Source organism: Malaclemys terrapin, chromosome 3 (assembly GCF_027887155.1).
Source record: "Malaclemys terrapin pileata isolate rMalTer1 chromosome 3, rMalTer1.hap1, whole genome shotgun sequence".
NCBI lineage: Eukaryota > Metazoa > Chordata > Testudines > Emydidae > Malaclemys > Malaclemys terrapin.
This window is the reverse complement of record NC_071507.1, coordinates 104161734-104450091: the sequence shown is the minus strand read 5'-3', so window position 1 is coordinate 104450091 and position 288358 is coordinate 104161734. Positions and strand designations below refer to the sequence as shown.

The 288358-nt window shown below is 42.3% G+C and overlaps 5 protein-coding genes across 18 annotated transcripts in view; 2 read left to right on the top strand and 3 right to left on the bottom strand.

Annotated features, from left to right (window-relative positions):
- The window catches only part of REPS1 (RALBP1 associated Eps domain containing 1), a 102327-nt gene extending 5321 nt beyond the window's left edge, over positions 1 to 97006 (bottom strand). The window contains exons 1-16 of one of the 10 annotated variants that reach the window (XM_054021655.1): positions 96668 to 97006; positions 79868 to 79991; positions 74151 to 74347; positions 61662 to 61815; positions 49788 to 49915; positions 49099 to 49261; positions 48713 to 48776; positions 47633 to 47787; positions 34046 to 34185; positions 24440 to 24520; positions 20493 to 20580; positions 16756 to 16854; positions 8446 to 8518; positions 6091 to 6209; positions 4310 to 4374; positions 299 to 484 (exon numbers count right to left, since the gene is read on the bottom strand). In XM_054021655.1, the coding sequence (XP_053877630.1) occupies positions 299 to 484; positions 4310 to 4374; positions 6091 to 6209; positions 8446 to 8518; positions 16756 to 16854; positions 20493 to 20580; positions 24440 to 24520; positions 34046 to 34185; positions 47633 to 47787; positions 48713 to 48776; positions 49099 to 49261; positions 49788 to 49915; positions 61662 to 61815; positions 74151 to 74347; positions 79868 to 79991; positions 96668 to 96820 (1989 nt within the window). In that variant the 5' untranslated portion in view covers positions 96821 to 97006. Of the gene's footprint in view, positions 1 to 298; positions 485 to 4309; positions 4375 to 6090; positions 6210 to 8445; positions 8519 to 16755; positions 16855 to 20492; positions 20581 to 24439; positions 24521 to 34045; positions 34186 to 47632; positions 47788 to 48712; positions 48777 to 49098; positions 49262 to 49787; positions 49916 to 61661; positions 61816 to 74150; positions 74348 to 78870; positions 79322 to 79867; positions 79992 to 96165; positions 96488 to 96667 lie in introns of those variants that run through there. The other 9 variants (XM_054021647.1, XM_054021649.1, XM_054021651.1 and 6 more) reach the window with 9 other exon arrangements.
- A 24501-nt stretch (positions 97007 to 121507) lies between these two features.
- ABRACL (ABRA C-terminal like) lies at positions 121508 to 132489 on the top strand. Of its 2 annotated transcripts, none has more exons than XM_054021440.1 (3): positions 121508 to 121650; positions 129528 to 129594; positions 131948 to 132489. In XM_054021440.1, exons 2-3 carry the CDS (start codon positions 129534 to 129536, stop codon positions 132130 to 132132), a joined length of 246 nt encoding a protein of 81 aa, XP_053877415.1. In that variant the 5' UTR covers positions 121508 to 121650; positions 129528 to 129533; the 3' UTR covers positions 132133 to 132489. The 2 variants fall into 2 exon arrangements, with proteins under 2 accessions (XP_053877415.1, XP_053877414.1); XM_054021439.1 differs by lacking the exon at positions 121508 to 121650 and adding an exon at positions 123274 to 123346.
- Positions 132490 to 166032: 33543 nt separating this feature from the next.
- LOC128833503 (uncharacterized) lies at positions 166033 to 174290 on the bottom strand. 2 transcript variants are annotated; one of them, XR_008444256.1, is made up of 2 exons: positions 171472 to 174290; positions 166033 to 166637 (listed from the first exon to the last, which is right to left on the bottom strand). XR_008444256.1 is itself a non-coding variant. In XM_054021438.1 (2 exons), exons 1-2 carry the CDS (start codon positions 167797 to 167799, stop codon positions 166162 to 166164), a joined length of 648 nt encoding a protein of 215 aa, XP_053877413.1. In that variant the 5' UTR covers positions 167800 to 168386; the 3' UTR covers positions 166033 to 166161. The 2 variants fall into 2 exon arrangements, 1 of the variants encoding a protein (XP_053877413.1); XM_054021438.1 differs by lacking the exon at positions 171472 to 174290 and adding an exon at positions 167628 to 168386.
- Positions 174291 to 174293: 3 nt separating this feature from the next.
- On the top strand, positions 174294 to 273462 carry HECA (hdc homolog, cell cycle regulator). Of its 3 annotated transcripts, XR_008444255.1 has the most exons (5): positions 174294 to 175354; positions 202623 to 203663; positions 206783 to 206958; positions 229774 to 229943; positions 273084 to 273462. XR_008444255.1 is itself a non-coding variant. In XM_054021435.1 (4 exons), the coding sequence occupies exons 1-4, from the start codon at positions 175111 to 175113 to the stop codon at positions 211123 to 211125; spliced, it is 1626 nt and encodes a 541-aa protein (XP_053877410.1). In that variant the 5' UTR covers positions 174296 to 175110; the 3' UTR covers positions 211126 to 215445. The 3 variants fall into 3 exon arrangements, 2 of the variants coding, with proteins under 2 accessions (XP_053877410.1, XP_053877412.1); XM_054021435.1 differs by lacking the exons at positions 229774 to 229943; positions 273084 to 273462 and adding an exon at positions 210961 to 215445 and having other exon boundaries at positions 174296 to 175354; XM_054021437.1 differs by lacking the exons at positions 229774 to 229943; positions 273084 to 273462 and adding an exon at positions 210961 to 215445 and having other exon boundaries at positions 174297 to 175354; positions 206804 to 206958.
- Positions 234747 to 287259, bottom strand: TXLNB (taxilin beta). Its single transcript, XM_054021434.1, has 10 exons — positions 287074 to 287259; positions 279069 to 279527; positions 276629 to 276720; positions 272316 to 272486; positions 258201 to 258395; positions 255778 to 255897; positions 251568 to 251642; positions 245150 to 245242; positions 240795 to 240890; positions 234747 to 239656 (listed from the first exon to the last, which is right to left on the bottom strand). The coding sequence occupies exons 2-10, from the start codon at positions 279511 to 279513 to the stop codon at positions 239096 to 239098; spliced, it is 1848 nt and encodes a 615-aa protein (XP_053877409.1). The 5' UTR covers positions 279514 to 279527; positions 287074 to 287259; the 3' UTR covers positions 234747 to 239095.
- Between the last annotated feature and the right edge of the window lie 1099 nt (positions 287260 to 288358).

Below are 288358 nucleotides of genomic sequence, written 5' to 3'. Positions count from 1 at the left end.
AAAGACTTATGTGAAACTCTTCTGATCTAAATCAGATGTTACATATTATTTATATTATAGTAACTCAAAGGCCTGCAACAAAGATCAGGGCCCCATTATTCTAGGCATTATACAAAAAACACACACACAATAAGATTGTACCTGCCCAAAAGAGTTTACAAACAGAACAGGCTTGACAGACAAACAGTGGACAGGGAAACAGGCAGGAAGCGATTTAAGCAAGGTCTACTGGGTATAACTAGCAAGGTACACCAGTGTATAACACTAAGTGGTTTACACTATATCCATTTACGCTGACCTGTAAGACTTCTGAATGTGTTTCAATTTCCTCCTCCTCCTCTTCATTTACACCTGATGCAGCAAATGCCTCAAACTGGCTGAAGTCTGCAAAATTTGGCTGTTCTGGTATTTGCTGAGGTGAGGTACTGGTATGCGTTATTAGGCTTTCAGCATCCACTGAACGATGCACATGAGGACCTGCACCCTATAGCAAAACAAAGATGACAGTAATTACTAATACTGTGTTCCTGAAATAACTGACATAACATAGGAGCAAAATCTTGTCCAAACAAGAGTTTATGCAAGAATGCTAACCAAGGACAATTATTTAATTAATGTATTACTGCAGAAATAGGTGCCTTTGTTTAGACTTGTAATAACGCTTGGAAGTTTCTGTCCTGTCACTGGAACAAACATGCTTCTTATCATACAAGTACAAAATGACTACATTTGTAAGAAGGGGCAGAACACTTTGGTCGCCCATTATTAATGGTACAAAAATTATCAGTGGTAAAGTTAAACTTCTTTCCTTTCTCCTAAACTGTTTTGTTGTCCATTTTTCCAAGTGTACATCTCTTTGAACGGATAAAACCTACCCTTCCTCCAAAGTGCTCTTCTGGAGCTCAACTGAAACAGTAGGAAGGTGAAAGACAAAAAAAAGGCAGATGGAATATTGGAGGCTAAAGGCTACACAACATTTCAGAATTGAACAGTGTGAGAGAGGAGAAACCCTGCAGCAATACCAAGGTGTACTGGAGCAAAATGTTGGTTCATTGCTTGGGAGAGTTGTGACTGATACCAATGGAAGAGTGCCTTCAAGCATAAAAGTAGCACACCAATCATTTAAAGCACTCCCGGATGTATCTTGTGGCTTTTTAGCCTACAGCTTGTTAATTTTAACCTTTTTTTTAAAAATAGTTTGGGAATTATACAATGCTCTCCCCCCGAGAAGTAGAAATATGAAGGATAATTATTAGGGGAAGTATAACCTTTATACTGTCTCCTATTTTAAATATACATGTTTATTAACAACTGATCTTAGTATTAAGACTTTTTGACCCCTTTCTGTGTCATCTCTAAGAAATTAAGCATTCTTTTAGGATTAGTTTGCAACAACCCCTTTCAACTCAATTCCTATAAGAAAAAACAAAAACTAAGCATAATGAATGATTCCCAATTTATATTTACTGATATAAACTGCTACTTCTAGAAGAGTAGCTTGTCACTTTGGGGAAGGCAAATTGAAAAGTCTCTTTTTCTTCTATCCTCTATCCCAGTCTCAAGGTTAATGTACTTTAATATTTAAAGTAAGGTGGGTGGCTGATAGTAAAGTAGATAAAACCTTTTTACTGTGACATGCTAATTAACAACATGACGAAGTGCACATCAAAACATTTTTAAATTGTATTTGTTTTAGCCAGTCAGGGTCAACCCACACTTTTGGCTTCAGGTGGTTATTTAGGCTTGGAAGTGGAGACAGGACTGGCCCACAGGTGATATACTGCCTCATGTTCAGATTTCATTACTATTTGGGACAAAATATGAAGCTACACAATCTTATGAATGAGGTAAACAAATACAAAACAGAGTCAAACCTGAATTCAAAGTGAAAGAGCAATTCATATTGTGCTCAATTGGCTTTCAGCTGAGTTGTACCTGATTAGTAAAGGACTAACAATTTAGAGGTTTTTTAAGATTTAAAGGTTTTTTTTTTTCAATTAAAAGAAAAGTACATATTCCTTTAATCTAATTTTAATTGTTCATTGTCACAAGTTAACTGAGGAGCCTTGAAATATTAAAGGGACATCTTCACCTGAAACTTAGTCAATTAAAAGAAAGGAGTTAAAAGTAGCTTCAGCTATTGCACCTTCCCTTCCCCCACTTGCCATTTTTGATGGTTTTGTAACAGCATTCCCTATTTTTGAAAATGTTTTTCTTCGCTCCATTGGTTTGTGAAATACTCACAAAACTAATCCGGGAGAATGACTATAAATAGTCAATAACTGGAAGTGACTTCCCATAATTCTGTGAAATGCACAAGATAAACCAAAAAAGATTCCCTGATCTATTGAGAACATTTGGCAACACTCTCACACTTGCTACTCACATGCACCACCATCCAGCTTATGCACTGCTCCAGAACCGCGCCCCCCGCCCCTACTGTGCACTCCCCTAATAGGAAGAGGGAAGTGAGTAATTTCCACAAAGCAAGGTACTGGAGACGTGAATGTGAGCAAAAATTTCATAGTACTTAAAACTGTATATGCCACCTGTGACGGTTCTCAGGGTACCCAGAACTATGAATCACCTTGTTACCCTGGCCTCCAATGAGGAGTCTTTTCTTGTGGTAGCTGGGTGACAGCTCCCTGATGCTGCCAGCTCTTCCTTTGCCAGGCAGGTTAACAATACCTGCACTGCAATCCCTGAATCCCTTTGAATCATTCCCCTGTGATACAGCCCAATATTGACTAATCACAGAAATTTCAGATCCTCTGCAATCAAAGGTGCGGTGTACCATAATTTACCAGTTTTACCTTAAACCACCATTACTGTCAGCACAGCACTTGTGAGCTCTTCTAATCAAAATAGATTTATTTGAGAAAGAATAAAGATTTAACTAGTGAGAAAATGATGGTGGCAACTGTTTACAACACAAAACAGAATCATTAAATGATTTTACACTTATCCAGTTACCTTTCCTATATAATAAAGTAGGCTCCCCCCACAAACATGAGCCCATTGTAGAGCTGGCTGGTTTCACCAGAACCAGGATGTGAAAGCAGAGACAAGGATAAAAGCTTTCATGGAAGCTCCCTGCTCCTTAAGGGATTTCCTCAGTGATGGAGCCACAGTGCCCTTCGCTACACTACAGCACTTACAGCAGTGCAGCTGCACTGATGCAGCAGTTGTGGTGGAGATGCTCTAAGCTGACGGGAGCTTAACTCCTGCCTCGGTGAGAGGCGGTAGCTACGTTGGTGGGAGAAGCTCTCCCGCCAACATAGCAATGTCTATATCGGTGCTTAAGTTAATACAACTTACATGTGGATTATTCACACTCCTGAGTTACGTAAATTATACCAAGTAACTTGTAGCGTAGACCAGGTCTATGTCATACTGAAAACAGGCAGGGTGAATTCCTGCCTTGTAGCGTTTATTTTCTACCTTTAAATGGTTTTGATTGTTTATCATGGTCTCTCACGGTTTTCCATTGACTGTTTTGGGATGTGGCAAGGACAGACAATAGAACCTTGCATTGCCTAGCCAGCTGACTAGGGACTGATTAGCAACTCCCTCTTGCTTAAATGGATGGATCATCATTGAGACATCACTCAGGTGACTAATTTCTACCCCAAGTCCATAAAGCATACTTTAGATAAATACATTACTCCACAAATATTACCCATACATACATCTCAATTTTGAGTCTTGACAAGTTACATGCTTTCAGTAGATAGCTTACATGTTACTCTTCATGGATAAATATCCTGTCAGACATGTGTTTGGTGCAGTGAGTTTGTCAGGTTTCAGGTGCGAGTTTACAAAGAACGGGGGACCCTCTGCCAACGGGTGTCTGTCACCGCCCCCAACTCATGCCACAGTATTTGTGTAGCATATTTCTGTACTGCTACCAAGGAATTATTCTGGGAAGGGTGTTCAAAAGTTTGTTACTTTCTGCCTCCCACCTCCCCGCCCCACCCATGTGGCTCCTGGACCAGAGACACTTCCCCTTGACCTCAGGGGAAAAGTACTTCAGGCCTCAATGTCTCCTTTTAGTCCATTGCTTCCCTAGGAGCAGGTCCCCATCTTCCTGGGGCAGCCCTGCAAGGTGGCAGAAGCCTAGGCTTGAAAGCTCTGGTACACATTCATACCCGCAATGTTTCCAAAAGACCGGCCTTATGTGCTTCCTTGCTGCCCGTATTTTAGAGTAAAGTTAAAAATTCAACAGACTGAAAGACCGCACATGGCCAAAGAATTAGGTATACTATTTAATTTAAAAAAAAAAAGTGTTAACAGAATAAGTCAACTTCACCTGTGAGGGCGGTGGTCTTGGAGGCACTGCAGGGGGGTAGGCAACAACTCCAGCTTGTTGTTGTCCTGTGAAGAGACATAGGTTCTGAATGACAGTTGGATGACAGGGCTATTTCCATAGGTTAGGACATGCTCATTGCAAATATGATGAACGTGTTTAGTTTTCCACTCTGCCAACATGAAAATAAGCTGTGTTATCTGCGCACAAGCTATCATAACCAGGACTGTCCTTCAGTGAGTGACACCACAATTGTTCTGTAGCCAAGGATAAAAGGTGTCAGCTATATTTAAGATACAGAGGTAAAATACAACATTAATTAATACTTAACAGTTCTCAGGCATTGCCAAATTAGGCCTTAGGATAAGTTAGCTACATTACAAAGATAAATTAGTATAAGTAAATTGATGATAAGCCTGCTAAACTTGTGTCTGGTTGAGGTTCAAAACAATCCTGATGTTTTGAAAATAATTACTGAGTTTGGATAATAATGTCTATTAGAGATTAGTTGAGACCACAAGATAACCGTTGGTAGTCAGGGTGAACTGTTAGAAACGTCCTTAATGTTACTGTTACTATGGTGATAAGATGACAAATGTTAATGAGTATGAGAACTAATGAATTAACCTATGGAAAACAAGGCACTTCAAAAGCAGTGGGGAGTGAAAATTCAAACAACAAAAAGGGGTAAAAACCTTCCTAAATATGTATGAAGCCCAGTGGGTGTCAGTGTAACACATCATAAAAGCTATACCCTGGCCTGTGCCCCTATGGGGTGCGGGGGGAGGAGGGGGGAGCGGAGGAGGAGAGATTGACGTCAGCATGACGATGGTGGTGGTGATGATTATTAACAGTTGGGGTTTTTCAACAAGGCATGGTGTGAGTAATCCAAATATAACACGTTCTGAATTGGTGTCTCCTTTACCAGACTGCAGTGTGTATTGTATGGTTGGCTATTAAGAAAAATTATTACAGAACGAGCACTAGATGGCCTCGGTTGTGCACCATGGGGTCCCCCTTCTGTTGATAACCTCTCCGCTATAGTCAATCTTGTGGGCTGAACACTCACAGATTAAAGTAGGTGTAAGCGCTCACCTTGAGGCAGGTAACCGGTTAAATCAAACCATAACTACAGATAAGGCTACGATACTGTGGCCTCTTTGGTCAAACACAAAATTGGCAAAAGGACAGAGCAAGAGATTGAGAATCAGACCTGGCTTCTACTCCTCACATCATTAGTTTGTTGTGTAACCTTCTCTACACCTCAGATTTTTTCCCCAGCAGAAAAACATTTGTACATTGCTTTAAGATCATGAGCTGAAATTATAAAGACAGCATCTCTGTCAACAAACAGTAAGTTGCCTGTAAGAATTCTCTGAGGCTATAAATCTATTACCACCCTTTTGCATCTGAATCTGCATCTGTCAGGAACTCCTATCTGCTTCAATTTTGAGCACATTCAATTTGGAATGAGCAGTCCTCAGTTGGGTCACTGGGGTTCGTGGCTCCCATTCACTTGACTACACTGCCTCTCATGTACTGACATTTTATCTAGGAACTTACTGTTTTAATTAAGTTGTTGTTTAAGCCACTGTTTTCCTTTAAAAGGGAGTTAAATTTTAATAAAAGCAATTAGATTTAACACTTTAAGCCTTTCACTTCAAACCTTATGTGGTCTATTTAAAAATAAATAGAACACTTTCTCCAGAGAAATTTTTTTTTTTTTTTTTTTAAGATAAATATGTACTAAAAGTAGCAAACACATGGACGTATAATATACCTACCTGGAGTAACTGTAAAGGATCTGTTCATATCTAAAGATGATGATCGAGAATGTGAAGGATGAGGTCTAGGAGGGGGTGGGGGTGGTGCAGTGTTCTCTGGAGATGTTCCTGAATGTGACCTGCAAAACAAGTAAACCTCTGTAGAGGCTTAGACAGCCAGAACAGTAGAAATTCAGTTGCAAAGTGCAATTCAAAACATCTATATGAAGAAATCTTGTTTCAAGATTAATAGCTGCTACCAGCTCCTTTTCCCCCAGCCAAATTTAGTTTTTTAAATCAAGAGACTGGTGTTTCCCACTTCTGATAACTGAATTTGTTTTTATACCTTTATTTCCTCTTCAAAATCCATATTAGCCCTCCTTATTGCACTCTTATTACCTACTGTTTACGTTTGTGGAAGCCTATAGTGTCGGACAGTAGACATCCCAAGTGTTAATTCAGGAGAAGGTATGCAATATCCAACCTAGACTGGAAGTCATTATGATCAGGACTTTTGTGAAACATGCAAGTTTCTGTCAATAGCCTGAATAGGAATCGTTTTCTACTGTTAAGTGGGATGGTGTAAAGAAAATGGAATTTCTGGTGGCTCTGCCTCACTCATATACAAGTCAGCCTTGAGCATGATCAAGCTGAGGTAGAGTCAGTATATGTTTGCAGATGTGAATGCTAGCTTTTCCATCTGAAGTTTCTATTACCTAGTTCATTTGTTTAGGATCTTGAGAAATACTGCCCGTATTCTTGGGTGTTTTGTTATTTTGCATGAATTTTAAGCTCTTACAAATGCAAGACATAATTAGTAATGTCAAGATCCAAATGCAGATGCAGATCCTGCAAAGATTTACACCTTTTAGGCAGTGGTTCTCAAACTTTTGTATTGGTGACTCCTTTCACACAACAAGCCTCTGAGTGTGATCCCCTTTATAAATTAAAAACACTTTTTAAACATTTAACCCTCTTATAAATGCTGGAGGCATAGCAAGGTTTGGGAGTGGAGGCTGAGAGCTCGCAACCCCTTGAGGAGTCACAACCCCCGTTTGATAAGCCCAAACTCGGAATGAGGTTAAAGAGAGATGAAGTCTTATGTTGCTGTAGTACTATCTGAATGAGATTTTTTGTCTAGAGTACTTTTGGTGCACTCATTAAAAAAAGAAACTTGGGGGTAAGTCTATACTACAGAGGCCATGTCAGCATAACCCCGCGATGTAGATGCAGCCTACACCGATGGAAGGGGGTTTTCCTGTCTGTGTAGCAACATCACCTCCTCAACAACAAGATGGCTACATCAACAAAAACCACCATCTCAGTAGCGTAAAGATTTATATAAAAGTAGACAAAGAATCAGCTTTGCAATTAACACTGGAAAACACTACAAGTTATTTACAAACCCTTTCTGGTTATTTTAACAGTTTTCATAATGTTTACTACATGAAGTCACGCTAATTATTTTAGTTTTAAGATATAACTTTGAAACTGATCCTATGCTGTTTAACAGCAACACTGATTTCCAGTCCTACTATACAAAGTCTCCCCTCCATACTGGAGATTTTCAGCGCTTTTAAAATCCTCTTTTATATATGATGTTCTTATTTAGTAAATCATAACATAGTAGAACCAGAAGGGTCCTTGGGAAGTCATCTAGTCCAGTCCCTGCACTCAAGGCAGGACTAAGTATTATCTAGACTATCCCTGACAGGTGTTTGTCTAACCTGCTCTTAAAAATGTCCAATGATGGAGATTCTACAACCTCCCTAAGCAATTTATTCCAGTGCTTAACTACCCTGATAGTTAGGAAGTTTTTCCTAATGTCCAACCTAAACCACTCTTGCTGCAATTTAAGCCATTGCTGCTTAACCTCTGAGGATAGGACAACGAGAACCATTTTTCTCCCTCCTCCTTGTAACAACCTTTTGTGTACTTGAAAACTTACGTCCCCCTTCAGTCTTCTCTTCTTCAGACTAAACAAACCCAATTATTTCAATCTTCTCTCAGAGGTCATATTTTCTAGACCTTTAATCATTGTTGTTGCTCTTCTCTGGATTTATCAAGTAGAATGTTCTCATGACTGAACATGGAATAATAACTGACTAGCCAATTCCAGGCTTGCCACTGTAATGAAGCAGTGCTGTTCTGCTGCACCAGAAATTTTAACTTTATACATATTAAGGGCAAACTGATACACTTCTACCATATATCACTAGGGAACAGGTTGCCTACACTTTTGATTGTTAAAATAATGGCCACCATAAATCTTTATTTAGCCTTTTAAATGCTAGTTATTAAACAGCCAAAAAGATCATTTGGGAGGGAGGAAGTGTGTTTATAACCTTTAATATTTCTTGTTACTACTCTACTGACCGTTGCCGAGTTACAGTGCTTCCAATCTGCTCTGGATCTGAAGTATAGGAGTCTGAACTGCTGTAACCATCTGCTGGTAGAATGAAAGTACAAAATTTCATTTTCGTAGTGTTCATTTATCATAATTTAATTATGCTAAAAACAGCAACAGGTTATATTACCTACGCAGCAATAGAAAAGATTATTTCAAGTCCAAAAAAGAAATATGTACCTTATTGTTGTACTTCCCTGTAAGATACCATCTGGGCAGGATTCTAACCTTGAGTCAAAGTAACTGAATGTCCCCAAAGAAAGTAACAATAATACAGTCGTTGGCAGAACAAACTAAGACAATGCCCACTCTGTGAACAAGTTGGTGTATTTTGTTTTTAAAAGATGGAGTAAGACCTAAGAATCAGGCCTATCACTTCAGAACCTTTTAAAATACATCAGATGACAAAAACAAGCAGGTAACGAGTATAGTTTCCTCTATTTTGTGAACAGTTTCTGCAGGACGGAGACTTGAAGCAGAATTCCTTCCTAGAGGCCAAATCAATTAAAACCTTTTTAAGACGTAGAGAGATCAGGACCATGTAACTGCCCTGACATGTATCTGAGAAGGGAAACAAACCTGAAGCAGGGCAGCAGCTATATCTTGGACTGAATGAACTTTGACATGGGTTTCCAGCTTTAGCCTAGTCAATTTGCAGCAACGTGAGATGCAACCACAGAAATATTTAGATACAATCCTCTTACGTGATAGCACTGCCTTGGGCATTTGTCAAGTTGGGTTGACTGTCAGGATCTAAGTAGCTCAGAGTAGAACCACTAAAAACTTCTCAAGCAGACAGAAAAGGCTCTCACACATGTGAATGTGGAACAAATTGGCAAAACTAGCTCATTAAGGTGGAATTCCATCACCACCTTGAGGAGAATCTCAGATGAGTCCATAGCACGACTTCATTCTGGTGAAGCGTGGTTTACAATGAATAATCACTACAGCATGAGACTTGCTATGACCTGAGGTTAGAAAAGTCGATGCCCACCTAAGAAAATGGAGTCTCAGATAATGAAGTCTCCTTCTGAGTTAGTAGTATCTTTGGCAGAATATATTAATCTCTCATGACACAAACGGCTTCCAAAAAAGAGTCAATTCCCACAAGAACCTGAAAACAAGGTGATACAGTGACACTGGTCAACTGGTTCATGAGATGCCAAAATAACTGACAAATGTAGTTGGATGAAGTTAGTCTAAATTAATCTCAGAGGTCAAGAAGCTGATGAAGAACAGGTAAAGAGATCCACATTTCCCTGTTTATAGCTCAAATCTTTTTCTATCTACCATTTTAAGCATCAGCATTAATTAGAAGAGCTCCTCCAGGATGCATCATGCCTATCTAGAATTTCTCTGGCCAAAAACCAATTTGGGTCCCTGAGATCCATGACACAGAAGTTTCCTCATCTTTAATTACCAGGAAGCATGTAGAATAAAATCCCACCTATCTCACTGGCATGAGTCTGGATTTCCAATAGTATTTTTCACAAATCAGAGTATGTTCAAAAGCATTCTTGGCTGAGTAAGAGGAGGGATTCAATAGGACTTTAAGAAAAACATTCCGTAGAGCCAAAAAATTAGGTTAGGACCCACATTATACCCAGGACAAAAGGTTACAGTATGGCTCCAAAAAACAGGAGTTCCTGGCAAACTCTGGCTAGCAATATATTCTAGAACCCTTAAAAACGTTTGGTGCTCATTGAAAGGAAAATTAAAATCTTTATGTTGCTGCTGATATAGAGGCAGAGTGCCCTGAGCACTTTAGAAGTCAGCTGCTGACATAAAAGCTTGCTTTTTAAGTGAGGCATATCTTCCCTCCCTTCAGAGATGGACCAGAAGGACAAGACAGACTAAAAAGAACGAAGGGTGGCCTTTGACTTCATTGCCTTCTATAGAAAGGCATCCACTCATTTCATAGAGGTGTTGTGTAGCCTCCAACAAGCTATAAGTGTGTAGTGTTGACCTCAAACACTGAGACCAAAGGATACTGGGGACTGTGCTGGAATTCCTGGTGGAAAATATATTGCAGGATGCTTCAGTGGTGAAGCTACCTAGCAGGAACTAGAGAGAAACTGGGTGGTACAGACAGAGGCCCAGTGATCAACTGTTAAAGTCAACTCAGGCTAATGATCTGAGGATTACTCTTTTGGAAGCTATGCCCCAAAAAACTAAGTTTGCACTTCTGTCTGTCTCACTGGTGAGCTCAGACCCAGAGGTGAGAATACTACAGAGATGGTATCTTTACATTAAGATATTCTCACCGGTCAGTTTTTGTTTTAAAAGACGACTGCAGGTCCCCGTACCCTGTGCAGATGGGCTGAGTCCCTTATCATAGAGTAAGGAGGCAGCCAGAGGCATCACTGTACTTAGTTTCAGCTCCAAAAATAGAAAAAAATTCTATGCAGAGCAAAACATTTAGATATGTATGGGTGTAAAAAAGGAAAACCTGCTCAGTGTGGGAACTATGTACAGAATGAAAATGTTGATATCCAAATATATATATCCTTTAAAAACCGAGGATCGCCTGGATCAAGGTGCATTCAAGTTTCTAAGAAATATTGACAGGTAAGAACCTTCAATAGCACTCCCCTTCCCTCCCCCCCATCCAGAGTGGTAACACACCTCTAAAACATTGGTTCAGAGTCCAACCATTTCTTGAAGAACCCTGTGTGCAAAGACAATGTCTGTGCAAGCTTGGAAAACTGTATTAATATTCTGTGGCATTGTAAACGTTAGATGAAGTGGTGATCTTTCGAAGTTCTTGCAAAAACCTCTGCTCACAAGGTGAAGTAGACTGCCAACCACTATCCGTGCTCAACGGACCAAGTTCCCTTGCTTTATAAAAGCTTCTTATACATCTTACAGAGGAAACCTGTAGATTATCTTCATTCTGATCTTTGAAATGATCAACTGGCATAGCACTTAGTTTTCATAAATCCATAGAAGAGTATTAACCTTCTGGGTTGGGTATAGATAGAATGAACCATTGTCACTGAACTGCTACGTCTGATACCACTTTCAACACCAATTCCTTTATTCTGTCTCATATCAGGATAAGAAATAATGGACAAAAATATAGAACCTCAGTTTGGGGGGGGTCCTACCCGAGTATCGAATACATTCATGAATACTCTACATGGCACAGAGTGAAATGGAACTACATTATTTTGATGTGACCCTGGTCTTAAGGCAACTATATGTAAGGAAGCCTCCTTCAAGTCTACAGAAATGAGAGAAGTGTTGTAATATAAGCTAGCTACATAGAGGATGAAGTGGTCTGTATCTTAAGCCTGGTGTATTGAGTATGTTTGTGGAGCCACTCAAGGTCCAAGATGCCTCTTAGTCAACCAGATATCTATAGAGAAGAGCAGTAAAGGATGGTAAACCTCTCTGGGCAAGAAACTTGCTTTGTCACTCCAACAGAAAGTTACTGGATTTTTTGTAATAGAATGGTTACTTCTAAATACACCTCTACCCTGATATAACGCGACCCGATATAACACGAATTTGGATATAACGCGGTAAAGCAGTGCTCTGGGGGGGTGGGGCTGCGCACTCCGATGGATCAAAGCAAGTTCGATATAACACGGTTTCACCTATAACACGGTAAGATTTTTTGGCTCCTGAGGACAGCATTATATCAGGGTAGAGGTGTATGTTTGGATAAGGCAATTTGGGCATTATACAATTAACTGCAATAGTACTTCCCTTCCCTTGATGACACTGGAGGAGCGTGAGCAACTCCTATAAGGATGGAGAAACATAACTCTGCAAAAGTCCACTCTTGCACATCATTTAGAATTTTCCTAATTCTGTCGGCCATGCTAGTTTTCTACTGGTCTGAGTAAAACTTTCTAAAAGGGAAGTACTGCAGGAATGTATTTCCAGAGAGACCACTTTATTTTCAGGTAGGCAATAGCCAGTTCAGGGAGGAAAAAAGCTGTGTTCTAGAGGTCTGTTTACCAGCTTCTTTGTAACCAACTACCCCATTCCCCAGGGTATTCCAGTATATCCTGGGATGGCAGTCAGGTCTGCAAATCTTCTATGCCCCCTACATCTGATGGTTCTAGAATTTCTTAAACCCAAAAGCAAAAGCTTACATGATTTAAGCAGAATTTAACCTAATTTAAATAAGTAATGGATTCAAAATAATTTCTTACTGAAAGGTTTTCTTATGTAGCACTGCTCAGCTCTTTTGGGTTTTTTTTCCCTTCCTTTTTTTTTTAATAAAGCCTGGAGAAAAATGACAATTTTCTCCTTGCTCCAAATATTACTTTTGTTCACTTCTTCTCATGTAGTGACTCTGCAATTCCAGCTCTAGAGGAGTTCAAGTGGCTAGGCAGACTGCAAGCCAACCTCTTCTCCAGCTACCCCTTTCTAAAGAAAGGGTTTATCCTCTTCCCCTGTACAATCAAGTAACCTGTGCAGAGAGAGACGACCAAGCAATGGTAGTGTCTAAAAAGATCTTTTCACTTCCTGTTTGTTGGGAAATTTCATCCCTTCCTTTTGAATGTGGACCTGGCCACAGTTATCCATGCAATCATTACCTCTAGACAGGATTACTGAAATTCCCTGCAGCTGAAGCTGAATGTGAAAATGCACAAGAACCTCCATGGTCTAGGCTTCCGTGAGCACATCAGACCCTTGCTTGAGTCCCTCCACAGGTTCCCAGTCATTTTCAGATGCCAGTTTAAGGTCTTGGTTCTGATCTTCAAAGAAGTTTATGGTTCAAGCCCCAGATACATTAAAGACTGAATCTGATCTGTGAATCACCAAGAGAGTTGCACTCCTCTAGGGAAATGCAGACCACAAAGCCCAGGAGGAAGCACTTGAGAGCTAAGAAAAAAGCACTCTCAGTCAAGGAGATCTGGCTATGAAACAAACTTCCAGAAGACAGCTAAGTCCCATCTGATTGTCCATAGGAAACTGCAGAATTTTCCTCTTAGACCAAGTATATTTACCACAGCAAGAACAATACTCCCTCCTCCCCAAATGCAACAGGGGGTCCTGTGGCACCTTTAAGACTAACAGAAGTATTGAAGCATAAGCTTTCGTGGGTGCACGCCCAATTCATAAGATGCAAGTCTTAAAGGTGCCACAGGACCCTCTGTTGCCTTTTACAGATTCAGACTAAGACGGCTACCCCTCTGATACACTACACTCCTCCCCAAATGACTCCTTCCTCGCTCCCGGCCCAAAAAGCTACCCCACAAATCAACCAAAAACTAAACAAAATAAAGTCCTCAAGTAGAATTTTTACTCTGAAAAAGGGAGACAAGCTACAGGCTCCACTTAGTTCACTAGGGACCTTGCTATTCATTTCATGTGGAAGGTGCTCAGACACTATGGTGATGCGCAGCTCTATAAATTCCTCAGAAAGGGATAAGGTAACCTCCCTGGGCTACCTGATCCCCCTCCTCATCTGCTAGTCCATGATAAGAAAAAAATCCTTAAAGAGACCGTCTCACAATTTGTGTGTCACAATATAAGAGACAATCAGTTCCAATTGCATTAACTGGTTTCTTGAGGTATATAGATTAGCATAACCTTCCAAATTATTTTCTATATTTATTTGTTTGTAATGGCATTTTACAATTTCTCCTGGGAAAGGAATAGGCTTCCAGTGTTTGAGAATGGTCTTGGATTTGAGACAGCCAACTTCAGCAGAACATCAGGCCATTAACTGACCTATTTTCTTTTATTCCACTACCCTCTTCTTTACAGGAATAATTCTTCCTGGTATATCCAGAGCTGCAAGACCTTTTACTTTTATTAAGGCCTTGTAGGATGTAGAATTTCTCTCCCCACATAATGATTTCCAGCACTTTCAGATTTGTCCAGTAGGCTGCCACACACGGATTTGGGCTGAGGATACCAATCTTTTGGATTGTGTTTTGGCCGTCCACAAACAGAACCATAGATACAGCCTTGTAACTGATTTCAATGCCTTTAAGCCCTGGGTGTGGGGGGGGGGGAAATGGAATGCATTCATACAGGTGTGCCACTAAATTGAGACAGTTGAGATCTTGTTTGCAATACTTTCGATTTTTTTTTATCTTGTACTTGGATTAAATCAGTGTTTAGTTTCTTCCATCAAGCTAGCATAGACTAGCTAAGAACATGAACAAAGGGAAGGCTTGACTCTTACTTTCACTTCCAAAACATCTGTTTGTCTGAGGAAAATTCACCCTTGGTAGGAATTACTCTCAACTTAGAAGTGGCTGCAAGAGATTTTTAAGAATTCACTTTACTGAAAACTCAAGTAACTGCACTACTTTGGCTGGGAAATACAATATTTATTAAATTATATCCTCCACAACTGGATTTAGAAGCAAAGTGGATTCTCTTTTTGATTAGTGGTAAGAAGCTACTTCCTTATTAATATCCTCTCAGCTTCTTTCTTCAGGCTCAGTTTAGATAATTTCACCCTATGGTCAGAAAGGTTAACAGCCTTCCATATGATGCTAGGTCAGACTTTTGGAGTTGGATAATTCTCCTTCTTGTATAGGGGATCATGGTGCATAAATTTTTTTTCGCTTCTCACACATTTGCTTCCCTCTTTATATATATATTTTTAAAAACTTCTGGATGAGAGAAGTCAATAGGTGCCTTCATTTCCTCACCACCCGCACCTTGTCCATATCATGGCTAGAGAAAACATCTCTGCTCAATGACCTTTGACATGCCTACATTTACCCAGTAGGGCAGAAGACTACACAACGGTATAAGACGGGTTGCTGGCACATTGCTGAAATAAAAAATATCCAGGCTAGCATGCTGGGAATTATAGAATTAGAAGAGGCATGGCATTTGCCTTCTCCTGTTCAGTGACTGCAGGCTGCTCTAACAAGGAGTTAGAGCCAGAAAGGGCCCTTTCAGAATTCAGGCCCTGAATGCAGCAGTCTCCCACTATAAGACAGCATGTCATTGCACATTTTCTCCACCATACTGGAAGACTTCTGAGTAAGGACTGGGCACTCTGCACCAGGAAAAGGGACAGGGAAAGAGGAGGGGCCTGAAAAGAAGTGACCCAGAAAGAAAACTATACCACTGAAATTGAGTTGAAGAGTAAGGGAAATGCTGTTGCCAAAAAGGGAACTATTGACTGTCTTATACGGCTGTTGCAGAATGTTCTGCCAATTGATGCCATGTGGGGCACTGAGACAGTTTTAGCTGCCTCCATACTTCATGGCAACGGATCAAGGAGGACTAATGTCAGGTATTGATTTTTAATGAAGGAAATTATACAATATAATGAACAAAGTGAAGGAAAAACAGTTTCAGGAATAAAAACACAGAAAGATAAGATACTTAGACTGACATCTGATTTGTGACTGGTCTGTGTGATTACACATAGAACAGTCTAATAAAATCGGTATAGTACAATATATATATTTGGTGTAGAGAATATTAAAAACCAAGTTACTGCAACCAGGGTAAACAGAGGGTTGACAAGTTAACTGTACCTAGAAAAAAAAATGTCAAAAGTCAATCACAAGAAATTGTGGTATTTTGGCTCACAATTTTTCAAAGAAACTGAAATAGTGACAGCAGATGCCTCCCTTTGGTATAAAACCGTTTTCTAATCTTCAAAAAATATGTTGCTATTTGGTTTTGAGACAAGAGTGGGATCAAATTCTACTTAAAGCTATTTCTGCTGGAGATAAAGAATAGTGCAGCCAGTTTACATTTCTGAGATTATGTCCGAGAACAGGAAAATAGTCTTATCAGTTAAAATAAGACAGTTAATTTCTTACCAGATTTAGGATTAGATCCTCAAATGGCCTAAATTGGCACAGCTCCAATGAAGAAGCCAGAGAAGCTATACCTATTTTTATCTGCTATTATCTATCCCTTTATCTTTTTGTAAGACAGGAAGATACTTCCCAAGTCAAAATACAATGTTGGACATTTGTTTTAAGAAGTTTCTTGCTTTTCAGGAACAGTTTGTGCTCTTATTAGCCGGAAACATCAAGAACAATAATTCAGGTTGACATTCCTTTAAAGTTTGATAAATGGGTTAAAACAGTGGTGACCAACCTAATTACACAGGAGGACCACAACTAAGCACAACCTTGTGTGAGCCAAACAGATTCTATATACTTTTGTGTAGATGAAAATGATGTAAACATGACAACAAAAAACACTCATGAATCAGCCATTAGTATACTGTGTTGAAGCAGGTTGTGGGTCTTATGAAATGCTCTGGTGGGCCTTGTACAGCCCGTTGGCCATAGGTTGGGCACCCCTGGATTAAAAGTTGCTTTGATACTTACCAACTGTATTTCCAGCTACAAATTTTGATGAACTCATATTATTTTCTTCTGAGAGGTCAGGCGGTTTCACAAGTAGAGGGCTAGTGGGATTAGCAAGATCTAGGTGGAAAAAAGATCATTGCTATTCTTTTTATGTAAAATTAAGTGATATACAAAATACACTGAAACTACCCTTCTCTTCGGGGGTCAAGTCTTCATTAATGAAAGTTCAGCCCTAAACCAAAATTTTGCACTTGATTGGAATTTTAGATGGATAAACTACAATGATACTATCCACACCATTATAATTTTAAAAACAAAAACTATTCATTCATAAATAAAATTAAATTTTGAAACTTTACATTTCAATATTAGTATATAATTGCACTGGTTAATATGCATATATCTAATAATTTTTCCAAATATACAATCTTATAAAATATTCATTTCTTGTGTCAGTGGTGAAATGCCTGAGCGTATGTATCCTTGCATGCTTTAAGACATTTGTTTTGCCCTTCTATGTAATATTGTAAAATTATAGTCAAGTTTATAAAATTTTGCAGTTTTAGGATTTATTAAGTTAACAATATGGGTCCCATTGTGCTAGGCACTATACAAACATGACATAAACAAGTCCCTGCATGAGAGTGCTTACCTTGATTATAAACTCTTTGGGGCAGGGGCCATTTATTATATATCTACTCAGTGCCTAGCAAAATGGGACCATGTCCTCTAGGTACGACCATAATAACGTACATTGGTGTAAGACATGACATCAGACAAGTATGCCTTTAAGAGAAAAACAATTTTCATTTTATATATTGCCCTTGTCAAAAGTTCTAAATGAATTTATAATAAAAGGTTAGACATTTTAAAATTAAAATCTAAATTGATATAGTCACTGATGCACATCAAAAGACATCAAAAAACCCTCACTACTTCCCCACTCTTCTGAAAATCATAGGACAGTAGGCTTTGCAACATGCCCTGGAGGTCAATAAATTCCAGACTAAAGCATCTTCCCCTACAGACTATTAATTCAAGCACCTCATATGATCACAAACCCCAGAGTACAGCAAAAAGCAGTGATCTCAGATACACAAGACCCAAATCGCAATGGGTTTTACAGTTAAAGCTTAATAACCTGAATTGCATTTGGAAACAAATGAGATGTGGAAAAAGCTAATGTACTCAATGATTTTTTTGCCTCTGTCTTCACGCACAAGGTCAGCTCCCAGATTGCTGCACTGGGCAGTACAGCATGGGGAGAAGGTGACCAACCCTCTGTGGAGAAAGAAGTGGTTCGGGACTATTTAGAAAAACTGGACGTGCACAAGTCCATGGGGCCGGATGCGCTGCATCCGAGGGTGCTAAAGGAGTTGGCGGGTGAGATTGCAGAGCCATTAGCCATTATTTTTGAAAACTCATGGCGATCGGGGGAGGTCCCAGATGACTGGAAAAAGGCTAATGTAGTGCCCATCTTTAAAAAAGGGAAGAAGGAGGATCCGGGGAACTACAGGCCAGTCAGCCTCACCTCAGTCCCTGGAAAAATCATGGAGCAGGTCCTCAAGGAATCAATTATGAAACATTTAGAGGAGAGGAAAGTGATCAGGAACAGTCAGCATGGATTCACGAAGGGGAAGTCGTGCCTGACTAACCTAATTGCCTTCTATGATGAGATAACTGGCTCTGTGGATGAGGGGAAAGCAGTGGATGTGTTATTTCTTGACTTTAGCAAAGCTTTTGATACTGTCTCCCACAGTATTCTTGCCAACAAGTTAAAGAAGTATGGGCTGGATGAATGGACTGTAAGGTGGATAGAAAGCTGGCTAGATCATCGGGCTCAACGGGTAGTGATCAATGGCTCCATGTCTAGTTGGCAGCCGGTTTCAAGTGGAGTGCCCCAAGGGTCGGTCCTGGGGCCGGTTTTGTTTAATATCTTTATTAATGATCTGGAGGATGGTGTGGACTGCACTCTCAGCAAGTTTGCAGATGACACTAAACTAGGAGGCGTGGTAGATACACTAGAGGGTAGGGATCGGAGACAGAGGGACCTAGACAAATTAGAGGATTGGGCAGAAAAAAACCTGATGAGGTTCAACAAGGACAAGTGCAGAGTCCTGCACTTAGGACGGAAGAATCCCATGCACTGCTACAGACTAGGGACCGAATGGCTAGGTAGCAGTTCTGCTGAAAAGGACCTAGGGGTCACAGTGGACGAGAAGCTGGATATGAGTCAACAGTGTGCTCTTGTTGCCAAGAAGGCTAACGGCATTTTGGGCTGTATAAGTAGGGGCATTGCCAGCAGATCGAGGAACGTGATCGTTCCCCTTTATTCGACATTGGTGAGGCCTCATCTGGAATACTGTGTCCAGTTTTGGTCCCCACACTACAAGAAGGATGTGGAAAAATTGGAAAGAGTCCAGCGGAGGGCAACAAAAATGATTAGGGGTCTGGAGCACATGACTTATGAGGAGAGGCTGAGAGAACTGGGATTGTTTAGTCTCCAGAAGAGAAGAATGAGGGGGGATTTGATAGCAGCCTTCAACTACCTGAAGGGGGGTTCCAAAGAGGATGGAGCTCGGCTGTTCTCAGTGGTGGCAGATGACAGAACAAGGAGCAATGGTCTCAAGTTGCAGTGGGGGAGGTCCAGGTTGGATATCAGGAAAAACTATTTCACTAGGAGGGTGGTGAAACACTGGAATGCGTTACCTAGGGAGGTGGTGGAGTCTCCTTCCTTGGAGGTTTTTAAGGCCCGGCTTGACAAAGCCCTGGCTGGGATGATTTAGCTGGGAATTGGTCCTGCTTTGAGCAGGGGGTTGGACTAGATGACCTCTTGAGGTCCCTTCCAACTCTGATATTCTATGATTCTATGATTCTAAAATCAATTTATGATTCACTGGTGAAGTGAACCCCATATGAAGAGTCCTGGTAAACAATCTGGCAACTGCTATCTGTACTAAATGAAGTTTCCAGGTGGTGTGCAAATGAAACCCAAATAGAGTGTGAATAGGTATGAGTAAATGTGGCAAAACCTGCACCATAGAGACATGCTTTATCTCCCTGCACAGATCCAAAAGGAACATGCTCTTGGCTGCTGCTGCTATCTGGAAATCTCTAGAATTTACAGTGTTAGCACATTATAGAAGCCCACTTCAACCCCTTCCCCCCAGCAAAAAAAATGAAGATTAGAGACTGGGAAATAATACAGCAAGATTGTCAGAATCAAAAGATGTTGGAGAATGGGCATAGAAGTCATTTGAGGAAGGCTAGGAGGTTTCAAATGGATAAGATGAAAGCCTCCAGCAGTAGCAGACCAAATCTCACCCATTAGATTTTACTAAATAGAACCGACCACACTAAGTAACAGGTCATAGTCCAGAGCTCCCCAAGCACCTCAAGAACTTGAATATGCAAATCTGGGAAAGTTCTCCAACTCCTGACCCAGATCTGCATCTTGATGCTTCCAATCTACTCCAAGCAATCTTATCCTAGAAGCAGATGAAGAAATCCTCACAGCAACCATCAACCCTCTAAATCATTGTGTCAGTATGCTCCTTTAATTCATGAGGTTCTCCATCACTTGGAATAGTTACACTGGTTGGATCCCCTGATACTATTGTCTAAGTGCAAGGACACAAGGCAGAATTGTTATGCAAGAAAATCAAGCTCTAAAAGTCATCACCACATAAGTATACAGTAAGATGTTATATGAACACAGCAGCTGCTTTCATAATTCGCACAAGAATATAGCTTACCACTTCCAGTTCTTTTAAGTTCCATTTCCTGCATGTGGATTTTGCTTGGAGTCATTCGAATGGGAACCGGGTGAACAATAGCAGTATCCTGCAGAGAAGGAAGAAAAGTTTTTATTTTAGCTTTAAAATTATTCCATTAAGAGCTGCTTTTGACTGCATTCAGTGGCAGTTCCTAAGCTTATATTCATAAGCAAACATTTTTACTGAGTTCCTATGAACTTGATACTATGGTGATCGGTGGCAATATAAAACCCTGAGATAGAACAGGTTTCAGATTGGTAGCCGTCTTAGTCTGTATCAGCAAAAACAACGAGGAGTCCTTGTGGCACCTTAGAGACTAACAAATTTATTTGGGCATAAGCATCTGATGAAGTGGGTTATAGCCCACAAAAGCTTAATGCCCACATAAATTTGTTAGTCTCTAAGGTGCCACAAGGACCTTTTTTTTGGGGGGGGGGGGGTTGGGGGGGGAAGAGATAGAACACTGTCCATAACAAATATCCTTAAACTCAGTGCAAGTGTACAGGTATTTAGACTTCCCTACAGTGGTCTCCAAACTTTGGTCCCTGGTTCATAGAAGTCTGCTGGTCACATTGTGCTAGCTGTGTCTGTAACTGCTAAACTGCAAAAGACAGCTAAATACCTTAACTATTTTCCATTATTACCTTTCCCTATAACCAGATGTTGTCGTTGCCACAGGTGTCTTGTATGTTCATGAAATAGGAGATGTAGTCCATGCTATGAAATACTCAATTTCTTTTTAAACTTAAGATCAGGATCTTTAGATGTAGACATTTCAGAGTGCCCCATGTACTTCTGATGCTTCAAAAATTTAAAAATTAGTATATCCTGGAAACTCTTACGGGCTTGATAGTCTAAAAATTCTACTGTACAGTAAAATTCACACTATTTCAAGGAGCCCATTAATATCTTACAAGAGCATGATGGAAGCGCTTTTTTTTTTTTTTTTTTAATAAAGATACCCTTCAAGAGATGTCTAACATGCCACCTAAAGGCAGAGATCGTGGCTCTAAACGTCAGCAACAGTTATCTATATGAAGTACTTCTATGGCCATTGTCAGATGAAATGGGCTAAGTCATGCTCTATAAAGGGCTACCAGATCTTGCACTCATATCCCCACCAAAGCCAAGCTCTGCACTTGAGTGCTCAACTCCCACTGAAGGCAATGGCAAATATGCATATGTATCTGGGAGGAGAACAGTCTTAAATTTAAAATTTAAAACTGCTCTTGAAAACTACACACTTTAAACTGTGTTCAGTTATCTCATTTTCACAAGGCCGAGTATATGTATATAACATGAATAATTTCTACACAGTTTAAACTAACCTGCACTGTACTGGGAAGATAAAAAGTTTAAATGTATACTGCAAATGAAAACAGAACACTTCCTTACCACAGTTCAAACTGTGAACTATGAACATTAAAAGATCTTTAGGCACGAACATGGTTTAAGAGGATCTCATACTTTCTATGGAAGTTTTTATATACAGATCAGTCTTCTATTGTAGCGATCAACTGTCCTTTGCTTCTGAATGATCCATATGTACTCTGAAGTGTGGCTATTACAAATCTTGTGTGATTTAAATTTAGAATAGCTTGATATAATATTGCCCAACTTAGTTAAGGGAAAGTCAGTGACAAAAGGCACATTTTATTTTTTACTGATGGATTTGAAAATGCAATTTCAGCTTTCCCAAACCCAAACTATAAATTCAGTATTACTCCTCTCTTCCTTAAAAAGAACAGGAGTTCTTGTGGCACCTTAGAGACTAACAAATTTATTAGAGCATAAGCTTTCGTGGACTACAGCCCACTTCTTCCTCTCTTCCTTATTCCTCACATGTAAGCTTCCCCCCCTCCACTATTTTATTTTGGCTCAGCAAGCTGTTTTCTCCTACAGCACAGAGGGTTTTGAATAAAGTTAATTTTGTGACTGCTCTTTAGTCAGTCACTAAGGGATGTTCCAGATAAATGACTCCCTGGTTTTGAAAGGCAGGAGCAAGCCATGTCAAGTTTTAGTATTTTAAACTCTGCGCTGTGGTGTCATTGTCCAAGATCTCTAGGATATGAAGAGGTGGCAAAACAACACTAATCTGGATTTGCTGGTATTCAGTTTTCTGGTAGCAGAATATATGAACAAAATTAAATTGATTTCATCTTGCCAAGATTCAAGTAGTGATGATAGCAGTAAAACTACGCTTCATACCTGCCTAATAGTCTATAACAATCTAATTTTGCAAGCAGTGTTACTGCTTTATACTGCTTGTTACACTTAAAGTCAAGTATATGTCAAGACTTTAAGAAGGTGATTAAGCCAATATTTAATATACACAATATAGAAAAATCAATCTGTAAAATCATCCACAGGACAGAAAAATGTATTTCCCCATCTCAGTTGATTCGTCATTTTTGCTAATTACTGCTAAAAATAAGTTACTGACTACAATACAAGTTGAACAAAGCAATGCAATAGCTACAGTTCTTGATTAGCTAAGCATTTGCTAATAAATATGCTGTAAGAAATGGAGGCATTTAATAGCTGTAAAGTGCTTTAACATTCTTCCATGAAGGAGTAATTAGCTTTAGGTAAGTTATGTTTACACTGAGGAATAGGGATAAGAACATAACAGTCATACTGGGTTAGACCAATAGTCCATCCAGCCCAGTATCCTGTCTTCTGACAGTGGCCAATGCCAGATGTTTCAGAGGGAATGAACAGAACAGGTAATCAAGTGATCCACCCCCAGTCGCCCATTCCCACCTTCTGGCAAACAGAGCCTAGGTACATTTCAGAGCATGGTTTTGCATCCCTGCCCATCCTAGCTAATAACCATTGATGGACCTATCCTCCATGAACTTATCTAGTTCTTTTTTGAAACCTGTTACAGACTTGGCCTTCACAACATCCTCTAGCAAAGAGTTCCACAGGTTGACTGTGCATTGTGTGAAGAAATATACAAACAGAAAGAAGGCAGTGTGTTTATATTAAGTTGTAAGGCAGATGTTTTAATTTGATTTTTTGTTAATCACACATTTGAGGGAAGCTTTTGGACTAAGTTTTTTGGGACAGGGACTATTTATACAGTGCCTACCACAGTGGAGCTCTGATTGTGCCTGGGATCGCTAGACGCTACTGTAATACAAATATATTGGCATCAATGGTATTAACTCAGACTTTGCAGAGTTATTAAATTTTTAAAAATCATTTATATAATCTCTAAGATTTTATGAAATTAAACAAATTTAATACAGTAAGATATGTGCTGGCCCCTACACCTAAGCAAGGTGTTAACTACTACTCACTATTCACAGGACTGCTACAGTTTCTAATGCTGCAATTAGTGCAGTTGTTCTATTGCTAGAGTAACTTGATAGCAGTATTATGTATGACTATGAAGTACCACACCAATTTTGGAATATAACAACAAGAACAGGAAGTTTTATATGGATGTTCAGATAATCTAGATAAGTCAGTTAGGAGTCTATGTGCACAAAACCAACAAGGCATAAAGAGAAGAGAGCTATGCTGAAGTCCAAGTTTGGGTGACATAACTGAAGGATTTAATAAGACTATTGGTTCACTGTAGCTCTATGGATTATATTTTGTTTACATTCAAAAAGTTTTAAATGAAGTGTAATAAAATGTATACATCCATCAGTAAGTGTGTCACAAATCATTTCCTTACACAGATTTGATAGCACTTTTATCACATCAAAATCAAGAAAAACATTTCCTGTACTCAAATATTAAGAGTGAATGGAAAAAAAGGAAATCCCTCTTCCCATCATAAGTAGACAAAATTAATAAGCCTGCCACCAGTCCCAACCAAGCAAGAATCATGCATAATAGCTAAAAACACAATGTATGGAAATTCAGTGTTAATAAAATTAATTTCAAACAAGCAAGCTAAGTGATTGACTTACAGGATCAGCTGGTGCAATGTTAGAATCAAATTGGGTCAGAGTTTGTGAGCTTGAAGAGCGTTCACTAAATGTCTCCCACTGCTGAACAGACAGAGGAGAGACAAGTCAGCATGATGAGAAAGATGAGTAAAAGATCACTGGAGAAGAAATTTAGCATAGTAGTTCAGAGGTTGCACTGGAGTTTGTTTGTGTATCATATTGGCTTGACTTGGAACAAACAACATACATTAAGGGAATATTTCACAGTTTCAATAGGACATTGATATGCAACCAAAAGTATTACCTTTCTCTAAAGTTCTGATCAGAACTGTGTGCACCACACTGAAAATGTATATATGCACACAATTTAGAAGCTTTTTATGTGAAAGAAATATGCAAACTGTTGATATACATACAAGATAGAGAAATGGTTAAAACATTCAGATTCTGTAAAAACAGAAGTGGTGCCACATCTTGTACATATTCATAACTATAAATCCTATGCAGAGGCTTATGTTTATATAGTGGCAAAATCAAAAAAATGTTTAACATTTAGTGTTTATAGTACTCTCGCAAAAAAGTCATATAAAACACTGAACTGAGCATAGAATATTCTAATTAAAACAATCCAATTTGACTTGCCAGTGAACCCCCTAAGAAATTATTTTATTCTGCATGAGAACATTTATTTATTTAATTATTATTATTATTATTTTTTACAAAAGCGCATAAATTTTTAAATTATAACGGAAACAATGCAAGTAATTAATGAGTTCAAACACATTTGAGTTTATCAACCAACAACAAGTCAACCTCTGATCAGCTCTACAAGAAATGGGCCATGCTATATTACAATACATAATTGCCAAACAAGGTCCTCATGCTTGAAGGAAAAAAAAAATGCAGCCGCAACCGGAGCAATTGAGAATCAAAGATCAAATTACTCTTTGCAAGAAGAATGCTGAATGAGTTACATGTCTTGTCATTAGTAGAATGGCGAGTAAATATTAGTCAAACTTCATTTCAAACGAACACTGGATCAGAAGCTTTTTGGGAGAACAAAGTTTTTTTTTACAAAATGGTGTTAGTAGCCGCATTGAAATCATATATTCCATTGTCCAATTCCTACAAAATGGAACATTTCCAGAATATACAGAAAAGAAAATAGTATTTAAAGGCAAACCATACTCATGCATTGCCTACCACCAAGCCATTTTCTAGGGATTTGTCTGCAAAAGCTATTCAGGAACAACTCCAAGTGTGGACTCATTTATTGCGGCATAAGAATGCCAGGTTCCTGTGTAGCTTAACCCACTTTAAAAGTACATCAAACAAAACCAGGAGGAAGGCACAGTTATTCTGAAATAACTGTCCAAACATGGAGATATTCAGGAATATCTGTTTTTGAACAGCTATTCGTGAATAACTCCATGTATAGACAAGCCCTTGTAGCCCTTCAATAATCCCTTTGAGACCACATTAAGCCAGTGAGCAATTTTATGAGCAATTAAGACTCAAAGTATCTGTGTTACAACCTAAAGCAATGCTAGTTCTTCCATCTCTTATAAGGTACATATCAAGTACTGGTATTAGCACGGACATACCTGTATGCTGAACCATAAGATCCTATGTTAGATTGCTTACCTTATATACTTTTTGAAAAACATAGTGCATGACACTCATTCTTGGATCTCAGCTCACAAGTGCCAGACAGGCAGAACTCCTCCTTAGGGTATTAATGTTTTGTTTTTAATCTCTAAGCACAGAAGAATGTGGGCTTGTCTAGACTTACCAGGGGATCGACAGGTGGTGATTGAGGCATCGGCGGTTGATTTAGTGGGTCTAGTGAAGACCCGCTAAATCGACTGCAGATCGCTCTCCCATCTGTACCAGGAGATTTTGGCAAACCAGCAAAGTGCCTGAAACCACTATGGCTTATTGCTAAAAGCAGCCAAGTCAGCAGGCCGTAAAGTGGCCATGCAGCAGCCTCAGCTTGACCAAGGCAGGAAGGGGGGGTTGGGTGTCATAGAAAGGGCAGCTTGACCCTGCGTCCTTCCTGAAAAGAGTTGTGTTTAAGTTGCTGATACATGCATTTTAGAAGAGCAGGATGTGCCCTCAGGAATGTGTCTAACAGGGTCTCAAGGCTGCAAACTCTGGGGAAAAACCACACCTGGTTAATCAATAATCAGAAGGAAGCCTCTTGCTAGACCATTGAAACTGCTTGCTTAACAAGTTTTCTTTAAGTGACATGTCATTGTATTACTAATGTATAAATAAGGGGGGAAAGTTTGAGGTAGTGGGACTGGACTCTCCCTCTGGATGCATCTTGTGTTCCCCACCGCTGTGCCACTCTAGAGCCACACTCAGCTTCAGTAATTATCGAGGATTGGGGGTGTTTTACTAATCTGCTGTGGACATGTGTAAGTGCTTGAGACTAAGTGAAGTTTAGCTTTAAGTGAAAGCACTCTTGTATTGTCCTGTTTGTGCCAGCCATCTATCGGTCGGTCGTGTCTCCCCTGATTTATTTCCTGACCACCTCGCACAGAGTAAAAGTTACCAAGCGCTTTGGGTTGAAAGAACATCTGGTAACACCATCGACTTCTGTACTCCACCGGATCGAGAAGAGTAAGCAGAAATCGACGGGAGAGCGTCTCCCGTTGATATCACATAGTGTGGACCCCGCAGTAAGCAGATCTAAGCTATGTCGACTTGAGTTATGCTATTCACGTAACTCAAATTGCGTAGCTTAGATCAACTTTTGCCCGTAGGGTAGACAAAGCCTCAGCCATTCCTACCCCACACTGGAATAATGCTCAAAGTCAAAACACCTCGTTTAAAGCACAAATTCCATGGGCAATCCCATCACTATAGAAACTTTATATAACGAGCTGTTGGATCCTATCAAATTGTGTTCATTCCTACCAGAACCTCTAAGAACCTTTTTACGTCAAGAGTATGGAAAAAGACCTCCAGGGGATGGACATGCAGCAGGCATGGGAAGAATGTTGGCAATACAATAGACTCAGTAAGGTAGAATTCCATCATCGTCTTGGACATGACTGCATCCACAACCTCATGAAACACTGCAGAAGGTAAGCCATTAGCGCCTGAAGCTCACTCTACAATACGAAATCATTACCACCGAGAAAATGCCCCTTTAAATAAGAAACATGAGTTCACATCTACCAACTGGCTTAAAAAGGAACCTCTATCAGCTTTGTCAAGAATACATGAAGATCTTGACACCAGCAGCTTCTCAATAAAGTATTGCAAAAGGGTCTTTCAAATGATCTATTTAAGACTAGTTTACGACAGGCTGAAAGGGCAGCCAAATGAACACAGCTAGAGCACAGAGGTCTTGTCTACATGGGACACTCAGGAAAATTAATCCAAATTAACTAAAGGTGTGAATCTGAAGTGGATTAAACTGCATTAAATTTGTGTTGAAACTCTCAGACTTAAAGTGACCTTAGTTTGGGTTAAATTTTTGAATGAAGACAAACCAAATGAAGTCCACTTTATGTTTCAATGAGATTTTTGACATGAGTTTAATGCACTTTAATCTACTTTAAATTCACACCTTTAGTTAATTTGGATTGACCTTCTTGAGTATCCCTGTACAGACAATAACATTTTGACAGTTGAAGTATTTTGCATAGGCCAAATGAAGCTGTTCACGTGGGCCCATTTGCCCCCCACTGCAAATGTTTTCTCACTTATAACTGATGGGTTCTGAAGCCATAAGAGGCCTTTAGCTGCTATTTTTGAGACACCATGCCTATGGAGCTCTAAACTGGGTAGGGGCCAATCTGTCCAGGAAAGGGCTCCTACACTGGAATAGAATGAGGTGTCCTGACTTGGAGCAATAACTGATGCCAGAACCTCAGTTTGACAGAACTGGCTTTGGCAACTTGCAAATGAGTTAAGAATCATACTTGTCTGGTCAGTTTGGGATTATCCAGATAAAACTTTTGTACCTCTTGAACTTTGCTAGGAAACTTATTTCCACAGGCACTAACTGAAGGGCATATAGGATCCTCCTTTTCCCAATGGACAGAAAAAATGTGACCTGTCAAACTGGTCTCTTCTCCATACCACAGGCAGAAGAATATTAACTTCTTTTTCATGTGAGGGGAAGAACTTCACCTTCTGTGTTTTCCATTAGAAGAAAATCCGATGCACCACTTCCTGAACTAGAAACCATTCAATGAGGATTTACCAGGATTGCCATCAGTCCATAAGAGTGTTCCTTTTCCACTTGATACGTGGCAATGAGGAATGTCTTATGGGACAGAACTCACTCATGCCCACATCTTAGTGGCCCAGGAAATCTAACCCAGTACCTTCCCACACATCTTAAGAAAAATGGGACTAGATGACAGGGGATGGAACAATTGATAAATTGCCCTGTTTGTTCATTGCCTCTGAAACATCTGGCATCAGTCATGGTCAGGAGACCCATGGCCGTTCTTAAGCTGAGTGTTCGATTGTTTAAACCAGAACCACCTTTTGGTTAACAGGTCTCCAAACATCTTTGATCTCATCTCTAGACAATATCTCCTTTTCATGGAGAGAGAAAGTTACCTGGGTGTGGAGTCACTCTGCATGGGCTTCCTGGACTGCTACTAAAGCAAACACAAACATGAAGGTATGCCATCTGGCCAAAGTCTCTGACCTCTGCTGGGATTTCAGAATCCACTAAGTTGTCTTCAGATGAAACATGTCATGGGTATTATGAAAACTTAAGTGGCCAGGAGATCCAACATTCATAACAAGTCTAAGTAATTGCCTGCTGGCATCAAGTTTGGCTCTGAGGGATTGTTTCTAGAAATGCCAGAGTTGTTCCCCACGATGCCTTTGTACACAAGGTACATACGTAGCCAGATGTGACATCACTGAATAGCATTCCCTTCACCCAGATAGAAGATGCAATAACCTGCTCATCCATTAAATAACTGCCTCAGAATTCTCAAGGGATTGAGTATGCAGCCAAAATGTTAAGAGACAGATAAGGAAGTCACAAAAAATAAAACTTCAGAATGAATAAGTGCTCAGTCTAGGACAAAAGAGTTTTGGACTTTCCAGAGCACCAAGCTAGAGGATAAAGACCTTTTAAAGCACCAAGTGAGAGGGGACCAACATCTGTTGAGTTAAAGAAGCAAGAAGCCAAAGTGCTTAACATCCAAAGTAAAGGTCAGACCATGGAACTGAAATTCATGAGATGTGCTGAGGCTAGTACCTGATGTGTATTCCCAAGCCAGCAGTGGTGATTGCAGCAAAACAAGTATAAAACAAGGACCCAAGCACAAAGCCAGAAGGAATAGAGCAGAGGTTCTCTAACTGTGATCTGTGGACCACCAGTGGTCCAGGAGCTCCATTCAGGTGGTTTGCGGATAGTTCCCTCTAAAGGTGCGCGCCTGGGCAGACGCATACAAAAGAATGAAGGCCACCCACACCTAATTAGTAGAACTGAGCAGGTGTGGCTCCACTACTCAGGTGCCTGTATCCTGGAAAGGACTCACATGTAAGGTGAGGTGGTGTGGAGTGAAATGGGGGGCAGGTGGGAGGGGGAAGTGAGGTGAGAAGAGGGGGCGAGGGGAATTTGGGATGTGCAGGGCTGTGGCAGCCAGAGAAAGAAGCAACTTTCCTCCAGGGTTGCAGCTGCTGGTGAGAGATGGCCCTCCTTCCCAGCCGCAGCTCGGGAGAGAGGGTACATCCATCGCATTAGACTACTCATATTAAAATATGAATTCCGTGCTTTATATTTCTAGAACAAAAAAGTTAATTACTTTTTTTTTTAATATAGTGTTTTTATCCGCTAACGGTTGGAAAGATCATTAAGTGTTCCGCCGAGACCCTAAGCAATTTTCAAGTGGTCTGCAACAAAAAAAAAAAAGTTTGAGAACCACTGGAGTAGAGCATAAAGGACACCCAAATACTGTTGACGCTGAATGCAATGAAGACCTGGAGCAGCAGCTGAAGAGGCATAGCTCCTGCAGGGAGCCCCCCTCTGCATGGTCAAAGAGGAACTGACTAGAAAGGTTAAAAAAGCAACAGTTAAAGTGAAGAGTTAGTGACTGAGCACCAGGGAAGTCCTCACAATCCTAAACACTTAAAAAAAAAAAAAAAAAACCCTTGGAGTTCAGCACAAATTCCTAGGGAAGAAAAATTAAGGAGTGAAAATCCTTAGAGATAGTATCTTTCAATAAGTATAATAATCTTGATGTTAAAAAATAAAGTTCATCATACTATCATTTTAACTATGCAGCTTATGAAATAACTAACTGCAATGTTAGTACAATTAGTCTTTGCTAATATTCCTTAACCTAAGTATTCCCAAATCCCTGTAGGGTGGTAAATTGGCACAACAAAATCTCAGACTCCCACAGCAGTAGGAAAGAGCCCACAGGCCACTTCAGGTGAACAAAATTATCTAAGACAGAAGTGATTTCGGATTGTGAAGCAACTGTACTAGAGTAGTGAGGTTGTCTACCCGAAACCATTACAGGTTATTTCTTCTTACTTGTTCTCCACACCAGTGTCTAGTTCAAGGAATAGGTACGTTATGGATTGCCAAATTACTGTGACATCTATTACAATCAAATCTTTATTGTAACTATAAGTACTATATGTTGGGAATACATCTTTTCAACACATAATGGTATGACCTTATGACCTTCTAATTCCTGACAAAAGAATTTACCTATGACTGTTTATACCTGTAAAATCCATCTTACACAATGTAGATATAATTTAGCATTGGCTGGACACAGGGTAGGAAATCCAGAGATCATTTAAGTACAAATTCTTTCTTCTAGATGCACTGTACGTATATGCAGGTACATTCACCTTACAGTGAAATGTTATTTATGAAAATTGCTCAAGGTAATAGGTTTACAAAGTAGGAACAATATTTCCTTTTTTCAGTTGAAAGTAATGATTCGCTGGGTCCCAGCAGGTGACATTTCAGGAGAATGCAAACGTTTTTACTCATTTTCTTCAGCCAAAATTTCACATATGGTGAAAACTGAGTTCAGACATTACTTGGCCTGAAATAGGAACAGGTTATATTTAAATTAAGGTTTTCTTGTTTAAGGGAGAGAGTGATGTTCTTGTAGTTTTTCTTTTAGCGCGTTTCCACTGTGGGCACAATATGGAACTACAATATTCTTATGAGCAAGAAATTAGAGCCTAAATTTAAGCTCATAAGTCCATTTTTAGATACCTAAATCAAATTTTCAAGAGCGCTGAGCATCTATTGTGGATATATCTGAAATACTACAGGGAAGTTAAACATCACTGAAGTCACTTGGGGAGAAATGGGAGCTGCTGGATGATGAGCACTTGCAAATTTAAGCCACTTATTAGGTGCCTAAATCTGGATATGGAAAATAGCTTTAGGAGCAACTTATTTAAAAAAAATCTTGGCTTGTATCATTTTAGTCAAGTATGTAAAGTCAGTGTTATCAGAGTATAGAAAAAGAATTAGTAGTTCTACTCTTCTAGCTGACGGAATGTTCACACAGAAAGCAACCTTTAAAGATAACTTGGGTTGCTGAATTAAAAAATTTAGAACAGATGTCCTGTTAAGCCTGATACATGTTAATATTTCACAAAGGTATTATTAGTTTACTTGACTGAAATCAGCTCACTAATTTATTACAGCTTTGAATTGTTTTGCTAAGTTTTTCAGGCAATGCCTTCCACTAGTGCCACCATACTTTTTTGTGGGATTGAGGCTATCTTGCTGGTGAGTTACATATTTCAGAATTATAAAGCATCTGCACTAAAAATGGCTCTCCAATTAATATTTCTCATGTGTCAGATGCGACAATTCTATTAGATGATACATTGCAGTTCATTATACAATTTACTAAAGGAATCTGTCTCAAACTTTGTGATGCTGTAGTCCTTCACTTCACATTTTGAAAGCAAAGGTAATAAGTGAACAACAAATTCTGGTCTGAAAACTGACTACTTGCTCAAATTGAGCTCTCCCACTCTTCTTCCTATTCAGTTTGTAAAAACTATTCCCTACTGAAATGAAAGATTTCCTGCGGTTGGCAGCTCATGGACACTGAAGTGAGATATCTGGGGCAAACAGTTCGAGAGGATCAGGTAATTAAGCGCCCCAGAGCCTAAACACCTACAGCCTTGGACATATGCAGAAGGAATCCTGGAGAACTCCATGATTGTTTCATTGCAAACAGCCTACACTCAATGAAACGTATACAGTGCTTTGTGGCTCTACTGCACATGAAATATTCTTCTAGGGCAATATCGCTTTACATGCTAGACTATAGCTCCCATTATTTTCGTACCTTACTGTAATAACCAGTATTTCCAATACTTTTCTAGTTTTTCTGCACTAAGGTAATATAGATTAAACCCTGCATCATCTTATTTATATTGTGGTAGCACCTAGGAACACCAGTCTTGGAACATACGGATCCCATTTTGTTAGGCACTGTACAAACAAAATGTCTTTCCTTGCCCCAAAGAGTTTACAATGCAACACCAACAGGGGGAGGGATAGCTCAGTGGTCTGAGCATTGGCCTGCTAAACCCAGGGTTGTGAGTTCAATCCTTGAGGGGGCCATTTAGGGATGTGGGGCAAAAATCTGTCAGGGACTGTACTTGGTCTTGCTGTGAAGGCAAGGGACTGGACTATGACTTTTCAAGGTCCCTTCCAGTTTTAGGAGACAGGTATAGCTCCATATAATAAAATAGCTCTAAGAATTAGCTGGTTTATAACCTGAGTCTTAGGTCATATTTCAGAAGCAGGCTGACTCTTCAAGTCAATCTTGGTAAAAGATAATGGAGACAAGGATACTGAAGCACACAGTCGTGGAATAAGTTGCTACCTTTGGTGATGTATCAAAAACGGAAATCTAAATAAGACTTGTCTGACATGGCTTAATCAGAAGTTCTTTAGATACTGCTTTGTTAAGTACCAAGGATACATAATATAAAAATGACAGTTAGTAAAAAGTTAAAATGTTAGCAACAGTAGCTTTGATTTCAAAGTAATTTGTGACCCTGAATCATCAAATAAAATAAATAAATAAAATGGATTCTTTATTCTGCTGATAGTGTTTTAGGTTTAAGCTTTCATTTAACTCCATCATTAATGAGACTTGGAAATCCCCCTGGAGATAACTGTACTTCCAGCAGGAGTATTTTGTAACTTAGCATTGACCTCAAAAGCCTTCAGAGTACTAGATGTGGAGGAGTCAGTTATATACTAACCATTTATTATTCAGCAAACACGCTACAAGAAAACTGTATTAAGGTCAAGCAGAATTTAATTAATGATATTTTATACATCACTGTGCTCCCTACTGATTTGGGAGAAAGGAAATATTACCTTCAATATGATATTTTAAACGCTTATGATTTTCCTATGTTTGAGTAAAAGATTAACTGCTCTGTTGAAGACATTCTTCAGAGCCAGCGTACATGCCTATTAGAAGTCTTGCATGATTATATAAGAAATGCTAGAAAGTTTAGCTCATTTAACTTGCAGTTTCATGTTGTAACATTCTATATATGATGAAACATGAACCTATACACAGTTTAGTTAGTGGCCACTAAATACTTCTCAAATAAAACGAAGCTTTTACTAACCTCGCTGCTCTGATTTAGTTCTGGCCAGGTCTGGTTTAGGGATGGCATTGATGGAGACTTGCTTGGAGGTGCTTCTGCTGGAGAGCTGGAGTAACCTACCTCACCAGATTGATCTCCAACTTCTGAAATGACAGGAACCACTATAAATCAAAACAAACATTTAATCAATCTCTATTTGTTGAAAAGCTGCCGATGCCTCATGGAAAACATAGGCTATGTCTTCACTACTGACCTTACAGCAGCACAGTTGTACCGCTGCAACTGCGCCACTGTAACATCTCCTGTGTAGCTGCTCTATGCTAGCAGGATAAAGCTGTCTCACTGATAATTAAACCATCCCCAATGAGCGACAGTAGCTATGGTGGCGGGAGAGCATCTCCCACCGACATAGCGCTGTCCACACTAGTGCTTTTGACGGTGAAACTTGTGTCGATCAGGGGTGGGTTCCCCCCCCCGACTGACAAAAGTTTTGCCAACAAAAGTGCTAGTGTAGACAAAGCCTCAGTTATCTTTTATTCTGCACCCTACTATTCCTTATTTGCCTTTTAGACACCTACATGAAACCATCTCTATCTGCTTCTTCAATTGGTTCTTGTAGAAATAGTTTTGTCACCGAGACGACAAGCATCTAATAGTGCTTTACATCTTAAAATGCTTTACAAGTACTAATTCTTACAACACTTGTGAGGAAGCAAAGTATTACTCCCATTTTACAAATAAGTGATTTGCCCAAACAAACAGTGGCTGATAGACAACTCAAGAGTTTCCACTTTTAATTCCCATGCTCTAACCTTCAAGTGGTATTGCCTCTCCCACGATCCTCTTGAAAAACTAGAACTTGAAGTATTAGTCTGTATCTTAGTCCTCTTATTGCTTAATACCCTTGGGCTGCACATAATGGAGGCTAAGCCTCCCCAAACCTCATGCCATTACAGAAGTTGGAGGGGGAGAAGGACACTGGCAGATTACCGCACAGCCCCACGGTGCCTGTGCCCCAGGGGTCCCAAATTGGTTGGAAAAATCTCCCCTTGCCACAGCTGTGAGTATGGAGGAGCTCTCGCTCCCTATCGCAGTCTCAGGGCCGCAACGGGGGTGGGAGGGTGAGATGGAGAAGAGTGAGAGGGGGATAGGTCCACAGGGAAAGAGGCAGAGCAGGGGCAGAGGCAGAATGGGGTAGGGCCATGGGCGGGGCTACAGGTGGAAGGACTCTAGGCTCAGTGCTCTGGCCAGGACCGTGAGCTCCACTGTGGTTCTGGCCAGGGATGAGAGCTTGCTTCCACCTGGGGCTGAGCTAGAGTTAGGTCGATGTAAGCTTCCCCTACTAACTAATGTAGGAAAAAACCAAGCAGTGAACAAGCTATTATAAACATTTAAAAATGATACTCTATCCCCGACTATTTTCATACAACTTTTTCACCCTTGTTAAAATGAAGATCCTGGTGCAGCTTTAATTGTGATAGTACAGGTGTTGACAACCTATGGCACACGTGCCAAAGGTGGCATGCGAGCTGATTTACTGTGGCATGCTGCCGCCGGCCTGGAGGGACGGAACCCTGGGCCGGCAGGGGCCAGTGGATGGAAACCCAAACTGGCAGCGGGCTGAGCGGCTAAGCCCACTGCTGGCCCCGGGGTCCCGGCCGCCGGCCTTGCTCAGCCTGCTGCCGGCCCGGGGTCCCAGCCACCAGCCCCTGTAAATGTAAAATGTATTACTGGCACACGAAACCTTAAATTACCACGAATAAATGAAGACTTAGCACATCACTTCTGAAAGGTTGCTGACCCCTGTGGTAGTGTTACATGTCCCACTATAATACTGCTGGGCCAGAATAGTGTTACTGGTGTAAGCTGAGGGTTATTTGGTAAAGTTACAGCATCCCAATAAGGATCTAATATTCAAATTGCTCTGAAGTCTATGTGCATGTTGAGATAGTGTTGAAAACAGGGGTTGGGGCAGACTTTGGGAACATCAGAACACCAATCAAGATAAATGGGTCAATTCACATCTCTGAGCTACTGCATCAAACTGGATTCATCAGATGGGCGGAGGTGGAGGGGGGAAGAGAAGGGAGAGTGGTGTTCAGATTCATCCCAGATGAATAATTCACTTCACATCTCTGCAATCCTCCCATGCTTCAGAGTTGTGTAAAGCCCCGTCCCTCTCCATTACCCTCTGGAGTGCAGAACCTGGGGTTCCCACGGCTTTCCCTTGCTGACTTCAGCGAGCAGATGTGCTCCTCACACCCCATCAGTAATCACCTACCATCCTCCTCCCAGCCCCTCCAGCACTACTGTGGGCATGGAGAGGTCACGGGGAAGGCAAAGCTGGTAACGGAGTAACACTGAAGTGTTTGGAGGAAGTCTCCCAGTCTCCCTCACAGGTACCCCAACAAAGCCCTCCCACCATTCACTAACACCACTTCCTCAAAAACATAAGGGAAATTCACTGGCTAAAACTTTAACAGAAATGGTTAACTGGCAGTGCCATGTACGCTTTCAGAATAAAAACACCTCAATGTCAGAAAACAAAGAGCCCGACTAGTCCCAGCCCCACAACTGTCCTTCTTAGTGATGCTCCAACCCACTGACAGACATCACAGCATTACCTTCCACATAATACAAATCACATGGGCTAAAAACACAATCTCTGCTTTCATTTAAAAAACACCATCACCCAACTCCAACTCCAGGAGCTGGTGCTTTAAAAAACCCAAATATCACAAGATTTGTCATAAGATAAATTCCCAAGAATTGGCAGTATTGGGATTTTCTCCTCCCTTTGCTTGCTTGCTGATTTGTATACAGAAGTCTGAACCATGCAAGTGTTAACTTAAGAGTATTTTAGGGAAAATAAGATAAAAGGTTTGTGTTCAGAAGTTTTGTATAAAAGAGTTATTACTGGGGCAAAGTAAATACAACACTTGATAGAAAACCTGACCTATAAGGAAAGGTTAAAAAATTGGCAGTTTAATCTTGAAAAAAAGACAACTGGAGGGAGGGAAGCGGTCCTAATAACAGCCTTCAAATATGTAAAGGGCTTTTATAAAGAGGACAGAGTTCAATTGTCCTCCATGTCCACTGAAGATATGACAAGTAGTAATGGGTAAGTCTACAGAAAGGAAGACGCAGGTTAGTTAGTTGGTAGTCTTCTAGTTCTACATTTCTATTATTCTTCCCTGTTGCATGAGACTGGCCATTCATTATAAGTCTGTTTTCAATGGAGATGGACACTGAGGGTATGTCTACACTGCAATTAAACACCAATGGCTTGGGCTTCGACTGGAGCTATGGGGTTCCAGATCCCAGGCTTCAGCCTGAGCCCAAATATACACATCGCAACTACACATCCCCAATTCAGATGACATGGGCCAGATGCAGATGTTTAATTGCAGTGTAGACATACCATCAGTAGCTGAAGCAGCAAGAAATTTTAAGATTTTTTTTAAGAGTAAAATATTTGACTAAGCAGGAGTGGAAAAATCAGAGTAAAATTAGGGCTGTCAAGTGATTAAAATTTTTTTTCATGATTAATCACACTGTTAATAGAATACTATTTAAATATTTTAGATATTTTCTACATTTTCAAATATATTGATTTCAATTACAACACAATACAAGTGTACAGTGCTCACTTTATATTTATTTTTGAAAATTAAAAAAATCTAAAGTTGTAAGTTGCACTTGTATGAGGTAATCTTTGTTGTGCAAGTACTGTAGTGCAAACTGAAAAATACTTTCTTTTGTTTATCATTTTTACAGTGCAAATATTTGTAATAAAAATATACACCGATTTCAATTACAACACAGAATACAATATATATGAAAACACAGAAAAACATCCAAAATATTTAATAAATTTCAATTGGTATTCTATTGTTTAACAGTGAGATTAAAACTGTGATTGTGATTAATTTTTTTAATAGTGATTAATTTTTTTTAGTTAATCGTATGAGTTAACTGTGATTAATAGACAGCCCTAAATAAAATTATAGTACTTTCTGATACAGAAGCTTTCAGGGTTTCAGATGGATGCAGGTCTGTTGAAAAACATCTTTTTATCTAAATGTGCCTAAATGGGTTCCTTGGGCTATAAGGAGCCTTCCAGCTCACTAATGTCACAATACTGAAGTAGTGTTTTAACACAGATGGCCCACTACACACTAAGTCTTCCACACTGGGGTAGTCAAGTATATAATCATTTACTTGGTTGCTTTTTGTGAACAGCAAGAGGAACAGGACAGGGACATAGCATAGATAATGGATTGTTTGGGGCAAAAAAAACATGGAAGAAAAATAAGCTTATTGACTACCCTTGCCTTAAAAGATCGGTGTTAAATTAGAGGTTTGTATCATGGGTATAATAGTCCCAAATACCATTTACTTCCTCCATTTTGAGATCAGCGTCCACTTTTGTTGAGGCAGAGCACCTATTTTTTAAAAAAACATTATTAAGAATACGCATGTATATGTTAATTTCCTTTTCTTTTTAGTAACCTAAAATCAAGAGGATAGTATGAAAATTTTGCAAATTTAAAAATCTTTAAAAACACAATGACTTTAAAGGAATCTAATGCCAACGTTTTTATTTCACTCTGATCAGAGGTGTCCAGGCAAATGAGATAATCTTTAATGTAGCTAGAAATTTCTCATATTGACAATGAGCCGGTTGCTTGGGCAGTCTTGCAGTCAAGCTGCACCGGCTGCTGCTCTGGTGGCCCCTGGGAGGCTCCCTGCCTCCACCCCAGCCGTGCCCAGGGCGGTGACAGGTCCCCCGGAAGCCCCCCTTCAGCGGGGGCCTGAACAGTGGTGGGCCCCCTGGGGTTCTTCCCCCAAAGTAGGCCCCCAGCTTTCCCCCTGCCCCAGATTCAATCATGAGTATTTTTAGTAGAAGTCATGGAGTGGTCATGGGGCCATGATTTTCGTTTTTTGCCCGTGAACTGATCCTGACTTATTAAAAATACTCATGATTAGACCATAGCCTTACTTATGGCTGCATGTTAACATATGAGTGTGACGATCAGACAGACATTTAAGGTATATTTTGAGTACCTGTATAAAGACCATTAAAGCCTTTAGATTTAATAAAGGAATTTATGGTTGAATGGTGTCATGGTGATACCATGTATGTATGTATGTATGTACAAACACACACACACACACACACCCACCCCACTTTGGGGACTTGTCCAGGATCCCACTGACACTAATTTTGGTTGCTCCAGACCCTTGGACAGAAGGGACAGCATCCTATCCTCCAGGGCCATTATAAGGATCTTTTACAGAGAAGTTCAGTAAAAGAAAGGAAATGGAGGGTATATTAAGTACCTATGTATATACATTTTTGGCAAAGCATGGCAGAGGTCCATTGACTGCATGGAAATATTGATTAGGAGACCCCCATGATAGTTGTGGAAAAACCTAACTGCAGCTTTCTTAAATAATCACAAAGCAAAGAAGGCACAGTTTGAAGGCAGCTGTCTTTCAGGAACCGTATTTGGCGGCTACAGTTCTGCAAGCAAAGTGCACCACCTTGAGGAATGAATGTAGAAAACATAAGAATCAGCTCAGTGAAGCCACAGAAGCAGCAGCTAATAAGCTGAATGAGAAGACTAAGGCCTGGTCTACACTACGACTTTAATTCGGATTTATCAGCTTTAATTCGAATTAACCCTGCAACCGTCCACACAACGACGCTATTTATTTCGATGTAAAGGGCCCTTTAAATCGATTTCTGTACTCCACCCCGACGAGCGGAGTAGTGCCAAAATCGATTTTAGCAATTCGAATTAGGGTTAGTGTGGCCGCAATTCGATGGTATTGGCCTCCGGGAGCTATCCCACAGTGCATCATTGTGACCGCTCTGGACAGCAATCTAAACTCGGATGCACTGGCCAGGTAGACAGGAAAAGCCCCGCGAACATTTGAATTCCATTTCCTGTTTGCCCAGCGTGGAGAGCACAGGTGACCACAGATAGCTCATCAGCACAGGTAACCATGCAGGCTGATAATCGAAAAAGAGCACCAGCATGGACCGTGAGGGAGGTATTGGATCTGATCGCTGTATGGGGAGAGGATTCAGTGCTTGCAGAACTTCGTTCTAAAAGACGAAATGCAAAAACTTTTGAAAAAATCTCCAAGGGCATGATGGAGAGAGGCCACAATAGGGACTCGGATCAGTGCCGCGTGAAAGTCAAGGAGCTCAGACAAGCCTATCAAAAAACAAAGGAGGCAAACGGTCACTCCGGGTCAGAGCCGCGGACATGCCGCTTCTACGCCGAGCTGCATGCAATTCTAGGGGGGGCTGCCACCACTACCCCACCTGTGTTCGTGGATTCTGGGTCGGGGATAGTCTCATCAGCGACGCCTGAGGATTCTGCCGATGGGGGAGAGGAGGAGGAGGAGGATGAGGATGAGCTTGCAGAGAGCACACAGCACTCCATTCTCCCCAACAGCCAGGATCTTTTTATCACCCTGACTGAAGTACCCTCCCAAGCCTCCCAAGCCAGTACCCAAGACTCTGACCCCATGGAAGGGACCTCAGGTGAGTTTACCTTTTAAAATATAAAACTTGTTTTAAAAGCAAACGTTTTTTAATGATTACTTTGCCTGACTTTGCATTCGCGGTCAGTTCAGCTACTGGAAAAGTCTGTAGCTACTGGAAAAGTCTGTTAACGTGTATGGGGATGGAGCGGAAATCCTCCAGGGACATCTCCATGAAGCTCTCCTGGAGGTACTCCGAAAGCCTTGCCAGAAGGTTTCTGGGCAGTGCATCTTTATTCCCTCCTCCATGGTAGGACACTTGACCACGCCATGCTTGCAGCAAGTAATCTGGTATCATTGCCTGACAAAGCCTAGCAGCGTATGGTCCCGGTGTTTGCTGGCATTCAAGTAACATCCGTTCTTTATCTTGTTGTGTAATCCTCAGGAGAGTGATATCACTCCTGGTAACCTGGTTGAAATACGGGAACTTAATTAAGGGGACAGAGGTGGCCGTTCCTACTGGGCTGTTTGCCTGTGGCGGAAAATAAATCCTTCCCTGCAGTTAGCCAAGCGCAGATGGGAAATTGGCCCTGAGTTTTTCGCGTTTGGCTAGCAGGGATCTTCCCTGATACCAGCCACGCGGTGGGGGGGAGGGGTACAGCGATCATCCCAGAGAATTCATGGCGAGGGGGGGGTGGTTAGTTTGTTTTCTGGTGCTGCTGAATGTTAACAGAAAAACCGCAGCACTCTACTTGCCTGAAGGGGCCCAGACAAGCCCCCCCACACTGCCCCCCCCAACTGGCTGAGATTGGACACAGCTCGTGTGGAGTGCTGCCACTTCATTTCCCAATTCTGCAGCACTCTACAAGCTATGCTTGGTATGTGGGAAAGGAGGGCGTAGAAGCTTACCATGGCCGCATGCAAGCCGAATTCTGTTGCCCAGACCTGTGATCTCTAGCAGCAAAGCCACAGGCACTCAGCATTAAGAGGCAAAATGCGACCTTGCACAGAAATCACATGTGCTATGTAATGTGAACAGTGTTGGTCACCGTGAAAGAGTATAAGCATTGTTCTGCAAAATGTAGCTTTTAAAACAATTCTCTCTTTTTTCCCCTCCCTACAGCAGCTGCAAATTCCTCAAGCCTCCCTCCTCCATCCCGAAGGTTATCACAGATAAGGCGTCGTAAGAAGAGAACGCGGGAGGACATGTTTTCTGAAATTATGGAATCCAGCCGCAGTGACAGAGCTCATGTGAATGAGTGGAAGGAAACAGTTTCAAAGTATAGGAAAGACGTCAGTGAACGTGAGGACAGGAGGGACCAACGTGAGGAGAGGAGGGACCAACGTGAGGAGAGGAGGGACCAACGTGAGGAGAGGTGGCGGCAGGAAGACCAGAGGATGAAGGATGCAACGCTGGGGCTGCTCCGGCGTCTGGTGGAGGTTCAGGAACGGCTGCTGGATAACAGACTGCCGCTTCAGCCCCTGTTCCACCCTCCCCCCTCCCCATGTTCCGTATCCTCCTCACCCAGACGTGTAAGAACTCGGGGGGGGGGGGAGGCTCCGTACACCTTCCCATTCCACCCCAGTAGACAGCCCAAGCAAAAGGCTGTCATTTTTTTAACCTTTTCTTTGTGGCTTTTTCCTTCCCAGCAATCCTCCTCCCAAATACCACCCGGGTTCCCTCCCTCTTTTTCTAATCTATTAATAAAGAATAAATGATTTTTAAATGATAGTGACTTTATTTGGTTTGAAAGAAAGCTGGGGGAAGGGGCAGGGTGGGTTCCTTACAGAAAATCAGTCAGTAAAGGGGGAGGGTTTTCATGAAGGAGAAACAAACAGATATTTCACACGGTAGCCTGGCCAGCCATGAAACTGGTTTTCAAAGCTTCTCTGATGCACAGCGCTTCATGGTGTGATCTTCTAATCGCCCTGGTGTCTGGCTGCGCGTAATCAGCAGCCAGGCGATTTGCCTCAGCCTCCCACCCCGCCATAAAGGTCTCCCCCTTACTTTCACAGAGATTGTGGAGCACACAGCAAGCAGAAATAACAATGGGGAGATTTCTTTGGCTGAGGTCAGAGCGAGTCAATAATGAACGCCAGCGACCTTTTAAACGGCCAAATGCACATTCTACCACCATTCTGCACTTGCTTAGCCTGTAGTTAAACAGCTCCTGACTCCTGTCCAGGCTGCCTGTGTACGGCTTCATAAGCCATGGCATTAAGGGGTAGGCTGGGTCCCCAAGAATAACTATGGGCATTTCAACATCCCCAACGGTTATTTTCTGGTCCGGAAAGTAAGTCCCTTGCTGCAGCCCTTTAAACAGTGTAGTGTTCCTGAAGACGCGAGCGTCATGAACCCTTCCCGCCCAGCCCGCGTTGATGTTGGTGAAACGTCCCTTGTGATCCACAAGTGCTTGCAGCACCATTGAAAAGTACCCCTTGCGGTTTATGTACTCGGTGGCTTGGTGCTCCGGTGCCAAGATAGGGATATGGGTTCCGTCTATTGCCCCACCACAGTTAGGGAATCCCATTGCAGCAAAACCATCCACTATAGCCTGCACATTTCCCAGAGTCACAAACTTTCGTAGCAGCACCTGAGTGATTGCTTTGGCTACTTGCATCACAGCAGCCCCCACAGTAGATTTGCCCACTCCAAATTGATTCCCGACTGACCGGTAGCTGTCTGGCGTTGCAAGCTGCCACAGGGCTATTGCCACGCGCTTCTCAACTGTGAGGGCTGCTCTCATCTTGGTATTCTGGCGTTTCAGGGCAGGGGACAGCAAGTCACAAAGTTCCATGAAAGTGCCCTTACGCATGCGAAAGTTCCGCAGCCACTGGGAATCGTCCCAGACCTGCAACACTATGCAGTCCCACCAGTCTGTGCTTGTTTCCCTTGCCCAGAATCGGCGTTCCATGGATAGAATCTGCCCCATTAACAACATGATCTCCAAAGCACCGGGGCCCGTGGTTTCACAGAATTCTGTATCCGTGTCTGTGTCCATGTCCTCATCATGCTTGTCGCTGCGCTGCCGCCGCCGCTGCCTCCTCGCCTCGTTTCTCTGGTCCTGGCTGAGCATAAACTCCACGAGAACGCGCAAGGTGTTTACAATATTCATGACTGCTGTCTTGAGCTCAGCGGGCTCCATGCTTGCCATGGTATGGAGTCTGCAGTGTTCACCCACCCAGGAAAAAAGGCGCGAAAATGGTTGTCTGCCGTCCGTTGCTTTCATGCAGGGAGGGAGGGAGGTGAGGCTGTACCCAGAACCACCTGCGACGATGTTTTTTGTCCCATCAGGCACTGGGATCTTAACCCACAATCCCAATGGGCGCGGGAGACTGCGGGAAGTATGGGATAGCTATGGAATTGCTACCCACAGTGCAACGGTGCAGAAATCGACGCTAGCCCTGGTACTTGGACGCACACCACCGAAGTAATGTGCTTAGTGTGGCCGCATCCATTTCGACTTTATACAACCTGTTTTTCAAATCCGAATTATCTAAATTCGGATTAATCCCGTAGTGTAGACATACCCTTAGGATGTAGGTTCCCAAATCCTTGTTGCCAGTGAAGCCTGGTAGGCTACAGCAGCACAAAGTGACATGCTGAAGTTAAAGTATAATGCGCTAGATGTGGAATATGTGAAATTAAAAAGGTGCTTCTGCACAAACTCAGAACACTGCAAAGCTTGAAGAGGACTGAACATTTGGGGTTAGTAGAGGTATTGGAAACAACATTAGATGAGAAGGGAAAGGAAGATGCTCGGTTTGATAATGAAACAGTTATGGAAGTATAACTCTGTGCAGTCCCACACAATAGAACTCAGAGTAGTCAAGCCAATTATTTAAGTGGAGGTCAGGTGGCAACTACCACCACCTACCTTCCCAAAGCCTTAATAGACCCAATTCCTCCAAAATGGCTTTCTTGAACAATGGGTCCAAATGACCAACTATGATGATTGTTTAGGCATTTAAGGCACATTTGCAGGAGCTGTATAAAGACCATTCGGCCTTTAGATTCAAGAAAAGAATTTTGGTTCAATTGGTGTTGTGGCAATACCTTTTATTATTATTCATTATTATTATTATTATTATTATTCCTACAGGTAGATTGAAGGATTAGGTAGGTTTTATACAAAATATGGTCCAGGAGCAAAGGTTTAATTTAATAAGCTAGAAAGTACTGTAAGTTTATCACTTTCTAACTTGACATTGTAAAATAATGAGAAATTAAGTCTGAAAAGCACCCACTCCAACCCCTGCAGAAATTTCTTATTTTCTGGGAAAATTCCTCAGGTCTCCACAGATCCATAACCTATAAGTAAGGCAACTGCTACTTCCAAACAGATGTACCTCGATAGTCATCCAAGAAAGGAACAGATTTAGCTTGTTTTTCTTATAAGGAAATGGCATTACTGCAGTAACCTGGCCTGAATGCAAATTTACAAGAAAAAAATAATGGAACTGCTTCTGAATTATGTGAATGGTTTAAGGCTCTATTCTCAGCTGAGAGTGGAAGGCATTAAAAATGTTACTCAGATAACAGGAATTGAAATGTAAACTACTGCACATTTCACTGCAACAGACCATAAGATGTCACCCAAGCCAGCAGTCAACAAGAATACTGATATAATTTATTTATAAACATAAACAGCATGAGACTTCAAACATGCTAAGTGTACATACAACTAGTCTGACCTGATGCTCCTATATTTTTAATTCATGTCTTCCTTTCCTTCTCTGTTTGTTTTCACTCTGTTACACCTTGTAAATTATTTAGGGCAAAGTCTTGTATACTGGCACAGCCCCTTGCAGTGTGGTCCTGATTCTGACTGAGGCTCCTTGGAGCTACTATAATGCAAACAGTAATCATCCAGCTTTTGAGGTATCTGAGGAGAAAACTGTTGATGTGACCCCATTCAAATATTCAACACATTAGAGGAGAGCAATGTAGACGAAGATACTATAGAATTATTACATACATCTGAGGCCTCTATTTCGATGATCTGGTTGTCCTTTCTGGCCTTAAACTCTAGGACTATGATTTGTGTGAAATCCTAAGTGGCCCCAAGATGTTGTAGACAGTATTTTTTCTCTGAATGTAGTAGTGCATGGAAAGCTTACTTTTACTTGACATTTGATTATCTTCTTCCCCTAGCGTTTGCAATTCATCATGCTTGATGCAATAAGACAGGAAAGTCATCTCTGCTTTGATCCGCCGGAGTGCGCAGCCCCGCTTCCCCGGAGCACTGCTTTACTGCGTTATATCCGAATTAGTGTTATATCGGGGTAGAGGTGTACCAGTAAAAAGCACCTTTATACTGATGTAACGGAGTACACAGTCGGGGAGCTGCTCCACTTAAAGCTGTACAACTGTCTAATGCAGACAACCCAAATAAATGTTCAATGCTCTTAAACTGCTACATGTGTGAAAAAGATTAAATGAAAGTTTCAAATTCAAACTTGGAGGCTCAAATACAGCTTTTGTCTTTAGAAGCAGGCATCAGTAAATTAAAGCTTGGAAGAATGCCTCTAAAATTTTGAAGTTAACAAAAAAGGAAAGACTGCTTTTGCACTTAGGTAGAAACTTGGCACATAACTGAAAGCCAGAAGTTTAATTCTTACTTTTGAAGCAGAGGGAAGAAGGGTGTCTGACTTTTAGAGCTACCTATATCAAATATCTAAATCATTTTAACAAAGACTTGACAAATACTTCAGCTCAGAGGAAAACACTGAAGAATGACCACTAAAAATAGACAAGATATCCCTATACAGTGGCCACCATACCATGCACACCCATAGCAGAAGAAAAGTTGTATTCCTACTGATTTAAAAAAGATTTTTTTGGCCAAACTACTAAGGTTTAAGATTTAGTAGTAGTACTAATTTGCTACTGTCCTTAAAAGTGAAATAAGAGGAAATACAAATCAAGTTTGTATCCTTTATGACCTGTGTCATGGCCCAATTGGTTTCTATGGATTGCTAAATCTTGTCTAATTTTTTTTCCTAGAAGACTATCAGTGACCAGTAAACTAGGCTGATAAAAGTCACCAGTAACAAGGAAGTGACACCTGAAAACCACTTCCTCCAAATTTAACTAACTTTATGGTCATACCTTACAACTGTCATAGCGAATAGCTGTTAAAGCTTCAGTTACTCAGCATGTTCATATGAAGGACCAAAGAAGCTCCCATTCTAATTTCCTTGGCCCTTTACAGTAAAAAAAACAGAGGGCACAGAATGGTTTTCATTCTCTGCCCTTCTATAGGCTGTGCACACCTCAGTTTCCTCATCTGTAAAATGAGGCTAGTATTTTCCCACCTTGGTAAGCATTTTGAGACAGATGAATTTTTTTTGGTATTAAATATGTATTCAGTGCGTTAAGTATTACAATAATTGGCATTAAATTTAAGTAAGTCCTCCAGTGCAAAAAAAGAAAAGATTTAACTTTTAAAGCAAGTTTGGTATTTCTGAAGTAAAAATTTAAAATAAAATTCAGGGCTTCTTTATGCACCATAAAGAAGCAAAAGATGAGTACAAAACAAATTTACTTCTATATATACACACCATTTACAGGAAATGGTAGCTTGCATTTTCCATTCAAGAAAATCAAAGTGGTTTACAAATATTAATGAACAGGACTCATCACATCCTTGTCAGTAAGTAGTCCATTCTACAGGTAGGGAAACAGGCACAGAAAGATTAAATGGCTTATCCAAAGCCACAGAAGTTTGTGGCAGAGCTAGGAATAGTATTCAGATCTCCTGTGCTCTAACTACAAAGCCATCCTTCTTCGCCTATAGGTAACATTGGCTATAGGTAATATCTTCACCAGCATTTATATGACTTAGGAGCCTAAGTTCTATTTTCAAAAGTGACTTTGGCATTTAAGTACTAAGCATTAAAACTCTCAAGTCAAGCAAGCACTTTTGAAAGTTTTACCCTCATGTATTACATGACTCAGGAGAGTGGATCATTTCATGTACCATCACAAAATAAGTTTAAATTTCTAAGTTTATTTGCAATTCTGCAAATACCAGCTATTTGATTGTAACTGTAACTGGATTGTCATCTGGACATACAATGAAGTTTCTTTAGCAACACACATCTTACCTGTTGTGTCTTCCAAATCAATCAGTTTGGGCATTAAACTTTCAGGTAGTTTTTCAGGTAAGTCATAGCCATTCTTCCTAGCAACTACCAGATGAAAAGCAGCACAGAACTCATCCAGTGTCAATGCGCCATCTTTATCAAAATCAGACAGTTCCCTAAAAGGAAAACTTACTATAAATAAAATCAAATTCCTCTCTAAGTCATTTTATTTTCAGGTTATATACTTTTGTTGCCTTATCTAAAAGATTGTTAGATGTGTGTTTTATACAATTCCATTTCACATGTTAATACTTAGGATCTACAGTGCTATGCATTTTGAGTGTTCTTTAACAGAGATGAGTCCTCATTAATGACAGGTTTTAAAATTAATGACTGGGTTTAAACTCATTTCATGTTACATTGCTAAGTCTTTAGTTTACTATCCTTATTTTCTGCATTTTTAAGCACTTATGGTTCTGCTCAGCACTATCTGCATCAAGTAAGTTAGTGGCAGATTATAATACAGCAGTTTTTCAGCATGTAGATATTACAGTCTGACACTTTACATACTTTTATTTAATGAGAGAACAATCTTATTTAAATTAGAATCCAAAATGTAAGTTATCTGAAGAGCTAACGAAGGAGACAAAATCTGTTGTGGACAAGTTATTGAATGAGCATGTCTCGCATTGTAGCACTCATTCTACACTGAAATGAAGAGTAAGATTTGTGTTTAAGTCGTTGTGGGACTTTAACAAATTTACCCAGAAGCATGTGTGACTAAATGAAATACGCATGACAAAAATGCGTCTTTTTCCATGCAATTTCAACACATTTTGGTTGTGTGAAGTACCTGACATTGTGGGCTCTAGCTCCCTGGTAAGTAGGGGCCCAGTCCTGATCCCACTGAAGTCAGTGGAAAATGTAATATTGTCTTAAATGGGAACAGGATTGACACTAGAATAGCACTGGCATTTTGTGCAGGTGACACTTGCTAGGAAGGAAGATGAAAGGTGCCGACTGATTGTCAGACAAGCTCTAATATGAAATAGCTGCAGTTCTCAAAAATAGCTACCCCAAACTTTGACACTTCACACTTACCAAATGTGAGAAAGCTCAAGAATAGGTAGTTTTGATTTGGTAAAAAATTCTTTAGCTGCAGACCCTGAAATATTAAAACAATAATGCTTAATATTTATTGCAAGCTTACCAACCTAAGGCTCTTAAAGTTTATGGTAAAAACAATTAAACAATTTAGCAAAGGGTGCTAATTAGAAGAGTAAGACTGACAAAGCTGACCTATTATATAGAAAAATTAGTTTCAAAGCTTCAGTTTTTTACTCACAATGGAGCTGTATTGTACCAATACTTTTAGTAAACATAGGACTTCTTACAAAATGGTATATAAATCCATGTCCACCAGCACGCTGTCTTTGAGAATACAAAATTGCTATACCTACAGTAACTTCTGTGTTTAAAGAACTCACCTGGAATAAATCCGTTTAGATCAGGTTGAATGGTTTTAAACTGATTTACATAATACTGCCTTTGTTCATCAGTTATTTTCCAGGGATCATCATAACTACTCGATTGCCTACGAATTTCATTTGCAGTTGTAGCTGATGCTACAGTTCGTACTGTTGTCTGGTCCTGCAATGAAACATTTTTTCCTCAGTATTATCTGTCTAAAACAATCACATGGACTGCCATTGTCTCTAGACTACTTGCCTTCAAAGCTTAGTTATTTCTTGTCGAAGTTTAAGTGTTGCAGGAAGCTGTCAGCAGATTGCATATTTGGGACTATCAAGCTATAGGAAATATATCTGCACATTAAATGGTGTAGAAGTGACTGCAATTATGTAAGCAACAAAAAGGTATGGAGTGTATGCAGAGAAAGCGAAGTACAAATATTCTCAGTTACTTTTAAATTTGGCTTTTCAAATGTTAGCAATTTTTGAATTTTGAAAAGAACTTTCCTAAATGATAAGGTATAGTATTTAACAACTCAATGATACAGAAGTATCTGTTGGGTAAATAAGCCTAGAACAGATTTCTGACCTCCACAACATAGTAAATTTGGGTCCACAGTATGAGTCTGCAGTGAAAGTATGAAAAAGATGATTGCAACATTAATTTGAATGAAGCAAATCAAATGAATACCAATAAAATGTCACACCTGGACAGAAGCAGGATGCATGGCTAAAAGAGTACTGGTTGGTGGGGTATCTGCAAAACTGACCCAGTTTTCTTGATGTGGTGGCGGGGAATGGCCAGACCATATGGAATCACCAGTAGTAGATGAGCCTGAAAGCAAAAGAAACAGTTCCCTTTCAAAATATAACAACCTGAAAAAAATTTAAGAAAACTTTAGCTGGACAAAGTCCATGGAAAACTGAAATAAATGTGCTTCTTAGAAAAGCACAATAAAATTGTGACGAAAATCACAAACCAGACTGTAGTAATGTGAAAAAAATTCAAAGCTATTCTCCATTGCCTTATTGTGTATTAGTATTCTATACTGAACAATACTCCTTTAAATATAAACTGTAAAGAAAAAGGAAGGGATTGCTTACTGTCACTGGTATTTATAAATATTAAGAAAAAATCTGGGTTGTGAACATGTGCTATATCAAGAATAATTAAAATGAAACTTCTTCATATTTTTCCCTTCAAAGAGAGAACTGAGAAGAGAAACCAAACATTGTACTGAGAGGCAAAGAAACTAATTCAGTTACTTAAAGTTATCATACAGCATTCCTGCAATTCAGATATCTTGTGCTATTTCTATTTTTTTTCCTTCTTAATGTTTTGATTTGTAATTCCAGCAACAGCTCATTTTTGGGCATCAGTTTTCTTGATATCTATAATTTAATAACTTAACTCTATTGCTAATGCAGTGTGACATTTACTCAACAATACTTGCATCTCAAGTTGGTAAAATTATGTAACATGGTGGTTGAGAGGCTTACCAAAAGCCTTACAGACTTGTTTTTCATAAATGTGTTCTGTTCAGTTAACTTATTTTGATTATGTAGTCTTGGATGTTCAGTCCTTTAATAACTTAATTATACAGATGTTTAAATATCTATGGCAACTTTTTTTTGGCATCTGAGTCACCCAATGCCAGGGGTATAAAAGTCTCAAGCTTCTCCAAAGTTGTGATTTGATAAAAAAAATTGAGGAAGTCCTGGGAAGGAACAGGACAATCAGGAAAATTTTAAAAATTTGGAAGAATCCCAAGAGACAGGTCTGTTTCCTAATATTAAATAGAAAATATTAAACCCCTGGAAGACCAAGGAGCAGTTGTGAAATTGGCTCTCTTGAAGATTTTAAACAGAATGAAAGTTGTACTTTTGTACAACCAAATGCAATACTGAGGTTATATTAAATTCTCACAAGCACATTTCTACCTGATGCATCCAATGCTACAGATGCAGGAAGTAGGTTCATAACTTACTATTGGACTGTCTCATGACACAATCATGAAGCCTACACTGCACATCTGAAGAAAGGAGAAAACATTCACCACATTATAGTCTGTCAGCTCTTCAACTTGGATCCAATTTTATGCAGCAAGAACAATTAAGCTGTTCCTAAGATGGGTGTCCATAAATGAATTACCATGAGAGAATTTTGTATATACAGGTAGTTCTTTCATAGAAGAAAAGAATTATCAACAGATCCAGGTTCATGGAGATTATGGATAGAGAACATGTCATCGATAGTGAACAGAATGGGCAACCCCCCCAAAAAAACTTGCAGGTAACGAGACAATTAAAATGTTAAGAAAAAACTGTTACTGGGACTATTTATACGTAATTCCAGAATTACTCTACATTTATACGTATTAAGATTAAGTGTGATGAAATTACCCTTTAGGCTGGGGACTTGATTAGAGAATATTAAGTCACTTATTTCCAGAAAAGAGAGAGAGAAAACTACTCAGAAAAACAAACACTGTTCAGAAAACTTTTACCTGTTACTGTAGTGTGCACAGTAAATTGTTGGGGTCTACTATACTTTACATACTATATAAGAAAAAATACAGGACATTACTTAGATTTGTTTCTGAAGAGCTTTCTCCCACTTGAAAATGAGGAAAGTCTTACATAAGGGGAGATATTAGATTTCTTAGTTTCTTCTAGCTATCATTGTAATTAAGTTTTAACTATATTAGTAGGCAAAAAGGTGCTACAATCCACACCCTAAACATTAAACTGTGTTTGGGATTACTAGCTGGAACTATTATTTTAGTTCTCTAGTGTACACACTACTTCATTAGACCCATTCCTTGTATGCCAGTGAGCTAAAGCAGCGTTTATCCAACAGTGATGAGAGTAAAGGGGGTGGTGATCTCTCAAGTTGCTCTCTGCCTCCAAACTCTTCCCCAGCAGCTAGCCTAATTAACCAAAAAATTCATAGGAGGATGTTTCATAGAATATCTGGGTTGGAAGGGACCTCAGGAGATCATCTAGTCCAACTCCCTGCTCAAAGCAGGACCAATCCCCAGGCAGATTTTTGCCCCAGATCTCTAAATGGCCCCCTCAAGGAGTGAACTCACATCCCTGGGTTTAGTAGGCCAATGCTCAAACCACTGAGCTATCCCCACCCCCAACAAATCATCTCCCTCCACCTGTGACCTGCACACAGTCTCTACCCCTGGCTCCTGCAGCTTAATAATACTGAGCCCTTTGTATCTGCAGAGCTCCAGGCTGGGTTCCACCCTCCTCCTTTAGATTACCGACGGGGTAACTGAGGCATGAGGAGGCTAAGTGACTTGCCCAAGAGATAAGCATACGTAAGCAGTGGCAAAGCTGAGAAGCCAAGTGTCCCAATTCCCACCTCCAGTGCCATATTCCCTGCTCCAGGCAGATGGGGAATACATGCCATGAATCCTGGGCCAGGTTCTTAATCTTGTGAATGAAACCATCATCCCCGGCTCTACGGAGCCGCAAGGACTGGTTGGCATGCTGAGGCATGTAAGACAGAGGATGGGGGGCTGGGGCAGTGAGAGGATATATTTATTAATCAGGGGAGTGGCAGAAATTTTAACAAATGCTAGACGTTAAGTAGGAGCAGCTCAGCTAATGCATCTCAGAAGAATTTCTCTTCATGTTTCTGTGCCTGTGGTAGGCCCCACAGATAGTGAGCCAAATCTTCATTCAGTTCTTCATCTCACCTCTGAGATGCTTTGAGCAGTGGTTACAGCAAGACTGGGGCAATAGGTGGGATCTGAAATTGCTCCCATTCCTGTAAATTTTGTTAGGTCTGCAGTTGGACAAAGTTCTGGACAGCGGCAGAGCTTAGTCCCCATCCTGAACATGAAGTTCAGCTACAGGGCAGGATTCACCTGCCTAAATAGAAGCAGAATTACAAGAGCGGATTTAAAGATGTACAATATCTGCAAATGCAAAACAAATTCAAAAACATGTATTGCATATACTATAGTACAGACAGTTTTTACATAACTTTACCAAACAGTTTAATTTAGTTGGTCTGCCAGGGATGCCTACTTTGACTATGGTGGATGAGGGGTAGTTGAACTTTCCAAGTTAGTCTTACTGGGTATGGAGGTCTGAGAGAACCTGCCACCTCCCCCTCAACTACTGGCTTCCCTCTTGGATCCTGCAGACCTGAAACAAAACTCGCTAAAGTCAATGGAAGGCTTAAATGAGTTACGGTTCCTGGATATCTTAAGTTAATGTCTTCCTACTTCTACTGCTCCTGTGTTATGTTTACTAAATCTTGCCTGCTTGCTTTGCTTTTGCTGTGCATTGTCAGCCAGTTGCTAATGAGAAGACAGCTTCCTTCATGATGAGTTTTTACAAGTTTCAATTTCACACAACAAAACTGGATTCTGTGGTGATTATCAGACTATCACCTGTAGTATTTCTATTCACTTCAGAATAATGGTTCGGTATTTCTATACCATCTGTGCAGGACTATAGCATCAAAGAACTAACTGCAATCATTGCTTTTGCATGGGTAGGCTTGGAAGGATTCTATTTTTATTTTATAAATTTGAACAAGTAGTTGATTTATTCAAAAGTGCCAGTATTTTATTTTTATCCGGTCTTATTTTTTTTACACTAAACAGGAAATACAAAATCCTCAGAGATACTGACTTGTATTCTTTTATTTCAGTGCAAGTTTAGCAACTTATTATGGATGAGTTTTTTATGCGAACAGATGGATCAAAGTTAAACACATTGCACCTGGCTGAATACTGATACACTAAATGCATATGATTTTTTTTGTGCTGATAACTAATGAAAAATTAAATATTTTAAACATGATTTTATACCAAACACATCTGGTTATTCAAAGTTTAGTGACTGCCAAAGAGGATAAATTGAGAAATTAAGTCTTAACTTCATCTGGTAGTCAATAAAATGTAACAGCAAAAAAAGTGTACAAGTTACCTGAATATCTGACCTTCAGAAGTGCCTAACTGACAAAGTCCCACTGACTTTCAAGTGGACGAGGCTCCTAAGCGATTTCTGAAAATGGGACTGGCTCCTAAGTCACTTATGAAAGTTTAACCCTTCTCATATGCTTTAACTTTTTATTCCTTAATTTCAATTAAGACTGAATTCTTCACAGGTTTTTAGGGGAAGAGAAAAATGGACAATTACTCACATTTATCAGATTTTAACGGAAATCTATCCTTCCAAGCCTAGTCATAGTAAATACTTGCCATATACTTCCAAAACTCTGGTTTCACCTGAAACAGTAAACAGTTACATATTCAATCAATTTGAATCGTGGCACTAGAATTCCCTGGGGAAAACCTGGTAGCATCAAATTAATTACTACATCTTTTAAGTAATCTTACGGTATCAGCAGAATGGTTTTCTTTTTAGCTACAGTAGCCTTTCCAACAACAATCTTGTTTTGTTCTTCTGGTTACTTTACCATTCACTTTTGTTGGTATATGGATTTGGGGGGGGGGAGCGGCGGGCGGGCTGTGAACAAGTGAATAAAGGTTATTTTAACTTTTCGAGAATCACCTCTGTGCCTGCACACGTGAGTTGGTGCTCCCTGGTGTTGAGTTCACATAAATTCTATCAAAGCCATATCCATTTGGGCTGGAGAAGTGCCCCTAGTGACATCAACATATGGACTTTTGAGTACAGCCCCTAACCACCTAAACTCCTTCTCCTGAACTACTGAGAAGACTCTTGAAGGAAGTTATCAGTAAAATACTTTCTCTTTACTGTCCCACAGTCCTTCAAGGTCCTGTGTGCATGCACACTTGTGGGAGAGTAAAGAGCAACACCTCTTGGAATGGATGGAAAGCCGAGGAGGTCTCAAGTCTTGCATCTAACTCTGAGAATAAATCTAATGCACAGTGCTTAGTAAAAATGTGAACTGAACTCCATGTGGCTGTACTATATATTTCTCCTATGGGAATCTGTCTTTAAACAAGTCACAAACAGCAGTAGCAGGGTGGATAAAAATCAATGATTTAAATAAAAAAATTCAATATTTTTTATTTAAATGCTTTTTGAAGGAAAAAACTTATCTAAAGATAGTTTTAATTAAGATACATTAAAGCTCAAAGATATCTCATCACGGAATAGGGATTATAAATTTTAATTCTATAGTAGGAGACAATATATTCATGTAATGTTTAATAAAAGTTTTGTAAATGAGTTCCAATAGTTCATGGATTAGGGGGTTTCAGGGGCTTCTGTATAAATTATTTAGGTTAATCTTTCTATCTACCCAATGGGACTCTGTGCTCAGTCTAGAAGATACCATCAGAGATGCTTAGTTTTGCAGGTTTCAATCTGTGGATTTGTGTCTCCAGAGATAACATGCTTGTTAACAGCAAAAATGTTTTAAATTAAATTAAATTAAATTAAAAATAAAATAAAAATAAATAAATAAAGGTGAGAAATAACAAACCTCAACCCTATTGTCCCTCAGCAAATTTGTGTACACAGAGTCAATCCCTTAACTCTCTCTAAAAGTGCAAAGTTTCAAAAAGTTCAATGAATAGAAGATTGTTGGGGACGGAATAGATATGGACAAGGAGAAGTCTGTAGATAAATGTGAGAAGGGAGGGACAGGCAGTAGAAACATAAGTGAAACTGTTTGAGCAGCATATTCCAAAAGTCTTGAGGTCTTTTTGAGTGTAGCCTTCATTGATTTGAAATCTACCATAGCATTCTCTCACTAGAAGGGAAAACCTATAATGGCAGTAGGCCGTAAAAGACACCCAGTTTGGGAATAATTTAATGAAGTTCCTCTACCTGTGGGTAAGACAGGCATGCGTGCAAAATGCGAACAGTGCGACAAAGAAATTCAAGGCCTGGTTGCCTGAAACAACATCATGAAAAGTGTGCCTTCTCAGGAGGAAACTGCGTTGAAGATGATGAAAGGAACATGTCTGAACATGCAGGATCTTCGGGTTGGTAAACTTTTTTATTTCATACCTCTTTCTTAAGGACTGCCTGTCTTCTTTCTGGAAGATTCTTGAATTCTCATGATTGAGCAAAATATATAGTTGTTACTCTATGGTATTTTAGATGCAGTTGTGAAAAAATAAATAGCTGAAATAGGCAGATCTTCCTTTTACAATTTCACCTTTAAAGTAGTAGAGTGTCAGTGAATGCAATGAGTAATACTAAATTGTATGGTAATAATAATTAAATAACTGCATTGACTTATTTTGTTTAGGAGAATTCATCCTCAACAAACAGGATTCTGAAGACTATCCACCTTCAAGATCATAATTTTCTATAGTTTCAATTATTCATTTTCTGATATAGCTGTAAAACTAATCTGAAAAGTTTCCAAAATAAATCACTTTAAAAATGTATAGTGTAGGTTTCATTTTTAGAAGGTACACATCTATCTCGGAGTTGTGAAGAATATGTATTAAGGTTTAACAGCCAGAAAGAATGCACTTTTATAGAGATATCCATGATTAAATCGGGTCTTCTTGACTAGTGATTTAAATCAATCTGATTTAAATCAAATCCACCCTGAGCTGTAGTTTATGTGGAATGGGCTTTTAATTCCTCTCACTCCATATGCCACACTGATAAAGTTCCCAAGGAAACTGTTTTGGTAAAGGTTCCATTTCTAGCCCTATTATATTATGAAGTAACAGACCTTAAAATGGTGTCACTTGATTACCATCTTATACTGCCATGCAACTTCAACCATCACTTCATTTCTGAAAAGCTTTTAGCAGCCAACTTTCTAGCTGCTGGATCTGGAGTTTAAACTGCCATGCAAAAGGAAAAAAAAGTTTGTGCTGTTTTTGCTCTTGATTAGGTATAAAGGCATGATTTTTGTGTGTGTGGAAGGAGAACCTGTTTCCTTTTCATAAGAAATTCAAGCATCGTTTTGTTTTTTCCCGGGAAACTCTGGAGAACTGGAGTAGTACTATGTTTGTGACAGATCAATAACTGAAGCTTAGTTTGAGAAGGGAAGCAATTTTATTCTGATTATTTAAACCCATTTTGTTAGCATCTATTTAATTCAAATTCCTGAGAAACACTCAGGAGAACAGACTTTTGTTAGAATAAACTCTACCACTTAATTGGGGGTGGGAATCCACATGGGCCTCCAAGAACTATTCCAGCAAAATCAAGCCAAGACAAGATTTTACATTCCTGAATTTAAGGTAAAAAAAAGAAAAGCTTGCACACACCTTTCAGGCCTTTTTATATCAAACAAAAGGACACAAATCCAAGATCCTCTAAGACTATACAAAAACCTTAGCTTCTAGCAAACTACAAGATCACACTAAAATGGTGTCCTAACTGAAGTACCAGGCAGCAAGATGATAATCAGAATATGATTGTAAGATCCAATCTTTCACTCTGCCTAGGCAACAGTAACAGTCCTGTCTTCAGAAAGGTGTGAACCACAGCTTCCAAATAGTGTGAGATGTGCAATTCAAACCCTGACAGTAAAAGGAATATTGGACCTTAAAATTATCACTGGCCCCTTGATCTAGTAATCCAATTTTGGTACTGGTCCTAAAAAGCGTATAGACAATATCAAATCTGAGAACAGTATAGTTTTTATTCCTTGAGGGGTGACAAGACACCCATGAATTAAAGAGTTTGTTTTTCAATGCACACGCAGGTGACAATATATTTAAACAATTTGGTTATTGGCGTCCAACTAGTGCAAGTTTACTAGCACCAGGAAAGAGTTAATCTACCATATTTCGGCTAAAAGCCTTTTAGCTTTCCAAACTCTAGCACTATTCCGTACTTTATAAAAGGGTTGGTAAGAATCAGTTCCATACATCACCACCCAGATGTTAGTTGGGTCTACGCTTTGACTTGGCCGTCAACACACAGAATAATTAAATGATCAAAGGAGCATGAAGCTTGGCTAAGGCATTCCTTTAGAAACTGGAAAAGACAAATGGAAGATTAATACCAGCAGAAAAGATAGTTCCGGGATTAAGGCACTGGCCTAGGATATGGAGACCTGGGTTCAAGTCCCTGTCCTACTTTACTTCCTGAATGAGCTTGGGGAATACAGTCTCTGGTTCTCAGCTCCCCATCTGTAAAACGGAGGTAAAAGCCTTTCCATGCCTCAGAGGGGTATTGTAATGATGAATGTACTAAAGACTATCGTGCTCAGATACTATAGTAACAGGAGGCCAGATAGGTAACTAAAATAGATAATGTTTTTTTCTTGGGTGAATTAAGTTCAATATTCTTAAACATTGAAGGGTTCAATGTAGATCCTGAGGAGAAGGTAGTACAGGGACACAGGCAATGACTTGTTCCCTGCAAAAAGGTAACACTAATAATTAGTCCTAAATATCAAGAGAATCCTCTCTAAATCCTAGCATTTGACACACTGGACTTATACCTAGAGAGACCTGGATCACCTGTCTGGATTACAAGTGAAAATATTGTGGTCTCATCTTTAAACCCTCTTGGAATTTTTGGAACATAACAGAAAAGTGACTCAATTTGACATAGTTAGCTGATTATTCAAGAGAGACTCAAGACTGAAACAGGAAGGGAATCTCCAAGGTTAGGACTAAGGTTTATTGGAAGAGCTGGATTTGGAATTTTGCAGAGCACTGGCCAACACCATCATGCTAGCCTGTTCTATTAGACTCTCACTTAAATAAGAGTATGATCACCACTTCTCTCACACACACACACACACACACACACACACACCCCTTGTGCGTGTAAAGCACAGCTATGATTCATACCAAGGCACTAGTTGGGTCAAGAAAAGTCTTTCCACTCTGAATCAGGATGGACATGGGTTGCCCTGAGCTACAACAGAATATTAAAACCTATTCTAGCTAGAAACTAGAGATAGGAGATAGCATTAGCAATACAGATAATCCCGCTGCAATGAACAATTTTGAATATGATAAACAGCGTTTCAGTGTAGGAAATATCTGGAGGAAATGACAAAAGACAGAATTTAAGAGGACTGAGTTTTTGGTCTAATTCTGACAGCTTTTTAGAGTCAGTAAGTTAATTCACTGAATAAGCATCACCCGAATATTTTTGCCAGAACTGACTGATTAATATGTAATTCTGCAGCAAACTACTGTAGTTATGAAAAATGGATGAAGAGCAAGTTACTGACGAATGCCTGGAGTCCACAGCTTTGAAAACTGCAAGACAGCCACCAGAAAAAGCTCATCTGCATTTGAGCCTGTAAGAATCTATAAAAAGCAACAGAGGGTCCTGTGGCACCTTTGAGACTAACAGAAGTACTGGGAGCATAAGCTTTCGTGGGTAAGAACCTCACTTCTTCAGATGCAAGATGACTTGCATCTGAAGAAGTGAGGTTCTTACCCACGAAAGCTTATGCTCCCAGTACTTCTGTTAGTCTCAAAGGTGCCACAGGACCCTCTGTTGCTTTTTACAGATTCAGACTAACACGGCTACCCCTCTGATGTAAGAATCTAGGTTCTCAAGTATTCTACTATGTGCAGGGGTGAAGATGGAAGTCAATTTATCCATTAAAAATTGCAAATTAGCTAGAACTTTTACAACAGTTTGACTAAATCTATTCTGTGGTACTCAAATGTATGGCATGTGCACAAAGAAGAAACTGTATGATCTTTGTATCAGATAATGTATAAGCATGCCTAACTACTAGGGCATGATACTTGTTGGGACAACATCATTGGCACAACCCTCTGCATATGATCTAAGCTTTCTATATGTCCCTGAAAATAAAAACAAAATTGTAGTCTTTTCTTAGGACTTGACAGCTCAAGAAAATACCTTCAACCAATTCTCTCATAAGAAGCTCCTGGGTCCTCAAAGTATGGTCGTGACTACAATAAAGGATGTACTGAAAAATAGTGGGCCAATTATAATACACCTTACTAATCATAAGTATTCAAATTAAATATAAAAAAATAATCCAAATGCTAATTTAAAATATAATATATTGTAACAAGAAATAATACTAAAAGCAGAAGTGTAACCTGAATTAAGATTTACTTAGAAGTAGAAAACCTGGGAACAGTAGGGGGAGGAGAAAAAAAAAAAAGGAACTTGTAGAAACACTGGGATCAGACACGGTATTTCTTTACTATTCAAAAAGTAACAATTAACACAGGCCCACAGGATGTACCAGCACACAGAGTATCAAACTATTAGTCCACCATAACATAACTCAAACCACAAGACCCTAAGAATGTGGATCTTAAATATACACAAGTTCTAGAGAAAGTAAAAACTCAAAGTATTAAGTGTATCAGTTTTGAAAAAAATCTGACAAGTTCATTTAACCTACTCTAAGAAAGAAAAGCACAGTTCAAAACATACAGTATAGTAGTGTTATTGCTTTCCCCTCAAGCTGCATTTTTACACAGTGATAGGGAAGATTACCGCTAGTTTCAGGAACATTACTCCTGGGGGAAATTCTCCGCCACTGGAAACATGCAGAAGTCATGTCCCCTCTTTGCCCCAGATGTTTTTTTCCCCCCGCTGCAGAATACAGTTCTGCTGGAGAGGCGCTGCAATTACACCTTTTGCCCACCAGGGGCTGCTGGGTTGGGGTGTCAGACTGGGGTTCAGAAGGGCCAGTAGGGGGGACAAACTGAGGCCTAGGCTCAGAAGCTAGTGACAGCATTGAGGCAGGGGCTGAATGGGAGGGGAGCTGCAGGGCCACATGGGTACTGGGGGGTGCGGGACCACATGGGGATTGGAGGCAGATGTGCCTGACTGAATGGGAGAGGCTAGCGGTCAGCCAGGGTCTGCACTGGGGAGATTCCCTAACTCTCTAATAATACTCCTCCCCCAAATTCTTGTTTCATACTTGTCCCACCCACACTCAACAACACTACAGGTTCACCTCTAGGCTCCTTCCCGCTCAGTCATCTCCTCTGTTACCCTTGTCTCCCCCCAAGCCTTTGCACTGCTTTTGCGGGGTGCAGGAAATCAATTTCTGGGTTGTAGTTTAAATGAATTACTCCAAGTTGTGCATTAATATGCCTAGTAAGGAATCTATTTGTCAAAAAAAAAAAAAAAAAAAAAAATTTCTTGAATCTTTTTATTTTTTTGGCCTGTATTGTTACAGACATACTTGCTGACAGGTATTTTGAAATAAATTAAAGTAATTGAAACTGGCATTATTATATTGTGTTATTTTGACAAATAAAATATGCAGAATTTTAAAATATTATCTGCAAAATTTTTGTTTTTTGGTACAGAATTCCCCCAGGAGTAGAACAGGTCAGTTTTATATTGCTATAAATATATTTTAGGGACACATGCAACTGTTCCATCCTCTCCCTCCTGCCACATTTTTTGGCATTTTCCACATCAGACTTACGCAATGAGCCTGCCACAGCCGTGCTGCAGATCATGCAGTTTTGGCAGGCACCAATTTAACAGAGTGAACTGCAATTGAGCTGCACTTGTTAATTGTGTAGAGAGATGCTTCATATTCCTGTTCTTTTTCTGCTACTTATTCTGTCCATACTGAAAATGTAAATCTAAGCTGACCTAAACTTTCAGCTTTTCTTTTTTTAAAATCCCACAACGTCAGGCAACACTTGAAGGAGAACATAAGACATTTATACCTGGCTGTGCTTCACTAAATGGAGCCCAAAAAGGCCCAGGTCCAGCAAGAGGTCGTTCATTATTCCCTCCGCTGGGATGGCGGTTGTGCTTCCTCCATGTATGTGGAGAGGTTGGTGGGGATTGCTGTGGTGAAACAACTGGAGATGTGGACTCCTAATAAAACAAAGGAACTTTTAAAAATTCTTGTACTAGATCACTAAAATCATAAAAACCTATCGAAAAACCATTATTTCTAAAAACAACTGTTCAATAGATTTAAAATGTTCCTTTTTTGGAACAGGGAAGATTTTAATATTTATAACAGTGACAGAACAGCAGGAGTGAGGCACAGTATAATTGACAAATATATGGCATATATTTTCCTGCCACCCAGAAGTGCAAATCCATCATAATCTGGACTCTCAGCATTCTTGAGGGACAACAATGGGGCCAAATTACACTGTTTTTGCAAATATATGAATATGAAAGACTAGGTGTTCATAAAGCTCTTTCACTTGTGACAGAAGCTGCATTTGAACCCAGGTCTCAAAAGATGAAAGGTTACTAACTGCATAACCCACTATTCCACCTAGCCCATACCAAATGAGTTATATTCAAGCAGTTAACCCCATTTCAAAAGCAAGTTAGAGGTAAACATATCATTTTAAATTAGTAGGCTACCGATATTTAACTTATTGAAATAATTGCATCTGAATGTTTTTAAACAAAAAGAAAAGTGTGACTCCATCTAGAACACAGCTCACTATTGATCACACCCATATAGCGGCTATGACATCAGAATGCTTGTGAAGGAAAGTTTTATCCTGCCCAGAACACAAGTGTGTTCACAGCTCAGTTCCCACTGAACAAGGACAGGAATAGAGGATCACATGTGTAATCCCTACGTGAAGTCAGGTTTTCTAAACAAACATTGTCAAGTTGCTCCCTTTCTCCAAAAAGTATCACGCAGAAAATTGAAAAACATGCTCTCTACAGCTGTCTTTCCATTAAACAAATCTCCGAACTCTAACTAAACTATCTAGAAGGCCTTTGTTAATGAATCCAACAAGAGCCTTATATACAAATAGTATCACCTGTACTTATGACTATAGTAGTTTAAAACAGCACACAACCTGTCGCAGGAAACAGTATGCTACAGAAGTTATTTACTCCCCGATATCTTGAAAAACAGCATAGAAAAAACTGGAAATACCCTTTAAATCATTCTTCAAGAAATGAGGAAGATTTTTATTAATTAAGAATGGTGTTTCCATATTAACTAGCCCATACAGCTACAAACGAGGTTCAACCTCCCATGTAGCCAGTTTAAAGGAGAGCTGGCAAACAAAAGAGTGCTGTTCCCTATTTCTTTTTGATCTATAAACATAATCAACACTATAATGACATCAAAGAAAGGTGAATCGGGTCTCCCAGAGAGCAAAAAGCTTAAACATCAGTACCTGATTGCAGTATAAGACAACTGCACACTTTGAGGCACTTTATATACTAAATAGGCAATAAAAGTCACAAGTTTTCTTTTTCCTCTACAGTTCACCCTTAAGGCAGCAAAATTAATGTTGACTAGATACATAAGCTACCTTTCCCAGAACTCTAAGAATGTACTTAAGGGTATACTAAAACAGCTCAGGTCGCTTCAGGAAAAAAAAAAAAAACATCCAAGAAAATTTCACCCAGAAATTAAAGCAGGGCAAGCATTTAAGAAATAGTTTATCAACTACTGTTAAACCTGATGTTTGGTAGCCCAGCTTCAAGATTGAATGTCTAGACTAGACTGAGCTCTATTGTATGTGGGTGAATTATTAGACTATCCTAGTCTCAGGCACTACCTTTTTCATCTTGCCAAAAATTCATAAACCAGTATGCTGAGAGAGTTTAATATTCTACAGTTATACAATTGATGGTGCAAGAATCCCAGACACTTCCCATTCCTCAACACAGGTTTCAATCTACATATGATAATTTCACAACAGATTCTAAACCAAAACCTTTAGGGCCATGATTCATTAAATTCTAAGCTGCTTGTTACAAACGGTCTCATCCCTTTTCCTCTGGTTTCTGTGCCCACTGGGTTACAGATAGGCCCAAGGTATTCTGCAGTTATGTTTGTGGTTGCAAGGGAGGCCTGCTATTTAATATCTCAGTTGTATCTTCACTATGAGTTAAAAAAATAACTTCCAAAGAAACATGGAAGAAAGGATAGTCAGTGGGAATCTACAGTGATAGTGTATTTAGAAAACGCCAGTTCAGTTACTGGTAAGTGAGCTTCCTTCTACACAATGAAATTTTGTAGTTTTTTGTATGCTTTTTTTTTTTAAAGTAAAATTCAGAAGGAGGCCTGAGATGGTAAATCTCTGAAGGACCACCTCCAGCATAACCCCGGCCACAAATTATGGAAATTTTTAGCAAAAAAATGATTCAGCTACAGGTGAAAAAAGATTGATAATTTCTCTAACAACTGGAGCCTTATTCACCTTGTGTGGGCTTCTTGCCTGATGGGTAACAGATGTGTATGTACAGTAGGCTCTTTTCCTAGTTGGATAATTGGGGCAAGGATTACCTCCCTTTTGGGCTTCCTTCCCCCCTCCTCCAAAATCCCACAAACGACAGAATTCTTATAAGGTTTGGTCCTGCCCAGAGAAGAACTTGTGGACATCTTGGGATCTAAACTATGGAACCTCCCTCATCATCTAAGTGAGGTCTAGATAGGATAAATAAAAACAGATACATTTAAAAAAATCAGATTAATTTAAATTTGATTTTTTAAAAATTTATATTAAGTCAATTTTTCTTTTTAAAAATAAACCTGTTAATTAAACTTGAAATTATGACAAAAAGCAGCAACTGTGGTTCTTCAAGATGTGTCCCCATCTGGGTTCTCCACTTCAGGTGCACATGCGCGCCATGCACCTATGATTGAAGATTTTCATTAGTAGTATCCATTCATCCTGCGCATGCACTGCTGATATCCTTGTGCTCCGCACTGAGGCTATATGAGGCTACATGGGCAAACTGCCCTCAGTTCCTTCTCCAACACTGAGCCTCAGAAGGAAGCCTGGAAGCAGAGAGGAAGGAGAGCAGGTAATGGAGCACCCATAGGGGAACATCTCAAAAAACCAGTTACTGCACAGGGTGAATAATTTCTTTGTCAGGTGACTCCCACGCAGTACCTCCCTAAGGAGGAAGAGGAAGCTTCAGAATTGAGTTCAGAACAGAGAAAAGAAGGAGAAAGTAAATAAGGAAGTGTTATTTACTCCTCATAATAGAAGACCTAGGGGGTCACAAAATGAAATTAATAGGCAGCAGGTTTAAAACAAACAAAAGTATTTCTTCACACTGCGCACAGTAAACGTGTGGAACACTTTGCCAGAGGATGTTGTAAAGGGCAAGACTATTACAGCATTCAAAAAATAACTACATAAGTTCATGGAGGATAGGTCCATCAACGGTTATCAGAGGATAGGGACACCATCCCTACCCACCCTGCCTGTTTGCTTGAGCCTGGGAAATGGGCAACAGGGAATGGATCACTTGATTGCCTATTTTGTTTATTCCCTTTGAAGCACCTGGCACTGGCCAATGTCAAACAGGATACCAGGCTATATGGACCTTTGGTCTGACCCAGTATGGCTGTTCTTAGGTACTGTCATCTGCCTCATCAGATCTAAAAGCATCAGCTAAGGCATAGTGTCTGGAGAAGGTATGTACTGAAGATCATGTGGCAGCTCTGTGGATCTCAGCAACTGGGACACTTAAGTAGAGCCATAGATGTAGATTGTGACCTTGTCAAATAAGCTGACATCCCAGCAGGAGTTGTAATGCTGGCTTAATACACTCCAAAATCCATTTTTCATAGTCTTTGGATAGAAATTGCAGACAGATCTGAAAGTTCTGCTAACAAAACAAACAGTCTAAGACTAAACCATTTTGTATATCTCCTATCTAGATAGGGAACTAGATGTCAGGATGGTGTTAGAGTATGGAGTGTGGTCTCCAGGTTGGAATAATGTGGTTTTGGAAAGAAAACTCCTAGGTAAATGACTGATACAGATTAAACTCAGAAGATACTTTAGGAAAAAACCTGAAGTCTGGTTGTAAGGAAACTCTGTCCTTGTAGAATACTGTGAAAGGAGGGTCTGTCATTAAGGCCCCAATCTCTCCAACTCTGTAGCTCTGTCCTCACTGGTATCGAAGGAGCTCCTCGCCTCTATGGTACCAAGCCTTGAGAACAGAGTGTCTGAGGCTGCTGACCTGGTTGAGCAGCTAAGCCTTTTTGAGGTGGGTGAGCTCTTTTTAGGATCTTTAAAAGTCCGAGGCTTTCCCCTTTCTAGGAAGGTGTTGCAATGAAGTCATAGGGGCACTAGAGACCTCCGGAGACTGATGGACAGGGGTTTTTCCTGACACGAATCCAAAGCAGAGCAAAAGGAGAACTTCATTAACAGCTACAGCTTGGTTTCCTGGTTATTTTGTGCCCTGAATTTGAGGGCCAAACAGAAGTTGCACTTCTGTGGGATGTGCAACTCTCCTAAGCAGCAAACACACTTAGAGTGCGCATCACTGACTGGGGACAGCCTCTCTACATGAAGAGATATTTAAACCTTGGTGAACTGGAAATGCCTGTGTCAGCGAGATTTCCGTGGAGGAAATAAAAATCTTTTCAGCAACCAATAACTAACTACAACTAACAAAGTGAGCCCTAGTCGACACTACAAAAACATATGTCCTTATAACTACGTTGCTCAGAGGTGTGGAAAATCCACACCCCCAAACAATGTAGTGATATCGACATAGCACTGTATACATCAGGAGTTATGTCTATGGGAAGGCTTCTCCTATTGACATTGTGGCCTGGTCCCCACTTAGTCCGGACTTCGGACTAAGGTACGCAAATTCAGCTACGTTAATAACGTAGCTGAATTCGAAGTACCTTAGTCCGGACTTACCGCGGTCCAGACGCGGCTGGAAGTCTCCCCCCGTCGACGCCGCGTACTCCTCTCGGCGAGCTGGAGTACCGGCGCCGACTGTGAGCACTTCCGGGATCGATCCCAGAACATCGATGGCGTGCCGCCGGACCAGCCGGTAAGTGAAGACTAGGCCAGTGACACCTTGGGGAGGTGGAATACCTATGCCGACAGGAGAAGCTCTCCTGATGGCATAGTGCTACAGCAGCGCAGCTGCACTGATGCAACACTAAGTTTAGACAAGCCCTAAGTAGAACAAACTTTGCATGAGGAATGCACATGCGGACATGATAAATTCTGTGGCAGGCCGATGCAGTGGAGAAGGAACTGAGAGCAGGTTGCCCATGCAGCCTGACATCGCCTTACTGCTGGGCACGATTATCAGCAGCACATGCGTGGGCCAAACAGACAGTGATAATAAAAATCTCCAAAGGTGGGGTGCATGGGGCACATGCACACCTGAAGTGGAGCATCCATAGGGACACTACTCAAACAAGAACCTACATTAAGGCCTAAACTTATAAATTATTAAAATCAAATAAAAATATGCTGTATCAGTGAATTAAATGGTGCTGCCTTTTTAATCACACAGAATTTTGGGGGGGAGGAATGTAACTTCTTAGGTCTCCTCAAAATTTCTAAATATATCAATCTTATTATTTTCAGTCTTTATACTTTCCAAACATACGTACTTTTAGTTTCTTCTGCAGAAAAACTTTTGGTTTCGGTTTAGCTGGAAGTGCAGATTATTTTCTACATGTGGATTACTTCATTCAAAGCTCAGAAACCAACTGGGAGTTGAAAAAGCAAGAACACTTGTTTTCTTGGGAAAGGATGAGTTTAATTCTAAAAACCTGAAGGAATGGGGCCAGGTATGTCAAAGGTATTTAGGGTCTTAAAGATGCAAATAGGTGCTTTATTATTTTCAAAAGCACCTTTCCTGCTTAGGTTCCTACTCCCATAGAGTTCTACTGGAGTTAGGCACCTAACCTGCTTGGGCACTTTTGAAAATCCTACTAAGCACCAAAATGCCTTTGAAAATCTGGCCCAGGTGACCAGAAACCGTCAATTCACTAACTTTAATAATTTCCTTTGTTTAATAAATTAGTTTTGAAGGCAAAATTTGTTTTGATAAAACTTGTTTTTCTTATGCATCCAGAATGTTTAAGGTAATTTTATTTAATAAATAGGGCTCTCAAACAATTACAAAAATAATTGCAGTTAATCGCAGGTTTAAGCGCACTGTTAAATAACAGAATACCAATTTAAAATTATAAATATTTTTCGATTTTTTTCCCCTACATTTTCAAATATGTTTATTTCAATTACCACACAATACAAAGTGCACAGTGCTCACTTTATATTAGTTTTGATTAAAAATATTTGTATTGTAAAAAAAGATAATAGTATTTTTCAATTCACTTCACGCAAGTACTGTAGTGAAATCTCTATCCTGAAAGTGCAAATTATACATGTAGAATTTTTTTTTTAAATAACTACTCAAAACAAAATACTTAAAATTTTAGGGCCTACAATTCCACTCAGTCCTACTTTTTGTTCAGCCAATTGCTAAAACGGTTCTCAACCAGGGGTACGCCTGAGGGAATGCAGAGGTCTTCCAGGGGGTACATCTAGATATCTGCCTAGTTTTACAACAGGCTAAATAAAAAGTACTAGCAAAGACAGTACAAACTAAGATTTCATACAATGACTTGTTTATACTGCTCTATGTACTATACACTGAAACAGAAGTACAATATTTATATTCCAATTGATTTATTTTATAATGTAAAAGTGAGCAATTTTTAGTAATAGTGTGCTGTAACACCTTTGTATTTTTAGGTCTGATTTTGTAAGCAAGTAGTTTTTAAGTGAGGTGAAACTTGGGGGTACCCAAGACAAATTAGACTCCTGAAAGGGGTACAGTAGTCTGGAAAGGTTGAGAGCCACTGTACTAAGACAAACAACTTTGTTTACATTTACTGGTGATAATGTTTGCTGCCTGCTTCTTATTTACAATGTCACCTGAAAGTGAGAACACCTGGGTTCTGCTTGATAACAATCCAAAGCAGTGCACCTTCATTTTCATCATCTGAGTCAGATGCCACCCGCAGAAGGTGGATTTCCTTTTTTGGTGGTTCAGATTCTGTAGTTTCCACATCTGAGTGTTGCTCTTTAAGACTTTGACAGCATATTTTCCACGACTTGTCCCTCTCAGATTTTGGGCAGCACTTTAGTTTCTTAAACCTTGGATCGAGTGCTGTAGCAATCTTTAGAAATCTCATATTGGTACCTCCCTTGCGTTTCGTCATATCTGCAGCGAAAGAGTTCTTAAATCTAACAACATATGCTTGGTCATCATCTGAGACTGCCATAATACGAAATACATGGTAGAAAGTGGGTAAAACCACAGAGCAGGAAACATACAATTCTCCCCAAGGAGTTCAGTCACAAATTTAATTAACACTTTTTTTTTTTAAATTAGCGTCATCAGCATGGAATCATGTCCTCTGGAAGGCTGGTCAAAGCATGAAGGAGCATACAAATGTTTAGCATATCCAGCATGTAAAATACCTTGCAATGCCTGCTACAACAGTGTCATGTGAACACCTGTTCTCATTTTCAGGTGACATTGTAAATAAGTGGGCAGCATTATCTCCCATAAATGTAAACACATTTATTTGTCTTAGCTGAACAAAAAGTAGAACTGAGTGGACTCGTAGGCGCTAAAATTTTACACTGTTTTGTTTTTGAGTGCAGTTATGTAAAAAACATTCTACATTTGTAAGTTGCACTTTCATGATAAAGAGATTGCACTACTGTACTTGTACTGAGGTGAATTGGAAAATTATATTTTTGATTACAAATATTTGAACTGTAAAAAAATAGTAAGTGAGCACTGTACACTTTGTATTTTGTGTTGTAATTGAAATCAATATATTTGAAAATGTGGAAAACATTCAAAAATATTTAGAATACCAATTTAAATTGGTATGCTATTATTAACAGTGCAATTAAAACTGTGAATAATCGTGCCTTTTTAATCTAATTTGTGTTTTAATTGCTTGAGTTAACTGCAATTGACAGCCCTACTAAAACAATTTTAAAATACTTTTGTATCTTTAATTAAATTCCGAATTTCCATCTGCATACAGTTTGACACAAATCAAATAAAATCATCTAGTAAATAAAGCATGGCATTCACCATATTAAAAAATTTAAAAAAGTAAAAATCTAAATAAAAGTACACTAAGCTACATAATTGGATTTATTGATACACATTTATTTAAGCAAACAGCTAACAAGCAGTATTCAATTTAGCACCCAGGGCTGGCTGCAAATCAACGTGCTTCCATTGTTATTACCAACCAAATGATAATGAACTAGGGATGTAAAATATTAAATGGTAAACTGGTAAGTATTAGTCCTATCGTTAACCCACCCTAACCATTAACCCCCTGCGTGCAGGTGTCAAACTGGTTCTCCTGCAGCAGAGACCGGCCCCAGCTCCAGCCCCACACCAGCCAGCTGACCCCAGCCCCCTTATCTGGGATTGGTAAATCTGATCAATCCACCTCTAGGCGGCCACAACAGTGGTAGGGTATTGCCAGGCCCATAGGCACCAACTCCATGGGTGTTCCACTGGTGGCCCAGCGCCTCCTGCAGATCAGCTGTTCCGCGGCATGCAGGAGGTGCTGGGGAGGAGAAGGGAGGAGCGAGGGCAGGGCGCGCTCGGGGGAGGTGACTGAATGGGGGCAGGGGAAGGCGAGGCCTTGGAGGAAGGGGTAGTGTGGGGGCAGGGCCTGGGGCAGAGCACTCCCCCCCCCCCCCGCACATTAGAAAGCCAGTGCCTATGGCCAGACCTTCAGAGTAGACACGACAGTCTTTCATTAGTTAAAGCTATTACAAAAAGTGCTTTTTTTTGCAATTAGTTCTTATTGAAATGCCAAGAGTTTTGACCAGGTCCATTAATTAGCAAAGCCATTGTTAGTCTCCAAAACCCAAGTGAGTGTTCCTTCATTTCCTGAAAGACCCTGCTATGATCTGATTATGAAGAAAAAACACCAGAGTTATCTACAGAATGCTCAGAATTTTCATGAAGCTCCCCAGTCACCTATCCCCCCCCCTTCCTCCTCTAAAATATTAACTCAGGCAGGGTAGCTTCCAGCAGATTAGGAGTCTGTGCTGTCTTTCTGGACTTTGGAGACAAATTAAGTGACTCAACATGTCCTGCATCTTGGACAAGACACGAAAAGAATTCTGAGCAAGAAGATACTGGGGCCACATAAGTCACTTGCCCCACAGAAATTAATTTGATAAAAAGGATCATGAGGAAAAACAGTCTCCAACCAGCCAGACAATGCCTAGACGGCTACTCAAATCTTAATGGGTGAAATCAGAACCAAGGAGAGAAGTCTCAAAGAACTACACATCTGCCCTTCAGATCACAACTTGATATTCAAACTTGAAAAGCCACATCTGGAATACAGATTTACAGAGCAGCTCACTTATCCCAATACTAACAGGTTCAAAGGACAACTAGATTTTTACAGAAATAAGACTAGTACTTTTGAATAGGACACCCAACCCCAGACTGACTGTTTCTCTAAATCAAGAGAATGTCCAATATCACTTTACAAACCTAAAGCCCTCCTGAGACCACATATAACTGCCAATGGTGTACCAGATCAGACAGCAACTTCACTACCAAACTCCAGGAACTCTCAAAACCAATCCACTTGAGGGCAACATTTACTAGTCTGATCTTAGAGAGATTACACCAAAATAGATGCAAATCAAACATGGAATACCAGCAAGTCACTGAAAACAGCTCTAAGTGCTAGGATTGTTTCTCCTCTAAGAAGCCACTTCCTCAGATCATCTCCCTGCTTTGTTCCTTGTTCAATAAGGATGTCCATCAATGGAACAGAGGACTGTTTATATTCTAATGAGAGCTCTTCATACTGATCCACTACAGGGGATCATTAGGGATCAGATCTGTAGAAAAATATATAGGTTTCAGCCTCTGGGATTCTTAGGAACAAGTCCTTGAGGCCTTCATCAAAAGAACAACCTTTAATCATTTGGCTCTACTTCCTCCTCAAGGTGAATGAATACTGCACAAGGCTGAATGCCCTTTAAAGGCATTGCTCTACAAATAGCAGGGATACTACACATGTTAATCAGCTGCCAGTATCTAACCACAATGTAAGAGGTGTACCTTCTAAAGGCGAAGCACCTCTGCATCTACCAATCAGGCCACCAACTATATTAACAGAAAAACCCACTTGTAGGTAGGGTAATATAGTGACACAGTTACTAAAAGCTATCAAGAACACCAGAAAGAGGGAAGAAACTTGGAATGGATGTTCCAAAGTTGTGCTGGGAAAAGAATAGCCCCATTTATAACCACTGTTTGGAACCACAATTGGTGTGCAAGATCCTAATGTTACACTGTCATCTAATGCAAATTTGTTGTAGGGATCTGCAGAAACACTTTCCCAAAAGAAAATCCTTTATTATTTGGGACATAGAGCATACAACAGTAATCCATACATTGTCCTTTATCTGTGGCAGAGCTTCCACATATGTTAAGAGTTGTACACATGGACATACCATATGATCAAGAAACTCAACTTGTACATTTCATGACCATACAATATTTAATTTGAATATTTTAAAAGAAAGACATACTTTGAAAGCCAGTAATTATAATTTTACTAGACATTAAGTTCCTTTCACTAGGACTTGAAGGCACAAAACACTTGGGTTTATGATTTTAAAGTAACTGACAACTTGATAGGTCTTAGATCAGAAACTGCAGCTGCTATTAAAGAGTAAATAAAGAAACCAGACACCATAATTGGGGTGGTGGACACAAATGCTATCTCAGCCAAACCAAGAAAAATGACAGGTTAGGTCCATTAAGAAGGTTATACCCATCCACAGGAGCAACATGCAGGAGAAGATCTTAGATTCTTCATTCCTTAATGGGGAGGCACTCTCTAGGGGGCTGCTTTACACCTATCTGTCCAGAGTTCCAGGAAAGATAGGATCATAATGGCCAAACTATCTTCTACAATGCCAGTGCTGCTTGCCCTGCTCCTTTTATCACACACTGCTCCCACTTTGAAAGCCACACTGCTGCACACAGACTGTAAGCTGCTCTATAGCCAACGTACCCCCAAGTTTCTGGATAGCATGTCTCATCCCTACTTTCTGTGGATGTCTCAACTCCCCTGATGGAGCCCAGGAGAAACAGGGCCGGCTCCAGCATTTCTGCCGCCCCAAGCAAAAAAAAAAAAAAAAAAAAAGCCGAGATCGGTGGCAGCAGTTCAGGGGCAGGTCCTTCGCTCCTAGAGGGAGTGAGGGACCTCCTGCCCCCGAATTTACTGGTTGTGTTCTAAAAAATGATCAAAATACTAATGAAAAAAGGCCACTTGAATAAACACCAATGTCTTTTTTGTTCTTATGCAAAAGAATCAGGAGCTCTAGTTACATTCTTGCAGTGATCTTCACCAAGAATTCACCCATGCTTGCTTTTACTGAAGTGGAATAAAAGTCACTGAAAGTGTTACACTCATTCCCTCAAAAACGAAAACCAGATGTTGAAATAAGATGAATTCATTAAGTAACACATTTAACTGTAGAATCTGATTAGTATTTATGATGTTGGCAAAGTTCTGGTTCTCATCTGTTGATTTAATCTATAAATCAGAGTGCTAAGCTATTGAATAGTAAGGTACAGATAAATACATTCCAAGGAAAGGTTAGAGCACCTGTTTCTTAAACAGTGTTGCATTTTTAAGGGAACGAGGAGGGGAATTATTTCTAACCCCCCCTCCATCTCCCCTCCCCCTCAAAAAAAGAATTGCTGGCTTGTCTTTGAGACAATAAATTTATATCTAGATAATTTATGTTTAATACATTACAAATTGGTTCATAGTCAAAAAATGGACATGTGTGAAGCCTGATTGCTTGGGTGTGTATAAATATATACTTTAACTAGAAGTGTAGAAATTTTGGAAGTACATCTGCAGATCCTGTGAAAGGACATTAAATGTCACCATTTGGGATCTAGGCAGATTTTAAATGTTTAGAAGCTTAGCTTGATTGGAAATAATTAAGAGTTGTAGTATCAGTTATGAACTTAAACACTATATAGTTTCTTTTAGAAGAGAACGAACTTACATAAACCAAACCAAGCTATCATTTGACCCCTCACAATAAGCCATAACCCTCATTCTCCCTTCCCACTCAATACTTTGTCAGTTATCATTACTAATATTTCCAGACTTAGATTTTAAGCATGTCTGGGCAGAAAACCTGTCTCACACCTCAGGTACCACACACATTTACAAGCACTGCATAACTAAAATAAATAATAATTAAGTTTTCATATATTTAGTAACACTTGCATGAATTTTTTTTAAAGAATCTAATCCAAAACAATAGTGTAGTAACACTAGTGGGACCCACATCACTGTGAGGCACCATACCTCGAATAAAAGTCACTTAAGTTTTAGTTACCTGTTGATCTGTTGATGTACGTTGCTGGACTGCATCATGGCTCACAGAGCCTTTTTTCACTTGAACCCGGCCAGGTGGGGGAGGAATTACACCTGAATATGGGGTTGAGTTATCAGCATCTGAAGAATACAAGGCTGTGTGTCTCAATTCCTGTTCATTCTTTGGACCAACAAATCTGGGTAGAGGGAGGTCCTTTACTGTTAAAACAATGATATATATTAAGAGTAAAGGATATTTTTTATTATACAAAAGAAGAATACTTAAAAATGACTAGTTTAAAATCTAGTTCTATATTAAAAGATACTATGGAATTTCATATCTGTTGTCTCTCCATGACATACATATTGAGTTTGGTGCAATATACAAGCAAATGAATCCCGAGATTTTTTTTTTTTTTTTTTGGCTCATGCTACACCACTGTAAAATTCTACATCACACATCCTGTTTGTTACACCTATGGAACCACACAGTTTTCTATAGGGTTCCATGAATGCAAGATGACCGTTTGGTTTTGCAATTGTGACTTAGAATTCAGCTCATTCTTGCATAGCTATATAGGCATGTTAATTATACTTTCTATTACAGTTTTGCTTACTGTATAAATTTGATCCATCACAAGTTCCAGGCATGCTTGAAAAGTTCTTAAAAGTCTTTGCACTTAGGGTGCTTCATCTATAGATCTAGAAGTTAAAAACTTCACTAAAGCATTTAGATATAACAATGTATACAGGGAGTAAAGAAGTGGTGCTTTTTTTATCTTCACAGTAGAAACCATAATTCAGCCTTTATTTCTCAAGACTTAGCTAAATATTGCATAAACACATTTATTACTCACCCACTTTAATCTTGTTTCATCTTTTCTACATAAGTAGCTAATAAGCTATTTTACAGATACTACCAAGGGATGTTCAGTTACAGTCAGACTTAGCAGTAATTTCATTATAAACCCATTTTTGAAGTCTACACATGCAACTTTACCAAGCTAAGAGATACACAGCTTTACTCTGTCTCCCCCGGAATAAATTTTGTTTCTCAGAGTGTGAGAAATCATCTCAAATAGCTCTGCCATCCCTCTGAACCCTGACCTGTAAATGGCCTTCCTAGTCCACTACCAGTGAAGTCAAACTGTGCAATTTGTTGTATAGCTTACTTGTAAAAAAATTTTGAAGAACATACACACATTTGCAATCAACTCATTTATGAGGTAGTTATCTAATTTTATGTGGATTAATTTTTCTGATTCTTATAGCTATTTTATTATATAAAAATTAAATATACTGGTACTATTGAGAGTCATTAAAAGTAAGTGAAATTCTTCATACAATTTGTTAGTTATTATGTAAACTAATTTTTGTTTTGCTAAAGACTGAACATTAAACATTCAAGCAATCTATATTTGAATATTACCCTTTAATAAAATTATTAAAACATTATGTATTCAAATATAACCAAGGAACAACCCCACAGTTTAGTAACTAGCATAATATGCTAACAGGAACACCAGAGTTCAAGCAAAACCTTTCACATTCTCACTTATGCGTGGACTCAGCATACTAAGAACAGCATGTTGATCTCAGTGTTAAGGTAGGGTGTGACCCACACTGAAAAAAATACCGTTTTAAGCTTCAAATACTTCTCTTCAAACTTCCTCCCACCCTCACCTTGCCTTCATCCACAAGAGCAAAGAAATTCAGTGTAAGATGACTTTGTCCTTTGATGCTGCAATACTTAGGGTTTGCATGCTCATTTAGAAGCCCCTATAATATCTACATAACTAATCTCTAGTTAATTTTTATTTTTGCAGGAAACTGTTTCCCACACCACAGTAACAGAACAAACAAGTGACATGCATTCACAGTGATCATCTGCTCATTTTATAATTCCCAATTAGATAGTTATCCATGAAAATGTCTTTCCAAATTAAGTAGCAACCCAAAATTTACTTTGATATTTCCAGCATAGTAATTAAAGCAATATGAGTATTGTCATTTTATACAGCTATTTCAGAGCCATATTTTACATGTCCACAAGTGCTTAACTATAAGTCTGTTTCGATCTCTCTCTGAACTAATCAATCAGCTGAGACAAGAGTTATGTTTGGAAGACACTAACACTAAGTACTCCAAACTTACCCAAATCAACTGTAGCTCAAGACTTGAAAAACCCACTCACACAGGCCAAAATGGACATATTAAATAGGAGAGTTGACAGACAGGGACAGAGGCTGGTGCAGCACACAGAGGTGAGGCTGACCAGCAGGCAAAGTCAGGAAAAGAGACTGCCGGATGGTGGAAGAGGTCTCTCCTCCCATTCGGCAGTTCATGTACAGGGGGACAGGGGGGAGACGGGGAGGAAAAGAAGTGGGCTCAATAGCACCTTCAGCTAGAGAAAGGCAACATGGAGGAGCAGAGAATGAGATGAATGAGTGAGAAAGTGAAAGGGGAAAATGAGGAAAAGAGAAAATGTGAAAAGAAATAAAAGAGAATAAGAAAGGATAGTTCGTGAAAAGAGGATGAGGAAGGTGGGTGGGAATAAGGCGATAAAAGTGGAGGAGAATGTCTTCAGAGGATGTAAGCTCTATGAGAGTTATTGGTTTTGCACAGAGAAAAAAATTAAGGGAACATCCGTCCCCGCACTTAGGTTACGTCTACACTTAAAACACTGTAGTGGCTCAGCTGTCAGCGTAGGGAATCGACCTTCCTGAGAAGCTAAGCAGTATCTAGATCAAAGGAAGAATTCTTCCATTGACCTAGGACTGTCTACACTGGAGGCCTGGTTGGATTTCACCCTCCTGAGACACATAGTTAAGCCAACTTAATTTTCTAGTTTAGACCAGACTTTAGACTCAGTGCAGGTCAGCAGATAACCATGGTGTGGAGATGGTTGACAGCACAACTATTTTTTACACTGGTGAGTTATTGGGTTGGATAAGTTTTTCAAGACCTCCTGTAACCCATGATTTTCTTTAGCTGGCTCAAACAACTCCTAAACAATTAAAAATATTTACAGTGTTTCTGACATGTATGAACCAATGCAATACATTCTATTAGAGAGCTGCAAAGGCAGTTTATTAATTTACATTAGCTTTTTTGGGTGTTTGGGAAATAATCCCCTTGGACACAATCTTTAGTTTGTTTTCTCCCAAAAAGGAGAGGTGGTATATTTCCTCTTTATTTCTTTCAGAGTAGCAGCCGTGTTAGTCTGTATCCACAAAAAGAAGAACAGGAGTACTTGTGGCACCTTAGAGACTAATAAATTTGTTAGTCTAAGGTGCCACAAGTACTCCTGTTCTTCTTTATTTCTTGCTATTGTAAATGTCCTTTTCACTGGGAAGTCTCCTTTCAATAAGCATCTCATTTAATACTAAAAAAGCATTTCATAGTAACGACCAAAACAATTCAAGTTATCTGAAAACTAAAAAGAAGCCAGGTATCTAACCACCTTTGTCAGGTTTCAGTATGGTACATTCATCTCAGCATTAGCACCATGTATTTTATTTTACCATGTATTAACTAAGTTGAGCAGTTTGTTCTTCCCCAATTCCCTGCTAATACCATCAGTGGTGTTCTTAATAAATGCAAGAGATTTATGTTCTTGAAAGGCCACTTAATTATTTGGGACACCCAGAGGAATAGCTAAAGGTGGAAAATTAATTACAATTAACAAATAGTGGCATGACCAAGCCAGCATCTTAGGCAGAGAAAAACTGATTCATGGCCTTACCATCTGCTACTTCCAATACTGCTCCTTTCCACTACTTACAAGAGCACGTGCAGTAAAAGTGTACATATATTTTTGTGCAGACACATATAAGTAATCATTTACATATTTACTGTTAAAATCAATCTGAATTTAACTAGAATAGCAATTATTTTGTCAAATATTTCATCCCAACAAATTTTGGTTTCAGGTTCACCACCTTACAAGTTTGTGTATATCCTTACCAAAAAGAATATTTTTGCCTGCCATTAATTAGGAGCATATATGGATTCTATTATGGCCACATGGAACCTACAGCCATGGAATTTGCCAGGGAAGTCACCCAATCATAACACTGTGTTCCAGTCTAAGACCAATACAGAACTCTTAACTCAAAGAGATAATAGCTACGATGGCTTTACGCCACTGCTGCACCTTCCCAGAACCTCAGCTGCTCTGCAGCCCCCAGGTTAGTATAGGACAGCATGAGAGATTGCCAAATGGGCTACAGCACTGCTTGGAATCACCTCATCACTGGGCGCAGCACTGCAACCCCACCCCTAACATGCCCCTCCCAGCACACCACCTATGCCAGGGCTTGTGAGAGGATCCTCAGAAGGCAGCCTGACAGTCATCTACTACAATGCCTGCGTATGGAGAGTCCAGGCCTGGCTATACACAGTGCTTATAGAGCCCTTTTACACCACTTCATCCCTTTTACTGCATCAGGTTTTCACCACAGAATCTTATCTTAAGACATCATAAGAAAGTTTGCTCTAGCCCCCCTGGTTGAGAAACCCTCAAACACATGAGTCAAGTCAGATGCCAGCTGAGTATGCAATAGCTCTGGAGCAGAAGACATCTCATTCATCTCAATCAAGACTCTGAATTCAATGATTCTGTGGCTATGGAATATGGCATTATACCTATCCCGGAAAGAGGTTGGGGAACGCAGATCAACCTTACTTTAAATCTGAGAAAACTAGAAAAAAAAAATCTAAGTGATATTCTGCAAGATTACCTTTCTTCAAGTTCTCATGGACTCCATTCTCATTGTTCCTTCTTTCAAGATTCTCCATACCAATTTTTAGGATTACATCTTGCTCCTGATCCCAACTGCTTGATTTTGGTCTGCAGATTCATTATATCAGCACTCTCACCTACTTGATTCAAACTGCAGTCTCATCTAGTCAGTCACATCTAATTTTATTTAGACACAGCACCAGGAGCTTGAAGTGACTATCAATTCCGAGTCTTGAGCTCTGTCAGGTCTTTTATATTGTTTTTGCAGCAGGAAGGGAGATCTTCTCTCTGCTTTCAGGGAGTCCTGTCTCCTGGAAGTTGAGATGAATCCTCCTGAAGTATCAGACTGCAATTTTACTTCATAAAATGAATAAGGGTTTGATTCCTTTGGGAGTAGTTGCTGAATTCTTGCTGGATGATTTACAAGTTCAGATGGAGAGTCTGGAGACCTGATGGAAATGAATTCTGTAGCTACCTATTTGGAGTTGGAAGTTGAACGTGCCATCCCCAGCAAGTGCCCCTACAGATAGTTTTGAATAGCTGGCTGTGTCAATACTAGTAAATTTAACTTTAATCCCATTACATTATCTGCTACTTTCACCACTCAACTCTGACAAATAGAGCAAGTTACACCACCTAGATGACCATGGGAATTGGCATTCACAAAAAGGTTCTCTTTCACTCTGCATACCTTGCAATAAGTTAGTTTAGTACTTTAGAACAGTTCAACTGTTTTGAAGACTCCAGGTCCCTAGATTAACTTTATCCCCTTTACTAGCTAAGATCCAGTTGTATCTATATAAATATGCTTTAAGTTTTGGTTTATCCCAAACTCCCCTTCACACTTTTTTTCAGTATGTGTAAGTGAGCAATATACTAGAGTAACTGAGACCATACCACAATAGTTCAGATTATAATAGATTAATCTGAGAGCCAACTGCAATAAATGTCACTAACCCGCTCAATAGTGTTTAAGCATTATTTTCTAGATTTACCTGTATTTAAACTTTCCACTCTTAGAGGGAGACCTGACTGGGCCACAGCAACAAGTTTCAAAGCAATATAGAACTGACTTCTTCCAAAATATCCAAGTCTTGTTGCACCACAAAGTTCCATAATCTGTAAGAGAACAAATATTAGTATTTATGAGAGGCAAATCAAAATGCCAGATATTTTATCAGAAAAAGCAGCCACCTTTAAGTACAGACATAACACAGAACTCTTAAGGTGGTAAATTTGTCAATGGCAATGCTTTGCCTTAACTAGTCTTGTCTTAATTTTTTGGCAACAGTGGGTCATAAGTAGGGTCCCTGTTTTCTGGAAATTGTGGCTATTATCATGTTTGTTCCCCACAATGACTCTTCATTTCCGAAGTCACCATTCAAAGGGGGAGGGAGGTGGTGGCGGCACAAGGGCAGAGGTGACGTGTGGGTATGGAATGCAGAGTCACATCCCCCAGATTTCTGCTAGGAGACACCTGACTCCTCCACAGGCTGCAGGGCAGTGGTTGGCTGCTGTTGAGACTCACTGTCAACTTCTCCCCTCCTCACATAGGCTTGGGCTTGGAAAAACCACCATGGATCTTCCTCTGGAAGGGCAGGGCACCTGGCAGTGGGGTACCAAGCTCCTTCGCCATGTTGCAGAGCGGATGCCACTCACATCCGCTCTCAGCAGTGTACACAGCGCCTCTCCCCCACTCTTAGCTGACTCCTGCTTTCTCCCCCTAGCACACAGCTGGTCTGGCTCTAGCCTTCAGTGCCCAGCATTTTTGTGCTGTAAAATCTCATGTTTGTTGATATATGTATTTTTTTGTATTAATATAACTCCTATCTGAAATTTCTGAAATATACAGATTTGAAAAGTCTGAAATTACTGTTTTCATTGCCAGAAAACACTGGCCCTAGTCATGAGGCATTATTTCATAAGAAGAGTTGTGAAAGGTACAGATCTGGGGAATAATCATGGAGCAGTTCAGCCAGCTGCTACAGCTGTTCCATCAGCAGCTGGGCTGTCTCTACTCCTGGAGGTATGCTGCTGTAGTAACAGTTGGGGCCCAACCTTAAAATGGTTCAAGGATGTTAGCAACCTACCAGTTATGCTAAATGTAAGGCAGAGATGGAAAATTATGATTTTCAAAATCTTGTAACTCAGCCAAACTTAAACAGAATTCCATAGCACAAACTAGAGCCACATCTCCGGCTGCACTCCCCTTGCTGAATTTCAGTTGAGAAGTTAGAGCTTCTAAAAAAGTCATAAGTCTTCTATAAAAGAAAGTGTTAGACAGCCTTAATAGATAAGTTCACTGTCAGATCCCTTTATAAGTTGTCAAACATAGCAAGTGCATATTTCTAACCTATCATTTTAGCTACCAATGCACATGTCTAGTCAGAACACAAGAAATTTCCATGTATATTGGAAAAAAATGGCTCAACCTATTATGGAGGAAGAATATGCAGGGCTCAAGCTATATTCAGCTGATGTATGACCCCTTAGTTACTTTGGCCTGCTCCAGGGCAGGGTTTGAGAATTACAAAGTTGTAACTTAGGGCTGGTCTACACTAGGGGTGGGGGTCTATGTAAGATACGGCGTGGGATCGACAGCCGCGGCTCCCCCATCGACTCTGCTACCCCCGCTAATCCTGGTGGAGTTCTGGAGTCGACGGGAGCGCGTTCGGGGATCGATTATATCGATCCCCGATAGATTGATCGCTACCTGCTGATCCAGCGGGTAGTCTGGACGTACCCTCAGTGTTACTTCTCAGCTTCTCTCATTCCCCATCCAACCCGGCCTATTTTTTTTTTGCTTCTCCAGATGGCTGAGTGAGAGAGGGGAGCCATCCTTTGCTAGATGCTCTGAGCTTGAGAAGTGTCTGAAATTCCTACCCTGCTCTTCCTGGGGCTCCCATGATTAGAACTACTCTTCCCTCACTGGACTGCTGCATTTCAGGGGAGGAAGTACTGAGCAGCTTCAGGAAAGAAGGAACAGCGGCTGCACTTCTAGCTCACATCCGAGTTGTTCACAGGGTTTTAGTGGAAGCTGTGGGAGGCAATACCCCTAATATCTCCTCACACAGCAAAGAGCCTGATTCCAACACTTAAAGTTGCAAGGCATGATTCAGGGAACAGATTTTTAATTTATAATCAAATACCATTTTCTTCTTAACCATCACTCACAAGAGGCACAGGCTGGATACTTGTGCATTAAGTAATGGCTAAGTGAGAATTAAGACATTTGTCGATGAATTATTCTCTTAATGCAGTAAAGGAAATGAGCAATATAGTGCATCTATATATAAAATGCACAATAGGAAAGATTTCAGAGTAGCAGCCTTGTTAGTCTGTATCCGCAAAAAGAACAGGAGTACTTGTGGCACCTTAGAGACTAACAAATTTATTAGAGCATAAGCTTTCGTGGGCTACTTCGAAACCACAAGTACTCCTGTTCTTTTTTCTTTAGCCTGGAGGCTTTGCCCCATGAAATTCCATTTGCCGAGCAGAGTTATAATATGTTAAAAATTACCATTTCCTTTCTCTCACTTGCTTCTCTCTGGAAAATGTTGGCAACCCGTCAAAATAGCTGAGCATGAACATTCTAAAGATCTATGCTCACATTGCTACCAAGGCAGCAGCAACAGACACTGCACTGGAAATCCCTGGGAGCTACTGAAGCAGCTGTGATGAGAGGGAGGTAGTGGGCAAGGGCACGTTTGGCTCCCCAACCACAACTGAACAATCCATATTGTCCCATCATCCCATCTCATGTGCTCCTGTGCATATGCATGACAGTCCAATTTTATGACCAACTAATAACCCCTCTCCCGCTCAGGCTCCTTATATTATTCAGTGCACAGGTTGGATGTACAAGGTTGCACATTTGGTTTTCCCTAAATTTGGAGTGCTGGGCCTTGCAACCTAAAGAAATAATTCAAAACTAAAAAAGTTTAAATGTGTTTAAAAATATCTGTTCAAAATCCAGGGCTCTGTTGATTGCAACAGGAACTGAATTTCTTCCTAATTTTTCTTCTTGTACTACCTAAGTATTAGCAGGAAAATGGATAGCTTAAATTCCAGGAAGTCTATATCCATAAAGAAGCTTAAACTTCCTGTGTTTGAGTGATTAGCTTTTTTCAAACTTTAAAATATTTATTGGGATATGTTTATGTACTATTACAAATATTGACACAAGAATTTGTGGTTTTGTTTTTAATTACAGCAATGGGGTGTTTTTCTTGCTTTTTGGATAACAAGTCCTGACAGCAACTAAGTAATGTTGTAATATTACTATCACACAGTAATTGCAAAAGGAAGTAATGAAGTAGGTAGAAAAACAGTAGGTGAAAAAATTGGAGATAGCACCCTGGCTGCATTTATAAATAGCATGGCTGCTACTGTTTACTCCAAGAATAGTGACAGGTTTGAGCCCCAGAGAGGAAATCAGACGGTAAAGGAGAACAGGTATGGTTGAAGCCCCTAAGCCTGCTACTCCGAGTTGGTGCCCTGCCTTAATTTATTTTCCTCTCAGACTCAAAATGAAGATGTATAATTAAATAATGTGTCACTGACCAGGCTGTGTATTACTTTTCTTCCTCTGTTAAAATTTGGAAGGATTGAAAGTCTTAACACATTTCCAATAAAGATCAGGTGTGAACAGATTTTTGATAACTAACAGCTTAACTGACCTGTTGATGAACTGCATTTTTACTTATCCCTGCTCCTTGGATACCAGCTTTCAGGGTTAGATATTTTAAAATTTAATTTGGGGCGGGGGTAGGGGGAAGAACAGGACAGGGCTATTAATATTAATCCTTAGATAATTAAGGCATTTTAGAAAAACCAGTCTTGCTGGTTTGAAAACTGCCTTACTTCATTAGAATGGAACTTGCCAGACTGAACTGCAAGTGGTTCACTGGCAGGGGAAGCCACTGAGGAGCTAGGCTGGGAGTCTGGCACCTCAGGATATGTCTATATACACTGCAACTAAAAACCCACAGTTGGCCTGTGCCAGCTGACTCGGGCTCACGGGGCTTGAGCTAGGGATCTGTTTAATTGTGGTGTAGACAGTCAGGCTTAGGCTGGAGCCTGGACTTTAGGACCCTGCTGAGGGGAGGGTCCCAGAGCTCAGGCTGCAACCCAAATGTCTACACTGCAATTAAACAGCCAGTTAGGCCAAGCACCAAGAGCCTGAATCAGTTGGCACAGGCCAGCCAGGGGTGTCTAACTGCAGTGTAGATATAACCTCAGACAGCATCGGAGACAAGTACCCTTCTTCACCTGCCACTTTCTATGTTGGCTGAGAGTAGGGAGAAGAGAAATTTGTGCCTGAAGATGTCTCAAGAGCAAAGCTCGTAGTCTGGGTGTTTATATAGCTTCCTCACCCGCTAAATCCAAGTGTGACAAATAACTGCAGGTTTAGCATGGTGTTCCCAGGAGGGAAGTACAAGAAGGTAGTTTTCTCTGTGGGGTGGGGAGAACAATTCCAAACGTATCCCCATTCTGTGAAGGATATGGAGGAGTGGAGTGTCAGGATGACAATCAGGAAATCAATGCCTATATTAGGGCTGAGAGGGACAAGCTTAGCCCCTCACTAATTAAGTCACATTTTGAAGGTTCTCTTTGGGACCATAAATGCTAAACACTTAAATCTGTTTTTTTATTAATAGAAAGCTTGGCTTGGATTCTGCAGTACAGTATGGCAGTCTGAAAATAAAGTACCACTCACCAAGTTTCCAAGAGCCAGTCCAATTCAAACCTTGTTCTCTCTAATGCTACTCATCTATTATTCATCTACTTACTTGTTTTCCCCCTGTTAACTCCTTCACCTTTCACCCTTTCTCCAGGCTCTCAAGTAAATCACCTATCTTATTCCCGGATTACTGTTACTGACAGTATGTGGTAGGAAGAAAACTACCTAAAACTTTGTCAGAAGATGGAGTATTCTGACCAGCATGGAACCCTCACTATTGCTGGCACATGATGCCATATATCACATTAGTAAATGTGCAGGCGAATGAGCCTCTGATCATGTGGCTGGGTCCTATGATGGTGTCACTTCCCCAGGTGGGTAATCTTGAGACCTACAAGATCTCTATCAAGCATTCTTAAAACTACAATACCCACCTGGGGAAGTGAGGAAACAGACTGTCAGAGCAAGATAGGTACCCAGAAGTCACCTACTACAGGACAGGCCCAAAAAGGAAAACAACAGAATACCACTGGCCATCACGTACAGCCCCCAGATAAAATCTCTCCAGCACAACAACGATCTACAACCTATCCTGGAAAATGATCCCCCACTAACACAGGGCTTGGGAGGCAGGCTAATCCTTGCTTACAGACAGCCTACCAACCTGAAGCAAATACTCACTAGTAACTACACACCACACCACAGAAACACTAACCCAGGCAACCCCGTTGCCTTCTCTGTCCCCATATCTACTCTTGCAACACCATCATAGGCCCCAGCCACACCATTAGAGGCTCATTCACCTGCACATCTACTAATGTGATATATGCCATCATGTGCCAGCAATGCCCCTCTGCCATGTACATTGGCCAAACTGGACAGGTCTATGTAAAAGGATAAATAGACACAAATCAGACATCAGGAATGGTAACATACAAAAGCCAGTAGGTGAACACTTCGATCTCCCTGGACACTCAATAGCAGATTTAAAAGTAGCCATTCTTCAACCAAAAACATCAAAAACAGACTCCAAAGAGAAACTGCTGAACTACAATTCATTTGAAAACATAACACTATCAATTTGGGCTTGAATAGGGACTGGGGGTGGCTGGCTCACTATAAAAGCAATTCTCCCTCTCTTGGTATTGACACCTCCTCATCAATTATTGGGAATGGACAACATCCACCCTGACTAAACTGGCCTTCAACATTGGTTCTCCACTTGTAAGGTAACTCCCTTGCATCTGATAAAGTGGGCATTCACTCACGAAAGCTCATGCTCCAATACGTCTGTTAGTCTATAAGGTGCCACAGGACTCTTTGCTCCCTTCTCTTCATGTGCCAATATATATTTATGCCTGTATCTGTAATTTTCACTCCATGCATCTGAAATGGGTTTTTTACCCACGAAAGCTTATGCCCAAATAAATCTGTTAGTCTTTAAGGTGCCACCGGACCCCTCGTTTTTGTGGATACAGACTAACATGGCTACCCCTCTGATAGAGGTATATTTGACACTGGGGGCATTTGCAGCACTAATAAGTGCTCCTGGATTATACATACTCAAAAACTCACCCCTTCCAGAAATTCAGGTGAGGGTGTCTTCTTTTTCAAATTCTTCTAATTAGCATATCACAGTTTCTATAAACCCTATCCTGGCTGCACAGACAATTCTCCCGTACCCGTAAAGGGCATATTTAAAAGTTACATATTTTATATAGACAGAGAGCTGCAGGGACCAACCCAGCTCTATGGATAGCTTCCTGAGCCAGCAAAACACCTGTGGATCACCAGCATAAATGCTGATTTAGGGCATGTTTTACACTGCAATTAGACACTCTGGCTGGTCTGTGCAAACTGACTTGGGCTTGTAGTGCTTGGGCTAAGGGGCTGTTTAACTGAGGTACAGATGCTCAGACTCAGGCTGCGGTGGGACCCTCCCACCTTGCAGAGTCCGATAGCCTGGGCTGCAGCCCAAGCTCAAATGTCTACACTACAATTGAGGAGCCTCTTATCCTGAGCCAGCTGGCACAGGGTTTTTAATTGCAGTGTAGATATATCCCTAGTGAGCCACAGTCAGACAAGCACTGCTGATTTCAAAAGTAATAACACCCCTCTAACCCTCAGGGGCAGTGAGTAGAATGAGTGGGAAATCTGTGATCCCCATTAGCGGATGTGATCCCCATTAGAGGAAACATGCAAGTTGTTTACAGTGAATGTTGTGAATGTGGGGTTGTGTAGAGGAGAAGGGGTTCTTTGTGTTATGGCTTAACTCTGAATTTAGGCAGAGGAAGAAGAGCAGACAACTTCCTGAGGTCCACTAGGAATCCTACATGCAGGCATAATTCACATGAGAAGCACTTTTATGGCCTTCCATAGCACCTATGTTTTAGGTATCAGATAGTTTCATTGTTTATGTGGGTTTTACCCAGAGAAAGATTTCAAAAGCTAGTAAAATGGGATTGTAAAACAGATTGGCAAAGGGTTCAGGAGTTTATAGTATCTGAAACTAAGATTATTTATGACTTCAGGTTGAAGATATACCTTTAAATTGATAACTATTTATGTTGGGGTTATTGTTAGGTACTCTAAATATCGGATACAAAAAGGAATTATCTTTCAGGCTTAGAGAAAAAACGTTGTGTTTTCACAATGTGAGAAAGCAGAGAAACTGCCCACCAGCATGGAAAGGAGTAAGCAGCTAGTCCCGCCCCATTATACCTGCAGCTAATGCCAGGCATGGAGGGGGTAGAAAAGGAGAGCCTGGTCCAGTTTAGGACTGACTGGCGAAAAGGCAGGAGCTAGTTACTGCCCTACCTGATAGGAAGGATGACTGCCAGCCAAGGCAGCCACCAGAGAACACATTCCATCTCTCAGGCTCCAGCCAAGAGAGAACGCAGAGGAGACCTAGGAGCCTCCAGCAATTGAGGTAACTGGGTGACTACAGTCCAGAGACATTGTGAGGTCTGGTTGCACCAAACTTACTGCTGTCCTGCCTGAAGGAGCCTGGGACTGCAGCAAGGTGCCACCCAATATCCACAAGAAGGACCTCTGGACAGCAAACCACCCCAGCAAATTGAATTATAGGGGACACGTCCCAAACTGAAGGAACACTAGTAGGAAGTAGCCCAGGGCAGTGGATTTAGACTCCCTGCTTGGGGTGTCCCCTGTTCAGGGGTCAACTCACACAGGGCCCTGGGCTGGGACCTGGTGGAGTGAGAGGTCCTGGGTTCCCCTCCACCACTGCCTGGAAGACTGAGGCACCTTGACCTTGAAGTCAGGTGCATCACTAGGCTGCCTGGCCATCCATGCACCCTATTACATAAACTGGAAAAAAATCACAAGATTACAATGAATACACAATCAACTACTCTGTTTACTTAGTCCAAGTACTGACAGCTTTGATCAACACCAAAACGTGAACATTTGATACATTTCTAAAATTCTAGTCCAGATACTACTATTTAGGGTGGGTATTAATCCCTGTCCCTCTCTTCATGTCTTTTTTTAAGCTGTTTTCAAATAGGGTTGAGGCTTGATACTGAACATTAGTTCAGTTTTGTGTTGGCATAAGTCTTTATGAGGGGAAGCTCATCACGTGAGTTATTATAAAGCATGATAATTTTGGATCAGGTTTAAGGGTTGGCAAAAGTTACACTAGTAGGCTGCCTAGAGAAGATCAAGTCTAGTATAAGCCTTGACTACACTAGGAAAGTTTTAGCCAAAATTTCCTACCATTGCTAAAAACAGTGGGAATGTTTATATAGACCATACACTGCTGATATCTTAGATCAGGGATGGGCAAACTTTTTGGTCTGACGGCCACATCTGGGTATGGAAATTGTATGGTGGACCATGAATGCTCACAAAATTGGGGGTTGGGGCACGGGAGAAGGTGAGGGCTCTGGAGTGGGGCCAGAGGCCAGAAATGAGAAGTTTAGGGTGCAGGAAGGTGCTCTGGGCTGGGTTCAGAGGGTGGGAGGGGGATCGGGCTGGGGGTCAGGGGTACAGGCTCCAGGAGGCACTTGCCGCTGCTTCTGGGAGCTGCTTGAGGTATGTCCCCCCTCTGGCTCCTACACGAAGGCATGACCAGGAGGCTCTGCATGCTACCCCATGCACAGGGGCTGCCCCTGCTGCTCCCACTGGCCACGGTTCCTGGCCAAATGGGAGCTGTGGGGTTGGCATTTGGGGCAGGGGCAAAGTGCGGAGCCCCCTGGCTGTCCCTACACATAGGAGCTGAGGTGGGGACATGCCTGTGCTTCTGGGAGCCGTGCGGAGCTCTGGGCCCCGCTCCCCAGGGAGACCTCAAGGGCCAGATTTTTTTTTTTTTTTTTTTTTTTTTTTTTTTTGAGATATCCTATCTCCTAGAACTGGAAGGGACCTTGAAAGGTCATAGAGTCCAGCCCCCTGCCTTCACTAGCAGGACCAAGTACTGATTTTTGCCCCAGATCCCTAAGTGGCCCCCTCAAGGATTAAACTCACAACCCTGGGTTTAGCAGGCCAATGCTCAAACCACTGAGCTATCCCTCCCACCCAGACAAACATCTGAAAGGCCGGATCTGGCCCCCAGGCTGTAGTTTGCCCACCCCTGTCTTAGATTGGCATGTTTTCTGACCCTGTGCAGAGTAAATCTAATTGACTGTGCTTCAAACACCACTGAACAGTCCACAATAGGATTTTTCCAGTGTTAACACAAGTAGAATTGAGCATGTTTGCCACAGTTCTAGAAATAAAAGTCAGAACTCAGCTCCCAGGTTACAAACCGTAAGAGCCAATTCTGGTACTAGTAGAAATGAGACGGTGTAAGTGCCTTATTGTTGCAGAGAAAAGAAACAAACCTATCAATCAGCTCAGGGGAGATCAGTTAAAAGAAACAAAAGAAAAATATTTCATTGCAACAATGCATTTTAGACAAATTCATAACTTTGCATATATCTTTTGCAAATTGGGAGCTGCTAACTGTATACCCAGTGACTACACATTTTTTGTACTTGCAAACAAGCTTGTGATGCATTTATCTCTTGCCACTTCCTATTAAGGAAAGTGGTAAAGCACAAAGTGCACATAAGCACATGCCTCATGCAGGCCTATGACATAAGTACAAGATATACAAGGTTAAAGATTTGTGGGTTTGGGTTGCCTAACTTCAGATTAAATTTTGAAAGGTTAGCTGAAAAGCAAAAATAAAAACTGAACCACAGATTTCTATACTGAATGAATGCCCTCACATACTACACTGTTGTGAATCTTTAGAAGAAATAAAATTTAAACTACTTCATCTAAAGGTGGTTTATTAAGAAAAATAATGGGTTTCTCTTTTTTTTAAACTAGGAGATGCATAAAGAAAGCCTAAAAGTTTAAGATTCCTCTAATTAAAAATTCAAATCTTATTTATAGAAATAGTAGGGATGTGACAGTATATATACTAAGGAAACCTGTTTAATTCAGAAGGCACGTGTTCTCTCTTTATTCAGACTACTTAGAACAGAATTAACTACGCTAAAAAGAAAGACACCCAAGATCCTGACCAACAGCTGGAAAAGCTTGGGTTTCTGGGGGGAGGAGGGACACAGTGGTGGCAGGGAGAAGGGATTCTACACTCCTACCCCAGAGAAACCTCTGAAAGGAGACTTCTAACATAACAATGAAAAAACAGGTAAAGAGCCCGGATACTATAATGACGGAAGCTATTAGCCTGATCCTGCTCTTACTGAAGAGAATGTCAAAGCTCCCACTGACTTCAATGGAAGTACGATTTGGGCCTAATAGATGCACATTCCCAATATTTAAAAAAAAATGTTCAGACCTGTTTTCTTGTAAATCAATCACTAAAATGAGAAAACCACTTGTCTTCCATCTTCAGGTTACCCTTTAAAAAAGTTAAGTACAAACTTATTTTTAGTAAGTGCATGCTCACCACACTGTTTATTTGGGGTAATTTACACTAACTCAGCTTTCATTTGCAGTTCATCTTTTATAGCTTCTGCTTTCATGAGCTGATAATCTACCTTTAAGAGTAGATTTTCACAATAAGTCCTCATCTACATTAGAAAAAATGTACTCTTAGCTGAAATTTTTTTTTAAACTATTTTTTTAAACTATATATAGCTGAGACTTTAAAAGGACAGATCTGGGAACTCAATTTTGACAGTATGTCAGATTTTGAAGTATGTAATAAGATTTTACTCATAGCTAATGCCAATTTTTAAACCTATAGCAAGTTCTCACTATCAACCTAAATTGAAATCTAAAGCAGTAGAGAATGAAAACACTGTAATAACTGTGAAATTAAGATCACCACAACAATATTGACATTTTGGTTTTCTTAACTTGTTCCCCACATACGCTATAATCTACTCTGAAAACTGATCTGCATTTTTAAATTGACTTACTGCTGCTGTATTTGAACTGATGGGTTTCTCCTATGGAGCACAATAATTCCCCAATCTATTAATTTCAAGGTAATTTAACTATGGAAACTATTTGCCAATAGCAAATAAGGATAGAAAACAAAGGGGTAGACAAAGCTTTTGGAAATTAAAAGATTAGAGAGACTGTTAGTTTATTAGACTGGCAACACTATTTTTTAAACCATATTAATTGGATAAAGGACTAACAATAGAGTACTGTCACGTATATCACATTAAAACATCAAAATGAGACTCACTAGACAATGAAAAAAGGTTCCTCACTCTGCCCACCAAGAGACAGCCTTGACAAAAGAATATCAGCTAGCATTTTAATCACTTGCTTAAAGGTTATCCAGTGCAACTGTAGTTGTAAAAAGTAGATCCTAGAGTAATTGTAGAACCCACTCATTTTTTCATACAGTCTCTAATGCCAAAGTAAAAGTCATTTAACTTCAGTCTGGAACACCAGCACTGATTTTCATTAAATGACAGGTGTTTTGAATAGGGCAGTAGGCAGAGAAAATGCTTATTTAATTTTTTTCCCCCTGTAAGATTATTTTGCAACATAGAATCCTGCCTTCATGACATAGTAATTTCAGAAGAATGTCAAGCATAGAAATAATTTCACAGTGCCATTAAGTAAATTGTTACAAGAAAGTTCTAGGCTCATTCAAGATAAGAGCAAAATACAGCACACATGCATAAAATGTTCTGTGATTATGCAACTTTAACAAGAGTTATATAAATCCAGTACTGAAGTCTTCAAATCATTTACTTCCATATCCCTGGGATATTTTGTTCAAAAAATATCTTTGCTGTCAAATATAAGCCCTAAACCAGTGCAATAGTAACTGATAAGCCTAACAAAATAAAAGAAAAGGGAAAATCATGAAGGCCTAATTTAACGAATAATTTCAATACTACACTCATGAGATTCACCGAGAACTGATTTTAAATTACTTTTGAGAAAATTCTCCTATTTCATGTTCTAATTCATTACACAGGCTAAAACTTACATGTGCTTCTGTACTTTTCAATTTAATTCAGTATACTTTTATTCCGAAAATTAGCATGTGTCACGCTTTGGTTAACAGGACTTCACTTGATACTTCAATGCCAGTTTACTACCCTAACTATTTTAAACAGGTTTTAAAATATAGCCTGATTTATCCAAATATGTGAAAATATCAAATATTTATTCTGATGGATAGGTTTTCCTTTACACTTGATTTTTTGATGTTTAGATTCTTTGTTAGATTGAAACCTTTAATTTGAATAAAAAATTCATATTTGTTTTAAAAGACAATTGTGATTGAGAAAGTTTTTGTACAGAAATTAGATATCCATAACATTTCTGCACAATCAATGGATGCAGGGAGTCTCCATAATTTTTTAGCATCTAATATATTCAGAGTTGAAATTGTCAATTTAGAAAATTATTTCTAGTTCTTTTATGGTTTCAAACTAGGTTTGCAAATGAAAACGAATATGGCACTGTCTAAATAAAACTGCAGATTGACTAAAGAAGTGGCAAAATCCTCATCCATGCAAAATCAAGGCGTTCACTTTCAAAAAGCCCACTGTGTAGAGAAGGGAAGGGTATCATGGTCTCCAACTGGTACAGTCACTAGAACTGCAATAGTAAAGGCAGACTGGGTTTGGTACTCCTCAATACAAGTAGTTCAGGCTCAAGTTATCCATTTTGTTCCCTCCATTGGTCTGTCCACAAACCAATCCTCTCTACTACCAGAGAGTAGTGCTTCACAGTACACTGATAGTGCACAGGGAAAACATGTGTGGCCTCTCCATTGTGTGCCTCAAACAATGAACTGCTGCATTTTGAACACTACTTACATGCATATGGGCCTGGAAAGGTATCAACTACTCAATCTCAACTGCTTGACTCTGAATACTAATTTAAAAATACACAAAAGACTTCATTATGAAACAGCTGAGGCTGTCACACCTTTCCCCCATTTGCACTTTTGGGCACACCCTTTAACCAGATGATTTTTTGCCCCAATGCTAGTTTAGTAAAGAACTGCCTGCAGAATGGCAGTTAAACAGATTAATGAAAGGCTGACATTAGCAGAGTTAAGGTTGTGGTGAATGGTCTCTCAGTTGTGGTAATGGTAAACTGTGTGTTTTTGTGGGTGGAGGAGTAAAGGGTTACACGGCTAGGTGGCTCATCTTTTCATTTTCTTGCTCTTAACGGTTTGTCAAGCATATGTGTGTAGCAACTGTAACTGCTTCACTACAAAGATTTTTGTATATTGATTTCCTTGGTTTATTTAATACATAATTGAGGGGTGAAGCTTACAAGCAGAAGTGAGATTTTTTTATTTTGGGTGCACCAGCAGCTGTGCATTAGCCTTCTCTGTTGTAGAATAAAATCCAACAGAAATGTGTAGCTCCTCAGAGAAGATTGTAAAAAGAACAGGAGTACTTGTGGCACCTTAGAGACTAACACATTTATTAGAGCATAAGCTTTCGTGTTAGTCTCTAAGGTGCCACAAGTACTCCTGTTCTTTTTGCGGATACAGACTAACACGGCTGCTACTCTGAGAGAAGACTGTGTGCGCCTTGCTCCCAACCACCTGGCTTGTGGCACAATGAATAACTTGTAGGTCCAAGGAAGGAAAGAAGCGAAACAAAAATTCCCACAAAGTCAGAGATTCTGATTTTTAATCAAGCCTGTACTGATTTTAACAAAAGATGCCTTAAGATTTCTACTGCCTCTGATTAGGAGGAACCTGTGAAGAGAAAAGGTTATAATGGAAATCCGCATGTATACATAGACTCAGCATTCTTAAATTTGGGGCAATTTGACGAGGCTAAATAAACTCAAAATCTAGCAAATGTACTCACATTTTGTTTGTTTAGTACTAAATGTTACATTCTATAGGAAAATGGGAATTGGCCTACTGGATCAGGCCTGAGGTCCACCTAATCTATTCTACTATCTCCTTCCTCAGTGTCCAGCACCAGGTGTCTCAGAGGAAAGTGGAAGAACCCCATAGCAGGCAGATGTGGGATAATCTGCCACGCACACTAGGTCTTGTCCTGATCTCCAATAGCTACAGACTGATTTATACCCTGAAGAATGAGGTTCAATAACCTTTCCACAAATTTGTGTTATGTTAACTCTGGTTATTCTTGATATCCATACAAATGTCTATTCCCTTTTCTTCAGTCTCATTAAGTTCTTTGCCTCAATCACTTCCTGTGGCATTGAGTGCCACAGTTGAGTTAAATGCAGTGTGAACAAATTTACCTTTGGTTTTGAATGTTCTCTTCTTGGATTATGAAATGAGAATAGACATTTCCATTCTTCATTTTATATACTTTTCTAAACTAAACCCCGGTCTTTTCAATCCTCATAAGAATTTTTTCTATGTCCCTGATCATTCATTGCTCTTTTCTGACCTTCCCCTAGTTCTTCAATATTTTTGAGACAGGGTGACCAGTACTGCACACAGCATTCCAGATGAAGCCACATTATTGATTTATAGGGGCATTTTACATCTTTTGTATTACTTATCTCTTTCCTTATGCACCCTACATTGGTTCATAACTGCAGCTGCCTATTGATAAGACATCTTCATTGAGCTGTCTACAATGACACCCAGGTTCCCTTTCTTGAGTTGATCCAGTTCATTTACAACCGTGTAAGATATACAAGTAGTTTACATTTCTCTCTCCCAACATGCATTATTCTTCAAGAGACTATCACTCTGAAAGAATATTCACCTCCTTTGAGACAGACTAGGTAGGATTTGAACCTGTGACCACTTCTGTACAAAAGCACAAGACTATACTATTCCAATAAGTTTTGCATCAAGTATAGAGTGCTAGCACCGTACTATTTTAGATATACAACTATTTTATATATACACATCATGGAAGAGACACTAAACAAAATAAAACATATCTAACTGTGTTCATGTGATGAGTTTAAGGAATGTGGGAATCTGTAATTCAGAACACAAATACTATTAGTGGGTGGCCTTCAAGGTCTCATTCATAAAATATTTTTTAAAAATGAGTTTTCTTTTAATTTAGAGATTTAAACAGTGTAGATCATGAAAGAAAGATAAGGACATCAAATCAATAAATAATCAGACAATCCGATTTTTTAGTAATTTAAATTAATTTTGGCATTTAGTCCTCACCAGAATTTTTACACCACCCACAACTTATCACCCTCTTTTACTGAGCTGGAGCACATGATCCGGTTCATTTTAAACTCCTTTCTCCTAATCTAACCACTCGCTTTTAGGTGTCTAAAAAGTAACACCAACACCTCCTGATTAAGTGTACACAAGCTCCTGAAATTAATCCCACTTTTGATTTGCAGAAAATTGACATACATGTCCTTGTTGGTCTTAAACTACAATAATGCACTCTGACTCTTCACTGAGGCAACAGTGAACCCACGAGGTGGTATGGCTTTCTGGAAATGATACTTTACTCTGCTTAAAGCATCTTTCAGGGAACTCAAAGAACTTCACAAATGTCAAGGCCATGAACACATTATGGTGGATGCAGCGACAGCAACAATTCATGGTACACAGCTGTTGCAACTACGGTTCCCGGTGGATACTTTTCTAGGAACTATACTAGGCAAAGGTTGCTAAATTATCCCATTTAGCTACACTGGTAGCACTACTTGCAACTGTGTAACATAGCTCTCAGATGAGTCCCAGTTCCCACTGGTAACGGTAGTAGTAGTGCTGGAATTTTTGCTTCCACACATTGCTAGTGGGAATCTACTACCTTAGCACAACCTAGCCAGTATTACATAGTTTTAAAATTGCATTTTTCACTAGTAGATGCCATGTGCTTTACAAAGATATACAGATACTCTATTTTTGCAAATTAGGAAACAAGCATAGCGTTATTTAATTATTTGAATAAGGTCACTGAGCCAGTAGCATCATCAGGAATAAAATACTGATTTCCTGTTTCCTAGTATTTCCCAGGACTACTGGAGTTCCCATACTTTGGATGGACTTCACTGTAAAGCTTTTAGAAGTGATATACTTCCTTGCCAGTGGCCAATGTTACCCCAGGAGCTCAGCAACGTAGCCTCCCCAACCCAGCAAGTTGAGACCTCTGAAATACATATTAACCCCATACTAACACTACGATCCCACGACAACACGCGCAGAGCCTCCCTGAGTTGGATAAGCATAATTACCCCGTTCCCACTGCACGGGCACAAGCCCAAGCCCAGTAGGAGTCGATGGCGCTGAAGTTGCCATTCCACATCGTATCTCGGGAGCACGGCGACTGCCCTCAGCCACATCCCCCATCCCCAGCCTGCAACGTTAACCCCGGGACGTGCCCCCAGCACAGAGCCCCCCGCTGCAGGGGAAGAACAGGCTTGGAGCGATGCAGGGAGATGCCCAGCACGCGGGGCAGGGGCAGCCCTTGAGAGAAGCCCCCCCGGTGCCTTCAGGCAGCAGCAGCGGCGACAGCCACAGGGCGGTGCCAGGCACCCCCGGGAGGGATGACGGGGCGGTTGCGGGGAGGCAGAATCCGCCTTACCCCCGGGGGCGGCTGAGGGGCTGCTCAGCGCCCGGAGGCGGGAGGGGCCGAGGGAGGATCCCCGCCCCCGGCAGCGGGGGCTAAGGGCGGCGGTCCGGGGGAGGCGGTGCCAGCCCGCGGGGCCGCTGATGGGGGCGGGTAGCGGCCGGTACCTGCAGGACCACCTCGCTGGGCAGCTGCGCGGCGCGGAACAGCTCCAGCACCCGCCCGTTGGGCGCCACCTTCTTGGTGCTCTCGGTGTCGCAGTAGGAGAAGAGGTCGCAGTAATAGCGCTGCTCCGCCTCGCTCAGCGTCAGGCCCTCCATCGCGCCGCCCGCCGGGGGGGAGGTGAATCCCGCGAGCCGCTTCCTCTCGGGCCTCGCGGGCGCCGCTGTCCCTGCGAGGCCCGGCCGCTGCGCTCGCGCTGTGGGGGCCGCACCGGAAGCGCGGGGCCCGCGGGGTGGGCGTGGCTATAAAGTTTCTCGGCCTCGGCCCCGCCTCCTCCCCAGCGAAGCCGCCGCCGCCATTTACTGGGCTCCGGAGACTGGGGGGAAGGAGGCGGCTGAGCAAAACACGCCTCTCCCCCAGACCCGGATGTGAGGCCAGGCCCGCACCCTTCGTGTGCCGGAGGCGGCAGGACACAGGCGCCTGCAGCGTCCCCTGCCGCCGTGGCGGGCTGGAGCTTGGCGCCCGCCCCGGTGCCTGGGCTGCTCCCCGGTGCCTCCTAGGGCAGGATCGAGGCAGTGTCAGGCGCGTTCAGCGGCAGCTGAGTTGTGTGGCTCGCGGTGATGATCCCTGTTTTAGGCATCGGTTTTAAGCATACCTGATTTTAAGGAACCAAAATCAGAGCTGCTTGGCGGGAGGGATAGCTCAGTGGTTTGAGCATTGGCCAGCTAAACCTAGCATTGTGAGTTCAGCCCTTAAGGGGGCCACTTAGGGATCTGGGGCAAAATCAATACTTGGTTCTGCTAGTGGAGGCAGGGGGTGGACTCAATGACCTTTTAGGGTCTCTTCCAGTTCTATATCTCCATATATTATATTATCCCTGGACCAACCATCCCTTCTTTCAATGACTTGTCCCATAAGTAAGGGGTTGGGGGCTGAATCAAACCTTTGCAGAGCAGCACTAAGCAAGGTAACTATTGATCACAGGTGAGGGAACTGGGGGTGCTGCTGCACCCCCTGGCTTGCAGTGGTGTCCATCATAAACAGGGTTTAGAGTTTGGTTGAATAGCTCTCAGCACCCCCACTATACAAATTGTTCCGGCGCCCCTGCTATTGATTAAACCTTGCGCTGAGCATGAATTCAGCCTGAAGAGCCCGTGTCTGTTAATCAAAACTAAGCACAAAACTAAAAAAACCCAACCAGAAAAAAAAGATCAAAGTCAGAAAATCATTATGGGAGTGCCAAGTCTAGGGACCACTGATGGAAGGAAGGAGGTGTGCAGCATTCTTTTGCTGTCCAGACCTCTTAGGATCCTACAGACAAGTTATTCATCTATCAAACATAATTTTCTTAGAAAAGGAGTATTGGACAACTTAATGGGAAACTAGAATTGCATTTGTCCACTGATACCAAATATAACAAGTATGTTGTAATGTTTTATTCATTTCAAGGGATTGTTGATTAAAACCTTGCAGTCTGAAGTACCTTCCCACTGCTGTGAAGAGTAAATCAATGTGGGTTTCAAAAAGCCAGTTGTACATGCTGAGGCTTACTTCTGAAAATATAACTGACATATTATATATTAATTTTCTAAATTTCTTTTGCACACATAACACTGTGGAACAGATTTTACAAACTCTGCCAAGTGCACCTGTCTACTATAACTCATCAGGGCTACAGAAACTTCATTTGTCCTTGGCCTTCTATGGAAAGACTAGTGGGTTAAGACTAGAGATGTGCAGAAAAGGTTTAGAAAAATTCCAGTAGCTCTGAATAAAGAGCTGGACTTTTGCTACTACTGATCCTTCCAAAAAGAAGGAGCAGTAGGTAGCAGAAAATTTTATTCCCAGATGAAAAAGCATTGTGATCATGCTGTCAAGTTTTGTGAATCAAATGAGCCCTTTTCCTAGTTTTCAAAAGATCCTGGACTCCTGTCAAAGGCATTTGTGTAAAATAAAAGTCTTTGGATAAAATCCAGTCACTTTACAGATATTTACTGTCCCTACATCTGTAAAATCTTCATATATCATTTATGTATTGATGTATTACCCTACATAATTCCTTTCCATCTTTGATATTTACATCCTTCAAATCTTTGTAGACCCACCCTTCCGATCCCCCTGTCTTTGTGGGCACTTAGCTAAATTATATCCACTTAACTCTTCATTTTTCCTCATATATAATGTTTTAATCAAAGCAGAAAAAAATCAATAGAGCTCTATGCATAGACTTGTTGAGGAAGATCTTGCATTCCTGTAATGAAAAAATCAGGATGCACAATGGGTGTTTACATATGACCACTATATTTTAAAATATTTCAGGGTCCAAAACCCTAGGTAACTAAGGCCCTAATCTTACAAACTCTGAAGCACATGCATAATTTTAAACACATCAGTATAACCATTGAAGTTAAAGGGAATACTGTCACAGTTGGGCACATTTTTAAACTTGGGATCTAAATATGTAAACTACAGTTATTTCTGTAACACTTGTGTAATCTTGGAAGAAGGGTAATTGGTTTATTTATTGAGAAAGTAGTAAGAAAAGTTATAACATAATTTTGTAAGTGGTGTTCTAAACAAGAATTGGCGATTTTGTTGATTTTTTCTATCAAAGTCCAAATATGTCTTTCACACTTGGTTGCTGTGGCTGCCTGTCTCTGAATCAAGGTGGGAGGGAAAGAGGAGGTTCTACTTTTATCTTAGCTTACTATTTAGAAGGCCTTGTTTATGTGATTATCAAGTCCCAACCACCCCCTACTCTCTCCAGCCTCCCGTATATCCACCTCCGCCTAGATAGAGAAAAAGTTACATTCTTAGGAAAACACCATTGTGAAATTAGACTAGTTTAAAGAATCATAGTATGACTGGAATCATCTCAAGGTCTTTAAGGTGGCAAATAGAAATAAAAAGGGGGACTAGAAAATACATTTACGAGCTGAAGGAGTAAGTCACCTGATTTTCTTTCAGGACTTAGTCTTTAGCACAGAGTACTTAGTATGTTCCTGAGTACAATAAAGCGATAAGTGGTTTTCCTCTAAAAATTGTGCAAAACTTGCACCTTCTTACTCAACAGATATATTTCCTGAATTCATTTGCATTTAGAATTATACCAGCTAAATGAATGGATAAAAAAATGTTGATTACTTTTTATACTTGTTGGTACTGGAGAGCCAACAGAGTTATGGGAAAATTAACTGGATTCTATTCTGACTCCCAAATCATTAACAGAATTGTTATACAAGTTCCAACTCTGGGGCTAAATTCTGCCATCAGTTACACCTGTGCAACCCATTTGTCATTTGGCGACAGTGAGGTTGTACCTGTATAACTGTGGGCAAAATTTGGTATACAAAATCTTCATTATTAGTGCTAATTCATGAACCAGAAAAGAAAAAAACAGCTAGATGTTTGTATCTCAGCTTGAGTTTATAGAGTGGAGTTAGCAAAACAATATTATTTTACATGTAAATTGCACAAATTTGATGTGGAAGTCATCAACATTCAACTAGAACCCCCTAGAGCTATTTGTACAGTCAGTTTTCAGAACTGAATCCTCTTAAAGGCTAGTATTACCTAACAAATGTTGCATGTTGAAAGCTGATTTGAAAACAGTGCATAGCATTTGTTTTGTCAAAAAAGTAGATCTTTATATAGAACCTGATGTTCATATCCTGAATGTCTTACTCAATTGGCTACGATGAGAGTTTTGCCTGAATGACAACTGAATAAGGCTTCAGGATATAGCTCCTAAAGTATGAAAGTTTCTTTTGACCTATGAGAGTAGATATTTCAGCTGCTGGGATTTACTTTTACCATCTACTGAAACATCTGTGAAAAGGCATTGCTCCTTGAGGCTCCAAAGGAAGAGCAAGCTAGAAAAAAACTACAAATACATCTCTAGCCCGATATAACGCTGTCCTCAGGAGCCAAAAAAATCTTACTGCGTTATAGGTGAAACTGCGTTATATCGAACTTGCTTTGAGCCACTGGAGCGCACAGCCCCACTCCCCCGGAGCGCTGCTATACCATGTTATATCCGAATTCGTGTTATATCGGGTCACGTTATATTGGGGTAGAGGTGTATCAAGTTATAATGTTTAGGTTTCTTATGCATTCTGGGTCAGGCCGTCAGCTGGAGTAAACTGGCATGACTCCACAGACTTCAATAGAACTATGCCAGTTTATCCCAGCTGTGGGTCTGACACATAATATTTAGTTATACTGAAGTTATACATGTTATGTCTCAAATATATACTCTAGTTCTAATATCTAAAAGCTTCTGAAGAAAATTCTTCAAGGGAAATGACCTATGCAAGATAAGGACCAAATTCTGCTGTCAGTTACATCAGTGTGAAACTAGAGTAACTTCATTGAAATCAAAGGAGTAAATTTTGATCTACATTGGTGTAACTGGGACCAGAATTTGGTACTAAGATATAGCAGTGTCTTCAGTGCACTGCCAGACCTATTCCTTCAAGGCATGTCCATTTTCTTACTACAACAGTAAGATGTGCACTGTATATCCAGAAATTAAATGTTCTTTTGTATGCCCTAAGCCACTTAAGAGGGCAAATGACTTATTTTCCTGTTATGGTGTAAATAATTTTGGAAGCAAAACTACCATTAGAGCTTCCTCTTGAACCTGAGCTATATAATAGAGATTAATGACAATTGTGTCTTTGTAATGTAAAGCAAAGTGGTTATTGTTTAAAGTGTAATTACTATTGAATCAGAACTGAAATATAAAATACAATGTTCTAAATTCAGTTTCTTCACTTTTTAAAACACCCTGTTCTATTCCAATTGTGTGGAAGTTCAGAGGGATTGTATTCAATATGATGGGTACAGACTTAACTGCTAATTCTACATAGCGCCAAGGGTCTCTGAATTAAAGAGGCTTCTGTATAATTGTTGCCAGGTGATTCAGTACATTGTATGCCTTCTGAGAAAAGGGACAGAGTTCATAATGCTCAAAATCGTTCATATTTTTCGTAAGATGAACATATTAGTAATATATACACACACACAAGACAGATGGATAAATATACACACACAGAGGAAGACATAAAAACTGGAATTTATATAAACATTTAAGTATATCACTAACAGGATCTAACTAGCTACCAGAGAAAACTGCTCTCCTCTTGACATCTTCCATTCCTACTCTGACTCCCCATGGTGAGTTTATTGCAGAGTAAACTGGTTCACCCATGACCCAGTCCTTAATCTTCTCAAAGACCCTCCCTCCAGATCCCAGAATAAGGAGAATGACTTCTCAATATGGGTCAAATTAAGAATGAGGAGGTGCAACTCTACTTGGTGCAGAGTGTCAGTAGATATGGGATACACAAGCTGTCAAAAATTCACAGCCTTATGCAATTTGTTCACACTCCACACATCAAGTTTTCTCACCTCATCTGTCAAAACACTGCTCACACGCCTCTTAGCACCACTTTATGACTAATCAGCACTAAGAGGTGTGACATAGGTCCTACCCCCTGACCAAACAGTGCTAAGGGATGTGACATAGGTCCTGCCCTTTGAGCATATGCTGTAGGGCATAGGCTGGACTTCCAGTAATTATACTGCTTCTCCCCTTGACCAATCAGTAAGGTGGAGCCAGAAATCACTATCTTTGATATCTCCTGAGACTTCCCCCCACCAGGCCATGCACCATATGTGTTTGTTTTTACTTCTGGGGGGTGAGTCATCCCCATGACCATCCAGCCTCCAGCACCTTCCACCAACTGGTCTCAATCTAGGCCTCCATGTAGGCCTGAGTGGGAGAGTGGGCCCTTGTAAACAGTAGAGCCCTTGAGCTCCAGGCCAACCTGATAGGGTATCTAGGCCAGAAATCTGACCTTGAGCACTTAGCTGTTGGTTGTTTCATAGCGCCACCTCAGAAACCTGCAAGCCATCCTTGACCATGGGATATTGTTCTGGGAAGAAGGACTGCTAAGCAGAGATGGGGTGCATCTATCAAGGAAAGGGAAGAGCATATTTGGATACAGACTGGCTAACCTAGCGAGGAGGGCTTTAAACTCAGTTCAATGAGGGCAGGAGACAAAAGCCCACAGGTAAGTCAAAAATGTGGAGATCTCGGAGAAGTGTGGGAATCTGGAGAGAGCATGGGGCCATTATAGCAGGGATAAAGGAGACACAAGAGAACATGAGGGGAATCAAATTAATAGACGTCTATATAATAATGCAAGAAGTGTGGGGAATAAGCAGGAAGAACTAGAAATGCTAGTTAATAAACACAACTATGACATAAAGCATCTTCACCAGATGTACTGCAGTGGCGCAGTTGCACTGATGCAGCCGTGCTGCTGTAGCACTTCTAGTGTGGACAAGCCCCTAGATGGGGCTACTATACAGTGTGTTCATAACTGATTGGAACTATCTGGAACATAACTATTCCTAGACAGTAGTTATCAGTGGTTCATTGGAAGGGCATATTGAGTGTGCTAATACAATTTGCAGATGACACAAAGTTGGGAGGTATTGCTAATACAGAGGAGAACTGGAATGTCATACAAGAAGATCTGGATGACCTTGTAAACTGGAGTAGTAGAAATGGCAGGGCTGGCTCCAGGCACCAGCCTGGCAAGCAGCTGCTTGGGGCGGCCAGTCCGGAGAGGGGCGGCACGTCAAGCTATTCGGCGGCAATTCGGCAGATGGTCCCTCACTCCTGCTGGGAGTGGAGGACCTCCCGCTGAATTGCCGCTGCAGATCGCGATCGCAGCTTCTTTTTTTTTTTGGCTGCTTGGGGCGGCCAAAACCCTGGAGCCGGCCCTGGAAATGGGATGACATTTAATAGTGCAAAATGCAAAGTCATGCATTTAGGGACTAACAAGAATTTTTGCTATAAGCTGGGGACTTATCAGTTTGAAGCAACAGAGGAGGACAAAGACCTGGGTGTATTGGTTGATCACAGGATGACTATGAGCTATTAATTTCATGCAGCATGAAAAAGGCTAACATGGTCCTGGGGTGTATCAGGCGAGGTATTTCCAGCAGAGACAGGGAAATGTTAGCACCATTATACAAGGCACTGGTGAGACCTCATTTGGAATTCAGTGAGCAATTCTGGTCTACCATGTTTAAGAAAGATGAATGCAAACTGGAACAGGTGCAAAGAAGGGCTACTAGGATGATCCAGTGAATGGAAAGCCTACTTTATGAGAGGAGACTCAAAGAGCTTGGCTTGTTTAGCCTAACCAAAAGAAAGCTCAGGGGAAATATGATTGCTCTCTATAAATACATCAGAGGGATAAATACCCGGGAGGGAGAGGAGATATTTAAGTTAAGCTCCAATGTGGACCCCAGAACAAATGGATATAAACTGGCCATTAACAAGTTTAGGCTCAAAATTAGGCAAAGGTTTCTAACCGTCAGTGGAATGAAGTTCTGGAACAGCTTTCCAAGGGGAGCAGTGGGAGGAGAGGGAAAGCTAACTGGCTTCAAGACTGAGCCTCACAAGTTTATGGAGGGGATGGTATTATGGGACAGCCTATGATAGCATAGGCGACTACCAGTAGCAAAAATCCCCAACTGCTGGAGATGGGACACTAGATGGGGAGGGCTCTGAGTTACTCCAGAAAATTCTTTCCCAGGTGTCTGGCTGGTGGGTCTTGCCCACATGCTCAGGGTCTAACTGATCGCCATATTTGGGGTCAAGAAGGAATTTTTCTTTGGGTCAGATTGGCACAGACCCTGGGTTTTTTTTGACTTCCTCTGCAGCCCCCAGCCCATGTCCTAGCCTCCTGGGGCGCACTGCCCAGGGAGGTGGAGGATGCAGGGCTCCCCACAGTGGTCCAGGCTCCATGGGTGGCTCTTATCATGTCCTGGCTCCAGTTTCCAGCAGAGTCGCAGACCCTCCACCTCCACCTGCCCCGGGCCAGGCGGGGAAGCCGGGGGGCGGGGACACTGGCTGGGGGCTCCTCTCGGGTCCCCTGCACCACTGGCAGGTTGAGGGTCCGTGTGGCTCCCACTGCCTGGCCCGGTGGTGGGGCCTTGGGGGGGAAGTGGAGGGGAGGGGGGCGGGGTCCACCCCAGTGAAAAGTGGATGGGCCAGGCCCCCTGGGCACCACCTGTTCCAGCACCACGGGTATAGCGCATCTTCACCAGATGTGCTAAAGCTGTGTAGCTGCATCTGTGCCAATAAAGCGCTGTAGTCAGGGCTGTCCTTAGGCATACACAAAATACGCAGCTGCGTAGGGCACACCTGAAAATTTGGGGCACCACTGGGTCTTAGTGCCCGCCCTCCCGGCTTTCCTATCCCTGTTCTGACCCTTCCTGCAGGCTCCCACAGCTGGCTGCTGCTGCCTGGTGACTCTTACTCCAGAGGGGATCTAGTAAGTTAAAAGTGAAAAAGCCTCCAGCCTGCCAGACCTATTAGCACAACAGGTATTTCTACACTACGGGATTAATCCGAATTTACAGAATTCAAATTTTGGAAACAGATTGTATAAAGTCGAATGTATGCGGCCACACTAAGCACATTAATTCGCCGGTGTGCGTCCATGTACCGGGGCTAGCGTCGATTTCCGGAGCGTTGCACTATGGGTAGTTATCCCATAGCTATCCCATAGTTCCCTCAGTCTCCCCTGCCCATTGGAATTCTGGGTTGAGATCCCAGTGCCTGATGGGGCAAAAAACATTGTTGCAGGTGGTTCTGGGTATAGCCTCACCCCTCCTTCCATGAAAGCAACGTCAGACAACTGTTTCGTGCCTTTTTTTCCTGGGTGAACACTGCAGACGCCATACCACGGCAAGCATGGAGCCCGCTCAGCTCAAGACAGCAGTCATGAACATTGTAAACACCTCGCGCATTCTCGTGCAGTTTATGCTGAACCAGGACCAGAAAAACGAGGCGAGGAGGAGGCGGCAACGGGAGCGCAGCAACAAGAGTGATGAGGACATGGACATGGACACAGAATTCTCTCAAACCGCGGGCCCCGGCGCTTTGGAGATCATGTTGTTAATGGGACAGGTTCTAGCCATGGAACGCCGATTCTGGGCCTGGGAAACAAGCACAGACTGGTGGGACCGCATAGTGTTGCAGGTGTGGGACGATTCCCAGTGGCTGCGAAACTTTCGCATGTGTAAGGGCACTTTCATGGAACTTTGTGACTTGCTTTCCCCTGCCCTGATGTGCCAGAATACCAAGATAAGAGCAGCCCTCACAGTTGAGAAGCGAGTGGCGATAACCCTGTGGAAGCTTGCAACGCCAGACAGCTACCGATCAGTCAGGAATCAATTTGGAGTGGGCAAATCTACTGTGGGGGCTGCTGTGATGCAAGTAGTCTAAGCAATCATTGAGCTGCTGCTACCAAAGGTAGTGACTCTGGGAAACATGCAGGTCATAATGGATGGCTTTGCTGCAATTGGATTCCCTAACTGTGGTGGGGCGATAGATGGAACCCATATCCCTATCTTGGCACCGGAGTACCAGGGTACCCAGTACATAAACCGCAAGGGGTACTTTTCAATGGTGCTGCAAGCACTGGTGGATCACAAGGGACGTTTCACCAACATCAACGTGGGCTGGCCGGGAAGGGTTCATGATGCTCACGTCTTCAGGAACACTACTCTGTTTAAACGGCTGCAGCAAGGGACTTACTTCCCGGACCAGAAAATAACCATTGGGGATGTTGAAATGCCTATAGTTATCCTTGGGGACCCAGCCTACCCCTTAATACCATGGCTCATGAAGCCATACACAGGCAGCCTGGACAGGAGTCAGGAGCTGTTCAACTACAGGCTGAGCAAGTGCAGAAAGGTGGTAGAATGTGCATTTGAACGTTTAAAAGGTCACTGGCGCACGCTACTGACTCACTCAGACCTCAGCCAAACCAATATTCCCATTGTTATTGCTGCTTGCTGTGTGCTCCACAATCTCTGTAAAAGTAAGGGGGAGACCTTTATGGCAGGGTGGGAGGCTGAGGTAAATCGCCTGGCTGCTGATTACGCGCAGCCAGACACCAGGGCGATTAGAAGAGCATACCAGGAAACACTGTGCATCAGAGAAGCTTTGAAAACCAGTTTCATGACTGGCCAGGCTACCGTGTGAAAGTTCTGTTTGTTTCTCCTTGATGAAAACCTGCCCCCTTTATTGACTCATTCTCTATAAGCAACCCACCCTCCCCCTTTGATCACAGCTTGCTTTCAAAGGAAATAAAGTCACTATCATTTAAAAATCATTTATTCTTTATTAATTGATTATAAAAAGAGGGAGAGAACTGACAAGGTAGCCCGGGTGGGGTTTGGGAGGAGGATCGGAGGGAAGGAAAAGGCCACTAAAAAAAGGTTAAAGTAATGACAGCCTTTTGCTTGGGCTGTCCACTGGGGTGGAATGGGAGGGTGCACGGAGCCTCTCCCCTCCCCCCCCCCCCGTGTCTGGGTGAAGAGGCTATGGAACATGGTGAGGGGGGAGTGTGACGGGTTGGATCACAGAAACACCCTTGGGAGCTGCCACCTGATGTGCAAAGACTACCTCTGCTCCTGTTTTCCCTGCCAGCTCAGGACTCCAGCACCCTGTCTTGCTGAGCCAGACACTCCCGTCTGCTGCAACACAGACCTAGGGTCTGAATCACTTGTCCCAAGGCTGCAAGTTTACCTGAAAACAGCTCACAGACATGTGCTTGTCTTTAGCACTCAGATGCCCAACTCCCAATAGGGTCTAAACTCAAATAAATCCGTTTTACCCTGCATAAAGCTTATGCAGGGCAAACCCAGAAATTGTTCGCCCTCTATAACACTGATAGAGAGATATGCACAGTTGTTTGCTTCCCCAGGTATTAATACATACTCTGAGTAAATTACTAAATAAAAAATGATTTTATTAAATACAGAAAATAGGATTTAAGTGGTTCCAAGTAGTAACAGACAGAACAAAGTAAGTCACCAAGCAAAATAAAATAAAATGCGCAAATCTATATCTAGTCAAACTAAATACAGATAAGTTCCTCACCAGTTCCAGAATGCTCCCTTTTACAGGCTAATCTCCTTTTAGCCTGGGTCCAGCAATCACTCACACCCCCTATAGTTGCTGTCGTTTGTTTCAGTTTCCTTCAAGTATCCTGAGGGGGTGGAGAGGCTCCTTCTTTAGCCAGCTGAAGACAAAATGGAGGGGTCTCCCACAGGTTTAAATAGACTCTCTCTTGTGGGTTGAAACCCCCCCCCCCACCTCCCTCCTATGCAAAGTCCAGCTCCAAGATGGAGTTCTGGAGTCACCTGGGCAAGTCACATGTCCCTGCATGACTCAGTCTTTACAGGCCGAAGCCATTGTCCACATGGTATCTTGCATGTCTCCAGGAAGACTTCTTATGTGGATTGGAGCATTCCAAGATACATTGTTCTCCAAGTGTTTCCTGATCAGGTACTTAACCTGGTGAATTCATTCCTAAAGAAGCTGACCAAATGCCTCACAAAGCTTACTTAGAAACCAAGCAAGCATACAGCCCATATTCTTAACCTCAAGTAGAAAATGATATATATGTACAAATAGGATGAATAGATATAGTAGACCATAACCTTTACGGAGATATGTTACATGGCACAGGCAGCACAAAACATATTCCAGTTATGTCATACATACATTTATAAGTACCCCCTCCCCATAAAGCCTTATGGGGTACACTGTCACAGGGAGGGTGGTTATACAGGGGCTGTAGCGGCACTCTGTGATCCTGCTGCTGTTCCTGAAGCTCCACCAGACGCCGGAGCATGTCTGTTTGCTCATGCAGCAGCCCCAGCATTGCATCCTGCCTCCTCTGATCTTCCTGCCGCCACCTCTCATCTCGAGCGTCTCTCCTCTCCTCACGTTGGTCCCTCCTGTCATCACGTTGGTCCCTCATGTCCTCACGTTGGTCCCTCCTGTCCTCACGTTCACTGGCATCTTTTCTGTACTTTGATACCGTGTCACTCCACTCATTCAGATGAGCTCTTTCATTGCAGGTCGATTTCATGATTTCCGAGAACATGTCGTCTCGCATCCTTTTTCCCCCCGCCTTATCTGAGATAGCCTTCAGGACGGAGGAGGGAGGCTTGAAAAATTTGCAGCTGCTGGAAGGAGGGAAAAAAAGGGAGAGAAGTATTTAAAAAGATACATTTTACAGAACAATGCTTATACTCTTTCACGGTGAACAACACTATTCACAGTACATAGCACATGTTATTTCAGTGCAAGGTCGCATTTTGCCTCTTAATATTGAGTGCCTGTGGCTTTGATGTTAGAGATCACAGACGCAGATCCGGGCAACAGAATTCGGCTTGGATGCGGCCATGGTAAGCCATTGTCTTTCGGCTTCTGCGCCCTCCTTTCCCACATACCAAGCAAAGCCCATTGAGTGCTGCGGTTTTCCTATTAACCCCCCCATCAATTATCTGGGATGATCGCTTTACCCCTCCCCACACCGCGTGGCTGGTATCAGGGAAGATCCCTGCTAGCCAACCGTGATAAGCTCAGCGCCAATTACCCTCCCCCCCCCGGCTTGGCTAACTACAGGGAAGGATTTCTTTTCAGCCACAGGCAAACAGCCCAGTAGGAATGGCCACCTCTGTCCCCTTAATTAAATTCACGTATTTCAACCAGGTTACCATGAGCGATATCACTCTCCTGAGGATTACACAGTGAGATAAAGAACGGATGTTGCTTGAATGCCAGCAAACACCGGGACCATATGCTGCCAGGCTTTGTCATGCAATGATTCCAGATTACTTGCTACTAGCATGGCATGGTCAAGTGTCCTACCATGGAGGACAGAATAAGGCTGCACTGCCCAGAAACCTTGTGGAAAGGCTTTTGGAGTACCTCCAGGAGAGCTTCATGGAGATTTCCCTGTAGGGATATTAAAGAAGGTACTAACAGTGATTCCCCCAAATGACAGTGACCCCCTCATAATTTGTCCCCCCACACTTTAAAATCCAACAGTTTTGATCCAAGTACAAAAATCTCTTGGATCTTCTGTTGAAATTTGTAAGCTACTGTCTATAGAAACCATTGATTGTATCTATCCTGTGAAAGATACTTTATTATTATGTAAAACTTACAAACAAGTTAATTGACTTTGTTCTTGAAGTAATTGATACAATGTAAACAAACACTATAAGCCGTTAAGTGACTTTCACTTATTTGTAACAGCAACGGCCCCTAGGACAAATCCCCACTCTCTGTGATTAAAGGGCCGGGAGTCTCAAATGAATTAGCACACACCCCGAAAGTGGTGGAGACAGTAAATTAAAATATGGTTAACATATGGAATATATGTTGATGAATGCTTGATATACATGAATGGTTAGGGAGGTGCCAGCCTAGAAAGGGAGTATCCATCGGCCGAAGAATGTGTCAAGTGGATGACCAGACAACCTCCGAGGGTAAACTGGAATCCACCCCATCACCTGGAAGGATGAGAAACACAAACTTTGGACAGTTTGGAGCCACCAGGAAATGTGTCCAGGAATGTGCCATCTGCTGATTGAGTCAGCAACAGCAGGATGAAACAGCTCCCATAGACTAACACAGGAATTAATTCCTATAAGAATGGACTCTCAAGACTGATGACTTTGAGTCTCTGGTTCTGCTGCCAACCTCCAGGAGCATCAGGTGCACCTGACACAGACTCGGCTCCATCCTCATGACCAAGATACCTGGCCAGTAACTTGTCATGAGCAACTTCTAGGCTGGTAACTATAACACGTATACAGAACTTAAATGAATGAATGTGTAAATGAATATGTGTGTGTGTGTGTGTGTGTGTATAAGGAATAAGTAGTGATAGGAATAAGTAGTCAAACAACGTTGTTTACTTTTATCTTTTGCTTTACCATTATATTTACAATAAATGTGGCATCTTTGCCTTATCCCTCTTAATAAGATCCTGCTGGTTTTTATTCTATTGGTATAACATCCCTGGAGGATTTCCGCTCCATCCCCAGACACGTTAACAAACTTTTCCAGTAGCTGTACTGGCCGCGAATGCATCCCAAGTCCTCAGGGCAAATTAATCATTAAAAAATGCTTGCTTTTAAACCATGTTTTATATTTTAAAAGGTAAACTCACCTGAGGGCCCTTCCATGGGGTCATGGTCTTGGATACTGCCTTGGGAGGGTTGGGAGGGTACTTCACTCAGGCTGAGAAAAAGATCCTGGCTATTGGGGAGAACGGAGTGCTGTGTGCTCTCCGCAAGCTTGTCCTCCTCCTCCTCCTCTTCCTCCTCCTCTTCCCCGTCTGCAGAATCCTCAGGTGTGGCTGAGATTAGCTCGCCTCTGAATCCACGGTCAGAGGTGGGGTAGTGGTGGCGGCCCCCCCCTAGAATTGCATGCAGCTCAGTGTAGAAGCGGCATGTCTGCGGCTCTGACCCGGAGTGACCATTTGCCTCCTTGTTTTTTTGATAGGCTTGTCTGAGCTCCTTACCTTTCACGCAGCACTGATATGAGTCCCTGTTGTGGCCTCTCTCCATCATGCCCTTGGAGATTTTTTCAAAAGTTTTGGCATTTCGTCTTTTGGAACATAGTTCTGCTAGCACTGAATCCTCTCCCCATATAGCGATCAGATCCAGTACCTCCCGTACGGTCCATGCTGGTGCTCTTTTTCAATTCTCGGATTGCATGGTTACCTGTACTGATCAGCTCTGCGTGGTCACCTGTGCTCTCCACGCTGGGCAAACAGGAAATGAAATTCAAAAGTTCGCGGGGCTTTTCCTGTCTACCTGGCCAGTGCATCCGAGTTCAGATTGCTGTCCAGAGCGGTCACAATGGTGTACTGTGGGCTAGCTCCCAGAGGCCAATACCTTTGAATTGCGGCCACACTAACCCTAATTCGAAATGGCAATACCGATTTCAGCGCTACTCCGCTCGTCGGGGTGGAGTACAGAAATCGATTTAAAGAGCCCTTTATTTCGAAATAAAGGGGTTCGTTGTGTGGACGGGTGCAGGGTTAATTCGATTTAATGCTGCTAAATCCGAATTAAAGTCATAGTGTAGACCAGGCCTAAGGTGCCACAAGGACTCCTTATTGTTTCTCCTGATGATGACATAGGGTAGGTCTGCACTTACCTCCGGGTCCGGCGGTAAGCATTCGATCTTCTGGGATCGATCCCAGAAGTGCTTGCCGTTGACGCCGGTACTCCAGCTCGGCGAGAGGAGTACGCAGCCTCGACGGGGGAGCCTGTCTGCTGCGTCTGGACCCACGGTAAGTTCGAACTAAGGTACTTTGAATTCAGCTATGTTATTAACCTAGCTGAATTTGCGTACCTTAGTTCGAAGTGGGGGGTTAGTGTGGATCAGGCCCTAGTCAAAACTCCAGCAAAACCGCCAACACCAGAACATCCAAAGAATGGGGAATCCACTCTGAGACCCTTAATAACACCATGAAAAAGCAACAGAAGAACTCAATCACAGGCCAACTATCAGATACATCAAGCCAAAGGACAAAACAAAAGAATCCAGTAAAAAAAACAAAACAAAAAAACAGCTCCAGCGACTCAGTGATGGACATCACACCTTAGCTACAAAGATTCACAAACCCAGAGCCTGTGCTTTAGGAATTATGAATGAAAAACAAGGATTGACAGTTCACACACCACAACACTGTTCTCTTATGAACTGACACTGTTGGTAAAATATGAACTCTCTTCAGGGATTGTGACAAATTTGTTAAAGCTGTTTGTGAGGATTATGATGCTTTGAAGAGAGAGGGTGATAGATGCTTTTGTCTTAGCTTTCAGTTTCATCCAGACTTGTACCCTCTGTCTTCAGAGGACAAAATATATGTGGCTTTAAACAATGTGAAAGAGCCTATAGTTTTAAATAGAAGTGATTAGGCGTGGGTGTCAAGACTGCACAGAGGAAAGGGTATAAAAGAGGTATGAATATAAGTAGGGCTGTGTACACAATTTGAGAGGGGCTCAGTTGGGGGTAAGACCAGGGGTGCACAACTGTTTTTGTATTGTTTTGTTTTGTCAGACCAGTAGGCTTTAGTCATTAACTGGAATACAGTTTAGGAAGTCCTTAGGGTAATCTAGACTAGAGAATTGAAGATTAAAGCATATTCGTTTCTGGTTAGACTCAGCTGTAGTGAAACCCGGTTGTTCAAGCTTTGTCTGTTTCTCCCTCTGATCTCCTCTGTCAGGCTCCAGTTAAGAGCCCTGACTGTCTCCAGCAGCCAACACTTATCCCCCACCTCACACCTCTCTGTTGTAGGGAAAACAATTTAGTGGTAAGAATTTGGATTTAAGGGTATTTGGGAGTAAGTGTCTTTTAATTTCCTTTTATTAATTTACATATATAGGTGTCTGTGTGTGAGTGTTTATCCCATTGTTTTACACTCTGTTTGGAATTCTGCCCTTTTTAAGACTGGGCACTCTTTATGTATTACTGGATTAGATTTATGCTTAATTTTAAAAACAAACTATTTTTAAATTGTAGATTACTTTTTGAACGGTCAGAGATGGCTTGACTAATGTTATTTTAAATCCTCTTAAAGGTTTTTATTTAATTTAATATTACTCAAGGTTCAGCCCCTGTCTGTGGGTGAACTCTCATCAAACCTAATTATGAATAATTTTTCCAACCCCCAAAGAACCATTGTTAATTCTGACTGCTGCTAAAGGTGTCTTATGGAGAGCTGAGAGATGGGAAAGGGGAAGCCCTGGGTAGGGGTATTTCAGTTATTTTGGAGGGACTTTGTAAGGATAGGCAATACAGCAGAGCTTGTTGAAAGACCGGGGTGAACATCTGCTTCCTTTTAGAAGCCCAAATGAGGCATAGTAAAAAGAAGCCAGAATGCCCTAAGAACAATAGGTCTCGACCTATTTTCCTCTCTGTTTTATAAAGAGGGTTGAAGGAAGTGGAATTGTTCTGTTTCCTTACATCCAACCTGCTGGAAGAACAGTCAGTGCCAGTTAGTTTTTGTATGAATTTCAGCTCCCAGTAATGAAGCACGTATGTTCCTTAAGTAACGAATGAAGTAGAATCTGTATTTGTCTTGGTGAGGTACTGTGCTTGCAAATGTGATGGAAAAAGTGAGGAGCAGTCAGAGTATGGAGAGAGAGCATCATCCCCCACAAAAGGTTTGTAAATGTACCAATTGGAAATACACTGGGAGGATCCATTACTACTGAAGTTTACGAATTTACTTGCATAAAGAATCATTGGTTAAGCGGTGGAATGGATGGTAAGCGTAGACAGTTCAACCTAAGTATTTACAGCACTTTAAGTTACTTGATACTACCAGTTGTATCTTTGTTGGTTTACAACTGTGATCAAAGAACTAGTATTTATAAATAGCATGCAGAAGTATCCCAACACATAGTGAAGAACTCAAAACTAATCATGTAGCATGTTACTCCTCAGTCAAGGGGGTAAGAAGAGTCCCTCAATGCCAGCTTCCTGTGGCCACAAAGTCACCAGATACAGGGATGTGTTAGACTTAAAGTGTGTACACAGTTAGCATGCCTTAACAACCAGAGGTTGAAAACTAGGGAAATCCCCAACCATTTTCTACAAGTTCCACATTAGTATATATTTTCCTAAACATCTGTCGAACCCCTGTGCCAACACTATACCTTTGTACAGGGAGATTGTTTATAGTTATTTGTATCATGTCCTGTACACATTTCACCAAAAATCCTAAATTACGAGCACTTGCAGATATACAGTAGTTTTCACTTTTTGCTTCCTGATGGTGTCACAATTATAACTCCTTCTAATTCTCTACACAGAAGAAATCCCTTTATGTCTGGTTTTGGGGTGCCATCAATAAACCTGCTCAGTCACCACAAATTTGCAAACCCTCACAAGACTGTCAGAAGTGTACTTACATTAATTTCAGGCTCCCCCTCACAGTCTAGTATTATTTCAAATTTTTTATTTAAGTGAAAATAAAGGTCAGCTTTCTGAATAATATAATAAGGCGGATCTCTTGCAGTGGAAGGTGGAAGAAGCCTGTCTCAGCTTGCACGAGAAAGAGCCGGGATCAGGGAAAGTGCATTGAGAAGTTTCTCTAAGAGCTCACAGACAAAATAAATATGTGAATGTATACAAGCCACCCACAAATTCTGTATCAATCAAACACATACATTGCAAATAGAATGTTTTAATGTCTATGACAGCTTACTGTGAGCATCTGTAAGAGGCTCAATTCTATTCATTTCTGCAACACAGGAAAAAAAAAACTGTTGTCTCAATGCTACTAAAGTCATTAAGATGGTGCAAGACTTAAAATACTTATGAAGTTGACTAAATCAGCGGCTAACAACATTCAGTGAAACTAACTAAAAATTAAAATAGATAACACCGGGCAGGGCTGAGTCACAAACAGTCTTTAGCTCAGAGCCTTCTGGTTGGGACGGACAGTAAATAACAGTCTATAATGCCTGGTCTACACTGGGGGGGGGGAATCGATCTAAGTTATGGCAACTTCAGCTACATGAATAACGTAGTTGAAGTAGACATATTTGGATCCACTTACTGTGGTGTCTTCACCGTGGTGAGTCGACTTCTGCTGCTCCCCTGTCGACTCTGCCTGTGCCTCTTGCGCTGGTGGAGTATAGGAGTCGACGGGAGAGTGCTCGGGGATCGATTTATCGTGTCTAGACTAGATGCGATAAATCGATCCTCGCTGGATCGATCGCTGCCCGCCAATCCGGCCGGTAGTGAAGACGTACCATAAGGGAGCTCTGGCCCTCTGCATGGGGCAGAGCACAGTTTATGGCTCCACAGCCTTCTGGCTGGGGGTGAGCCCACAACACAGCCTAGGCCTTCTGGCCAAAAAGAGTGGGTTTGGCCACCACCTCAGGGATGGGGTCAGTGGCAGGGAGGGTAGGGGGATCAAGGCCCATCCTACTCCTCCAAGTCCCAGCCCAGTGCCCTAACAGTGGCAGATGGGTCTCCTCCTGAAACGCTGACTCACTCTCCAGTAGCAGAAGTGGGCTACGTCCTACCACAGTCTGGGTATAGGGCTCTGTAGTCCAAAGGTCCTCTGTTTCCTCAGGGTACTCAGCCACTGGCAGTCCCCACTGCTCCTCGGGGCATTCATCTGATGGCGGTCCTGGCAGTTCCTCGGGATACTTGTCCATCTCCTCCGACCGCAAAGTGTGGTTCTACTCAGGGGCTATTGGGGGATCCTGCAAAAATCTCTGCTCCTTCTGGTGGTCCAGCTCCAACTGAGCTCCAGGGCTCTCCTTTTATATTTCCTGTCCTGCCCCAGGACTTCCGGTGCCGGGGGCAAGGCGGATTCTGCTCCACCCATGAGGGGGAGTGTAGTGGTCCTTCACTCTCCCTCACTACAGATACCATTAATTTTAAAGATGAAGAACACATTAAACTTGAGAAAGGTGACGCAGAAGACAATTTCATTGGCCTTTTACTTCGGTTTAAATAATTTATTTGGTCACAAGTTCTCATCTTAGGCCCCTACTAGGTATTTGTCTACTATTCACTCTTTCCCCATCAACCCCCAGTTTGGCTTTTTAGGGGCTTCATTAGAGGCATCTGCTAGACTATTGGGTCAATCTTGTGCACTCAGAGAGCTCGGTGGGAAGTTATATCTGGTTCTGACCAGTGCTCTTTATCCCTTTGTTTCAAACAATATCAAACCATACAAACTGAGACCAATACTGAGCTGCTGTAACTCCAATGAAGTTGACAGAGTTGTGACAGCATACATTTTAGATCTTAGTCTTTTAGTTTAGATTTCAAAATTGACATTGCATTTTGACTTAACAGAAAAAGAAAGTTCCTAATACACTAGATAAAAGTTTGACCCTAAAAAATCTATCCCTAGAAATTGAATCCATTAAAATGCCTCCTTCATTTGACATCAGGATAAAACACAGAGGATCACAGAGATATGTTTGATCGAGATGATGCAGTGTCGTGAATGTTAAAACAGCAATTATAAACATACTTGTTGAATTAAGGCTCGATTCTGGAGGTCTTCAGCATCACAACTTCAGTGGGAATTGTGGGTGTTTAGCATTTCTCAAAATCAATGCATTGAATAGCAACCAACTCCAATAAATCCAGTGACAGAAATCTTCTCATGCCTCCTTCCACTCATTGGTCTCTGGATGGCTGTGAAATATGCTCCCATGGCCAGTAGCTGGGCTTGACATTTTTTGACAAAAATTAAATATAATGACTTTTGCCATAACAAGGTTTCACCTGTTAAATAAATCAGTCGTGACAAACATGCAGACAGAGTTCTGTTGTATTTCAATAAGATTTCCTTCAGACAAAGATTTGAGGCACTTCTGTCATGAGTCATAATGCTTGAGCACTAAGAAGGCAATTTATGTCAAGCTAATAAATACAAATATTAAATTCATAGCAGAATATGAGGTGAAATAGTAATATGAATGTAAGTGTCATCACTATTACCATTAGTTGACAACTGTATGCAGAGCAAGCTTATCAATTTTCTGAAGAAGTACAAGTGATACCTGGGTGGAAGAGGCACTTGCTTAACAAAGAGCGCTGACTGTATGAGGTAGAGAAGAAGTCTCAGCCTGCGGTTAGGGTGCTAGCTGGTGACTCAAAAGAGTATGGTTCACTTCCTTGCTCTACTGCAGACTTGTGATATGACCTTGAGCAAGTCACTTGGTCTCTCTGTGCCTCAGGTCACCATCTGTAAATGGGAATGATAGCACTTCCCTATCTCATAGAGGTGATGTGAGGATGAATACATTAAAATGTGTGAGATGTTGAGATATTACAGTAGAGAGAGTCATATAAGTACCTTAGATAGAATCATATAAGTACCTTAGATAGATACAGCCAGTAATTGAAAATTCTCACAATGCCCTTCCTTCATACACTCTTGTCCCCAAACACTATACCACAATCAGAACCCATAGTATCAACACTTCCTGAAAAACACATCAGACCCCATACTTTGCTACACATAAAGGCCACCCACGCAAACACACTTTCTACCAACTCTGCCTTCATGCACAATTAGACAGGCTTCAACTTCAGTTTATAGATTTCAAGTGACGTCCACCAAGCATACCTTTAGGGTCATCCTGAAGCTCTTTTAGCTCTCTACTGTATTACTAAAATTATGGGCCAATCTTGCAATCTGCACTCAAGTGGAACACTTTCTTCATTCCTGAGAGAGATTTATGCTTAGGTTAGACCAAAGGCAAGTTGCCTTGGTAATCTACATCAGATTTTAAGGGGTCCCTGAGGAAGACTCCTCCTCCTTTTCTCATCCAACGGTAAAAGAGTTATACTGCTAAATTAGGGAGAAGGAGGGATGAATTCCCCAGAAGCATATAATGGGATGTGGATATCGGCAAGAACAGGGCTGCACTGAGGCAACTTCTAAAGAGAAACCTACTTTATAAACAAATCCTTCAAACATACACATGAGTAACTGTGCATGTGAGTGATCCATGTAACTCAATGAGATTACTCATGTAAATGTTGGCAGAAATCAGTGTCCAAGATGGTGGACAGTAACTAGCTTTTCTATTTCTGGTTTCTCTGTTTTCCTGAGGTTGGTTAGCCATGCTTACTCTCCCTTACACGATGATTTTTAAGAAGGAAATGGGGCCACTACTGTCAGCCTCTTCCCTGCATATCTTTTGTTATCTGCTTCAGTGGTCCCATAAAGTGTACTCAGAGGGACCCAAAGTACAGCAGTCACCCCACAAATATCAACAATTCAGCATGCATGTTGGGCCTTGAAGTTAAACAAACAAACAAACAAACAAAAAGCCACATTTGAAATAAAAAAAGTTTGTCCTATAATAGGGAAGAGATCCAGTAAATGTGTGTGAAAGATCTTCAGAGCTCATTGGAAAGAGTTTCATGAAACATCAGAAATTGTAAGGAGAGGAAATCAGCTTAAAGCATCAGTAATCTTCAAAAAGCATCTTCAAAAAAAGGATCTTAAAAAAAGAACTAGATAAATTCATGGTGTCCCTAGCCTCTGTTTGCCAGCAGCTGGGAATGGGTGACAGGAGATGGATCACTAGATTACCTTGTCTGTTCATTCCCTCTGAAACACCTGGCATTGGCCACTGTCAGAAGACAGGATACTGGACTAGATGGACCTTTGGTCTGACCCGGTATGGCCATTCTTATGTAACTTATGTAAGTAAGAATACAGTGGAAATATTTAGGATACACTTTAAGGATGCCACCAATATGACTTCCACAACATGTGATAATAGGGTCACCACCTGAAAAGAGACAAAGAGGGTGACCTAGAACAACATTATGCAGCACAACCAAGAAAGAAGCCAAATCCATCAATAAGACAATCAGAAGCCTTACAGACCATCATAGAACTGAAATAAATGCGTGAAATTGTTGGATGTCCTATGCACCTGAGGGTGCAGGAGCATAAAGAAAGAAGATGACCTTCTGGAACTAGTATAAAGCCAAAGTAATTGGCTTTGTGCCAGTCTCCTGCATGGTAGAAGAGTGGGACAAAATCCAACCCCCAACCTATGGTCAGGCTATTGGGTTGCAATCCAGGCTAAGGTAGCAGTGACAGAGGAGTAATCACTTTAAAAGCTCATATAAAATTTCTATTTCAAAGTGCTACTGCAACTTCAGAATATTCTTGTTCTGATTTCTCTCTAGTCTCTAGATTCTTGCTTGCCTCCATCACATCTCTGAGACATCACTGACTTGCTGTCAGTCTGTTTCTCAGATCTGCAGCCAGTAAGTCTTATTTGTTCTCTGTGGAAATGATGTTCTACTTTTCCATTATGTTAGAGACCTATCTTAGGGATGTGGCAGATTTTCTGTTACTTGAAGCCTTGAAAGCAGGCCTGGGTATCTATTTAAAAGATGTTACAGCTCAAACTGAAATTATGAGTAAGGCTGTGAGTTTGTCATGGAGGACCCAGAAAGTCACGGATTCTGGGACCTCTGGGACTTCTGTAGTGGTTGGTGCGGCTGGCCCAGGGGCTGCCTGAGCAGCTCGGGCAGTCCCTGAGCCAGCCGCACTGACTGCTGCTAGGGCAGTCTGAGGCCATCGTGCCCCTAGCCCCAGCAGCACCAGGAGTTTGGATGTGGGCACACACGGTGCCCTGGGGCCGTCCCCCACCCCAGATCACCCAAGTTTTAGGGATATATAGTACAAAGCATGGAAGGTCATGGGTGGTGAATTTTTTTTACTGCCCATGACCTGTCCATGACTTCTACTAAAAATACCCATGACTAAAACGTAACCTTAGTTATGAGCTTTATGCAGAAATTGCTAGGTGAGATACTATGGCCAACATTATGCAGAGGTCAGACTAGATGATGTATTGGTCCCTGCTGGCCTTAAAATCTATGAATCATATCCATTTTCATATCTAGTAGAACTGATAGATAAGCAGAGGCACAGACAACCATCTGTGGCTTTTGGTCCAAACCCAATAAATTTTTCACAATGTTGGAAGACTGTACACAAAACAAACCTTTATTTCTCCAAATATATGAAGAGAAGGGAAAAAGTTACATTTTTGATAGCACACCATGGGAGAGAGAGGAAATCTTGCATTGTATCCCTTCTTCTTTGCCTGTAGATTGCTTAAGTAGACTGTAAGTTCTTTGGGGGCATTGACTTGGGTTCTTATGTCTGTAAAGCACAGCACACCTTTGGATGGTATATAAATAATAATATTTCATTTTGTTAGGGCTTATCTGTCAGCTGATGAATGCAAAGTTCCTTGAGTTTGTGCAGGAAATAGTACATTATTTGCCTGACTGGCTCTAGCCAAAAATTGTCTCTCTGCCCACAAAAAGGTGGATGGCAAGTTGCCAGGGGCGGCTCTATGTATTTTGCCGCCCCAAGCACAGCAGTCAGATGGCTTTTGGCAGCATGCCTGCGGGAGGTCCGCCGGTCCCGCGGCTTTGGCGTACTCACCGCTGAATTGCTGCTGAAGCCGCAGGACCGGCGGACCTCCCGCACGCATGCCGCTGAAGGCTCCCTGACTGCTGCCCCCACAGCGACCGGCAGGCTGCCCCCTGCGGCTTGCCACCCCAGGCATGCGCTTGGTGCGCTGGTGCCTGGAGCCGCTCCGATGGCAAATTAATAAAAAATACCAACATAAAAAAAATCCCTGCACAATGGGAGCTTAGAGACTTGCCTGGAGTTGATGCTTCTGTCATCCCTGTCAATGGCTGAATTAATTCACCTAGAAGTGTCTGGCTGACAGCTCTGTGGCAGCCTAACGACTGTGTGTTATGGGGTCCAGTGATGGTGCAAGTGTAGTGGTGAGGTAAAAAGAACAGGAGTACTTGTGGCACCTTAGAGACTAACAAATTTATTACAGCATAAGCTTTCGTAGGCTACTGCCCACTTCTTCGGGTGCATATAGAGTGGAACATATATTGAGGAGATATATATACACACACATACAGAGAGCATCCTACACCAAGGCAACATAGAAAAATATATTACAGAATTAAATGCTGGTCATGAAAGAACAAAAAAAGTGATTTAAGTCATCCTATCCCTTTTGTTGTCATTGTATCCTGGCCCCCTCCCCACTTGGTGTTGTAGCTGCTGCTTGAAAGTCTGATGTTAAACGGGCATGGGGATGGATGATTTAGTTTGTCCTACAAGTCCCAGACCTGGCCTCCAGGCAGCACTGTGCTTAAATCTCCTGAAAGTCACCTTGGGGGGGGGGGGAGAGGGGGAGAGGAATCTCCTGCAGCAGACAACAAAAAGATCAGGGAGAGAGGCTGCTGGGGGGAGCAATAGCCCCTGCATGACCTCTTGAGCTGAGGCTGTACAAAGGCAGACTCTGGGTTGAATCGCACTCCCTCCCCATGTCCCCCCCCGCCATCCTCATAGGCTTCCCCATTCATGTGGGCGGCACTTTCTCCCTGCATTTGAAATATACTTGTTGCAGCACTCTCTGCCTCCCTCCCCCAGCCACCACTTCCTTCTCCTGCACTCAGCATCTCAGGCCACTCCAAGAGGGCTCCCTTCTGATTACGGCAAGAAAAGCCGCCGGGCGGGCAGATAACCGGGTGAGTGGAACCTGCCCGTCACCCCAAGCCGCGGGGAGCACTGTGCCGGGGAGGAGGGGACGGGGCTGGACTTTGCACACCGAGCCTTCCCAGCACGCGGCCGCTGAATGACTGCAGAGCCGCAGCAAGGGAGCCCGCTCGCGGGGCAGGGGCTGAGGGCGGCGGGCTGTGGAGTCTCTGGGGGCCGGAGCACAGAGCGCTGCTGTCTCTGTTCCCGGGGGAGCCCGCGGCAGTGAAAGGGGCTGGCTGCACCCTGCGGGCAGCGCTTCCGCACCCGGGACCCATGTGACACCGCACTGCACAAGGCTGGGGTGGGATCACCCTGCTGTGCCAGTCGCACGCTCAGTCCCAGCTCCGGGGAGGCCACATTCCTCTGCCCTCCCTGGACTGCCCGCGCCGTGGCAGTCCAGGGGATGGAGCAGAGGGGGCTGCCCGCATGCGAGGCTCTTTCCAGACGAGGGCAAAGGAATGTGCGGCGTGTGTCCCCTCCGGGTCTGTACTTTGGGGCGCTGCTGCTGCATTGGCTTGTCACAACCCCACCAGGTCACACTCTCCACGCCCCGCACCTCCTGGCCTCCCACCGGCTGCTTTATTGCATTTCTGATACATGCTGCCCTTGCTAGGCGGGAGACAAACGCGGAGGGACTATGCAGGAGAGAGCGGAATCTGGAGTCAGCAGGAAGGCAAAGCGCACGGGCTGAAGTGTAGCTAGAGCCTATACTCGATTGTCCTACGCTACTCCAAGAGAGGCACCATGACCAAATAGGGTGTGTAGTATATATATCAGGAAGGAAGTTAGTCATTCTCCACATGCAGACCTATTATTTACTGAGCACTAAGCTAATGCAAAGGAATGTGCTTACGGCCCTTTAAACACAAACGGGGACCAAATGCAGGTTTGTTTAAAACTAAATTTGCAAGACCACCAGAGAGTTCCCTGCCAAGTCTGACTCATTTGGAGAGGGTTTTTAGCAGTTTTTGAAGCATCTCCTTTGGAAGAAGAGCTTTTCTGCTTGTGTTTCAATAAGTCCTTTACAACAACACTCAAAAGAAATCTCTGTCTCGTGTGAGTTGTCAGATCTCACAGCTTTGAGTTTAAAGGTCAGCAGACAGGTTGGTCAGCAAAAGAAATCATTTTACTGCATTCTCACTCTGTATGCCTTCTTTGTAATTGTTATGTTTAAAAATTTTGCTCAAAGGGATGGTCTCTTGAAATGGCCATCTTACACTCTGATCCTGTAACAGAATCTTCTAACAAGGCCCCCTCATGAGTTCTATTGACTTCAGCAGGATTCAGTGAGGAAACAGGGTTCTTGCTAGCAGATCTTCAAGCAGCATCGGAACTTTGGCATTATCATGGTACTGCAGTGGTGCCATTGTAGTTAAGGTTGCATCATGATTTCTGTTTAAAGATGGATCTTTCTAAGTCCTCTATAATTGACATGCTTAGTCAGATTCCTTTGAAATTTGGTGTGCCTGGAGAAGTTGCAGGGTAGGGTTAATGATACAAATTTAGAGTCATTTGAGCGTGGTGTTTCAGAGATCTGTCTTGAAATAAATAGCAATGTTTCAAAAAGTTTCCAGGTGGTGTGTGTGTTTGGTTTTTTTGTTTGGTCTTTTGCACAGTGCTAGGGATCAAACTGCGGATGTGATGTGGGTCAAGAAGATGGTCTCAGTCTGCCAAGTTTTACCCAAGGTAGTGCATGGCATCCACTAAATCTTTGGGGGACCTAAATTGAGAATGTTATTTCATGTACATTTTTTACAATAGGCCTACACCAATAAGAAAAATGACTAGACCTGTTTCCATTCCTGCTGTTTTATATGCTTTAAAGCTCGAGGCTTACCAGTGCTCTAAAATCCAATTGGTTAATCAGCTTGCCTGGAAATTTGGTGTGCCTCAGGGGGCTCTGGGTAGCATTAGTGATGCAAATTTGGGGTCATTTGACTGAGAGGTTCCTTAGTTACAGTCCTCTACATGCACCTCTCAAAAACCCAGATTCTCTCTGCCGCCTTGTACATTTAAACTGAGAGCTACTAAAGTCTGGATGAATGACATGCCTCATTGAGATTGATAGTGGTGAACTCAGCCTTCAATTAATATAACTAAGCATAAATTAATGACAAGCCCCTACCTAAGACAAAAGGAGTTACGCACCGAGTGACCGGAGGTTGCTGCAATTAGTCAATCATGGGTGGCAATTTTATTTGGGGGTGGGGGACTGTAATCAAAGTATCTTGGGGAAAAAATAGAGGAGGGGGAGTGGTATTAGGGGGTGGAGGATTGGAGAAACACGGGGAGAGTGGTTTGGGGCTGCAGCAAAAGGAGTGGGCTTAGGGGGATGAGTGGTAGAGGAAGGAAGAGAGGTGAGGGAGTCCTTGCACCCCCCAGCTCTGCTTGTGTACCCCATCCCTGCACCTGCAGCTCTGCCAATGCATCCCAATTCCCCCACAGTTTGACCCATGCATCCCAACCTTCCTGCACCCCAGAGCTTTGCCAATGCATCCCACCCCCCCCTGCACTCCACAGTTTGACCCATGCACCTCAACCCATGTACAAACCCTTCACATATCCACCAGTTCCATTTGACAATAAGATCTTTGGGGCAGGGACTTCTCTGTTTTTATAGTGCTGCAGTAGTGCCACTCTAATTGAGGTTGCATCATGACTTCAGTTTAACAGGTGACCTTTCTAAGTCCTCTAAAAACTGACAGTTGTATTTCTTTGAAATCTGGTGCCTCAGCAGGGTGCAGGGTAGAGTTAGTGACCCAAGTTTGGGGTCATTTGAGCTATGGGTTGCAAAGATATAAGCCCTGAAAAAATAGCTATTTTTCAAAAAGTTTCTAGGTGGGGTCCCTTTGCTCAGAGCTAAAGATCAAATTATTGATGTAATGCATGTCAAAATGGTTTCAGTCTGTCGAGTTTTACCCAAGGCAGTATCTGTTCCTTTATACCTGTATGCACCTCATGTATACCATCAGATGTAATACTTCATGTTGCTTGCTACAAGTTGTCTCTTTTATAATGTGTTTTTATTTTATGGGGAGGTTTACTGTGAACACAGCAGAATAGGCAGTAGCCAGAGTAACCAGAATTTTTATTATATATCAGGTGGGGATGAGCCAGAGAACTTTGTTGGGGGTCTATGAGGGGATGACGGGATAACCACAGAGAGAGCGGTTGTGGCTCTGGAGGGGACAGGAAATGAGGATGGGTAGTAGATAAGCCTTGGATTGGTTGTTTGAGAAAATCTGTGTGGAGGTTTGGAACTGACACCACAGGTACCTTGATTGCTGAGGGAAAAGAATTTATAGAAACGTGTGTGCTGCCAGGCTTGCCAATATGTGGATTCTGGGTGGATCATGAAGTGACAGTTTTAGGTTTGAGAGAAAGATCCTTTGAACCTTTTTCAACAGATATACCCCAGGTGTCAGAACTTATATTTTTCATTGTCATACCGTACACCTTTTCTGGTCAGCCACAAACCCTCCCATTTCCTATTTAATGTTCTTCCAATGCTTCTTCCATATTGTTGCTGTAGCAATTTTTTCAGAGAAAATTATGACAGCTCCTGGACACAAATCTTTGATGCAGTCCAAATCTGCTCACTTACATTTTATGAGGTGTACACCAGGAATAAGGCACAGATCATTTCTACCAGAGTGAATCATCATAATGTCTGGTAGATCACAACCTCTTACGTCACTGGTTAGATGCTGCAGAATGAGCAAAAGATGATGCCAGTTCAGGACACCTCTCTCCATCTAATCTATCTGTAATCAGCAATCTTCATGTCTTGGCGTACTCCTTGCTCTCACACAAACTTTTGCCACCTCATGATCCACCCAGAATCCACATATTGGCAAGCCTGGCAGCCACAAGCTCCACCATCAAACTATTCTGAAACACGACCAGGAACACTATTCCTCTGTAACATAGCTGTCCTTCAGTTGGTGGTATATTGTCCTTTTGCAGAAAGTTGAGTTGAGCAAAACGCAAACATTTCAGCAACTGTGGGGTTAGCAGAGTAAATGTATGGGTGTTAACGGAGCATACCGGGGCAGTGCGGAAAGAGGTTAAGGTTGCATTGGTAACCTTAACTGTGCATTTCTTGGTTTTCAGAAGTTTGAGTTTGCTTAATTGAGTGTTCTGCCAGGGGACGACCTACCACTAAGCAACCTTAACTCTGAATTAACATACATTTTTGCCATTGAATTGTAATAGTTTTAGCACTAGATTAGCAGTAGTCATAAACCTTACACTAGCATATCTCAGTAAATACAAACATCATAAAGCTTGACCATGTAGGACCAATCCTGATTCTACTGAAGTTAATTGAAAGTTTAGTGGACATTCCCACTTCAGTGGGAACAGGTTCAGGCTTTTAATCTAACATAGCATTACACCGAGTAGCTGTAACATCAGATACTTTAGACATATTTTTGGTGATAAAAATGATGTACAAGTGATTACAATAATAAAACCTAGTTTTTCTACAGTGTTTTTCATCAGTAGATCTCAAAGAACTATACAAAGAAGGTAAGTATCATTATTCCCATTTTATAGATGGGAAAACTGAGGAACAGAGAGGCACTGACAACATATTTCCAGGTGTGCAGGCAAAATAATATTACACTCTTCTGCTAGGCAAATTTCCAAAGTGAAATTTTGTTTTCCTAATACCTGGTGAAAATCATGTTGGATGCCATACACAGCACTAGTATAATGAATGTTAGAGTTGACATTTGCTTTGACATTTGGCATGGAGGCTTTATTCCAAAGTAAAGTGAATAATATCTAAGTATTGCTTAAAATAATAACTTTGTGTCCATTCTTCTAGTTATGCACGCCTTATACAATCTCCTTTGACTTTTCATGGGAATTTTGCATAAAGAAGTAGTTCAGACTCAGGCTCCAAGATGTTCTTTCCTAAACGGATGGTGGGGGGAAATTCTAAATTAATTTTAAACAGTCATTTTCAAATATAAGTCAATGATACTACTTACAGTAGCATGCACTACACTTGGTAATGTTTGAAGGATCAGCTCGTAGGCCTTAAGCTCCTTGGGACTTGGGGTATGTTGTCTTCTGTGTCTTGTACAATTCAAAGCATTTTGCCATCACTTTAAATTAAAATAAATAAATAAATAAGTGGAACATCAAGTTTGAAGAATTCATTTGCTCCATCAGCTAATATAATTAGAACTTTGATATCATGTTGCCATTTAATTTTAAACATATTTTGAAGAGGTGGTAGCACTGCAGCATCTGCTGTTGGAATATTGTTCAGCACTTGCTAATATCCACTTGCATATTCATGATCAGTCATATTGTCATGCTTTAGGGAGGAAAAGTAGGCTGGATGAGGTTGTGTGTGCCAAATCCCCTTAACCCATGCACATGTGAGGAGCCTATCTTCCTATAAAGCCACAAAGTTGGTGGAGCTGGCTTTTCTAATAAACTTTTAACACAAGAGGAAGGAGTTATATAACACTGAAAAACTAGCATAATAGGGTGCCTCCCATGTTTATTGTCTCAATGACTCCATGCCAAACTTGCTCACTTTATATGAACAAAGATTATTTTTTTCTAGATACCAAGTTTGCAAACTGAATCTGGGGTCTGAAAGTCACATTTTGTCCCTTGCTCTTGCATGTGTAATAAAGGATCTGAAAGTGGGACTAAGCTAAAGATTCTTTTGGTGCATGACAGAGAGAGAGAAGAACCCCGTCCATGCTTCCATAGTGGAATTTGCTTTGCTGGGCTAACAGGAGTTTAAAAGTAGTAAAAACTTACTGTTGTCAAGTCAAAAGAGAGTTGATCTGACTTAATACACATATGGAACAAATCTGTTAAATAATAAAATAATAAAACCTATTCTGACCATCACTGCCCTATGACTATTTGATAAGACACAGTCAAAAGGGTTAAGCATTTCCCATAAAAGTTCTGGGGTTTTAGCATATAAAGTACTTCCATGCCATTGTTGGCAGAGAGGTAATGGTCCCCATCTATCTTCCAGGAGCTGGCCATGTCCACTGGACCCATTCAAGGTGTCAGATTCTAGTGAGATGTGCAGTTTGCATCTCAAAATAACCCTTATCACACTTGCCAAGTCAGGTTTCTTCGTAATTGCTTGTTGATGTACATCATACTACACTACATTGTGATCTTTTCAACTCTTACTGACTAAGCAGGGTCAAACCTGCTTAATTTGTCGGTGGTGACCGCCTAGAAAATGCTAGGTGCCCCAAGAAATGATGTCGATTTAGTAGGTGGTCCTCTACCCTCTGCATCTGCATCAAGTATCAGCATGGTGCAAGGTCATATTGCCACTGCCTTTTAAATTAGGTGCAAGAGACCCTGAAAACTTGTGCACACTATAAATCACATGCCATTTTTCAAAAGCAAAGGGTTATTAACCCTGGTATTTTGGCCAAATAACAATTTGGGTAATTACGGTCTTTTTACCAAATAAGTTATTCTTCACTTCCTGCCCTAAACTATTGTATAGCATTGATTGTTGCCATATTTCACGGCAAAGGAAGTTGCATTTCAGTTGGCCAAGAGAGTCTTACAAATCATATCCAGAGGCAAATTTTGTCTTTTAATAGTTCTTTGGGATCACTGTGAATGAAAGTAAATATTGGCATCATTGTGATAGGGCATTTGTCTAAAATTTCCCAGCACTGCTAAAACCAGTTCAATTCACTGGCAATAGTAAGGTGGGAGTACCAGTGTAGATAAAGTACCAGTGATCACTGGCCTTTTAACCCCCCATGTTGTGTCCGTCCTGCTTTGAGCAGGATTAGGTTAGTTTGGGCCAGATCCTCAACTCAAGTGAATTGGCTTAGCTCCATTGACTTCAATGGAACAACTCTAATTTATACCACTTGATGATCTGGCCTGTGGACCTGAAAACACCAGTGACTGCCTGGAGCCTTTTCTAGAGTGTTCCCAAGGTTGCTCCCACTGGTGGAGCTGCACTAGCTATAGTAATTGTGGGAAATTTTAGGGGGAAAACCCCTTTTAGGGAAGACACAGCTATTAAGTCTTTGCCATGCATTTCACATTAGAATGCCATGATAATACCTTAGAGATTACAAACGCATGACTGTGGGCCCAAAGTAAGGTGCTGAGACTCCACACTGATGCCATATTGCAGGCAGAAAGATGAGAGGTTGGCAGGAGGCAGGGAAGACTGACAGGGTAAAACAGTCAGGAAAGTTTTAAGGGCTACCTGCCTGTCACATGATCTAGCAGGGGATTTAAGGAAAGGATGTGTTGTCTTTCAAGGGCAGCTGGCTGAGACAGGCAAGGAAAAAGCTTCTGGGGACTGAAGTTGGTCAGATGAATTGCTTTGTTTTGTGGTTGGTGTTCGAATAATAAATTGTGCCTGGAGACAAGGGCCTGAAATGGACTCAGGTGTGGCACTGGCTCTTTCCTGGGCTGGTGAAATAGTCACCAGCGTACAAAGATATACAATATTGTCAAGCCCAGATGTTCAAAAATCAGGACTCGCTCCCTAAATATAATGAGATTTTAAAAAATTAATACATTTGGGGTTCTTTTTTATTGGCTTCTAGGCTTTGAGCCTACAGAGTGCATTTGTGTCACATTTTCAAGCTTTCCTCTGAAACTATGAGGGCTAGAAACCTACTCTTTTTAATACTAAAACCTGCTTGTCACATAATCACGTCTCCAAAATCTGGGCTTTGAGTGAAACATCAATATTGTGAGAGTCATGATAAAAGTATGAGAATTGACAACACTGGAGATATATAAACAAGGATCAGATCAGATGAGTTAAAAGAAATTGCAGAGATTGGTCTTAATACCTTATATCTATCTAAATGTACATTTACTCTATTTGTAGACTACAATGAATGTGGAACATGAAATTAACCTCTTAGTCGAGGAGATTCGGCGGCTGGGGACCAAAAGTAAGTACTGTAATCTCACTGATCACACAGGTCTAGCCTTACCATGTCAACTTGTGAACGTGACATGACTCATCAGCCAAGAAGGCTTGGGCCCCAGTTCTGCAAAGACGTACATATATGTTTAACTTTGACTTCAATGGCACTACCCACGTTCCATAATGGGAACTACTCTTATGCATGAAGTTAAGTACATGCATAAGTCAATCCAGGTTGGGGGCCTTGGAATGAAATCCTGACTCCATTAAAATCAATGGCAAAACTCCCATTGACTTCAGTGAGGACAGGATTTTACCCTTGGTCATTAGCTGGATGGGAGTCTTCCAGTGTCAGCCCAGGTGTTATAGGAAATAACATTCTTCCCTTTGAAGTGAATATTGAAGTAATGATTCAGCATGATAATGGCATAGAGAGTACACTCATAAAGTTTGCAGACAATACCAAGATGGGAGGGGTTCCAAGTGCTTTGGAGGACAGTATTAAAATTCAAAATGATCTGGACAAACTGGAGAAATGGTCTGAAGTAAATAGGATGAAATTCAATAAGGACAAATGCAAAGTACTCCATTTAGGAAGGAACATTAAGTTGCAGACATACAAAATGGGAAATGACTGCCTAGGAAGGAGTACTGCGGAAAGGGATCTGGAGGTCATAATGGATCCCAAGCTAAATATCAGTCAACAGTGTAAGACTTGCAAAAAAAGCAAACATAATTCTGGGATGTATTAGCAGGAGCGTTATAAACAAGACACGAGAAGTCATTCTTCCACTCTACTCTGCGCTGATTAGGCTTCATCTGAAGTATTGCGTCCAGTTCTGGGCGCCACATTTCAGGAAAGATGTGGACAAATTGGAGAAAGTCCAGAGAAAAGCAACAAAAAGAATTAAAAGTCTAGAAAACACAATCTATGAGGGAAGATTGAAAAAATTGGGTTAGTTTAGTCTGGAGAAGAGAAGACTGAGAGGGGACATGATAACAGTTTTCAACTACATAAAAGGTTGCCACAGGGAGAAGGGAGAAAAATTGTTCTTGTTAACCTCTGAGGATAGGACAAGCAGCAATGGGCTTAAATTGCAGCAACGGTGGTTTAGGTTGGACATTAGGAAAAACTTCCTAACTGTCAGTGTGGTTAAGCACTGGAATAAATTGACTAGGGAGGTTGTGGAATCTCCATCATTGGAGATTTTTAAGAACAGGTTAGATAAACACCTGTCAGGGATGGTCTAGATTAGGGGTTCTCAGCCTTTTTCTTCCTGAGGCCCCCCCAACATGCTATAAAAACTCCTTGGCCCACCTGTGTCACAACAACTGATTTTCTACATATAAAAGCCAGGGTCGGTATTAGGGGGTAGCAATCAGGGCAATTGCCTGGGGCCCCATACCACAGGGGCCCCCGTGAAGCTAAGTTTGGCTTCAGCCTTGGGTGGCGGGGCTCAGGCTCTGGACTTCAGCCCCATGTGGTGAGGCTTTGGCTTTCTGCCCTGGGCCCCAGCGAGTCTAACACTGGCCCTGCTTGGCAACCCCCCTGAAACTTGCCCACAGCCCCCAAGGGGGCTCCGGGCTCCTGGTTAAGAACCACTTGTCTAGATAATACTTAAATCCTGCCACAAGTGCAGGGGACTAACAAGATGACCTCTCGAGGTCCCTTCCAGTCCTATGATTCTATGATGCAAGGGAAGAGTGCTATTGTAGGTGGTTGCTCAATGTCTTTGAAAATAATTTCCAAATTCCATGAACTTGCTTAGAACAAAGACTATTCTTTTCACTGCAATATATCACATTTAACATTCTTAGAACTCTACATTTAAAAAAAAGTGTCTATAATGATAAAATAAGAAATTGTGCAACTAGGATCTGGTTTGCTAATTTGTTATTCCAGTTTTATGAAAGTGTAACTGTTTATTTCTATTTATTTTAATAAAAAACCCTATTAATTAAATTTTGTTTATACTGCTTGTTAGAGTGAATGTAGATTGAGTGATTGTTTTGAAATTAATTTGCACCACTTCAAGAGAGCTATTTTTGTGAGGCAAGGAGGGACACATTAGCTTTTCAATTTGGACTTTAAATGTTAACCAGCACAAGAAACTATTTTAAAACAAATCAATTTCTACAGCTCCAATAATAATTTCTTACAGTGCTTTTCATCCATAGATCCCTACTTTACAAAGAAAGGTAAGTATCAGAGTGGTGAAGTGGCTTGGCCAAGGTCACACAAAAGATCATTGACTGAGCTGGAAATGCAACCCAAGTCTCCTGTTGTGTTTTGACTGTATTTCATATCAATACCTCCAAATGGTTCTCCAACTGAAGGACAATCTGCATGTGTTGTAACACTCCTATCTCTGATTTAGATGCTGATGGAAAGCTGAGTGTGAAGTTTGGTGTGCTCTTTGCTGATGAAAAATGTGCCAACCTCTTTGAAGCCCTAGTGGGCACTCTTAAGGCTGCAAAACGAAGGAAGATTGTTACTTACCCAGGAGAGTTACTTTTACAAGGTGTTCATGACAATGTTGATATTTTGTTACTGCAGGACTAACGCAGTTTGCACTTATCCTGTGTATCAATTAATTTGTTTCAGGTAAATGATATGCAGACATTTAAGATCAAGGCAAATCATCCTAGTGTGTTTTGATGTATTTTTCTAGAACTTTATAGTAAAAAGGAGACTGTCTTATTTTGGAAAATATTCCTTTTTGTATTCCTTCTGTGAACATTACTGTAAATGATTGTAAGGTAAAGGACACAAAATTCCTCTTTTTAACTCAGGTAATGCATTTTTAAAATGTATCTCTCAGTTATTGTCACCATGAAAGAAGAGACAGAACTGGTAACTTATCTGTGTTTACAAACCAAAATCTGCTGTGAAAGTATAAAATAAAACATGCCTAAATGTATATAATTGTTGTTGTTTCCTTTAATTTGTAGAAAGCAAATAGAATTACTCTAAGTAAAAAGGCTAAATGATTGCACTGAAAGTGAGCTAGAGAAATGGAAATAGTTTTGCAATATAATGCCACATTTTATTTCAAAATTCCATGGGAAGGAGGCAAGAGCAGGAGAGGTGAACTGCAGAATTTGTTTAAATCAGGAAATGGACTTGATTTCCCCGATCATAAAGATTAACAATATCGATCATTAGAGGAGTTCAACTTGATCATCTTCAGTCTTGTCTATGAATTTCATGGAATCTTCATTCTATTTGATTCCTTCTGTGTAACTAAAACAAGAAGTGTACTTGTCAGCATGGATCACCATGAATTTAACAGGAAATTTGGCTGGTGAGAAAGGTAAAAATAACCTGAACTGGCAAAAATAAAGCAAAGAAAGTTGTTGTTTTTTAGTGGAAATAAAATGTTCTAAAGAGTCAGATGTGTATATAGGTTGGCTTCAGAGTGGTCTGTGTGAATGGACTGGGTCCTTACTCCATCATCAGCAAAGCACAGAATGGAAATAATTTACCCCTGTGTTACAGTCACACTAGTTCACCTCCCCCACTACACTGAACCCCCCTTAGTTCAGATCCAGCCCTGCCACTTCTGCACCACCTCTGTAACCCACTACCCTCCTCTGAGTAGGGAGAGGCCTGGCTGAAGTGGACCTACAACCCAGCAATTCCCCATTGCTTCTGGCCCCATAAGAGTTGTGATGGGGGAAGCACAATTTAAGGTAGCCCCAGCTACCTTTCATAGGCTGCACCTTTGTCCCCAGCAGTAGAACAGGGGAATGGTAAGCAGCTTCCCCTAGGTCCCTGTGCAGTTAGTGCTGGCAAAGGTATGAATCTGGCCCACAGATCTAGAGTTACTTCCAAACTCCCTTTCTGGGGTTTGGCTTTAGTGGTATTTGCATTTTGTCTTAATTTCTCTGGTGGAATTCAAGAGAAGAGAGAAATTTGTATGTCTGTTCTTAAGTATGTCTGAAAAGTGTTAAGAAATACAGGTTGTTCAGTGAATGTGTTGCTTATGGAAAGCCTCTAGTTCCATTAGGTTCACTCCATCCATCCCCACCTTAACTTTTAGATCTAGGAGGGAATGGATGAAGAGCCTTATCTACTTGAGTTTCCCAAACACTTTTGTTCAAACAGAGTATCCACGAAAGGAAGGATTCCAAGTCTGAGTCTGTGACTAATACTTTTTCACAGAAGTCACTAGCTTCTCCTATTCCTTTGTCCTATCCCAAATCAGTAACTGAAAGTATACTTTAGACCAAGCAGAAGAGAAAAAGGAGAGCTTCTATTAGGGAGACAGCCATCTTACTAATAATTTTCAAAGGGATTAATATACCTAGGAGTGGTGGTGTGTGGGACAGGCAACAGGGAGTCCAGAAGACTGTCTACTACTCTATTCCTTGTCTGCAGCCAGATCTTCAGAGAGTTGATTGGTAAGTAACTCAGATACAAGGAAAACTGATCAAGGTTACATGTGCAAAGTACCTGAAGAGTGGGAGGCTACTTTTATTTTAGGCACAGGAAATTCACAAGTCATTAGGGAATCTTTAGAAAGCTTTAGATGAGTATAATTTCCATTGCTAACTCCTTAATATATGCAAACTTCAGTGGCTCTATTCCATGTGATACCAATACAATTTATAGTATCAACACGTTTGAAAATGCTGAAATTTTCTGATGTGTTCCATAGATATCATATCTTCCTGTGGATTTGGAGCATGCTTACCCAAGCAGGGCAAAATGAAGGTCACTCAGATTTTCACAATTAAAGCAGTGTTTTCATTTGATGATTCCACATGCTAGATTGCACATACCATATGTGCTCTTTTCACTTCCACATATTATGGAGCTAGATCTTTTCTAATGCTGATAAGAGTATCCCGGGCTTCTGGGAGTATTGTGCATGGTGGACGTAGTAAGTGAAGGCCCTAATGAAGGCCCAGTGTGAGGCCTGAGGCCTGAACCAAACTAAAGTAATGGTCAAGACTTTGCTAACATAAAGCAAAGTTAAGCTGTGAGCAAGAGGCAGGCCCTGCTCACAGAAGCTGGCAAGAAAAGGGCTGATGTTGCATAAATATATATTCACCTCACATAGTTAAAGTATAAACATGGTACCAAGATACACTATACCGGAACATTCCACAGATAACATGGAACAGGCCGACCCATCCCAATGACAGGGGCAAAAGGGTAAAATGATGGATAGAGTTGTTTTAATCGAACCAACATGTACAAGGTGAGAGGCGGCACCTTGCTACGTAGAGGGGTTGCACCTCAATACGTCAGGAGTGATGTGTAACTTGTTTGTACCTGTGTATAAGAATGTATCCCTGGGGTGGTGTCTTTGTCCGGCCACGGGAGCAGTGGAAAGTCCTGCCACTGAGCCAGGTCCTTGCCAGGAGGCACTTTCTCGTAGTATGCCCCGTAGACTAAGTAATCTGCGGGGAACTGCAATTGTGTCCGAGATCGCAATAAACCTGGCCGAGGTGCCTTTGTACCTTACTAGACTGTGGTTATTGAGGGTTCTTGTCGGGTTTGCTGTGCCAGCTATCTGCGCAGAGCTGGGGCAGCACATAGAGGGAACACACGCACGCAGCCGAGTGATATCAACAGGAGGAAGCAGAAGCACCACACCGGTAGCATCTGACAACAGTGGATACACAAAGAAAACTTGTTCCAGTGGATCTCATGGGTGTTCTAGAAAGTTCAAGTGATATTACCCAGGGTTGCCTCATTTTCAGGATAGGGAAGACAAAGCTGTGGTATGGCAGGGAAATAACCTTGAAACTTCCGGTTAACCACAAGGGCACTGAGACACTTCACTCCAGAAATCAAGATCAAGTCTATAAGAATCAATTGAAACAGTACTATGAGCATGTAGTGTATCTACTGACGGGGAAGTGAGGATTAATTTTAGCTCTCTGTTCCTGAAAGCTTAGAATATATGGTATGACAATGCTGTATAACCAAAAATATTGCTTTAAGTGCAAAACACAGAATGTACCTGAAGATCTCAGCAGTCAATGCTTGTGTAGAGTCTGCTGAATTCGCTGTAGCCATTTTTCTTCTGCATCCATGGAAGAAGGTTCAAATATGGGCAGAATATTTAATAACTACGAGACCGATTCTGTGGCTCCTCTTGCCACAAGTAAATATAATCAGATCAGTGAATGAATGCGCCAGGGTGTGGATGTGACTACAGCAGTGTCAGACATAGTGATGGAAAACAGGTCAGAGAAATGGCTAGCATGGGTAAAGTTAGCATGGATATGTCTACCTGTGCCGCCGTCTCACCTGCAATTGCAGTGTAGGCATACCCTAAGTGAAAACTCCATGGCTGAAAATAGCACTATAAGAAGCATGGTGTCAAGACATTACAAATAAGCTGTACATGTCCTGGTCTAGAACAGTGTGTGTCATGTCCTTTCTTGGTCAGGGGGAAAGGCAAGTATGGAACATGTTGGTTCTGCAACAGATCTTCATCACAATATTCACTTTGCACTCAGCCACAGTCAAGCAACAGCAAGAAGTAAATGAACAAAGTAAGTTGAAACAGAACAATCCAGAAATGGAAAATGTGTCATCAGAGCTCTGACAGCCATTTGCAACCCACTTGTATGTGGGTGGCCTGGGTCAAAGAATATGAATTTGATGATTCCCAACATAATGCTTCTAAGGCCTGAATACCTTTGAAATATAGTAGTTAAAGCATTTTTGTTCAAGGGAAGTACCACAAGGTTGTGACACTAAATATCAAATGTTGAGGTGAGGCATTGAGTGCCAAGAATACTCTCTGGCAGTGGCGTAGCCAGGTTCTAAGAGCAGGGGGAGCAAACACATAAAAAAAGGCGTCCCCCTTGGCTCCTCCTCTGGCCATGCCACACACCCCCTTGGCTCCTCCTCCGGCTGCACCCCTCCTTGGCTGGCTCCTCCGGCCGCGCCGTGGCCCCCCAGCCCGGCTCCTCCGGCCATGCTGCAGCCATCCTGTGTGCATCCCCCCTCGCTCCTCCGGCCGCGCCGCCTCCCCTTTGGCTCCTCCGGCCGTGCTGTGCCACCCCCCCACGTCTCCTCCGGCTGCACTGCGGCCATGCTGCGCCACCCCCTATGTCTCCTCCAGCCGCGCCGCCCCCCCGGCTCCTCTGGCCACGCTGCAGCCATGCTACACCCCACCCCCTTGCTCCTCCAGCCGTGCCGCGCTGCCCCACCCTTGGCTCCTCCGGCCGTGCCACACTCCCCGCTTGGCTCCTCCGGCCGCACTGCCCCCCCCTCGTGCCTCGCTCCTTCAGCTGCGCCCCTCGCTTTTTTTTTTTTGCTTGGGGCAGTGGCAAAAAAAGTTAAAGCCAGCCCTGCGCTCCCTGCCCCAGCTCACCTCTGCTCCGCCTCCGCCTCCCTGGGCCTGAGTGCACCGCCGCTTACTTCTCCGCCCCAGGCTTCCCGCGCGAACAGCTGATTTGCGGGAAGCAGGAGGGGGGTGGAGAAGCAGAGCAGGGCAGCGCTTTCAGGGGAGTGGAGGTGAGCTGGGGGGCGGGGCGGGGAGCTGCCGGTGGGCGCGCACCCACTAAATTTTGGAGCACCCACGAATCAGCGCCTAAGGCACCACTTTCAGATATGTGCTCAGTGGGGGAGCGGCCGCTTCCCCTGCTCCCCCCCAGCTACGCTACTGCTCTCTGGTTCCCCTGCTGCCTGACATTGCCAGTCCAGCTCTAGTCAGAAACTTGTCCATTAAACCTATGTTAGGCTGTCCCTTGGGGCGTTTGTTTAGAGACATCACATCTAGCATAAAGGAGGCAGACAAAACAATTAATGAGAAGTGCCACCACTACAGAGGTCAAACCTGCTGCTAACACAGATAATGTTGAAAGCACAACATTTCTGATTCTGGTCAAGGCCTAATTGCCCCTCTGCTCCCAAGTTTGATCTTTTGAAGGTTTCTTTTTCAAAGGCAAGAAGTCTCCAGAATTTTTATTTAAGGATGGCCTTAAAATCAAACTAAAGGCAAGTTAAAAAGTAGCACCATTACAACAGTAATTTTGAAGGATCCTTAGAGTGAATATTTGCAAGATTAGTTTTAAAAACTGGCTATGCTTTGGCCTTGAATAATTGCAAAGACAACATTTTCAGAAAGCCAATGAACTTTAAGATCTGGTTATTTAAAGCTACCATTGGAAAATTGTTCTAATTAATTATTCCCAATGGTGGCAGTTCTGTTTAGTTTCACCACTTTGAGTATCATTTTAGTCACCTAACACAGTATAAATGCATATTTAAGCCACTGAATTTGTCTTCTGGCAGGTACTTTCTGTATATTTCCTGAGGGAGTGTTCTCTCACAGTGTAGCCTAGATGTCACCATAGATTATACTTATCTTCACCAAAGCACCTGGGATATTCTGAGAGGTTAAATATCAGGCTTATACTTGGGGAGAGGGGAGAGCTTGATCTACAAGCACACACTTAAAGTCTTGTCAGATCAAATCTGAATCAAACTTCCTTTCAGGGAAAGGCTTAAAATCAGACCTAAATGCTGCCCAGTTCAGCATTTTCACAATACAGAAGTCTCATGTTCATGATCCTGCTCCATCTGGCACTGATCTCATGTACTCAAGGGGCTGTGCAGGTACCCAGAGCTGCCCAGATTCTGGTGGTACAAAGGAGTCTTTAAGCCATGTTTGCCCTCCCATGCCTGGTTTATGCCTCTGTGCTGTACCTCCTGCGAGGCACAGCACTGACTCTTACCCTGTGTCTTTATTTATATACACACACCCCATATATTTTCAAGATTCTGGATGGGATTTACCATTTTTTTGGCAGGTGACGGCATCCTTTTACCCTTCATGTTTCTTTTTCCATCAGTGTGAAACTAATTTGAGATTTTCTTCCCAGAGGAAGAAGGTTCAGTAAGTTATGAACACATGTAAACAGGCACATATGACAGAAAGTATTTACTGGCCTTCTGAAAGCAAGTTGGGTAGAGGAGCACAGTCAGTTTCTTGCACGGTTGGGCCTTTTGCAATGCTTAGATGAAAGGTGCTATATAAATTCAAAAGTGTTTTAATTTGAATTATGGAGAGGCAGCAGCCACTCTCCATAGCTAAGGTTGCAAACAGATTTCTTTGCAAAGCTTTATTTTAGACCCCACTATAACTTTGTCTTGGAAGGTTGGTTTGGCCTGAAAAGACGATGTTTTGAAGGCAATGGGAGGTGAAGGCACTCAGTTTAACTAGGGTTACCATACGTCCGGATTTTCCCGGACATGTCCGGCTTTTGGGGGCTCAAATCCCCGTCCGGGGGGAAATCCCCAAAAGCCGGGCATGTCCGGGAAAATCGGGAGGGTGGGCTCGGCGGGGCCTCTTTGGCCGGGGCTGGTGCGGGGCCGGGGTCGCGGGGCTGGGGGCATGGTGCCGGGCCGGGCGCGCGGTGCCGGGCCGGGCTGGGTGCGGGGCCGGGCGGGGAGCCGGGGGCCGGGTCCGCGGGGCTGGGAGCCGGTCCGGGCCGCCGGGGGGTGCGCTGGGAGCCGGGCCGCCGGGGGGTGCGCTGGGCCGCAGGGCCCGCTGGGAGCCGGTCCGGGCCCGCGGGGTGCGCTGGGAGCCGGGCCGCCGGGGGGTGCGCTGGGCCGCGGGGCCAGGAGCCGGGCCGGGGTCGCGGGGTGCGCTGGGCCGGGGGGCCGGGAGCCGAGCCGGGAGCCGGGCCGGGGTCGCGGGGTACGCTGGGCCGGGGGGCCGGGCCGCCGGGGGGTGCGCTGGGCCGCGGGGCCAGGAGCCGGGCCGGGGTCGCGGGGTGCGCTGGGCCGGGGGGCCGGGAGCCGAGCCGGGCCGGGGTCGCGGGGTACGCTGGGCCGGGGGGCCGGGCCCGCAGGGCCGGGCCGCCCGGGGGTGCGCTGGGCCGCCGGGGGCCGGCAGTGCTGGGCGGGCCGGGGGTGGTCGGCCGGGGCCGGCACCCCAGGGCCCGAGCCGACCTAGCCTGGGCCGCGCCTCCTCCCCCCACACCCTCCCTTACCTGCTTCAGGCTTCCCGCGAATTAAATGTTCGCGGGAAGCAGGGGAGGGGGCAGAGACTTTGGGGAGGGGGCGGGGTTGGGGCGGGGGGCGTGGGCGGGGCTGGGCCCCGTGGAGTGTCCTCCATTCGGAGGCACAAAATATGGTAACCCTAGTTTAACACCTTGCAGAATTAGGCCCAATGGGTGGGATCCACAAAAGGGACATAGGAGTTGCAATGCTGTGTGTCACAGCACCTAACTTTTAGGCACCTACAGACTCACAGGAACACCCCAGCAATCCCCAAAGCCCGAGTTAGGTGCCTACAATGAATGGAGAGAGATAGGCACCTAAGTATGTGATCCGCAAAACCTAGCATGCTAGGCAGGAAGCTGCCTAAATTAGCCAATGGGTGATGATGAGAGGGATATGCTAAGCACTATCCCTTGCAGGGTGGTAGGCCCCTAAGTCCAGGCTGCAGGGAGGTGCCTATCTCTGCTTGTAGTCCAGGAACGGGAACCTGCCATCTGGAGCCAGTTGGGCTTAGGTGCTTCAGTTCCTCCCTGGCTCCCACCCAAAGTGCCTAGCTACTATGGTACTTCATATTCTTAAGATAGATAATTAGACTGACAGAAAGCACTATAAAAACAATTATGTCTCTAAATCTCTGTGTGGTAGGTAAGTATTCCCCTATTTGAGATGGGAAAATTGAGACACAGATGTTAAATGGCTTGCACAGCCTGTATTATGGCAAAGCTGGGAATGGAACCCTGGAATCCCACCAGCCAGTGACATGCTCTTTATTGATAGGGACTATCTCCCATTTCAACAACCCCAACTAGCACTTTTTTATAACTGCACAGTACTAACTAGATAATCAGAAACCACAGTAATTGGACTTCTCAGAAATGTTTTGTTATAGATATAAAACACATTTAACAGTTTGCAGAAAAACAGTGTTTGGTTATTAGTCAAACACTGCGGGAATACACTGCATCATCATGAAAAACAGTCCTTACCAATCGAATGTGGGGAAAATTCCTTTCCAACCCCACATATGGTGATCAGTTAGACCCTGACCATGTGAGCAAGAACCAGCCAGCCAAGCACTTGAGAGACAGAATGCTCTGTGCCTCCTCAGAGCCCTGGCCCACCCACACCAATGACCCATCTCCAGCTCTGGCCATTCCTGATACTTCAGAGGGAGGAGATAAATAAAATCCTCCCAGAATACATTGGGGACGGGGGGGGAGGAGGGGAAATCCCTTTCTGACCCCTGCTAGTGGCTGGCTGAAGTCCTGAAGCATGAGCTTTAGGAACATAAGACATAAACTAGAAGTGAGCCCCAGAGAAGTTGAGCCTTGGCCCCTATCATCACAAACAAGCCTGTCATACAATTGCTCATAAATTTGTCCAGCTCTCTTTTAAAACTAATTCAATTGTTTGCCCCCACAATTCCAATTGGGATTAGATTGAGCCTAGAAAAATTCCTGCCAAAACCCTACCCTACAATCTATACATGTAGCTTTCAAGTCTCATGACACATTCACTTAAATTTAAGAAAATTAACCTAATCATCTTTGCCTGGTTTGTTATGGATGATGGCAATAATCTCAGCCAATTAATTATGGTTATGGGGAAGATGGGGACAGTTGGCATTTAATTTTTTTAAATGGCATATGTATATAGGTATATTAAATGTTATTCAGCTACACCCGACCCGAGTATTCAAAAATCAGGATTCAACAAAATCACAGGATTAGCTGAAATGATATTTTACAAATTAAAAAAAAATTGGATTCTCTTTTTTGCCTTCTGGTTTTTGAGCCTTTAAGGTGCACATGGGCCACGTTTTCAAGTTTTTCCCCCTCCACCATGAGAACTAGGCTTTTATTTTATTTTTATTTATTTATGGAAATCAGAGTCTTACATAATTACCTAACTCCAGGGCCTGGGATTGGAAGAAAAAACAATTTATTTTTGCAAGCTTTGCAACAAAGTTGCAAAAGCTGGCAACATTGCAACACATCATATGTCACCTGTAGGGCCCTGTGTTGCAACCATTTAGGCATGTGTTTACTCATATGTATAAAGTTATTCATGTGTGTAAGGCCTTGTCTACATGGGAGAGTTTTTTTTGGTATCTATAGGTTTTACATTGCCTCCTATCACTTCCTGCAGCCCCCATTGGCCTGGAGTGGCGAACCGGGGCCAGTGGGAGCTGCGATCGCCCGAACCTTCTGACGTGGCAGGTAAACAAACCGGCCCGGCCCTCCAGGGGGCTTACCCTGGTGGGCCGCGTGCCAAAGGTTGCCTGCTGTAGTATCTGAGCGCCTTTGTCATGAATATAGGGAGAAGAGTAGCAACCTTTATGTATGCCAGTCATTCAGTAGCATAAAATCCCTCCTTGGCAGCTGTACTGGATTGCCTTACCTGTAAAGGGTTAAGCAGTTCAAATAACCTAGTTGGCACCTGAACAGAAGGATCAATGTGGAAAGAAGATACTTTCAAATCTGGGGGGGAGGGGAGGAAGGATTTGTTTTGTTGTTCTCTCTCTGGAGGGAGGGAAAAGCTAGCAGGTACACTATCTCCCAAAAACCATACCTGGAATAATCCAACTAAAACCACAGAAACTGTAAATAGGGCAAGGAAATGTGTTAGGTTCTCTCTTGTTTTGGCTTGTGAATTTCCCTATGCTAAAGAGGTAGTTTCATTCCTGTTTTGTAATTATGAAGCTAAATCCCAGAGGGGAATCCTCTGTGTTTTAAATCTTTTTGTCACCCTGTAAAAGTTACTTTCCATCCTGATTTTGCAGGTGTGATTCTTTTATTTTTTTCTTTATAAATAAAGTTCTTCTTTTAAGAACTTGATTGAGTTCAGTGTCCTGAAGACAAAGGGTCTGGTCTGTGCTCACATTGCTAAGGCAACTGGTTGGTATTTTATTCTCAAGCCTCCCCAGAAAAGGGGGATATTTTGGGGAGATAGGGATTCCAAGAGACCCTTCCCTGAATATTTTGTGTAAATCACTTGGTGGTGGCAGCAATATCAGTCTAAGGAATTAGTGCCTTAAAGAAGTTTTAACCTAAGCTGGCAGAATATAAGCTTAGGGGGTCTTTCATGTGGGTCCCCACATCTGTACCCCAAAGTTCAGAGTGGGGGGGGGGTTACCCTGACAACGTTCCATATAAAATCAATAGCAATAGTGAGCTCCTGAGTGGTATAAGCTAAGGTATGAATTTAAATGTATAATTATATTGGTATAGTCCCTGTGTAGATACATGCTCTTATTCTGGTATAACAGTCGCTTACCTTATGTTGCTTGGGGTTCAAGCTACTCTGAAAAAAACCCTCTTGTATACTGGACTTAGAGGATATGCCTACACGGCAACTAAAAACCAGCAGCTGGCCTGTTCCAGCTCGAGCTAAAGGGCTGTTTAACTGCAGCGTAGACGTTTGGGCTCAGGCTGGAGCCTGGGCTCTAGGAGCCCCAGTCATGGTGCCTGTACAGCATACCTATCACAATGGTGCCCCAGTCAGGGTTGGTGCCTCTGGATAACACTGTTATAATACAAATATTAAGTAATAATCAGCTTTCCAAATACATTTTCCCCTTCAAATACTGAAATACATTTAAAAATAATAGTAATCCTGTATTAGAGATGATTTCAAGTGTTCATGTTGTTTTGTATAATAAACTGCTAAGCTACTACTGCTTGACTCACCTCCAAATTGAAGTAATATAATTTACCTCCACTATGAAAAGAAAAACCTGGGTAAGTGCATTTTTATGGTTAAGTACTGCTAACTACTTTCTCAGAAGACTCAGGTATTTCACATACTATAGTGGAACTTCAATCCCCCCAACATCAGTAGAGTTTGAATCCCTGAACTTTCAACACTGCTATAACTTGAGCTTCAGGAGTAAGTATATTCCCTGGCAGTAAGAGAGGGCTGTGAGCTTTGATCCCCAGGTGGAAAAGGGACACTGGGGTCATCTGCAGAGTCTGGGAGATTTATGCTGGGATCATGGCTTCTTGTTCTCCCTGTCCTCCCAATCCCCCATCCTAGGAGTTGGTGGGAACTCCTTTTCCTGTAGTGCCCCCAGAAGGAGGGGAATGGGCTACTAGGGTTTCGTGCTGGATCCAGGGTGAGGAGTTGTGGGAAGATGTCCAGCAAGCTCTCTCTTCCTTCCTTCCAGTCTGCCTGATCGTGGGATTCCCTGCACACTGCCTGCTGCTGCTGCCTTAGCAGTGACATGGGTCTGGCTCCTTAGAATGTTTATATTCATTTATTTTGGCAGGCTTCCAAAATTTTGCTGCTGATGCAAATAGCAGAAGGGAAATGACAATTTTCAAAAGTTTAGATTTCATCCAAATCTGAATGGAATTTCATGGGACAGAGAAAAGGGCTTCTCCTGCCAAATTTCAAAGGCCTGCTGCAAATAATGGAGGTGTTGGAATTCCTATAAAATAAATAAGTAAAATCTAAATAGAAAACCTTGCAAGAATCTTTTATGATAGCAAGTATTAGGCAACCGAAATATAGGAGTCATAACCAGCTTCCCATATTATTTCTTTCCAGTTTACTCTTTCAATTAAGCCGCAGTCTTTACCCAGATCATGGCAAAGGATGGGGAAAATTCTTCAGAAATGGACAAACTTTGGTGCATCTGGTAGAGGTAATGCACGTTTTTCTTTCTGTGACTGAAGCAAATGGCTACTGGTAGAAAGGGGATTTGCCAAGCACTAGAAGTCTGATCCAGACTTAAGGGAAATAGCCTGACTGTCACTAGGTAAGAAGTAATTCCTGGGCTCTACACAGAGCTTTTTCTTAATTTTTGCTGCCAGTAGCTTACTACCAGTGGTAACTCTAGCATAGCTAATGTGCATGCAGCATTGTTTCTACCCTCTTGTCTAGTCAGGCTCTGAGCAGGATCAGCTGTCAGGATGGTAAAGATGCCAATGTTTTGTCTGTCCTAAAGCTCCACTGTTGCTACCATCTGTGGAGCTCCATGAGGCTAGTACAAGGGTGAGATATGTTAAGGAAAACTCAACGTTGACTCAGCCTCAGAGTCAGGTCTCATGTTTTGATAGTTCAAGTTCTGGGTTCTTTGTTTTTCATTTTGGTCGGTTTTTATTTAAGTGATAAACTGCCATTTTTACCATCCAGGCTAGCTTCTCTAGGCATTTTCTTCAAAAAGGACATCTCCACAGACTCACACACACCACTCCTCTGCAACTGTGCTGGCTCCTTTCTCACTTCCAGTTTCTCCCAACTCCATTGCTGTGTGGGAACCAATCAGTTTGCCACCTTGTGTGCTTGCGATAGCCTGGTTGGCTGGCAAGCTCAAGGAAGCAAGTGAATTGATCTTCAGACTCCTCTTCCCCTGCAGAAAACAGCCCTGGCTCTCCACTGCCTTGCACTTCACATAGTCACTTATATCTATGCAAAATGGATATACAATGCTACCAAATCTAAAAAGAACATTTTACACCCACTTTGCACAGGTGCACAGCAAAGGGTGTGCTGTACTCTGAAGCTCGCGGAGGGTCTAGAAAGAGTCAGATGGCTGCGCAGATTTCAGGATGCTTGCAAAGATGCCTTAGTATCCTTTGGACTCCCTGTGGATGATTGGGAAAGGAGTGCAGAATGCTGCTCTGGTTGGTGGAGTCAGCTTGTAGATGTAGTGAAGCATTGTGAAGCGGACTGGATCAAGCTTTGTGATGACTGGAGTCAGAGGAGGAAAGAATCTGCTGTGGATGGGTCTGTCACGTGCACGCTGGACTCAGCAGCTATCAAAGAACTCATCGGTGCACACACCAGGCTCTGTAAAGAGTGACAGTGCATTGATTGATTGTACAGGTGCAAGTGACTACATGAGGTACAAGCCAGTGGAGAATGAGGCTGTGTTTCCAAATATATTCAGACTCAAAGAAGATTAGTTTTGTTGGAAGTTTTCCAATACAAAGGGCTCAATCCTGGGCTCTGTACTTGGGCAATACTGCCATCAATGTATGTTGAATACAGGCAACAGCTTTGCCTCAGTGAGGACTACAGGATTGGGCCAAATACAGTCAAGTGGGTTTAGATTTTTCAAGAAGGTGTCTTTTCCATTCCTAAATCTGATTTTTTCAAATCACTACCTTCTGCTGTAGTAGAAGTGGTTTATATTTTTTTAGCCGTGCTGCAAACTGAAGCCTCAACCTAGAAATCTCCTCTGAAAATATAATTGCTCCCCAATGATTTCAAATCACGCTACCCTGTGTAAAATGAGCCACATGATTAACACTCTTAAACTCCTCTGTTTGGCAGAGATTTACATTTGGATCCAGAGGATGTAAAAGCCTGTTTGATGAAAACTGAAAGGGTACTTTATTATTTTGTATATTCAGATACAAAGGTATTCTCGCTTCTTTTACTGTCATGGAACAAAAAATGTGATGGAGTCAATGTGAGTACAGTTGATTTAGAGGTTCTGCCTTTCTACACTAGCAAATTTTAGCCATTTTTTTGGCTAAAAAACAGACAAAACATCCATTACTTTATGCCCTCCCATACTATACACTCTCTCTGCTCTTCACTACCCTTTCTTTCCTCTTCCACTCTCTTCTACCATGCACAGGGCCAAACCAGCAGAGTGTATCACTTATAAAAGGTAGGAATTGGTCCAGCTGCAATACAAAGTAGATTAAAAATTAATGATCATCCAGGGATAAAAGTATGTACCTCAGAGCTCCCCCTCCTCCTGCCTCTTTACTAACTGCTGTATCAGGCAGGAGAGTCTGAAGTGGGAGCAGCAGGAGGAGCTAGGACGTCTGTGGGGAGCAGATGGTGCTGCCAGCCTTATCTCCCGTAGGTGTAGATGCATGATGGGAAGAGAATTGTCTAAGGCCTGGTCTACACTATGACTTTAATTCAGATTTAGCAGCATTAAATCGAATTAACTCTGCACCCGTCCACACAACGAAATCATTTATTTCGAAATAAAGGGCTCTTAAAATCGATTTCTGTACTCCACCCCGACAAGCGGAGTAGCGCCAAAATTGATATTATCATTTCGAATTAGGGTTAGTGTGGCCGCAATTCGATTGTATTGGCCTCCGGGAGCTGTCCCACAGTGCACCACTGTGACCGCTCTGGACAGCAATCTGAACTCGGATGCACTGGCCAGGTAGACAGGAAAAGCCCCGCGAACATTTGAATTTCATTTCCTGTTTGCCCAGCGTGGAGAGCACAGGTGACCACAGATAGCTCAGCTCATCAGCACAGGTAACCATGCAGGCCGATAATCGAAAAAGAGCACCAGCATGGACCATACGGGAGGTACTGGATCTGATCGCTATATGGGGAGAGGATTCAGTGCTAGCAGAACTTCCTTCGAAAAGACAAAATGCCAAAACTTTTGAAAAAATCTCCAAGGGCATGATGGAGAGAGGCCATAATAGGGACTCAGATCAGTGCCGCGTGAAAGTCAAGGAGCTCAGACAAGCCTATCAAAAAACAAAGGAGGCAAACGGTCGCTCCGGGTCAGAGCCACGGACATGCCACTTCTACGCCGAGCTGCATGCAGTTCTAGGGGGGGCCGCCACCACTACCTCACCTCTGACCATGGATTCCGGGGCGGGGATAATCTCATCAGCTACACCTGAGGATTCTGCGGACGGGAAGAGGAGGCGGAGGAGGACGAGTTTGCGGAGAGCACCCAGCACTCTGTTCTCCCCAACAGACAGGATCTTTTTCTCAGCCTGACTGAAGTACCCTCCCAACCCAGTATCCAAGACCATGACCCCATGGAAGGGACCTCAGGTGAGTTTACCTTTTAAAATATAAAACTTGTTTTAAAAGCAAGCGTTTTTTAATGATTACTTTGCCCTGAGGACTTGGGATGCATTTGCTGCCAGTACAGCTACTGGAAAAGTCTGTTAACGTGTCCGGGGATGGAGCCGAAATCCTCCAGGGACATCTCCATGAAGCTCTCCTGGAGGTACTCCAAAAGCCTTGCCACAAGGTTTCTGGGTAGTGCAGCCTTATTCCGTCCTCCATGGTAGGACACTTGACCATGCCATGCTTGCAGTAAGTAATCTGGTATCATTGCATGACAAAGCCTGGCAGCGTATGGTCCCGGTGTTTGCTGGCATTCAAGCAACATCCGTTCTTTATCTCGCTGTGTAATCCTCAGGAGAGCGATATCGCTCATGGTAACCTGGTTAAAATACGGGAATTTAATTAAGGGGACAGAGGTGGCTGTTCCTACTGGCCTGTTTGCCTGTGGCTGAAAAGAAATCCTTCCCTGCAGTTAGCCAAGCGCGGGGGGAGAGGGAGGAAATTGGCCCTGAGCTTTTCGCGTTTGGCTAGCAGGGATATTCCCTGTTACCAGCCACGCGGTGGGGGGAGGGGTACAGCGATCATCCCAGATAATTGGATGGGGGTGGGGGGGCTTAGTTTGTTTTCTGCTGCTGAAGGTTAACAGGAAAATCGCAGCAGTCAACGGGCTTTGCTTGGTATGTGGGAAAGGAGGGCGCAAAAGCCGAAAGAGAATGGCTTACCATGGCCGCATGCAAGCTGAATTCTGTTGCCCGGACCTGCGTCTGTGATCTCTAACACCAAAGCCACAGGCACTCAATATTAAGATGGAAAATGCGACCTCGTACTGAAATCACATGTGCTATGTAATGTGAATAGTGTTGTTCACCATGAAAGAGTATAAGCATTGTTCTGTAAAATGTATCATTTTAAAAACTTCTCTCCTTTTTTTCAACCCTCCCTCCAGCAGCTGCAAATTTTTCAAGCCGCCCTCCTCCGTCCCGAAGGCTATCTCAGATAAGGCGGTGGAGAAAGAGGACGCGAAACGAGATGTTCTTGGAAATAATGGAATGCACCCGCAATGAAAGAGCTCATTTGAATGAGGTGGAAAGACACGGTATCTAAATATAGGAAAGATGCCAGTGAACGTGAGGTCATGAGGGACGCTCGAGATGAGAGGTGGCAGGCTGCAACACTGGAGCTGCTGCGTGATCAAACGGACATGCTCCAGCGTCTGGTGGAGCTTCAGGAACAGCAGCAGGATAACAGACTGCCGCTGCAGCCGCTGTATAACTTCCCTCCTCCCTCACCATGTTCCATATCCTCCTCACCCAGATATGTAAGAACGCGGGGGGAAGGCTCCGTGCACCCTCCCACTCCACCCCAGTGGACAGCCCAACCAAAAGGCTGTCATTATATTGAATTTTTTCAGTGGCCTTTTACTTCCCTTCTAGCCTCCTCCCAAACCTCACCCAGATTACCTTGTCAGTTCTCTCCCTATGTTTATAATCAATTAATAAAGAATACATGATTTTTAAATGATAGTGACTTTATTTCCTTTGAAAGCAAGCTGGGGGAAGGGGGAGGGTGGGTTCCTTACAGAGAATGAGTCAATAAAAGGGGCGGGTTTTCATGAAGGAGAAACAAACAGAAATTTCACACTGTAGCCTGGCCAGTCATGAAACTGGTTTTCAAAGCTTCTCTGATGCACAGCGCTTCCTGGTGTACTCTTCTAATCGCCCTGGTGTCTGGTTGCGCGTAATCAGCAGCTAGGCGATTTGCCTCAGCCTCCCACCCCGCCATAAAGGTCTCCCCCTTACTTTCACAGAGATTGTGGAGCACACAGCAAGCAGAAATAACAATGGGGATATTGGTTTGGCTGAGGTCTGAGCTGCCCCATTAACAGCATGATCTCCAAAGCGCCGGGGCCCGCGGTTTGATAGAATTCCATGTCCATGTCCTCATCACTCTCGCCGCTACGCTGCCGTAGCCTACTCCTCGCTGCCTGGTTTTGCAGGTTCTGGTTCAGCATAAACTGCACGATAACGCGTGAGGTGTTTACAATGTTCATGACTGCTGTCTTGAGCTGAGCGGGCTCCATGCTTGCCGTGGTATGGTGTCTGCACTGTTCACCCAGGAAAAAGGCACGAAACGGTTGTCTGCCATTGCTTCCCTGGAGAGGGGGGAGGATATACCCAGAACCACCTGCAACAATGTTTTTGGCCCCATCAGGCCCTGGGATCTCAATCCAGAATTCCAATGGGCGGAGGAGACCGCGGGAACTGTGGGATAGCTATGGGATAACTACCCACAGTGCAATGCTCCAGAAATCGACGCTAGCCCCGGTACATGGATGCACACCACCGAATTAATGTGCTTAGTGTGGCCGCATACATTCGACTTTATACAATCTGTTTCCAAAATTCGAATTATATAAATTCGGATTAATCCCGTAGTGTAGACATACCCTAAGATGGAAGCTCCCTCTCTTTATTCTTTTTTTTTTTAGTCAGGAAGATCTTTCCTCTTGCCCTCCAGGGGGAAAGTGGTAGGATCTGGTACCTCCTCCTCTAAGAGTTAGAGCCTTCCTCTCCCCTTGCCAAAACCCAGAGGAAATAATTCTCTCTTCCCCCCGGCTGGCAGCTGAAAGCCCCCACCGCCGTATAGCTCCTAACCCTGTGCACATAAACACTTTCTCATACACACTTTTGTTTGACTAGCAATGGGCCTGCTTGGGGAGATAGAGAGAAAGAACTGAATGCATCTGAAGAGTCTGTCTGCCCATTGCTATGTCCCATCCCATCACACAAGCCGATGCAATGTCACTTTATCACATGACAGCAATCCCCATGGAGACACACAACCACCAGAACTGGTGAGCCCCCCCTTCTTATATTGATCTTTAATCACTCATGCTTAGCCAGTAACTTTGTAAAGGCCTCTGAACCCTGCTTTGGATTCAGTCCAGCACTCTAAAGCAGTCGACCTAGTGATCTCACAGTGGGCTGACTCTTGACATCAGATTAGCACACTGGCTGCTGAGCTAATAACTTTCACAGAGACTTATGCCTTGATATCAGCCCAACAAGCTACAAGTATTGAGGCGTCACAAAAACCTGAACCTTTGCATCATCTCTACAAGCTAGAGCTAAATTCTGCTTCCAGTTACACCAGTGCAACAGCACTGAAGTCCATCATGTTGCACAGGTGTAACGGAGGGGGAAATTTGGCTCTAGATGTGTATAGCATGGTCTTTACCGTTTGAAGAGCTAGCCTTGCTGAACAGAAGTATCTCTGCGCCTGCACAAAACCCCCCAAACCAGACAGACTTCAGCACTAGTCGCTTGGAGAGGGAAAACCCCTGGGAGAGAATGAGCAGAATCTAGTAGGTTTTTTGAAAGTCAGCACAGAGACCTACTGATGTGTATACAGTACAGGGCAAATCAATTGCAATTTCCCCAGAGTGCTGAACATCTTGTTTTCTCTTATATGTCTGATGTTTATTTTTTACATTTTCTTTCTTTGTTTTGTTACAAGATGGAAGGGAAGCTCTGTGTAAGATGAACAAAACCTTCTTATTTGTTTCAAGACTTGCAGTCTCATGGGCCCACAAGCAGTGAGTTCTGTAAGATTAATAGGTTATAATAATGATGGGGAGGCTTTTATATTTGTCTGCCCTTGACTGGGGCAGAGCCAGATTTTGGGGCCCATGAAACTTGTGGCCATGGCATCCCTGATTAGAAAGTGCTAATTTCAGCTTTATTAGTTAGAATTTTTTTTAAAAAGGAAGTTTCTAGTAGTTTTTCTTGCAAAAATATCCCTGAGAATGTAACTGACACAAAAGTGTTGCTGGTATCAAAAGCTTATCAGTGAGTTTTTCTAAAAAAAAATGTCAGAGTCCCTGACAGCCACTCAGCCCTGGCCTTTGGGAACAGTGCAAACAGCCACAAGCCCCTCAAACTTTGGGAGGAGCCCAAATCAGCTTATGAATGGGGGAGATACTGCTGCCTAGGATGTCACCTGTAGCACTAAGCCAAGCTTCTTTCCACCTTCTTCCACTACCAAGGAGCCAGTGTGAATCTCACCATAAGAAGGAACTGCTCAATAGTATGAGAGGCCCCATTGCCAAAGCATGAGATTGAAAGCAAGCAATTCCTATGTCCCAGTCTTGGCTCTGTCACAGATGCCCTCTGTATCACTTTCTGCCTCACTTTTCCCATGTGGAAGATGGAGACAACAGTACTGACAGAGAGGCTCTGGTGATGAATTAATCAATGTTTATACAGCTCTGGATAAAGGCTAGCATCTACTGGAATGCATACACAACCCTCCAGTGGCCCCCAGGCCTATCGTGTTGGCAACTAATCATGAACCCCAACAAAACAGCTGGAATCAGTCCCTCCTGAATCAGGAGGATGAGGAGAGGGAATCTGAATTTCTCTCCCATGCATATAAAGGCAGTTGCTTGCCTTTTAATATAATGTTTAGTGTTGTTTGTGGGTCTCTCCTAAATCATCTTTCTCTGAATCCTCGAGCTGGACCTATGCACTGTGAAGTGATCAGGGTGGGTATAAATTGCTTTGGGTAGTGAGGGACAGAAGATTATGTTGCAGGCTGCTAAGAAATACAAAGATTGGTGTAGGCCAGGGGTATATGTATCTGGTAATGAGTATGCTGTTCACTCCAGCTCAGGAAGACAAATTCTGGTAAAATTGCAACAAATTATAACAAAGGATAATGCAGAAAGATTGTGATTACAAAAAGCATAAATCAATCAAGGAACTAATGATTTGCCTGAAAATACAATTAATCTCCCTTCCTTCATGAGAGAATCCTACAAGTCAGCCAATGTGTGATAGTCCCATTGACTTTACTTCATTATATAATTCCAGTTGTTCCCATCCACGCAGAGGGTTTGTTTTTTGAAACAGAATAGCATTTAACATTGTAATGGAATGTAAACTTGCCTGATGTCTTGCTGGCAAACTATTACTGAGGATCAAGGAACTTGGAAAAGTCTAAGGTTTCATGAAACCTCAATAACTATTCATATTTTTAAAGGTGAACATATGCTCTCTTTCATCTTAACCACATACATGGGATAATACCTCATAAATTCTATATAGCTTAGAATCCTAGAGCCCATTAAATTCTGAAAGGTTCCAAATAACATTTTCCTTTTCTGGAGGTGATCCAAGATATCGAAAGGGGAGTAAGAACCTTGGTTATTTACACTAAAGTTCCCAGGTTGACATGTAGGAATCAGAGAATATTCAGACATTAGAGTTAGAAAAAGACCTATTAGATCATCTAGTTCATCTTTCCTGCCAGTGCAGTATTTTTCGCTACTGGAAACTATATGTTTCAATTTCATTATTATTGTTTTACAATGAAAATAGGGTGGAAAATAGGATTCTTCCTCTTTAAAACAGCAGAGGATACTCACCTAGTGACAGGGATAGGAAGGAGGTTGCATTGGCTGATGGCCTGCTGGGCAGCATTAAGGCTTTGGTGACAATTGTTTACTCTTACTTCAGAGTGCCTAAACTATGTGGCACATTATTCTTGAATTATTCAGCATCCCCAACCCCATTTTATTTGGCAATGCTGATTGATTATGAAATCAGCCAACCTTGAATGTTCAAAAATCATGAATCAGGCCCCAAAATATGAGATTGTCTTAAAAACAACAAGATTTAAAATATTGCTACGACAGTACTACTAAGTTTTGGGTCCTTTTTATTTGCCTTCTTGTTTTTGAACCTTCAGGGTGCACTCTGGCCACATTTTCAAGCTTTTGTCTGCAATCATGAGCTTTAGAAACCTTTTTTTTTTAAAAATGGAAGCTGATATTCTCCCATAATCACTTGTTAAGCAAGTGCAGGGGCTTTAAGACATCAAGGCTAAATGGGATTAGCTTCAATAGAAACAGGATTGGTCCCCAGATACTGCAAGACTAATGATGAAATCATGAGTTGGCAATACTGTTAAGAAATCATTTGATAAACTTAAAATTTATGGCAATAATTCAAAGAATGCAACACTAAGTGAACATATAAGATGTTGATGTTACATGAAAGGAAAAATATAAGAATATTTTTGTCCAAGAAATTACATCTGCTCCAGCATCCTGGTCAGATACCAATAAGGGTAACTCCATTGGGCAAGACTGTGCCCTGGTCCTATATAACTGCTCAGGAGCATAAGCCCCTCTGCTCTTCCATGGCATCGCCTCTCTCAGCTGGAGGGAAGCAAACAGAATTCTCGGGGAGAAATAATTTATCAAGCTAGGAATTGTCACTGATACTACAATAGCTTGAGTTGGGGCAGAGAAAAAGCAGGGTGGTTACATTAAAATTGATGTACATTAAGTATAGTAATCGTAAGCCTAGGACAAGAAATCTTGTTTCCATTTAAAAGCTAATAAGGCAGAATGTTTCAGGGTATAAGAATATAAGGAAAAGCTATTGTGGATCTGTGTATGACATGGACAAGGATAAGCATGCCTAAAAAAAAATTCCTCATTTTGCATTATTTGTTTTTATACCTTAGAACTTATTTCTTTGTTCTAAAATTTCCGGTTCACAGTGAGTGCTGATGGTTTTAAAATGTATTTATTTTTATTTAAAGAATATTATTATGAACAACAGAACCTCAACTCAGAGTGAGAACTTATCTTGATTTTTCCTAGCCTTATTTGTTTTTTAAAATAAAAGTGTGTGGATTTGGTGCCCATGACAGCAACAAACTAACATCTCTGGCTACAATCACTATGCAAGCTTCTTGTAAGCTTTCCCTCCTTTCCAGCCCTGCTAATGCTGGTGACTTTTAAAGCACCCTACCCTCTTCCAGTTTGGGTGCTCTATTGAGCATGGATGGTCTATCACGACAAGTTATGGCCTTGATCCTACAAGCAGCTCTGTGCTCATGTGCGGCCCCAACAAAATGGAGCTCCCCACAGGCACAGGGTCTGCCTATGCAGAAAAACTGGAAGGATTGGGGCCTATTGAGTACTGCTTTTTTTTTTTTTTTTTTTTTTAATGGGCCTGTTTCTGTTGCAGGAATAGACTTATGAGTTACTCTGTGATGGATTTGAAGCCTGGCCTATGATTTTTTATAATACATGCTGACCCTGGATACACTTCACTATCAGAATGAACAGTCTGGATTAGTTCTTAAAATAAAATTCACAACACAGTAGCAGGCATAACAGGGCTCTCATCAGCAGGACTCAGATTTTGTGCATGCTGAGGGTAACAGCTGGTGCGGAGAAATTAATTGACAGCCATTGTCCTTGCACCTGGCCAGCGATCTCACAGTCTGAGACTATAAGCAGGGCAATCACAGAGAAGACTGGCAATTTTTTCTGAAAAGGCATAAATTAAGCAATAACTGTAGTAAATATATAATGCATAAATTTAAAGGATTAGTAAAGAATATAATGAGAGATGACAAACTTTTTTCCCCAATTAACAAAAGCTTTTTAGTCCTCTTGTCTTATGGAAAGAAAGAGAAAAAGATGCTCTTATAAATCAAAAAGTGGGGAACAGCTAGATGAGAGAATGCAAATCAATATCCCAGCACATGGGACTAGACATTAATCCTCATTAATCTACATAGATACTGCAGCAGTAGTGATTTTGATGGTTGCTTTTGCTAGCTAAAAGCAACGGAAACCTAATTTTCACATAAGGCTCATCTGTTTGTAAAAGAAAGGAAGGTGGAAGAATAGCAAATGATGAAGGTAAGTGAAGCTACCCTTACTACATAATGTGGCAACTATATCTTATGCAAAAACATTTTGTTTATCATAGATATCGTCAAGATTCTGGATTTGTAATCATTATCAGCTTAGTAACCAAGGGGGGGGGGAGAGAAGGGAGAGAGAGAGGGGGAATAGGCCCTGATTCAGCAAAGCACTTAAGCACATGCTGAACTTTAAGCCATACTTTAGTGAATTGGGGTCATTATACATCTGATTATCACTCCTCAAGCTTATTTGGGCATCATTAATAATGGACAACAATTGTTTTGCTGGACTGTTTATTTTTTTTGTTAACAGAACCTTTAAGTGGCTTTTTACAATTCTCCAACAATAGATGTTTAAACTGATGCTAATGTTCAAATTAGTAATAGCAATTGGTTATAGCAAAACCTATGCATCTCTCAGGGACTAATTTAAAAAATGGAAGATCGAACAAACAAATACCAAACCAGAGCTTCATATATAATTATTTATAACAGAAGAATAATTCCCTGCACACAAATCACCTAGCAATAGGAAGTGGATTTCAGTGATAGAGTGTGCTTTTTCAATGGAACTTTTAAAATTAAATCCAGTTTTAAAAAGTGAACTCACCAAAAGTAATATGAAGGCCACTTCATTGCTTTTCATGCAACAATTACTGTACATCCACAGAAATTGATAAGATCAATTCATTCCTAAGTAATTGTCTGTGGAAAATCTTTAGTCCATTGGAAAGAGTTTCTTTGATGGACATATTTAGGACACGTTTTAAGGATGTCGCCAACACAACTACCATGGCAAATGATAGTATGGACACAACCTGGACAGAGAAAAGGAGGGTGACCTAGAGAAACATTATGCAGAACAACAGAGACAGAAGCCAGATCTATCAACATGACACTCAGAAGCCTGAACAGACTAGCACAAGGATGAAATAAATGGTGGAAACTGGTGGATGCCCTATGCCCGAGGATGTGGGAGGATAAAGAAAGAAAAGATCTCTCACAGGCTGTAAGCAGACTTGTTAAAATAGCACTTTGGGCCTTTGCAAAAATATAATTAATTGAAAATTCTCTAATTGTCTTTACCAAGAAAAAATGACTCAAGAATTTGTGGCAACTGACAGATTAGAATCATAGGATTGGAAGGGACCTCAGGAGGTCATCTAGTCCAACCCCCTGCTCAAAGCAGGACGTAATCCCCAACTAAATCATCCCAGCCAGGGCTTTGTCAAGCCTGACCTTAAAAACCTCTAAGGAAGGAGATTCCACCACCTCCCTAGGTAACCCAATCCAGTGCTTCACCACCCTCCTAGTGAAAAAGTTTTTCCTAATATCCAACCTAAACCTCCCCCACTGCAACTTGAGACCATTACTCCTTGTTCTATCATCTGGTACCACTGAGAATAGTCTAGATCCATCCTCTTTGGAACCCCCTTTCAGGTAGTGGAAAGCAGCTATCAAATCCCGCCTCATTCTTCTCTTCTGCAGACTAAATAATCCCAGTTCCCTCAGCCTCTCCCCATAAATCATGTGCTCCAGCCCCCTAATCATTTTTGTTGCCCTCCACTGAACTCTTTCCAATTTTTCCACATCATTCTTGTAGTGTGGGGCCCAAAACTGGACACAGTACTCCAGATAAGGCCTCACCAATGCCGAATAGAGACCTACTAGATCAGTTTATTGTATTTGGTTGTGTTATGCATTGAAATTGAGATTCCTCCTGTATTTTTATGCCTATCAAATTACTTCTGGTACTTTTGGACAGCATTGTTGTCCGTGTAGATTTTGTGCAACTTAATAAAAAAAATTAATAGTGGTTAATGGAGTTCAAAATGAAGGTCTGGGAGAGGGATACTATTTTTTAATCAAACAAGAAGTAGTTAGCAATTCTATTGTGATTTCCAAACAATAACAAAAAAGAAACTAAATATTTAATTCCTGCTTCTCCATGTGGGTACTAATGATACTGCTAAGAATGACCTTGAGTGGATCACTGCAGACTACGTGGCTATGGGAAGAAGGGTAAAGGAGTTTGAGGTACAAGTGGTGTTCTCATCCATCCTCCCTGTGGAAGGAAAAGGCCCGGGTAGAGATCGTTGAATTGTGGAAGTCAACGAATGTCTATGCAGGTGGTGTCAGAGAGAAGGCTTTGACCATGGGATGGTGTTCCAAGAAGAAGGATTGCTAGGCAAAGATGGGCTCCACCTAATGAAGAGAGGGAAGAGCATCTTCGCAAGTAGGCTGGCTAACCTAGTGAGGAGGGCTTTAAACTAGGTTCACCGGGGGAAGGAGACCAAAGCCCTGAGGTAAGTGGGATACCAGGAGGAAGCACAAGCAAGAGAGCGCAAGAGGGGAGGACTCCTGCCTCATACTGAGAAAGCAGGACGGTCAGGAGTTATCTTAAGTGCCTATACACAAATGCAAGAAGCCTGGGAAACAAGCAGGGAGAACTGGAAGTCCTGGCACAGTCAAGGAATTATGATGTGATTGGAATAACAGAGACTTGGTGGGATAACTCACATGACTGAAGTACTGTCATCGATGGATATAAACTGTTCAGGAAGGACAGGCAGGGCAGAAAAGGTGGGGGAGTTGCATTGTATGTAAGACAGCAGTATGACTGCTCAGAGCTCCAGTATGAAATTGCAGAAAAACCTGAGAGTCTCTGGATTAAGTTTAGACGTGTGAGCAACAAGGGTGATGTCTTGGTGGTAATCTACTAAAGACCAACAGACCAGGGGGATGAGGTGGATGAGGCTTTCTTCAGGCAACTAACAGAAGTTACTAGATCATAGGCCCTGGTTCTCATGGGGGACTTCAATCACCCTGATATCTGGTGGGAGAGCAATACAGCGGTGCACAGACAATCCAGGAAGTTTTTGGAAAGTGTAGGGGACAATTTCCTAGAGCAAGTGCTAGAGGAACCAACTAGGGGCAGAGCTCTTCTCGACCTGCTACTCACAAACAGGGAAGAATTAGTAGGGGAAGCAAAAGTGGATGGGAACCTGGGAGACAGTGACTGTGAGATGGTTGAGTTCAGGATCCTGACACAAGGAAGAAAAGAGAGCAGCAGAATACGGACCCTGGACTTCAGAAAAGCAGACTTTGACTCCTTCAGGGAACTGATGGACAGGATCCCCTGGGAGAATAACATGAGGGGGAAAGGAGTCCAGGAGAGCTGGCTGTATTTTAAAGAATCTTTATTGAGGTTGAAGGAACAAACCATCCCGATGTGTAGAAAGAACAGTAAATATGGCAGGCGACCAGTTTGGCTTAACAGTGAAATCCTTGCTGATCTTAAACACAAAAAAGAAGCTTACAAGAAGTGGAAGATTGGACAAATGACCAGGGAGGAGTATAAAAATATTGCTCAGGCATGCAGGAGTGAAATCAGGAAGGCCAAATCACACTTGGAGTTGCAGCTAGCCATGGATGTTAAGAGTTAAGATGTTAAGAGTAACAAGAAGGGTTTCTCCAAGAAGGTATGTTAGCAACAAGAAGAAGATCAGGGAAAGTGTGGGCCCCTTACTGAATAGGGGAGGCAACCTAGTGACGGAGGATGTGGAAAAAGCTAATGTACTCAATGCTTTTTTCGACTCTGTCTTCACGAACAAGGTCAGCTCCCAGACTACTGCACTGGGCAGCACAGTATGGGGAAGAGGTGACCAGCCCTCTGTGGAGAAAGAAGTGGTTCAGCTCTATTTAGAAAAGCTGGACAAACACAAGTCCATGGGACTGGATGCGGTGCATCCGAGGGTGCTAAAGGAGTTGGCGGATGTGATTGCAGAGCCATTGGCCATTATCTTTGAAAACTCATGGCGATTGGGCGAGGTCCCAGATGACTGGAAAAAGGCTAATGTAGTGCCCATCTTTAAAAAAGGGAAGAAGGAGGATCCAGGGAACTACAGGCCAGTCAGCCTCACCTCAATCCCTGGAAAAATCATGGAGCAGGTCCTCAAGGAATCAATTCTGAAGCACTTAGAGGAGAGGAAAGTGATCAGGAACAGTCAGCATGGATTCACCAAGGGCAAGTCATGGCTGACTAACCTAATTGCCTTCTATGATGAGATAACTGACTCTGTGGATGAGGGGAAAGCAGTGGACATGTTATTCCTTGATGTTAGCAAAGCTTTTGATACCGTCTCCCACAGTATTCTTGCCAGCAAGTTAAAGAGGTATGAGCTGGATGAATGGACTATAAGGTGGATAGAAAGCTGGCTAGATCGTCGAGCCTTCACTCCAAACCCCATCTCCCCAGCCCCACCCCACAGCCTTCATCCCTAGCCAGAACCCTCATCCTCCCCCACCCCAACCCTCTGCCCCAGCTCTGAGCCCCCTCCCACACTCCAAACCCCTTGGCTTCACCCCCACCACATGCATTTTGTTATGTTCACCAATATGAAGGTGCTGTGTCACATATCACCTCCATGATGTGTCACACATCACCTCTATATTGGTGCACGTAACAAAATTAATTCCACACAGGGATGTAAAAAATTAGAGGAAACACTGGAGGGGAGTATATAAAAAACAGATAGAGAGAAGTAGTAACTATGGTTTAGTGAAAAACAACAAAGAGTCCTGTGGCACCTTATAGACTAACAGACGTATTGGAGCATAAGCTTTCGTAGGTGAATACCCACTTCGTCAGAAGTATGGTTTAGTGCTAATTTCATGAGTCTGATGCCTTAGATGCATATATTTTGCATTTATAGAACAAGTCATTTTACTGTCTACTCTGTGTGTAACTGTGCTACTGTGGAAGCAAATAGAATTAAAATAGAATTTTCAAGTTAAATCTTCTTTGCTCCTAAAGACAAATATTTTATTTTACTTGTTATGTATATATACATTTTATCTTATCAACTTGAACTTGGCCTTTGATCATGCCTTTCAAGTGGTCCAGTAAAACTGTAGGGTTTGAGGGATTTCTCCTACAATGTCATTTTAGGTTGTACTTTACATTTATTATAATCCTGAATTCTCTCTTTCTTCCACAATCACCTCATCAAAGAAACGATACTACAAAAACCTACCTTCAGCCAGCACGGTGCTCAGATATTATGATAAAGAGGGCCATAAAAGTACCTAGATCGACTAGTTTCAGAGTAACAGCCGTGTTAGTCTGTATCCGCAAAAAGAAGAACAGGAGTACTTGTGGCACCTTAGAGACTAACAAATTTATTAGAGCATAAGCTTTCGTGGACTACAGCCCACTTCTTCGGATGCATATAGAATGGAACATATAATGAGGAGATATATATACACACATACAGAGAGCATAAACAGGTGGGAGTTGTCTTACTAACTCTGAGAGGCCAATTAATTAAGAGGAAAAAAAAAAAAAAAAAAAAAAAAAAAAACTTTTGAAGTGATAATCAAGCTAGCCGAGTACAGACAGTGTGATAAGAAGTGTGAGAGTACTTACAAGGGGAGATAGTCAACGTTTGTAATGGCTCAGCCATTCCCAGTCCTTATTCAAACCGGAGTTGATTGTGTCTAGTTTGCATATCAATTCTAGCTCTGCAGTCTCTCTTTGGAGTCTGTTTTTGAAGTTTTTCTGTTGTAATATAGCCACCCGCAGGTCTGTCACTGAATGACCAGACAGGTTAAAGTGTTCTCCCACTGGTTTTTGAGTATTTTGATTCCTGATGTCAGATTTGTGTCCATTAATTGGCCTCTCAGAGTTAGTAAGACAACTCCCACCTGTTTATGCTCTCTGTATGTGTGTATATATATCTCCTCATTATATGTTCCATTCTATATGCATCCGAAGAAGTGGGCTGTAGTCCACGAAAGCTTATGCTCTAATAAATTTGTTAGTCTCTAAGGTGCCACAAGTACTCCTGTTCTAGATCGACTAGTTATAATACCTTATATTCTTGTAAAGTTTTTCAACCACGAAGATCCTAAAATACTTCACAAGCTCTCCCCTTGGCATTCCCTTACATACTCTCTGTAGCAGCCAGTACTGCTTTTAGTGTGAGACATACCTTTCTTGGTGTGCGAGCAGATTCTAAATAAAATAACATTGTTCTAATTAATGTATTGAAAACAGAGAAAGAACATCACCCCTGCATTGGTTTTCTACTCTCTGTGCATTGGGGCAGCATTGTGTGCCCCGAATTCCTGTACCATCTGACTGCCTGGATGTATTTTTAGTAAGGCACTGCACTGCGTTTTTGTTTTGATGTTCATTTAAATAAACTATATAATTTACCATGAGGGACAAATTTGAGTCAGTATCTTTAAATACAAACTACATTCAGAATAGGAGAGAATTGTTTGGGAACATTTGTTTAATCAAACAAACAAAAAATAAATGCAAACAAAAGAAGTTCTATATCAGCTACAGTCAACTCCATTTTTTTTAGACAATATTTCTAGGATTTACCAGCATTTGCAGCAGAGGAATAGGTAAATCAAGCTACATATGATGAACTGTTTTGCTAACCTCTTCCTCTTCGAATTATCAAAGCAGGAAATCATTAATATAAACATGTCTAGCTGTGATTAAAAAAACCCATTCTGTCTCATCAAAAAAAGTGTAAAGAAATGGAAAGAATCTTGTGGCAGATGGGCTTTCAACTGACTTCTTCAAAATTCTTGCAGATAATTTAACTCCTTATGCAGCTTTTAAATAGCCCATTTGAGAGTAATGCTCCTACCTACCCTGCATAAGGATGTATGATAGCTGTACTCTTTAAGAATGAGTTTGCTGTGGGGCTTTTAAGTTATGTAGAGGGAAAAAAAAGTACACTAGAATTTTTGACTTTTTAAAATCAACTTTAGAAATGATTTAATATGAACGAGTCATTGTTTAGAATTAAGAAAATGTTATTTTAAAAGGAGGTGCCATGCCCATGATTGACATTTGCATGTAAATAAAACTGCCAAGAGTTTTGCAGACATTTGTGGGATTGCACAAGTGTGCATTTCTTTTAAAATGGAAACTTGCAAGTTCCTACTAATGCCCTGTGAGTCATGTCCTCTTTTACTGAATATTCAATGATAAATGTAGCAGCATCTGCTGAAAGGTATCCATGTGTTAGAGGTAAGGAAAAATGGCAAGTTTCCCCTTGAATTTTCATTTTGAAGACAAAAGGCCAAAATCCTGTACCCATTAAATAAATCAACAAGAAAACTAAGTTCTGGAAGATGGATTGAGCCCTATGTAGACTAAATAAATAAATGTTAGAAGTAAACATTTTAAGACAAATAGGGAGACTTAACATACCAAAAGATGTCAAAGAAATGCAATAGAAATAAATTGGATTCTAAGTGGGAAGAGGAGGTGAGGACACCTAAATGGCCCAGAAGAAAAGTGGAAGGAGAAATACAAAGTTAAAAAAAGCAGCGAGGCAAAAGCAGGAATGCTTTAAAACTACTCATGTGATATCTCCAGTTCAGCAAAATGGCCAAATGAGCAATATAGATTGCGAAGTCATTGCTTAAGAAGACAGAGAAAATTAGGGACAGATCCACATTTGGTCTTGGTGAAACACTGGAAGGTGTAACTGACTGGGCATGCCATACTTCATGACACAAATGTTAATAGGAAGAATGCTCAGAGGGCAATTCCCAGTGGTGACAACCTTTTTGAGACCCAGTATCCCAAGCAGAGTGAAAAGAGGTCTGCAGAGGATAAGGACAAACAAGTGGTTCTATGATTGTACAGCAAGACTGCTTAGAGAGTTCAGGCAGGGAGACCCAGTCAAGATAAAGACAAGTCCTGGATGGTTGTTTGCTATTGTGGAGAGAATCTGTGAACAGGCCAGCTCATGCAGGAAATCACCACACCAGAACAGGCCCAACTTGAAGATTTGCAGTATGACACCTGCAGAACCTGAGCAGGACCAATCTAGTGTCACATTGGACCAAGAATCCAGAAACCAGGAAGGACCTCTGAGGGAGGGGTCACTAGAGATACTGAGCTGTTCAAGGCAGAAACTGTGAATCTCATAACAAAAATTAAGTTAATTAGACAAGATCTAGTTCCATAAACCTATGTTGATTGGCATGAATTATATTACCCTCCTTTAATTTTTTATTAATCGAGTCCCATGTCAGCCACTGATAGGCCTATAATTACAAAGTCATCCTGTTTACTGTCTTTACATATTAGCACAATGTGGGGCCATTATTTGTGCTGTTCATTTACCTATGGCATTTTTTTTTCTTTTTTATCTCTGATTCTTGAGATCTCTTCACTGAGTTGTCCACCACAATGCTTGGATCTTTTTTTTTGGTGAGGTTACCACTAATTCAAAAATGCATCAGTTTAGAGAGTTATTTTCAAGTATTCCTGCAAGTGCATTCATCTATGTCAAATTTCATCACGCCAGTTACATAGCTCTGTTGAGTCCTTCTGGAGGTGTTCATAACCTCCCTGCTCTTCATTAACCTACATAATTTTTGTGTTCAGCAATTTTTTCTACTTAACTATTTATCCTTTCTTAGATCATTAAATAACAACTAATCCTATCCCTTGGGTATCTATTCTTAATAATAGTGCTTTACATATATTTAGTACCTGCCTCTGTGAAGTGCTTCAAAAATTACATCCTAGCAAACACCATGAAAATGCAGACACTTCTGGAGTGGTAGTCAATTGGTACACAGCGTACTATTGGTGGGAGAGAGGGAGAGAAATGTTGTCCAATATGACAGGGCAAATCTCTGAGGCCTTGTCTACACTACGAGAGTAGTTCGATTTTACTTAAATCGAATTTTTGGAATCGATATTGCAAAGTCGAACGTGTGTGTCCACACTAAGGACAGTAATTCGACTTTGTGAGTCCACACTAACGGGGAAAGCGTCGACATTGGAAGTGGTGCACTGTGGTCAGCTATCCCACAGTTCCCGGAGTCCCCGCTGCCCATTGGAATTCTGGGTGGAGCCGCAAATGCCTTCTGGGTAAAAAAAATGTGTCCAGGGTGCTTTTGGGTAACTGTCGTCATCCGTCCATCACTCCCGCTCTCCCTCCCTGAAAGCGCCGGCGGGAAATCAGTTCGCGCACTTTTCTAGTCAGTGACAGCGCGGACGCCACAGCACTGCGAGCATGGAGCCTGCTGCAACCATCACTGCAGTTGTGGCCGCTCTCAACGCCTCGCAACTTATCATACACCTTTCCCTGAGGCAGATGCAGAAAAGTCAGGCGAGGAGGCTACGTCAACGCGGTGATGGCCTGAAGTCTGAGAGTAGCACAGACCTCTCAGAAAGCAGGGGACCCAGCGCCGAGAACATCACGGTGGCAATGGGTCATGTTGATGCCGTCGAAAGGAGATTCTGGGCACGGGAAACAAGCACTGAGTGGTGGGACCGCATAGTGCTGCAGGTCTGGGATGAATCCCAGTGGCTGCGAAACTTTCGCATGCGGAAGGGAACTTTCCTGGAACTTTGTGAGTTGCTGTCCCCTGCCCTGAAGCGCAATGACACCCGGATGCGAGCAGCCCTGACTGTCCAGAAGCGAGTGGCCATAGCCCTGTGGAAGCTTGCAACGCCAGACAGCTACCGGTCAGTCGCGAACCAGTTTGGGGTGGGCAAATCTACCGTGGGGGTTGTTGTGATGCAAGTAGCCAAGGCAATCGTTGATGTACTGCTGCCAAAGGTAGTCACCCTGGGAAACGTGGAGGCGATCATAGATGGCTTCGCAGCGATGGGATTCCCAAACTGCGGTGTGGCCATAGATGGAACTCACATCCCTATCCTGGCACCGGAACACCAGGCCAGCCAGTACATTAAAAGAAAGGGCTACTTTTCCATGGTGCTGCAAGCACTGGTGGACCACAGGGGACGTTTTACCAACATCTACGTGGGATGGCCGGGCAAGGTTCATGACGCTCGTGTTTTCAGGAACTCTGGTCTGTTTAGACGGCTGCAGCAAGGTATTTACTTCCCGGACCACAAAATAACTCTTGGGGATGTGGAGATGCCTATAGTCATCCTCGGGGACCCAGCCTACCCGCTAATGCCCTGGCTCATGAAGCCCTATACTGGCGCCCTGGACACTGAAAAAGAACTCTTCAACTACCGGCTGAGCAAGTGCAGAATGGTGGTGGAGTGTGCTTTTGGCCGTCTCAAGGGGAGATGGAGAAGCTTACTGACTCGCTGTGATCTCAGCGAAACCAATATCCCCATTGTTATTGCAGCTTGCTGTGTGCTCCACAATCTCTGTGAGAGCAAGGGGGAGACCTTTATGGCGGGGTGGGAGGTTGAGGAAAATAGCCTGGCTGCTGATTACTCACAGCCAGACAGCCGGGCGATTAGAAGAGACCAGCGGGAAGCGCTGTGCATCCGGAAGGCTTTGAAAGCAAAGTTCCTGAGTGAGCAGGGTAACCTGTGACTTTAAAGTTTGTGTATTGAGAAGCTAAACCTGCCCCCGTTTCTTTGCCCAGTTAATGTTGACTATCCTATCCAGTTACATACCCCCTTCACCCCACTTCCAACACACGTTTCAAAATAAAAATAGTTCTACTTTGTTAAAGCACACCGTTTTCTTTAATACTGTATTCGCGGGAATTTTTTAAAACTGGGACGCAGACTGTGGTGCGGAGCGGGTGTACTGTAGTGGCGCGAATGCAGCTTCTAAACTCAAGGATTGACAGGCTCCGCTGCGGTGGGATGGTTGTTTCAACGGAGCCTGTCACCCCTCCTGATAGGGACTGTGTGTATGGGGGGGTCTATGTGACTTTGTGGCAGGGGGAGGACGGTTACAGATCCCCTGCTGTGTGGCTCTGTGATCCTGCCTAAGGACCGCCGCTTAAGATCTGTAACTGCCCTCCCCTGCCACAAAGTCACAGAGCAACCCACCCCCCACCACATAACATGAAAACAACCTCCCAGACTAACCAGGGTAACTAGTCACTGCATCACTGCACTATGTATGTGCCCTGCTGCTGTGCCTGCCCCCGACTATATACCCTGCCAAAGGTGACTGTCCTGTCGAATTACCAACCCCCTATCCCCCCCTCCTCCAAAAGAACATGATGGAAACAGTAGTTAACAGAAACGTATTTTTTATTATCAACCAAACATGGAACTGGGAAAGTGAAACTTGGACGGGGGCTTGTGTCAGGCGGGAAGGAAAGAACTTGTCAAATTTTGGGGAATGAGAGCCTTCTGCTGCTCGAGCTCTCTGCAGGGGTGGAGTGAGAGTTAGCAGGGACTCTGCCGCCTCTCCTTCTGTGCACTTTGGGTGAGGGGAGTATGGGACTTGGTGGCGGGGGAGGGCGGTTAGAGATGGACTGCAGCGGGGCTCTGTCCTCCTGCCTCCGTTCCTGCAGAACATCCACAAGGCGCCGGAGCGTGTCCGTTTGCTCCCTCATTAGTCCAAGCAGGGTTTGAGTCGCCTGCTGGTCTTCCTGACGCCACCTCTCCTCCCGATCCATGTTGGCTTGGTGCATTCGGGTCAAGTTCTCCCGCCACTGGGTCTGCTGTGCTGCCTGGGCTCTGGAGCAGGCTATAAGCTCCGAGAACATGTCCTCCCGTGTCCTCTTCTTCTTATGCCTAATCCGCGCTAGCCTCTGGGAGTGTGATGACAGGCTAGGTTGTGAGACAGTCGCAGATGGGGCTGTGGGAATGGGAAAAAGGGAGTGAATTCCTCAGAAAGATAAATGTAGTTGTGAACAAAGAACATAGTCTTTCTCTGTTAACAAGACCATGCACAGCACCTATCACATGCGCACTCAGCACAAGGTCGAATTCTCGGCCTTCGCATTCAGTGCCTGGGGTCTTCTACAGCACATTTGAGAAGCCTCTCAGGAGAACGGAATTTCTGTTGCAGGCAGACATGGTAAGCCGTAGACTTGTGGCAGCTTAAAACTTTAATATTAGCAATGGCATCATTTCACATTGAAATCAATGTCGGTCCCTGCTGCCAGCAATTCGGCAAGCAGGAAGTCTGCTCCTGTCCCACACCCTCGCGGCTGTCCCCGGGAACGATCCCTTTCGGCTGCCCCTCTCTCGCCTCCACCGCGTGGCTGCAAACCAGCGGTTACAGTTCTGTAAAGGAACGGCAAAGCAGTCCCAACACTAACATTCCCCTACCTCATTCAAAGCAGGTCATCATGAGCGACATCACCCTCATGAGGATCTCTGACAGCGAGAAAGAGAGAATGCTCCGGGAAAGCCTGCAAAGACCAGGGCCGTATGCCGCCATGCTGTGCAGAGCAATGATTCCAGAGTACTTGATAGTCTCGTGGCGTGGCAACGTGTCCTACTACGGAGGACCCAATAAGGCCGCTCTCCCCAAGAACCTAATGCAGCGGATTTCCAATTACCTCCAGGAGAGCTTCCTCGAGATGTCACAGGAGGATTTCTGCTCCATCCCCGGACATATAGACCGCATTTTACTGTAGCTGCTGTAGCAGTGACTAACCAGTAGAGAGGCTTGGGCAGGACAATCATGCAAAACCGGACATTGCTAGATTTTTTTTCAATAGTTGCACTGCCCATGACTGAATCGTTAAGCTAATCAAACTAATCATGAGAAACCCATTTTTTAAATTGTTAATATTCCTGTTCTGTTACAAATAAATGTTTAGATTTTTACAACACTTACTGGCTGATCCTTCCCCAGATTCTGTGTCCGGGGTAACGGCTGGGGAGGGTTGGTAGGGGATCTCTGTAAGGGTGATGAAGAGATCCTGGCTGTCGGGGAAATCAGCGTTGTGAGCGCTGTCGACTGCCTCGTCCTCCTCATCTCCTTCCTCATCTTCCCCGTCCGCTAACATGTCCGAGGATCCAGCCGTGGACACTATCCCATCCTCAGAGTCCACGGTCACTGGTGGGGTAGTGGTGGCGGCCGCACCGAGGATGGAATGCAGTGCCTCGTAGAAACGGGATGTCTGGGGATGGGATCCGGAGCGTCCATTTGCCTCTTTGGTCTTCTGGTAGCCTTATATATAATGGAGATATCCCATCTCCTAGAACTGGAAGGGACCTTGAAAGGTCATCTAGTCCAGCCCCCTGCCTTCACTAGCAGGACCAAGTACTGATTTTGCCCCAGATTCCCAAGTGGCCCCCTCAAGGATTGAACTCACAACCCTGGGTTTAGCAGGCCAATGCTCAAACCACTGAGCTATCCCTCCCCCCTGAGCCTTGTCTCAGCTCCTTGATTTTCACGCGGCACTGCGTTACATCCCGGCTGTATCCTCTCTCTGCCATGTCTTTAGAGATCTTCTCGTAGATCTTTGCATTCCGTCTTTTGGATCGCAGCTCGGAAAGCACGGACTCATCGCCCCACACAGCGATGAGATCCAAGACTTCCCGATCAGTCCATGCTGGGGCCCTCTTTCTATTCTGAGATTGCACGGCCATCACTGCTGGAGAGCTCTGCATCGTTGCCAGTGCTGCTGAGCTCGCCACGATGTCCAGACAGGAAATGAGATTCAAACTGGCCAGACAGGAAAAGGAATTCAAATTCAAATTTTCCCGGGGCTTTTCCTGTGTGGCAGTTCAGAGCATCCGAGCTCGTACTGCTGTCCAGAGCGTCAACAGAGTGGTGCACTGTGGGATAGCTCCCGGAGCTATTAGCGTCGATTTCCATCCACACCTAGCCTAATTCGACATGGCCATGTCGAATTTAGCGCTACTCCCCTCGTCGGGGAGGAGTACAGAAGTCGAATTAAAGAGACCTCTATGTCGAACTAAATACCTTCGCGGTGTGGACGGGTGCAGGGTTAATTCGATGTAACGGCGCTAACTTCCACATAAACGCCTAGTGTAGACCAGGCCTAAGGTTACAAAAAGTGCCATGGATTACTGAGTGTCCATAAAGGGGAGTGATGAACACATTTTCTATGATCTGATACAAAAAAGCCTTACTTTATAAACTGAATAGAACTCCATTTTCTACCTCAGGAGGACGAAAGGCAGAATAGATTTTGCCAGGATTTGAGCAGGGTGTTTGCAAAACTGATATTTAAACCATTATATTCTTGGGTCCAGAGTGGCCCTTTACCATGTCACTCTTTCCTTAGTTCACCATTAAAGCAAGATAGGTAGCATGCTTCTGGGGACAGATTTCTGATGTCAGAATGGCATCTTTAACTTGAAATTTCATCATTTCTGTGGGTTAAAACAAATCAGTCCCTTAACCTCTTATCAGGTAGTATTGGTTTGCTGATGTATTGTAGTCTGTACCAGTGACTTTTTCCCAGCCCTTGCTCTTCTTTCAGACGATTCATTTCACTTGTCCTGAGAAATCACTCAAAGACATAGGGGCCAAATCCTGGTCTCATTAAAGTAAATGGAAGTTTTGCTCTTGATATCAGTTGGATCATGATTTGGCTGTCCTGGTATTCCCCTTATTCCCTCAAGTTGGCCACACTTTCTCTGCTCTGCTAGTGATTTCCTTGTGAAATTCTTAGAGGCAGGAAGGAGTGTAATTCAGAGGTTTCAAAGCTGTGTGGACTAAGGTAGATAGTGCCCGTTAGCAAATAATAGCATAAGTTATTGAAAAGTAGATACTGGGGGAAGGGTCCATCTGCCCTGAAAACTGCAGAACAGCTAAAACATCTAAATTGTGGATATCTATGGGCAAAGAAACTGACCTAGCCCTTTTAAACTTTTTGTAATGAGTGTAATATACTAAAGGTGGCAACCAATTAATTGGAACATTAAGGTACAGGAAAAAAAAAAAAGCCGCGATCGCAATCACGATCTGCGGCGGCAATTCGGCGGGAGGTCCTTCACTCCGAGCCGGAGTGAGGGACCGTCCGCTGAATTGCCGCCGAATACCTGGACCTGTCGCCCCTCTCCCGACCGGCCGCCCCAAGCACCTGCTTGAGAAGCTGGTGTCTGGAGCCGGCCTTGTCTAGATCCATCCTGCCAACCAAAAAATAAATTACAAAATTGTAAAGAAGGGTCATGGTTTTTTTTTTAAGGGCTTCACTATTGATTTTTGTTAACTACAGTTTAAGAAAAATATAATCAGACTATGCATTACTAGGCCACCATTAATACAAGTGTAGGATTTATCCCAGTGCAAAAGCTACTCCAAGTAGTATTATAGTACCTTATTAATCAATAATATGCATCTCATTTTGCTAATGAATGTGGATTCAAGCATAAATCTTTATGTGGTATGAAGACTGACTAACTCTTACAGTAGTCAGATGAAACTTTATGGAAAGGTGATACTTTTTTTGTGTATCTAGCCTTATTTTAGGTAATTTTTTGACCTTGTCTTTCAAGAATATAAAGGTATGTTCTTTTTAAAGCTATGCTACGGTGTCAAAGAAATGAAAAATGTGAAAACAAAAATTTAATGGGAAAATGTTTTTCAGAAGCATGTAAGTGACTTAGGTGTCCTGACTTCCAATGAGACTTAGGCTGGGATTTTCAGATGTGTCTAAGTGAGCTAGATACTCCACTTCCTCTGAAAGTCAATTGGAGCTAGGCATAATGAAAAAGAAGTCAGTGTGAGCTCAAAAGCTTGTCTCTTTCACCAACAGAATTTGGTCGAATAAAAATGATATTATCTCACCCACCTTGTCTCTCTAATATCCCAGGACCAACAGGGCTACAACAATGGAAGATCTTTCTTCTGTTCATGCTTGATATCTGTATCGCACTCGCCCTATATTATTCTGTGGCTCCGCTTGTCTTTGGTGCAAGTGCTGTGCTGCCTATCAGTAGCAGGGCCGGCTCCAGGCACCAGCTTCTCAAGCAGGTGCTTGGAGCGGCCGGTCGGGAGAGGGGCGGCAGGTCCAGGTATTCGGCGGCAATTCAGCGGACGGTCCCTCACTCCGGCTCGGAGTGAAGGACCTCCCGCTGAATTGCCGCCGCAGATCGTGATTGCGATCGCGGCTTTTTTTTTTTTTTTTGGTTTTGGCTGCTTGGGGCGGCCAAAACCCTGGAGCCGGCCCTGACAGGATGATTTGGAATATGTTAAGGAACTGTACACAAGATCTTATCTGGGAAACTGTTTCAGTTTAGCCAGGGAGTATAGAAGAGGCATACCTAATATTATTTCTAAATGGTAATTTCAAATCACTCTAGAGTAGCTCAGACAGACAGTACATTAGTTATTATTATTTATTATGGGCAGGTTGCAGGATCTGGGCCTTAATGAAATAAGGTAGGCAGTTATGTGCCAAAGGCGGTTTGCAGGTCACCCGATAGTGACCCCCATCAAGTTTTAAAAGGACTCCCCTCCGTTTGTATGCTGCTCAGCATCCCACCATTCGTATTCAGTATTGGCAATCCCAAGCGTTCAGAAATCATAAGCCAGGCCTCAAAAAATCATGAGATTGGTTTAAAAAAAATCTCAATTTTGTGCTCATTTTAGCTTGTTTAGTTTCTGAGTCTTTAGGGTGCACTTGGTTCACATTTTTAAACTTTTCCCTGCACCCATGAGGACTAGAAACTTACTCATTTTAAATGAAAGCTGAGATTCTCACCTTTAAGGGGAAAAAATCATGTGGTTTTTATGGTGAGTCCCGGAGTGGAAGATGGCAGCCTTTATGTGGCCCACTCTATTAAGTGAGAAATCACGACTAATGTCATCAATCAACGATGTCCTCATCTTCAGAGCAACAACTCAAGCCACCATAACAGCCCTTTTCAGGGACAAATAACATGCCAGATAAGTTGGAGGATCCTTGTTCCTGAACCTAACATTGATGGACTTTCCTGGGCAAAGTGCAAGTATCTTGCAAATATTTTGAAGACATGACATCGACGTCCTTACGCTCCAAGAAACACACATCTCCAATGACCAACAGGGTACCCACTACCATATCCATAGCTACAACCTCATGACTAGCCACTACCATCCGAAATACGGCCTGGCCATATATGCGAAGAACACCATAATGGATTTTGACATCTTCCTCCCAACTGAAGAGGAAGTCACCTACACCACTGCCATCAGGATAGGAGAACTGCACATTACCAAAGTGTATAAAACCCCTAATTCAAAATGGCCAAAACCAGTGATCCCAAGTGCACCAATCCCAGACTTATACATTGGTGACTTTAACACCCACCACACTATTTGAGGCTACGAAGTAAATGAAGCCAATGGTGAAGACCTCATGGATTGGAGGTCTGTGGAAGATCTGCAACTGGTCTTCAATCCCAAACAGTGAGTAACTTTCCTCTCTGCTCTCTGGCAATGCAATTACAACCCAGCCCTCACCATTGTTTCCAAAGATCAAAGCAGGACTATGCTCCATGCATCCTGCAAAATACTTCCTGACTTCTCCACAGCCAACATAGGTCCATCATTACCCATGTCGGCGCTGAAATCCGTGATTCTGTCAAAACAAATCCCACAGTGAATCTGGCCAAATCCAACAGACTGCTGTAGGGGAAGCTGTCGAAAAAGTGGTAATCCATATCCCTGCGACACCAGAATGTTATCACTGATCTGTTGGCCTCCTTATCGTTGCCGGCAAGAAGGGTATCGGAAGAATACACTCCCTGCTGGACAAAAGAGACCCAGGATCTGCACCAGCAATACAACCAGTCAGCAGCCCACATGTTGTGAAGGCCCTGCTAGAGTTTCTAGACTCACCCAGACCTTGGTGGTGGATTGAGAGTGTTGAAGGTTTGAACTTCACACACTCTAGTTGCCATGCCTGGGCCTTACTTCGATGTCTCAGAGCTGCTAATCAGATGGAATATCGGACCTCAAAAGTCTGGCCCAACTTCATAGTCTCAAAATTGGTGGAGAGCACAAAAGGACCACTCGACAAAAATAGCAAGCGAGTGAGCCATCATCAGCTACGGAGGACCACGATCTCAATCCCTCCACAAGACCCCATCGCCATCAGTATTGATGAAGTAAAAAAAGGTTTAGCTATAACGAAGAAAGGGAAGGCAGCCAGTGGAAATCGTATCTCCCAAGAATTTCTTCATCAACTAGGCTCCATGGAACTCCAATGGCTGGCGAAACTGTACACCAAAACTATGGAATCTGGATGCATCCCAAAAGCCTGATGGGCAATAGTTATTGTCATACTCAAACCAGGCAAGCTGACCAACGACCCAGGAAGCTATAGGCCAATATCACTTCTGTACACTACCTACAAACTCCTGGAACGTATCATCCTCCAGAATCCAACTTGAACGGGGACCTAAACAACATGGAAGAATATTTCCAGAAATGGAGGCTCAAGCCAAATCCTCACAAAAAACAAAACAACAACAGTCACTGCATTCCATCTTGATAACAGGAATTCTAAGTGCACCCTGAAAGTGACCTTCTGTGGCAATACTGTGAGACATGAGCCCACTCCGACCTATCTCAGACTGAAGCTGGATTGTATGCTAACCCTCTACGACCATCTGAAGAAAGTAGCTGCCAAGAAGAAGACAAGGGTTAACCTGGTCCAAAAACTGGCAAGCACAAGCTGGGAGACATTAGCATCAATGTTAAACAGTGTTGCCAATTATTGTGGGACTCACGGTCTTCTTCTTCACATGGTTGATGTAAATGTACAGCAACAACTTAATTTTATATTCAGATGGTTAAGGCAGATAATTGCATCTGGAGTAGCAGAGTGTATTGCTGTGATGTCTCCTTTGTATTTGTGAATTGGGCATTGAATTGTTATATGTTCCATGGTATGTTCTAAGTGACCACAGTTGCACACTGAATAGTCTTTAATTTTCATTTGTGCAGCAACTATCCGCATCTGCCATAGGTTATGCGGATGCGGTTTAGGGTTGCCCATGAGCTTCATGGGAGATTGAAGCCAGGGATCTTTTGTGTTGGGTCTTTCACAAGGTGTTTATTTGTGACTTCTTGTGAATTCCACTCAGCTTTCCAAGCTTCATCAGGTTGAAGTTGCATTGTTGAAGGTTAAACTCATGGGTCCAAAACGGCTTATGTGACTTCAAGCAGCAGTGAGGGACGTTGTTAAGATGGGAAGATATTTGTTTTCCACAATCTGCTGAAATTCCTGAAGGGTTGCAGCATCACCCCAAATGGATGGAGGTGCAATGCATGACAGCACCGGCAGCCAAGGTGTTGGGGTCGACTTGAGGGTTCCAGTGATGCACCACATTGCAGTGTTCAGCTGGACGTCAACAAGTTGAGTGTGGCTACTTCTGGTCCATATCACTGCACAGTTCCTGGCTATGGAGTACACAAAGGCCATTGCTGATGTCCAGAACTAGGTTTGCCAACTGTCCCTTATTACAAGGGACGTCCCTTATTTTTTCATCTCTGTACAACAAAATTGGGAGTTGCTGAGCACTGCAAAAGGCAGCAAGAAATACCCGATGCGAATATAGGTGAGTACTTATTATTATTATTAATAATAACACTATCAGGAGGAGGGGTGGGGCAGGAGTGCTAAGAAACAGTCCCTTATTTTTGAAATACAATGTTAACCCTGCCAACAAAGCTCCAGCTATTTTTCAAGGAGAAGACCAGAGGCATTTCCGGCGAAGTACACTTAACACAAGCTTGCGCTGCCTCCTTCCTTGCATTTGTTGGGGTTGTTCCTTCAGGAAATGAGGCAGATCTTCCAGGGAACTGCTCCCATCTGCTGGGAGCACGTGAGGCTTCTCCTCCTAGGCCAAAGGGAGGAGCCTTGTATGGCAACCCCCTTCTACAGCATTGGCAGCCACCAGGCCCTGGTGGGTGGGGGTCCAGTCCCAGCTGAGCTCCTCCTGCTTTCTTTGCTGCCCTGGTGGAGCTCAGCCCCATAGCTCCCCCCGCCCTTTTAACTTGCGCGGCTTCCCTCTGTCACCAGCCAGCGCTAGTGCGTGTGAAAGGAGGAAGCGGAGAGGGGCGGGAGGAGAGCGATAGTAGGGGAAGCAGAATCAAAACAAGCGGGACACGCCTTTTCCCCTGGCGCTGCTTCCCCCCGGGCCGGGCGGCTGGGTGTGTAAGTGTGTGCGCAGCGGGGCTGGGCTGGCCGCGGGTGCCCGCCCGGGAGGGCCGGGAGCACTCAGCCTGGGAAAGCCACAGCCAGCTCCTCTCTCCTTCCTGGGCGCCCTGTTTGCAATGGAGCCGCAATGAGCCGGGGGTAGCAGCAGCCGCCTCCTCACCAGTAGCCGCCTCAGCCGCCTGCTCCAGCTCCGCGATGCCGAACCAGAAGAGCAGCAAGGGCAAGAAGAACAAGCGCGCTAACAGCAGCGGGGACGAGCAGGAAAATGGAGCCCTGGCCCTGGCGGCGGCGGCGGGCGCAGCGATGGGAGCGGCGGCCGCCGCGGTCGGAGCGGCTGGAGGATCGGGAGGAGCAGCGGCCGCGGCGGCGACGGCCGGAGGCGGTGGCGGCGGCGGAGCGGTGGCTGCAGCCGGCGCGGGTCCCAGCGACAGCAAGAGCGGTGAGAAGGGGGTGGCGGGCGGTGCAGGGGGGCGGGGGTTTGCCCTGGTTTCTGCAGCATCAACAGCGTGATGGGCAACTTTGCCTTCCCCTGCCCGGGCCCGGGCTGCGAGCGGGGCCCGCGGCGGCGCGTTGTCAGAGGGCGAACGAGAGTTAGGACTCGCCCCTGTCCCCGTGCTCAGCCCGGCTGCCGCCGCCGCCCTGCGCCGCGAGAAAGCGGAGCAAAAAGCAAACGCCCGGTGCAGCCCTTCGGGCCACGCTGCCCGACAGGAAACAAAATGCCATCTGGGGAGCTCCATGTGCTCCCCCGCCGTGCCGCCGCTGGGAGGTGGGGGCTGGCAAAGGCCACGGGAGGCTTTTACTTGCCCAGACTCCTTGTCTTTTCCTGTCTCTTCTCTCTGCCCTCCCCCCCATTTTATTTTTCTTCCTGGTGCTGCTGGGGGCTGTGTTTGTGCCCAGCGCGTGCGATGCGCCACACCAGGCTGTGGGGAGGGAAGTAGGAAGGAAAAAGGGCCAAGAGGAAAAGTTACCTCGGAAAAAAATTCTCCTCTTTGTGTCGGCTGGCATTGAAGGGCGAGGCGGACATCTGCTCAGGCTGAGCTCGGTGATGGAGCCTGAGGTTAACCTGCAAGTGACTCCCACCGCCTTGCTTGCAAGGGTATGTGCATTAGTGTCAAACAGGTGGAGAGCAGCACTTTGCCCACTGCCTAGGCATTGGGGCCTGACAGCTTACATACTCTGAAAGCAAACCCGGTAAAGGCACCATATTACTGGGGGGGGGGGGGGGGCGGAAATAGCAATCTAAGAGTTGGCTGGCACTAATATTAGGGCATAGATGTATGTGCTCAGCACATTCTAACAAAGAAGAACAGGAGTACTTGTGGCACCTTAGAGACTAACAAATTTATTAGAGCATAAGCTTTCGTGGACTACAGCCCACTTCTTCGGATGCATATAGAATGGAACATATAATGAGGAGATATATATACACACATACAGAGAGCATAAACAGGTGGGAGTTGTCTTACCAACTCTGAGAGGCCAATTAATTAAGAGAAAAAAAAAAAAAAAAAAAAAAAAAAAACTTTTGAAGTGATAATCAAGCTAGCCGAGTACAGACAGTGTGATAAGAAGTGTGAGAGTACTTACAAGGGGAGATAGTCAACGTTTGTAATGGCTCAGCCATTCCCAGTCCTTATTCAAACCGGAGTTGATTGTGTCTAGTTTGCATATCAATTCTAGCTCTGTAGTCTCTCTTTGGAGTCTGTTTTTGAAGTTTTTCTGTTGTAATATAGCCACCCGCAGGTCTGTCACTGAATGACCAGACAGGTTAAAGTGTTCTCCCACTGGTTTTTGAGTATTTTGATTCCTGATGTCAGATTTGTGTCCATTAATTCTTTTGCGTAGAGACTGTCCGGTTTGGCCAATGTACATGGCAGAGGGGCATTGCTGGCACATGATGGCATAGATCACATTGGTAGATGTGCAGGTGAACGAGCCCCTGATGGTATGGCTGATGTGATTAGGTCCTATGATGATGTCACTTGAATAGATATGTGGACAGAGTTGGCATCGGGGTTTGTTACAAGGAGAGACTACAGAGCTAGAATTGATATGCAAACTAGACACAATCAACTCCGGTTTGAATAAGGACTGGGAATGGCTGAGCCATTACAAACGTTGACTATCTCCCCTTGTAAGTACTCTCACACTTCTTATCACACTGTCTGTACTCGGCTAGCTTGATTATCACTTCAAAAGTTTTTTTTTTTTTTTTTTTTTCTCTTAATTAATTGGCCTCTCAGAGTTGGTAAGACAACTCCCACCTGTTTATGCTCTCTGTATGTGTGTATATATATCTCCTCATTATATGTTCCATTCTATATGCATCCGAAGAAGTGGGCTGTAGTCCACGAAAGCTTATGCTCTAATAAATTTGTTAGTCTCTAAGGTGCCACAAGTACTCCTGTTCTTCTTTTTGCGGATACAGACTAACACGGCTGTTTCTCTAACAAAGATGGCTATTCTTACTGCTGCATTTATAGAAATGTGTTTCCATCACAGCCCTTGGGGCGCACTTACAACTTAAACTCATAGGTAATTTAGTTTTAATTCTTCAGATTTCTAAAATAGAACTGTAGACATCCATCCAGTACCGTAACAAACTGTCAGTCAGCAACCCCTAGGTTATTCACCATCCATGGGCCATGATTAAAAGGAAGTCAAACACCAGCCACTGCCACCAATCCAAACCCTTACTTTGGCAAAGGTTTTCAGGAAGTTCAGATTTGTGACAGTTTTGCTATCCTCCAAAGTGAATATTGGAGGTATTACATGATAGGATTATTGGATTGCACTGGTATAGAACTTTCAGTGCTTGTACCGTCCATGTTTAAGCAGAAATCCTGTTTAATGTGAATGAGGGTTTTTGCTTTAAAACCGTTGGCATAATGCAGTGCTCTGGGTGGAAATTGTTCCTTCATTTAATACACTTGTTAGAAGTGACCATTTATTTAATCACAGTTAGAAAAAATAAAACAAGTCCTGGTTTACTATAGAATGTTAAATAAAAATAAATTTACGTTAACATAAAGGGGTCTAATGTAATCATATTTGCAGACTGTGTCATCCTTTTGAAAGTGATTTCCCTCACAAGCCATTTTTAAGCTCTATAGCTTTGTCTCAGAGCATTTTGCTAGGATGTTTTCTTGTGGAAACTTATTTTATCATTTGCTGTTTTTTTTTTTTAGACTACCAGGCTTTAGTTACTTTAAAGGAGCATTCAGAATTGTACAAACCCAAGGCAAGTTAGAGGGTTCTGGGTTTTTTTGACAGGGAAATAAAACAATAGGCCTGAGTCCTGCAATCAAGTCCGTGAGGACCCTGTGAAGAGCCCCATTCAAATCAGGATTCAGGACCAGTGCTTTAACTTTTTCCATGATCAGTAAGTTGGCAAGGCAGGGAGAGTAGATGCAACTGGATTTATACTTTGGCATGACAATTTTGCACACTGCTGTTAATCAGCAATGACAATTTTTCAAGAGTATCACTTCATTTTTGGGGGGAGGAGAGCTCCTGTTGCATATTTTTAATGGAATTAATATAGTTAATTACAAACCTTTTTATCTCACTAGGCCTCTGTCAGACTGTTTTTTATAAGAATATAATAATACTCTGTATAGTTCTGTAGAGTAAGTGATCAGGTCCTATTTTTTGGTTTAGATGAATGAATAGGAAAAATTGAAGTTAGAGAATATTTGGAAACTTTTTACCTTGTTTGCCGTGTTCTGTGACAAGAGCCTTTTACTTTTATATTTAATCAGAGAATAAGTATTGGGCCTGCTAAGGTGATTTTCATTGAGATATTTTCTGTAAGAACTGCCCACTTCAAGGTGACAAAAGGAGGGGAAAAAGACCCCTGATTTTTTTCTCCCTAACCCAAATTAAACAATTGGGATACAAGAAGCATTGTGGGTAGATGTGCTGTGTTTGTGGGATAACCCAATCTCATTTCTTATACAGATGCCTTTTGAAGACCGTGGGAGTTCTGAGTACCACACTGATAGCACTGTCAGTTCCCCTCTAGTTGGACAGTTTCCCCTTTTTAAAGAAGAATTCTGACTGTACCAGGTAGTTTGCATACCTTAGCTCTATTCTGATCAGGTTCTCAAGAAGTCCAGGCTACCTTTTGGAAAATCATATTGAGAGGTTCCTTTGAACTCAATTTTGTTTCCCTTAGGATTCATTGTCTTTTTAACAACCCTGCAGACTAAAGTCCACAGGTGCAGCACTGGGCAGTGCAAGTACATTCAGACTGCCGTGCCAGCCAATGTGTCTCATCCCTAACCTGACAGGGCTGCTGGTAGAAGTGAAAAGTTAATTCAGTCTCCTTTCAGGCTTTTTTCTTCCCCACTGAGACTACCAACAAAGGTGCCAATTATGAAGGTGTTTATTATGTGGACACTAACCTTGTTTACATTGGTCACCAAACCGCTGTCAGAGCGTAACTTCTGCTCACAGTTGTCTTAGGTTGTACATCCAAAGCTTTAGATTAGTTCAAGCCATGGTTTTAGAAAAACCCAATACATGCTATGGAGCCTATGCTACAAAATATAGCAGTTGTGTGAGTGGGTCCCCCATCTGGGGGATCATAATAAAGTCACTGCTGTTTTTAAAGTCTGTGAATCTCCCTTGAGGTGTAATGTAGATAGGGCCTTTGAGACAACAAGCTTCATAAATCTGAGATATTTCACTTATTCTTAGATGATTACAAAAGGATTTTTTCAAACCCTGAGATGTGGTACTGCAGTGAGTTTTGGGAATGTTTTCAGGTGCCCTAAGTTAGTATAGTTCTACTATAGAGTACCGTAACCTGATTTTCATCCAAAAATCCTCAATTTTGGATAATATTATAACATACCTATTATTACACACAAGTTATATTAAAAGTATATTCGGGTTGTGGAGTCAAGCATTCAAAAGGTAGGAAAAGCCAGAATTAAGGTTCCTTGTCCAAACTTAATTCGTCCCCCTTGTGCATATGCATTATGCTACAGTCTGTTGATTTCCATGATCAAGACTAATTTTTCATACAGTCTCATTTTCAGATGGATTTTCTAACAGTGCAGTTTCCTCTTCATCTGCTAAGGCATTGTTTCGGTACTGTCTTTGTAGCTGGAACTATTTTCTCTGAATCACCACAACCATTTCCTGCAGCACCTATGTGTTCGTTAGCTCTTCCATATGGGTAGTGACCTACTCTGACCCTGCTTAATTTGAGAGATCTGAGTTGGGTCATAGCTCAAGGTGGTATGGCTAGAAATACCATGCCACATTATGTGAAGTGACTGTGCATCCTTCAGGTCTGTCTCAAATGTAGTTAAACTGATAATTAAACCTGGGGTGTATTGTAATGCACAAGGTGAGTGACATATTTTCAACTACTGTCCTTTTTTTATGGGCGTCCTAAAATATGCCCACTCCAAGTTTATCATGATTACTGTGTGGCTAATTTAAAATAAATAACTTTAAATGCAGGTAACGTTCTTTAGTCTTTTCATAGAGGAAACAGTAATCTGAAGGGTATCACTATGAGCTGAATACTAATGTCAATATTGTAAATTTTGGGGGGGAAATTGTCAAGGAAAAATGCTTCATTTATTAGAGTATTCACATGTGAAATCTATCCAAGCAGATTGAAAGCTGACTCGTTTTTTTTAACCCCCAAAACAAACAAACAACCCCAACCGCCTTTCCCCAAAAACTTAAGATGTCCAGCTATACCTTTGTTGTGTTTAACTGTGACTATACAAGTTCTTAAGAACTACTTTATTTACTTTCAATTAGAAATGCCAGGCTGGAAGAAATAAATATATACATACACACATATATAAAATATCCTGATTTTAATAATTTAAAATAGAAAATGGAAAAGGTAGGCACAGCAGTAACTAAGATATACTGAAACTGTGACTAGCCAATCATTACAATTTAAAAACTGGTTACATTATGGGGCTGGGGTATTTAAAGAGGACCAGAGAATTTGTGTAAGAATATATCAGTAGTTCAGTTTTCAAAATGAGATGTTCCAATGTATATATTTATGGAGTACAAATCACTATGGCTAAGCACTGATAAATATTCTCTATCAAATATTCTCTACTCGTTGAGTGATTTAAATGGGACCACTTGTGGAGTTTTAAAGTACTGCTAAGTGTGAGTAAGGACATAAAAATATGACCTATAATAGGATGCTAAAGCATAACTTGCGCTTCATAATTCTATTTATCTCAAACTCAGTTGAACATAACTGTTTTATTGTCTACACCAGTGCACTTTATTTTTGAAAAGAGCCTTTATGCTGTATTTGAAGTACCTATTTGTAGTATTCTAGAAACTGTGCAAATACTTGCTTTTTGTGGACAAAACAGTTCATAAAATTACAAATCTGTGTAGATAGAGGCAGTTGTGTAGTATTGATGAATACAATAAAGACTGTTCCTGTATATGTGTGAGATAAGCAAATACACATGCAGATGTCAGGAAGTTAAAAAAAGTATATGCTCTCCGAATGGTTAACCATGGGCTGGATTCCATGCTCACGGCCCTATATTTATCACTAGGCTTTGCTTTAGGAGATATTTTAAAAACAGACTTACTTGAAACTGGTGAGAGACTGTTGAAAGAATTAAGAGGAGAGTTTTCTTTGCATCCACTCATTCCAGACCTCCCTTCCATTTGTTTGTAAACAGCAGTGACAAGACAATTTCTGGGCATGGGAGAGGTCTGTAAGCTCTTTCTCTATCCTCCCTTATATCATCATACAGATACACACTTTTGTCTGCTTGATAGTTGTTGTCCTGAACCCATCCTTGCTTCTCAACTTTTCCTCCTATGAAATATTAGACAAAAGTTATTGGTTGTCCACAGTTAAATAGGTTCAGCCTAAAGGTTAGATCAACTGAGATGCCAAGTGTTTTACCTCTCATTGCTCTTCAGAGGTACAGACATTAGGAGTTGTAGGTGCTCAGCATGTTGCAAGATAGGGCCTAAATTATAGGAAATAAATCCATACGGTTTGCAATCTTAAAAAGGCACCTGAATTACAATAACACACAAAATAATGATTTAAAAAAAAGTCACACCCTTCTTCTAATTAGAGTCCTTTTCATAGAAATTCAGGATTACAGAAATGCAGAAGTTTTGAGGAAACAGCTTAGTTCAAAGAAGTGAAAGTTCAGATGCAGAAGGCTAGCTCTTCTTTGAGTAAGAAACCAGTGACTGCAGCACTGGAGTGTCATGGTAGAGTGCAAGGCTGTGAAGATGGGATACATCTAAACTGTAGTTGTAACATGTCAAGAAGGAGTGTTTCTTCCATTAGGAAGAAAGGGAGGGAGGGAGAGAGAGAAAAAGGATGTTTCTACTATAAGTAAAGTGTAGCATAGCCATAACTTATGTCAACTTAGGCTATGTCACTCAGGGGTGTAAATTAGCTACCCACCCTGAGCGACATAACTTATGCTGACTCAAGTGCCAGTGTGGACAGCGCTATGTTGGTGAGAGCGCTTCTCAAGCCAACATACCTACTGTGGCTCACGGGGACTGGAATAATTAAGCCAACAAGAAAGCTCTCTCCCATCCACTGTAAGCTGTAAGCTCTCTAGTGTAGCCATGGCCTAAGATTCAGGGCAAGTCTACACTACAAAATTAAGTCGACCTAAGTTATGTTGACATACAGCCACCGCAGTAATTGAATTGGTTTAGGCCTTGGCTACACTTGCAGTTGTATAGCGCTGTGAAGTAAACCTGTCTTCGTACAGCTGAGTAGGGAAAAGCGCTGCAGTCTGTCCACACTGACAGCTGCCAGCGCAGTGGCGCGGCCACACTTGCAACATTTGCAGCTGTGTTGGGAGCGGTGCATTATGGGCAGCTATCCCAGCATTCATGTGGCTGCAACGTGCTTTTCAAAACGGGGTGGGGTGGAGTGTGACGGAGTGTGGGGGGAGAGAGAGTGCTTTTTGGAGCGTGTCAGCACTCTATTTTACAAGTTCCAAACTCCCGGCCCCCTGCTCATTCATTCACTCACTCAAAGCAAACAGCAAACTGTTAGCTTTTTCTCTGTGGTATGAGCTTTGAAACCGGCACTTCCGCATTCCTGTAGCCGGTCACAACAATGGAGAGGATTGGCCACTTGAGAAGGTGATTAGTACAGCGCTGCGAGTGTTTACCCTCACACCCGTGAGTCGTAGCCACTCCGCTGTATCTCTTATGCTTCTCCAGGAGGTGGAGTACCTGCAGCGGTGTACTCAGGGAGATACAGCGCTGTAAGTGCCCTGCCAGTGTGGACGGGGAGTGAGTTACAGCGCTGGGGGAGGCTTTACAGCGCTGTAACTCGCAAGTGTAGCCAAGGCCTTATATGTCCACACTACGCTCCTTGAGTCGGCAGTGCACATCCTCACTAGGAGCGCTTGCACCAATTTAACTGCCAGTGTAGGGCATCATGGGATGGTTTCTGAATGGCAGCAACACAGTGTCTACACTGACATTGTGTCAACCTAACTGCATAGACTTAAGCGCCTTTTGTGGAGGTGGAGTTATTAAGTGTAGTGGGCAGGCAACATTGGTGGGAGCTACATTTTAGTGGAGATACTTACACAGGTCACTGTAAGACAGTTTACATCAACCTAACTTTGTAGTCTAGACCAGGCCTCAGTTTCTTTCTGTAGGAATGGATACTGTACTTAAGAGGGGGATTCAGTAATCTCACTGCAGTCAGGGCCGGCTCCAGGCACCCAAGCACATGCTTGGGGCGGCACCTGGTAAGGGGTGGCGGGGGGGAGCGCGGCGCGGCATTCCGCAGGGGGGGCGCTCTGGCGGCGCGGCGCAGGGGGGGGCAGCACGGGGCTCAGCGCTCGAGGGGGGGTGGGTTCCAGCGGTGCTCGACGCAGGGGGGGGCGCTGGCTCCGGCGCTCGGCGGGGGGGCGACGCTCTGGGGGGGGTGGTTTTCCGGCGGCGCTCGGCGGGGGCGGGCTCCGGCGGCGCTCGGGGGGAGGGGAGAGCGCAGTGCGGGGCTCGGCGCTCGGGGGGGGGGGGGGCGGTTTCCGGCGGCGCTCGACGCAGGGGTGGGGGATGGGCTCTGGCGCGTGGCGCTCGGCGCGGGGGCGTTGCGGGAGGGCGGCGCTCTGGTGGGGGGGTTCCGGCGGTGCTCGGCGGGGGGGGGGGTGGCACAGCGCTCGGCTGGGGGGCAGCGTGGTGCTCGGTGGGGGGTCTCGGGGGGGCGGCGCTTTTTTTTTGCTGCTTGGGGCAGCAAAAAAGCTAGAGCTGGCCCTGACTGCAGTGACCCCTTTATTCATATCACAAGTTCGAATTTCTCACTGCTAGCCTACTAGGGCTGAAGCACTGGAAATCTGCATTAATTATTACGCTCTGCTTCCTGAGACATAGGGATTAGTTTTCTGAAGACCTTCAAAGAATTAAAGGCCATGGGGAAGGCTACAAAGAGGGAATTTAAATCATCTTTACATCATGAAGTGTGTGCGGGGGGTTCTTCTGCATTTGTCATTCTGTTTTTCTCAGTCCATTGAAACAGGTAAATGTGTCTTACATCTGGGAGGACTAATCTAAGTTGTCTGTTTTTAATCACCAGTTTTTATAGTGGCGAAAATCTGTAGACTAGAACTCAGTATGAAGCAATCTTCAGTCATGTTTTTGTTTCTTGAAGTTCATTCTTACTGATTGGTGTGAAAGCCAAAACATACCTTATTTAAGTAATGATGTATCTGTGCACTTTTATTCAGAATATTAATGTTTGTGAATATTACTTCTATTTATTAGATATTAAGCTATATAAAAGTATTTGTTCAACTGCACCAATATATGAAAACACTTGGAAACAAGGCTTGTTTAAACAATCAGATATTTGGTGAATCAGAACTTGATCTTCATGTCTCTGAAATGCAGCCATGTCTGGCCATAAACCTAGAAGCCATTCTGTTAGAGCAATACTACATGTTCATTTCCCCTCCTTAATGAATTACAGAAGGAGAGAAGAATAGCAACTTCAGGTAAAACTATAGGAAGAATTAGAGATAGGCAGAGCAGAACTACATAAGTTGGCATTTGGCCAAGATTCCTAAATGTTGCAAAAAGCTCTACTAAAGGGATGCTTTTATGACATTGGCATCTGCTAATCATTCATTAGTCTTGCCAACCACTCAATATCAGAACTGTTCTGAAGTGCATGTTGGCTTCCAAAATTGGAAAGTTGAGCCATTAAATGGATTCAAGTGGTTAGACAGCTACCTGGAAGCAGATTGCGTTTAAATGGTAAACTAGCTTCTGGCAATAGGGTCAATATTTTCTTTTTGACGACTGTATTCATATTTGCTGAACAGATTGGGAGAAAATAAACTAGCATCATGTTTAATGGAAAAAAAATGAAGATGCTTGTGTGATGAAGTGGGATTTGTCTGTAATATTTTTATGAATCCTGTGCATGCCTCAGTTTCACCTCAGTACTTTGCATTGCTACCCAATGGGTGCAAAAGGGTTAAAGCTACTCTTGGAGCAGAGTAAGAGACATGAGGTGTTTGTGTCACATAGCTGTCTGGGGTGGAATGAATGGATCTTTAAAGGATGGGCTGAAACTGACCCATATCAATAGAGCATCTGAAAAGATGAGAGGAACCCCAATGGCCAGGATATTCACAGTAACCAACAACCCAGGGGAAGGAGATTTTCCCCCCCACCTCCATCAGGGAAACAGAGCACAGCCCCCAGCCTGAGAACAAAGGAGAAAGGTGTCAAGCAGCTGGCTTAAGGGCTGCCCTTTGGTGAGACACAAAGTTAGAGCCAGGAAGGGATTCCATGTGAGCTTGACTGGGTGGAAGGCTGGCTTGGCCAGAATGCACTATGCTAACCTAATGACTTCCAAATGCTATGTTCTGGTTGACTAATAAACCCTACTGTTTTGAAGAAGCTGCCTTGCTGCAGTGCATGGGTTCCTGTACAGCATACAAGTCTCTGATCAAGAGTCTATCTCAGGCCTTGGCTACACTCGCGGATTCGCAAGCGCGAGTGTAGTCGCGTCGCCAGTGCTGCGAGAGCTCTCGCAGCGCTGCAAGTACTCCACCTCTCCGAGGGGAATAGCGTGCAGCGCTGTGAGCGAGCGTGCAGTGCTGCAGGCGCTGATTACACTGGCGCTTTACAGCGCTGCACTCGCAGTGCTCGGGGGGGGGGGGTGTTTTTCCACACCCCTGAGCGCAGAAAGTGCAGCGCTGTGAATTGCCAGTGTAGCCAAGGCCTTAGTTGAACTTGGTGAACAGATCTCATGGTGTGAAGCGGGAATGATGCAGCCCAGAGGTTCAGTCTCAGGGGCATTGAGGCCACATGACCTGCCCTTAAGGTAGGGTGGAGCCCCTTGGGGGACTGCCACTCAAAGTGGAATGTCAGCAAGTTAAAGCTCTGCTCTGTTCTCCCATTCATTAAACTTAAAATATTGAGATTTTGAAAAAAGCTCAGTCACTGTTTTGTAGTACTGGCTATAATATTCCTTAAAACAATTGCTTGGTGTTTAAGAAAACAAGCCATATTACCGCATGTGTGATGTATTCTGTTGGGGTAATAGCATAGACATGTAATGCCTTTAATATTGATTCAACATGCTAAACTAACTAGGTTTTACAGTTGGTTTAATTTCAATAGATTTTTAATGATGTCCGTCCTTGAGACGGAGGATTGTAATTGAAAGGTAAATTCAAAACTTGTTTAAATTTTTTTGAGTGTATGGTTTAATGTGTATGGTTTAATTTCATCACCCTGATTTATGTAGACTAAAGGGAACACAAACAATCAATCAATCAATCAAATTTTTGAAGGGACTGCTAATGTTTATAGTGGTACAGTTCTCCTGACTCCAGCTTTTCTGCTTGAGCAAACTGTCTATTTAAAAATAGCTTGGAGCACTAAAATCAAAACTTGAATTGTTTAAGTCAGGAAACGCAAATATGTGGTTCCTGTATCAATGATTGATGAGCATTGGATGTGTATATATGAAATAATTATTGCATGTACTTAAACATTAGTACATGTGCACATATTTTGTTGTACTATACATAGTAATGTTGATTTTACATAGAAAATATAAATACTGTAGGATGAATCGCTGATGCTATTGGAACTGTATGTTTGATTTTCCTTATTTCTGTGCAGTTGCAATCTAAAGCCTTAGGACAGGTCTTCACTACGGGGTGGGGGTCGATTTAATATATGCATTCGCGTAGCTGAATTCGACCTATCGGAGCCGACTTACCCCGCTGTGAGGACGGCGGCAAAATCTACCTCCGCGGCTCCCCGTCGACGGCGCTTACTCCCACCTCCGCTGGTGGAGTAAGAGCGTCGATTCAGGGATTGATTGTCGCGTCCTGACGAGACGCGATAATTCTATCCCCGAGAGATCGATTTCTACCCGCCGATTCAGGCAGGTAGTGTAGACCTAGCCTTAGAATTTCACTCATGTAGTCTTGTATTTAATTTTTTTTTACCAACTACTCTACTTGCAAAGAGACAGTATTATAGTGAATAGGCATTAATATACACAGTAAAGTAAGACTTTACTTCATAAGACTGCATCCTACAAAAATAAAATAAGCACATGAGTGACAAGGAAGAAGTTATGGAAAAGTTTAATCTGTTCCTGGTTTATCCTAGATTGTTGGCTGGGGAGACACAGTATGTAGGAAAACAGTCTATTCACAATCCTTCTGGCATACATTGGTTGCATACAGATCCATAGCATCCTCTATAAACATTTCACTGTTGATTCAAGAGGAAAACTCAACTGGACTATCACTGAAAATGTCACTTCAGATGTACCTTTCCTTACAACCAATTGCTTTTTGTCTTTTATATCTTAAACCAGTGGCTCTCAATCTTTTCAGACTACTGTACCCCCTTCAGGAGTCTGATTTGTCTTGCGTAACCCCAGATTAACCCTCACTTAAAAATGACTTGCTTACAAAATCAGACATAAAAATACAAGTGTCGTAGCACACTATTACTTGAAAAATTGCTTACTTTTTCATTTTTACCTTATAATTATAAAATAAAACAATTGGAATATAAATATTGTATTTACATTTGTGTATAGTACATAGAGCATTATAAACAAGTCATTGTCGGTACAAAATTTTAGTTTTTATTGACTTCACTAGTGCTTTTTATGTAGCCTGTTGTAAAACTAGGCAAATATCTAGATGAGTTGATGTACCCCCTGGAAGAGCTCTGCGTACCCCTGGGGGTACACATACCCCTGGTTGAGAACCACTGGCTTAAAAATTGTTTTACTTCTTACAAGCCATGTATACGTCAGAGTAACAACACAGTACAAAAACCCACACCAGGAACATAATGTGTAACATTTCTCAAAGCAGGAAATGGAAAATAAATCCCATCAGTAAGCAAACCAAGGGAATAGGAATGTTTATGCATTTTAGTTTATAAATATCTGTATGTACCTCTCCTATGCATATCATCATTGTTTGGGACCAAGTTTAAGTTACAAGATGACCATGATTTAGGATGGTAAGGCCCTAGTTATGTCATGATCAAGTTTTATTTGATCCTGTCTCATATTTAGTTGAAATTGTAATGTAATATAATTTGATTTTTGTAGATAGTAGATCTTCACTCAAATTGAAGACTGTCCCAGATAACTCAGTAATGAGATTAATGAGATGATGATTTGAGTGTGTGGTGGTATTGCACTTCCTGGCAAGACATCCCTTCCGTCTAAATCTTTCTGGACCTAGCCGGTCTGGTGACCATTCTCCCAAGCCACTGTACTCTGTAGTGGGTGTGGAGTACATGGGAGCACATATGGAGCCCAAATGTCAAAATATACAGTGGCCTGTACCCATTGGGCATCCAGACCAAAGGGTTCCTTTCAAATATGTCATTAAATATTTTGAGTGATGTGAGGGAGTTGGGAGCAGAAGAAGGTGGACTCAATCTGTATTTTTTTTAGATTTCTATAATGCATCCAATTATGTGTTTTGCTACTTACATATATTCAGCTGCTGTGGGCCTGAGTCAACACAGTACTTCAATTTTACACTGGTGTAACTCCATTGATTTCAATGGAATTGTATTAGCGTAGAAGTGGTCCCACCCATTCTGCAATTGTACCTTTGGGTACGTCTATACTTACTTCCTGGTCCGGATGTAAGCGATCAGTCTTCTGGGATCGATTTATCGTGTCTTGTCTAGACGCGATAAGTCGATCCCGGATCGATCCCGGAAGTGCTCGCCGTCGACGCCAGTACTCCAGCTCAGCGAGAGGAGTACGTGGCATCGACGGGGGAGCCTGCCTGCCGCGTCTGGACCCGCGGTAAGTTCGGACTAAGGTACTTCGAATTCAGCTACGTTATTAACGTAGCTGAATTTGCGTACCTTAGTCCGAAGTACGGGGCTAGTGTGGACCAGGCCTTAGAGCCTGCGTGGACTTGAAGTCAGTGGAGTGCTAAACAGGCAGCATTGGCATCTTCAAGGCAAATAATTTATTGTGCCTCAGAATAATGGAATAATATACCATATTCATCCATAACTTTGTATTTTTACATTTAAATTTGGCAAAGGGCGATTCAGATTCAGGACCATGCGTATACCACACTTGAATTCTAGAAACATTCAAAGAAAATTTGAGAAAAAGTGTGCAGAAAAAGTATCTGAACTGTTTTTTTTTTTTTTTTTTTTAATTTATCTCTTGGAAAACAGTTACTTTCATATTCCTATAACTGAAAATATTTTTCTTCCTCTTTCCAGAAAGGCTGGTCTGAGGGAAAACCTGAGGGTATGTCTACACTACGAGAGTAGTTCGATTTTACTTAAATCGAATTTTTGGAATCGATATTGCAAAGTCGAACGTGTGTGTCCACACTAAGGACAGTAATTCGACTTTGTGAGTCCACAGTAACGGGGAAAGCGTCGACATTGGAAGCGGTGCACTGTGGGCAGCTGTCCCACAGTTCCCGCAGTCCCCACTGCCCATTGGAATTCTGGGTGGAGCCGCAAATGCCTTCTGGGTAAAAAAAATGTCTCGAGGGTGCTTTTGGGTAACTGTCGTCATCCGTCCATCACTCCCGCCCTCCCTCCCTGAAAGCGCCGGCGGGAAATCAGTTCGCACACTTTTCTAGTCAGTGACAGCGCCGACGCCACAGCAGTGCGAGCATGGAGCCCGCTGCGACCATCGCTGCAGTTATGGCTGCTCTCAACGCCTCGCAGCTTATCATCCACCTTTCCCTGAGGCAGATGCAGATGAGTCAGGCGAGGAGGCTACGGCACTGCGGTGAGGGCCTGAAGTCTGAGAGTAGCACAGACCTCTCAGAAAGCACGGGACCCAGCGCCGAGGACATCATGGTGGTAATGGGTCATGTTGATGCCGTGGAACGGCGATTCTGGGCACGTGAAACAAGCACTGACTGGTGGGACCGCATAGTGCTGCAGGTCTGGGATGAATCCCAGTGGCTGCGAAACTTTCGCATGTGGAAGGGAACTTTCCTTGAACTTTGTGAGTTGCTGTCCCCTGCCCTGAAGCGCAATGACACCCGGATGCGAGCAGCCCTGACTGTCCAGAAGCGAGTGGCCATAGCCCTCTGGAAGCTTGCAACGCCAGACAGCTACCGGTCAGTCGCGAACCACTTTGGCGTGGGCAAATCTACCGTGGGAGTTGTTGTGATGCAAGTAGCCAAGGCAATCGTTGATGTACTGCTGCCAAAGGTAGTGACCCTGGGAAACGTGGAGGCGATCATAGATGGCTTCGCAGCGATGGGATTCCCAAACTGCGGTGGGGCCATAGATGGAACTCACATCCCTATCCTGGCACCGGACCACCAGGCCAGCCAGTACATTAAAAGAAAGGGCTACTTTTCCATGGTGCTGCAAGCACTGGTGGACCACAGGGGACGTTTTACGAACATCTACGTCGGATGGCTGGGCAAGGTTCATGACGCTCGTGTTTTCAGGAACTCTGGTCTGTTTAGACGGCTGCAGCAAGGTATTTACTTCCCGGACCACAAAATAACTGTTGGATGTGGAGATGCCTATAGTCATCCTCGGGGACCCAGCCTACCCGCTAATGCCCTGGCTCATGAAGCCCTATACTGGCGGCCTGGACAGTGAAAAAGAACTCTTCAACTACCGGCTGAGCAAGTGCAGAATGGTGGTGGAGTGTGCTTTTGGCCGTCTCAAGGGAAGATGGAGAAGCTTACTGACTCGCTGTGATCTCAACAAAACCAATATCCCCATTGTTATAGCAGCTTGCTGTGTGCTCCACAATCTCTGTGAGAGCAAGGGGGAGACCTTTATGGCGGGGTGGGAGGTTGAGGCAAATAGCCTGGCTTCTGATTACGCCCAGCCAGACAGCCGGGCGATTAGAAGAGACCAGCGGGACGCGCTGTGCATCCGGGAGGCTTTGAAAGCTAGGTTCCTGACAGAGCAGGGTAACCTGTGACTTTTAAGTTACTGTACAGAGAAGCTGAACCTGCCCCCGTTTCTTTACCCAGTTAATGTTGACTATCCTCTCCAGTTACATACCCCCTTCATCCCCTTCCAACACTCGTTTAGAAATAAAATCACTTCTACTTTGTTAATGAACACCGTTGTCTTTATTACTGTTTTCGCGGGAATGTTTTAAAACTGGGACGTAGACTCTGGTGGGGAGCGGGTGTAGTGTACTGACGCAAATGAAGCTTCTAAACTCCAGGATTGACAGGCTCCGCTGTGATGGACTGGTTGTTTCAACGGAGCCCGTCACCCCTCCTGATCGGGACTGTGTGTATGGGGGGGCGATGTGACTTTGTGGCGGGGGGAGGACGGTTACAGATCCCCTGCTGTGTGGCTCTGTGATCCAGGATAAGGACCGCCGCTTAAGATCTGTAACTGCCCTCCCCCGCCACAAAGTCACAGAGCAACCCATCCCCCACCACATAACATGAAAACCACCTCCCAGACTGACCAGGGTAATGAGTCACTGCACTGTGTATGTGCCCTGCTGCTGGACCTGCCCCCGCCTACGTACCCTGCCGAAGGTGACTGTCCTGTCCAATTACCAACCCCCTTCTCCCCCCTCCTCCAAAAGAACATGATGGAAACAGTAATTAACAGAAACGTATTTTTTATTATCAACTACACATGGAACTGGGAGGTGAAACTTGGACGGGGGCTTGTGTGAGGCGGGAAGGGAAAAACTTGTCAAATTTTGGGGAATGAGAGCCTTCTACTACTTGAGCTCTCTGCAGGGGTGGAGTGAGAGTTAGCACGGACTCTGCCGCCCCTCCTTCTTTGGCCTTTGGGTGAGGGGGGTATGGGACTTGGTGGCGGGGGAGGGCGGTTAGAGAGAGACTGCAGCGGGGCTCTGTCCTCCTGCCTCCGTTCCTGCAGAACATCCACAAGGCACCGGAGCGTGTCCGTTTGCTCCCTCAGTAGTCCAAGCAGCGTTTGAGTCGCCTGCTGGTCTTCCTGCCGCCACCTCTCCTCCCGATCCATGTTTGCTTGGTGCATTTGGGACAAGTTCTCCCGCCACTGGGTCTGCTGTGCTGCCTGGGCTCGGGAGCAGGCCATAAGCTCCGAGAACATGTCCTCCCGTGTCCTCTTCTTCCTACACCTAATCTGCGCTAGCCTCTGGGAGTGTGATGCCAGGCTAGGTTGTGAGACAGTCGCAGATGTGGCTGTGGGAATGGGAAAAAGGGAGTGAATTCCTCAGAAAGATAAATGTAGTTGTGAACAAAGAACATAGTCTTTCTCTGTGAACAAGACCATGCACAGCACCTATCACATGCGCACTCAGCACAAGGTCGAATTCTCGGCCTTCGCATTCAGTGCCTGGGGTCTTGCACAGCAGATTTGAGAAGCCGGGCAGGACACCGGAATTTCTGTAGCAGGCAGACATGGTAAGTTGTAGACTTGTGGCAGCTTAAAACTTTAATATTTGCAATGGCCTCATTTCACATTGAAAGCAATGTCAGTCCCTGCTGCCAGCAATCCGGCAAGCAGGAACTCTGCCCCTGTCCCACCCCCTCGCGGCTGTCCCCGGGAACGATCCCTGTAGGCTGCCCCTCTCCCGCCTCCACCGCGTGGCCGCAAACCAGCGGTTACAGTTCTGTAAAGGAACGGGCAAGCAGTCCCAACACTAACATTCCCCTACCTAATTCAAAGCAGGTCACCATGAGCGACATCACCCTCATGAGGATCTCCGACAGCGAGAAAGAAAGAATGCTTCGGGAAAGCCTCCAAAGACCAGGGCCGTATGCCGCCCTGCTGTGCAGAGCAATGATTCCCGAGTACTTGATTGTCTCGTGGCGCGGCAACGTGTCATACTACAGAGGACCCAATAAGGCCGCTCTCCCCAGAAACCTGATGCAGCGGCTTTCCAATTACCTCCAGGAGAGCTTCATCGAGATGTCCCAGGAGGATTTCTGCTCTATCCCCGGACATATAGACCGCATTTTACTCTAGCTGCACTGGCAGTGACTAAACAGTAGAGCGGCTTGGGCAGGGCAATCATGCAAAACCGGACATTGTTAGATTTTTTTTCAATAGTTGCACTGCCCAGGACTGAAACGTTAAGCGCCTAGGGCAAACTAATCATGAGAAACTCATTGTTGTTTTGGTTAATATTCCTGTTCTGTTACAAATAAATGTTTAGATATTTACAACACTTACTGGCTGATCCTTCCCCAGATTCTGTGTCCGGGTTAAGGGCTGGGGACGGTTGGTAGGGGATCTCTGTAAGGGCGATGAAGAGATCCTGGCTGTCGGGGAAATCAGCGTTGTAAGCGCTGTCGACTGCCTCGTCCTCCTCATCTCCTTCCTCATCTTCCCAGTCCGCTAACCTGTCCGAGGAACCGGCCGTGGACAATATCCCATCCTCAGAGTCCACGGTCAGTGATGGGGTAGTGGTGGCGGCCGCACCTAGGATGGAATGCAGTGCCTCGTAGAAACGGGATGTCTGGGGATGGGATCCGGAGCGTCCGTTTGCCTCTTTGGTCTTCTGGTAGCCTTGTCTCAGCTCCTTGATTTTTCACGCGGCACTGCGTTGCATCCCGGCTGTATCCTCTCTCTGACATGTCTTTAGAGATCTTCTCGTAGATCTTTGCATTCCGTTTCTTGGAGAGCAGCTCGGAAAGCACAGACTCATCGCCCCACACAGCGATCAGATCCAAGACTTCCCGATCAATCCATGCTGGGGCCCTCTTTCTATTCTGAGATTGCACGGCCATCACTGCTGGAGAGCTCTGCATCGTTGCCAGTGCTGCTGAGCTCGCCACGATGTCCAGACAGGAAATGAGATTCAAACTGGCCAGACAGGAAAAGGAATTCAAATTCAAATTTTCCCGGGGCTTTTCCTGTGTGGCTGGTCAGAGCATCCGAGCTCGGACTGCTGTCCAGAGCGTCAACAGAGTGGTGCACTGTGGGATAGCTCCTGGAGCTATTAGCGTCGATTTCCATCCACACCTAGCCTAATTCGACATGGCCATGTCGAATTTAGCGCTACTCCCCTTGTCGAGGAGGAGTACAGAAGTCGAATTAAAGAGACCTCTATGTCGAACTAAATAGCTTCGCGGTGTGGACGGGTGCAGGGTCAATTCGATGTAACGGCGCTAACTTCGACATAAACGCCTAGTGTAGACCAGGCCTGAGAAATTTAAGAACCCATCCTCTTCCCTTCTTAAGCTATTTTGGCCATCTGTAAGCCATTGAAAAAAGATACAGGTTTAGAATGAAAGTCTATCTTTGGCTATAAACTGTAGAATTGCTAGCATAGTGCATTTATAAATATTTTTATCCATGAGGCTTTAGCCTTCTGAGAAATTCACAAAAGTTATTTTTTAACAGGAAGCAGAAGGGATTGACAATTTAAGGATCTTTAAAATATCTTAATTTTCAGATTGTCACTTGTTTTACAGTTCTTTAATAAGCACTTTGCTAGATGCAATGTGATACTTTGCTTCTGTGTACAGCATTTATAGGAGGGGCAGTGGCTCTTTTATACTTTTTAACTTGGTAGTAGGTCTTGGTAAAGGTATGTCTACACCGCACACTCCTTTTGGTGGTGTGTAGAGTACATACACTACACACCCTCTCAGCATGGATATAAATAGCAGTGTAGAAGGTGAGGCACTGCTTAGGCAAGTAAAGACACTCCTGAACCCTATTGGTATGCTTGTCCAAGCAATGACTTCCACATCTACACTGCTGTGTTTAGCAGTGTAGTGTCCTGCTGCCGGAGCCTTTCCCCACTGCAGGGAAAGGCTCCAGCAGCTCCCCTGTTGAGCCTTTCCCCACTGCCTCCATGCTGCTGCAGCCTTTCCCCACTGCCTCCCTGCTGCCAGACCATTTCACTGATGTATGTAGCTACCCACTGCAGTGTGAATGTAGCCTGCTTTTCACTATGATGTGTAGCTACACATACTCTACACGCAGCTCCCAGTGGTGTGCAGTGTAGACATAGCCTAAGAGGGATGCCATCTCCAAGTGCAACCTTTTGTGGGGTGGCTTGCCACTGCAGTCCCCTGCCTCAGTTACCCATGTCATTCTGGGTAATTATAGTCCTGTCAGTCTGACATTCTGGACAACATAATGGGACAGCTGGTATAGGACTTGATTAATCAAGAATTGGAGAGTAATATAATTAATGGCAAGCAACATGGATTTATGGAAATAGAGCCTGTCAAACTAACTGGATTTTTTTTTTTTTTTTTTTGATGAGATGACAAATTTGGTTGTAAAGATAGTGGTGTTAATGTAATATAGTTAAACTTCTGTAACACATTTGACTTGGTACTGCACAACCTTTTGATTAAAAAACTAAAATGGTATAAAATGAACATGGCACACATGAAATGGATTAAAACTGGCAAGCTGATAAATCTCAAAATGTAAGTGTAAATGATGGCTCATCAAGCGGATTTGTTTCTAATAGGAGTCTCGCAGTGATCGGTTCTTGGGCCTACACTATTTAACCATTTTATCAAAAGACCTGGAAGAAAACATAAAACATCACCGATGAAGTTTGCAGAGGACACAAATTGGGGGAATGGTAAATGACAAAGAGGACAGGTCACTGATAGAGCAATCTGGATCGCTTGGTAAACTGGGTGCAAGCAAACAATGTGTGTACATTTAGGAACAAAGCTTGTAGGCCATACTTGCAGGACGGGGGAAAGCAATGACTCTGAAACAGATTTTGGGGAGAGGAGAGGTAATCAGCTGAACATGAGCTCCTAGCGCAACACCATGTCCAAAAGGGCTAATGCCATCCTTGGATGCATAAATGGAATCTCAAGTAGCAGTAGAGAGGTTTTTTTACATCAGTATTTGACATTGGTGTGACCACTGCTGGAATACTTTGTCCAGTATGTCCACAATTGGAGAAGTATGTTAATAAATTGGAGAGGGTTCAGAGAAGAGCTGTGAGAATGATTAAAGGATTATAAAACATGGCTTATGGTGGTAGACTCAAGGAGCTCAGTCTGTTTAGCTTCACAAAGAGAAGGTTAAGGAGTGACTTTGATTACAGTTTGTAAGTACCTACATTGGGAACAAATATTTGATAATAGGCAGACGAAGGCATAACCTGATCCTGTGGCTGGAAGTTGAAGCTAAACAAATTCAGACTGGAAATAATGTGTAGTTTTTAAAAGTGAGAGTAATTAACCATTGGAGCAATTTACCAAGGCTCATGGTATATTCTCCATCACTGTCAATTTCTAAATCAGGATTGGATGTTTTTCTAAAAGATCTGCTCTAGGAATTATATTGGGGAAGTTCTATGGCCTGTGCTATCCGGGAGGTCAGACTTGATGATCATAATGATTCCTTCTGGCCTTGAAGTTTATGGATCCACTCTTACCCTAACGTTCTTGAGAACAAGATTCTCCCGTTCTGGGACCTCATTAGTCATAATCCAACTCCCCAAAGAGATGCCTTTTTGGAACAATGCAATTCAAGTTCTGGCTTCCCAAACCCAAAGACTCACCCATTTAGTTCAGGATCTCCCCACAGCCCCCCTGAAACTGGGTCCTAATAGAATCCTCCTCCTCAGAGCTCTGCCTGGCTCTAGTCTGCTTGGAGTCTCCTTTGAGAGTCACCCATTGCAGTCATCTGACCACACCCTTGACCCTTCCCAGGTGGATTAATTACTCCAAACACCCGTCTTGGCGGAGTAGGAGAGAGAGGAGCCTTGCCTTGCCTACTGTACAATGCTAAGACATCTAGTAGGTTCTACAGAAAAACTAAGGAAGACCACATTTCACAGTTCTGATATTTCTAAGTCCGGGGGGAAGGGAACAAAACCAAACCTGGTTCAAAGCACTTTATCCATCATGAAACAGCGCAAAAGGGGAAAAAAAAAAGGGGGGGGGGACCAAGCTCCATTTAAGGGGAAAAAAAAAATCCCTCCCACTCCTTTGCAATCGCCTTTAAAATGTCCACTAGATGTAACAAACAAGATTACCAAAAATGACTATGGATGCCCTCTGTGCAAAGCACGGGCTATTGTTTTTTTTTATTTCTAGCATTTATTTTATTAATCCCATTTTTGTTTGCATGCTGCTGAGGCACGAGTATTGTCCAAGTGGTTATGGATAGTTTATTTTTGTGTTTGTTTGTTCAGCAAACTGAACTGTAGTATGTGTTATGAGGGTGGGACAAAGGAAGTGTTTTATCAGATTTACTTATGATAAGGACAGTTAAAGTTAATAACAAGGAACAGATTTAATGCTTGTGCTCTGTTCCAAAGGGTGTTCTAATAAAAAATAACATTGGAGAACTCTGGACATAAAATTAAAACAATCATTAAATTATAGGCCATCTCAGTTGTATTTGTGTACACAAATATTAGAGAATATTTAAACTTTTTAGAGGGGTATTGGACTTTTGGTTTCTTTCCATCAGAAATGGTATAAGACTGAATACAAAGTAATGAATGCTGGAGGATGTGTAAATGAGAGATTTTTACAGTAGTACTTTTAAAAAAATCTTTTTCAGCATTGGGTTTATTATGATGTGCCTTTGATGGTTTAAGTTTAATTAGCTCCTTTGAGATAAATTGCATATTATTGCCTAATATGCTATAATCCACAGATACACTTTTTCAAATCTTAAATATCATAAAAGTATTACTACTTGCTAGAGCCAAAGAAAAAAGTCTACACAAGCATTACTTGATGTGGCATGATGTCTGTTGATTTGAAGGGGGCAGTATCAGATGAGTAGCTGGGTTGGGAAACTCAGAGTTTTTTGTTATCTTAGCCAAAGTTAGTATACTCAGTAATACGTGTCAGCAGCTTGAAGAGAAGTTTTAATAGCCGTGGTAACCAACAAATAATAATAATTGAAGACTAGAAATATGAAATCTAACAAAACCCCACCATAGTTTCTGTGAGCTTAGATAACTAGTAGGAAAACAGGCCTGGTATTAGTTGGATGAGCTTTCTAAATGGTGCCAGAGGGATACCATAGCTGTCTCCTGACGCTCTCCATCCAGCTTGTTCTTTTTCTCTCTGCCTCTGATCTGTTTACAGAGTGTGTATTCTGAAATGGAATGCATACTCTTCACACTTTGAGAGAAAAGGTATCTACGTCTCGGAAACCGCCACTATAATGGACATCATTGTTGGCATTAGGAACAGAGAGAAAAATGATCGAATAAATGATTATGGAGACTTGATTGACCTCTTACACTAAGAGGTAAGTCTCTTCAGAGGAGAGTTGAGGCACATTGGTAGATTTTTTTCCATGCTGTCTTTATGTATGCTTTGGATAAAAAGGCCTCTAGAGCTTTCAGTTCTTTACCTTTCATGAATTTGCTAAAGGTTCTATGGCTTTTATTCTCTTTTTAACAGAACATAATAGGAAAGGGCAACAATACTACTAGAATGTTGAAGATTTGATTGTCTTAAAATGAACTGCATATGTCTATGCATGGCTACTGTATAAGATTATGGAAAGTTTCTTAAAGTGGAGATGGCTGTTAACATAGTAAAAGTAACATATTTTAAATAGTATTAGCATAATGTTTTTAGTGATGGCCAGAAGCAGCTGAAGCTGAGCTTTTTCCAAATTGTTTCTGAATATGCTAAACAGCACAGGTCCCAGTAGAGATCCTTAAGGAACCCTGCTATTTACTGCTGTCCATTGTGAAAACTGTCCATTTATTCCTACCCTTGTTTCCTATCTTTTAACCAGTTACTGATCCATGAGAGGACCTTCCCTGGTGTCCCTGCTTACTTTGCTAAAGAGCCTTTGGTGAGGGACCTTATCAAAGGCTTTCTGAAAGTCTCGGTACACTATATCAACTGGATCACTCATGTCCACATGCTTGTTGATCCCCCTCAAAGAATTCTAATAAATCGGGGAGGCATGATTTTCCTTTACAAAAGCCATGTTGACTCTCCCCAACGTATCATGTTCATCTGTGTGTCTGATAATTCTGTTCTTTACTCTGATTTCAGCCAGTTTGCTCGGTACTGAAGTTAGGTCACCAGGCTGTACTTGCCAGGATTTGCTTCAGGAGCCTTTTTAAAAAAAAAAAAAAAAAAAAAAAAATCATTGTTGCATACGCTACCCTCCAAAACATCTGGTACAGAGGCTAATTTAAGCGAAGAGTTAGATACCAGAGTTAGTAGTTCTGCAATTTCATATTGGAGTTCCTTCAGAACTCTTGGGTGAATACCATCTGGTCCTGTTGACTTATTACTGTACAATGTATCTATTTGTTCCAATACCTCCTCTATTGACACCTCAATCTGGGATGGTTACTCAGATCTGTCATCTAAAAAGAATGGCTCTCCCCCACAGCCTCTGCCATGAAGACTGATGCAGATATTTCATTTAACTTCTCTGTGATAGCCTCGCGTTCCCAGATTGCTCCTTTAGCACTGTGATCATCCAGTGACCCAACTAACTGTTTGGCAGTCCTGTTTCTGATGGACTTAAAAAGGTTTTTGCTATTAGTTTTTGTCTTTACCTAGTTGCTTTTGAAATTCTTGGCCTGCCTTCTTATACTTTTGATTTGCCAAAGTTTATGCTTCTTTCTATACATCCCACATTAAGATTTTGCTTCCAGTTTTTAAAGGATGCCCTTTTCCCACTAGCCACCTCTTTAACTTTGCTGTTCAGTCATAGTGTCTTGTTTTTTTTGGTCCTCTTGCTGTTTTTTTTAAATTTGGGATATACATTTTGTTTGAACCCCTGTTATGATGTTTTAAATAGTTTCCATGCATCCTGCAGGCATTTCACTCTTATGGCTAACTCTTTTAATTTTCATTTAACTAGCTTCCTCATTTTTGTATTGTTCCTGTTTTTGAAGGTAAATGCTGCTGTGGTGGGTTTCTTTGGCATTTCTCCCCCTACAAGGATGTTAAATTTCATTATGTTACAGTCACTATTACCGAGTGGTTCAGCTATAGTCTCTTCTTGGACCAGATCCTGTGTTCCAGTTAGGACTAAATCAAGATTTGCCTCTCCCCTTGTGGGTTCAAGCTGTTCCACAAAGCAGTCATGTAAGGTGTCTAGAAATTTTATCTCTGCATCCCTTCCTGAGGTGACACATTACCCAATCAATATAAGGATAGTTGAAACCCCCCCATTATCATTGGGTTTTCTGTCTTTGTAGCCTCTCTAATTTCCCTGAGCATTTCATAGTCAGCCACCATCCCGGCCAGGTGGTCGGTAGAATATTCCTAGTGCTATATTTTTATTGTTCAAGCATGGAATTTCTATCCACAGAGTCTGTGCTAGTTTGATTCGTTTAAGATTTTTGTTTTATTTGACTCTATGCTTTCTTTCACATATAGTGCCACTCCTCCACCAGTGTGACCTTACTGTATATTCCTATATATTTGGTTCCCTGGTATTATGGTGTCCCCTTGATGTTCCTTATTCCATCAAGTTTCCGCAAGGCCTATTATATCAATATCCTCATTTAATGCCAGGCATTCTAGTTCACCCATCTTAGTATTTAGACACCTAGTATTTGTATATAAGCATTTGTACATTTGGTCAATATTCAGTGGCTTGCCTTCATGTGTTATACTTAAATGGGACTCTTCTACATTTGACTGTTCCTCACTACCTCCTACCTCTTTACCAAGTTCTTTCCTATCCTCTTTAGTAGGATATTGAGTCTCCCTTTAATATATTCATCAGTTGGGGTTGGTCCTGCTTTGAGCAGGGGGTTTGACTAGATTACGGTTGGAAGAAACCTCAGAAGGTCATCTTCTGTGATTCTATGATCTCTGAGGGATGACTCCGCCTGAACTGTGGGCTCCTCCGCAGCTGTTGGCTTTCCCCCAGCTCGGGATGAAATTCCCTCCCCACTAGGCCTCTCTACTTCCGATATAATTCTGCTGCAGAGTCCAGGAGTTCTAGCAGCTCTCCCGCTGCGCCTTCTGCTCCTGGCTGGTGCACTCTTTTACACACTGCACTCTGGGCCAACTTTGACCACAGAATCCCTGAAGAAGGGTGGTATTATCTGAATGCAGTAGTACCTGCCTGATCTGCTAAAATTCTGAATGATTTCTGGGAAGTGAGGTGAAGGGAGGAAGTGCAAGGTAAGAAAAGTTGTGGGAGGTGAAAGAATATCCTCAATATTGGGTTCAGTACCTGGAAATGTTGATGCTTATCAGAGTCAAATCTCCTAAGGTTTGACCAAGGTGAACTTTACTGCAAAAATCTTTTGTGTATTAGAAGTTGCAACAACAACAACAACAACAAAATGTTTTCATATTCAGCAATCCAGAAAGCAGCAGCAGTACTGCTTCTAGCCCTTCTCATCTTCAGCTAGAAGTTCAAAAGCCAGCCAAATGATTTCTCCATATATTACAACAGACACTTAGATTAGGGAAAAAATACATAAACCATAAAAATGGAAAACACATGTACAGAAGCAGATACTTTCATACGACAGGGAAATTCAAATGAACTGTTCTTGTTCCAGAGCATAGCAAAGGCTGCTAGTTGAGCTGGTTTGAGATTCACATAAGGATAACTCATACCTTGACTCAGTGGTTTCCAAAAGCCTTCAGTGTGGCTGAACTGATTTAGTGGGGTGGGGGGAAAGGGGAAGGAAGCAGGCTGTCTGCAGGAGGTTCATGAAGGAGTGGTGTCTCTGCCAGAACTCCCTGTGTCCTAGTATGGCTGAAGAGGGGTAAGGTGAATATGCAGCTGTGGCAGACAAACCCAGTCAAGGAGTCAGCTGCATTGGCCACGGAGACTACTGTAGGCTTGAGGGTGTAGTCATGGCCATGGATAGACTCCGAGAGAAGGACTTTTGCCTTTTGGCTTCTAGTGAGCACCCTGCATAGACCCCTCATCTACTTGCTGTGTATAGGCTTTAGGACTTGACCCACAGTGCAACACTAGAAACAACAAAAGAAAAACTATTAATACCAAAAGGCACACTAAGGCCCCAGTCTTGTGAAGGCTTAATATGTGTCACTTTACATGCCTGAATAGTGCCATTGAGTGGGACCATTCATGAACGTAAAGTGACAAAAGTGTTTAAGTCTCTGTAGGATGAGAGCCTAATGTGGCAGTTTTTTCTAATCCTGGTTATGTTGCAAAAGTCTTTCAGTTTGTAAAACCATGACAGTAAATAAATCAGTAATTGTGGTGGATTCCTTTATACACCTGATCAGGCAAACCTAAAATAAATATTGCAAATAAATTGCATTCAGCGTAAGGTACTAATGTCTCTGTTTTATGTCCCACAGAAGCACCTTGTGCTACTCCACTGATCTGTAGCTTTGGAAGGCCTGTTGATCTAGAAAAAGATGACTACCAGAAGGTTGTATGCAACAATGAACATTGTCCCTACAGCACCTGGATGCACCTTCAATGTTTTTATGAATGGGAAAGCAGCATTCTTGTTCAGTTTAACTGCATTGGCAGAGCAAGGAGTTGGAACGAAAAGCAATGTCGTCAAAACATGTGGACAAAAAAGGGATATGATCTTGCTTTTCGCTTTTGCTCCTGCCGATGTGGGCAGGGTCACTTAAAGAAAGACACAGACTGGTACCAAGTGAAGCGAATGCAGGATGAGAAGAAGAAAAAGTCGGTGTCAGAGAAGAGCACAGGCAGGTCCATGGCAGAATCTGTGGAAGATGCTAAAAAGTGCAGGCCTGTCAACAAGCCACAAAAAGGTTTAAATCATGATATCCAGCGAAGGCATTCGATGGACAGGCAGAACTCTCAAGAGAAAGGCATAGTTAGTGGGAGCTATGCAGTTCGTTCTCCCTGTGGCTCTCCTGGCCAGTCCCCTCCTACAGGCTACTCTATTCTTGCCCCTGCACATTTTAGTGGCCCTCGTTCGTCACGATATTTAGGAGAATTTTTAAAGAATGCCATTCACTTAGAACCTCATAAAAAGAACATGACTGGTGGTGGCATGTTCAGGAATGCCCATTTTGATTATGGGGCATCTGGATTGCAAGTGCATAGATCAGGACATTTTGATGCACCTGTGCAATTTTTAAGAAGACTTGACCTATCTGAGCTACTTACTCATATACCGAGGCATAAATTGAATACTTTCCATGTGCGGATGGAAGATGATGCCCAAATGGGTCAAGGAGAGGACCTACGGAAATTTATTCTTGCAGCACTTAGTGCCAGCCACAGGAATGTTGTAAACTGTGCGCTGTGCCACAGGGCACTGCCCGTATTTGAACAGTTTCCGCTAGTGGATGGAACCCTGTTTCTTAGTCCATCGAGACACGATGAAATTGAATATGATGTTCCCTGTCACCTTCAAGGTACAGGTTGTCAGTCGTGTTGGGTCTCTTTAAAATGATTGAACTGCTTTTTGTGCATTTCATTTTAGATTTGCATCCCCATGCAGCAAGTGCTTTTGTGAAAAGCTAGAAATGAATTTAGGTATCATTGGGTCAAATCTGAAGTAATCAAGCTTGGTATAAGTATGCTCATTAAAAAGAGATGTGTTGTATAGGTTGGGAGGTGTAAACATTGACGTACCTTGCTATTAGTTCTACAACTAAGGGACTTTCCTTCAGGGTTCCAGGTACAGCATGTAATGGTTTTCCAGCCAGGCTGTGTTGGACTGCACATGCACTGCCTTATTTGTTGAGAGTCTTACAGTGAATCATGCATTGTCTCAAAATTAAATTTCCTGTTGCAGCCTAGATTAGGGGCTGAAATTAGACATCTACCAGAGGAGCCGGTCATGCCACTTTGTGGCTGGATAGCTTGCTGGGGGCCAGTTTGGTTTAAATAAATAATAATAATAATAAAAAAAAGCCCAACAACCAGTAAGTTATTTGTGGTGAGAAAGAGGGTGATGGGCTAACATAATGTACCGGACTAAGAAGGCTATGCCTTGCTACCTCTAACTGGACACACACACACACATAGGCGATCTATGAGATTGACCAAAGAAGGGGTGCAACAATCTGTGCAAGACAAGTGTCAACAGAATTACTACTACTTTGGTTGACACAGCAGGGATTACTTTGAGAGTTTAATGGAAAAAGCAAGAAAGTGGAAGTAAGACAACCCCGTAAAGCAGGTATTTTTAAGATGAATTTTTTCCTGTTCATGAAAGTTGTCATATCCCATGCATGGTCATAGTACACATTCTATAAGCTTACTTGATTTAACAAACAATGGTATAAATATTACATTGCAGTAAGCCACTAAGATCTGTCCATGCTAACAGTATTGTTTCCATAATACCTAATGTACTTCAAGGAAAAAAAAGTGACAAAGAGCAAATGATCTAAGATAAATATGTAGCATAAACAGAATGTAGTGATATGGGGCAAGAATGTTTGTTCCTTTTTTGGAGGAGATGTGCATAATGTGCTCATGGTTTTGCCAAATTTAATCAATACTTTTGCAACAATTAAAATGTCACGTGTCAATTTAACACTTGCCAAAAATAATCTGAAACTCTTCTTAACATGACTATTACTTACGTGTATTTCATTAATTGCTTTCTAACTTTTAGTAGATTTTATGTACACCTGTGGAAATACTAGATCCAAGGAGATTGCCTAAATTGTTGAAATTTTACTTTCCTTTGTCTTAAATAGAGTGATTTGTTACAAGAAGATTACATTTAATCATCTTAGCGCACATTTTAACACGTAAAGTTAAACTGTGAGTCTCTGTTCCAGGACACTGTTTCCCTCCTGAGTTAAACAAATCATTTCTTTATTCCAGTGAGTGATTTAGCCATCAAGCCATTTAACTAGGGATCTCAAAATTAATGGTGGAGAAGATGAAATATTTCTGTGTGTGCAGAAGCTATGACTACTGTAAAATGCATTTAAAGTTGTCTTCTATAAAAAAGTTATTAATCTTGGTACACAGTAAAAGATTTCTAATGCATGGAATTATGTCAAAGATTACATTTCCAGATATTCACTTGAACAACAGGATCTTGAGGTATTTGTACTCTAGGAGCATTGTAAGGCAGGATCTGAGTAATAAAACTCGCATAATAAACTACTTTTTGAAGATTGTAGAATTTAGCTTAAAAACTCATACATTTTTCTCAGATTGGGAACACTTTTTTTTTTTTAAACCAGTTTATAGTTACAGGAGTGCAAAAATAATTGGAAGCTTTATCTGTTTTGTTAAATGGCTTTACTTTCCACTCAATTTCTCTAAAACATTTGCATAAAAAAAAAAAAAACTTGTTTAAAATCTCTGATACAGACTAATTGTACTTGTTGGCTTCCAGACATTTTGTATATTTTGAGATTTTTTTCCAAAGCAGCTGCTAGAGTCATGAATTCATTACTTTGATTAAGAAATTGTACATTCAAGACGTTGATTCATAAGAGCACAGCCTGTTTCCTGAAAAGCACAAAATCACGGTGCACAACTCTTTTGTAGATGGTATTTGTAGTTGAACATTAGATCATAACTTTCTTGCATACAAGTAATGTAAAATATAGGGTGATGGTTTTTATTATAGTATGTATGTACATAGTTAAATAGCCAATCATCAGTTCAATAACATGGGATGAGCCCAGATCAAAATACTGGATCCCCAAAACTTGTGTGAAGCTTTTTATTTTCTCATCTGAATTCTGTATCTTGGGGTAAGTCTCTACTGATAAGTCTGTTCATGTTTTTATAAAGTAAATATTCAGTCTTGAAGTCTGAACTGTCTGACAACTATGGAAGTCAGTGTAATTTATCCAACTCTTGACAATTCACCCCTGCATAGGGAATCTGTGATTAAATATGAGGGGGAGAGGGAGTTATTTTAACACTTCACACTGGAATTGAAAGTGTCTAATATGCTGCCTGGTATTTCGAAGTTTGTATTGAGATCTGAAAAAGTAATGTGCATTAAAGCATCATTTGCTTATGTCTTAAATACACATGCCTTAAATTGTACTGCCAAGCAAAACCCAGAGTTGCAGTTTTGCTCTTTTCTGCTTTTTTATGGTTTCTCACATTAGGAATTACATGTCCTTATTTCCTTCTCTTTGCTGGAAGATCTTGGCAAGATATTTGGCAGACTTGAATATAATTGTCAAACCAGACTGGCAAGTGAGCTGCAACTCTTCCTCCTTGTGGTGGGAATTGAGAGTGGATGAATTATTGGAGTTGGAGAATCAGGTTGGTGTGACACCACTTTCCAGGTCCTCCTAGTATTTTGCCAAAGTCCTCCAGCAAAGAGAAAATTGAGGATCTGACATCCCTCTTTTGGGTTATTTATTTATTTATTTAAAAGTGGGACCTTTTTGCCCCTTTAGAAAACATTTTGGGCCAGTCTATAAAGTAGCGTTATGTACTTTGTCATTCTCCTTCTTAAAAATTATTATTTGTATAATGACAAAATGGCACATTACAGGAAATGTCTGCTTAAACCTTTTGGATAATGTCTCCTTTCCTTAAGGAATGTGTTTCCTGTCCACAGGAAGGCTTATGCACCTCTATGCTGTTTGTGTTGACTGCTTAGAAGGAGTTCACAAAATTATCTGCATTAAGTGCAAGTCCCGATGGGATGGAAGCTGGCATCAACTGGGAACCATGTATACCTATGATATTCTGGCAGCCTCTCCCTGTTGTCAGGTTAGTATTATGCATAATAAGGTGAAGGTAAACAAAGCAAAAGTGTTTGTGTCTATTTTCTCTCCTTCCTCCAGCCCCCCCTGAAATCCCCTAGTTTAAGAGCACAAACCAGCATCACATACCGGAGGCCAGACTAGATGATCTAATGGTCCCCTTCTTGTCTTAAAATCTATGAAATTATAGTGCGCAGGTGTCTGCAGAAACAGGAGGTTAAAAAAAATTAGACACAAATTAATGTAAACCATTGGTGCAGGGGATAGAACTAAGATGCATTTTAAAATAATTTAAAATGCATTAAACCTTGCTGCTTAGATTGGATAATCACAACAAAGTATCTCATGCACATCAAGCTTTTGCATCACGATTCATTTTGGGATTATAGCAATGTAGTAGCAAAACTGCAGTTACTGTTAAAATAGCACTTTTAGTCCAAGGCCTGGTCAGTTGTTTGAACTATGGCTGTTTTATCAAGGGGTAGGCCTGCGAAAAGGCAAAAAGTAATGGACACTCTTAGAAATTTTTTTGCTTAAAGAATTCCCCTTTCTCTTTAATCTTCAGTATGAATGTAGTGATGTTATCCTGCAAATCTTCAAATTTTAAAGAACCTTGGTTTTGACTTGACTGTAGTCCAGTTTGTACCTTAGGTGGAGAAAATCTCATGTAGGGGACAGAATGCTCAGACTCTTGCTGTTTGAAGGTGCAGTTGTTGCAGATTAACGGCTGGTTAAGTGATTAGATGGATTGGAGATGCTCAACACTTTGCAGCAGTGGGCAGTAGTTCATAAAATGTTAATTTCTGGTGTAACGCTCAAATGATGATCCAGTAGCGGTATAAGTGATACTCCATTGATTCATTATAGGAGTCACACTAAGCAAGTGCTAGGGGAATGATTGGATTAGTCTGTACTGCAAACAGGAAAAAAACAACAGGTTGAGTCAGTTCAATAAGTAACTCTATTGTATTTAGATACATTCCTCACAAATGGGGATACACCTTCATTAATTGTTTACTCAGTTACCTTTCTTTCCTGGGCAATGTCTTTATCAAGTTTTGCAAGCTCTATGTATTATTATTATTAAGTACCAACAAGTTGCTTATCTCTGTAGAGGAGAGACTGTCCTTGCCCTGGAGACCTTGCAATCAAAGAAACTTTGTCAGAATGCAAATGTTCATTAGCTCTCATTACTAATGTATATAGTTTAAAATGAAAAATAAACAATAGTATGTGATAAGAAGAAGGGAGTTGCTGCTGCTGTAGAAGATGAGTAAACATCAAGCTCTGTAGTTAATTGATTTCCATAGTAGTATCTACAATGAAGAGTGTTACCTCACAGTTTTGTGCACTTCTTAAATTGTGAGCCTCTCTTTAAAAGGAAGGTTTTTTTTTTAAATGCAGTATTAAGGTTGACATTTTGAGCTTGCAAAAATCAGGCAATTTAGATTGTTTCAACTTCCATCTTAATTCTTGTTCCTTATGTGTGAATATTACAAGAGTCTTATTTATATGATCAGTGGGCAGTGTGAAAGTAGTTGGTAAGCAATTCAATATAATAGAATATGAAATTATTAGTTTTCAGTCACCTAAATTATTAGATATGTTCATTTTTGCTACTGCACCTACAGGTGTATAGTACGACCATGTAACAGAAGACCCTATTGTAAAGCATGTGTGCAAAGGGGCAGAGTTAAGATATATTATGTAAACTAAATCTGAATTGCCTTAAATTATTTTAACTGAAAAGTAGCATTTGGTACCTTATTCCAAAAAATCTCAGAGCACAACAGTGATGGACAAAGTGAAACTTTGGCCAAGGAGATATTGCAAATGCATGTTCTATCAAAGAATGCTTTGGAATCTTTAGCTTCCAAGCAGATCAGACACTGGCTTTTAATGCCCTCTCAACCTCAGTTGTACATAAGTGAATTGTTTTTTGCAAGCAAAAATCATGGAAGATCTTTTATTGAAGATCATTACTGTTCTTTTGAGATGTTGTTTATGTTCAGAAGCACCCGTTAGGCTGTCATGCTAAGGCTCTTGCAGCTCAGACCCTGCCTCCATACTTATTAGCCCTTGTTTCCTCCTACCCTCCATCATGGACTCTATTCTCTGCTTATCTTCTTTCCACCCACTCTTGAGTCTGTCTTTTGCACATTGCCTGCTGTGCTTGCAACAGCCTGCTGTTTTATTTTTGTCAAGTGGCCTGCATTTTTGCACACCCAAATCTCTCCTTAAGATTCACATATTTTACCCAGCCTTCTGTTGCTGATGGCTCTGTCTGTTCTCACCCTTGCATTTCACTTTGGTTCTCATCTATCCAAATAATGTTGACTCCTCAAGGCAAGGTCCTGTCTAATTGGAATTTGTAAAATACTTTGTATACTATATTGCTGTACTATAGTAATATGTAGCTCTTACATAGGTTGTCAATGTTTAAATATATTTTTAAAGTATTATGCATGATGTAATACCACGTCATGATGCTGAAATACCATAACCTGTAAATCTATAGCTCAGTGGTTTGAGCATTGGCCTGCTAAACCCAGGGTTGTGAGTTCAATCCTTGAGGGGGCCACTTGGGAATCTGGGGCAAAATCAGTACTTGGTCCTGCTAGTGAAGGCAGGGGGCTGGACTCGATGACCTTTCAAGGTCCCTTCCAGTTCTAGGAGATGGGATATCTCCATTATTATTATTATTATTATTATTATTAATCCATAAAGATTAAAATGCTGATATGCAGCATAATCAGATTATGTTTAAATATAAGAAGTCTAAACAGCATCACAATAATAGATTTTAACCATGTAGATTAAGAATTGTATGGCACAGACTTAAAAATTCCTTTTCTTTTTTACTTTAGTGTTTAAGTTAACAAGTTATGGCACATAACAGCAATAATGGTGTGAAGGATTTGAGTTTTATTTTAGGGATTAATAAACACAAAACCAACATATGTACTTATACATTTGGATTCTGCATGGATGACCAGTCAGAACTGAATTCCTCTCAGTATTAGGAGTCAAAGGTAGCACTATATTTCATTTTCATATGGGAAAAAAGTCACTATTTGTCCTAATGTCTCAAGTGTGAATTCAGAAGTTCATTAATAACATCCATACAGGTCAATATGTGCAAACATATAATGTACTTTTTATAGATTTTCTAGAATGTTAATTTACAAAAACTCAATTAGCAGAACTTGCTTATTCCTATGCTTCAGTTCATATATCCTAACTATAGCTGCTGTATGAAGTGGAAAAGAGTCCTGTGGCACCTTATAGAACTTACTAGCACAGACTGCTCAGTTGGGATGCCCTGCTAGATGGTCTCTGACCAAATGAGTCATAATGCTATGTTATCTGAAATTTTTCTTGCTTCTGTCATTGCTGTGCTTTACTTAGTCTAAACATGCTGGTTCACTAAAGAGTTAAGGTAAATACATCATGCCTCAACAGTTCTCCCCGGCACCTCCGCTCCCAACTGAAATGCACACAGGGTAAAATTTTCAAAAGTGCCTAAATAAGTTAGGCACCTCAGTCACTTTTGAAAATGGAACTTAGGCACTCTTGTTAATTTTACCCTTAAATTAGTCCACCAAAAATCTGGAAAGTCATGTGATAATGCCAGCCTGATGAAAAAACTTGCTTGGAAGGAGGAATTGAAGCAACATTTGAAGCCTTATCTAAGGAGACAGGTTACCATCAGCACGACAGATGAGTTACCTATTTGATTATCACTTAGGGCTCAATATTGCAAGGGGTTTCAGTGGGAGTTGAGGCTGTTCAGTACTTTTGCCAAATCACCTGAAGGCATTCCAGTTAAGGAAGTTGTCATTCCAGTTAAATAGTGGCCCTTGCCATCAAATCTCATAAGTTATACTTTCTTAATCAAGCCTGTCCTTAGGAAAGAGGAATGGACTGTGTGAGACACATTCTCTTTTTCTGTGGCAAGGTTGGAAGCAAATTGGAATGTTTCAAGGTGTTTCTGTCTACTTTTTGACAGGCTCGACTGAACTGTAAGCACTGTGGAAAGCCAGTAATAGATGTACGGATTGGGATGCAGTATTTCTCTGAATACAGCAACGTCCAGCAGTGCCCGCACTGTGGAAATCTAGACTACCACTTTGTGAAGCCATTCTCTTCATTTAAAGTTTTGGAGGCTTATTGACGAAAGCTTTGCTTTAGTAATAGCTATTTTATAGGTATTACTACTTTATTAGACACCTTTTTATAGGATCCATTCTGTGACAAAATTAATTTCTTTTCTAACTGAAAGAGCAGCTTCTTTGTGTGTCTATGTACATATAATATTAATATGTATATACGTGTTACTAAGACCTGGTCCTCCTGACAAGATTTCAGCAAAGGGTGGAGGCAAGCCAACTAATGCCAAGAGTGGGGGAAATTTCAGCTTAAATGGTTTGGTTTTAATTTTTGTATCATCACAGAAGAGCTTAAAGGGGTGGAAAGGTTTTTAGAAAACAGGATGAGCCCCATTTGGAAATGGAAGATTTTGTGGGCCCACCACCCTTAGGGCTTGGTGAGAGGGGAAATCTTCATGAAGGACCCAATCTTGTTACCACTGAATTCTTTAGGATCTTTATCATTGACTTCAATGGGAGCAGGATTAGACCTAAAAAAAATCTTAAATTATATTAGCTGGTCTGCTTTCAGATTCCCAGAATTGGGTAAACTAAAATATTGTGACGAGTGAATGTAAATCTGTGCCAGAAAACGTTACCTGAAAATCTTTTTTGGCATGGTGTCTTCCTGCAGTATATATTTCATATGAGTTACCCTCACTGACAGATTGTATGGAGATAGTACTGTTTCCACCAGTGTTGTAATTTTAGCAGTCAGGTCAATTGTTTATACAAAAACAAGCTTGATTTTAATACATTTTATTTAAAGTTATTTGCTTTGCAAATATTTTTAGAACTTTGTTGTGATGCACAGAAGGAACATAAAGGAAGATATGGTCCATTGCAAACCAGTTATGAAGGGGTGGGGGTGTGTGTGTGTGTGTGTGTGTGCGCACATGTGTGGGGCGGTTGGAACTTTAGACAGCATGCCTGAGGCTGGTATGACTGACTTGTAAAGAGGATCTTGAAAAATATGATCTGGGCTGAGTCAGATCTGTGAGCACTGTGAGGTATTTGTGCCATATTAGTATGAGAATGCATCATGACTTTATTTCAAATAAAGTTTAGTACATTTGCTGAAATAGCCACTGCACCTTAGTCTTTCAAAAATATGTAAATCCAGATATTGTCCAATTGATTCTGAGGACTTGGAAATGATGTGTATTTTAAAAAAGTTGAGTGTAATTCCTCTTTACATTCCCACACGTAATAGACTATACCAGATAATGAATTGGTATCAGAGGGGTTGTCTCCATAGTTTGCCAATGTTCTCTTTTTGTTTCCCTATTTTTCTTCTGTGCAAGAATTTAAAAATAAAAAGTCTATTACTTGACTCCTCAAGATCAATCTAAGTTTTCTTCATACCACATTCATCACTATGGTATCTGTTATCACATTAAAAAAACTAACAGTATTTAAGTGGTAAGACACTATTTATACAACAAAATATGGGTTCCCCAGATTATAATTGTTAATGTTTATTGCAAGTATGAATTTAAAATGGCTTTGATATTCTGCATATCCTATAAAAGAATGCAAAAAACATGCAACCAAAGTGGGAGAGAAACAAAAGAAAACTGGTGACCTACTGTATTGACTGTTTTCTACCTGTTTTTTTTTTTTTAAAAATACCATATACCTGGTACTTGAACTCCGTGCCCAGATTATTTAGTGACTGATTTTGTGTTCACAAAGAAACTCAATGCATATTTTTCCTTTCATGAGGCTATGGCTTGGACAACAACGCTATAAAGTTTTGTTGATATAGCTATGTTGGCTAGTAATATGGGGGAGGGAGGAATCTCACTCACACACACACACACACACACACACACCCGTAGCCGACATAACTATGCTGGCAAAACAACCAGGGTAGACGCTGTACCAACAGAAGTGGCCTTCAGGGAGTTCGGGAAGGTGGTGTAGCTACGCTGGCAGGATGTCTTTTTTTCCTCGTGCTCCATCTCCAGTAGGGTTCTTTGCTAGCATGGCTATGACTGATAAAGGCTCTGTATTGTAGACAAGACCACTGTCTTCATGGCAGAGTTTTCTCCTTTCAAGTTAGCCTCACTCGAGTGAGAGAAGCCACTCTGCAGAATATAACTTGAGCTGCAGAAAGGTTGTGTTAGCAGCTGAGGTGTTGTGCTAACTTGAGCTGTAGCCTGAATCCCTTGACAGGCCAGCCAACTTGAGTTAAAAGCATTTGAGTTAAGGGTTTGTGGGTGGATGGGTCTAGAGTTATAATTCAAGTTAACTCTGCAGTGAAGACAAGCCCTCAAGACATGTAGACTGTATTTTGATACACAGGCGTCACCTGTGCACTCAATGACTAAGTATTTAGTTATTTTTCAAATGATCTAGCATGTGTGCCGGAAAGCATTATCAAAATCTCTTTTAACTGATTTGATTGTAAATATAGTCTACTGCACCCATCTTAGTGATCTAAAATCATGTTGCAATGATTAAACTGCTTTAAACATAAGGGGAGGAACAAAGGGCACTTGGGGATTGCTGTATCATTCAATATTTGGGCCTGATTCTTCTCTGCCTTGAGTCTCAGGTGGTCATTTATACCAGTGCAAAGTGGGTATCAAAGAAAATGAGAATGGTAGCATGCTATACCTGCTTTTCACTCACTTTGCAAAGGTGTAAATGACTATGCAAGGGAGTGGAGAATCAGAATCTTGGTTTCTTTGGGGCTTTCCTAAATATTCTAGTTAATAAACCTTTCATTCAATGGCTTAATTTATGTATGACAATCTGTAGTATGAGTACAGGCAAAATATGACTTTGGCCATTTTTTAAAAAGGATAAAGGTATGACAAAGACTACAGTATCTGCAAAGCAGTGCCAAGAACTCAACAAACAGTGTGATGGGATAAAGCATGTTTAAGCTTGTCTCGAAAGAAAGTGTTTAGAGGACTGTAGGTGCAACACTGTCCAAGAAAATAAAACAATTTAAGTCTTGAGAAACTTTTTATTTTGCTATTGAATGCATCGATGTTACTGCTTGAAACAATGCCTATTTTCTTATAAAAATACAACTTTCAGGTGGGTGTTAGCATCACATGGGTAAGAAGTACAGTATCCTTATTGAAAGCCAACTGAACTATAAAAATATTCCTCTTACCTTCCCCTGCAAAGTAAATTGTCCCTAATTTGAAGAAAATGCTTTTTGTGCTTCTTGATGATAGTGAGAACTGGATCTCAAGTTACGTTACCTAAAGGTGTATTTGCTTAACATACCAACTAAGACCTCAGTCTTGCAATCTAGTCTGTCCAGGCAGACCCTTTTTTCCCATGCAAACTTCAACTGGGCTCTGCACATGTGCAAGGATCCAATTACAGGGTTGGGATCCAATGCTAGCTTTTAAAATACACATTAAGAATTAAACTGGAAACTTACATTGATTTGCTTTGCATCTTGGTGAGGGGTGGAAAATGTCTTGAGCTTTTAAATGTTTCAACTAGGAAACAATTTGTCTAGTTTAAAAAGCTGGTTGCTTTGAGTGTCTGGCTCAAGTCGTCCTCCCTGTCCCCCTTTCCCTCCACTGTGGTCTGCTTAAAGTGATGCATGTGAAACATGCATTCTTAAGCCATAATACAGTCCATTGAATTTTGGGTGTTGATTCTGCTCACTCTATACGCATGTTACTCCTGTGCATAGTGAGGACATGTACTCTTTATATCTACAATCTCCGAATGAACTTTCCAAAGGAGATGCTTGCATTCAGATAGATTTTACATTGCATATATGCAAATTATTTTTTCCATCAATAGGACTTCTAAAACCAGATTTTGGTACATGTAATTAACAAAACCAGATAATTTTACATACTAAAATGTGTGATATCTTCCAACATGAACTGGGTGAAATTCTTGTTCTATCTGCTGCTACAAAGCCATTTTAAAAAATCAAGTACTTTGTACCCTATTAAGCTAAAAATACAGAATTTGCATTTATTTGTCTAGTAGTAATTAGTCTATAAAAATGAATTTCTAAGGTGGTTTAATTGGAAGAATAAGTAAATTTCAGTAAATGTATTCTGACAAGAGGGAGACATTTAACCCAGTTTCTTTAGTTTTATACTGCTCACTTTACTGTATCAGGTAACCATGGACAAATACATTGTGATGTCACCAATAAAACCATTTAAAAAAACAACAACAACTTGTCAGTAAAGGTTTCTAGAATGCACTTTTGCAGAGGGAAGAGTATGTACATAGCAAATGAATGTTGATGACATTAAAATAATTGGTTATGATATTGTTTGCGTGTGGTGTTATAGGATTTTTTTGTTGCATTTTCTCTGTATTAAAAAAAGAAATAAATTCCAGAAAGCTAACTGTGTGCGTTTTTTTTTTTAATGGTTTAAATTAAAGTTCATTGTGGTGTGCATTTTGGTCTGTTTAGGGAATAATTTAAACTAGCTTTCTCAAAATCTGTTATCACTGGACAGTCACTTTTCAGGAATGAGTAGTGGTTGGGAAGCTCTGGGGTATTCAAGGACATGGTGACATTAATTTTTTGTGACAATATCAATCACTGCATAGTGACTAGAAAGGTAGGTCTATTAAGTGGGAAAGGAGGGCATGGAGAAAAGGGGATACATCTTATTGGAAAAGTGGGAGGTCCTATTCCTAGGTCAGCTGTCTGGAACCTAATGCTACAGCATAGCAAAGCCCCTATGTGCTGTATATACTATTCCATTTACAAGTGAGAATAAATAGCATGCAGCCTACTAAAGCCTTATTTGTCCCTCCATATGTTGATGGAACTGCCTCTCTGGTGCCTCTCAGGGAAATAGGAGAATCCGGCCGTGCATTGCCATCCAGAAAGGGTTCTCCACGCTGGGACTGAGCACTTTAGCTCTGAAATCATGTTGGGAGGAAGCCCAGGTACCTTCTTGGTTCCCACATCAGGTTGGTTGCTTCCTGGCCCAAAATGCAGGCAAGTTCTACATAAGCATTTTCGCAGAGGTTTCTGTAATGAGAATTTTCCACCATTGTAGGCAACAAATAGGAATTTCAGAATGGAGAGATGCCTAAAAAACTCCAAGACTTGAGTGGGGTATCTGAAATGAGTCAGGTTGCTACAGAAGAGAACAAGGCCCTGGGGGGCTTACAGAAGATAGGACAGGGAAGGTCAGAAGGGAAGATAGGCACATGACCCCTCTGGAGCTAACATAACCTATTGGCTCAGATGGATGTGGTAAGAATCTGAAACGAGAGATTGTGTAGTGAGCCAGCAGTAAAATTGTCCAGTCTTAAATTTGGAGGCAGATGTTGCACATGGGTTTGATAGCCAGATTACCGAGGCGATGGATACTGAGGTGGTACAATGATAAGAACCCTGTACATCATCTACCTCCTGAGTAAGGAAAGATGTACCTGTACAGTGGACTGATGTATGGAGTATTTAAAAAAAAAACACAACAATAATTAATCAAATTATAATTAAAATTTTAGAGAGGATATTAAACCTCATGCTCACGACTTAAACCAATCTCTTAACTAGTAGAGACAGATTATTCCATATCTGCCTACGGCCGGGTTCTTACCCCTTCCTCTAAGTCACGTAGCTGGCCGCTCTCAAAGACAAGATGGTAACTAGACGGACCTCAGGTTTAATCCAGTAGAGCAATTCCTATGTTCCTAAGGAAAAATTATGAGACTACAGAGGAAGGCTAGAGTCACGAGGGGAAAAATCAACTGTTGCATGATACAGTATCTAGTTAAGTTGGGGTGGTGTAAGTAAATTGGGTTAGAATTGTGCCTGGTCTCATGTTTCTGCTGGAGGCATCCCTGACTGTATTAGAGGAGAGGAATAAGCCAGTGAGGCTGCATGTGTGTGTGGGTGTGTGTACCTAAAAATACAGATCCAAATTTCACACAGCTATATTGGTATTTGATTTCTGTTCTGACAGTGTTCAATCTTCTGTTCATTCCGATGCTTGTACAGCCTAGCTATATACATCAAAAACTGGTTTCTTTTTAAGATGCAGCCAATATACTTCATCATATTGACTTACTGCATTTAATTTAGAATATTTTTGGTCTTAAGTATGTATTACTCATAGATTTTTTGCATCCTAGTTTTTCAGTCAGCAATGTTCCAGTTTAATAGGACTACATTTGCTGTTTTAGTGTATTATTCGTTAGACCCAGCCTGATGGTCTAGCTGTTACCCATCTGAGTAATCCCTCAGTGGGACTGTTCATGTGAGTAAGGCTTGCAGGATTGGGCCCACCATCATAACATTAGAAGCTTCTCCCTATCTAAGTTAGGTTTTCAAGAAGGAATTCATTCTCCTTACTCACTCCACCTTCGGTGGAGTTCTGATTTTCTATGGTCCGGCCTGGAATGCATGTATTCAAGGGTTTCTACCCGGGTCCACTTGCATAATTTAACCTGAAGCAGCAGCCTTTTGTTAAACCTACACTGCATTGGTTTTCTTTTTGAAAAAGACACATAAGTGTAAGTAATATCCATCCAACTGCTGCTGCATCACGTTTTCCCTGCTACGTACCAATGTAGCAAACATTTTTTTTAAAAATAAAAAGCTCCAATATGACATTTTCAAAATAAAAATCCACCATCTCACTGGTTATCCTGATAGAATTACTGAATAAGATGACACCGCTGCCCTCTATAACTCTGCACTAATACAAGAATCATAGCTGTGGAACAGAGTCCTGGGAGATACAAGTTAATCCAACCATAAAATCAAGGAGACTTAAATAGTAATAGTGAATTGCCAAATAACTGTCATGCTTGCTTTTAGGCATGTTGAGCTGAAGGTGCTTAGAGACAAACCCATCCACCTTGTTTGGAATTTGATTAAACATAGGCTAAAGTTAATTGCAGAAGACTGGCTCCAGGGAATATCACCCGGTTATCAAAAGCAAAATAAAGTATATACTGTTCACAAACAGCAGAATCTTCACACAGTGGTCCTTTCTTTTCCACGTATTTCAAAAGGAGAAATATATTAGTCACATATTTCTTAAAACATGCACACAATAATTGAGGGCACTCAGCAAGTCTCTGGATGGGTCCCTAGCCTCTAGATATCTTCTATAGGAACTAGGTTTCTGGACCCCCCAGAATTCTGACTATAGAAAGATATTGGCCAGATCTATTATACAGTTTTGTGCGTATAGCTATGTCGGTCAGGGATGTGAACCCCTCTTCCCTCCCCCCCACCCCGCCCCTGCCTCGGAGCTGACAGAGCTATGCCTGTAAAACCCCCAGTGTAGTGACAGCTATACTGAGAGAAGACTCCTTCTGCCAGCATCATTTGAGGAGACGGTGTTACTATGCTGACAGAAATACTCCTTCTGTTGATATAGGCTCTATCTACAGTTGGGGGCTCTGCCAGTATAGCTATAAAGCAGCTCTAGTGTAGACAAGGCTTAAGACGTTGAAAAAAGTAACAAAAGTCAAAATACCTTTTATGACAATGAAAAAGAAAAGAGGTAGGACAGTTCCTTTAAAGATTACAAGCTCTGTAACCAGGACTTTTTCTTTATACAAGCTGTCAAGGCTGATTCCCCACTCTGACACTTCGAGTGTAGAAGGTGGGGGCCCTCAAGGATTCTAAAAATTAATACTAGACACTCCAGGCTTATATTAAACTCCCAAGGTTAGACCTTTTTTCTGACCTTGGATGGGTAGATGCTGCCACCACCCAAGTGCAAAAAAACCCTTTGAGAACCCAGGAAGGTGCACTTGGGAATTCCTTCATGTGGGGTACCCTCAAGCCCTTTCACCCCCCGCTCCAGGGAAGAGCTGAGAAAAAAAACAAAGGAAATTGGCTGTTGCCACCAGCTAATTAAACAACATGCACAAACCTCTTAGTATACAAAAATCCAATTCTGTTTTTAAAAAAGGTAAATTTTATTAAAAACAAACAAAGAAAAATACATCTGAAAACTTAGGCTATTGGTAGATTTAAAAAGAGCAAATACAATAATTAAGCATCAAGAATGGTTTTCTTGAGGTCCAACTTAAAGGCTACAAGCAAAACAAAAGCATTTGGGGTTAGCATAGAGGAGTCCACAAGCCATAAAGAAATAAAAGATATAAACCTAATTGCGTCTTCCTAGACATTTCCTGATCTACTTACATATCTGGGGTTTCAAATGAGTAGTTTCTAGGTATGATCTGATGATTTTTCATACCTGGCCCAAAGCTTTTTACAGCTTAGTTCCAGCCCTATCCCTGCTCTCTGGGAGAACAACACAGATAGACAAAGGGGAAGTTTTTTTTCTCAATTTTAAAAAGTTCTAGCCTTCCCATTGGCTCTTTCGGTCAGGTGCCCACTCCCTTCCTTTTACCTATGGACTTTTTAACCCTTTACTGGTAAAGCAAGTAGAGAACAGCTATTAACAGGTGTTTTATAGCTAACTGGTTGGCTGGGTGTCCATAAAAGGGACCCCCCCCATTCATTTATCACACAAGCACTAATTAAAAGGCTAAAATCCACTTCAGTTTTAGGCCAAAGATTTTTCTGAGCAGCACAGAAGTCCTCCCTACCATTGGTTAATTTTTCTACTATGGCTATTTGACACTATACAGACTGTGGATGGACAGACAACAGAAGGGGAACAGCAGAAGATATCAACACCCATCAGTATGAGTCTAGTATTGTCGCTAGCAAGGTACAGGCCAAACAGTATTTTGCTGAGTACATAGTAAGGGCCAATTTCTGCTCTATGTTGCATGGGTTCACTTAAAGGCACGGGAAAGCAGGCACCGGCATATTTCTTCCCCCTGCTCTTGTGCAGTAGCAGGGCAATACTCCTACCTAAGACTTAAAAGAGCATAAAGGGGTGAGTTTGCTGAAATCACCTGTTTAACATGGTCTCAACAAAGCATGACCAGGCTTATAGCAAGATTAGTGCTGTGCTGACTGCAGTATGTTAGCTGGGGGGAAAATATTTTTTTTCATCAATAAGAAGATATGCCTACTGTGATGCATCCTGTCCAAGCACGCAGGATGGCTGGGCCACAAACAAAGGTCACACTGCTCAGTTTCTCCTTGCCAACCCAGCCCATATTTGATCAGTAATGGCAAAATTTCATCCTGTGTGAGAGTCCCTTACTTATAGAAATAGCTAGAAGGGTTTATACAGCCCTCATTGAAATAACCAAGAGAAGTAATTGCTTTCAGGGGAACCAGGAAAATAAGTCTGTGTGCCACAGAGCCACTAAAATCAGGGTGTCATATGCACTGCTGTGATGCATGGAAACAGAGTAGTGCCTGTATCTGCCAGAATTTTTCCTAGGCTTCAATCTGCTAATACACGAGCATCAAAAAGGGAAATTCAGATGACTTTTATAACTGAAACTACCTGCTACGTAAATGAGCCTAATCTTGTGTTTGGGGGATTTCCCATTAACTCTAAAGAGGAATTACCCACATAAATCCCCTTCACAGTGAGAAAAGAGTCACATCTGATTTGTAAAGTACAGGAAGGATTTGGATGAAGACACACAGCAGAACAAGACAGAGGACATGACAATTAAGATCTCAATTCCCTCGATGGAATAATCCACAATGGAAAGTTAATTAAGAGAGGGGCATGGATTTTCATTTGGCAGAGTGAGCAAGAGCAGAGATTAGAATTTCAGAAAAGGCGGGGGAGGGAAGGGATTTATATCAGGATATTTTACCAGCTACTTTAGTTTTCTTACAAAATAAAATTAATTTTGGGAGAAACACTACTGGCAAGTGACAAAGTGCCAGATTCAACCCTGGATCTTTCCTGGAATAACTGGCTTGGACCAAGGATGAGTTTGTCCTGATAGCATTAGACACAACCTGATAAAAGTATCTCTCAGGATCTTGAAGGGGTTGTGGAATCCTTGTGCTTAACTCAGTTCATGCCAAGGAACATGACTGCATTCTATTTAGTTTCCACGTCTTGCATGGTGGTATTGGCACAGCATTATTTGAAATGTGCTAATTACATGGATTTTGGCACACTCAGAGTCTTAACTTCTCCAGTGAAAATGCACTGGGATCATCAGCTTTGGCAGGAGGGGTGAGTGTTGGGTAGCCTAGCTCCTACTCCTTCTGGGACATTGCCACCAATTGATCCATTGATTTCAGTTCACTTCTCTCTACTGCCAAGTCTGCCTAACTGTAATACACTTCAAGACTTTACAAACCAAAGTATTGTTTTATGGGATCCTTTTCTCCCCCTACCCTACCCCATTTTTGTGTGTTATGTCTAAACTTAATTTTGTAAAATAGGGCAGAGGCCATAGGCCAAATTCAGAGGGGATTCAAAGCAAGCCTAAAGAACGTACCGATATATGTTTAGTGAATTACACTTTCTTCGTAATAGAATGTAAGCCTGGTCCACATGAGAAAATTTGTACTAGTTTAAATAAACCAATCTTAAAATGGATTGATTTCGGCAAGAGTTAAACTGGTTTTACTGTATCTATATTAGGGGGTTGTAGCAGCTTAACTAGACCAATTTAAATCTGATTTAATTAGATCACTGCAACTCTTCTCATAAAGACAAGGTCTAGAGTCACTCATGGAGAGTCACAGGGCTAAATTCTGAGCGAATGTAAATAAATTCAAGTACATTACACTAGTGTTGGCTCCTGTAGAGCAGTCTACAAGCGCCACCATCTCTAAAGGATTCTTAGCTGGTCTCATTTACACAGCAAGGAGGTAAAAAGTTGTCCAGCTCCCACTCTGACTTACCTTACAACTTCCAGCTCCTCAGAGCATGAGTGTCCTTTAGAAATCTGTCAAATAGCTGCAAGTAGCTCAAAGGGGGCCTAAATCCCTTCATACACTAGTGTAACCCCATTCACTTCATTGGAATTACACGAGGTTAGGAGATCACAATCAGGCTAATGAAGTTTGAGTTTAAAGGTGCCCAAACCTGTATGAGTTACTAACTTACACATGACCTCACAGTTAGCCCATCCCCCTTTGTGTATATGCTACAAGGCACCTCACACACTTTAGGTACTTGGTAAATAAGATTAATTAATATTAATAATAAATAGTGATTTTTGGCTAAGTAATTTTTTTGTTTCTTAAAAAAATTTAACACTTCAAAAAGGAATAAAAATGCTTAATTTTTACATCATTTAAGTTGATTTTTTTGCCGATTTAAGTTCTAACTAAAAGGCCATTCTTAATGTATAATAAAAGCATCACACAGAGATTTGCACCAAAATAATTGGGACTCAAGCCCAACACCCCATTTTCCACATGGGGAAATTGTGCAGAAAGATCAGTCGGTTTGTTCAAGGCACCCAGGGTTGCAAGAGCTGGGAGCTCCTGATACCCAGTCCAGTGCTCATGCCATACTTCTCTCCCTAATTTACACGTGGCTTCACAGGGCACTAGTGATAATGTCAGACCTATATTAACATTCACAAACTAGGCTTGAAGGGGGCAGGAGACAAAAGCCCACTGATAAGTCAAAAACATGGAGACCTGGGAGAAGGATTGGAATCTGGGGGGAACATGGGCCATTATAACAGGGATAGGAGAGATACAAGAGCAAACATAGAGGGGAAATCAGATCAGTATCTTAGATGTCTGTATACTAATGCGAGCAGTGTGGGGAATAAACAGGAAGAACTAGAAGTACTACTGCATAAACACAACTATGACATAACTGGCATCACAGAGACTTGGTGGGATAATACACAAGTGGAATATTGATATTGAAGGGTGCAGCTTGTTCAGGAAGAACAGGCAGGGAAAAAAGGGAGGAGATGTTGCCTTGTATAGCAAAGATGTACACTTGGACTGAGGTTGAGATGGAAATAGGAGACAGACTTGTTGAAAGTCTCTGGGTAAGAATAAAAGGGGTAAAAAACAAGGGTGATGTCATGGTAGGGGTCTACTACAGATCACCTAACAAGGAAGAAGAGGTGGATGAGGCTTTTTTAAACAACTAACAAAATCATCTGAAGTACAGGACTTGGTAGTGATGGGGGACTTTAACTACCCACACATCTGTTGGGAAAATAACACAGCAGGGCACAGATTATCCAACAAGTTCTTGGAATGTATTGGAGACATTTTTTATTTCAGAAGGTGGAGAAAACTACCAGGGGAGAGGCTGTTCTAGATTTGATTTTGATAAATAGGGAGGAACTGGTTGAGAATTTGAAAGTGGAAGGCAGCTTGGGTGAACGTGATCATGAAATGATAGAGTTCATGATTCTAAGGCAGAGGTGGGCAAACTATGGCCCGCAGGCCAGATGTGGCCTGTGGGACCGTCCTGCCCGGCTCTTGAGCTCCCGGCCAGGGAGGCTAGTCCCCAGCCCCTTTCCTGCTGTCCCCCCTCCCCCGCAGCCTCAGCTCGCCATGCCGCCCGCGGTCTGGGTGGTGGGGCTGTGAGAGCCGGCGACTTGCCCTGGTGTTGTAGACTGCGCGGCAGCGTGGCTGGCTCCAGCCGAGCGGTGCGGCTGCCAGTCCTGGTGCTCTGAGCAGCATGGTAAGGAGGCGGGGAGCGGGGCAGGGGATCCCAGGGGGCAGTTGGGCGACAGGTAGCAGGGGGTGGTTGGATAGGTGTGGGAGTCCCGGGGGGGCCTGTCAGGGGGTCGGGGTGTAGATAGGGGTCGGGACAGTCAGGGGACAGGGAGGAGGGGGGGCTAGATGAGGAGGTGCCATCCCGGGAGGGCGGTTGGGGCGGGGGATCCTGGGAGGGGGCGGTCAGGGGACAAGGAGCAGGGCGGGTTGGATGGGTCGGAGGTTTTGAAGGGGGCAGTCAGGGGGCGAGAAGTGGGAGGGGGTGGATAGGGGGCAGGGGCCAGGCTGTTTGGGGAGGCACAGCCTTCCCTACCCGGCCCTCCATACAGTTTCGAAACCCCGATATGGCCCTCAGGCCAAAAAGTTTTCCCACCCCTGTTCTAAGGAAGAACAGCAGAATAAAGATAATGGATTTCAAAAAGGCAGATTTTTAGCAAACTCAGGGAGTTGGTAGGTAAGCTCCCATGGGAAGCAAGTGGAAAGGGGCAAAACATTTGGAGAGAATTGGCAGTTTTTCAAAGAGACATTATTAAGGGCACAAGAGCAAACTATCCCACTGCATAGGAAAGATAGGAAGTATGGCAAGAGACCATCCTGGCTTAACCAAAATATCTTCAATGATCTGAAACTGAAAAAAGAGTCCTACAAAAAATGGAAACTAGGTCAAATTACAAAGGATGAATATAAACCAGGGGTGGGCAAACTTTTTGGCCTGAGAGCCACATCCGGGAACAGAAATTGTATGGCGGGCATGAATGCTCACAAAATTGGGGCCTGGGGTGCGGGAGGGGGTGCAGACTCAGGGGTGGGGCTGGGGATGAGGAGTTTGGGGTGTAGGAGGGTGCTCTGGGCTGGGACCGAGGGGTTTGGAGGGTGGGAGGGGGATCAGGGCTGGGGCAGGGGTGCAGGTTCCGGCTGGGAGTGCGAGCTCTGGGGTGGGGCTGTGGATAAGAGGTTTGGGGTGCAGGAGGGTACTCCGGACTGGGATTGAGGGGTGTGGAGAGCAGGAGGGGGATCAGGGCTGGGGCAGAGAGTTGGGGGCTGGGGAGAGGCACGGGGGGTGCAGGCTCCGAGCAGCACTTACCTCAAGCAGCTCCTGGAAGCAGTGGCATGTCCCTTCTCCTGCTCCTACAGGAGGCGTGGCCAGGCGGCTCTGCACACTGCCCCATCCGCAGGCACCGCCCCTACAGCTCCCATTGGAGCACGTAGGAGCTGGAACGGGGCCATGCGGCTTCCGGGAGCCGGGTGGTGCAGCCCCTGACCCTGCGCCCTGGCTGGAGTGGGGCCGAGCCGCGTGGTGTGGCCCCGACCCAGCGCCCCAATCTGGAGCGACAGAGCGGGGCTGAGCCGTGTGGTGCGGCTTGTGGGCCGGCTTAAAATGGCTCGCAGGCCAGATCCAGCCTGCGGGCTGTAGTTTGCCCACCTCTTTTACAACAAAAGCATGTAGGGACAAAATTAAAGGCCATGGTACAAAATGAGATTAAACTATCTAGAGACATAAAGGGTAACAAGAAAACATTCTACAAATTCATTAGAAGCAAGAGGAAGACCAAGGACAGGGTAGGTCTGTTACTCAATGAGAGGATAAAGACAATAATAGAAAATGTGGAAATGACAGAAGTGCTAAATGATTTTTTGTTTCAATTTTCAACAAAAAGGTTAGTAGTGATTAGATGTCTAATATAGTGAACGCCAGTGAAAATGAGGTAGGATCCAAGGCTAAAATAGGGAAAGAACAAGTTAAAAATTACTTAGACAAGTTAGATGTCTTCAAGTTGGCAGGGCCTGATGAAATATATCCTGGAATACTCAAGGAGCTGACCAAGGAGATATCTAAGCCATTAGTTATTATCTTTGAAAACTCATGGAAGACAGGAGAGATTCCAGAGAACCGGAAAAGGGCAAATATAGTGCCAATCTATAAAAAAGGGAAATAAAGACAATCTGGGGAATTGTAACCAGTCAGGTTAACCTCAGTACCCCGAAATATAATGGAGCAAATAATCAAGCAATCAATTTGCAAACACCTAGAAAATAATAAGTAACAGTCAACATGGATTTATCAAGAACAAATCATATCAAATCAACCCAATAGCTTTCTTTGACAGATGACAAGCCTTGTGGTTTGGGAGGGAGGGATAGCTCAGTGGTTTGAGCATTGGCCTGCTAAACCCAGCATTGTGAGTTCAATCCTTAAGGGATCTGGGGCAAAATCAGTACTTGGTCCTGCTAGTGAAGGCAAGGGACTGGCCTCAATGACCTTTCAAGGTCCCTTCCAGTTCTAGGAGATGGGATATCTCCATTAATTATTAAATTAAGCTGTAGACATGGTATATCTTTAGTAAGGCTTTTGATAGTCTCACATGACTTTCTCATAAGCAAATTAGGGAAGTACACTTTTAGATGGAGCTACTATAAGGTGAGTGCATAACTGGTTGGAAAACTGTTCCCAGAGGGTAGTTATCAGTAGTTCCCAGTCAAGCTGGAAGGGCACGTTGAGTGGGGTCCCATGGGATCATTTCTGGGTCCGGTTCTGTTCAATGTCTTCATCAATGTTTTAGATAATGGCATAGAGAGTACACTCATAAAGTTTGCGGATGATACCAAGCTGGGAGGGGTTGCAAAAGTTTTGGAGGAAAGGATTAAAATTCCAAATGCTCTGGACAAACTGGAGAAATGGTCTGAAGTAAATAGGATGAAATTCAATAAGGACAAATGCAAAATACTCCATCTAGGAAGGAACAATTAATTGCACACATACAAAATGGGAAATAACTTCCTAAGAAGGAGCACTGCAGAAAGGGATCTGGGGATTATAGTGGATCACAAACTACATATGAATCAACAGAGTAAAACTGCTGCAAAAAAAGCAAACATCATTCCCAGGCTGTCTACACTGCCACTTTCAGCACTAAAATTTTAGTCGTTCAGGGGTGTGAAAAACACGCCCCCCCCCCCGAGTGACAAAAGTTTTAGCGCTGAAAAGCACCAGTATAGACAGTGCTTTATCGCTGGGAGCCCATAAAGTTACCACTGCTCGTTTGGATGTTTTTTTTTATTGCTGGGAGAGCTCTCCTCCAGCAATAATGCGTGTCTACACTGCCCACATCACAGTGCTGCCACGGCCGTGCTGTAATGTGGGCAGTGTAGACATACCCTGAGATGTATTAGCAGAAGTGTTGTAAGCATGACAGGAAAAGTAATTCTTCCACTCTGCTCTGCAATGAGAAAGCCTCATCTGGAGTATTGTGTCCAGCTTTGGGCACCACATTAGAGAAAAGAATTGGAGAAAGTCAGGAGAAGAGCAACAAAAATGATTAAAGGTCTAGAAAACACGACCTATGAGGGAAGATTGAAAAAATTGGGTTTGTTTAGTCTGGGGAAAGAAGGCTGGGAGGGGACATGATAACAATTTTCAAGTACATAAAAGGTTGTTAGAAAAGGAGGGTGAAAAATTGTTCTCCTTAACCTCTGAGGCTAGGACAAGAAGCAATGGGTTTAAATTGCAACAAGGGAGGTTTAGATTGGACATTATGAAAAACTTCCTACCTGTCAGGGTGGTTAAGCACTGGAATAAATTGCCTAGGGAGGTTGTGTAATCCCCATCCTTAGAGGTTTTTAAGAACAGGTTAGACAAACACCTGTCAGGAATGGTTAGTTACTGAGCACAAGGGACTGGACTAGATGACCTCTCATGGTCCCTTCTAGTCCTACACTGCTATGATTAAGCTGTTATGCTATGTTGCATCAAGTGATTTAGAACCTTGGTTGAAATACTTCTATGGCAGAGACTGATTAATGAACTGGACACTTAGAAGCCTTACATAAATTCATGGAAGTCATTACTTTGCACACACACAATGCAAACTATGTAGATGTGATTTTTTTAACGTAATGGAAATGATCAAGCTGCTTGGAGATCAGTGTTTGTGTGGAGCCAGTGTATCATGTTTCCAACACTATTGCTGAATAAGCAGGTTTGTTTTAAATATCAATTGTGTTTAATTTGTAAGTTGTTTTTTTAATCTATTTTTTTAACGTTATGGATGAATTTAATGATCCTGAAAATTAAAGACAAATAGCATGGGTAGACTCATGCATAGTACAGGAAGTTTCAGAGCAAGCTGTTTCTCACAACTGTAGGTACATTTCTTTCCTGACCTGCACCAACCTCACTATTCCAGTCCTCAGCCTTTTTTGCGGTAGACATTTCCAGTTGCATTGAATAATGCAAGGCTAGAGGGTGGTTTTGTGAAGTGGTTATGTGTTCAATATGATAGGACAGAGACCAAAGTTGTTTTCTCTTTTGATCTAATCCAGGTGTGATCCCGAATCTCCAGATATGAAACTGCATTACCTCCCCCCAGAAATGCTGCTTTCAGTACAACTGAACATTGACCACACTGTTCATTTTTTAAAAAAGGTTTTCTAATTTCTGCATCATCTGGCTTTAGTCTGAAATGGGGGAAAACTGTTCTAGCTGAATCTTCTTTGTGCTAGAAAGCTACACTGCAGATATTTTTGCCTTAGACATTTAGCAATACAAGAAATAAACAATCCAAAATGATTGAATTAGAGTTTTTGCTATAGAACAAACACAAATCCGAGCATTCATATCACCCTTTAACAATCAGCGGAATTACTGGAGCTACAAAGATAAGCTATAATGATCCACTGATCACCTTGCTGCAGACATTTGATATATCCCATCAGTTCTCCTGTATGTATGAGAACCACTATACCTCTCTTTCTAAGCATGAGTTTTGTGTTTACTAGTACAAGCTGTCATATAGCATCCTCCTAACCGTGTGGGATTTGTGATTGTTGCATTGCTTTCTTGTTTTGCATCTTTAAGACTATGTCTACACTTGGAGCTAGGGCTGTGATTTCCAGCTCATGAAGACATATTCCCGTTAGCTCTTATCTGAACTAGCATGTAAAAATAGTAGCGTAGCTGGGGTAGCACAAGCAATGGCAGCAGCAGGACAGGCTTGCTGCCCCAAATGCAAACCAGCCTGCACCCTGTTGGCTCTTTCTGCTAAAACAATAAATGAAAGTGTTACCATTGACATGTAATCATGACATGTAAGCTCCAGAGTTAACATCAAATTACAGTGAAACAAGGCCACTTCACATGTGCATTTGGTTCTCTCTCTCTGCAGACTCATTAAGAGAGCATTGTTTTGTTCTGAGTTTGTACAGTGCCTAGCACAATGGGGGTGCAGGTCCATACATAGGACTCCTACATGCTACGGTAATACTATTATGATTACTATTTATTCAATATTCATTTGTATGGACTTCACATTTGGAAGGTTTGATTCAGATCTATCATGGCCAGAAATTTATTTTTAATTCCATGTTAACTGTTGGGAGCATCAGAGAAGTGCTAGAACTATGTAGCTCTGAGTACTAGCTCAATTTGAACCCACCTTTTGGGATTTGTTTGGGTTCTTTTCTATATAATATTGCCTTGACATTTGAGATGTTCAGCTTATGATCCCATACTTCAAAAAGCAGAGCCGTGCAGAACTTGCTTTCAGTTTTCAGGGTGAACCTTTCTGATGTTTCCTTTGGGTCTGTGGAAGTAGAGCAAGGCCTGAAGGGGATTGGAAGGGGATTTCAATGCAAACAGTCTCTTCTGTGAGCAAGAGTCAGGCTAGCTGTAACCCTAATAACACGAGATTTGTAGAAGCGAGGATTTTGTGAGGCGAGTGGGAAAGAACTGTGTGAGAAGTTGTTGTGACCTTGTGTAGATAAATATGGAATGTAGACTAGAGTCTAAATAAGTGAGAAAAATAAGATATCAGGATGACCTATGTATAAACAAAATACAGCTGTTGCTTATTATTGTATGTAACAAAAGGTATAAATGCTTGCTGTAATTGTTTACCTGTTGAGAGACCTGCCTAGGAAGGGGAAACCCTGTGTCCTAGTGCACTCTCTCCCTCCACGCAATTGCTAGAGATAATAAAGTATCTGACTTTGCTGCACCCAGAAAGAAAGTGAGAACTGTGTTTTTCTCTGATAGGTCACGTGGGACTGCTTGAAGTTTGGGGTTAATATTGACCCAAAAAATCTCAAAGAGAAATTTACCTAAAATTGACACATGTTCTGGTCTAAATAAATCTATTTAGCTTTGTTTTTTCTCTAGCACCCATTGCCATGGTATATAAGCGCCTGACCAAGATCACCTGAAGACCATTTAGAACCGAGTATCACCATAAGTCCCTATCTGATACTTGAAGTTTAGCTCAAGTCTACTGAACAACCTTTCTATGAGCCTGGCCCAAGCCTTGTGTTTGAAATGAAACCTGGAACCGGGTGAGTTTTGCTCTGTTTTTGCATTTTGTTATGAAGGTTTTGCACAGATTGCCCAACAAGCTACAGTAAGCGGAACAGGGCTAGTAACTGGAAGGGACATCTCCAGGAAAAACCTAGTTGCAGCAGGAAGTGGGGTCAGCGGTTCAGGAACTGATACTTTGCTCTCTGAGCTATTCCTGGAGCAGGGGTTAAGAGGGATTGTGCTGCTGGAGGAACTGTCTTTTGGATAAGATGTAAAAAGTCATGACCACTTGCAGTCATCGAAGATCCCTTTTTGGCACTTTTCCCCAAATAGGGATGTTTAACAGTGTCCTGACCCAATTCTCCTTTGAGTTACTGTGCATCTAAATGCCCCCTGTCATTTCAACTGGGTAAAATAGTCACTTCCTAGGAACAAAGGAATTGCCTATGATTTATGCGGTTCAGTATGTTGGGCCAGACTCTTAGATGATGTAAATCAGTGTAGCTCTATTAACGTCAAAGAAGCTATGTAGATTTACACCAGCTGAGAATTTGACTCTCAGGCTGTGGCCATACCTACATGTTTCAGGGGAAACTGCAAAAGAGCCCCATAATGGGCAATTAGGGAATAATCTGATCATTGGATCTTCCTAACCCCAGGCAATTAATTAGTAGCAGGACTATACTCTGAAGCATGAGGAATTTATATTCCTTATCTATCTAATGAAGCCAACTGTCCTACATTCATTGTTACTATGAACTGTGAAAAAATGGCTGAAATACACCACAGAGCTGGTTGTTTTTCAGCAGTGGGTGAAGTGATTCCAGAATGTCCATTGCTTGTAAATCGTTTTGGGATCCTATGAGATTAAAGACGCTATATGTGATATATTATTTATAAGGCTTCAATTTAGTCATGGGTATTTTTAGTAAAAGTCATGGATAGGCTATAAACAAAAATTCATGGCCCGTGACCTGCCCATGACTTATGCTATAAATACCCCTGACTAAATCTTGGGGGTGGGGCAACCCGGGGGGGGGGGGGGGGGGGGGGCTGCAGAGTGGAGGGCGGGGCTGGGGCCAGTGGCACCAGCTGCTGCGGGCTGCCAACAGCTGCTGCTCCGGCTGCCCCAGGATTGCTGCTGGGGACCAACAACAGCAGCTGCTCTGGCCCCCAGGACTGCTGCTGGGAGGGATTCCTGGGGGGAGGTCGCTGCTGGGGAGGTGCTGCTGCTCGGGGGGGGGACCTGGGCCAGTGGCACCAGCTGCCGGGGGCCGCCAACAGTAGCTGCTCCGGCCACTCCTGGGACCACTGCTCAGGCGGTCCCCAAGGCCAGCTTCCTGGGGCCACCCAAGCACCAGCTGGTGTGGCTGACCCCGGGGCCACCTGAGCAGCTGCTTGGGCGGCCCTGGGGTCAGCTACACTGGCCGCTGCAGAAGTCACGGAGGTGGCAAGAAGTCATGGAATGCACAACTTCTGCGACCTTCGTGACGGACGCGGAGCCCTAGTTATTTATGGAAAGCACTGTGTAAAACAAATGCAAATAGGAGGGCGTCAGAAACATCCGTGCTAAGAAATAAGGAATCTGATAGAAATTCTTAAATTATTTACTTAGCTCCAAAGTTCTGACATTTTAACAAAGTCAGTAAGAATGAGATGATTTTCTCCCCTTCTTTGTCCCATGCCTGCAGCGATTTGGTGGGAAGCCTTTGCCCAGATTTCAAAATATTTTTGGCTGAGTGTGGTGTGTTTGCTAATGCTGCTTTTCATTCCCTTTGCATTATCACGGGTGTGGCAGGTGAATCACAAAAGTACGGTAATTACGTACTCAGGTGTAGACTTGTACTCTAGCTTTTTTATCGTATTTTATTTTGGTAAGTATTAGCAGACAGACTATTGCATGGAGATAATATTTCCAATGGGATATTGAGAGAGACTAGCCTCAAAGCACATGTGCAGGGGGGAAAGCTCAGCCGCCCCGTGCAAATGCAGGAACTCCTCATCCTATACAGGCCTCCAAAACTGGCAGCATGACCTCCGTCGCTATGTAAGGCATGACTGCACTCTGTGACCACTCTGAATAGGGACAAAGAGTAAAGGGAACTTTACTGCTGTTTCAAGAAGCATTCACTTTAAACCTCCATCTATGTGATGCAGATTTGGTCAGGGACTCAATCTACAGCAACCATTTCCTGATTCTGTACCCTTCTGGCTCTTCACACTCTTTTCTTGCACAGCCCCTCATCCATGTGAACAGGGAGTGCATTGGCTGCTGTGACAGACTTGCTCTGATAGAGTTGCCTTTTTCCCTTTGCAACTCTCCATAAATTACATAACACATTTATTTTTTGTGATTTTTCAAAACCCACCCACGCACGCCTTGTAACACTGAAACAAACATGCAAAATTAAGGACACCCACACCCCCCAGTGCATTCCATAATTTATGGACAGCCCCTTCAGCACATAGTCCAGATGTTCTGCAACTTCAGTGGCCTCTAAAAGTGTTCATTGTGCTGCTGGCAGGAAGGCAATTTTCTCTGTCAGGGAGGGAAACCCTAACTCTTTGTGCACTTTGTTTTGGAGGGTCATTTTCTGAAATCAGGGTGTACCTCCCGTGCTGTGCATCATGGGAAGGGACTCCTAGCAGTTTAGGACAGTACAAGACTTCACAGTTCTTGTGCTTAATGGAAAAGAGGCATAAAAAGGGAACCAAACTAATCATATCTAATATTTGCTCCATGTGTAAGAAAAGGTAGTTTATTTAAAGTCTTGGGAATCAAACACACGCCAGTATAAATAAAGGAGAACAGGGAGGGATAGATAGGGTATAAATACCATGATTGATGCTATAGTTTCTTAAACAAACTTTTAAAATAAACACCAAGGGCCAAATTCAGCACTGATGTACATACTGTGCAATGCCATTCATTTCAAAGGGTAAATCAGCATTGAATTTGGTCCCATGAGTGCATATGCAGTGCTCACTGATTGCAGTATAACATGAGCTATGCATACATATCCCAGGGAAGAATCTGGCCTAGAATTAAATTGATGTAATTATTAGGAAGTGGAGGTGGGAGGGAGAGAGAGAGAGAGACCAGTTCCTCTTAGGGTTGCCATCTTTGAGGTACAAAAAAGTGAGACATCTGAGATGATCCTGAGCTCATGAAACTGGACAGCTGGCAGTGTGTACTGAGCACTCTTACAGATATCCTGGGACAGCCACCTCAAAAAAGGGAAGATCCTGGGAAAAGCTAGACAGGTGGCAACCCTAGAGAGTATCAACCAGTATGGCCATGCTCAAGGATGGTCATGAAGACCAGGAAATCCCATCTAAGATTAAAAAGAAATCCAGTTTAATAAAACTGCTTTGCACTGTTATATACATCTAGCCTCAGTCTCTGGGAAATCTTGTCCTACTCCTTGGCAGCAGTTTTCTACCCTCTTGCTAGTGCTGCTGATGCTCTGGCAAAAACCAACAAATCAGCTCTGCTCGATCTTCAATCCAAAGGTGGAGACTGCCTTACTGACTGCCTTCCAGAGAATAGTGCAATAATCTTTGATGGAATGGCTGTCATCCAAGCATTATGTGATGTTCTTTCAACATTGGGTATGCTTGCAGATGCCATTTTAATGCACATAATTAAGCTTGCAAGAAAGTAGAAGTGTACTTTCTTTGGACTTTGTCACAGATCAGTAACCCAATGTGAGCATCAAAAATGTGGTACAGTCACGCTGAGCAGCAGGTGGCTCCCAAGTGGTACAAATCTATGGAAAGGACCAGAAAACCCCCAGTCAGTGGAAGAAGATTCTTTCTTATGGCAACAATAAGGAAGCACTTCAGACATTCTTGTAGATGATGTGAAGGGATGCAGATTTGCAAGCTGTAGGAAAGGACATCATTCTCTACATAGCCCCTGGAGAAGAGTGTTACTGCCTGGCTGTGCAGAAGGGTTCAGTGACAGTCACAGCTGTTGATGAATTAAGTTGGGACCACGAAGAATGTGACTCATGTATATTTCTTCATGTGAAACAGGCTGCCAAGGACTACCAGATTGTGATAATTAGGAACCCAGATACAGCTGTTAGTCATAGGCATCAGTCTTAAGTCACCACTCCCAGTCAATTCACATTTCTTCAGTTGTGTTGGGAATCAAAACCACACTATTGATTTGTAGAAAGTCCTCCCGAAGGTAAGTATCCCCTTTATAGGACTCCACACATTCACAGGATGTGATTCTACAAGTGCCTTCTATGGGAAGGGAAAGAGAAAGGCATTTGCTGTGGCTTCTCAGAGTGAAGAGTTCCTGGATGCTTTCACAGACCTTACACTTCAAGACTCAACTTTCCTTGTGCTTGAGAAATGTGTGTGCCATCTGTATGGCCAAGCTTCACCATAGGATGTCAGTGATGCCCGATACAAGGTGTTCTGCCTAGCTTCATCTTCACTGCCTGAACTGAACGTGCCACTAACATGTAATGCTCTACATCAACACAGCAAGTGGGCAAATTACCAGGCTGCTATAATGAGGCACTCTCTTGTTGACTGGAGGAATGCTCATTCCCCTGTTGGCCCTGGATAGCATTTAGAAAACAAGGAGCTTGTCATTACCTGGATGGCAAGAAATCCAGCACCAGCTCGTATGTTGCAGTGCTTCATGCCTGCAACATGTGAAATGTCAAACAGGGTGATGTTCCATTGTTCCTGTCTTACTGCTGGGATTTCCTGCCTGGGCTTGTGTCAGAAGTGTGAGAACATTGACAAAAAAGCTGCTGAACCTGTTATTCACAATGATGACGTGTCCGGCAAGAGTGATTGTGGTGAGTAGGATGCCAGACTGGGAAATAAAAATGTATTTTACTCAGGGAATAAGCACTACAGGGCCAACAGCAATATATATCATTCATAACAAACACTGGACTTGAAATAGAAAATTCAATTTTGACTTGTATCAACAATTATGTCAGTTCATACCAATCCAGATAAATTGCCACTTATAAATATTTGAGTAAGAAATAAAGGGGAGTCCAGTCAAAAGGTTTGTGTTTTACTTGGTTCAGTGCTGTGGCTGAAGAAAACATGCTCGTTGCCAAGGAAAATAGTAACATTTTAGGCATTTTCATAAATTTTATATATTGATGGATTTTTCTATCATTTCACATAGTTAGGCTGGTGCACAAACACTTCTTTTGAGGGTAAATGATAACATAATTCAGCCTACAGTGAAAGGTGAGTATTGCCAAGAAAAACAAATGATAGGGATGGGGTAATACTTTGACCTATACTTACTACCAAAAGCTAGTCATGGTAGTTTATTGCACATTATCTGTTAGACTGATGGTAGAAATTATTAATGTATGAACACCCCAGTAAGGCAAGAATTTGTAATTCTTTAGCACATTTTATTATCCACAACTACTAAAAATAAAAGATTTTTCACCCAAATTGGCTCTTCGCAATATTTTTTCTTGTGTATGACTTCTAACTTCCTCAGTCCATTCCACCTTGCCTGTAATATACTTCCATATACATTTCAATCATTTGCAGTCAATCTGGGACTTTACAGGGCAAATATTAATGAAATTATGGACAAGAACTCTTTTCGGTATGGTGTCAAAATTGGTAACTTTGTGCCATGACAGAAAACGGTAGGGTTTCTTGCAGAGAACTTTTAATACGAGGCCTCTCAGGTTATTGGCTGTATAAATCTGCAGAGAGTAAGTGGTGCCCCTAGTGCCGGAATGAAACTCATTTTCTAAGCACAATAATGGGCCTCACCATCTGGCCTATGTGGTGTGGGGTGGTAGGTGAAGAGATGCAGGGTTGGAAGACAGGTGCGGGAGCCTGAGGGAGAGGAGGGAATTGGGAGACTTGGGGAAGGAAGTTAGGAGCAAGAGCTGGGATGGGAAGAGAGGCATGAGCAAAAGTGGCATGATGACATACTAATTTTCCACAGGAGCCCTACCTCACTCAGTGCACAGGATGGGTGGTGTGCTGAGAATGAGTCAGGGTGGTGTAGGGGATGAGGCTGTTGTCTGTTGGTTACACGAGCAATGTTAATTCTGGCATTTCCTTCCTTCAGAATGCATGACTTTGTAAACTGAATGTTCTTTTTTGGGGATGTAATTGAATATTTAAGTTTGTAAGGCGCTTAGATGGAGTGGTGGTGAAGACATTATAAAACAAAGATAGGTATTAAAATGACAAAAAAAAAAAAAAAAAAAAAAGAGAACAAAAAAACCCCCAAACCAAACCAAACCTCCCCAATCTCCAAAAACAAAAACAAATCACTAGAGCTGAAAGAGATTTACTGTATATATGAATCATGCTAATTTAATTTAAAACACTCTAACAACAAGCAAAACTATATGCTTTAAATTTATACTCCGCTTCTATAGACATAAAATCACTGGAACCTAAAGAAAGTAAACCACATGATTATAGATTTTCAGCAATTGAAACAATTAATTTATAGGCTAAAAGTTTCAATGCTAGGCACCTAAGTGGCCTGATTTTCTGAGGAGATTACCAACATTTAGGTGCTTAGATATAAAAGGAAGTGTCTAACTTTAGGCATCTAAATTTGAAAATTTTAGCCATAATGGATAAGTCCAACCCCAGAAAAACAACTGTCAAAATCATACTGTGAATACTGCAACAGATAACTTTTCAAAAGATTGTACCAAACAGTGCAAATAATGAAAACAATTATATTGCGTTAACCAGGCTGAATTATCCCTTTGGGAATGAACGAGGATTAAAAATGGAGTCTCATTTTTGGGTGAAATGCAACAAGAATTTTGTGATCACAGTATCTGACAAATGACGTCTTTCCCCCTAGGTCACCAACATTTCCATTTAAATCTGCATGTATGATTTTCTAGAGCATTTAATTGTTTCTCAGTGTTCGTATGTATGGCTGGGTTTGTTTGTGTGTAACATTTCCCTTTCTAACTTCTGGACATCTGTTCTCATATTAGTGGCATTTTCACAGTCTTGAGATGGTTAGACCAGGAACTGGTAGCATGAAGGCCTGGACTGAATATACCGATTGTGGGTACTGGGATTGGTGGGCCCTGGATTAAGTGTACCTATTGTGGTAGCCAGAAGCTGGGAATGGGTGACAGGGGATGGATCACTTGATGATTACCTGTTCTGTTCATTCCCTCTGGGGCACCTGGCATAGGCCACTGTTGAAAGACAGGATACTGGGCTAGATGGACCTTTGGTCTGACCCAGTATGGCCGTTCTTATGTTCTTAAAAACGGCAGGCCTACTCAAAACCATAGCTAAAGGCCTGACCCCAGTGGGGGAGGAACCACTAAGCCCAGGCTACAAATGATTACGTGGGAAAACGAATTAGAAAACAGGAATAGGAGTGAAGGTCAAAGGTTAAAAATCAGGGATCCAGAAGGGGACACAAAGCAGAGAACACCTGACAGTGTCCACCACTCCTTAAAGATGTCTAAGGAGTCAGTGGACACCACGCACAGGAACTCTATCCAGTGGTATGATTTGATGAGGGACCAGAAATAGGCCCCACAGTTGCAAAGTGCCTCTCCTGCCCCATCGAGGTTTCTCCTCCTGGTTTAGTGATGGCCATTTTGGCCAGTGCTAGGAGTAAGTTGATGGGGAGATCTCGTGAAATCCTGGAGCCATGGATAAGATGTGCAAGGATAAACAGGTGAAGGGAAAAGTGCAACCAGAACTTCAGTAAGAGATTCTGAAGGAGCCAGAAGAATGGCTGCAGCCTGACACACTCTACATAGATGTGACCCAGGGTCTCCTTCTTGCCACAGATAGGACAGATGTCATGGGATTCCATGAACTGTGCCAAATACATGCCTGTGCTTATTGCTCCATGGAGGAACTGCCAACTAATCTCCCCAGAGAATCATGAAACCAGAATATAATACAGACTGGCCCACTGGGGCTCCCTGCCCACTGGATTAAGTGCAGAGGATGCATGCTGGGGATGAGAGAGGGATTCTAGCAGTGGGCAGGCAGGCAGATTAGGACTCTCCGCCAAACAAAACTCCCAACATTCCCTGCTGAATGCTCTACAAGCTCCCCTTTTTGCTCATGACTCTAAAAACAAGTTGATGACACACAGAAGTTGGCTAAAGTAGTAAGGACCAGAGTGTGAGGGGCCCTTGGGTGGGCTTGCAGATGGATAGAGGAGCACAAGCAACCCTTCTTCTCCTATGTTCTGCATTCCTGGCACTCAGGGGAGCACAGGGATTGTTTGCTTTTGTTCCACTCTGGAGAGCAGGATACCAAAAAGGGAATGAAGAGGAAGCAGCATAGCCCAGCTCCCGTTCCTGACTGCACCAGCTTAAACACCAGGGTTTATGCTTCTGGGAGCAATCTGTGGACAGAGCGGACTGTACACCACCTGTGCACGGAAAGAGTATAGTTGCCTGAGACACAATCTCTGGTGCTCCTGCTGAGACAGGGCTGTTGCTTAAAAGCAAGATTAAAACAGCAATATTATGAGGCATCTCGCAAAGAATTTTCCCCGTTTACTATGGTTCCGTTGAAAGCAATGACATAATCACAGCACTGAACAGAGATGGCAATTAGGGGTAGATGTTTGGAGTTGTGTGTGGGTGTTTAGATACAAAATTTCCAGTAACAAGTCAGTGATTTGTGCAGGTAACTTTTGCAAAAATGTGCCATTATTGTACCTCCTAAGGGCTTCAATTTACCCTATCAATGCTTCTGCTGTGATCACAAATCCTCATCACCTCATTTATTAAGCTCACCTGGCCTCCAAACAGGCCATGTTTTGTGCAACATCAAGCCAAATCGATATGTTTAATTATATAGCTTTAAAAAATGTATATCTGTATTGCAACAATTCTTAAAACATGAAACCTCAACAGTTTGCCTGGATTTTGTTGAGTGAGATGATTCATGATGCCTGGAAAGAAGATCCTGTAATTTTGTTATATTTTGCTGACATTAAGAAAATATTATGCTTTGCATATGTGAGGGACAGCCAAAATAACAAACCCATTATTAGTGTGTGGTGGTGGCAAAGTGGTAAGTTGCATTACACATCGCTATAAAACACGTTTGAGCATGTTTTCAAGCCCAATTTCCCCCCCCCCCCCCCCAGAAAATCAATTTTGGGAGAAAAGGAGCTGTGACTGGTAGAAAGACAAACCAGAAAACAGCGTTATGTTTAATCTACTCCTTCCATGTCAGCATCTACTGTTTGCTGCGTGGGCTGATCTTGAGCAGGCTGCTCTGCTGGGGCTCCTTCACATTTCTCAGCCTTTGGCACACATTCAGTGGACTTCAGAGCAAGACTCGGCGGCCCAGAGGGGTTCCCTGCCTCTGGCTGAGGGGTGGGATGGGAAGGAACCCCGGGCTCTGTGAGACAAAGAGGACTGCATGCTTGAGGGTCAGCCGGCTCTGGATTACTGTTCTCACTGGAGACTGTGAGGGGATCCTGCACGTGATGGGTCACCATGAATGCTGCAGCTAGATTCTTCAGGATGTTCTCATCAATAATGGACAGCTCTGCACTATCCTGTTCAGTAACGGAAGGGCTTGCATCAGCCTCTTTTCCCAAGATGTCATCATTTCTATCCTCCTCATCCTCCTGTTCCTCATTAGTGAATTTTGCTTCTTTTATTTTTTTGTACAGTTCATTCCTCTCTTCCTGCAGCGCTCTGCAAAGGTTCTCTAGCCTCTGGATTTTCAGCACGAAGCACTCATACTCCTTAGCCCTCATTGCTTTCTGTGATCAAATCAAAATCAGGCAAAGGTGTAGGAAACTGGAGTTCATATTCATGAGGTTCACACACGTATGTTACAGTTATAAAGATATAATTTGTTACATGCAACTGTTCTTCACTGCAAGGTAGCTGGAGTTCCCAAAGTAATCAAATACAATTATAATCTTCCTAACTAAGTACCAATTCACCCCAGTGCACTGAAGTGTGTCACTTAAGTGGTGAATAAGGCATTCTGCAGGTTCTCTGCACTCGACTGAATTTCATCGAGAGATATGAGGCATAGCCATAGCCATGAATAATCTCTAGCGATAGAAGGATCATAAAACATTCAGGATGTCAGTACAGATAAGCACCCAAAAGCTGTATTGCTTATCTGGACTTCCTGGAACACTGTGTTGGAATTTTCATGAGAACAGGCTGCCTCATATTTGCAGTCCATCTTGGTTTTGGTTGGCTGGAAACTCTGTGAGACCAGCCTCTCTTGCAGCATTTTGTGGACATCTACATTTTCTGATTCTAGCTGGATGGAGAAGTCCACAAAAATGACAATACTGGAGGTTGCAGCAGGGACGCTATTCATTATTTTTTCAAACCTCAAAAACGTAGTCCAGGTTACATTTAAGTTTGGGATGAAAGTTTAGGTAGCTTCTTATTTTATCTGAATCAGTTTCCACATCCCTACTAATTTTCTATGCAATCTCTCTATGTAGGGAACATTTAAATCTATGGTGGACCCCAGTGACTTCTATATTGGAAATTAAGCTGAATTAACCAAAAGTCTGACTTTAAAGTGCATTATTTAAAGCACATTAAACCCCTGTGTGGACACTTTCTTTCAGAAGTCAAGTGACCTTAATCTAAAGTGAACTAAGGCCACTTCACTTCTGAAGTTTAATGCACTTTAAATTCACCCTTTTAATTAATTAGGCTTAACTTCCCATGTGGACAAGCTGTTAGTGTATGCACAGAGCCAGACCCAGTAATATCTTGGCCTCAACAGATATGATGTTTTTTCCAAGACCTGACCTTATCAACATATACTAAGAAAAAGGGCCCAGTTTTCCCATTGATTTTAGTGGGCTTTGGATCAGCCCTAGTTAACTTGAAAATATGAAAAAAATTGTGAAGTAGGTTTCTCACCTCTTCAATCATGTCCAATAGAGCTTTATTACAGTTCTCAAACCTGGCTTTCCATGTAGCCGTATCCTTTTCCAGCTTCTTCATCTTCTTTGTCATCTACAGAAGCAGGAAGAGAATCACAGCAGGAATCCCAAATGTTAATTGAAGTTAGAACACCATTTTAGTTATCTTTTCTTAAACCTCTACTTATAGATCTGTTACCACTAACTACAGTGAAAATGAATATAGCATTGTCAAAGAATGATGGCTGAGGAATAACTTATAGCAAGAGACTGGTTTAATTTCAACTCCCCAAGCGTTGAAATTTGACACAAGTGAATACCCCCTGCCATTCACACCCACATGCTCCAAAATAGGAAAAATGTATTACATGGTTAAAAAATTATTATACATGTTAAAAATAGTTAAGGCTGTGAGGAAGGAAAGTTAATATTTCCCAAAGGAAATCTACGTGAAGAAAAGAGATACCCTGGTGCCATAGACTACACAAAATGGTTACTCTAATAGTAATGGCCAGTTTCTAAACTGAGCACTCAATTCTCTCTCACTTTCTGCTGCAAAGATTACTGTCTGCAGCCAATAGCAGTCTTACTAGTGTTTTAATGTGAACAAATACAAACACTTGATAGGGTGACTTTTGATTTTCTTAGAGCCCAATCCTATGAGAAAGCTAGTAGGGGAGAGGCTGTTCTAGGTTTGATTTTGACAAATAGGGAGGAACTGGTTGAGAATTTGAAAGTGGAAGGCAACTTGGGTGAAAGTGATCATGAAATGGTGGAGTTCATGATTCTAAGGAATGGTAGCTGTGAGAACAGCCAATAAAGACAATGGATTTCAAGAAGGCAGACTTTAGCAAACTCAGGGAGTTGGTAGGTAAAAGCAAGTCTAAGGGGAAAAACAATTGAAGACAGTTGGCAGTTTTTCAAAGAGACATTATTAAGGACACAAGAGCAAACTATCCCACTGCATAGGAAAGATAGGAAGTATGGCAAGAGACCACCCTGGCTTAAACAGGAGATCTTCAATGATCCCTGGCTTAAACAGGAGATCTTCAATGATCTAAAACTCAAAAAAGAGTCCTACAAAAAGTGGAAATGCGGTCAATTTACAAAGGATGAATAAAAACAAATAACACAAGTATGTAGGGACAAAATTAGAAAAGCCAAGGCACAAAATGAGATCAAACTAGCTAGGGACATAAAAGGAAACAAGAAAACATTCTACAAATATATTAGAAGCAAGAGGAAGACCGAGGATGGAGTAGTGCCATTACTCAATGAGGAGGGGAAGACAATAACAGAAAATGTGGAAATGGCAGAGGTGCTTAATGACTTCTTTGTTTCAGTTTTCACCAAGAAGGTTGGTGGCAATTGGATGTCAACATAGTGAATGCCAGTGAAAATGAGGTAGGATCAAGTATCAGGGGGTAGCCGTGTTAGTCTGTATCTACAAAAACAACAAGGAGTCTGGTGGCACCTTAAAGACTAACAGATTTATTTGGGCATAAGCTTTCGTGAGTAAAAACCTCACTTCTTCGGATGCGAAGTGAGGTTTTTACTCACGAAAGCTTATGCCCAAATAAATCTGTTAGTCTTTAAGGTGCCACCAGACTCCTTGTTGTTTTTGAGGTAGGATCAGAGGCTAAAATAGAGAAAGAACAAGTCAAAAATTACTTAAACAAGTTAGATGTCTTCAAATCACCAGACGCTGACTGAGGAGATATCTGAGCCATTAATAATTATCTTTGAAAAGTCATGGAAGACGGGAGACATTCCAGAAGACTGGAAAAGGTCAAATATAGTGCCAATCTATAAAAAGGGAAATAAGGAGAACCCGGGGAATTACAGACCAGTCAGCTTAACTTCTGTACCCGGAAAGATAATGGAGCAAATAATTAAGCAATCAATTTGCAAACACCTAGAAGATAATAAGGTGATAAATAACAGTCAGCATGGATTTGTCAAGAACATATGGTGTCAAACCAACCTGATAGCTTTCTTTGACAGGGTAACAAGCCCTGTGGATGGGGGGAAGTGGTAGATGTGGTATATCTTGATTTTAGTAAAGCTTTTGATACTGTCTCGTATGACCTTCTCATAACAAACTAGGGAAATGCAACCTAGGTGGAGCTACTATATGTGGGTGCATAACTGGTTGGAAAATCATTCCCAGAGAGTAGTTATCCACGGTTCACAGTCATGCTGGAAGGGCATAACGAGTGGGGTCCCACAGGGATCGGTTCTGGGTCCGGTTCTGTTCAATATCTTCATCCATGATTTAGATAATGGCATAGAGAGTACACTTATAAAGTTTGCGGACGATAGCAAGCTGGGAGAGGTTGCAAGTGCTTTGAAGGATAGGATTAAAATTCAAAATGATCTGGACAAACTGGAGAAATGGTCTGAAGTAAATAGGATGAAATTTAATAAGGACAAATGCAAAGTACTCCACTTAGGAAGGAACAATCAGTTGCACACATACAAGATGGGAAATGACTGCCTAGAAGGTGTACTGCGGAAAGGGATCTGGGGGTCACAGTGGATCACAAGCTAAATATGAATCAACAGTATAACCTGTTGCAAAAAAAGCAAACGTAATTCTGCAATGTATTAGCAGGAGTATTGTAAGCAAGACACGAGAAGTAATTCTTCCACTCTACTCCGCGCTGATTAGGCCTCAACTGGAGTATTGTGTCCAGTTCTGGGTGCCACATTTCAGGAAAGATGTGGACAAATTGGAGAAAGTCCAGAGAAGAGCAACAAAAATGATTATAGGTCTAGAAAACATGACCTATGAGGGAAGATTGAAAAAATTGGGTTTGTTTAGTCTGGAGAAGAGAAGACTGAGAGGGGACATGATAACAGTTTTCAACTACATAAAAGGGAGAAAAATTGTTCTTTTTAACCTCTGAGGATAGGACAAGAAGGAATGGGCTTAATTGCAGCAATCCCCATCCTTAGAGGTTTTTAAGAACAGGTTGGACAAACACCTGTCAGGGATGGTCTAGATAATACTTAGTCCTGCCTTGAGTGCAGGGGACTGGACTAGATGCCCTGTCAAGGTCCCATCCAGTTCTATGATTCTATGAGGTACTGAGTGCTGCTAGCTCTCCCCGAAGTCACTTGTCACCGCTTGGGATGACTGAAATGCTCACAGAAGCAAAGCCCCTGGTGGTTGCATTACTAAATTCACAATGAATTTTCTGGCATTTGGCAGGGATTCTTTCTCCCTCCTTTTCAGTCTAAGATTTCCCCACTTGAGGTCCTGCTCAGGAGTAGACTGTGCTTTCCCCTGAACAGGAGAGGAGAAGGAATGGGGATTCTTTCCCTTTGTGCACTCCTGCACTGGTCCAGACACGAACTCCTGAGCATGCTCCTGCTTCCCCCTGGAGTGCAAACCATCACAAAATGGGCACAGGGAAGAGGTGGGGCCATGCCCTTGCCCTTTGCCCAGACTGCAGGGTTTGGCTGGCTATTCTAAGGTGAGCAGGTGCAGTATGTGTCTCCCGAGGCACAACTCCTAGTGGAGCACCTTCTGGGACGATCACCTCTGCACTGTTCTCAGAACAGGCCAATAGCTAAATACCACAATCTTCCCTTCAGTCTTTACTCAGACCTCACTCCCACTTAAGATAACTAGAGCTCTTCTCAATCAGGACCTCAGAATTTTGAGACCCTGGAACATGAAAATTAAGGGCTAGATTCTCTCTTGTGTTGCACTTTGTGTAGTCATTTAAACCACTAGTGCAAAGTGGGGGGACAACTCTGACTAGGTAGCATTTTAAACTCCCTTGGCAGTGGGGTGAATGGCTGCATAAAGTGCAGGGCAACAGTGAATTGTGCCTTAAATATTTATGCCAACACTAAACATTTTATGCCAATTCATAAATGGTATTGAATGGCCATCATATGAGCCATTAGGTTAGATTGTAAGTAGCTCATTGATTATATTTCTTTATTCTTTCACACAATTGTTATTTCTTTGCTGGAGAAGAGAGTGAAAGCTTTAACTTCCAGTGCTAAGACACAATGGGCCAGATTGTAAACTGGCGTAGGTCTATTACATCAGCTGAAGAGCTGATCCTATAAGTTTCTGTGAAGAGGAGATTGTGGGTCTCTTTTTCTATTAGACATTATATCAGTTGACAGAAATCAGAAATGTTCACAAAGTATCAAAACAATATTGCAATATGTTTGGTCTTCCTGAGCCCAACTCACATCCCACTCAAACTTGGACTAGTTTGTTTCACCCAAGCATACAGAAATGTCCCAATCCAAAGATAAATGATCGCAAAGGAGAATCATGTGTATCAAATTGGAAAGTGTCAGATTTTAGAAATGATATGTGCTACTCACTTTCTCCATCTCCTGTTTGAAACTGGCGAACACCTCATTGCTTTTTGTCAGTGTTTTCTGAAATTCTTCAAACCTTTCAGAATAGAGAGTGAGCTACGTACACAGGAACAAACAGATCAGTTTCAGAAGCTCCATGCGGGCAAATTGAATGAATATACACCTTATTTTAATGTTAATTAAATGAAAAGGGAATCACAATGATTCAATAATAATCCTTTTGTGCTTGCAGAGCAGCTTTCAAAGCATCACATTAGTGAACTTAGCCTCACTACACCCTGATGAGGTTGGGAACTATATTATCCCTATATTAGAGAGGAATAAAATGAGGAAGAGCAGAAAGATTGAGGCCAATATTTTCAAAAGGATGTGGGAACTGTGAGTGCTCAGCATTCTGAATATCAGGCTCAAAGTGGCATGTGGGTACTCAAAAATTGGAAGAACTCCAAATAAGTAGCTACTTGAAAAATGTTGACCTACTTGGCTTTCCTCAGGGCTGACGGGCAGCGAGTAGTAAAACCTAGTAAAGAACCCAAGGGCTCAGAGTCCTAACTGCAATGCCTTCCAAAATGTCAAGTGTGGCCTGGGCAGTTTAAGAAGCATTTGTAAGAAAAGCATAGTAGACCCGTGTCAGCCGGGAACCTCAGTTGGCAGCAGCTTGTCCCAAAGTGACACATTTCCTGCCCATTTCCATCTTTTCCTTCCCTTCCTTTATCAGACTTCCCTATTTTTATCCGTGTGTTTGTGTCTCCTCCTTCACTCTCCTCCATTTATCTCACTTTTTATCCTCTCTCCCAATTCCTCTTGCTTCTTTTTCTCTCTCTTCACTTTTCCTATTTTAAATCTTTTCCCTTTCTCTCCTTTCCTTTTTACCCTTCCTTTTTCCTTTTCTCCGAGTCTTGTTTCTTGTCCTTCTCACTTTGTGCTCTTTTGATTTATTTCCTCTCTCCTCCCTACACCTTTATGTTCTCTGGTTGCTTTCCCCTTTCCTGCACCCCCTAGCCGGGCTCCTCTCACTACTCAACTCCCTGACGCCACCTGCTGTGCCACTTCACAGGGAAGCAGCAGAGTGAATTGAGACGGAATCTAGTCAGCTTTACTTTGTAGCTTGTACATGGAGTGGAGCTGCAGGCAGGGCCAGCAAAAACAGAGTAGCAAGGTCTCTTGTCAATTTCACTTTGCTGTTCACACATGAGGGTGGGCAACAAAGCAGGAGAAAAGTGTTATTACCATGTGCCAGCAGTTAGGGTCCATATTTCATTATTAATCTGCTTTTACTATCCTTGAAAAAGTACATCTGAAATGAGTAATGCCACATTTTTTAGAGCTGGCCTCTGACTTTGCAGGTATGTCTACACAGCAGTGTAAGCCCAGGATTTGAACTCAGGCTTAACTCTAGCCCCACTTTTGCCAAATACAAATCACACTAATCCAGGGCTTGGAGCCAGGGTCCCAGAACCCTATGGGGGTGAAGGGTCTGAGCCTGAGTCAAGCTGGGACCCAGAGTTCTAGCCCTTTTGCTTTGCAGTTTAGACACAGCCCTACTGGACTCATGCTCTAGGAGTCCACCAAAAGTATCCCACAATCCCATAGACTGATTTTCTTTGTCCTCTGGACAGTCAATTGGTGGACAGTCAAGTGTTCTCACACTGCACCATGAACAGAGGGCTAGAGCAGCCACATTTTGGGATGGTGCTAGGAAGTCTGGGTTTTGGGTGGTTGGACTCAGGCCCACATAATGCAGTGTAGATTCTAGACTCCCAGGTTGGGACCCAGGATTCAACAATTCCTAAACTAGGATTAAAGTTGAATGTAGATGCCCAGACCTAGGCATCTTTATTAACCTAGGGTCTGCTAACTCAAGTTCTACTAATCCTGGGCTTACATTGCAGTGTAGACATACCTGCATGATTCAATATTTGGATGACCATCTTGGCTCAAACTTGTGAACCCAAAAATAGAGGCACCCCAAATCAGGAAACATTCTTGAAAATTTTGGCCTGTCTAAAGTTAATTTTCCTGTAAGAATTACTTAGGTTCTGTTCTCTTCCCCTTTTCCATAATGGGAAAGCAGTTTCCTACTAAAACTTCAAAGAAATACATGATGTAAAAAGATAAATTATATTTATCTACACTTCTGGACAAAAGAAAAGCAGATGATATTGAAATGTTACATTCTGATTCCACAGCAGCACCCAGGAATGTTCAGCCAAGAAGACAGTTCAGCTGTCCAGCTTGACAGCTCTTCTTAGCAAAAGAGTTTGGCATAACACACAATTTCCAAGGCAGGGTAGTCCAATATGCAACCTAAAGTTCAGAAGCAGCCTGCAGAATTTAAACATGTGGCCAGAGGCTGACCTCTCCTGTACCTGCAGAGAGATGACTAAGTCAACTAACTAAAAGCTTTCGGTTTGGTTGGTACCAACAACAAACAATTTCTACTTAGCTATCAAGGAAGAGACAAAACATAACCAAATGCTATTTATAGTTGTGTGCATTTAGTTTTGATTTTAAACCTATGTAAAATTTATATTCAGATTACTTGTGGCTCTGGCAAGTGGTCATGGAGACCTTTAGTATTTGCAAATGTTTGATTTTTTTAATGGTGTGAGCTCCCACAATTCAAATGGGAACTGTGAGTCTTCTGAGTATCATGCCCTTGGGATCTGATGGATGGTTTAAGGATGGATGTCTACACTGCACAGTTAATCGAGGCTCTTACATAGGTTTTAGCCTTAACCCTCCTACTGTCCACACACAAAAACTCTGACATGGGCTTGGAGATGCTTTAAGCACAGGCTAGCTTACCTATCTGGGATGCTCAGACTGGAACCCACCCAATTTACAGTGAGGATCAGGCAAAATCATACAAGTGCCAATAGTCTTCCAAAGTCCTTCTCACAATTCCTCCCAAATGACAGACAAGTTCTCTTGCAATTGGCCTAGTTGGCTGGGAAAGAATCCTAAAACATCTTGGCACAAAGAACCACAGGCTATGTCCCCAGACACACCCGGCTGAGTGCAGAAAACAGGGAGCACACAGTAACATGGGGAGGGCTGTGCAGTGGGGATGATTGCACCCTGGCTAAAGTAACCTGAATGGTCAAATTTAGGTGCCAGTCACTTGGGTTAATGATGCAGTGTAGACCGAGCTGTTAATCAGATGCTTAACAATACTAATACTGTTGTAACAATACTATATAGGGCACTAGACTGGGAGTCAGGAGACTTTGGTTCTAATCTTAGCTCTGCTGCTGTCTTGAGCATGTCACTGTACCTCTGTTTCCCGGCCACCCTTTGTCTTGTTTATTTAGATGATAAGCCCTTTGGGGTAGGGACTATCTCTCACTAAGGGTACATTGACACTTGAGCTGCGGGATGTAATTTCCAGCTTGGGTAGATGTATGCAGGCTAGCTTTGATCGAGCTAACATGCCAAAAATGTACTTGTAGCTACAGAGACAGGTTAGCTGCCCTAAGTACAGTCCAACAAGGGACCCTGGGTACTCATTTGGGTGGCGAGCCCCTCACACTGCTTGCGCTGCCAGAGCTACCCTTGGGTTTTTCGAGTTTGCTAGCTAGATCAGAACTAGCACATGTATATCTACCTCAGCTGGAACTCCCCCCCTCCCCACCCAGTTAGACTAGTCGTACCCTATGTGATTGTACAATGACTAGTACGGACGTTGGCTCAGGCCTCTACGCAGTACCATAACACAAATAATAATCATTCATATTGTACCTGAGTACACACAAGTAATAAACAAGTAAATGTGTTTTATAGTGCTAGGGTACATGCAGTAGGAGTTGTCTCTCCCCATGAGCATGTGCCATGTTCTCAGATTAGGGAGACAAAAACCACGTTACTGCATTGTGTGGTCCTATGGTTTCATTCAAATTCCTTCTGAGAGTGCACACCTGTGGTAAAAGAGGTATGAATTTGTAGGAATAGTGCTATAGGAAACAGAGGTATTTAACACCATATTGCTAATGAGGCTATTGATTGAGAAAAGAGTAGTGTGTTAAATTAACATGTCCCCAGTGTGATAGTGGCCTCTTTGTAATCTTTGGTTGATGAATGACAGGAAGGACTCATTAGTTCATCAAATTTTCTATATTCACTTTGATGTTTTATAGTCAATTTGTTCTCTGACACAGAAAATAATATAAATTAAAGGCCTCGGCTAACTTTTATCCTTCACTTTGTTTCAAAATACAAAGCTAAAAGAGCCAACACAAGCGACACGCCTGGAGAGGCTGTGTGTCATGCTGCTGAGTAGCACCACAGCCCCACCGTGGGCATGTTCTGTGAGCCAATGCCAAATGCCTTTAATCCTTTGGAGTGCAGAGTTCTCCAGCATAAGGAACACTGTACTGTTTAAGGGCCCGAGTCAGCAAAGTGCTAGCACCCTCAACTTCCATTCAATTCAGTGAGAGTTGAGGGTGCACAGCACCTCACAGGATCCTCCCTAGAAAATGGAGTGGTGTCTCTCACGTTATTTTTGCAGCATTCCCAATGGATGCAGTTGTCAAAGTGATGGAACTTCCACACCTGTGTCCCAGTCCAGCAGAACACTTAAGCACATGCTTAATTTAAGCATGTGAATAATCCCATTAAAATCAGGGCCTCAACCCCCAACTAAGGCAGTCCAAGAGAGTGGATTCCTTTATTACTATTATTACCACTTGAAATGCATGTTTAATATATTCTCTCATGTTCAATTTCATTAAACTGGCTAGTGAGGTCTGGCTGACATACAAAACTCTTTCTAGCTGAACATAAAGGCTTAATTAAAAACACTCAAAGAAAATTGGGGACTGACTCCTCAGGAGGCCTGTGAGGTCTGATTGGAGAACCTATCAAATTGAAGTCCATAAACAGTAGGTGCAGAATAAGTTTATTTAATATTTTTCAGTTTCTTCCCTGCTTATTTTAACCTTTGAAAAACTGCATAAAGAACCATATCCTTCTCACCTTGTTGACTGATGGCTAGACTGTCACAGCTCTTACTTGGCTGCACAGGGATGTTAGGTCACCCTACTTGGATTGTGAGTCTGACTACAGGGGTAGACCCGGATCTACACACCCAGTACTATGCACTGTGAGCAATTGGGCAGAGAGAAGGTGTGGAGTGGGAGGAGACCTGGCTTTGCTTCACCTTACTTGCAGGCCAGAATAGTTGGCAGGGTACAGAGCAGGGGATATGCACTCCATGAAAAGGGATAACTACCTTACTCCTCACCCAGAGGGAGTGAATTTGGATGCTCTGAGTCACAACGCCATCCCTGGGCTGCGCCTGGGAAGATGTTGCCCTTTACTGTGGGCAGATTATAAAATTACGTTCTAGCCCATAAGTAGCTCCCAAGTCACCGAGGCTCTGTCTACAACAGTCATTTTCCATAAAACTCCCCCCCATAGCTATAGCCTGTGCAATTTGCCTGGTGATTATAATAATGGAAGCACCAGTGCAGATGAAGTACTGAGCCATTGTCAAGTATCATTGTCACGGTTTTCACCACTGTGTTTGGCAGACCTGCTCTGAGCTCTCCAGGGATCTCCAGCAAGTGCTCTGAGGACTACAAGCATTTAACAGTGAATTCTTTCTGGGCTATAGTGTACTATAGGCTGGTTTAAAATTTCTACTAAATGGAGGTAATTCTCATTTAAATCCTAAAAGAAAATCATTATCTATGACAATTTCCATTAGGTATTTCCATAAGGCTAGAAAAATCTATTGCTATTTTCTCTTTTTGGTATACACATCATATGTATCCACATGTCAGGTCTGGTATTGTGTCACTCTGTGTGATGGAGTGACCGTTGTATGTTTTTGTATTAGTTGTATGTTATTTGGCTGCCATTGCATTTCACTCCAGCCTTATTTATGTGATAGTTTGTGTAATAAATTTCATTTTAATGTATTTTTCAAACACTGTTTTATGCCCTGTTCAGCAGAAAGCACAAAAGGCCCATTTGTACAAGCACTCTGTGCTTGGAACTCCCATGGAAGTTAATGAGAATTCTGCGTTCAGGCCGGATTCCAGCAAAGCACTTAAGGACGTGCTTAACAACTGACTTCACTGTGACTCATGTGCTTAAAGTTAAGTATGTGCTTCAGTGCTTTGCTGGACTGGAGCCTCAGAGGGCGTGTAGGTCTCGGCTGAGAAAGAGTCATGGTGAGTATACTGGTATGGGCATCCAACGTTATTACAGCATAAAGCTTTGTGGCTCAGTATTGTATGCACATGCAAACACTTCAGTGTGGTGCACTGTTCTACTACAGGCGTGAATATAGCCTGATTCCATTAGTACAGTGTAGGCTTAGGGGGAATACATACAAAGCTTTTGGAATACTTTACCTGGAATGTGGTGCGTGGACTAAAAATGGGCAAACAAAGGCACACCATGCAATCAACTTCACCTGGGCCTGTAGTACAGTCTCCTGTTCCTTCAACATTTTTGCCTGGAGCTTCCATTCTGCAGCTTGAGTCAGTAGCTGTGTGTAGAGCAACAGAGAGAAAATAGTTGTTTCTGTGCCTTTGCAATGATAAAGCAGTACAACTACTTTACATTAGCATCTTTGGAAATAGCTGGTATAAATTCTAGTCATGTGCTGCACAAAGAGTCTATCTAGATTGGGGCCATTAGCATGAGTTTGAAAATTGTGGGATGGGGATTCAGTGAAAAAAACCTGGGATTTCAAAAATAGTTGGGGTAGAAGCTCCTATACGTTGTATATAATGTGGCCATCCAGCACCTAAGGAAATATACCTGTATATCCTTTACTCAGCCAGTTGGGTAAAATTCCATTGACTTTAATGGATTCAGGATTTCAATGTTTAGATCATTTTGGCTAGGATCCCAAGTTCTGGCCAAGGTCAATTTAATAGTCAGTGATAGATAGATATATAATCCAAGGGATCGTTTGGAAGGCCACCCAGCATGAAGAGATGGTGTGGATGAATGTTAGTTAGATGGGCTCTAATTTCTGAATCACTTGAGGAAGTATGTAAAAAACATATGTGAAGAATACTTAATTGTGTTAACATTTGCATGCTGCGCTGGATTTTCAAGTCCAGGTCTCCCTTTTTGGCACCTACATGATTGCTTCTTGAGGAATTACAGGTTGGTTGGGTCTAATGGTTTGAAACAAAACTTTGAAAAGCCTCAGGGCCATTTGGTGTCCAGGCCAGTCATTAATTCCCAAAACTGCCTGGGCTTTGATCTTTATTTCTTAAATTTTCATAAGGGTCACCTTGACAGGCATCCTGGCTAGGATGATGAAGAGACCCCAGGTCAGACCTATAGGTCCCCTGCTACAACAAAACAGAGTTAAAATGAAGCAGAAAAAGTAGTATTTTTGGACAATAATGAAATCCTTCCCACATATTATCACACTGCACTATTTCTGCAGCTTGTTAAAATCCAGGAGTTAATAAACTTTTCTGTAACACAAACAAACCACAGAGTGGCTACACAAATTAATGTGCAGTCTTAGGCAGCCCGAGATAATCTGCAAAAAACAAACTGGTAGACACTGAATCATGAAAACTAGTATTTGTATTGATAAAATGTGAAGTGATAACAAGGTCGGACTCAACTCAGAGACCAATTCATAATAAACATATTTAATGCAATGTTTAGAAAAATTATGTTGTTATTTGGTATTTGTGTTATGGTAGTGGCCTGAGACCCCAGTCAGGACCAGGCAGGCTCCATTGTGGTATGCATTATAAACACAGAGTAAAGGACAGTCTCTGTGCCTAACGGTTTACAATCTGTTTTAAGGCAAGGTGTAACAAGAAGTATTATAGGCTAGATTTTCAAATCTAGGCTCTCCTTTTTGCACCCACAGATTTGCAAATTCATGTAAACTATATGTTCAAGTACCTGACTGTGCCTTCAAATCAGGCACTTAGAAGTCTAATATGACCTAAATTACACCTGCAATTAATTGCAGATCCAACATTGTATTGCAAGTAATGACAATTGATGGCACATTGGGGTGTCAAAGCAACACCAACCAAATGTAGGATGATGGAGAAAATCTACCGTAGGCCATTGAAGCCGTGTGCTAACACATCCTCAGGTTGTGCTAACCGCTAAAGAAGCACACATAGTACTAAATGTTACATTTTTACTAGAGGATCACACTCTTCATTGCTTCTATAGGCCAAGCCTTACAGCCCACGAGAGAGAGCAGTGTCTGAAGGGGCTGCCTGTGACGTGTCAGCATCAGCAGGGGCTGTCAGAGCGATTCCGCCACCTGCAGCACCAAGTGGGCATGCGGTGGGCCTGATTTTCCTCTCACAGTGGAAATCGGGCTTTTCCACTTTCACCAAGATGATTAGGGCTCTGCCCATTGATACCTAGAACACTTCTGGGCATTTTAGAATTGATCGGCTGCAGTGTTCAAAAGTTATTATGTTACAGACAACCTCCAGTGAGCTGAGTGTGGGGCCTTGCAGGCTCGGTCAATTAGACAATTTTTATTAGGTGACTAACTTGTTTTCTCAATTGGTACTTATATTAAATAAATCCTGGCCCTGCTGCCTGACCTCAATAGCTGGGCTGAGTGATCAAGATTTTGGGGGGAAGTTAGAGGAGAAGGAATCCACTGGAGAAACCTGCTTCACAATACTGCATGCAGTACAGTGCCACGTTTGCTCGAAGCACTGGCACTTTGAATTTCAGGGTTTGTTTAATATTCAGTGGGTACGTTCCTAAGAAGCAAGAGCACATTTTAAAAATATCACTGCACAAATGTCCCTCCTTGTACATTTTTGTAGATCCCGTAGCTCTTGCTGAGTGAGGTAAAGAGGTTTTGTGCTGGGGCAAGTAAATCATGTATGGTGTTGAAGTTAAGACAAAAAAATTATAATTCAAAGACTAATTAGATAACTATAAGAATAAAAACACTTTATTAAAAAATAGCTTGAAAAAGCTAAAAACCTGAGGCAAAACTGATGGGGAGAGCTCTGCAAAATGGTACATAGAGAGTTGTAAGATAGTTCTGTCCCTGAAAGACTTTTCCAGAAAGTGCTGTCTGTGATTGAAGTTTGCCCTTCTATACTACTGAGCTCATCCTAAGAGGGCTGCATCATAAATGCCTTAATTACATATATTTTAATAGCATGTTGCCTTGAACTCAGTAGTGTGCAAGATGATTCAGATGGAGGACAAGTATAGTCCTGTAGTCTGGATACCGGACTGTGAATGATGAATTCCAGTGTACTGATCCTACTCTGACACTGACTCATCACATGGCTTTGGGCCAGTCACTCATAGGTGCCGGCTTCCTCTGGTGCTCAGACCCCTGCTCCACCCCAGACTACATCCCCACCCAACCCCTTCCCCCAACTCCCACTCCTGTCCCGCCTCTTCCCGCCCCCACTCCACCCCAGGCCCTGCACCCATCCCATCCCTTCTCCCAAACCCCCACGCCCGCCTGCCCACTTCTGCCCCCTCCCCACAGCGTGTCCCATCCCCTCTCCTCCCCCTCCCTCCCAGAGCCTCCAGCATGCTGTGAAACAGCTGATCGTTGTGGGTGGTAGGCGCCTGGAGGTAGGGGCAGGCGCTGATCGGTGGGGCAGCAGGCGGGCAGGAGGTGCTGGGGGGGAGGGAGAAGATGGCTGCCCGCGGGTGCTAAGCACCCACCAATTTTTTTCCATGGGTGCTCCAACCCACAGAGTCAGCACCTATACAGTCACTTAACTTCTTTGACTGAGTTTGGGCTGTATTATTACCAAGTGGTGGATTACCAAGTGGTAATAATACATACTTGCCTACCTCAAAGGCAGGCTGCAAGCATTAATTCAGTTAATGTTCATAAAATTATTTAAGCATAAGTATGTATTATTATACGCCCATCCTTTATGATTTTATAGCTAATTGAACCATTTCTTGAACTTACTCTTTCGTAGGTGCTAGTCATACAGGAGAATTGCAAAGAAAATTCCCCTCTCTTGAAAACCATGTACAAAGAATATTGATTTTTCACTACTTCATGAAAACACGGAAATAAGTCCATATAGTCTGGCTAAAATACTTTTGGAGAAAGGTTTTCTAGACAGAGTCAGCAGAGGTGACAACTCTGGGCCTCACATTCTGAGAGGGACAGCACCTCAAGGGGTTCCACTTTCAGCACCTGTTGATTTGACTACTGGATGATACACTCGAAACTCCTTCATTGGCTTTTCTGCTCACCACTGCCTGCAACCTCTACTGGAGACACCTTCTACCCTTTCAGATTAGCAGCTGGGCCCAATTGGAATTCAGGAACATTCAGGGGGATCATCAGAGCCCTATGGGGAAATGTCTTTGGCAGGGATTGATGGGGATTGGTGCTTTAGGACTGGTAGCATGATCTGGCCCCATGACTGATGAATTAGCCACGCACTAAGAAAAGATGGCAATCTGGCAGCCCTGGAGGCTGCATTCCTGTATCTATAGTACAGTCATACCAAAGGCAACAGCCGTGAAAGTTTCCCTCACACTGCCCTGTCACTGTATCACAACTCAGACCAGCAAAGCCAATTATAGTGGTGAAACGGTATTCAGGGGTGATTTGGGCCCATCTTTTATCTAAAGACAGACAGACAAATAAGCAGACAGATTAGATAGATAAGTACGTATTCCTTTTCTCGTTCATGTCGCTCCTCTGCTTCTTTCATCATTTCCTGTGACTGCTCCAACTTGGCATCCACCAGTTTCTGTTGAAGTTCTCTGTGCTTAAATATTTTATCAAGTTGCTGCAAGAAAACAAACTCTGCTGTGCTGAAGTTGCGGATGTAGTGACATACACACACCTCATGCTCACACACGTATGGCTGCCTACTAGAACAAGCATAAAGGCCAAAATACTGCAAATGGCTAGAGCCCTGCAAATCCATGGATATCTACTTTATATCTGCGGATGTGGATGCAGATGTGGTTGTATTGCTTACAATCTTTGTAGATCACCTATAGGATGCAGATCCAATTTTTGTATCTGAGAAGGGCTCTACAAATGGAAACCCCAAATATTCCCAGCCTATTGCAGTTATTAGAAAACAATAGTTCTTGTCATAAGAACAAATTGTACCAGAATTTACTCTAGAAGTGAAACCAAGTTTGTATTAGTTTAAATTTATAATAACAAAAAAGTCCTGGGGACCTTTTCCAATACTGTGCATTAGAATGTACAATATCTACATATAAACTCATTAGTATAATCAAAAAGATTACTCATATCTCAAATGATTGCTCATTAGATCATGAACATGCATAACACAGTTTATTGGTGCTGTTAACTGGTCAAGATTTTGACAGATGGAGCATATTAGGTTCAAACATCAAAGCCAATTGATCCTATAAAGTGAAAACAGAGATTTTAGGCCCCAACCCTGCAAATAGTTCAGTGTGGGTGCAGGGATTCATCTGGACAGAGCTCTAAACAGGATCGGGCCCTTTGGGCTTCAGTCTGCAAGGTGCTGAGCATTCTGGCCTGACACAACAAAGTACTTGAGGACATGCTTAAGTTTAAGCATATGAGCTGTCTTGCTGAGGCAATGGGACTACACACACACACATGTAAAGTTCAGCACGTGCTTCAGTACTTTACTGGATCAGGCCAGAGTGCTCAGCACTTCGTGGGGTTGAGCCCTTATTGACCATTGTTTCCTCCTGGTACTTACTTGTGTTCTAGCTCAACCACATAATATGGGTTTGATGCAGAAATTATTGGGTGAAATATACAGGAGGTCAGACTAGATAATCTCATGGTGCTTCTGGCCTTCGAATCTATGACTCTATAGCAGCCTCTCCCAAAAGAAATATCATCAATGGCCCACCTCACTCTTGCTGTGTTGAGTAAATCATTAGAGCTGGTTGGGAATTTTCCAATGTAACTTTTTTGTATGTAGGAAAATGCCGATTTATGAAACCAAAACTGTCCACAGGAAAGGGTTGCTTTCAACTAATTTCTCGATTTGAAAAAATTTTGAGAAAAAAGTTTTTAAATGGTCAAAAACATCCTGTTTTGACATTTTCTAATAGAAAACTTTTGTTTTATGGTTTGAAATGACTTTACATTTCAAAATTTTAGTTAATTTATTCTAAAAAAAGCTTAAAAATAAAGTCTAAATCTGAACAAAACATTTTGAAATTATGAATTGACATGATCCAAAAAATGTTTCAGATTGTTAGTTCATTAACATTATTAACATTTTAAATTTTTTGTTCTGATTTGGGTTGGGAAAAAATTCTGAATTCTTAATCTCTTATGCGAGGGGTTTATAAATCATGCCACATTTAGATAAAATTTCTTGTTACTTTGATAAAAACCATTAAAGTGCATGTATAGTTCATTCAGGGGATGATCTCATGTGAGATACAATAAGATTTTAAAATAATTAGATGAATGTGCTCAGTCCAAAGTGGGTCAGCATTTGAGACTGGAAGTACACAGTACTTATGTCACCTTTCCTTCTGTTTTTAGTGCATATATTTGGACTGAGAACCACAATGAACATACTAATTAACAATAAAATGTCCCAAAACGTCATGAGTTGAGATATTTACTAAAGCTGGGGAAAAAATCAGCATAGTTTGAAAATATAGGAGCTTTGTTGAAATTTTCTCAATAGCTCTAATATTTACTGAAGGGATAATATGCTATCTACAAAAACAACAAGGAGTCTGGTGGCACCTTAAAGACTAACAGATATCTATGCTATCTAGATATTTTTTTACTGCGGGTTTTATAGTGAAAGTCGTGTCTGCACACTAGAGTCTGTTCAGATGCCGAGCATCTCTGGTTTACATTTTTTATTAATCTGCAGCTGCCAGAGAAGGGTTGAAGCACTAACTTGCTTCTGATACAGTCTGGGTTAAACTGCAATGTGCTATTAAATCTTGACAATGTTATCCATGTTGCACATCACAGAAAAACCTCATGAAGAACAAAAATGACAGCAAATTGAGAGGATGGGGTGGTGTCAATATATCTAATCCTATGCACTTCAAAACCTGCCTCTCCCTTCCTCAAGGAGGCTGCATGCCTTAGTAGTCTCACCTCCTCTCTGAGTTCATACTGATCAATGATGCTTTTCAGTTTCTCGGCCAGCTCTGTGTTCTCCTGGCATAGTTTCATGTTCCTTTCACTTTGCTGCTCAATCTGAGTCTGGATATCACTCAGTGTGCCCTGGAAATGATTAGTGATCTCTTTTCTCTTCTCGTCTTCCTCCCGTGCCCGTTGAAGAGTTTCCTCCTGTTAAAAAGGTGGACAATGTGATAATTTAAATGGGTAACACAACAGCCAGCTTTAAAAAAAAGAAAAGAATTGGACTCATCTGAAGGTTTGCAGTTCTCTTTAGAGCTATGTCTTTCTTTCAAAAACCCTGGTAATGAGTGTGACTATAAATACATAGATTGGATTAGACAGTAGCGTTGAAAGAAAGGAGGAAAACAAGGACTTGCGTTTATACAGATTGAGTTAAAGGGAACTCTCAAACCAGAGCAGCTCGTTTATGAGAATGTTTATACAAAATATAAATATACTGATTCCCAATATTTCAGCATTACCTTTGCTATGAAAGAAGATATTTGGTAAAAAATGTTGCATCCAAACTGTTTTCTGATGGAAAATTGGGTTTTTGACAAAATCACCATGTTTGTTGGGAGGTGTTTGGTTTCTGTGGAAAGTTTCTGCTTTTAGTTGAAACCCCCAAAACCGAAAAGTTTTGGCCACAAACAAAAATGTTTGGTCTTCATTCAGCACCAATACCTGGATTTAAGGGGTTTCTCTCTCACAACCCAGCCTCTCCTGCTTCATCAAGTAGTAAATCAAACAGCTATACCAGGCTGTGTGTTGTACAGATACAGAAGTTTATTTGCCAACACAGAGCCAAATAATGGGAGTGTTGCCTGAGTAAGGATTGCCGGATTTTCCCCCCACTTCTCAGTGAAACTCTAGTTAGGATCTTTTTATGTGTAAGTGAATGTATCAGATGTCTGGATTCAGTGTTCTAGCACTGGGACTACAATTTTTTTTATTTCCTAGTTATTTGCTTCTAGGGGTATGTAATCCTGTTGTAACATTGTTGGTAGCCACTGTGACGGGTTGGATCACAGAAACCCCCTTGGGAGCTGCCACCCGATGTGCAAAGACTACCCCTGCTTCTGTTTTCCCTGCCAGCTCAGGACTCCAGCACCCTGTCTTGCTGAGCCAGACACTCCCGTCTGGCTCTAGACACAGACCCAGGGTCTGAATCACTTGTCCCAAAGCTGCAAGTTTACCTGAAAACAGCTCGCAGTAGCGTGCTTGTCTTTAGCACTCAGATGCCCAACTCCCAATGGGGTCTAAACCCAGATAAATCCGTTTTGCCCTGCATAAAGCTTATGCAGGGCAAACTCATAAATTGTTCGCCCTCTATAACACTGATAGAGAGATATGCACAGTTGTTTGCTCCCCCAGGTATTAATACATACTCTGAGTAAATTACTAAATAAAAAGTGATTTTATTAAATACAGACAGTAGGATTTAAGTGGTTCAAAGTAGTAACAGACAGAACAAAGTAAGTCACCAAGCAAAATAAAATAAAATGCGCAAATCTATGCCTAATCAAACTAAATACAGATAATCTCACCCTCAGAGATGCTTCAGTAAGTTTTTCTCAGACTGGACATCTTCCAGGCCTGGGCACAATCCTTTCCCCTGGTACAGCTCTTGTTGCAGCTCAGGTGGTAGCTAGGGGATTCTTCATGATGGCTTCTCTCCCTCTCTGTTCTCTTTCCCCCTTTATATATCTTTTGCATAAGGAGGGAACTCTTTGTCTCTCTGGTTTTCCACCCTCCCTCACTGGAAAAGCACCAGGTTAAAGATGGATTCCAGTTCAGGTGACATGATCACATGTCACTGCAAGACTTCATTACTCACTTGCCAGCACACACATATACAGGAAGACTCACAGGTAAATACAGCCATCTGCAGACAATGGGAGTCATCAAGATTCCAAACCATCATTAATGGTCCACACTTTACACAATTACAATAGGCCCTCAGAGTTACATTTTATATTTCTAGTTTTAGATACAAGAGTGGTACATTTATACAAATCAGATGATCATACTCAATAGATTATAAGCTTTGTAATGATACCTTACAAGAGACCTTTTGCATGAAGCATATCCCAGTTACGTTACATTCACTTATTACCGTATTTTCTCTAAAACCAGCTCAGTTACATTATATTGACTTATTATCAAGTTTTTATAAAACCATATAGACTGCACAACGTCACACCACACCTAACATGTTGCAACCACATTAAGAAACCAATCTACAAATTGCATAGTGGCGTACTTTACAATCACATAGTATAGTTCAGCTAGCATAGTTATTTATATGAAATCTCTGATTACACTGGACAAGGATAATTTACTATAACCATGTGTGAATACAGCTGTAGCTGACTCTAGCACACTATCATTTATATTATAGATGTGTCCTCAAAGGTGTTAGCTGACTCTAGCACACTATCATTTATATTATAGATGTGTCCTCAAAGGTGTTAGCTGACTCTAGCACACTATCATTTATATTATAGATGTGTCCTCAAAGGTGTAGATTTATCTCCTGTTCTTGAAAAAAATGAATGCTCAGTGGGTGCATAAAATACTACACTTTCTACAAGGCAAAAATCACAAAGATCTGCTGAAGAACAGCTACTGCTCCTATTGGAGGTCACTTTTCCTTGTGGTGCACTGGACATGGATGGAGATCACAGAGTCATGCAGTTTTCTGGAAGAGGGAAATTTGGGATAGCATTATTGTTTGTATTACACTAGGAGTAGTAGTGCCCAGAGGCCACAACTGAGATTGGGGCCTCATTGAACTAGGCACTATACGTACACACACAAACACCCAAAGTCCCTACCAAGAAGAGCTTCTGATCAAAATAGACAAGACAAAGAGTGGGAGGAAAGCAATATGATAATCTCTAGTTCACAGGTGGAGAACTGAGCTACAGAGAGAGAAAGTGAGACCTGTCCAGCTCACTCAGGAAGCTAGTGGTAACGCTGGGAATTGAATACATAAGAACATAACATCAGAACGACCGTACTGGGTGAGACCAAAGGTCCATCTAGCCCAGTATCCTGTCTACCAGCAGTGGCCAATGCCAGGTGCCCCAGAAGGAGTGAACCTAACAGGTAATGATCAAGTGATGTCTTTTAGACTCCTAGCACAGGGCCTGATCCTTAAGTCTAGCCTTCATAGATACTTCATTCTTTCAGTAGAACAAAAGTGTACTAGTAAAATATCATTAACATAATTCAGAGCTCAGTAAAGTAACAAATATATCTAAATGAATATAAAGCAAAACATTTCCATGTCTTGGAGATGAGTTACAATGAACTATTTTGTAGCAAGGTGACATAAAACAGCCAGAAAGTAGCAATTGTGCAAATATTAAAATATATGCGGTGATAACACTTTGGGTCTCACTTATTATTTACCTTGGAAGGAAGAATAATTACCTGAAGCACAACAAAAGAATTGCTGGTTAAGGTTTGCTAGAGTCATCATGCAATTTTGGTGTAGGGTGCATTGTTCAATATGATTTCCTTCTCTGCCCCAAGCAAAAGGCCAGACAATGGCTTTGAGCTACTGACTGCCTTGTGGCGTTTTGGAACACTCCACAAGCAGCTGTGCAGCACTGGGAGTGCATCGAGTAGCTGGTCCAATCAGAATTTCTCATATTATGATTTTAGATATCAGATATTGTCACCGTTTGAGTTTCAAGTATTTTGCAACGAGGCTGCATCTAGCTGAAAGAAAAGCTGGTCTTGTAGTTAAGACACTGAACTGGTCTCAGGAAAACTGCATTCAACTCCTGGCTGATACTGGCTTCTTCAGTGAATAGTTTAATCTCTCTGTGCATTAGTTTTCCCATCTGTAAAATTGGTATGATAATAATACTTCCTTTGCTTGTCTAGGTTGTAAACTCTTTCAAGCAGGGACTGTCTCTTGCTATGTGTAAGTATAATAGCTAGCACAAAGGGGTTCTGATCTCAGAGGCCTCTAGACACTACTGTGGGAGGAATGCTGACTGACTTGTCAAGAATTCCTCCCCAGAGTCAGGGTCGGCTCTAGGTTTTTTGCCAGCCCAAGCTCCAAGAGCGGAACTGTCCAAGCCAAAAGAAAATAAAAAAATAAATTTGGGAGCGGAATGCTGCCCCTGAAATTGTGCCGCCCCAAGCACGTGCTTGCTTTGCTGGTGCCTAGAGCCGGTCCTGCCCAGAATGTACCAGGAAGCAGTAGCTTTAGCACCCTAGGAAAGGCAGTGGCATGTACTGCACCTGCATTGGGCCAGTCGAGAGGCTGTATTGATCTAGCTTAGCAATGTTTCTTCTCTCCACACCAATTGTGCTGGCCCCTGAGCAGGGTCACGCGGAAGGGGGAAGGCTGTTGCCCCCACATTGGGGCAGTCACGCCCTGGCTCAAAGTAAACTTCCCAATTTGCATTACTGTGTAATTGTTCACCTCAATTACATCCAAAATCTCCAGTCATTCCTATCCCTATTAATCTGTGAGCATTCCCCAGGCATTTCCTCTATTGCCTGTTGCTCTTGGTGTCTCAGGCTCATTTCTGTACAGCAAGATCATTTAAGTTTTCTCCATAATACTAAGGATTAAGAGCCAGATTCTGCTCTTGATTACAGCCGTTAAAGCTGGAGTAGCTCCACAAATCCAGTGCCCTGGATTCACACTGCTGTCACAGAACAGAATCTCTTCCTGAAGGATTTCTTTTCAGCATGTTTAAAGCAGTCAGAACATGCAAATCATATTTCCTTCATTAATTAGTGAAATCTACACTCACTTCTCTAACAGTTGTAAATTATGTTTTGGAGTTTTAACACAAATAAATATGCTGCATCTCCTCTATGCTTACAGGTGGCTGAGCTTCCGGAGACTACAATTCATTCTTAAGATATCCCCTTGATCCAGTTCTAGTCTCTCCTCTACCTTGCTCTCTTTTCTTAATTCCCATATCGGAGGTATATCCATACCTCATATGCCAATATGATACTGATACAGCCTTCCTATGTTTCACTGTTAAAAGTGCAATAATAAATTTAATAAAATCTCATAACATCAGAAAGAAGATACTGTTATGAAGTGGGTGAAAGCTTGAAACGTGTTGGGTTAAAATGCCATTGAGGTTGATAGGTGTCAACTCACCCTTCAATTAACATAACTATAAACATAAGCCTCACGTAAGCCAACAGGAGTGTGTGAACCCCCTCAGGAGCTTTTGGGCTGTGTATTGTTTTGGGGAGGGTGTGTGGGAATGTGAGAGAATATTCAGATACTGCTGAGGTCACAAAGAAGAACAGAGAGAGAGGCAGAGGAAAAGTGGCAAGAAAAAGCAAGCAGGAGCCTGTAAGCACAGTTGTGTGATGCTGGAGTGGGAAAAGCTAGAGAGTTTTTAGGTCTGGTGTTGACTAAAGAGGTCGGGGGCGGGGAGGGAGGAGAGGGGCTGGTAAGCTAAGAAACTGCTCCCTTTTGTTCTTGGTTCCTTCTGTGTTCCAAGATACAGGACTCTGTGCATTCCTTGTAAATAAACAAAACTGCATCAAAAAATACCTGGCTGCCACCAATTTCTCCTTCCACCTCAAACTTCCACATAGCCCTGAACTTTGACTAGCAACGCTACCTTATGTGTAGGTTTAATCATTTTAACGAGTGATATTTTATTAATAAAAGACCTCATAGAATTAAGATTATCCAGGTTTATTTTGATCTTGCACAGGTGTAAGTCAGGAATACTGTAATTCCACTGAAGTCACACCTGAGTGAAATGAGTGCACGTGAAATCAGACCAGGGTCACCATCTCAGTTTACTACTCCCTGATTAGGTTGATGATTCTATGATTCTGAGGCAGTACAGTCTGACTCCCAAACTGCTTGAGTCATGCCCAGAATCAGAACTGGTGACTGGCTGATCTTTTACTCTTAACTGTCCATGAGCAAGAAGCACAAGGGACATGAGATATTTATGTCATTAAACAGCCACTAGACTGTCAGCTAATTTTCAGATCAATAACACAACACAGAGAAATGTGTGGATAGAAGAGGTAAGTTTTGCGCTTTGTAACTTAAGTGACACAATCAGCTGCTTTCTATAGTTTATTTTCCCCATGGTTTATAATACAGTATAAGCAGAATTGCCTACCCCAAGTGTTCAAAAATTATGTGCCAGGCTCCCCATCCCCCAAATAATTAAATTGATTTAAAACCATGAGATTTTAAAAAATAATACACTTTGGATTCTTTTTATTTGCTTTCTGGTTTTTTAGCCTCTCTCTCTCTCTCTCTGAAACCCTAAGGACTAGAAACATAGCTGTAAATTCTTTTTTTCATGTAATCACGACTCTAGAAGGTGGGCTTTTAAAAAAACCCACTAAAGGCTACAAGGATCATGTTAAATTTATGAGAGTTTGTAACTGTCTTCATTACGAATTTAATTCTTATCCATGTTGAAAACACTGATATTTTTTCCTACTGGCTTATTTTATTTTGCTTGCTTGTGATGTCAGCACAAGGCTGGAGTAGGGTTAGTGCTTCTGAAAGGTTTTACAGAAAGGTCTATAGCATCTAAGAAACTTTTATCCCCTTTAGGGGACAGGCTTACCCTCACTTCTTGCTATGGGTGATTCAACTGGACAACTTAATTGTGTTTTGTGTGCTCACATGGCAAGTACTAAAGCCAATGGAAGCCAAACAGAATTTGGCTTTATAATAATAGCCAAAAGTTTGTCTGGCTGGTCACACAGTTCCAAAGTAAAGTGGTTTAAAAGATGACAGATATTGGAGACAGTCTTGCTAGGTTTAAGGATGAAAGGTCCTATGAACTACTTACGCCCCATGCAAAAATAGGGAGCAAACTATGTTACCTTAGTCATAGTGAGATCAAGAAGTATCTGACTACTGAGATGTCATTTATGATATTCAACAATGCAACCAGTCCCATATCTACTCTCACCATACTATTAGGTCTGCTCTACACACAAAGTTGCACTGGTTTAACTAAAGATGGGTTTTAAAAAAAATACGTATGGTTTCCACTGGTTTAACTCTGAGTGGACATTCTTTAGTCACTTTAAAACTGCCTGATATTGATTTAAGGTAAAATGATATAAACAGTTTAAAACCAATATAAATGTGCCCGTGCAGGTTTAACTAAATAATATTTAAATGACTTTTAGTCAAACAATTGAAACTTCAGTGTGTAGACTGAGCGATAGTTTCCCAGCAAATCTCTCTTCTAATCAGTGTACAAGAACATTTAGTCTAGACCTCATGGGCCACGTCCTCAGCAGGTGTAAATCAGTGAGTGCGGCTGCATTAAAGCCAGTGGAGCTGTGCTGATTTCCATCAGCTGTGGATCTGCACCTGCGACTTCAAGTCTGTAACTTTACACTCAATATTTCCCCATGAAGAAGGATTTTTATTTTAATAACAGATCAGAAAAGAGATTTTTTTTGTGTAATAACAATAATAATATTTATGGGTATTCACAAACAACTAGAAGAAAATTAGCCACAGAGAAAATAAGATATTTAAAGAAACACGGTTGTTGTAGATTTCACATCTAAGTGGCATATGTGAAAAGTGGGGAATTTTGGTAATATTTGTATGATTCCTGTATGTCTGAGCTTCCCTCCATGCTTTGCCTTGCTATGCACAGAGTATAAAGGGCCAAAATGTTACTGTTGGGGCAGAGTAAGAGTGACTAATAAATTGTTACCTTGTTTCAAAAATCTGCTTGGGTGTCACTACAGATACTCACTGAGGACACTGAGCTCTGGGGGGGCACAGTCCAAGTCTCCCATGGGAGTCTGGTTTGGCTGGACTTGCTGCAGGGAGCCCTGGATTGCTGGTGCCTGAAGGCCCAGTTTAGGAGTCCTGGAGGCACGGGTCTGCCCCTATGGAACTGTGTGGATCCTTGGGGACCAGCACACTAAAGGGGTCACTCCCAAGGGACTGGTTACATGCTAGGGCACAGACCAGACCCTGTGAATCCATCACAACCTAATACACCAAAAAAGTTACAGACACAATTTGAATCTGAGCCCATTGACACACCTTAACATTTCTCTCTCACACAGATACTGTAATTTGAGACAGTTTTTGCAGACTAGGTCAACATCCTTCTCATCTTCAAGGCAAATCAGACGGACTTTTTGGCTTGGTTCATCCTCACTGGTCATTTCAAAATACCCCAGCACCCAAATTATATCTTGTGAGTCTCCTGCAGTAAATCACTAGTGCTTATTTTATTATGGAAACACATATGTAATATATAAAACATACTGAGTCTAAGAGTACGTCTACATTGCAATTGTGACTGCAGCATATGTAGAAATACCTGAGCTAGCTTTGATCTAACTAGCTTGAATAACAATAGCAGTGATGCCATGGCAGAAAGTGTAGAGAAATGCTAAACTGTATTACGCTGTTCAGTCACTGAGTGGCACCATGTGTAATATACCTTATCTGAGCATATACCTCAATGGCTATACTTGTCAGTGCATTAAAGTGTGTGTTAAAGAGACCACATCTCTGTCATGGGGCACACCACTCACTGCCGGACTGGTGAGTGGTACTCTGGGGATTAGTTCAAGGCTGACGTCCCCTGTCCGCGATTTGCCCACCGTCACGGTCTCTCCTATCCACCGGCAGCCCCTCTTACAGCCTCAGGAACTGCAATGTGACTTTGTGACTTTGGCCCTCCAGCTGTGTCACTGTCCGTGTTCCCCCCTTCCGGGGGAGGTTTAGCTCCTCAATAGTCCTAGGCAGCCTTCCCGCTCATTGCCTCAGTGTTACTTGCCCAGTGGCTAATATGGGAACCTGGGCCCACCTTCTTCTCCGGGTTCCAGCCCAGGGGCCCTCAGCTCAGCAGTCTGGGCCTCCTCTCTCTGGCCTCACTGTTCTACCTCTGGGTTGCTTCCTACTACTGGTTCCCCATTTCTTCCTAGGCCTACCAGTTCCCCAAAGCCGCTTCTTTCTCCCTATGGAGTATCTGCAGTCTCACTCCTCCCTTTCTCCTAGGAGTGTCTACCTTTTCCCATCTGCCCCTTCTCCTTTCAGCTCCTGGGCTTTCTAGGCCACGCCTATTCCTGCCCAGCTGAGCCGCCTTAATCAATTAATGGGTTAATTGGCCCATCTGGCCTGTATTAAACCCTGCAGGGTGAGTGTGAGATAGTCATCCCATCACAATCTCCCTGTATCTCTGGTGGAAGCTCTGTAACTAGTCCATATGTGGTACGTGACAAGATGTCAGAAGTAAAGGCAACTTAACTGCAGAGGAGAACAGAAACAGAAGGAAAGCAGCAATAATAGTTGCACATTGGAAAAAAAAGCAACAAAGTTTTCAGGATCTATTTCAGCAGCATGCCACACTTCAGTGCCCCAGAGAACTTCAGCTTTGACACACCTTAAGAATAGAGAGACTGGAAGCAATATTTTGCAAGATTTCACAGTGTAACCAAACTCCATAAGGAAACTGGAGATATCCAGGTATGCTCTTTAATTTATGCTATGGGGAAGAAGGCAGAGTATATCTTTAAATGTTTTATCTTTACCGAAGAGAGGTACAGAGATGACTGTGAAAGATTTCTGGCTATGTTTGATGAATACTTCATACCTCATGGAAATGTGATTTATGAAAGGGCATGTTTTCACCAGAGAATTCAACAAACAGGGCAATCTATTGAATCTTTTATCAGAACTTTACATGCATTAGCAGAAAACTGATTTTGGGCCTGAGAATGCAGCTGCTTTCAAAGATTTTATCTGCGAACTCCATGACTAGTTCAAAACAGAAAACCCAACAGGTAGCTGATCAAATAGTAAAGTATCTGAACTGGTCAAACAGCAAAACCAAGAGTCATTTGCCAGACTTGAAAGACAAGAAACTAGCTTACAAGCTGTAAACAGATACAGCAAGAGGGCTAAAAGTAATTATCATAAGACCCCTGAGGCTAAGAGGGATATAGTCCAGGCTAACTACATACCTTTCAGACTAAATGCACAAGATATGGGAAAATTCATAGCCCAGTGATCCATGTCCAGTCAAAGGTGCAATATGTAATAAATGCACAAAATATGGACATTGTGCAGCTATTTGCTGCACTAAAGCAGTTAGGGTGTTGACTCATATTACAGGCAATGAAGAGCCATAGCTTCTGGCCTCTATCATGTGTGATGACACAGAGCCCACCCAGAGAGTGAAAATGAATATTCATGGAAAGACTATTGATTCAGGAGCAGACATGACAGTCATATCATCAGAGGAGCCTTATAATCACCTTCAACTCTTCCCAGAGCTAAAGTCACCTGACACAGCTCTGACTAGCCCTAGAGGTATTCTGAATTGCACAGGCCAGTTCCCCACAGAAACAACATACCAAAAAAAAAAAGCTTTGTACTCAAAATGCATGTGATCAAGGATTAAAGACCAACGACCTTCTCAGCTGCTGCATGGCAGCCATGATGGGACTAGTGAGAAAGGTGAAAGAACTCAATGGAGTATTTGATGATACAGGAGTTTTAAAAGGAGATCTAGTAAAATAACCTTAAGAGGCAATGCTGAACCATATAGAATAATAACAACTCTACCAGACAGATCTTGGAAGAGACTAACTGCACATTTATGCTAATTCAGAGGCCATCATTACCTGGTCAATAGTTTTCCAGACCTATAGAAAGAATGTATTTGAAAGACATAATATGTCTTAGTGTTATTGAGAAACTGATGAGCACTTTTGTTCATTTAGGTATTCCAGAACAACTAGTGGTGGACAACGGACCACAATTCACCACAGCAGAATTTAAGTAATTCCAACTGAAATATGATTTTGATCATATTACTAGCAGCCCACATTACTCACAAGCAAATGGAGAGTCTGAGAGATCTGTTCAGACAACAAGAAGATCCATTCCTTGCTCTTCTGAGTTAGAGATCAATATCTATAACAGCTCCTGGATATAGTCCAGTACAACTCCTGATGGAAAGACATTTCAGTACTACTGTTAGGTTCCTTTTCAAAGTCATATCTCCAAAGTGGCCAGACATGAAGAGAGTAGCCAAATCATCTAAAAAGGAGAAAAGAGCTTATAAACTCTTTTACAACAGAAGCAACTCAATTAGAGAACTGCCGGGTGTAGAAACTGATGACCGTCTTTGTGTCAAAACTGGATGTAGAAAAAGGATGGAGAAATCCAGCTATTGTAAAAAAACAAACAAACAAACAAAAAACTCATGCCCACATCGTATGTGATTGAAACCAACATGGAGAGTTCAGCAGAAACTGTTGACAACTACAGTTTGTTGCTGAGAGATCATAATCAACAGAGCAAACTCTGCTGATGGCAGATGCATAACAAGAAAAAGAAGATGCAGATTACAAATCAACCATGGCCAGTTGTTGTAACTAATGGATAGCCAGATGATCGAGTTGTTACGTGTTCAGGTTGTGTAATTAGAAAATCAGTATGATTCAGAGACACTTAACAGACTGATCCATACTGAACTTTAAAGACAATGTGCTAGTGTACATTTTGTAAATGGTTGGAATATAAAACTTAAAGGGGGAGATGTAATTAATACAAAGTTGCATTATAATGTTTTGCCACTAGGTGGTATTGTGTGAAACATACTTTACCTGAGCTTGTAATAAGCTAGAGACAAGCAATGCATTAACGCAGCGGTTCTCAAACTTTAGTAACCTGAGAACCCCCATTTTGATTTAAAACTTTTCACAGACCCCCAAGCCTCCCACTCAGCCCCAGGCTCCACCGATACTTCACCCCTTCCCCCCCAAGACCCCACCTCACCCCACCTCTTCCTGCCCCGGTTCCACCCATGTCCCTCCTCTTCCCCACCTCTTTCCGACCTCCCCTGAGCACACCCCATCCCCCCCTCTCTCTCCTAGCTGGGGAACATCTGTTTCCCGGCATGCAGGAGGCACTGGAAGGGAGGGGGAGGAGTTGATCAGTGGGGCTGGTCGCCCTGCAGATGATTCCTCCTCTCCCCTGAGCGCACCCTATCCACACTCCTCCCCCACCCTCCCAGCACCTCCTTCACGCTCCTGAATAGCTGCTCCACGGCATGCGCTGGGAAGGAGGGCAGGAGTTGAGGGAGGGAGGGGGGAGGAGTTGATCAGCAGGCCCGCAGACCCCCTGGAATACCTTCATGGACCCCCAGGGGTCCGCAGACCCGAGTTTGAGAAACGCTTCATTGACTTGCATCTGAAGAAGTGAGGTTCTTACCCACGAAAGCTTATGCTCCCAGTACTTCTGTTAGTCTCAAAGGTGCCACAGGACCCTCTGTTGCTTCATTAAAGGATCTCATGGCAGGCACATCTGATATATCTATCTCTATAAAGGAAGCTCTGACCACATCTGGCACAAGAGTCTGAACTTTTAGCAGCAGTCCTGCAACTTACCGTGTACAAGAAGTATATGACAGAAAGGGTGGCAACATTGATTAGCTACTTGAGTAGCTGCCCAGGATTCCAATCATGATTGTATGGCCTGTGCTGCCACCCTTGCTGCAGTAGCTTCACTGCTATTGCTATTGGCGTTAGCAAGATCAGAGCTAATTCAGGTATGTCCACACAGTCTTCAGTCACACTTCTGATTGCAATGTACACATAGCGGTGTGTCATTCACACAAAGGCCCCTTTGCACCACTCTGACAGCATAAATAAGGATTACAGTTGGTGAAAATGTAATTTACACTCACCCAATGGCCCCTTTACACAGCCAGAACCGTATTGTGATGTTGCACTCTATATAATTTTATGAAAATATGCTAATGAGTATGAATATAATGTAACCGGAATATGCTTCATGCAAAAGATCTCTTGTAAGGGATCATTACAAAGCTTGTGATCTACTGAGTGTGATCATCCTATTTGTATAAATGTATCTGAAACTAGAAATATGAAATATAACTCTGAGAGCCTATTGTAATTATGCAAAATGTAGGCCATTAATGGTGGTTTGGAACCTTGATGGCTCCCATTAACCAGGACAATTGACTGTGGATGGTTCTGTTTGCAGGTAGGCCTTCCTGTGAGTCTGGCTGGGAGGAATGAAGGCTTGGGGTCTCAGTGACATGTGATCATGTCACCTGAACTGGAATCTGTCTTTAACCTGGTGTTTTTCCATTGAGAAGGAGGGGTGGGAACCCAGAGGGACAAAGGATTCCTGCCTTATGCAAAAGATATAGATGTGGGTGGAACAGAACAAAGGGAGCGGCCATCATGAGAAATCCCCTAGCTATCACCTGAGCTGGAACAAGGGCTGTACCAGGGGAAAGGATTGTGCCCAGACTAGGAAGATGTCCAGTGTGTGAAAGAAAGTTATTGAAACAACTCTGAGGGTGAGATTTTTTTTCTGTATTCAGTTTTATTACAGTATTAGACTTAGATTTGCATGTTTTATTTTATTTTACTTGGTAATTCACTTTGTTCTGTTTGTTACTACTTGGAACCACTTAAATCCTACTTACTGTATTTAATAAAATCACTTTTTACTTATTAATTAACCCAGAGTATGTATTAATACCTGGGAGGAGGGGGGCAAACAGCTGTGCATATCTCTCTATCAGTGTTATAGAGTGTGAACAGTTTATGAGTTTACCCTGTATAAGGCTTATACAGGGTAAAACGGATTTATTTGGGGTGTAGACCCCATTGGCAGTTGGGCATCTGAGTGTTAAAAACAGGAACACTTCTGTAAGTTGCTTTCAGTTAAGTCTGCAGCTTTGGGGCATGTGGTTCAGACACTGGGTTTGTTTTGGAGCGGGCTGGCATGTCTGGCTCAACAAGACAGGGTGCTGGAGTCCCATGCTGGCAGGGAAAGCAGGGGCAGACGTAGTCTTGGCACATCAGTTGGCAGTTCCTAAGGGGATTTCTGTGATCCAACCCCTCACACATATAAAGGGCCTTATTGTAGGCAGGAATGAGGTCTACTGTATATAATTGCATATTGTATACATTAATGTAAATAATCTTTTCAGTGTGATGTTTGAACAGCACAGGGATGTTTTTGAGCCTGCCCACACAACATGGGGCATGTATCCTGCTGTGTAGTTTGAGAGGCCTCTTACTAACCTTGAGGGTTTTGTTGTGTCTCTGGAGCTCCCGGCAGAGACTCTCAAGTTTGCTGCGGGCAAGGATGGCTCTGCTGTGCTCACTCTGCAGCTGGTCCTTCTCTTTGATGATCTGCGCCTGTCTCTTCTGTAGATACTTCAGCTTTTTCTGCTCAGCACGATGTTCTTCCAGCTAAAGACATAGGGGCAAAATGTAGGTAAAAATAAAAATGCAGTATATTGAAAGGAAGGAAAAGAAAATGAGCGCTTTGGTTTTCAACTAAGTTCCTCCTCTTTCATTGTTTGGAAAGTTTTTGTATTTATATCAGCACCTAGTCAAGAGAGGCAAACTACTGGCAGTAAAATCACGATCTGCACAATAGCCCAGTGAATGCAGAGTGAAGCTATAGAGAATTAGAAGGTTGCAGGAGAGTCTGAGATTCCAGGGACCAAATGACTCCAGCCAGGTAGGGCTGGGAGTGGCCTGCCAAAAACAGGGAAGAAACAGAAAGGCTTGGATCCTCTTTTGGGAAAAGGGGAGAAGCCCCAGGATTGAGTTTGTTTAGAGTTCTTGTGACCCTAGTCACCCCTGTATTCACACTCTACACACTAGTGCAATAATATTTATACAAAATATGCCTTGTAATGTATCATATGAAAGCGAATAATACAGTGGTTATTAGTATCACTGTAAAATGTATGTGTTTGTCTTATATGTGAAGTTATGAATTCCCTCTGTATTTGAACTAGACAAGTCTGGGAAGTGGGTAAAGAGTTTTTTTTTTTCCAGACAAAGAAAATGCCTATGCTCCCATCCAGGTACAATCACAGACAACTGGTAATCATAGTCAAGTGGTCAGACATTGGCATATTGGAGCCTGCAGGGACAGATCACTTTGCATTGTAGAAAGCACGAGCGGGGAAGAAACCAGCAGGGAACTTTCTCCATCAGACTCCATGGCACCTTTCCGCACAGCAGAGGCACTGGACTTTGAGAAGGATACATTTCAAAAGTTAACTGGTGTATAAAAGAGATGGGCAAAGAACCCCAAGTTATTTTTCACCCAAGAAGACAAAGGAACCAAGATCTTTGGATTTTGTGGGAGATCCTGACTAATGGGGTGGTCCACCATCTTGCTGGAAGGAGCATGGTAAGAGTCTTACCTTGAACCAAGCCTGTAGTTTTGTTAAGACTTTGTCACTACAAAGTGTTTTTCACTTTTATTTGCTTGTAACCATTTCTGACTTTATACCATGTTGCTTTTTGATTAAATAAAATAAATTGTTTTTACTTTTATTCTAAATCAACCCAGTGCTGTGTTGGAATTGAAGTGATCTTTAACACTAGTTAAAGCAACAAACTCCTGTGCTTTTGTCTCTTTAAAGGAGCAACAGACCTTATTACTCCTCTGAGTGGTCCAGGAGAGGGCTGGACATTTCAGGATGAATGGTTTTGGGGAAATTTGGGAAAAGTGTTGGAGTCACTTGGCTAGTAGTAACCAAGGCTGGTGGAGACCAGAGCATGGCTTGGTGTGACAAGCAGGCTCCTGGAGTCAGAGCTGCTGAACCAGGGCTGCTTAACACACACAGATTCAGTGCATGCTTGTATGCAGGGTTGGAGCGTCCAGATGGAGAGCTACAGCAGCAGAGCATTTTAAGGCACTCGGGGTTACAGGAGAAGCAACGACACAACCTCTCACTGATCTGAATTACAGCCCTGAACGTGACAAGATAAGCGAACCACATGTGGAGCACTGCTTTCGGTGCTACACTTCTTTGTCCGTTCACAGTGCAATTGATCCCTGTGATAAAGAGTGGGGCAGTCCAACATCAATAGAAGTAGCACAGTCCATAGACTGCTTCATGGAGCCCCTGGCATGTCTCCCTTTGAGGTCAAAAGTATGCTTGGGGAGTAGGATGATGATGGGTCTGTTTGTTTTTCTGGTAGGCACTGTGGAGTAGAAGGGAATATCAGTGTATGCCATTCTTAGAGTGGAAAGGCTTTATCCAAGAACAATTATCTATGAAAGAAAATTAGACCCAAAAGGGAAATGTTTAAGGACTCTGACTTGGTGGAGTTTAATTAAGGTGTTCAGGAATAAGGGAAACTGAGGCAGGGTGCTGTTGAAGCAACCTTGACCATGAAGGGCTCTTGAGAGGCACCTGATCCTGTTACCGTTAGCACATTCTATAATAAAGTAGAGAATTCAAAATTTGCACTGTGTTGGTCAATTACATGGTATTATTTATGTTCCCTGATGGTTGATATATGCAACTGACCAATACAGTGCTGATGTCAGGTGTGAATATTACAATAGAATATAAAGCTTGAATTTCACACTTTGTTGATTAGTTATGTAAATCACCCTATCTGTGAACAGAAACAATACCACATGATATGTGGCTAATTAAAGCAGTGGAAACTGCTTTATCTATTCAACTATTAATTTATCCAAGTTTCAGTATCTACAACTGGAGTGATCTACAGGCCAGGAATTATTCACTGAAGAAACTTGTGAATAATGTTGAACTCACAACCCTCTATCAAAAAATGCTCTTGGACAAAGCCTTTCAACCATAAGAATGGTATTTATTGATACCCCATTCTACGCCGTAATACATACCAGAAAAACAAACATTAGATTCCACTAATCTCCAGTGTGTGTTGGTTTGATAGTGCAAAGCCATGGTCAGTTTCTCAGTTTTTTAAAAATCTGTTTTAGGAAGCAAACAGTCCAGGAACTAATCCACTGAGAAAATCATTGCCTGAGGAAGTCAGGCAGTCAAATGTGATATGCTGTTAACTTTTATTGTTTTCTGGGTTTTAGAGAGCTGTTTCAAGTACAAACATCACCTGCTCTCTGTTTCATCAAAACCCAAGCCTTTTGGTTGGTGATGTAATTGGAATTCTTAACTGTGTGTTTTACAAACATTGGTTTTCCTAAGCACAGTGGATATTAGTAAGCATAGTGTGACCAGACAGCAAGTGTGAAAAATTGGAGTATCCTCTGGCAAATTTAGTCCACAACATTTTTATGGCTGATTTTTCTTAGTTATTCATCAGGTCTTTTATTATTCTGCTCCTAAATCAATCAATCAATCTACCTACCTAATTGTTCTTGTTTTGTTGGTGCCCACACTAGGCCAAATGTAGCCAATAGAATTACACAGAGGATGAATTAGATCCTGATCCCACAATGAGCTCAGCATGGTAAGATCAGTGCATTCACATGGACCCAATTTACTTATGTTGAAAATCAGCCCACACTGGCTTAAATGGGGCTCTGTATGGGAGGGAGTGCAGGGGTGCTGCCAGCAGGGAGCTCATTGCAGGATCAGGCATTTGGATTGTAACTATAGGGCCCAGTTCTCTCCTGTCTGGGAGCTTGTGTAGTAATTTACACATGTGAAGTGTGGGTATAAAACCCTACCAAATCAGAGTGGTAGTGTTGTCCACCCACTTTGCACAGATGTTAATGACTATACATGGAGCAGGGCAAAGGAGAATCAGGCTCCTAGTGTTTTTACAGCCATGCTGAAACGATGTAAATGATTACACAAGGTGCAAGTAGGCCTGCCACCTATATATTTGTGTCAAAGATACTTTACTTAGCTTTCCCTATGTTCCAAGTGATATTGGCCCCAATTCTGATATCAGTTCTACCCAGTTACACCCAGAATAGAAATATTAAAATCAGTGGAACTACTCTGATGTATATGAGAGAAGACTCTGACCTAAAATATGTGCTCAGAATCTTCTTGTGAAAGTTGCTTGTGTGATGAGGGGGCAGGCAAGTCTTGAGAAATGAAGAGGAGAGAATACATGGAATTTGAAATAACTGTTCTGGTCCTATAATCTTAAGCTTATACCTATAGTATAAAAAATAACATTTAGTCTTCTTTAAAAAGGACTAGGAATAGTAGAAAATATTCAAATTTAATAAGGAGAAAATCCTTTTTCAACTGCACTAGATGTTAATTCTTTATCATGGCTGTAGCCTCACAGCTGGTTGGCAAAATGCATGTCTTCAATTAGGCTGCACTTTACTAAAGGGTTTGGTACATATTTCATTTAAGCTGCCAATGTTCTGCCTCATCAATTCTCCATCTCTTTTCAGATCTCCTCTGAAAATATAGCTTTTGGGCCTTGCCCTTTAGTTTTTCATCTTCTTTGGCTATGATTTATTATTTAACCCTGAAAAGTGTTTTGGGACACAGTTTGTATAAAAGACTTTATACAGAATAAAGTTAGAGTATACTGTATTGCACATCTTGTTTATCACTTCAGGTATAGATTTTTTTTTTCTCACATAAGTCAACAAATGCTATACTAACCATCTCAGCATACTTCCTAAATAACATGTCCAGCTTCTCTTCTGGCGTATTCAGCTTGTTCAAGCTTTGCATCAGCAGCGTGGCTTCCTTCCCTTAAAAAAAAAGAAACAGAGGGTTGATGAGAAGGCAGTTAGTATATGGTGTGCTGTTAGGAAATAGGCTGTTTGATGTGTTAATCTAAAAAGCTCAGTTACAAATGAAACCTCTTGGTGTGAAAGGAATAATTTTCACCTTGTTTGCTTTTGTTTTTTTAGAGGAAGACATGAACAGAGTCTGCTAATCACAAACATGTCTAGAACTTGATCCCATTCTAGAACTTGGCCCTGAACAGTTTTCTAGCTATAGGTGTAGATTTTTCAAAAGCACACGTAGGTGCCTAAATTCCGCTGAAAGTCGATGGGAGTTAATTGCCTTTGAAAATCTGCCTCATGAGCCGGGATCCTAGTTTTCTATGATACAAAAACCAAAATTCTCCAGTAAAAACCCATAAAAATCTGCATTTTTCCAGAATTAAAATGAAAAGCTGAACTTTAGTTTTCCTAGCCACAATATATATAGGTATCAGTTAAACGCAATGTTTTACTGATATATTTAAAATGTTTAAGCAAGTTTGAAGCCTATCAGTGCCATCAAACATTATAATAAAATAAAATGAATAGAATGATCCAGTCAGTGTTTCTTTACTGTTGTCGATTGCCCTGCTGTTTCAGCCTCTTGTTTTTGTTTCTTTTCATTGATTGTTTAGCGCTTTCTATGTGTCATACAATTATCTGCCTTTTAACATAATATACAGCCTTGCTGCATACGATACAGAACAGCACATTACCATACACAGGAAATTTGTCCTTGCCAAACTTAGTGACATGATCTTTAGAGTGATTTTTAATGTTTTCAGCATCCTTTCTTACTCACGTCTGGAAGCTGAAGTGAAATTTGAGACGCATTAAAACACGAACCCCTATACGCAATTGAGTAACCTCTATTCGCGGAAGCAGTGTATTGGAGTATGTTTAGCTGTGTAAATTTAAAGCGCATTCAAAAATCAACCACAAGGTGGGGAGGTTGCATGCATTGATTAAGTGACATTGGTGTTTTCAAAAAAAATTAGCTAATAATTAATATATTTTTTATTTTTTCACAAAATGTAAAACCTAAAGATTCTCTGTAAAAACCCAAATTCTGCATTTTTCCATGGCAAATGGATTTCTAGGATCCCTGCTCATGAACTATTTTTATTCAATACTTTTTAGCAAAGCGATTGGGTTATATGCACAGTACTAACCTAGAGATTTCTGGGCCAGAGTCTTTGTATGGTGCAAAAGGGCTGGATTCTGGCTGTAACAAGTAAGAATTCCCTCAGCAGGTGGATACTCTTAGCTGGTGCTGTGCCATCCTCTTTCCCCAGTATACGGGGCATGCTGGTGTTGGGAAAGTTCATGCGGGGGCCTGCTGAAGTGAGGGAGGGACAGGGTAGGATTGTATGCCACTATGCTGATCCTCAGTGACCACATGCCATTAGTGTAAATTGAAGCAGACCCTTAGGCTACTCTATCGAGGACCAGTGCAGACTTGCCCATGCAATCAGGTAGCCACATCTGGCTCCCTGACCCCATGTGGAATCTTGGATGCAAGAGAGAATCTGGCCCTATATCTTTAATGCACTGTACATACATTGTCAGACTAAAACACACACCCACCTTTGATGAGGTAGACAACTAAATACTTTATACCCACCTTTGTAACACCAATATTCTGGTGCAGTTTGGGGACCATTTTGACCATTGGTGTAAATTAGAGCAGCCTTAGTGCTGCTCTAACTTACATCCAGCCTGCAAAAGGTCCCTTAGGGGTTGTGTGCAGTTGAACATAGTTGGAGCATAGTATGCTGTGGCCATGGCCTCTTCTGTTCCCACAGTACTCTTCCTATTCTAGAGGCTGCGAGGGGAGCTACTTTGCCAGCTCTACACCAGCTGGGGACCTTTTTTACTCCAGGTGTACTCCCTGTAGGAAAAGTCCACTCTTTTGGCCCCTGGGTAATACAACTCTCTCCAGCATATTCTCCAACCCACAACTTCCAAACTGCGTTGACTAGGAGAAAAAAGTGCTAGTTGGGCAGCACAATATTGTATAATATTCTCTTGGATGTCCGTGTTATTAAAAGGATCAACATCTGATGCAGCCTAAATCTATTTCTTGGATAATTATGTAAAACATATGTAACTAGACAAAGTTTGCAACAACAGTCACACTTCTCCACACGTAACCAGAAAATTCTTACTATCAATGACCAATAGGGATTTAATGTGGGAATCAACATAGATCAAAGTAAAAAGAACAGGAGTACTTGTGGCACCTTAGAGACTAACAAATAGATCAGAGTGTTTTCTGTTTTAAGCAATGACTCATAGAAGGGCTGCATTTCAGTTACATAAATACTTGCCTAGCCCTTTCAGGATTTTCTTTTCCAGTTTTTGCTCCTTATTGATGGTGGATTCCTTTGCTCCTGAGGCATCCCCAGTAGCTATCTGCTCTTTCTCACTCTCGTCATTTGCATCGTCATAGTCTCCGTCCTCGTTATTGAATGATTCTCCCTTCTCAGGCTTGTCAGTTCCTTTAGCAGCTCTCTCTTTCTCCACTAGGCTAGCAGCAGACCCATAGGTTTTAATAATGTCCTCCAGCTGTCGGCTCAGCTCTTCAGATATGTCACAAACTGTTGTTTCAGGCTGAGCACTTGTTTCATTCTCTGGGGGCTTGGGCTTGGGAGAGGATTTCTCACTGTTTTGTTTTTCAAGGCCATTCTGATTAGGTGATGTTGAAGTGCTATTTGCAGGCGGGAGTACTTGGTTTGGTTCAGGTTTGAGATCAGAGGGCTGGTTATTCTCCATACTTGGTATAGTACCTAGTAGCACACAAATGAAAGTTTAACATTAACAAATTAATGTAGCCATCTAATTGTACACAAATATCATACAACACACTAGTGGTTTTGTCTAGATTACAGGGGAATGTGCTTTTCTGTTACTTGAGAAATATGTCATGTAAAAAACTTTAGCATCTGAGGCAATTTATCCCCAGTGAAAAAAGCAAGTTTTGTACATTAAAAATGGAACATGCCCACATAAAATTAACATTTAAAAAAATCCTTATTCCCGTTGCCAGTGATACCACAGGCGATTAAACCAGATATGATCTAATTTACTGTGCTTTCTGAGTATACTGTATGCCACTTGTTTTACTTCTTGTGTTTATTCCCCCAGCTGACTGGGGCAGCTTCACGTTACACCAGAGGTTCCCAAACTGTGGGGTGCCCCTCTGGGGGGGTGCGGAGGAACATTTGGGAAGGTTCAGCAGGGCCCACGCCATCCCACAAAGGGGGCGGGGAGGAAGCCCCACCCAGCCACGCTCCACTCCCAGCTCTGCTCTGGCCCCGCCCCCAGCCGTGCCCCATGCCCGGCCCTGCCCCTGGCCTTGGCCCCCAACCATGGCCCAGCTGTGGCTCCACACCCAGCTCTATTCCCAGCCCTGGCCCCACCCCAAGCCTTGGCCCCTGGCCATGGCTCTGTTCCTGGCTCGGGGGGTGGGGGGAGGGACACACACAGGATTAAGGGGGCCGTGATCCTGAAAACTTTGGGGACCATTGCTTTAAACTTTAATCAGTTTCACTGTTTAGTTCAGACTCATTATGGCACAATGTGTCGTACCTTCATTTAGCAACACTGAAGAGAAATCTTTAAATCTAAAAACGGTTCTAAAACTGTTATGTAACTGTATACCAGCTAGTACAGTGGGGCCCATTGGCACTACCACAATAAAAACAAATAATTCATAATAAAATAAACTTCTGCAAAACACTATTCTCATATTTAATTAGTACCACTAACTGTGTGCTTGGCACTGTACAAAACATATAAAAAGACAGAATCCCAGCATCATAACATTATTACATGATGCTAAGGTGCAACATCACTTGCTTCACTGGTTACACAAGAGATTAATCTGGTATACTATGTGTTTCCCTCCTCCTTGTAAAACTAAACAAATAAAACCCATAACATTTCTCATCCACAGTCACTAGTTAAATTATGCTGTGCATTAATCCTCCTTTATATTCCCCAAACCCTGAGGTCTGGACTCTGTGTGAAGGCTGCTCTAACTTACACAGCAGCCAGGGATCATTCTAGCAACAGGAATCACTGGGGCATAAAAATGTCTTGGCCACTCCTACTATGGCCACACCCTGAAGGCTGGAGTCCTGGAGGGGGCGTGGTATAAGAGCTAATACTTTGGGTCTGTGCCATTCAGAGGTACAGTTTAAACAAGGGAACTCCTCATGGAGTAGGCTGCGTTGACTTTACTGCTACTTTGCACTGCTGGAGTGGTGCAAACCAGAAGGATTAGACTCCAGGATTGGTTCCTGTTACTAGAACTAGTTCATGCTGCCCTTGAATTTCTCTCTTTCAGCTTTGTCGTTTGTCTTTTTTGTTGTTGTCCCCTTTAGTGATAGCACAGGTCACACATCTGGTAAGACATAAAGCCCCAGAGAGTGTAATAAATAAGAATGCTTTGTCTGTTTTTAATCCAATATGTAAGATCAATGCTGTCTTATCCTGGAAAGATGAGCTTGCTTTCACAATAAATAGGGCCCTACCAAATTCACGTTCATTGTGGTCAATTTCATGGCCACAGGTCTTAAAATTGATCAATTTCAAGGTGTTGTAACCATGGGGGTCCTAATTCAAAAGCTGTTGTAGGAGGGTTGCTGGATTGCCATATTCACTTCTGTGCTGCAGCTGTGGAGTTAACTGCAGCTTAAGGAGGCTCCCAGAGGTGGAGGTAGGTCTGATCTCCCCAGTGCTGCAGGGAGTGCCCCAACCGGGGGCTCCTAGCTGCTAGTCAGGGCCAGTGGTGGATTAACGCATGGGCCCATGGGGCCTGTACCCAGGGGCCACCGACAATTTGAAAAATGGGTGCCACAGCCCTGGCAGGAGCCACAGGGTGGAAGCCCCGAGACCCAGCACGCACGGCAGAGGCTGAAGCCCTGAGCTTGGGCGCCCTGAGCCCCGGCAGGAGCCGCGGGGCCTGAAGCCTCAAGCCAAGCAGGATCCTGGAGCGGGGGCAGAGGCCCTGAGCCTGGGCAGCCCGAGCCCTGGTTGGAGCCATGGGGTGAGGGGGAGGGAAGTAGCCCCAAGCCCAGGCAAAAACCACGGGGAGGCAGAACCCTGGAGCTCAGGCAGGAGCTGTGGGGGGGCCAAAGCCCCAAGTCCCGGGTGGAGCCGGGGTGGTGGTGGTGGTGGCAGCCCCCAGCCCAGGTCCCTGAGCCCAGGCAGGAGCCATGGGGGGGGGAGGGGGAACAGCAGCCCCAAGCCGCGGCAGGAATTACGGGCAGCGGCAGCAACCCCCAACCTGGGTGCCCCAACCCTGGGCAGGAGCCATGGGGGGTGGCAGCCCTGAGCCCTGGCTGGAGCTATGGGTGGTGGCAGCAGGCCCCAGCCTCGGTGCCCCGATCCTGGGCAGGAGCCATGGGAGGGGGAGGGGGGACAGCAGCCCCAAGCTGCAGCAGGAAGTGCGGGTGGCAGGAGCTGTGAGTGGCGGCAGCCAACCCCAGCCTGGGCACCATGAGCCACAACAAGAGCCCTCACTTCTATGTGCTGCCTGTGGAGGTGGGTCTGATCTCCCTCCAATAACAGCCGTGCAGGGAAGGACAAGTCCTGTCCCTCCCCAGCCCGGCTGATTTAGGAGAGATCAGATTTCATGGGAAAGGGCTTATTTCATAGTCTGTGACATGTTTTTCATGGGTTTGAAATTGGTAGGACCCTAACAATAAAGCAATATGACAAAACTGAGAAATGGTTTAAAGAAGAAATTTAGTTTTGCTCCCTGATCAATTGGTGTGTACTCTCTACAGTGTCCAAGTTGCTGCTGTTTAAAAAGGCAGTATATGATGAGAGATGTGCAATGTATTTGTAATACATGACTCTGCATATCAAACTCCTACCCGTCAAATTGATCTTGGGTATTAAATGTTAAAATTCAGAAGTCTAGCTACTTGCAGATAAGAAAGTCAACCTTCTATAGCCTACCATGTCCTCCAGCAATTAATTGTGGGCATAAAATTGGGAATCTTTGGGGGAACACCATTTAAAATGCTGGCCTACAGACTTGTTCCTACAGTCCTTGCATAGACAAAACTCTTATTGGCTTTAGTGGGGGTTTTGCCTGTGTAAAGACTGCAGTGCCTGGCCCTATGGACAATACTATCATATCAATGGGCCTGATTCTCTGCTGCTTTGCCTCTACTGTAGTCAGTACCCCTGTGTGAAATGGGTTTAAAAAGTTAACATTCTGATTTGATAGCATTTTGTGCCTAATTTACTGAGGAAAATTAGGCCCAGCATAAGTGATTTATCCAAACAATTCCTGTTTGCATTAATATGTTTGTCTAGCCTAGAGTTTGTGGTCCTATTTTAACTTGAGTTCATTGATTGCCAATTATTCAAATTACCTGCCATGATTATAAATGCTAGTCTGGATGTCTACAAATGTTTGTTCCAGAACACAAACATTTGTGAAGTGTTTAGACTAGCATTTACAATTGTGGTCATTAATTTGAATTAATTGGCAATAAATTAAATAGAGTTAAAACAAGACCACAAACTCTAATCTAGGCAAACCCAGTGTGAAATTCATAACTAACACTCTATAAAATATAACCTTAAATGTGCTACAATTTCTCAAGGGTACCAAACATTAGGTCACATCTGGTTATAGTAGACACACGGATATGTTAATATTACCCCTTGAAATATCTTTTCCACCTTGTATTAAGCTGTGATACTTGTGAGTATCTTTCCCAGGCCTGAAGAAGAGCTCTGTGTAAGTTCGAAAGCTTGTCTCTCTCACCCACACAAGTTGGTCCAATAAAAGATATTACCTCAGCCACCTTGTCACTCCCTGCAGCGTAACCTGGCCATGCATCAGGAATCCTTCCTCATCAGGCCATAAAGCAGTTATAGAATCACTCTGGGTGCAATGCACAACAGGATTTAGGCATTGCAATGCTGAGTGTCACAGCATTTAGAAAATCACATGAACAACATGCGATCCACAAAGCCAAGTTAGGTGTCTAGGCTTGGCTCCTATACAATGAATGGGGAGAGACAGGTGCCTAAGAATGGGATCCACAAAAGCCAGCATGCTAAGGGGGAGCTGCCTAAGTTTGTGGATGGCAGATACTGACGTACTGAGCCCACCCTCTCTCTCAGAGATAGGTGCTGGGAGGTGCCTAGTTCTGTGAGCGACCCACGAATGGGAATCCCTCTTCTGGATTAGGTGCCTGTGTAGTTTCCTGTGGGAATGAGTTAGGTGCCTGCCTCACACCACACAAATGGCCAAAGGTGGTAGTGCCCACCTTATAACTTTTAGCTCAGTGGTTAGTGCACTCACCTGGGATGTGAGAGTCCCAGGTTCAAATCCTGCCCCTGCCTGCCAGGCAGAGGGGGACAAAGGATTGAAACTGGAGTCTCCCACCTCCCAAGAGAATGCACTAAGCACTGAGCTACAGGATATTCTAATGTCAGGCTCTCTTCTGTTAAGCTGTTGTACTCTAGATTAAATAATAACAGAATGATTGGGCCAGAGAAAGAGAATTGGAATGACTCTGTAGTCCACTGGTGAGGGCACCAACCTACGGGGCAGGAGACTCTGGGTCAAATCCCCTTGCTTCAGTCACTCTTCCATTATTTAGCCAGAATGGAACAGTTTCAACAGGAGAGCCTGAGAGAGCCTCAGATCAGACTGTCCCACAGCTCAGTAGTTAGCGCACTCCCCGCCCCCGAGAGATGGGAGGGCCTCTGTTCCAATCCTTCTCCTCCTGCCAGGGGTGAGGGAACGAAACCTGGGTCTCTCCCATCCCAGATGAGTGGTCTAACAACTGGGATAAAAGTTATAAAATGGCACAACCACCTCCGGGATTTTGAATGGGGCCTGATCTGGTAGGTGCCCTCTCAGTCTGCCCACTGCATCAGGCCCATTGGGTGAGTTAGGCAGCTGAACGTCTGTCTTCTCCAGATTTGTGAATCGCTCTGGGGCTGAGGTGGGAGATAGGTGGCCAGATGCTTGGAGCAAGGTAGCAGTGTGCAAGCATAGAGGCAGAATTGTAGGTGCTGAAGGAATTTTTACTTTGAAAAATTTCAGCACCCAATGAGTTTAGGAGGGTAATAGTTTTATGGATCACCATGGGGGACTTAAGTGCCTAAAAATGGGACTTGGTGGCCTAAATCTGGCTTTAGGCACCTAAGTGGATTCCATTCTCTATGAATACTACAACTGCCTCATGGCTGTGGTAGTTCCCATGTGGGCTGCATCCTATTCTGTGGTGAGTGGGAGGAGGAATGGGCAATGAATCTGTCCAATCATGAATCTATGGGCCCTGCCTTGTTCCCCAACTCAGTTGCAGGCTGGAGCTTAGGAATCATGGAACGGCACTGTGTCCCTCGGACCAGAGCCATTTGAGCATGTGTACACAGCAAAGAAAAATCCACAGATGGTCCATGCCAGCCAACTTGAGCTCACAGGGCTCGGACTGTGGGGGTGTTTCATTGTTGTGTAGACTTCCGGGCTTGGGTTGGAGCCTGGGCTCTAAGACCCTGCAGGGTGGAGACAGTCCCAGAGCTCAGGCTCCAGCCCGTGCCCAGAAGTCTACACAGCAATGAAACAGCCCCGCAGCCCGAGCCCTGCAAGCCCAAGTAGGTTTGCATGGGCCAGCTGTGGGTTTTTCTTTGCTGTGTAAACCTATCCTTCAGGTGGGAAAAGTTTTGTTGGTGGGAAGGTTGGTTAGGATATCGGCGTTATCCTCTAATATTCCTTTTTAAAACAAATGTAACGAGACTTTAACTTCCACTGGAGATAGCACCTCACTTTAACAGCCAGTCCAGCTTCTACTACTGCAGTCAGCCTATGCACTGGTGGAGGAATTCGAACACACAATCTGCTTAGCCCGAAGGGAGAGAGAAACTGTGGGTCCCCATTTGATAATCCCAAAATGGTCAGTATTGTCATATGTTGAGTTTGTTTGGATCTAAAATACAGCAGCCTTTTAAATGTTTTCTGACAGTGCATCCGAAGAAGTGGGCTGTAGTCCACAAAAGCTTATGCTCTAATAAATTTGTTAGTCTCTAAGGTGCCACAAGTACTCCTGTTCTTTTTGCGGATACAGACTAACACGGCTGCTACTCTGAAACCTTAAATCTCATTTTCAGGTCTATACGGTTACTTTAAAGGCCAATTAGTCCCAAAATAGAAAAGGGCAGTGCCCTGACTTAGCAGTATTGTGATAATAGTATTCTTCTACTGCTGGAAAAAATAGTCACCCATGCAGTACAGACGCTCTGCCACCATGCTACACTCTGCACTTAGGAAATACTGATTAATTATGAACAGCCACAAAAATAAATGTTTTTTTCCCCCGTAAACAACGTAAATCCTTTAAAGTGGGGATGGGGATTATGAAAAGTGTCATCTTTTCTGCCACAAGTATTTCTTTATCCTTCCCCTCTTTCAGTTTGCACTTCAAGAAGGTTTGCAAACACTTGTCTATATTTAGTTCTTGCCTTCTCTTGTAGCCAGCAGAAAGACACATGGCATCTGTTCTGCTGCCAGAAGCTATTTTAAGCACTTCTAAAATGGGTAATGGTATTTAGCACTTTATTCTTGAAATTCATTAAAAATCATCTGTAAAGCAAAGTCTTCAACATGATTAAACCAAACAGCATGTGTTGATCAAAACTAAAGTTTTACCTTGAAATGAACTCAGACTTAAACTACAGCAAAACTTAAAGCAGTAAATGTCAAACTCCGGCATGTCCCATGTCAGATTAGTTCTGATTATCCCACAGACAAATGGATGTGCCTTGTGTTATCCTAAACCCTTCATATTCCTTCAAAAACAATAATAAACCTGACACGACTAATTACATAACAGGCATAAAGTAGTCGGCATTTATCGACAACTTCTAGTATAAAGATCAGCAAAGTAACTGGATGCTGCAGGACACACACCCGCAGAAGAACAGAAAGAAACCAGACCCAGAAACTTTACCAGATCACCTGCCTTACGTCTCACCCACACCCGAGTCCTGATTATTTTTGCAGCAAAACTGCCATTTTCCTTGATCTCATATAAGATCCATCTTCATCTAATTATGTTTTTTTTAATCTTTCTTTGGAAAAATGCATGTCTTGCTTTCGGTGGCAGCCCCCACAGGGCTGTTATTGTTATATCGGCTTTGTGTCTCACACACACAGCACCTATGCTTTCAAAGTAATGCCCCCAAAATAAACTTATCTTGAAAACTTGCATTGACAGTACTGAAGTGAGGCGTTTTGATGAAAGGCAGTGACCGGTGCCACAAAATAGTGTCAGCAGAGAAATTGTTTGTCAGACTTACCAGAAAGAGAAGAAGAGTTGAGTGGAGTAAAAAGCAGGAGGAGGGTGCAGGCAAGGACAGGACAGCAACAGGACTCTCACCGGGTATTCCAGCTACCAAGAGAAAGAGAGCGAGGGGGGAGGGGGGAGACTGAGAGACCAAGGGAGGGGGAAGGACTGGATGACACATCAAGAGAGAAACACTCCAGAGTTTGAGTGCAAGCATCCCAGGGGACTGACTCTAATAGCAGAGCAGAGAGGCCCCTTGCAAGTTGACTGCCCAACAGACATTTCTGCTGCTCCCCTTTCTGACATCCTACCGTGAGAAGAAAGATAATGACAGACTGAGGCTCTGTAATCTTGTATGCAGTGACTGAAGAGCATGAGTACCAACCTCAGGGCAGATTAAGAACCAGGGCACAAACCCCAGAGTGTTATTAGTTCTATACTTAGATATCCCCAAGAATTATCAAATGTAAACTGTTTAGGCATTATAACAGCCTCAATATGGAGTCACAGACGGTCCCCTGGAGTACTCTGATCTACCTTGCCACCCAGGTGAGTGCACCTTAGTGATAGATGGTCCCTTACTCCAAAAATCACAATATTCAGGTTACTCCCAGCCCCACAGGACCCAGGTCAATTGCACCTTAGATCTCACACTAAAGATAATGCTTGTATCCAATCCTATAATTAACTATATAAAGACTTATTAAATAGGAAAAGGGAACCACATAGTTATTTGCAAGGTTAAAGCAGGAAAACATACATACACAAATGAGTTACGATCTTAAGTTTCAAAATCTAATAGAAGCAGGGGCGGCTCTAGCTTTTTTGCCGCCCCAAGCATGGCAGGCAGGCTGCCTTCGGCGGCATGCCTGTGGGAGGTCCCTGGTCCCGTGGCTTCGGCGTACCCACCGCCGAATTGCCGCTAAATCTGCAGGACCGGCAGACCTTCTGCAGGCATGCCGCTGAAGGCAGCCTGACTGCTGTCCTTGCAGGGACCAGCAGGCCACCCCCTGCGGCTTGCCGCCCCAGGCACGTGCTTGGAGCGTTGGTGCCCAGAGCTGCCGCTGAATAGAAGCTTCTATAATCAGCAAGCTCTACATGTCCTTAGGGCTGAGGGACCCATTTTACAATGCACTGGACCAAATCCTCAAGACAACCCAGCTCAATCTATTATTAAAGAGCCCAAAGGATATCTTAAGCTTACTTGTGAGGGACAGAGAGAAAGCAGAAAATTGCAGTTCAGTGAACTGGGTGACCAGTGAGAGTTGAGGCTGGACCAGAAGATGCTCAACATGTTG

Excerpts from the sequence above, each read along its gene's own strand:
- ABRACL (XM_054021439.1), top strand. The coding sequence starts at position 123,302 with ATGTGGGTCAAGAAGATGGTCTCAGTCTGCCAAGTTTTACCCAAG. Across the intron at positions 123,347-129,527 it reads TCTGCCAAGTTTTACCCAAG|ACTACAATGAATGTGGAACA; the intron begins GTAGTGCATGGC and ends CTCTATTTGTAG. Across the intron at positions 129,595-131,947 it reads TCGGCGGCTGGGGACCAAAA|ATGCTGATGGAAAGCTGAGT; the intron begins GTAAGTACTGTA and ends TCTCTGATTTAG.
- LOC128833503 (XM_054021438.1), bottom strand. The coding sequence starts at position 167,799 with ATGTTAGCGGACGGGGAAGATGAGGAAGGAGATGAGGAGGACGAGGCA. Across the intron at positions 166,638-167,627 it reads ATCTGGGGAAGGATCAGCCA|CCCCATCTGCGACTGTCTCA; the intron begins GTAAGTGTTGTA and ends CCATTCCCACAG.
- HECA (XM_054021435.1), top strand. The coding sequence starts at position 175,111 with ATGCCGAACCAGAAGAGCAGCAAGGGCAAGAAGAACAAGCGCGCTAAC. Across the intron at positions 175,355-202,622 it reads TCCCAGCGACAGCAAGAGCG|AAGCACCTTGTGCTACTCCA; the intron begins GTGAGAAGGGGG and ends TATGTCCCACAG. Across the intron at positions 203,664-206,782 it reads TGTTCCCTGTCACCTTCAAG|GAATGTGTTTCCTGTCCACA; the intron begins GTACAGGTTGTC and ends CCTTTCCTTAAG.
- TXLNB (XM_054021434.1), bottom strand. The coding sequence starts at position 279,513 with ATGGAGAATAACCAGCCCTCTGATCTCAAACCTGAACCAAACCAAGTA. Across the intron at positions 272,487-276,628 it reads TTAGGAAGTATGCTGAGATG|CTGGAAGAACATCGTGCTGA; the intron begins GTTAGTATAGCA and ends CTATGTCTTTAG. Across the intron at positions 251,643-255,777 it reads ATGAACGAGAAAAGGAATAC|CTACTGACTCAAGCTGCAGA; the intron begins GTACTTATCTAT and ends CTCTACACACAG.